Source organism: Anser cygnoides, chromosome 2 (assembly GCF_040182565.1).
Source record: "Anser cygnoides isolate HZ-2024a breed goose chromosome 2, Taihu_goose_T2T_genome, whole genome shotgun sequence".
Classification (NCBI taxonomy): domain Eukaryota; kingdom Metazoa; phylum Chordata; class Aves; order Anseriformes; family Anatidae; genus Anser; species Anser cygnoides.
This window is the reverse complement of record NC_089874.1, coordinates 113,444,382-113,732,739: the sequence shown is the minus strand read 5'-3', so window position 1 is coordinate 113,732,739 and position 288,358 is coordinate 113,444,382. Positions and strand designations below refer to the sequence as shown.

The following is a 288,358-nucleotide window of genomic DNA, read 5'->3' as shown; positions in this document are numbered from 1 at the left end:
CCTCGTTTGGTTTCTTCCTGCCCAGCTCTCCAGCCTGTCCAGGTCTCGCTGAATGGCAGCACAGCATTGTGGCGTGTCAGCCGCTCCTCCCAGCTTTGTGTCATCGGCGTACTTGCTGAGGGTGGACACTATTCCCTCATCAGTGTCATCGATGAAGATGTTGAACAAGACCGGACCCAGCACCGACCCCTGGGGAACACCGCTAGTCACAGGGATGACTAAACTCATTCCCTTTGGATGAGTTTGAGGGGAAATAAATCCAAACCCAGGCTTCACATGAGATGGACAACATGTCTGTCAAGCATGCTCTGGGTGAAGGAGAAGGGAGCATGTGGCTGTTGGGGGATGTTAAAATTGACTTCCAGTTATTCTGGAGACACACTGTGCCTCCTTACCCTTCCTGTCTGTACCAGGAACATCTTCCTAGTGACTGGACACTATCTACTGGAAAAGAACTGCAGAGACTTAAAAGCATGCATGTCTCCCACTGAATAAAGCATTACTTATATCAGAAATGTAGGGAAAAAATAAAATACATTTTGACTTCAAGACTGAAGGAATTTTGATTGAAAGTTACAGAGACAGCAGTCACTGAGATAAAAGCATGAAATATTTACAATATGTTAATGGAAGTATTTCTTCACAGAAGCCAAGCCAGATAATGCGATTGCATTTTGAAGGGGATGGGTAATTTGATGGGCTTCAGTTGATAGTGGCGTAAAGGGAGATAAGTTCATACTCTGTGACAAAAGCTGATTTCACTCAGGTGTTAAAAAAGCTCTGCATAGTACATAACACTAGATTTTAAGAGTTGTATCTTAGACTCACAGAGTCGTCCAGGCTGGAAGGGAGCCCTGGAGATGGCCTGGCCCAGCCTCCTGCTCAAAGCATGGAGCTCTAGGTAGGAGTCAGGACTGGGCAGACCAATAGCTTACTCCACTGAGGGAAATCCCAGGTTCCTAGAATTAGTTAGTAGAAATAGCAACTACAGCATGATCATAAATTATGCTATTTAATAAAAACACTATTCAAATTAAAACAAGAAAGCTGGGAATCACTGAGCTTTATTAATATGAGAAACAAATGGAGCAGTAAGCCTAGCTATTGGTTGACCAGAGATGCCTCACAGCAGGGTTGCAGATATGATATCAGATATCAGATATCACTGCTCCACACTAGCTTCCTGCCCAGGTCGGAGTCTCCGCTGCCTGTAAAACACATGAAAGATGAAAATGCCCAAGCAAATGCCCAGCATAACTGCTGCAACAATCTGCATGACAGCAAGTCAGTGCAATTGCTTTCAGATGTATGGGCTGTCTCATCTAAATGTGAAACATGTCTTCATCAGGCTTCTGCAATGTTCAGGATTGAATTATTTGAAAGAGTGTCAGAGAAGAAAGTGAGGCTCAGAGTCTGGAATATCCTCTGTAAAACTCATCATAGCATCCCAGGTGGGAAGGACTTACAATCACTGTTTTCCTTCAAACAACAACACAGGGTAAGGACTCCAGGTAGACCTCTGCAAAAAATCTGAATGTCTTTAGTGGAAACTTATCACAGAGAGTCTGGCAGCAGATTAGTATCATACTCTAAATATCTGCCCAGCCCCCTGTAAGTATTTATTAATTCAAATCTGTTCAACTTATAGGAAGAAAACCTATAAACACAGCTATATTTTTTTATTATTTTCTGCCTTGCTTTGTTTTGACCACTGGTTTGACATGGCATATGCACAGATTATTACCTAAGTCTGAGAGCACACTGATTTGTATGTGCCTGTGAGACAAATACAGCAAGGTCCTGTGCTGAATCCAGACTAGGTAAAATGTTTGTAGTGCAAGAAAAAAAAACAACTGTGAAGCTGAGTACTTAAAAGACCGAACATTTTGTTCTTCTTCCTTCAGCATGAGCTGCTCTAGCCAAGAATATTAACATGAGTAACAAAAGGGATGGCTGAAGGGGAAGTGCAAGATGAGGCTTAACATCCTCCAGGTCTGAACCTAAAATGCTTTCTGCAGCTGAAGCTGCTATTGTTGCTAAAAAGCACACTACTAGTTCAGGGACAAAAGCAAGCCTGCCTCTCTTGTGTGAATTTCAAGGAGAGTAAATTAACTGGAATAACAGTATGGAAAGAGTACTTTGACATCTGGGAACAACCAGAAGATGGTCTCGTATACAACTTTAAGAAGGTCCATATTTTCCTAGATGTTAAGGATTCACTCCTTAACAGCAAATGTTCTTTGAAACCCCTGAAAATACCCAAAGTTTGCCAAGCCAGACCATTAAACATCTGAGCCTGAAGGAACGAAGCGACCTGCCTCACTGGCTTGCAGTGCCTCAGAGAGCGGAGCCTCCTGGGGCTCCAGAGCAGAGGAAGCAGCTCAGCCTGCACACATTTCCATCCCCATGGGAAAAGTGCATCTTTCCCTTCCCCATGGGTAAACTCGGGGCTTTTGCTCAGGCCCAGTTACAGCTCTATCACTGCAAAGTCGGCACCTGGTCGAAGACCTGCCTGCTGTAATTGCCCTGGCATCTGTGAGGTCCTGGGGTGCACGAGTGGCTGGCAGGCTGACACCCTGCCTGTGATGCTGAACATTTCTGGGGATGCTCACAGACCTGCCGAAATGAGAAAAACCCTGACTCCTGCGAATAACAGCTGGCCATCCCATCCAAAAAGCATGCTGTTTTCCATCCACGAATAGGATGGTGACAAAGCACACTTTTTCCCACTCCCTCTCATGCACCAAAGCAGCGATGTGGCACTCGGGCTCCATTTCTCGTGAGGGCAGCGGGAGGTGGGCTGGGGGCTTCCTTCCTTCCAGGGCTGTGCCGTGGCGGGGGGCGATGGAGGAAGGAAGCGGATAACAAACTGCTGCTCTGCTTGCACGGAGGGGGGGGCGGAGGAAGAGTTAATGGCTGTGAGCCACAAATATCCGGGTTGGAGAATAAAAGCCAGGTGACACCGAGCTCCAGATGGGGCCCGAGCTCCCCGAGCATTGCCAGGAGTTGGGTAGGTGGGAACCTTCTGCATCTCCTGGGCAGCCCCCAGTGCTGCTGAACCATCATTGATCTGAGCTGTGGATGGGGGTAAGCTGTGTTGAGAGCTTAATTTGGGCCGGCAGCACTGCCCTGCCAGACCCCTTCAGGCAGCAATGTGGTTGCTTCATTGGGTGGTGTGACGGGAAGGACGATAGTCCTGTCCACATCCAGCACTGTTTTTCGATCTATGGTTATGTAATTATAACTTAACTTGAAACCAAGTACTTTTGCCAGGTCAATGTCCCTTTTTTTTTTTTTTTCCATACACCACCTTTCTTACTATTAAATGAGCAAGAGTCACTTGATTTTAGTGGGAAGCCTATAGTTTCCCAATATGTCTGTTTTTTAAGAGAATAGGCAAAACACAATGACCACAAAATCTGCAGTGAAAATTACAACGTGAGTATTATTCCCGTACCCAATTATACTGAAGTCAGAAGGAAATGAGGTAACATCTGGGTCAGGTGAATCCATCAACAAGACTCTCGTTCACTCTGGTGGCAGGTCTTTCCCGTTAACTAAAACATCTTAAATGCAAGGATGAAGAAGAAAAGAAAGTGGGTAAAAGTAGCAGCAAATGAAAAACAAGAACAAAAAAAAAGGAAAGATAGTGAGGCCCTGTGCTTAAACGCAGCTTTCCACCAGGCCACAGCTTGGTGTGAGAGAGACCGAGAATAATTTTTGTTGTTCATGTGGCATGTGGTTCAAAGTTGAAACACTGGAAACATCTGTGCTCTGCTCTGCCCTATTTAAATCACTTCAGGACAAATCCAGCCCCGTTGTAAGTGGGTGTAACCCTGTTCAAGCCCGTGGAGTTGCACCTGCTTACACTAAGGCGAAATTTGGCTCGGTTTGGATCCAAATTAACTCAACATTTGGAAATAAAAATGAGAAGCTTGGCATATTCCAGTATTTCATCTGGAATCTCATAACACTTGAGATTAGTTTATCTAATAGATTTACTGCTTGAAAAATATTTTATGCTGCTATCAACTCAGTCCAAAATCTCCCTCTCCCTGCCCCCTCATCCTTCCGCCCTCCTCTCCCTAGGCAGGAGGATCAGCCCTGCCTTGGACCCTTTTGGCCTGCTGCAGCCGGTGGGGAGCCCAGCTAACAACAGCACATCCTTTTTGACCTCCTAAGTGCTCCATGGGAGACAAAGAGATTATTCCTGTTGGTATGGCTGGCCCTGCCGCATCCATCTGCCAGCTCGTCCTCGGGCTGTAAGGATGTGAGCGGCTGAAGATGAGGGACGCTTCCTGCACCAGCACTGCCAAGGGCCGAGCCAGCAACGTCTGGCATTGCTGGGAAGGAGGAAGTCTGGTTTCCTCCCTTAATTACTGAAGAACTGGTACAGAGGCTCATGTAGGAAGAGAGTAATTTCTCCATGTATTTTTTTTTCTGCAGCTTTGTACATCTGTCACGTTCCTTTAGGTGACAAGTAGTTAAGCCTGGAAGCCAGTAAGGATATGAATGGGTGTCTTCCAAAGAAAGGAAAGCAAAAGGAAATTTCAAAGATCCTCCGCACCAAACCCACCCGCTCAGAAAAAGCCTGAATAAATAGATAGCCTATGCAACGTGTTGGGAAAGTCAACAAACTTGGGCTCCCTCACACAAGGGGGGAAGTAAATTCCCAATTCAAGGATTGTCTCCTGAGAAGACCCTGCCCACAGGTCTGGGAAGCACGGAATTTCACCCTGTTAATACTATTTCTTGCTCGGTCCTCCAGAAAGAGTAGTCCTACAAAACACCCCGGAGTCAAAGAGAATCTGACTCAGCAGAGCAAATTCATTTCAATTACACTTGGAAAAGAGCTGCAAGACAGATCAGTCTTTGCATTACACATTTAGCATGCTTGAACATTTTTATATGTGCATAGATATGTGCATGATACCCCAACAGCCTTTCAGGGAGAAATAAGTGAGCACACTGTCATGATCCAGGAAAAAGAAACACCAGGAACACCTGCAAAATTGGTAGTGGGTAAGAAGCACTACTTAGAGGTGCAGCTCTCCACCTTTCATTCAGAGGATTGTCATTTCAGCCTCATCCCAGCCTGGCAGGAGCGACTGAGCAGCTGCCTGCCTATATGGGATACCAGGCAGGTCACCTGAAGGGGCAGCAGGGTGCTGATGCCACCACAAGGCATGTTGTCCAATTGCTTCCCTTTTTAGCTTCATATTCACATGAATATACAGGTTATATATGTCCAGAACACAGCACAAACCACATGGCTGAAAAACTAATAATCCAGGTTCTCTCCAAGTGGAAGGAAAGAAGCCACTCGAGTGGGGCTTTATCTGGCTTTCGTTCATAGATATCAGCTCAGGCTTCAGTTCAAGGCATTCCCACCACATATTCATCTTTCACTGGAGGGAAAACAAGTGCGTGCTACAGCAACACTCCTCATTTACCCAAAATCTCCAGCCAACTAAAAGTTGGTCAAACGATTTACCTCATCTTAGCTTGTGTGCTGGTTTTGTCACTATATGTTTTTACAAAGACTGTTTTATTAAGCCTTTTTTATCAACCTGAAGACAGAAGCTTGTTGATAGCATTGTCCTTGTCAGGATAAGACTGAACCCATTATTTGTAAATGGTGAGGCTTGGCTTTTCTGAAGGAAACTGTCAACAGTTGCCATGAAAGCAGTTTGAATGAAATAGCTATTTTCCTCTAACAATTTCATCAGCAGTGAAGAACTTACTTCCAAACCACAAATAACAATCAGCTCACCATCCAGTTCCTTCATGAGTTTTCCTGTTTAAAGCACACTGGATTATTTTCTAGCAGCGTGCAAATAACAGGTCTTGAATCAACAATGAGCTACAGAGGAGCAGAAGGAAACAGTGAACTGCACCACTGAGACAAGGGCAGCAGCAACCAAGAAGCCTTTGATTAAAGCAGATGTGAATTCCTCGTTTGGTGAACATGAGTGGGAATTTTGCCATTCACTTCAAACTGCTATCTGGCCTGTAAGAATATGAATCTAAACACAAAGAATAAAAAATTAAAAAATGACATTTTGGACACCTAGAAGAGCAAGATAAATTAGTCAGCAGAAATGAGGTATTGCATGTTTTTTTGGCTCTGTTTGGAATCTTTTGAAGCTAAAAACTTCTATAAGTATCTCTGTCAACTCTCCTTTATGCAAGAAACAGGCTAGTTTTTCATTTCTCCTTCAAATGATCAAAAATGAGCTTTACATTCAGCAAGTCTGAGCTTTACATTCAGCAATAAGAAGGGATAAAACGTTTAGTCTGTCATAGTGTGCCTTGCATGGAAGATGAGCCAGAATCAGCAACAAATTTTTAGAGAACGTCATCAGATTGTTAATTCTATGATAATTCTTAACTGGGAGCTCACTCCCACCACCAAGAAATTAAGAAGTGCCTCTTATTATCAACATTTATGATATTTCTGATTTTTTCTCCCTATATGTGGACTTGTGGCAAGATCCAGCCAGCACGTAACTCACAGCAGCGATGATTTGTGTCATACTTCCTTACAGATATGTAAAATCTAGAAAAGAATTTGCTCATCTTGACTTCTGAAGACACCTCTGTAAGTCATGTCATCTCCCTCAAATTTAGTTTATTTTTAGTATTCCACCAAGATGTAAAATAAAGCCACCAACTTTCTCTCATCAATGGAGTCCAGGTGCTGTTGAAATCACAGATACATTTTTAGCATACAATCTGGAGTTTACCCAGAATGCAGGAGCATTTTGGACTTTCCCACAGATGTCTGCATGGCAAACCTGTCAACCTATAGTTGTGATTTCATGTGCTTATAAAATTGAGTAATTCTCATAATAGCCTGTGAGTTACTTGCTTTGCTTTGACTTTCTCAATTACTTGTTTTATTTTGTCTCCCATTCAAAGAAAAATAAAATTGCTGATAAACAATACTACTGTGTCATATAAAGTATGCAGAACTGTAAATGAAAGAAGCTGCCAGAGAGGGGGAAATAACAGAGGGTAATTTTATCAGATCTTTTTGACCTGAAACAATAACAAACGTGAAGTCTATGATCATGTGTGATGTTTTTATATGAGTATCATAATTTAGATTGGTTTGGAAGAGAAAGAGATAAAATTGATTGACTGGTGATGTGGCAGTAATTATGCAAATGGAGCAACTTGACCATAAAACACTTTAAAATGGGAGAAGGTACCTCAGTAACAAGTAAGCACAAGAAATGTGGTTAATGTATCTGTCCTATTGCCTTGACATCTTTCCTGCCAAAGAGTGATAGGAATGGATGTTGTGTAAAAAAAATTTAAACCACATAAAATATCAGATGAAGGTCTTAGATGACTTGTCCGTATAAAAATCATGTCTTTAGTTGCCAACAGTGTATTTCTTACAGTTTTGCTCAGTCTCGGGCAAAGTTCAGTTTTATGAGACCTCGTGCAGCAAACACACCTTTGCTCTACTGGTTTACTGCAGCATTAATGGTTCATTTGCCTTTGGGGGTAGGGGAAGGTAAGTGCTGCTGTTCTAGCCTTTTTCTTATGCTGCTTGAATGAGAACCATGTGGTTATATTAGTTCATCAAATAATCCCATGCATTTTTCTCAATTTCAAAACCAGCTGTGATAGCAAGCAGCAGAAGAGTGTCCCCCCACTTCCCACTCCACAGTCCCTCTCTTGCTTCAGCTGCATGGAAGACTGGTAATGCAGATGGGTAGATGCTTGAGAAGGGGGAAATGAAAAGGCATGATGCACATTTTCATCTTGATCCTAATGGAAGCCTGAACAAAAGTGCTGTCTGTTCACTTCTTTCTTGCCACTCGCTTTCCTGTGTCCAAAGTGTTTCAATCCTACCCCAGGCCACATGGGCCTCCATATGTCATCACTGCCCTAAACAAACTCAGCCCCGGTCTACGGTTCATGCACCAAATTTCTGCAGCACCTTCCAACCTTCCTAGCTGTATGCTAGCAGCATTCCCCTTGGTGAGGAAGGTTTGGCCAGCAGCCACCTCTCCAGCAAGTCCCTGGCTGACCCGTACCAATACGTGCAGTCAAATGGTTACTCCATTTCTATGGGCTGACTATATTTGCATTTGTCCCAGTCCTCCAGGTCAGTCAGCTGGGCAGAGCCCTGGCTGACTGCTGTCCTTAGCTGTGAGTCCAGCGCCTCCTGGCCAGCGCAGTGTGGGGGTGTGAGCCAGTCTCATTGTGCCTGTGCTCTTGGCCCGACACTTCTGGATGTCCCTGAGAGACCTGTCATGCACAAATGTGCCGGTACTGCAGCACAGGCTTCCTTCAGGGGGAAACCACTTCCCTCCATTGTCTATCGACTGAGTCTCCCAAGCTGGAAATGACCTGGGGGACCCAGGTTTTAAAACATTAGAGGCTTTGGTGGGGATAGGACAGTAGTTTATCAGAAGTGGCTTGGAGATTGCAGACAGAGATCAGCATGTACACAGTGTCTTCCAAAAGATGACCTAAGGACCATTAAATGAAACTAATAGGCACTGGGTTCACAACAGGCTGAAGGAGGTGGTTCTTCTTGTGGCAGGTGCTAGGTCTGTGGAGTCCCTTGTCAAAAGGCACTGTGCACACAATTTACAGAGGATAAACGGGAGACAGGACAAGCCCTGGATGAGAAATCCATCTGAAGCTGCTACATAAACAAACTGCAGAGGCTTAGGAAAGTCCAAACGGTTCTGAGCTGAAAATGGTCAGAGAGTGGGAGGGACTTAAAGGAAAATATTACAAATACTTGCCCTGTTCTCACGCTCCCCAAGGCATCTTTTTGTAGCCCGTTTTAGAGACGGTGTATTGGGCTAGAAAGGTCCTTGGTTTGAACCAGTACGTTTGCACTGATTTTTCCCCTACAGACAATTAGACTGCTGAAAACTTTTCACCGTGTAGATAGGATATAACAAAAAAAAAAAAAAAAAAGGTATTAAATCTTGAACCTTTTACTCTCTTGAGCAGAAGGTCCCTCCCATCCCTATTATTTCACAACAAGTAGTTATGGAGACTGAAACTAGCTGGAACTGAGACTGAAGAGGTGAAGGTGAGGAATCTCAGCTGCTCTCAGCAGTGTTGTAAGGCAAGAAATGGTTACGCCCATACAGTCTAATAGTTATCATGAAATCAACAGGTGCTGATTTCGCCCATGGTTAGAAACTGTGATTTTCATACTATATGACAAGATCAGTAGGTTATCAAACAGCAAACACCATGTCATGACATATGAAGGTCTATCTGCCCTGGGAAACCAGGAGCTCCTGCCTTGTACAGCTTTTGTCGTGACCGTGCACACATATTTTCTTCTTATTTGACTATTATGCAGTCTTGTGTCACAGACAGAAGGACAGCAACAGAGGTACCAACTTACAAGGCTCCAGTAAATACAGTAGCTTAGTATTACTGGGCGAGATGAGCAGGACTTGGTGCGGTCATGCTTTTTAACCTGAGTATTTTCATCTGCATTTAATCCAGTGTCCAGCTGAACTAACACAAAATTGCCTAGAGATGGGAAATGATACGTTTATACACTTATACCAATACTCTGTATATGCAAGAGATAGTCCTTCAACACAGGACACATCAGACACCAAGGAAAAGGCAACATTTCAGCCCATGTCCTGCAGCTAGACCAAACACAGAAGCATAATTCCCACTGGGGTCATTTAGCACTTAAATGTAACCAGTAGGCAAGTGAGTAAAAAAAATGTCCATTTCTGATTTAAAAGCAATGCTTGAACCTGCCACAGCAGAAACAATAGACTGTTTCCCAAGCAGACATCAGGTATGTTTATTTTACTGAAATATATGGGTCTGTGACAATCAAAAGCAGATGTTCATTAACAGGCAGAACTGTAGGTAGGTTTCCAAGGCAAGAAGCGTGAGGAGGGCAAAGGGGCAAAACATTCAGTCCCCTGCCTTGAGCCTGAATTTGCCAAGTCCCTTATATCAGTTTGCAACAAGGTTTTTCAATTTTTAAGTTTGTAAGTAACAGCTATGGAGATCCTAGCCTGTCCAATAATTTGGACATTATTTTGATTTCTATTTCAGGATATTTACCCTTTGTTTGCCTTTGCCTTTACCTGGGATCCAGAACTAGATTCAAAATTTGATGTTTGAAGGTGTGCAGATCTGGGAGACATCTTCCACAAACCGACTGCAACCTTCAGTCTGGAGTTCCTTCAGAGCCTGCACATGCTCAGATCCCGTGTTTGGTGCAGAGGGATTCCTGTGGATGTGTTAGTCCTTATATAGCTCTTATGCGTCTCCTAACAGTTGGAAACTCCCTTGCTGAAGGTGAGTGATGTTGTACCAGACCAGGGCAACCTTATTTCAAGCAGGAACTGTCAGCAGGATCAGTGCAAGGTCAGCCACTCTGGTTGTTCCTTTCAGGAAACTACTCCTCCTACAAGCGCGCTTATGCTAAACAAACCCCCTGAAATCCATGGGCTGCGGCATTCTTCCATTCGCTGGCGCCATGAAGGCTGGCAAAAAAATGCCATGGCAGCAAATGTTAGCAGCCTGCCAGACCAAATCAAGCCCCATTCTCCCCTGTACAAGGACAACTCCAAGATAACTTTGTAGTTGGCTGAGTTTCTCTTTCCAAACAGTGCAGTGGAGTATCAGCACAAGAAAGTCTCAGGAGTGTTTCTGCCAGGGAAATTGAGTGATGGGACCTGTAACTGCATTCAACACACAGGGAAAAGAATTATTTTTATCAGCTGACCTTGAGCACACTTATAAGATTATGTTTTTTAATTTTCGTCTACAAGTCCATCTGAACTGCAGCTCCAAACCAAACTGAGGTCTGTGCATTGCAGATCAGCCACTTGAATGCTTTAAAAAATTAAAACCAGGCAAAAGAAACGGGGTGGATTTTAACTTATGGAAATTCCCCAAATGTTGCTTTGCATTAACTTGCCTTTGTCAAATAGCCTGAGATATCTCTGTCCACCTTTCCGTGTGGTTCATGCTCCCAGAACACATTTGCGCCCAGACCAAGATGGTTTGTTGCCCACTAGGCTATGTGTTCTACAAGTTATTCTTGGAGGAAACGCTCATAAACCAGCCTTGCAAACAGCTCTGGAGGGAATGGGACCAAACTCCTCAGCTGCTGCATTTTAGGGAAAATGCTCACTGTAGCAGAACCCTAGTCCTACCTCCTGCAAAATCTTCCAGCTATGAAATTATAAAACACAAGACATATCTGACATAAATTGTAGCAACATTGGGTATCTGAAGTGGCAACGACTAATTGGAAGTCTAAGGCCAAGTCCTGGTTCTTCCCTTCTTTCTCTAATCAGAAGCCAGACATCAGCGGAGACTCCTGGGTCCCTGCTACCCTGAGAAGGAGGTGGCAGAAAGGAGCTTGAGGACAGCATAGAGAAGGCCTCTGGGGGCTCTGGTGGGCCGAAGAGCATCTCGGTGACCGCCGAGACACAAAGAAGCATTTTGGGAAGGTCGGGGAGCGATGGGCACGTAGGTTGTGTGTCCACACCTGGCACAGACCTCAAGGCCATGAGAGTGGTATGCAGGCCTATTGTCTGCGTCCATGAGGGACGCAGGAGTCTCTAGGCCCTGGCCCTGCCATGCTTCCACTGGCCCCACACAGATGGGGCACTGCTGACCATGGGACGGGCATAACAAATCTAAAACAGGTATTTGACACCACAAACCTTATTTCACTGTGCTACGAAAAGTCACACAGAGCAGTCTTTATTCCCCAGGCTCAGCATTCAGAGCAAACAGGCTGCTGTAATCTTTAGCAAATACATTTTTGCTTGCACAATAAATCTGTTCAGAAATCACACATTTCCATTCAAACCAGTCACTAAAGAGTCATGTGTTGGGGCCTATCTCTGCTTTGTGCTGACACTGCATAGGCAGAGGATCACGTGTCCTCATGAAAAAATATCCCCAGTTTTAAGGCAGGGCTTGGCTCAGGGTCACAAAAGACTCATCCACATTTCATATTGTGTTTTATCTTCTTTCTTCATGAGCCATTCTTGAACTATGCCAATTCCATGTGAGCAGACAGCCACACATCACAAATACACATCAAGCGGCTCTATCTATGCTGGAGAGAAAAAAAAATGGGCCAAGGAACAGGCAAAGGAAAAGTACTGCAAAGCACAGCCTATGTCCACCAAGCTCTCTCACCCTCAAAGCAGGGGGCAACAATTCAAGCTGGGCACAGTCCCTGGACCCTGCTGGTCCCCTAGCCCGTGTTGGGGGGTAGCCGGGACAGTGCTACGTGGTCCTGACCAAAATCATGCCAAGAAGTCACCAGTGGAGCCGTCACACACCATTACCCAGGCCCATCTTCACCAGCTGGGACATCGCCTGGGGCCTGGGAGATACGCCATAAATGTTTTCCCTGGATAGCACCTGTGAGATTTCTGGCAAACCATTGAATCCATCTCATCTCTGTTGATCCCTAAAGTGGGTAATGAGCCTCAATCTATTTCTCAGCAGTGACAGGAGGACAGAGCATTTTCCAGCTTGGATTGTAATCGAAAAGCATGTGAGTGCTCTAGTTGTATACCATTGTGGGTTTATATCATTGGTTTTGATAGTGTCATCCTAACAGAGAGCAAATACTGGGTCTAGTAACACAAGTAAGATGAAAAAGATCTGTGATCAAAATAGAATTTTGGCCACTGCTTTGAATTACAAATGAAAACAGTCACCTACATTGAAAACATGCGTATTTTAGATAAACAGGAACGTATGCCTTTAAAATACACAGTTAAAAATGTTTGCCATATTATGAAATCAAGCATTTTAAATTATTGATATCTGTTTTCTTCTTCTTTCATTTGTGTAAGTGAAAGACAATTACCTATTCCATTTTTATGACCTATTTATTATTGTTGTCTGGAATGATGCCACTACCTGAATTTCAGTAAGGAGATGCTACCACTTGCTTACTTTGGGGAGTCCAATAAATGCAAAGGAAAAGAAATGAACAAACTAAGAAGTAGTTTTATTCAGTGCTGTGGATTTAAGATTTTTCCAATCCTCTGATTGTCCAGAAACATATGGAAGACAACCCTATAGCTGGGAAGAAAAAAACCAAGATGCACCAGATGAAACAGATGGAGAGAGAGGGAAGAAGAAAAAAGGGGGGTGGGGGGGCGGTGGAAAGAGAGAAGGGAAAGCAAGCAAGAAAAAGGAAACGTCTGTGCTGATGTTCCCCTGCTCACTCATGCACCCTTGTGCCAGTATGGCATTTGTAAGCCTGCAGCTCTGCTGGATGCAAAGCACCACCAATTTTCGGACTTTATTACTGAAGATCCTCCAAGCTATATAAAGATGTAGATTTTAATGCATAACTTAGCTACAATTCTTCCAACATACCTGGCCTTCCCCTTACAGATAGAGCAGGTCCCCATTAACAACTAGAAAGGTGTATACCATCTATATTGCCCAGCCAGGGGCAATGTTTATATCTCAGGGAAGGTGCAAGTGCAAGAGAGGCGTGGTGGGAAGGTGTTGTTTTCTGAAGTGCTCACCACCCCAGCAGGGCTTCACTGCCGGGTTAGCCAGGTTACACTGGTGTAGGCTCTCCTTGAAACTCCTACTTTTTTCTGAGAAAAAGCTTCTGCACAGCAATGAGGTTTTTGCTAAGGCTGTTATATGGAAACCTTTCAAACACATCTACTTCACAGCTGCAGGAGGCCATAACTGCTAGCCTACATCCTCGAGTGTCGTTGGTTCCCAAAATTGCAGTGACACTAGGAGATGGAGAACTCTTGACACCAGGTAAGGGTCAGCTGCAAAATATCTGTCTTTCCACGTGGAAGAGTTAACTGGAAAGACGGTTAAAGAACAATATTCCATTACGTCAGTGGTGTTTATGACATGCCCTTTAATTACCCTTACCAGTAAATCAGTGTGTGCACTTTAGTTCAGCAGAGTAGGGCACACTTCAAAGAAAATAATAGTTCTGTTGATTAGCTAATGAATATCCTATCAGAGAACTCAAGGAGCTTTTTCACTTTATTACTCACTTTACGTAATAATTCTAATTAAAAACATACTGCATGCCTCAGGTCCACTGTTCAATTTTTGAAACAACGAAACTCTCACATGACTTTTTTTATCTACCCTGTATTTATTAATAGAAGGATGCTGTCCTATCCTCTGGCTATGCAGTTAATTCACAGGAGTCCAATAATACACACAAAACAAAGGAATTAATATATTCATGGCTGTGGTAGATAAATGATTCCCATTCTTCATGGGGCGAGGGAATTCCCCTTCTCACCCTCTCAGCCCAAGCCTGCTGGCTAAGACACAGCACCAGCATCCACGTATCAGGTAGCACCCAAAAAATAAGAATATTTTGGGAAACTCCAGCTCATCTTTTCCCCTTCCTCCCAGGACGCCCACGCAAGCCATGGTGCTTGGGGGATGCGCAGTTTCTCCCTGCTCCTGCCAGGGCATGGGGATGCTGCCCCCACACCAGCAATGCTCCAGCATTTGCAATGGGGACAGGCAGGAGAGCGTGTGCGCCTGGGGAGAGTGATGCTGGGGGCTTTGCATGTTTCACATCTCTCATAAGACCGTCCTGGAAACCCTTGTTTGGGAAACGATCACGGCTAGAAAGGCACAGGGGTGTCCCCCAAGTCCGTCTCATTCCTCTGCTCTAGCTGGGAACGTGAGCTGCGTGCCTCAGGCTGATACTTGCAGTTGGCCTACAAGTGGTATAATTTATTTAGTGTAAATCAGAATTATCTTCACAGTGGTCATTATTATTTTGTCCCTATCTCTGGTACAAAGGGCAAAAACGGGACCTGTATTTTCTGCTGCTATAAAAAAAAAATCTCCCTCTGAGTAGCTGGAGTTCATTCGCCTTGCACCTCACCCTGGGCTGTGACTAAGGGGATTGCCAGTCCTGAATCATTCAGGGGTTAACACTCAAACCACAAGAGTGTCTTCAAAATGTTTTCTGAAGAGAAGAAATAAAGGCCAGGTGCACTAATTTTGCTACCTTGTTTGTACCTGGATTGCATTTAAATTTTTATCCTTTACTGTGAAGGCCACACTGGTTTAGGTTACACTTGAAAGGTTACAGTGAGAGCATGACCAACCTTGGCAGGTCCCAGGGCTAGGAAATGTCTCTGGGACATGTGGTCACCAGTACGAGTGAGAGCAGCTTTGGGGGGTTGCAGTGTAAAGGTGGAAGAGAGCAGCTCAGGCAGACCCATGGGTCTCATCAGATATCTTTCTTATTTTTGCCCATCTCTTGTATAGTTTAAGTGGTCACAGGAAATAACGACAGCAAACAGACAGGTGCACTTTTAAAACAAGATGGTGAAATTAAGGGGTTGACAAAGAGCCATTCCCACTGTTGTGGTTTAACCCTGGCAGGTTAAAAGCATTATATCCACACAGACACCAAACACAAACAACGTGAATCTGAGTCTAGGAAGATCCATGGACTATCATACAGACCAAAAACTCAGTTTTATTTCTAATCACAAAGATATCAGTTTCCCCAGCATTATTTTCTCCATCTGTCGATCTATGATGCTGATGCAGAAAACCATTAAATCTCTAAATTGCCATTTCCAGGGGTGTCAGGGGCTTTCCCTTTTCCCCACTGCTGATGAGTCTGAAGTCAGTGTGTCTAACGAGATCAGGTGATTAAGGGAGCTCAGGGAGTCACCGCTGTCTCTACCCAAGGTTTCTACCTTGTCTGCTTTCATAGTGAAGTTCCATCTCTGCTCAGAGTGAATTTACCTAAAAGAGCCATTTAATCTGGGCTCTTTTTCCCCTATACATCTCTAAACTCTTACAGACCAGGCTATATCGGTCCTGGCTCTGACCTTCTGGAGGACTCCCTTTTGGGGACAGACGTCTTGGGGGCAGCATGCAGCCACGATGTCTGTGGGTGCCTACAAGTAGTCTGTGATGCAAGCAGGGCAAGTGCAGACCATGACAAAATTACTGTAAAATTACCACAACAACAAGTTTGGCAAATTGTAAATTTCCCTTAGATCTGCTAAAATGTTTGTCACCAGAAAATGTACCATGCCAGGGTATAACCAAAAATTCAAGAGGTCCTGTAACACATTCATGTTCCTGCCAAAGGAGCCTGGTTGTGACAAAAAATGAAATAAAATTGGAAAACTCACTGTTCTAACCCACAAAATGGGAACAAGGAATGTCCTCCAAAAGTTTTGCAGAGAAGATTCAGTCTCCTGATCACACTACAGCTTGAGATTTGTCCTGCTCTTCTCCTGCGCTACTGCTGTCCTTACTCTTAAGTTTTCTCCCTAAAAAGACATTTTCCCACTGCCTTCTGCTGCAATGCCTCTTATTAGCAGAGCCCCATCCAACCATCACGACCTTGCTTCCCTCCCACCTATGCCATGTAAGCAGCACACATTCATGTTTTTAACCACCTAGAGTGTTGGTTCTCCTTTAAACAGGCCGGCTTTGGCCAGGACAGAGTCGCCAGGCCCAAAGATCGAGCTCTCTCAGCATCATCCCAGGTGGGCACTGCTCTCCTGCACCACCGTGGAGGTGGTGGAGGTGAGTGGGATGCCTATCGCCCCAGCAGTGAGGGGTGACCCTGTCCTCCCCTAGGGACAGGGGGTAGCCGTGGCTTCTGATGGCCAAGATTGCTTGATAGACCTGGCAAGTCCCTGAAACACAGACCGCACCACTCAAGCCATCTGGAAAAGCTAGCCGAAGCCTGTCCTGAATTCCTCTGCATTTTACGAGGCTCCTCCCAGCGGCTGGGGTTTGATCTAGGAGGCTGCCATCGGGAGTCTCATTAATTACAAAGGTGTCAAGCATGTACTCCTTGCCTTTGTAGCTAACACAGCTCTTACATCGAAATGGATGGCTTACTGCTTCCCTGCCATAATTTAGGTACTATTTTAGCCTACCATAATTTAGGGCTGGGGCTCCTCTCTTTAAAAGGTCCTTATAAATCAGAGCTCACCTCTGCCACTGACCTGCCAGGGTTTGTGCTCCTGACTGCAGGGGGAGCAAGCACAGGCCTGGGCTGGGGGAGTTACCGGAGGTCCCAGACTCAATCTGCGTGGACAAAGAGGCAAGGTCAAAATTTCTCAAGAACCGTGTGTGGCTGAAACCTCAGAGTTAACATTTCGCTCGCATAGGTTCCCCCCTGGATGAAGTACATTAAATCATGAGCGAAGCATCCTGATCACCTTTTAGGTTGCCTGGGGCCAGGAAAGCAGAGTGTACATAAATATCAGGCACACTTTGGTACATAGCAGGTGTGAAATACGAGTTTCTCTCAGATTCACCCAGATTATTATTTTTTTTTCAATGTGGCTCATTTTAGAGGTGTTAATCCTTTGCCTTAGATAAGAAATGGTTTCACAGTGCGACAGATTTGACCCTACCACACAGTCCCGAAGCAAGCACTCTGGCTCACTCACCTACCTACTTGCACAGGAAAAACTGCACAAGCATTAAAGGCAGCAGGATCGGGACCAATTCACGCTGCAGAAGGGATACGGCACACAGCTGTTGATACCTATCCCATTCTTCCCTGATGAACTCGGACACGGAGAAATGGTAAGATATCAGTGCCTTGTTTACAGAGCCTGAGTCTGCTGGGATCTGTACTTCAAGTTTCTTACATTTGCTGAAAACTGATCATGGAGACTTAGTAAGACAAGCTGTTTTTCCTGAATTTCCTGCTTATACAAAGCTTTCATTTAGTCCAAGGAATTGTATCACTACTCTGAGCAAAGCATGGGACCTGGTAATAAAATGGGAGCTCTAATTTTAAAGACACCGCTGGCCTCCTTCTCTCTAGTGCACAGATAATCCTAGCAATACTTTGGGAGAAGACACATTTTTTAATTTTCTGAGAGTTGCTAAACTGCACAGAGAGTAGGCATTTCTCCATGCCTACTCTGATTGCAGCCAGCATGCAATTTAAAACGTTGAAGGAATCACTTCATAGCTGCAAGAAAGAATAAGTATTTTATTGGTCAAACTTTTAAGCAATATTTTTGTTGTTTTCCATTAGATAAAATAAAAATGCTGTTTTCCAGTGTCCAGGTTCTCAACTTGATTTGATAAAGAAGGCAAGTCAAAGTTTCTAGAACCTACAGGACATCACCATGTCAAAGGGAAGGGTGTGTTGCTCTCCAGGAGCCTGTTCCAGGCTGGAAAAAATGTTCCTAATAGTTTAAAATAAAATAAAATGAAATGAACCGTTTGACATAGTTTGTTCTGTGAAGAACAGAGACAGAACAGAGACTATGGTCTGAAAATACAGCCCCACATCCCAGCACTTCTGTCTCCTAAACTTGGGTTCAGGTGAATTATAGGCCACTGTGGGATATGGTAGAAGAAGGAGAGAAGAGAAAAAGATCTAACGTTTGAAAACAAAGGTGCATGCACACACACAGACATGTAGAAGAGGAGGACCCAGCCTGCTAGAGGCCATGCGGGCTCGGTGAAGGCCAGATGGAGCTTCTTGGCCCTCGGGTGCCTCGAGTCACAGCAAGCAGAGCCTGCCCCATCAATGAGGTACAGCAGATCTCATCTCCACCAGGTATCCTCTCCCCTCCTGTCCGCAAGCCCATTGCAAACACACACACTCTCTTCTTGGCTTTGTTGCAGGCAGTGGGAGAGGCACATCTGACAGGCTTGTGCAAAACCCCTCCAGTGTGTGAGCACTCCCCAGGATCTGTCCATCTGCCTTGGGGCTCTTTTGTACTGCAAAGGGGTCAGAGAAAAGACGAGCCAAATACACAAGGCACATCTTCTCCCACTGCCTCTTGTGCCGCAACGCTGGGTCCCCAGCAAGCAAGGCACAAAATGCAGCCTTTTTTTTTTTTTTTTTTTTCTGTTATATTTATCCCCATAAGCAAAACAAGTAGGGTTTGGATCAGAGCCGGGGTTTGGTGCACTGTACAAACCAACCTACCATTGCTCCCCCTTTTTAAAATCCCCTCATTTGCAAGATGCTCCATGCGCCTCTGTTCATTTTTCAGGCTGCAGTCTTCACAGTATTGAAAGGTCACAGACGGAAGACCTGCAGACCATCGTCTTCAGCAAATGTTTCCTTCCTGCTTCTCCAAAAACAGCAAGCTGCTTCATAGGCCCTGCCTGCATGTTGCACCATAGAAGATGAGAGATTTTCAAGTTTTGTTTGTTCATTTTTGAAACACGGCCCTTTCTTCTGTGCAACTCAGGATGTATTTAACAGGAAACAACAAAGATGCAGGACAGTTTTGGAGAGGAAGTAGGACATTTTAGGTAGGCGAAAAAATAATTACTTATGCTGAAACTGGGTCAAGACACCACAGTGTTTACCACGACTCACAGGAAAAGTGCCATGGGGTTTTTTTATAATGACAAAAATTCAAGATCTCAGCATTGGGTCTCATCCCAAAAAGTAATACAGTGTCAGGCCAAATGGAAACTAATCCAGCCTATAAATTACAAAGAAGCAGATGTAACCCACTTGGTCCTGAGCTCAGTCACTTTTGCTCCGCTAAAGCTGGTCTTCCAGTTTTGTTGCAAAGACATCAAGAGATTGAGCACTCCTCTTCTTCCCTTGCCATCACTCCCTTTGCTAATTATGTTCATTGCTTCATCTGAGACTAATTTCTCAGTAATATTTCAGTATATCTGGCTTCACCTTCTGTCCACTAGACCTTGTTATGTCTTTCTCTGTAGGATCAAAGCCCTTTTAAGTACCAAATGTTTTCTTCTCATGAAGGGACTCTCTAAATCAGTCACCTTTTAGTCCTCTTTTGGATACTTTAAGCAAGCTGTGGTCTTTAAACTTGTCAAGGCCAGACATTTTCCCCAGTCCTTAAATCATTTCTGTGGTTCTGTTTCCCTACACTCTCGTTTTCAACATCCTTTTCAAATGTGCATGCCAGCTCTGGATGCAGCATCCCAAAGTAAAATTACCTCCTCACTCCTACTCAATATTCTCCTGTTTATTTGTTCAGGCAACGTATCAGAATTTTTGGTTACTGCACTGCTCTGCCAGCTCTTGTTTGGCTGCATGTCCACCAGGGCACCTAAATCCTCCTCCCCTCTCGTACGTCTTATTTCAATTTTCTTCAGATATCTTTAAGGAAAGAAGGTAAGAAGTGATTCCAAAACAAGTTACAAACATGTAACAAGGATCTCAAAGCTTTTTGCAACATGTGGAGCTGAGGCCACTTAGAATTGCCCCTCAAGCCTTCAGCTTCCTTCTCCCCTGGCCAACTGCAATAACCCTTGCACTATATTTTAATACTGAATTCAGTGTGTTTGACACAACCCTGGAATTTCCAATGTATACATATTTAGGAACTGAAGGATCTGTGAGGAATGAAGTTCAGGACAGCTGGATAAGGAAGATCTGGATCTGCAACCACACAGAAGGAGCTGAAGTCCATTTTGGGTTTCCTGCAGCCGGCGTTCAGCTAAGGCTCTTGGTAACAGGGACTGGATGTAACTCCTAAATCCATTCTTTTCTTGGAAAAGAAAAGAGGTGGTATTATTTTTATGCAGGAACAGAGAGCAAATTACCCAAGTTCTATATAGCAAACGTTGCAGGGCTGACAAATGTCTCTATCTAGGTTTGCAGCAAGAAAACCAAACCAAATCAGCTACTTTGGCTTCTCACTTCACATCTGGTCCTTGCGTTCTGCTGGCCCACAAGTAAAAAAAACCCACGTGTGGTGCTGGAAAGAGCCAGGTGCCTCTCCCTTTGGGTGACATCCCCAAGTCACCACCAGGACTGGTTGTTTCTGCTTCACCCCATTCACCAGACTAAGCCCAGCAGTTGCTGCACCCTGTCATACCTCCACAGCACTCACACCACACCAGTGTATGCCGTCAATGCCATGATGAAAAATACTTTGCACCATGGTAGGGATCGCAGCCGATTTCAAGCACTCTGAATAGAAAAAAATATATAGTTATGGATGAGGGCAACAGGAACAGTTCTAGTACAAAACCTGGGATCTAGGGAGGACAGGAGCCTGGGGTAACACACATGTCCAGGATCGGTCTGCTCTCGAGGGGTCAGCAAAGCAAAATGTGGGCCTGAGTATTACTTGACATGGGAGCTCAAAGCAGATGCCTTGAGTCATTGGCTATTTCATTTTGGTTGTTTCCAGAGAAAAGGCGCTATGCTAACAAGTAATTATATGTTGTTGTTGTTTTGTTTGTTTGTTTGTTTGTTTTGTTTTGTTTTGTTTTGTTTTGTTTTGTTTTCAAATGTCAACTCTGAAGCTTCATCCTGGTACTAGAGAGCTGCTCTGGGGTCATTTTGGCTTGTTCAGCCTTGCTAGTAATTGAGACCCACAGTCGAACTCTTTCTTTGTTCTTTCTCAGCCCATCCCAAGGGCTGTCACTGAAGAGAAACAGGGATAAGTAAGGAAAGCATCTGGCCAGGCCGTCTATCGGTATCAGTGTTATTGGTGATGTATGAGCCAGAGCAAAGTCCAGCTCACACACCCAGAGCTGTGCCGGCTCAGCAGGACTAAAAGACAAAAATTAAAAAAAAAAAAAAAAAAAAAAAAGGAAAGAGAGAGAGAGAGAAATCTTTATTTTGCCAAACAGCTCCAGCAATCAGTACACTTGGAGAGCAGTTTTGTTGAGTAGGGAGGTACTCTTATAAGAGTTCTTGTAGACTTGTAGACTTTTTCTATGTAAAGTCATAACACAGAACCTCCTTGGCATCTGTAGGGTAAGGCAACATGGTACTGCATCCCCCTTCCCTCCTGCAGAGGGATAAAAACCTGTTTTAGGCCTGCTTCTGGTCCAGGGAAGCAAAGTATTTCATTCTTGATGCTTTTGCTGATAAGAAATAATGGGAAACACCTTCCCTATGAAAAGCTGGTTTTCTCTCCTTTTTTTTTTTTCTCCTGCTTATATCACCTAAAATAGCATTTTCAGCCTCAGATCCAAAAGGACTCTTTTTACATAGGGCACCCTTCTATGCCCCGCAGGACTCATTATCTGCAGGAACCAGCCTAAGTCAGACCCTGGGGAAAGGTGGTGCTGAGAAGGGAGAAGGGCTTCCCAGGAGCCCTCTTCAAAGATGCCACGGGGTTTCAAAGCAATGTGACCATCCGCAGGCTGCTGGATGTGTGCGTATCCTAAAACTCCCTGGTTTGGTTTTAGTCTCCTAAAGCTCCCTGGTTTAGAACAATTCCAAGCAAAGTAGCTCCAACATACGCAGCCCTCTCCTGCCCAGCAATGAGTTTCGCACTGTGCTATTCAGAAGTGGCACACCAGCTAAGCATGAAAGCTGTTCAACACCAGTTAGCAACAGCTTTTTTATCCATTTAAGTGTCAACAATGGAAAACCACAGAAGAGAATATTTCAGCCAACAAATGTTTCAAAAGGAAGGAGATTCACCCTCTTCTCCACACCCTTTGCTTTTTAAACCCAGTGTTTCCCTGCATGGCCCTCTTTGCACTTGGATATGACTTTCCATCTGTAAGTCAGGAGGTCCTAGCCCATGTGGCCCTCAGGCTAGCAGGACTGGGGTGCTCAACCACATCAACCCCCAGGGAGCAAGGGAGTGAGGTGGCCCAGCACCAAGGCTGGTGTGACAGCCCCACTGGGGCTGCTGGGCAGGTCCAGAGCAGCCCAAACCATAGGAGAGGCTTGGTCTGACCCTTTTGGCTAGAAGCTGTTCTTCACCAAGGGCTGTGTCCATCCCTTGGTCCTCACATCAGCTCCCAGGTTAAGGAGGCAGCCTCAGCCCTCTGGGTCTTACAGGCCAGAATTTCAGCGGGTGCACATCACCATAGCTTCTCCACAAGCAGAGGAGCTATCCCACTTCACCCCCAAGGAAAATCTGGCTCAGGGAGGCGAAGACTCACATCACAGCCACTCCATGGTGTGACGGTACCACTGGGCACGATGGTTGGGCATCCCGGTATGGCAGTGCTGCTGATGTAGCTGGAAAACACACACAGCATCAAGTCTTGCTCCCATCTGCGAAGCAATGCAGAGGATTGGCCCTCAAAGCCAGGCAGAGGTTTTCTGCTCCCCTCAGTAGCTCTTAGTGGTCATCTTCCTTTTTTCAGCACCTTCGGTTTTTGCTGCCCTTCAGACTTCACCTCCAGAGGGTGACAGAGGACACGCCAGGGCTCTGCCACACCGTTTGCAGATTTTTGCATACACAGGAGACCTGACTTTGACCCGTTAGCTACGGTGTGAAGGCCAAGCAAAACCATGGCAGTCCTCACAAGGTTCGGGAACAGTTCCCCAGGCTATCATCAGAAAAAACATCTCATGTGCACTCGTGTGGGTAGATGCAGGACCCTAGTTTTACATACCACTATAAGGCATAGAGAGGGGAGCTATAGGAATGCCACACACCACACAACTTAGCCAGACAGAGCAGATACTTCAATGTGGGAACATCGCTGCAGCCATCAGGAACGCTGCCTCTATCAGGTACATCTCCATAGCTTTTAATACAGCTTAACAACTGCGGCTGAGGCAAAGGAGAAGGCACAGTGTACAGAAAAAAAAAAAAAAACACAAATGATACCCTTTTATTGGTAAAGCTCTGATGAAACAACTTTCCAAATGACATCCCATTTGAAAAACAATGGAAACCAACCTAACTATGCGTTAGCCACACTATACAGATTGCATCCTAAATTTTGAAGATGCCTAAATATCTCATGGAGTATATACATATGTATCAGTTAGGTAGTAAATTTTCATTGCAATTTGTTTCTTTCCAGCACATACTTATTCAATGGCAAAAAAAAAAAAAAAAAGAAAAAAAAAACAAACAAACAAAAAACCAACAACCTGGGGATGCATTTGCTTTTTTTGTACAAAACTTATGAGCAAACGGCTACGGCAATTTTCCTGAGAGAAGGCTTGTTCTTTGAAACTCTTGCTTTAACAACTCGAAATACAGAAAGTGGATGTTTTTTGTTGCACTAAAAAGCCTAAGGATGCCTAGTTAAGTTTTTCTTTTAAATTATTTACGTACCATTAAGTTAAAATGTTTACATTCATTCATTCGTATAAAAACCGTTGTTAAATCTTATGCAAATGATTTAACACTGATTGCTGCAACGCAAATTGCACTTCTTTAAAAAATTATTGTATATATGGAAGAAAAATATCTGATTGCTACCCTGTTTACAAATTTTGACTGACTCTATACAGTTCAGCCGCAAAATATGAACTTTCATAAACCTCAGTCACAGTGTACTTCAAAAGTTATAATGCAGTCTTGCAAAGTGAGTAAATATCTTAAAACAACAACAAAATCTCCTTAACCCCGTGAGGCTTGTACCAAAGGCTGTGATTTCCTCCCCGGGTGTAGCTGGGCTCTGGCACAGAGGAGCAGAGCAATGCGGGCGCTGGCGTTGGGGGGTGCAGGACAGATGAAGACATCAAATGTCCAGTTCGGGGCGCCTGTGCTGACTCAAGCAGTACGTACACGCTTCCAGCGCTCTTCAGAAAGTATCTGGCTATGTCTAATGACTCAAGCCTCTGCTACTCCCTCCCCAACGCTGATGGCATCCATCAGTTCTTGGGGGAGAAAGTGATAAGAGAGTGAAAACAAATATACAATCAGAAAGGCAGCACTGCTGTGTGAGTTGAGGATGTAATTCTGGAATCTATCGATAGTTCTAAGTTTCTTTTTTTTTTTCCATTTTCTTTTTTTCTTTTTTTTTTTTTAGGTGTGTAAGGCTGCATTAGCTATCCCCCGGTGGGCATTTGCTTTCCCTATAGTTTTCTTGCATAGATGAGGAACAGGATGCTTCGGCAGAGCCTCTTTGGGAGGGCTGGAAGCCGCCTCTGCCACCAAGGCACGGAAACAAATTCAGAGGAGCGTCCCTTGCCAGCACTCTCGCTGCTGCCACTGCCGCTCCAGAGAAGAAGAAACCCCGCGCGGATGTCTGGGGCTGCCACACAGCTCCAGGATCCAGCTTGGCTGGCATCGGGTCACGCCAGAGCCAGGGCACACCAGGGATCCTGTCTCACGGACGCTGTCACCTCGGCTGTGGAGGTCAGGCTGACTCCTGTGTACAGCCCGTCTTGACCTGAATACTTGAGGTTGCTGCTTTCAGGGCTGGTGCTCTCTCCTGGGCCGGACATCACTGACGAGCTCGCCTGCAGAAGGAAAAAAAAACAGGGAGATTTTGCTGAGCGGATGAGCTTTGCACGCACTGCTTTCCTGGGTGTTTGTCAAAAGCCAGGTTTATGCCCCACTCTCAGGATCACACAGAATAACAGCATGGCTAAGGTTGGTAGGGACCTCCAGAGATCACCTGCTCCGACCCCTGCTCCAGCAGGGCCACCCAGAGCAGGGTGCCCAGGACCACATCCAGGTGACTTTCAAAGATCTCCAAGGAGGAGACACCACAGCCTCTCTGGGCAACCTCCCACTGCCTGTCTCCAAACCCCAGGTGGGGTGGCACCTATATTTTTGCTCCCCTGGTGGAAGAAGCCCCTTTTATCTCAAGTGGAGAAGAACTACGCCTCTGAATGAGGAGCATGTTTGCTCTGTACCACAAGCCACCACCTATGCTCCTGAGACAAAGCACAGAGAAGCCCTGGTAGGCATGAAGCTGAAACTCTGACCAGCACTGTAATCAGTCCATTTATTTTAACAGAGAAACGGGGAGTTGCAAAGACAAAGAAACAATCATTTTTTCCATGAGGCTGAGCAGATCCACTAAAGAGGAAAAATTTGCAGTGCCAGACAGAGAAGGGGCAACATTTTCACCTGATAAAGGAAATGTTTAAGAGCTGACTTCATGCAAAATTAACTCTTGGATATGTCAACTTTAAAACCTTAATTTACTTGTTAATGGATAGTCTTCGGACAAGATTCCTTAAAAAGAAGAAGAAGAAAAAAAGACTATCCTAAACTGTGACTGCAGAAGCTTCCTGCCTGCTGTTTAAGTGAAAAGTATACATATTTAATCATTTTACTAGAGTAGAGCTCTTGGCTGTCCTGGAGTTGTGCCAAGCTAGCAGTTCGTACATAGGAAAAGCGGGGCTTCGCTTATCCAAAGGCAATTTCCAAGCGGCACTTTGGAGTTTTTGTTGCCATGCTTAACCCAGCTGAAACCTGACCTTCTGAAGGAGATACTCCTTGCCAGTGGTCACTTCTGTCTGAAACAAATATTTTCTTTACCTTTTATTAAAATGGCTGATGACTGCTATTCTTGCACCCAGTCATCAACCAGGACCTCGTTTTCTCAGCTGCTACCCAAAAATGCAGACAGTGAAAAAAAAAAAACGCCGCTTCCCCCAAAGACAGCCAAAATGGCTATAATCTGAAAAAAATATGTTTTATGTTATCGCTCTGTCAGATACACAACTGCTGTTCAGTAACAACTGATCTCTGTAGGCTCTTTTTCTATGACTGCACAAATAATTCAGTAAGGCAGAATTCATGCAAAACTTTGGGTCCATTTCTGGGTCTCACATCAACCTAGATTTTTAACAATGCTTTTTACAAATTATGATACATCAGGTGGACTCCTTTTGGCACACAAGGCCTGATTTTTAACAGATTGATTCTCCCCACACCGAAAGAAGGGTTTCCATTACAGTCAAACAGTGTTTGCTCAACTTGAGCCGAAAACACTGGGAGCTGCTCTGAAAGGTTCCCGGTTGCCCATATTTGCCGCTGCTGTTCCGGTAGGCAAATATCTTATCTCTGCCTTTTTTTTTTTTCCGGGCTCGGAAAGTGTAGTTCGCCCTTTTCCTGATTCAGCCCCACAAAGGTGAGGCTCAGTGCTGTGCCGTTTCCATGCCTGGTTATCAGCCACCCCTCCCTCCGGCACCCCAGAAGGGAGGACGTGGAGGCACGTCCTGTTTGAAGGCCGCCCATCCCTGCCCAAACGAGGCCGGATCCTGGCTCCATCGAGCCAGCGCAGGCAGGACCTGGGCAGGACTGCTGGGCCTGGAAACCCCACCCCGGTAATGTCATGACAAATCCAGTCAGCTCGGGCAGCTCCCAAAGTGAGACATGGAAAACAAACTCATGGGAAGGAGGTGGATGAATCACTGAGTTAGGCGACCCAAGCCTGCCTGCCTCTGCTGTTACTGCTCTGGCTTTGACGGGGGAAAGGCAGCCAGAAGTTACAGTTGGCTATTAGAGGACGTGTCAGCTGGAATAAATAAGCTGAACAATGCTGAAGTCAAGGGGCTATTCTAATTCACAATGGCTGGCTCTATCAATAAAAAAGTAATGGATTTATTGTTATTGCTGATATCTGATAACAAGACAGATAATCAACTGGAGCTCAACTTCCTGAGGAAAAATAAAAAATGAATGAAATTCTTTGGGAAGAGCTTGCCTCCCAAACAAACAGAAGAGGTTTGAACCTGTTATCTGCAAAGGTGGTTTAAGGATCCCACCTTTTTTCTACTCAAAGCAGCCGGAGCTGGACATGGGGCTGCCCCCCAGGCAAGCTGTCTGGATCAGAGGTGGCCTTGCTGCAGAGGACATGCTCACGACGCTCATGGGGAGACCTCGGCTGAAGCCGCAGAGGGATTTAGACACTTACTTCCTCCCCACTCCTGCAGGCCCAGACCAGAAATGGGCCACTTGGCCTAGCACAGAGGGAACATCTCCATCTGAAGGCCTCCTGCTTTATTCCACCCACTTCTTCCTGCATGGAGACCAGGGAGAGGGGAGGAGTGCCCACCCTGGCCTCCCCCCAGGCCTCCGTGCCGAGAGGCAAAAGCTCCGGTCAAGAAGATGTGCTGACGTCTGGAGGGGGTGGCTAAGGGCCTTGGTCTGGACCTTTGCACCATCAGTTAGACCTTTGCTCCGTCTGCTTCGAAGGTTCAAAATGCTCCACGCATTTTGGACTGTACCACGTCTGTAGTAAACTGAGCCTCAGTTGATAAACTGCTCCCTTCCTCTTCTATTAGCCTAGTTTAGCTTTGCTACACTTAAACGATAATTGTGGTCAGCTGAGACACACTTGCAAAAACATCTTTCACATATAATGTATTTTGGCAAACAGCAGTGAAGGCCTTAATTTTCCAGTCTCAGGCTCCCCTTGGTAACTGCCATCCCCACTAAGAGTGCTTTCTCCAAATGTTGTCACTCCCTGGTGTCTGAAGAACAGGTCTCAGTACTGCAAATCCACAATTTTTCCTTGATTTAGTGACCCCCTGACTACAGAAAGCTGTAATTTCTTGCTGGTCCAATTGATCCTTTTGTTTATATTGCAGATGCGTAAGTTTACATATCTTCTAATCTCTCCTTTGTATTATAGCAACATAAATCTGTGGTTAATACTTCATTAATTTCCTAAGGGAGGCAACTTCCACCATAGCTTGGGAAAGCTGATGACCCCACTGCTGTCGAGGGCTGTGTGAGTAATTGGCTTTATTGTTTTGGCAATAAAACTAAACAAAGCAAAATGTATGTGTCTATATGCATACATAAGGTCTGGGTAGTACCAAAAATACTCCTTTTCCTTGGTTTTCCCTGCTGAAACAAAAAAGCTGGATTGCCTTTTTCCATTTGATTAAAAAAATAAATAAATAAAATAAATTTAAAAATGCTTTCTTTTGAATACATGTACACACAGCTAAGAAAATGAATGACTGAATTTATGAAACTGACTGGAGAGAGGAAAGCAGCATCCTATTTTGCCCAGGAGTGAGGAATAATGCAGAAGAGATAGGAGACCTAGATTCATTTCCATTCCCGGTCAGAGGAGATTTAAACTGGCGTATCACATCTCCCAGCATAATGCCCTGACTACCAGACTATTTGATATTTGAGGTTGCCATGTTCCTCATGCCTCTTGTTGATCTTATTCCACCTGGTTTAGATAAATATTTAGTCATACCAGGACTGAGGCACTGTGTTCCCATTTTCCAGGTGAAAGTCCTAACAACCTTGCTAGTGAGGCTTTCTCGTGGAAACTTTGTCCCGGCAGCTACTGAATTATTATATCCCAACTGAAATCTTATCATCAGATAGTCTGAAGGACCCTTGGACATTCAGCTTTCCAATATCCAGGTGGTTAGGAATTTTTTTTTAAGAGGTTGAGTCTACGGGTTCATCCACACTCTGGGAGATACTGTACTCAGGCTGGTTCCCCCATCGCCTCCTTCAGTCCTACCAATCTTCTGCCTAGAAGGGAGCAAATATCTCTAACAACCTCGTGATTCCTCTTCTGAAAATGAAATAAAGCAAATGCACAAGAAGCTATTTCGTGAATTCAGCCCAGATTGTTAGTCATCAGGGGGACAGCTAGAACTGTACGTTTCCCCTAGCTCTTCACCTGCTAAGGCTGTTTCCTTCAGCTCTCCCCCTTTCCATACTACAACACTGAAGAGCCAGCCCTGAACCACTTCTAAAGATCAGCCTCCAAAGGAAGTAAACACATGTTTTACCTGCAAGACCACTGTCCTAAGTTATTCTACAGTTTTTCAGTGGTGAGTGGTTACGGTCCTTTTGAGACAGCTCCGAATCGGAGGCAAAGGGTGCAGTAGAGTCCTCTGAAAGAGGAGCTGCTCTGGTGCTGCTGAGCCTTTACTGACATCAGCTCTGGCTCAAAGAGTCTCCATGCCCTGCCATGAAAAGCAGATTTTACAGCAGTTTTCATTCTGCCTTTTATCCTAATAAGGGAACAAACCCTTCTGGTAATCACACCAGCTGGAGCCCCTGCATGGAAATGTATGGGTGTGCACTAAAGACTGTGCCCTTCGTTTAGCAAATTATTCCACGTAGTTTTTCTCTGTACAGTTTCAGCAGCATCAAAGGGAGAGCAGGTATAGATGCAGATGCAGGCTGCCTGAAACCTTCAAATCTTCTTTTTATGGGGATGTAAGGCAACTTCATATATCATGTAGCTGGACCTTTTCCATATTAGTAACACAGGACACCCAGTACTTATACTGCTTAGGAAAACTGAAATGGGCCTAAATCCTAGATCCAGATGTGAATTTGGCAAATAGCCCCTTTACAATGGGACAACGAAACATGCACGATCCAAACACTTCTACATTTTGGGATGTTTGAAATCAACTTTGCACCCATAGCAATTCATTAATCATATCTTTTAAATGTTTAAACTTCAGCTAGAACATAAAATCAACATTTAAGGTTCTCGCTAATTTGTCTCAAAATTGGCATCGTATAAAATTCCCTTCATGAAATGGATAGTCTCAAAGACATTTTGGTGAGTAATTGCTGCCCTTCTCTTTTTCTGCCCTCCCCTCTTTACTTTACTTTGAAAGAGATAAAGAAAGGTAGGGCAAAAAGTGAGTATTACTGACACAAATGAATTCTGCTGAATTTCATTTCCATTAGATTTCTACATAACTAGGAGCTCTTTTGGCAGCCTCCCACAACGGGCATAATAAATTACTTTTGTACCAGTAGAGGAATTCATTTTCTCTGTTTCATTTAGCAACAACATGGCTGTGAATTTCAGACAACAGTTTCTAAAACGTCATCATATTTTTCTGCCTAATGTCAATTTGGCATTTTTCCCCTCCTTACAGAAGAGCCAGAGAAGCAAAAACAGAGTGAGACAACAACAAGTTGCCATGCCAGTTGTGTAACGCGTGGGGAATGGGCCAGGTATGTCCTCCAAACAGGTGCCTGTGTTTCAGCAACGTCACCCTTCTTTTTAAAGTGACTAAAGATTAGAGAGTCTGGATTCATCTATCCAGGGGTTTTTACCTCCTGACGTGGCCTGGAGAAAGTTATGCTCCTTGTGCAAAGCCATTGCCTGGGCTAAGATTAAATACAAACCTTTGGGATATCAATATGTCAACTCAAATGGCAAAGAAAAAAATATAATCAAGGAAAATAGAAGCCCAGTATAGTATCTGTGCTTCAGCATGTGATCAGATTAAAGGCTGTTAGGCTCTAAAATGCTGAATTCCCTTCCTTCCCGATGACTTCAAGGGGCCTTATGAGCCCTCAGCCTCCCCACAACATTGCAGCCCACTGGCAATGGTTCTGCTCCCCTCGCAGCTGGTGACCGCTTCCCAAATGATGCAGAGCGAGCCTCACCTGCCACCTCCCTGCTTTCAGCCTCCAGTCTCCCCTGTTGATGCTTGAGCATCATCCCTGCTGATGCTTGGGCACAACCAGGAGACACAGCCTGTCTCCATCACATCCTTTTCCAGAAATTTTTACACACGAGAGGTACTTTGCAAGCGTTTTGTACATGCAGGGCAGATGTGATGGAATCACGGTGGAGAAAAGGCTGCGAATGTCCTCTCCTAGGCTGATCATCTTTGGAAAAATCAAGGATGTCCTGGCACTGGGGGATGCCTTTATGTAATTAAGAGCAGCCTCAGGGTTTCTGTGCATTACTCTTAGTTGCTAGCAGCACCAAACTAGCCCTTTGTCCTGGGAACCACCAACACTTGTCTTGTACTCATGCAACTCCCTCTGCCAAAATTATATCACAAACTGTGCCACTAAAATTATAACACAAAGATTGCTAATTTCACTTATAGGGAGAAGGGCTGCAGAAAGGAAGGCAGAAGTCAGCAAGCCAGAAAAGCAACGGTGCGGGGAAAACAGGATTTCACCTCTAAGGTCTCTCCTTCCAGAGCAGCACACAGCTGCACCTCTGGGGGTCGGGGTGGATTTTGGTTACAATTCTGTCCACTGTATAAATTGCACGACATTTCTCAGATCAGTAGGAAACCAAAGGGAAGGGCAGGGAAAGTTTTTCTGATTTTTTACCCTCTGCTAATATTAGGATGAGAACCTAAAGCAACACTTAGGGCCTCGCTGGGGGGACCCTGAACAGCTCACTTTTTGGTTACTGTTTCTTTTTTTTTCTGGTGTGACCCATTTATTTTATTGGACTGACAAGGTTTCCTCATGTCAAAGAGGAGCCCTGTTAATGACATCCTTGCCTGGCAGCATCAGAACCAAAAGCCCAGTGCCTCTGAAACTGGGTGGCCTTACCACCACACAAACAATCACATTTGCTAAAAACATTTTTTTTTCCCTTTCTACAATGAAACTTAGTATGTCATGAATTAAAGTATTGAAAGGAATTTGGATGTGGGAATGCTGAGACATATTGAAAAATAGTCATTATAAACAATGTCTTTTTTTTTTATTAATAAAGGAGTAGAGAAGGCCACGTTAGGAAAGCTTTTCAAAGAAATTATGTGGCAGATTGAAAGATTCAGAAGGCCAAAGGAGTGAGTGTGGATATGGGTATGCATAGCCAAATGGTTAGGAATTAATCTATATAAAGCTATGCAACTTTATCAGTAGTATTTGTTATCACATGTTCTAACTGAGTGAAGAAAGGCAGTGAGAGATGGTTTGAGCGTATGATGTGAAATCAGGATCACAAACTCGGGAGCTCAGGGCTGTGGGATGCTGAGCACCCGTCCCTGGAGGAGACCCCTGCCAGCAGAGGGCTGATCCCCATGCACCACAATCAGAACGGGTCCCCTGCCTGGTTTCATCGAGGTCTGGAGCCGGGTGTAAGCACATCTCAGTTCAGAAAGAAAGCCGTTACGCTTCCCTCCAGGCAGCAGGATAAACCCTTATCAGACCATTTCAGAAAAAAAAAAAAAAAAAAAGGGCACGTGCGCAATTGTTTCTTGAAAGGATCAATTGGTCATGATTTTTTTTTTTCTCCCGAGGAAAACCTTTGAAAGAGAAGAAACTAAACACTTCAAAACAAAATGTCTTAACTTAATCATAAAAATTATATAGGTCTTAATTAAGGGGTTTGTAAAGTACTTCAGCTCCTCACTCTGTTTACAGCTATATGTGATATCCTCCGAAAATCTTGTTCCAGTATCAGCTAACAAAACTGGAAAGTTTGTTTAGATTATTGTTCTGCTAGATAAGATAAAAGCTGTGATAACACTGCACAGTGATCAGCCTGCTTACAAACACGGATGCTGTGTCAGTACTTACCCCTGAAGCTGACGGTTGTGTGCTTGGGGAAGCGTTTTTGCTACAGTCGTCTGAGTTTGTAGAAGACGTGGATGTTGGAGTCATAGGAACTGCAGTAGTACTGTTACCTGAAAGATCGGGATCTGGCATTAAAAACAAGAATCTTCCAGTGGGGGGGGAAAAAAACAAACTCTTGTAGCTCAACTACCTTATCTTTTCATATTTACCAGAGCATGCCTTTGACTTATTTATGTTCTTAGGTTTTCGCTTCCTGGTTTGAATTCCTTCTTTTTTCATAGCAAGGGGTCGGGGAACCTGAAAAAATTAAATTTCCACACCAATCATAGAGTTGTACATGTGCTCTAATCACCAAAAGCCAAAACTAGAACATACAAGCAAATAATGATGTTGAAAATACACGTGAAATACACGTGAAATGAAGTCACGTATAGCAAGTCATTTTTCCTGTTTCACCGTAGCGATTCCAAAAACATTTGTATTTTATTTGGGCAAAGCAATGAGTTGTTTCAAGAGGAGTTTTATCAGAATTAAAAAAAAAAAAAAAGGGGGGGGGAATGTTTTTCTTGATGTAGTTTTTCCAACACCTCAGTCAGTCCACAAATTAACAGCACAATTTTAAGGAAAAAAAGGCATCATTTGGCCATAGGTCGTAAGAAATTAAATTGGACTGGGTGTACCTGATCCCCAATTCCTTTTTCCAGCCAGTTTCCAGATTATCTTTAGTGGTTCATTTTGGAAAGCAAGAATGTGAATGAAGGAGAAAATTCTCCTCTTCCTGTGGACCAGCTATGCAAACTGGATTGTCCCCAGTAAGTGTGTTAGGACAGAAGCTTCGTGCCGTAATCAGCATAGCGTCTGTTCCTATAAGCAGTTCTGCATACGATACAGCTTTTTGTATCCAAATTTCTGTTTGTAGAGAAAATGTGTTCAAAAATCAGCCTTGTGTTCTCTGTTATTACAACCATAATCGTTATACAGAAAACATTGGCTTAAAATGTATTTTAACTTTGTGATAACACCGGTTTGGAGAAATACAATTCAGCCATGTGCTTACTATCATTGTAATGTTTAAACCAGTGAAATAATTTACTTTTTCTAGACCAAGTACCAACCAGTCCTAATGCCCTTGTTCCTCAGACACTTGTGCATGGCTATAACCTAACCTACCGGGGCACAACAGGTTCCAAGTCTCACCCCAAACTTATTCCATTACATTCAAGTTATTTTCCTCCTGCATTATTGCATGTCAAAGGCTGGGACCACATTTAAAGTTTTGCAGGAATGGCTGGAATTACATTTAAAATTTTGCTGTCGTGGCTATGTCTGTCCACACTATGAAAAACTGTCATACTACAAGTCTAGTTTTTTTTCCATCGAAGAGCTGATTGAAATCACAGTGGCAAAAGGAGCTCTACCACATAACCAGAGGCAGTCTCTTTGTACAAATCCGTACAAATTTGCAATTACAAACCCTTTCAGGCACTGACAAAACCATAGCTCACTAAAACGGGACAACCGTTTTTCAACGACTAGAATTTTTCTGTGTTTTTTTCGATTTTATACACCTTTATCATTTTTTAACTCTACAGTTCGAAACCACAAGACAAGACCATGAAAAGTTTCACCAGAAACTTTGCCCCAACCTTCAGGAAACCCGATGCCACCCGCACACAACACCCAAAGCCACCAGAGCTTTGGCGACAGAGCACCGAGAGACTTGGGGGCTGAACACCCAAGTCTTAGGGAGAGAGCACCCAAGCCAAGCCAGAGGGGACTTTCTTACCCCGTGAAGCTTCATGTAGAGGCCACAGGCATTGCAGACGGGCTCACCCTCGGCGTTCCTGCGCCACAGGGTGGTGGTGGTGGTGTGGCAGTTGGCGCAGGACAGGCCGAGCCGCCTTGAGGAGGGCTGCAGGCAAGCAGAGGTAAAAACACAAGCGTAAACAGGCAGGCGGGAGAGGATGGTTTGTCTCTTTGCAGTTTACTGGAACAAGGCTTTAAAACTTGGGCTTGGACAAGGGAGAGGGGTCGAGGAGGGCTTTCAGAGGGGGAGAGCACGTCAAAGAGCGTCGTCTCCATGAAGAGACTTCCTTATCATCACACATTTTATCCTCATGCAAAAAACAACGTGCCTCGGGAACATATTTTACAGAAGGGAGCTTTCCCTCAGCCCTCAGAAAAACTGGTGTGGGACAGCAAGGTTCACACTGCAAACAAGCCGTTTATGACACTCTTCCGTGGAGTTTGGAGCCAAGGTGAAGCAACCTCGTATCAGAAATAACCGTATAACCCAGCGCTTTATGGCCGCAGGCTGTATATCATAAGTGAAGGCAGTCCTCATAAACATGTGAAATGAAGGTGAATGGGTTATAAAAGTTCCTGTAACAAGCGATCTCTTTTACGTTCATCACAAGCAAAGAATTCCAACTGCATCATAAATCTATTATTTTTCAAAGTATCGCATTGTCAAAAAAAAAAAAAAAAGCGACTAGCTCTGTGTCTGGCAGCTGAACAAGTTTACGTGGAAAAGTCAGTTTTAGACAATTGCATTAATCTTATTCTGCCTATAAAGCGCCCATAACTGAAATTACTGACTTGAGGGTACTGTGCCCTTCCTCTTGAATCATTTACTGCTGGGCTGTTAGACACAGCTCGGTCACCTTTGATACCACAGAGCTGCCTGCCACTTGGGAAACGGATGGAAATGTTTTAAGAATGAAGAATATTCCAGAGTAATAACCAACTTTCTTGAATTTCGATGGGAAAGAGCTAGAGATTAAATAGGATTTTTGTAACTTTGAATCAGTAATTCATTATTAATTGCACAACAAGAAAACCAGCCAAATGTAATATCGGCCGAAGTATATATTTCTTAAAAATCGAGTTCTCACAAAAACGGGATTTTTGATCTCATCATTAAATATGTATGTGCACAGTGTCCGAATTGTGCTCCAAATTGTGCTCCTCGATTCAATACAAGTTTTACATGGACCGGGTAAAAAAAATTGGTCTTGACACAGAACGTTGCATTTTCTTTCTTTGCAAATGAAATACCATCAGATATTTCACTCTGTTAAATCTTTCCTTTTTTTTTTTTTTTTTTTTTTTTTGTATGCAGTCTGGTCTAAATCTTCATATATTTTATTTCAATAGCTTTCGCTCATTCCCGTAGCTAAACAAAAGTGAGGTTCTGGGCAAGTTTTGAAGCTAAAATGACTTTTCTGCCGCAGGAATTTTATCAGAAACTTCAGGGAAATCTAAACATGTTTAGCATTTTCAAAACATTTTCCCTTCTCACCTACATATTTCCAACGGCATGAACACGCAGTCACGTTTGATTTATAGCTATGGCCAGTACACTTGGTGCGGACTGTTGCACAGAACTATTTCAGAGTTATTCAGACGAGGTGTCGGGCTGAAATCAGGCCACAGATTGACGGTGGTTCGGTCTCCTTACCCCTCACCCCCTTCCAAAAAGGGGAGGAACAGAGAAAGGCTGGGGCCAGGTATCGGCCGGCTCAAATCTGCGCTGGAGCCGAGCTCCAACGCTGCTCAGGGGCTGCAGACCTGTGTCCCTGCCGAGGAGGTAACACCTCCCCTGATGGGATTTAGGGGATGGCCAGATACAAAAAAAAAATGACACCCAGCGGAAATCAACTCCTGGTTTAATATTAAATGAAATGTTTAGGTTTAAGCAGACCTGGGCTGGGACTGCGAGCCCTTACTGTCCACTCCGCTCGTTGCTTTTTGTTTTCCCCCGTAAGGGCACTAAATTCAGACGGTTGTGAAATAAAGAACTGGACATGTTTTAACACTACGAAAATAGGGGCAGAGCAAGCAGCTGGCGTGACTGAAAGGGTCTTGAAGGGCTGATCGGTTTGATACGCTGTCTCCATACACAAGGGTCCAAACATCAGCTCGGATTATACCGGCGTGATTTATTGTGGCTTGCTCAGTAACAGCCATTACGGAGGAGAGTATTCTTTTTCTCCACTGACCTCCACCCAGATTTGCTAAACATAATGTGCAGTTCCCGCTTGTTAAATTTTCTCCTTGCCTATTCAGTGCCAGCCTGAGTTATAAACAGGGGGTTCTGGTTTGTACTATTTATTTCCCCCCCTAGTTTTAGGAGTGTATTTTTAGAAAAATTGCCGCTCATTTCTTAGGAGTAAAACAAAACAAAGGCTATTATCATTGTTTAAACAATTGGTTTTCTTTGAATTATATACAAAACTTGCTTACATTCCCAAGGATCGAGCTCTCAGCAAACAAAGCAGGTCTGGAGAAATTCCTAGCCCTCTGAACAAACACTTTCCAACCTTGATTTTTTTTTTCCCCCTTTTTGGAAAGGCAACTTCCAACATGAGCAGCACCAAATCCTTCCAAATCAGTGATACTCCCCCACTGATGGGGTCCACCAACCCCAAACAAAACCAAAACCCAGTCACCCTGTGCCTGGCGTGTGGATTGTGGGGGGCAGGGGGTGATTTTGCCCACGCAGGGCCCAGAGGTGGCCCGGGAGGGTGGCTCTCACCCTAGCCACAATGGCATTGCCCCCCAAATCCAACCACGAGCCCCGCTTCGGTTTTGCAGCCAGGGGTTCCCCATGCGTAGGGGCTACAAGGGTGCTTGCCCAGCCCGTCTGTGCTAAATGGGGGACCCCAGTGCTGCAGCCCTCGCCCCCCACGGCAGGCTGTGGGGCTGCCCCGCTCCTTCCCCACTCACCACTCTCTTCTGAGGCTTGATGAGGGGCCGGCTGAGGCCATTCATTTTGGTGTAGAGCCCGCAGGCGTTGCACAGGTAGTTGCCGGTGCCGTCTCTCCTCCACAGCGGGGTCTGGATGGAGCCGCAGTTGACGCACTCGCGGCTCTCGGACAGGTCCTCCAGCAGCTCTGGGGGCAGGAGCAGAGGGGACAGGCGGTGGGACACGGCCTGGACAGCGGCACCGAGGGGCGCAGAGCCCCGCAGAGCCCCGCGGAGGAGCGCGGCCGAGCCCCGGGCGCTGCTGAGCCGTCGGAAAAGCAACTCCCAGCAGCGACAGCAGCCCTCGGGTGATTTAAAAAAAAAAAAAATCCTCTTTTTTATTTTTCCCCCCCGAGGTGCGCCCGGAGGCTGCCGCCCCCCCAGAGGCGACGGGGCCGGGAGCGCAGCGCAGCACCCGCAGCCCTGCCCGGGGGGCTCCGGGGGGCTCCGGGGGGCTCCCTCCGACGGCTCCCGGCCCTCGAGTGGTTTGCCAAAACCGGCTGGCACCTAGGGGCTGGTGTGCAAAGGGAGAGAGGGTTTTGGAAAGGGGGGTGGGTTGCTGGATATTTGCTCCGGGTCGAGGCCGGGCGAGGAGTTTTGCGGTAGGGGGTTCTCCTCGGAAGCGCTTTGCTTTTTTCTTCGGAAGCGCTTTGCGAAGTGCTTAAACTTCGGGTTCAGGGAGCGGCTGGGGACCTGAGCTGCTAAGGCAGCCACGGGGAGAGAGACCTTCACTTGGTTGATTTGGTTAAATTCGACCCCGTTGTTAGGAAGCGGAGGAAATGGAAAAATCTGGAGTATTCTGCCATCCTGCTCGGACAGCTACTAAGCACTGAAAAAAAAAGGTCTACATGCACGGCAGAGAATAAAGAGAGCCTACATGCAAAAGCAAACACCTTTCCCCTCTGCCAATCCTTATATTCTCGTTCTGTCTCACCTCTCTCTATTTCGTGGAAAAAAAAATAAAAATAATAATAATTAAAAAAAAGAAACACGAATTTCCCATGTAACGCGCTGCGCTGAGCAGAAATAATTTGAAGGGAGCGCTGTGATTTCTGCAGCAGCTTTGGCGGTCAGGCTGGGAAAGCCTCTTACGGAGTGTGGATGATGTTTAAGGTCCCTTCCAGCCCAAACCATTCAACGATTCTAACCTCAGCTTTGTCACCGAGTTTTGCTCCCTCCATCCCCTCCGCTACCTGCCTGAATTCAGCGTTTGGTTATTCTTTTCTCCTTCTCTTATTAGCTTTGTGGGCTGTAAAGCGAAAGGGAGCTCGTAAATGTCAAGCGGCTTTCGGGACGGGGCTCTGGTGGCACTTTGCTGTTACAGAGAAACGGCTCTTGGCCCGTGCCCACCACCTTACATTTCTCTCGCCCCTTCATTTGCAAATTATTGCAAGTTAAACGGGAATCAGAAACCGGCAGGGTCCAGAGAGCACAGTCCAAATTACGCTGTCAGCTTGTGGCTCTCAGCACATCACCAAGATTTATTAATCTTTGCACTAAAAGCGCCACTGACTACTGTAATCAGGAAAATGCTTAAGGTCTCAAGGACGCTGGAAGTTAAACAGTTATTTGTCTCTGCTATTTACTTGATAGCATTACCTTCGTGCCTACTGAAAGAAACCCTGCCGTGATAATGTTTCCTGGGCTTCTTTTTTTTTTTTTTCTTTTTTTAAGTATTTTCCCCTTAACGCGTGAGAAATAGATTTATCTCGGAGGGCAGCAAAATAAAGCGCTCGTTACAGATAAATATTTAGCAACCCTTCGAGCAACGTCAAAGAAGCCGTATCAGGCCGCCTAAATATCTCGCTATCAAAATGCATCTGCCGGCCGCAGCAGCGACTTGCAGCCCCCGACCGCTGGCTTCGCTGCGGGATTTCGTCCCCCAAGACCCAAAAAACCCAGAGCCGAGGGGGCAGGGTAGTGGCATCCTAGAGCACAGGGGCTTGTTGCTGGAAACATAATCAGTGCTGTTATTATTCTGACAAAAGCGAGGCAGCGGGCATCCCCCGGCTCTTCTCCCCCGAAAAAAAAAATAATAATATATACTTTTTTTTTTTAGTTTCCCCCATCACCCAGCTTTCCATTGGAATTTGGGGAAATGGTGTTAAAAACTCGATTTTCCTGTCGGCTCTGCTCTCCCTCTCCCACCTCTGAAGCTGACCCTTCCCCTGTCCCCCTGTCACTGCAGCGAGCACCAAGCCGGTGGCTTCAGGAGCCCCAAACCCGTCCCGTGGCACCGGGAGGGAAAGGGGAAACGGGATCGGGGAATTTTCGGCGACATTGCACTGCAAGGGAAAAATCACGGCGGGCGTAAATGTGCCTCGCTGGTGGGCAGCTGGTGATTAAAGTAAGCGCTGCTCCAATGTGTGCGTGTGGGTGTACATGCACATCTATACATGCCTATATAGGACCCCCTCACGTCTCTGTATTTACATAGGTGTTTGCTACCTACATATATTCTAGAGAGCTACCTAAATATATTCTAAAGAGCTACCTAAATATATTCTAAAGCTGAAGGGGCTGCAATAATCGTTAACCTTGCCGCCCGCCGCTACGTCGCTGCAGCTCGGCCGCCGCTCTGCGCTGAGAACACCGACACCGCGAGTTTCCCTCCCTCGGAATAAAAAGGTGACAACACCTCTGAAGCGAAAGCAAAATTCCCTCGGGACGGCGCCGCGTTTTAGGCAGCAAGATTTTAACGGGGTTTCTCGTTCCTGTCAGTGGAGCGGGGTCGATTTGTTTCTATTTTTTTTTTAATTATTATTATTATTATTTTTAAATCCTTTTTAAACGAAGCAACGGAGTGGATGGCGGATTAAATAAATAATCGCACATGGGCTGAGCGAGCCCGGCAGCTTCCCCGAGAGCTTCAGCACCGAAAAACCCGCAGCGAATCAATCCTTCACCAGATTCCCCTATTTAGGGGCAAGCAGAAAAGCACCAAACCGGGGAAACCCGGCGACTCGCTGGGGGGACACCCCCGAAAATTAAAAGGAAAAAGAAAGCCAAAGCAACGCAGAAGCCGCCCCCGTGTCCCGCCACGGGCACGCGTGGGCCTCGTCCCGTCGCCCTGCCCGCCCCATCCCCTTGCCCGCCCCGTCCCACGTCCGCCCCGTCCCGTGCCGTCCCCCCCCGTCCCCCCGCTCCGTCCCGGCTCCTACCTGCGCTGGGGGCCCGGACGGGGATGGGGGCGGCCCGGCCCTGCAGGCAGTGCAGCATGGAGTTCTCGAAGGGCGCCGTGGGCCAGGCGGGGGTGAGCTGCGGCCCCACGTAGGACGTGTAGGGCGCCGGGTAGGAGCCGTTGAGGGGCCGAGCCAGCGGGCTGTACTGGTCCCGGGCGCCCAGGCTGTTGCCGTAGGCTCCGGGCTCCCTGGAAGCCCCGTTGGCCACCGGAGGGCTGGGCGAGTAGGGGAAGCGGCCCGAGGGGTGCGAGCCGCCGCCGGCTCCGTACGAGGGGCTCTCGGCCGCCGGCTGCGACCAGACGGCGTGGCCGCCCCCCGGGTGGCTGGGCTGAGCCGCCCCGCTGCCCTGCAGGTAGGGCAGCGTGGGCAGCATGGAGCCCACGCGGGTCGTGGGCACGTAGACGGGCGAGCCGGGCGAGGAGTGCATGAAGCCGCCCGGGGATCCGTCGTAGGGCGCGGGGCCCTGCGCGGCCGAGATGGCCAAGGTCTGGTACATCTCCTCGGGCTGCTCGGAGCCGGCGGCGCTGGGCTTGGCGCCGCGGCTGGCCCAGATCAGCTTGGTGGCTCGCTCGAAATCCGCCAGCAGCAGGACGTCCTCCCAGCCGGGCGGGCCGGGGGGCTGCGGGACCCCCGAGGGCAGCGACGGGGCGAGCGGCGGGGCGGGCCGGGGGCCGCCGTCGGGAGTCTCGGAGGAGCTGCGCTCGCCCTGGGAGCCGCCGCAGGAGGAGGAGGAGGAGGAGGAGGAGGAGGAAGGCGAAGGAGGAGACGGGCCCGGCTCGCTGGCCGCGAAGGGGCAGGAGGAAGCGCCGGAGTCCGCAGCGCCCCGCTTCAGCACGCACCAGCCGCCTTCAGCCACGGCCATCCAGGTCCCCTTCTAGCCGCTGGGTGGGGATGGGGAAGGGAGGAGGGCAGGGGGAGGAGGGAGAGAGGGAGGGAGGGAGGGGAGGGGAGGGGAGAGGGGTCCGCAGGGCAGGGCGGGGAGGGAGGGCACAAAAGAGTAGGGAGGGAGGGGGGAGAAATAATAACAACAAAGTTAGCGAGCGGGACAGCCGCTCTCCCTCCCGCAACGAGGCTCAGCGGGGACCCTCCAGGCACCCCACGGCTCACATCGCCCCATCGCTGCCCCCCCTTCCCCACCGGGCTCGGGAGCAGGGAGTGGGGACAAGGGGGGGGGGGGGGTGCAGAGGGACGTGTCCCCTGCCTTGGCCGCCGCCGCTGCCCTTGTTGTTGTTAGCGCTGCCTCAATGAATGAGTCATTTGACTCGGTTCCACCGAGAAAACAATTAGCAGGGCGATCCCTTGAAGGGTGCTTCTCCGGAGGGAGACGGGAGCTTCTCCGCCGGGAGCCCCCGCTCTTTTGCTCCTTTCCAGCCCAAGGTCACGGAAAGGAGGAGGAGGAGGAGGAGGGGAAGGCACCCGGGAGCCGGGGGATGCGCAGGGGCCGGGCCCCGACGTGTGCGCGGCGGGGATGGGGCCGGGATGGGGTCGGGGCCGGGGGTGCCGTGCACGGGGCAGGAGCCGGTGCCAGCGGGACGGCCCCGATCCCCAGCAGGTCCTTCTGGGGTCGGCACCGTCCCGCCGCCAGCCGGACTCCGCTGGCATCCCGGGGCCGCCGGCGCACGGGCACCCGCGGCGCTTCGGGGGGGAAGGAGCAGAAAGGGAAAGGGGACCCCGAGAGGTGACAGCGAGCAAAGCCTCCGGTGGGGGTCCCCTCCCTCAGCCCGCCGAGATAACCGCCCCCCGAACCGCGCAGCGCGCCCGGCCCCACGCACCCCCCCCCCCGGCAGACAGGCACGGGACGCCTCTCTCTATCCCCCTGCGAGATAACGGGCAGATAGATAAGGGCCGGCCAGATAAGGGCTGCAGCCACCGGCGTCGGATGTTTGCCCACCGGGGCTCCCCGGGGCTCCCCCGGCCGGGCGCAGCTCGGCTCCCCTCGGCGGCCGGCCCCGGGGTGGGATGGGGGGTGGGGGGGTGGGAGGGGGAGATGGGGCCGGGGAAAGTCGGGGACAAGCGAGAAGGGCCGGGCCAAACCTGCTGCCGGTGGCCCTCATGGGGCCGGTTCCTCGGGAGGTAAATCCGGTGCCGAGGGGGGCGAGCGGCGGCGGCGAGTCCGGCGGCGGCGGCGGGCGGCTCGATGTATAAAAAGGAGAGAGGAGGAGGCGCCTCTCGCAGCCCTGCCGGAAAAGTGCAGGCAGCCGGCCCTGATTGGGCTCGGCCGGCCCTAAAACAAACACGGAGCTCCGCAGGGGTGCCAGGCCCGCCGGCGAGCCGGCCCGCGGCGCGGCCACGGCGGGGGCGGGCGCCCTGGAGGCCGCCCCGTCGAGGGGAGGGGGGGGGGACGGGGAGGGGGACGGGGACACGCGGCACGGGGACGTGGGGGGGGGCACCGCAGCGATGGGAAGGGGGCAGCGGCCCCCTGCCCGGGGGTGAGCGGACTGGGCTCGTATAAATGATCATTATTATTTTAAACCACAATGAATGCCTCCCCCCCCCCCCCCCCGTTTAGGGGAAATATTCACATTTTCTTAGGGATTTTTTGTGCCCCGGAGGATGTGCGCCTGGCTCCCGCTGTAAGGGATCAGGTGAACGACCCCAAATCTCCCGATTTTTATAATCGGAGCTATCCGAGAGGAAAAAAACGTGGCTCCTCCTTGAGCTACCCCAGCCATCAGGTGAAGCCAAAGCCGGCCGTAGGATGTGGCCAAGCCAGCAGCAGGCGGTAGGCATTTTTCCGCTGTTTCTTTCTCATTCTTCCCTTTTTCTTCCCCCCACCCCAACCTCTCCCTTTAACACCACCACCCCCCCCCCCGGCCCTATCCTCTTATCTCAGCTGTGTACAAACTGATACGGCACTTAGCAGGAAAGTGACTGGAAATTAAAATAACTCGGTTCGCCAGGGGTTATCAGCTGGGTATCTGTCATCATCAGTCCCCACACAAAGACGCATCCGCGGCCAGGGCTGGCAGCAGAGCTCAGCCCGGGCTCGCCGGGGCCGCATCCAGCCCGGGACCCGGGCCCGGCTTCTCCTGGGGGGGTCGCAAGGCAAAGGTGACCGGGGCAGGCGACGAGAGCGGCTGGGGGACGTGGCACGGGGCAGCCGGCTGCTCCGCCGGCGCCTGGAGGGGTGGGGGGAGCGGGGACGTGTCGCGACAGCGAGGCTTTATCGCGAGCCGTGATTGCGGGGATGTCGCGGCAGGGGGCGGGGAGGGGGACGAGCGGGTTCCTGGGGAGCCGGTTCCCTGTTGGATCCCTGTGGGATTAAAGGCGGCTCGCTTCTGGGCCATGAACAGCGTTCCTCGGGTCGCCCTGCCCGGTGGAAAGGAAGATTGAAAGGACTTTTTATTTTATTTTATTTTTTTATTTTTTATTTTATTTATTTTTTGACTTTTAGATGCTTTTTCGTGGGTGCAGTTTTCAATAGGAAACCACGCGTCGTCTCGAAGCGCCCTGCGACGCGAATTTGCCATTTAATTTAATTTTGTTTTTTTTTTTTTTTTCCGTGTTTTCACCTAAATAATAAAAAATACGCTCCAGGAGCTGGGGAAGCGGCGGGTGAGGATGCAAACACCGCCTCGTCCCAGCCGGGCTGCGGCCGCCCCCCATAATTGTGCTTTATTAATTAATATTAATTGCGATTAATTGCGAATTTTCCCATTTAGAAAGCCCAGCCGGACCGGGACCAGCGTGGAAACCCACCCCCACGCGCCCCTTTCCCCTCCAGCCTGGCTCCTTCTCGTTTCAGCTCTGCCCCCGGGTCCAGCCCTCGGCTGCTCTCTCTTCGTGACGTCACCGCCTTCCCAAATCCCCGCGTGACGTCATTTTTCAGCCCGGGGCACGCGGCGGGGCGGCGGCACCAGGGCGGGATGCGCAACGGGGTGCGGGGATTTTGGGGCCGAGGGGAGCCCCGCAGGGGGACGCTCGGAGCCGGGAGGCACCCAGGGGAGCCGAGCCAGCAAGGAAGCATCGCTCCTGCCCGTCGTGGCCAAAAAGGGAAGGGTGATTAAAAAAAATAATAAAAGGGTTTGCATCCAATTAAGGCAAAGCCCCTCACGGGCACTTCAGCCTCCCAAAAAAGGGGTGGGGGAGAGCCGTCTGCAGGCGCTCCCTGCCCGCTCCTGCCCCGGCCCCCAGCTCGGTGCGGAGCCGGTCCCAGCACCGGGCAGCCCCGCACGGGGGTCACTTTGGGGACTGTCGCGGCGTGGAGCGAGTTCTCCCCCGAGCCGTGTTTATGTAACTTAATGTACTTCAGAAACTGCCGGGGAGTTTAGGCCGGGCTGATAAGGCTAGCGGGTATTGCAGGCGACGTGCCGGCAGCTTCCCCCCTCTCTGCTCTCGCTCCCTTATCCGAGCTCCTTAAAATACCCTTTTATCAAGGCCACCCCGTGATACGGAGTGTTTCCAGTCCCTGGCGGCTGTGACATTGAAGCGGGCTGAGCCACCGCCGCAGGCACCGGCCCCGGTTGGGTTACTTTATTTTATTTTATTTTATTTTATTTTATTTTATTTTATTTTATTTTATTTTATTTTATTTTATTTTATTTTATTTTATTTTATTTTATTTTATTTTATTTTATTTTATTTTATTTTATTTTAGTTCAGTTCAGTTCAGTTCAGTTCAGTTCAGTTCAGTTCAGTTTTTCATTTCATTTCATTTTTTCTTTTATTCATTTCATTTCATTTCATTTCATTTCATTTCATTTCATTTCATTTCATTTCACTTCACTTCACTTCACTTCACTTCACTTCACTTCACTTCCTTTCATTTCACTCCGTTTCACTCCGTTTCACCCCGTTTCTTTTATTTTTTTTATTTGTCTTTTCCCCAAAACTCCCGCCCCGAGGCCGGCCTTCAGCCCCAGCCTTGCCCGCCGGCTGCAGGCGGCAGGATCCAGCCCTCCGGCTGCTCCCCGGCTCCGGGCAGCCTCCCCCGGACGGCGGAGAGGGGGAGATCCGGGGGTCCTTTCCCCCCTACAGCCGGTCGGCAGTCCCCCCCGTGCTTTGAGGTGATTTCCCCGGCGGCTTTCAAACCCCGACGCTCACACCAGCGGATTTTTTATGGGATAGGTGGCTGAGAGCGGGTTCCTTTCCTTTCCTTTCCTTTCCTTTTTTTTTTTTTTTTTTTTTAATAATGATCTGCAGCTTCTTTTTTATTTGCCCTTCCTCCAGCCCCCGAGCTCCGCCTGGTTAATGATTTCAACCTTTAAAAAAAAAAAAAAAGGCGGTGTTAAAAGCAGCGCAAGGCGCGGAGGAGAGGCTCCGGCGGCCGCGCCAGGCAGCCCCGGTACCGGTGGGGTTAGGGCGATCCCCCCCAGGTGCCGAGAGGGTCCCGGGACAAGCCCAGCGCCCCAAAACCCGCCCTCACCCCTCTCTCTCGGGCACGGAAAGCCCCGGGGAAAGGTCCTCGGGCTCCTCGCCGCGGCAGCTCCCAGCGGGAGGGAGCCGGGAGCAGGGGCACGGAGGGCAGAGGGGAGCCGTGATTTGCCTCCCCATCCTCGAGGGGAGCCCCTCGTCCTCCCCCTCCGCTATCACGGCGGTGTCAGCCTACACCCAAACCCATCCCGCCTCCCCTCCGCCCCCACAGCAGAGGTTGCAGGGACTCAATTCTTTTTTTTTACTTGAAAAAGAATAGATCAGGCAAATTTCCCCATTAACAACTATTCCCAGGGCACTACCTCACACCGCTAAGAAAATATCGTTTTGTGCTTCCAAACGAGCCCGCCGTGCATCGCTGCGCTCTTTTTTGTCTTTGCTAAGAAATGCCACAAAGCAGCATAATCGGGCAAAAGCTCCCAGAGAGGTGTTTGCCATGGGACCAAATCCATCCATCCATCCATCCATCCATCCATCCATCCATCCATCCATCCATCCATCCATCCATCTCTATCCATCCCCCCGTCCATCCGTCCTTCCGTCCATCTGTCTGCCCATCCATCCACCTAGCGACACTGGCTCCGTTTTGCGGGGTTTTCGTCTGAAAACCGGAGCAAACTGCTCTTGGCACTTGTCGCAAGCGCTCGTCTCTCGCTGGGAAACAATTTTCATGACAATTTAGCCGCTTTACCGAAGAGTCTGAGAACAAAGTTTATTTAAAAGAAGAAAATGGTAAAAAAGAAAAAGGTAAACAAGAAACAGGAAAAAAAAAGAAGAAGAAAGAAAAAGAAGAAAGAAAAAGAAGAAAGAAAAGAAAAAGAAGGAGAAAAAGAAAAAGAAGAAGAAAAAGAAAAAGAAGAAGAAGAAAAAGAAGAAGAAAAAGAAAAAGAAGAAGAAGAAAAAGAAGAAGAAAAAGAAAAAGAAGAAGAAAAAGAAAAAGAAGAAGAAAAAGAAGAAGAAAAAGAAGAAGAAAAAGAAGAAGAAAAAGAAGAAGAAAAAGAAGAAGAAAAAGAAGAAGAAGAAGAAAAAGAAGAAGAAAAAGAAGAAGAAAAAGAAAAAGAAAAAGAAAAAGAAAAAGAAAAAGAAAAAGAAAAAGAAAAAGAAAAAGAAAAAGAAAAAGAAAAAGAAAAAGAAAAAGAAAAAGAAAAAGAAAAAGAAAAAGAAAAAGAAAAAGAAAAAGAAAAAGAAAAAGAAAAAGAAAAAGAAAAAGAAAAAGAAAAAGAAAAAGAAAAAGAAAAAGAAAAAGAAAAAGAAAAAGAAAAAGAAAAAGAAAGAAACGAGAAAGAAAGAAAAAAGAGAAAAGAGAAAAGAAAAAAGGAAAAAGGAAAAAGAGAAAAGAGAAAAGGAAAAAGGAAAAAGAGAAAAGAGAAAAGAAAAAAGGAAAAAGAGAAAAGAGAAAAGGAAAAAGGAAAAAGGAAAAAGGAAAAAGGAAAAAGGAAAAAGGAAAAAGGAAAAAGGAAAAAAGGAAAAAAGGAAAAAAGACTAAGAACCGACCACAAACCAGACAACGACAAACCAACGAAAATTGCAATCTGACTTCAGCAAAGCGCTTCCCTTACGCCAAAACTGCAATTCTCAGATTGAATTATTATTTGAATTATTGAATAATGTCAAAATGTGGGGGCTCTGCTCCTGCTCGGGCTGACGATTCATTACAAAACGTTAGAATATCTCCCAGAGCGGGTCCGACCAGTTCTGTAAATTAAACTCCTGCTGGAAAAAAACAACAAACAAACAAACAAAAAACCCACCAGCACCAACAAACCCGACGTCAACAAATTCAAGGCACCACATCAGAGGGCGGCAGGCTGCAGTTAGCGGCTCGGGGTAATTAGGCAGCCCATTAACAAATAGCCTCGCTCCTCGTCGCCCTAAAAGGGAGGCCGGTGCCTCCTGCTCCGGGAGGCAGGCGCCCGCGGGCAGGGTGGGGATGCCGGAGCTCGGGCTAACCCCAAATGTCACCGACACGCTGGGCAGCATCTCCCCGTGCTTGGCCCCCAAAAATACCCTCGGGGGTATCATTAAAAAATGCGGGGGCTCCGGGGTGTGGGGATGAGCAGCAACCCCCCTCTTCTCACCCCACACTTCCCTGGGAAAGGGCCGGCGCCCCCCGCCCCTCCGCCGCACGGGTAAGAAGAGAGATCCCGACTCCCCTCGCCCTTTTGCTTCTCTTCACCCCCCACTTTTTTTTTTTTTTTTTTTTTTTTTTTTACACCCCGTCGGTGTTAACGCCCTGTGCGCAGTCAGAAGGATAAATAAAAATAAATACGTGGACGTGCCGCGATTTCCACTCCGTACATGTAACGCCCGAGGTGTTCGTCCCTTTCCCTTAAGCCTCCAGGAGCAAAGAGGCTGTGCAAATAATTCACAGTTTTCGATTCTTTTAGGAAAATGCTGCTTTCTGCCGCCGTTATTGCCGGTCGCATTGAATTTGCAACTAATTCTTAAAGGACATCCGTATTTTCAAATAATGAAAAGCGCATTTAGAAAGCCGGTTGTCCCCAAAGATGGTTGTAACGGGGTGGCTGCAATGCATTGTTCCGCTGCCGTTACTGATGTATTCTAAAATGTCACAGCCAAATGAATTTCAAGGCACCAAACTACTCTACTTACATCCCGATTAGATGGCTGTGAGCAAGAAGTGCTGCGGTCGGTTATACATAAGGGTGGTTTTTACTCTCTGTAATAATTTTTTTACATTTATTGTCATTGATGGGCATAATACATGTGCAAGGAATTAAAGTAACACAGTATTGGCAAAGTATGTGGGAATAATCCAAATGCGTTTTCTTTTTCTTTTGCTCTTCAGTATTCATAATATGGACAGAGTTACCAACCCTTTTCTTGAGTAACCACTCCTCCAAGTAAATCAATGTGATGGCAAGGCTGTACAGGGACCAGCATTTCCGAGAAAAAAAAAAATAAAAGGACCTAGACATTTTCAATAAACCCTGAACATAATACCAAGCAACTGTATAACAAGATACCCTCAGGGATTTACGGCTAACATCCGTTTGCAACCAGGATCACATCTGGATCATGCTCTTAGCATTTAGTGATGACAATCCAATATAAGTTCAGCCATACACAACTGTAATATCTAGCTGTGAAATAAGGAGAAAAAAATGTTTTAGGACAGATTTACACATGCTGTATGCTTTACTTCAGCTTTGCAGCAGTTCATTTTCATTGTTATGACATTGCTGTAGGTTAGTTTTTTCTGACAATGAAATCATACATGGATTTGAGTGCATGTGAATCACTGCTTGCAGAGAAGCCTTGCTTCTGTAATTTTGCTAATTTATCTGATCCTTAAAATCGTTTAAGACTACTCATTTAGCTGGAATTTGTCCTCCCTCACCATGACCAAAGAATAAGAACAAGTCCCGAGAACGAGAGCTCTGTGGAAATACCTGGAGAAGCAATGAACCTTGCAGATTGCTCTGCTGGGAGGTTAGTAGTGTGAACTGCCACATGGCCCTTCAGGTCACGACTGCGGCTTAACCAAGCTGGCTTTAAGCAAATCCTGTCCCAAAGCCCAGATCCGTATGTGGACGCCTAATGCAGAGGTTTCTGCTGCCACAGCTCGGAAGGCATTGGTCCCAAACAAACCCAGGCAGCTCTAACTCAGCAGCTCCCATAGTTCCTATAACAAGCTTAGCAGCTTTAAGGGCAAGGTAGATGCTCCTTTTTTCATGTCGGGCTCTGGCGGGTTAACAGCACCCCTTTACGATGCAGATGCCATACAGTTGCATGACTCTAGGGATGGCAGAGAAGATACCTCCTAGCCCCGTGGCTAGCACAGCCCTATAAACTTGCATTGTTCTTGCTGCTGGGCAGCAAGGTGAAAAGAGCAGTTTCAGCAACAGCATCTCGTGGCATTGCAGCTAAACCCAACAGAGCCCCAGTCGTGCTTGCAGATGAAAGCTCAGCAGTGCTCAGCTGGCTCGAGGGCTTCTCTCTAGCAGAGGACTTGAGGTTGTAGCTGCTATTCGTTCCCCGCTCACACTATGTCCTCCAGCTGACTGTGTGGGCTGATTTCGAAGTCCTTCGTCCTCCCAGTGCCACACTCAGGCAGCTCCCATGGTCCAGAGTTTTCTTCTGTGAGGTTAAGTACATACAGCACACGGCAGGAGGCTGGAGACAGGCACATGGAAGTGAGGTGGCAGCAAATATTCACGCTGATACTCAATTCTTACATATTACAAAAGGCAAAGGGTATAGCAGGATTTTGGGGGCACCAATTTCTGACGGCTTGCACAGCAGGAAGGGGGCAGCTGAGGGAAGCTGTCAGCATTCCCCCAAATGCCCCTACTATGACAGCCATGTGGTACCAACCAGCCTGCAATGACCATAGCTGTAGGTAACGTTACATAAACCAAAGCGTTTCATTGTCTACGCAAAGCCATAACTCTTCCCTTCATATCAGTTAAAACATCTCCTTTTACCCAAAACAAAGTTTTTCTCTCTGTTTTTTTAGTTATTTACCCTGGTAAGGGACCAACTGTGAAATAAATGGGTTCATTTTGAGAGGATGGAGCAAGTGCTTCAAATTTTCCTCTCCCTTTCAGTTTGGCTGATGGGGTCACACCTGGGGTGGCAGGAAAGGTCTGTCACATCTGACACGTCACAGCCTGGATCAGAAGCCAATATCTCAGCACCTTGGCCCTATACAGGCACCAGAAAACATGGCAAGCCTCTCATTTTCTGTCCAGTGACCAAGGTATGCAGAAAGCAACAGCCCCTGAACTGCCTTAAGCTACCCAGTTTGTGCTTCAGGTTTAAAGCTGGAAATATATTTTCTGGAAAAAGTAGGGACCAACATGAATACTTACAAAGACGTTTCACTCAGAGAATTTGAGGGTAATGTAATTCAGCCTAAACCCAGACTTTAAGCCGTACTCTTCTTCTAGTTTCTACCCCCTACAAGAATAATTATTACTGACCTCAGAAACCCTGCCTGCTGCCGGTGCTAAGTTTTCATATCGGCTCAGTTTTGCTTTTGATAGCTTCAACAGAGTCGCTGAATGACATTTCCTTTAGTGGGACTTTTCCAAACAAATTAACTTCATTTCTGCTTGCAAGAAATAGAAAAACATATTTTGCTTGTGCTTGCTTGGAACTATGTGTGCCTGTGAGGTCCAGAGGGTGACACATCTTCCACGAGTGTTTCCTCTCATAAGCGTAGAGAGGAGAAACTAATGGCTGTGGGCTGTAACTACTAGAAAGCTGAAAGTAAATACTCTCTACAAAAAATATGTTGCCCAAATCTACTCACTCGAATTTGGGAACATAGAGCCGACTAGGGTGAAGCTGCAGGGAGAAGCAGAAAGCAAAACAATTAAACCCGAGCTGGAAAAGGAGGCCCGCTGAAGGTATCAGGGTGACTCCCTTGGATGAAATGAGGCCCGGCCCTCGGAGAGCTGAGCCGAGCGCTAACTGAGAGCAGCTAGGCCAAATCCTTCGCGTTGGCTGGGCATTTTGGATAGAGCCAGTGTTATCACAGTGAAAGCAGAGTACGTTCCCTGCTTTGTTATGGTTAAGGGAGAGAAATGCCACGCGGGTGGGGAGGGGGGCTAAAAGGGACCATCTCACTCAGGGCTCAGTTGCTGACCGGAGCTGGGGGATAACACCCCAGGGGCTTTCAGGGGCTGGGGCTGGCTTACGGGCAGCTTCGAACCCACCCAGTTCTTCGTACAAAAGCAGAATCCAGCAAATCTAGAATTACACCTCACTAAAAAGACAGTACATATCTGTTGTAATATTCAACCTTATGGTGGTTCCCAGTGTCTGTCAAAATTGTACCGCTTAATGGACTGAATTATTTTATCAGCCCTCTATTTGGAAAGCAGGATCCTGCTGTGTAAAGCTCCAGAAGTAAATAAAGCCTAATGATTAAGGACCAAGCTCCAGTGGGAGTTTTGCTGGAGAAAGGCCTGCACAAGTTGACCTAGTTAATTAAAATGTATTAAAATGCAGTTCCCTTTACATCACTACACCCTAGCGTCAAGCTTAGAATCACCAAGTTTGTTAAAAGCTGAGCAAAGTGGCTCATCTGTGGTCACCTCTTGGTAAAAAAAAAAAAAAAAGAGGCAAAAAGATACTTTTAGGGAAATGTGTTTATAATTAAAATAAATGTAGTGGTCTAAATGAACAGTACTGACAGTATTAAAAAGGATAACGACTTAATTATTTTTGTTGATGTCAGTTATTCATTTTTTGGGCCATCAAGCTATAAACCAGGGTAATTTATTGACTGCAATATGAACTGGAAATGTGCCATATTATTCAAGAAAAAACAATACACTGCAAAAACAATACAGAGAAGAGGTAATTTGTACAGAGTTCATGAGACAATTATATCATCTAATTACGAAACTGACTCACTATGCCCTTGGCTCTATTTAGTAGAAGAGAATTGAAGGACGTATTAACATACTGAGAGCCTAGTAATTTAAATTTAAATCCTGACTGTACACCCAAGCATCCAGGAACTGGTGTGATCCAGCACATAGATCAGGAGTCCTGAGGGAGTATTCCTTGATTTGTGACTCAGGGTACTACTTAATTTTTCAGTGCACTGGAAATTAAACCGCCGGCCCATTTTGCTGAAAAGTGCTTTGAAACTCAGTCAATATCACAGGGGGTCTTTTAAGAAATGTCCACCAAGTTTCAACACCAAAAATATTTAAGTAATTAATTATTGATTTCGGAACTAGACAGCAGTTTGAAAACTGTCTGGATTTTACGTGCTTCACTGGTATTTCTGCTGGTGCAGTGCTTCTCTGGAGCAATCCAGCAGTAACATTTTTATGCAAGCAGATGTGTTTCTTGTTCAAACAGAAGCAAATCACTGAAATGTCTGAACTGTAACATATAACCAAGGCTATGCACATATAACTCACTCTCTCACAGCAAAGCTCATCAAAGCTCAGAAATGACCAAGACCAAAACAAAAGCAAGTTGTTGAATTATTCCTCAAATTGCCAAGTCATATCTGCACTGCAACCTTTTGAACTCCTTTCAGATGTGTTTTTCCTTGAACTTTCTGTGCTATTTAAGGAATGTACAAATATTTTCTTTGTTGATCATGTAAAAAATAATCATTAAATAAAGCTTTTTTTCCCCATCTTTTCTGATGTTTCTTATTCTGTTTACTGAGCATTTTGTATTTAAATAGATTTTAGTGGGTGACATCTAACCATACTACCAAATTTTGCAGGAGGCTAATGATTATAATGAATATTCATTTATAAAACAGGGAAAACCTCAGTGTCTATTTGTTTCTATTAATAATAATGCTGGCTTGCACACAACACATTCTCAAACTATGGCCACAAGGGTCTAGGAGCTAGAATAGCAAATGGAGAGCCTGGGAGCCTTGGGTCTGACTTCGGCCCAGGTAGGGAAGGCATAATTCTCTGTACTGGAGGGTGTCCTTCTACATTGCACTGGCTTTGGTGCAATGTTGGCTTAAGCAATCCCCTCCCAGTGCCTGGAGGGACTCCTCTGGCTGGAGGAGTCACACTGGTGCCAGCCCAACAATCCATGGCCTTCTCCAGTTGTGTTAATGGAATTACATGTGGGACCAGCATGGGAGAAAGACCACTGAAGTGGTTACAATTAAAAACGTCTCCCTCTCTCCTCCTCTTGCAAAAGGTTTATTTTTAACTTCCATCACTTCAGTGCTCTGATTTAAGCACTGTCCTACACGGAGTTGTTTTGGCACGAATGAGGAGGTGACAACTACAGGCCAGAGCTGGGAACAAGCATCTGGGGCAGGGGCTGGTTGCGGCAGTTTAGCTGCCAAAGGCAGTGGATCATGGGACTACGGTGTGACAGTTCATTGTATGTATGAACTTAAATTTTGCATTTCCTGACTGTTTTCGTAGCCACGAAGCTTCTCTGCTGCAAATCCCTGGTACTGAAGTGCTGCAGCAGTGCTGTTTTTCTATCCCAATGCAGTTCATTTACACTGGAGATTTGCAGTCATGTGAGTTTTATCGTGGGAAAATACAGCGTAGGCAAAGCCTCAGACAAATCATGAGGCCTATATCCTTAAAGACATTTATTTAGATAGCTAACATTCAGTCAGTGGAAGGCCTAAATGGATGGGTTTAATAAGAGTCATGAAGCTGGAGACATTGCCTTGTCCATAGGGTAACAGACACCTACACCCCCCAGCTGTGATTCCTTGTGGGTCTCTGATCACAGTCTTATTTATTTTGCTTACATGCTGAGGATGAAGCTGTATAAGTGATTCAGGACTGAGTAAGAACATCTCCTAAGTCATCCTGGCCAGGATTTAGGGTTCTTCCATTTTCTCCCTCAAAGTAAAGGCCATGAGTCACTTGCTGAAATCTCCCAGGCCTCCTTTCTTATCTCTCCAGCTTCCTGCCACTCCATGAACCTCAGGTGATGGTGGCCCTTTGATTTCTTCAGTCCTCTGCCTGTGATATCTGTCTCTTGAGGACTCAAAAGCTATAACCTAATTCAAATTTTTGCATATGGTTTTGTAAGCGCTTGGGCAAACTTGCATAGCCTTTAACACAAAGGAAGTCAGATAATATCTAATCTCCTCCGCATTAGGGTAAAAGTGTGTTCCTAGCCCCTTCCAATGGATTCTAGAGAAGACAACATAGTATACCCATTCTACAGTTCCCTAGATGAAAAGCAATCATCCAACTTGTTCACTTGTGACAGCATCATGGCGTGACCTCATCCAGAAACCACTGAAGTCAATGGAAGAAGATCCAATTCACAAGGGTTTGGAATTTTCCTTTAGTGCCTCAGGTAACTCGCCTTCACATCACAATTTGCTTTTTGAGCCTCTACCATGTTAATCAGCTGTTATTTTTCCTTCCAGTCTTGACATAAACTAGGGACTCAGAAGATTTTTTTACTTGTGACCTGTGCTCTCACCACATTTAAGCAGTGTCAATTTTTTCAATAAGACCTTGTTTGCCCACACCAGCATGTTTATTCTCTCCTGGTCCACATGCACTTTTCCAGTACTCCCTGAGATTAGTATGCATTATTGTAATGCAAATAAATTAAAAATAAAATAATGCCATGGTGACTACAATGGTGCTCGTCCATGGCACTGTACTGTCTCATAATGGCTTAAGCAAAATACCTAATAAAAAGTAACCCCTGAAAGTGATCTGGCTCCTGAAAGTATGACTTTATGATGGAATTTTCCTGAAGGGTGGCCCAGGCTTGGCTGGACCAGCTTGAGGGCCTGCAGTCCTTAAAAAACCTTTATGGAGCCAGAGTCCTTCATTCTCTGTAGAATTAGCCACGGAACCGTACCCTCAAAATATGGTGAGATACAAACTTCCTTCCGTGTCCACCTACTTCATGTTTATTTGCCATTTTTAAACCCCTTCCCATCACACAAGGAGAATACACTCTCACTGATTTCAGTGACTTTACCTCTACTGTATTATATTTGCCTGTGAACCTCATCCATGTAATTTCTGTCTTCACTTCCCAGAGGTGAAACATCAAACAACCCATCCAGGGCACACAGAATCTCTACACTCACTCTGGGGACCACAACATGGTATATAAACTTTTTTTTTTTTTTTTAATAGTGTATTTTCCTAGTAACGTTTACATAGCCACCAAGTTGACAGCTATTTCAGAGGTGACTCATATTACTCATAAAAAGCCATCAACAAAGCCAGCCAAAATTCTAAAGAAAAAAAAAGAGAAGGGCAGACAGGTAGCTGATCCATTTCAGAGCTGCCAGGTTATGACCCGAGGCATGCTTTTGTAGGAAAGGCAAAAATCAGTTTTTTTCCCATATCATAGAATCATAGAATATCTCGAGTTGGAAGGGACCCACAAGGATCATCGAGTCCAACTCCTGGCTCCACAAAAAAACTACCCAAAAAACAAATGAATACGGAAATCTAAATGATGGGCATACAGTTGCTGCCTGCTCAGAAAGCATACTCAAGAAGAGGACTGATCTCACACAGTCGTAGTGGATGGTAACAAGCTGCTGGATGAGCGATACTGAGTCAGAGATCCCCCTACTGTGCTCCCTTTCCTGGCTGTAGCTTATGTAACAGAGTAGAAAGAAGCAAAACCCATGGAATAATGAAGATGAATGCAATAAATATACCCAAGCCTGTCTACTTGTTTTAGTGGTTAATGCCACTACAGAAACCCTGCAGGGCTTTAAGCAATTTTTAGTGATGAAGATTTATGAAGCCCTTTTAAAAACTTCATTAAAGGGTCAGAGAGATTTAAGTGGCCTTGCAAGCTCTGCACTGAGCCAAGAGATTCACTTAGCAGAAACTCAGCCAAAACAGTGCGTGGAGAGCTTTCTCGGAAGGACTGCCTCACGAGCCCTGGGCTAGGGGGGACGATGCTTGGTACCCATGGGGTTAGGTGGCACAGCGTGCTGCCCAGGTCCCACACAGGGCTGTAGCACTTAAGATAGTCAAAGGAAGCTGTTTAGCAAAAGGAATTACTATGAATAGGATTGAGACCGGTGTAATCTGGTAAACCAGCCAAGTCTGCACACACTGTATCACTCGCTGCTCACACATATCTCTTCTTCCAGATTCACTCATTTTGTCTATAGTAGGTTAAAGTACTTCTGTTTGGATGCATTCCTCCTTCTGCCTGCATCCCTCCAGATCATAGCACGCAGCCTTCCACACTGATGCCCCACAAGCAGTTGTTTAGGGCTGTGACTATTTAGATATAAATAGCAGCACTCAATAATCTGGCAATTGCTCCCAGCTATGAAAATGTAAATCAGGTTGGCCTGTTTGTGTTTCTGAGGGAGAGAAGGTGGTGGTGGTAGGTGGGAAGGGGAATGTTCCTAAGGGTGCTGCTGTTATCACCACGAGCCAGGGAACGTTTCATCTGCACCCTGCAGCACCTCACCCAGCTCCATTCCACTGCCGCTGGCACCACACCAATCTTGTAAGGGTGGCTCATGGACTTATGAATTGGGTCAACCCCCTAAAAAACATCTCCTGGATTTTTTTTTTTTTTTTGGAGGTGTGCAGCAGAAGAAGCTCTGGTTGCTGGCAAAACTGGCATACCTTTCTGTCCCAGACAGCAGACAGCAGCACTCAGAGAATCCTACCAAAAAAAAAAAAAAAAGTCCCTCCTTTTTTTTTTTCCTCCCATCCCCAACATCTTAAATACCTTCAAATCTAAATACCTTCACCAGGATTTGAAGGGGATTCCTGAGTTTTAGCAGTGCATTACTGGAAGGAGAATCTCATAAAGGAGTCAGCTTTCACAGTTTCAGGAGAGCTTGTTCATACTAGCTGTCATTGAGGAATGCACTTTTTACACTTGTGAAGCTTAAAGCACCAGCTTTACACCAATTGAAAGGGATGGAGGGAACTGAGCTCTTTTGAACAGCTGCTACACAATCAGCTTTCTAACCTGGGGTGTTCTCCAGGAAGGGTTAAATTTATGATTGATGCAACAGGCAGTGCCCAGCCACCTCTCTGGGTGCTAGCACTATCTGGCACAATTTTAGCATCTGCTAAAAGCACAGCATTGAGTCTCCAGCCTCCAAAGCAACCCTTGGCAACACTTCCCAAACAGCTGTTCAATACAAGTTTCATTATTAATACACGGTATAAGGAAGTATAGCCACCGTTACCTACATCCTGCAGCGTTTCTTAGAGGAGCAAAGGGCCTTACCTTGCTATCTTCATTTGAATACAATTATTTTTGATGCACGTCTGATTGCTGCATTCCTGAAGCCAGCAACAAAGAAAGGAGGTGTCCTCACATATGCAGGAGCACAGGGAGATTTGCTAGCGAGCTGATTACTGCTCACAGGAAGGAGAAGCCTCCCTCATGACACTGAGTCATGAGATCTCAGCACTGACAAGAACTACTAGAGAAGAGCCAATTGCATAATATTGTGAAGAAGAGCAATTAAGTGGCTTCGTTGATACCAGCTTCGCGTGAGCTGCATGCTGCAAATAGCGACTTCATTCACGCCATCCCAGCGACACACTGGAGATAGGACGAACCAAGATAATGACATTTTGTGATGGCATTGTGGGGAACAGGGGACCAGGAATTTTTCCCTTCTCTCACTGAAGACGTTGTTTTGATCTAAAAATCTGCTGAGTGTGCACTGTTGCTGCATTTTTAAGATACCATTTTAATTGCTCCCTGGGTTGTAGGGCATAGGGAGATTTTGGCAGTAGACAAAGGCTCTTCCAAGGCATATGCCAGGAGAGCAGAAGGAACCTGCTCCAAGCAGACACACGGGGTTAGCTTACTTTATTTTGATGCCTCCACACCAGGAGCAATGCTCTCGTGTGTCCCATGGGGGCTGGGGACACAGGGTGACAAAGAGAAGCAGCGGGTGGCTCGGGCACACTGCGTCTTCACAGCCCCGAGGTGCAGCACCTCGTGTCCCTGATGCTCCTGGCCAGCTGCCACCACTTGGGGTGTGTTGCAGGGGAGCAGAGCTGTTCTGGGGGCTGCTGTCTATAAGGCTGTGTGGCTCCGGTAGGCAAAGCCCTAACCTGTATGGTTTAGGGCAGTAGCGACCACAGGGCGTAAAAGCACTTGGAGGATTAGTAACAGCTCCAGCTAATAAGTTCACAGGGAATTGTACCCTGGTCCTTCATCTGGAGCTATATTCATAGGCTGCTAATGTAGGAAATGTCTGAGGTGACAGGAATCCATGAATCAGTGGCCCATTTGCCATTGTTTTCTTTTTTTTTTCTTTTTTTTTTTCTTTTTCCATTTTCCACATACAGAACAATACAGGTTGTCATAACATTATTTAGAGGCTTGCGCCGATCCCCAATTAGCACTCCTAAGGCTTCTGCTTGCTTCAGGTTTCTGAGTGAAACAAAAGATAAAACAAAGCAGAACACAGCCCCGCTTTTTCTTAAGCCAGTGGGAACTCCGCCAGCATTTAATTTTTTTAATCTGGTTTCCTCAGCTAATTTAGTCACGTAAAATTAGCAGCCTCAAAAAGGAAAGTGCAAGTGTGCATTAAGCCTGTAATACCCCAAAGTGGGTTATGTTTCCCATCAGTCCCCTCGAGCAAAGCCTGTACATCTGTGAAGCACCAGATTTTTTTTAAAATTATTTTTTTTCTTTGTGGCAAAGATTTAGCAACAAGTGAGAAGCAAAGTTTGTTGCAAGCCTTCTTTCAGGCTTTGGTTGCTCTCAGGGCTCTTACCTAGGGGCTGTCACCACATCCCCTTTCTGCGGAGGGGAAGGAGAACATTTCCTCTCTCCTTTCCCCTCCATGTGTTAAAAAGCCACAGGCGTTTTCAGGCTTTTTTCAGGGCTGTGCCACCCTGAACTACTGCCACCAGATTTGCCCGGGAGCTTTTCCTACTGGAAAGCCACCAGGAAGTGCCACCACCTCCAGGCTCCCATGGGGGCTCAGATCCTGCCTGCTGCATCATCTGCACTGCAATTCAGTATTTGGGGGCTGCCCATCCAACAACAGAAAAAGGAAGAAAAAGGTCTTCGGGCATTGGTCTTCAAAAGTGTAAAGTGGGCTGCTGCAAAGAGAAAAGGAATACTTTTTCTCTGTTTCTGTGGCAGATGGAAGCAATGGGTCACCTGTCAACAAGGGTACAAGCAATGTTAAAGGATGGCCAGAGACTGCAGAATCCCCATCACATGTCCTTTTTAGAGCAGGTTGAGAAAAAGCCTTAGGGAAAGGCCAGACATGGGGAAAAAATGGCCTAGGTAGCACTCTGAAATCCCTCCCAAGAGAGTACCTCCGTGGTTCTGAGGATGAGTGATTATCCACGTCGGCTGGTGGACAGTGGAGTCTCTGGGGAGAAATGTTACATTCCTCAAATAAATGATTCATTGAAAGTCACTGCCTGGCTCCAGGAACAATTCACTATCAATGTTTTGCCTCAAACTTAGTCATGAAACCGACAGGAGTTAAAAAAGGAATGACTGTGGCTCAACAATGAACCCCCTTCAGCAATTAAACCCCACCAATAAATAGCGGCGAGTGCTGGAAAGATGCTTTATTTCTAGAAATGATGCTAGCTGTGGAAAATATAAACTGTGTCTTCCCTGCAGACACAGCCAAAACTAATCAAAATACTCCTAGCTACACAAAGGAAATACCTCTGGGCTGTGATAAGGAATATGAATGCAGTTCTTTTACGTCTCCACTAGCTCATAACAATATGATGGACTGGTGGCACCGTTTTCAGCACCGAGATTAATAGCCAGGGAGAAGCTGAGAAGGAGAAAGTGCACTTTCAGTTTTCTTTCCGATGGCTAATTAAAAAGCCCATATCTGAGAGGAAACGTTGTGGAAATGAGAGCTATTTGGATGTGCCTTCCCTCGTATACTATCACTCTGCTTCGTGAAGAATGCTTTATTAATGCTAATCTCATCCCTGTGCTTTGACAGAGGTTACAGTTTCCTTCCTTTGCAACTGCTAAGGCTGAATGCTATTATGGGGTTTGTTTTATGGGAGCATTATTATTTTACTAAATTACCTCATCTTCTGGGAACAAACTTAACCTTGAACTATGAAGCTAAATGGCTTTTTAATGATGCAAGTCTGTTTGGAAATTGTGCTTTGATGACTCTAAATTTTCTTCCTTCTGCATGTTTAACACGTGCAACATAGACAAAAAGTGAATCATTTACGCAATCTTTCCTGATTCCCTGTTTTAAAATCAAATTTCTGCAATTATTAGGGTTAAGATGAGCAGGAACAAACATTCTCCGCAGTATTCAAGCACCACTGAGAAACCCCTCACAGCACTAAGGAACCCACCTTCAGTAGCATGGAAGACCAACGCTACCATCAGCATTTAAATGCTTGATATTTAAATGTTTACATCCTAAGATGACTTAAATGTCACTCTTAGAGGCATTCTGGGATGGAGCCTTCTTGTGCTGCCATGGCAGTCAACGAGAAACTGTGAGAAACAACGAGAAACTACCATTGACCCAAATGAGACTGCCGTCAGATCTGCAGCTCATAGTCAGGACAAAGAAAGGTGATTTTATAGGATACCGTGTAGCATGGTGGATGTCTCTGATCCCAGAAAAACTAGCCTTTTGCCTGCAGGGTGGTTGAGCACAGAAGCTGAAGCAGGGCTACTTTGCTGAGATCTGATGTACACTAGAGGAATTACTGTCTTGGTTCCTGTTTGATTCCCTCCCAAATGCCTGTAATTCACTGTAAACCCACACAAAAGACTTCTTGACTCTAGAAAAATGCGCGTCTGTGTTTTGGGTGTGTGCAGTTTGGGTACTTCTGAGACGGTATTGCCAAGAGGTCACCTTTGGGCTAAGCTGGGGGCAGTGTTTTTTGTTTGTGTCAGACTTGAGTGGGAAGAAATACATGAAAACCAAACAGAAACATGCTGTTTGCTCATGGGGTAGCTACACCGTGGTGACCTATCTGTTACGGAATATTGTCAAAGCTGGAGAGCTTCATTCCACCTCTCCGTGCAGAAGAGCCCTCCATCTTCCTGCAGCAGGAGCAGAGGGCTGGGGGCTGCCTCCCTCCCCTTCCCCGTCAAAACACTGGACCCACATGGACAGGCACAGTCTGTCCTGGCCTTCCTGGAGGCACCGAGCCTACCTGCCGAGGCATCTCCCTACCTGCTGCTCATGTGCACACACGTGTCCCTTGCCTGCTGCCTTGGGAAGATGGTGCAGCCTGTCGTGCTCGGAGGTTAGGGAAACAAGCATTGATAGGGTTTGGCCCTTTGAGGGGTCTTCCCAACCATTAGATCCCCAAGGGAAAAGGTCTTTTCTCTGGCCCCAGATGGATGTGTGGTTTGGCATGATGACAAAAGAGGTCCACTGAAAGAAGAGATGATTGTGATACCAGCATAGCTCATCCAGGCTGCTGAGGGGTTCCCAGGAGAAAAAGCTACCAGGGCCAGGGAACAGCCTGGATAAATTGTCTGAAGGCTACAGGCAGCCCTTGCCCAAGTCCAGCTTATGGTTTTACCCCGCACTGCTGAGGAATTAAAAGCAGGGTTGTCGTGAGCAGGTCACTTATAGCGCAACTTTCATCCTGCCTTTCTTACTGTAAGGAGCAGCCCTGGCACATGATACGGAAACAGCCTTTAATGACAGCCTCAGAACTGGCACTAATTATTTTGTCTGTGGCTAGACACCCAAAATCAGCCGAAAATTGTTCAGAAGAGAAGCCAACAGGACTGATATCTCGTTTCCTGGTCCTCAGAACTGACAAAGCTGCTGCCTGAGCTTTGCACTCAAGCTAAGGCGGAGCCCCTTTCTCCGGCTACTCTCACCAGATGACCCACTCTTCTAACATCATGCATCCAAACCACTCCAGAAAAGCCCTTCATCCTTTTTTGGGTGCCATCCCTATCAGATCTCAACCTCTTGATGTGGCTTTTTATACAGAGAGCTCTGCACTTGTCTCAAGGAATGGTAGAGAGCTCACCTGAAGAGACCACAAACAGACAAGTGCCCCCCACCTGCAAACCTTTTGTTCCCTCCAGCACCCCCGTTCCTGCAGCAGTCCGGAGCTCCCACGGAGTTACGAGTCTCTGTGAGAACTCTTGCCCTACAAAGCAGGATGGCCAGCTTTCTCCCAGGCAAACTTACATACCTGCATGTCAAAATCTTTTCCAGACGGGAGCAGCGGGACAACACAACACCGCAGGCACCAGAAAGGTGAGGGAGGAGTCCTGGCAGAAGTTCATTAATTGGGGATAACAGTGAGTTACTTTTCTCCTACATGGTGGAGACAACTGGGATGTGGACTGGGTTTCAAGGCACTTTGGTGATGTTAGTCCCCACATACTCTGCCATTTTGCTTCCCCCACCACCCGGGACTGCCCAGGAGGCCCTGTGCCAGCACAGCCTCAGTGTCTCTCCAGTGAGAGGTTAGATACAGGTCCTACCAACACACGCCTATGGCATTTCTTGGAATTTCAGTTGACAGACAAGGTCCTGCTGTGCTACTAAACCTAAACATTTTCTCTTTTTGTTGTGTTAAGCCTTGGCTGGATTTATTTATTTTTTTCTTTCATCAATATTTTTGTCCGAATGGGAATGCAAGCAGCTGAAGCACAGTGAGAAAACATGAAAATAGATTACTAGGAAAGCAACCAAAAGGGCTTTACCAGCAGGACAAGTTGCTTATCAAGAACTATTTTAGGAACGTGAGAAAACGAAACTTTGAAGAGAGATTTCCAAAAGGGAAGATTTACGGAGGAGCTGAGGGTTCAAAGCAGGATGACAGCAGAGCTATCGGGAAACCTTCTTCGCACCTGTTTCTCCACCAGCTGCCTCGCTGCACTCCCCCACCTTTCTGCTGGCAGCTGAGTGACCGAGGTCTGCAGCCTCTTTAGCGCTAATCCACCCCACCGCCTGTCTGGAAAAGTTTGCCCGTTCCCTCCTCCTCCCAGGCAGAGACACGAGACATAGTTTCCGATTTTAACACCCAGCTGTGCTCCAGACACTTTGTAGAAACTCAGTTCAAAAAATAGGGTCTCAGCCTGCCTCAGTTTCCCTTCTGTACAAGGTAAAACCAATACATCCTTCTTTCCTTTTTTACACATCATTTTGGAGCCAGTTTAGGACGATAAAACTGGCCACGTCAGCACATGGGTACCAAAGTAATAACAAGCAATGCTATCTAGATTATTACTTTCCATGACCTAGATTATGGAAACTGGGAGCACGTTCCTTTCCAGCCATACCCCAGCTCTACCCCAGACTAAACCACTGGCTGGCACCAGCCCCAGCACAAGCTGCGTTGCTCACTTCTCTGCTTTCCAGGGAAGGACAGCAGCCTCGGATGCTCTCCTCACACCTTCTCTCCCACTCCCAGGTGTGGTGCTGACAACATTTCAGCTGTCAGTACTAACAATTATGAGCAATTAAAAGCACACTGCAGCCTAGAGGGCAAGTCCTGTCCCTCTCTGATGTCTACCCAGGTGGTTTCATGCAAGTTCAGAAGCCCCAAGCTCCTCTCCCAGCATGGTTCTCAGACAACACCTCACTGTGTGCATATGGAGGGAGAGGTGAGGGAGCTTCCTGCCCCAGGTTTGGATGCATTACTTTTATTCAGCTGGTTTAGTGATGGCCGTACTTGAGCTATATCCATAAATGATGGATGTCAAATAAAGAGCAACCCATTTAACATGTAGCTGAAGAGTCTGCATCCAATTTCTCACTTTCTACTCCACCCTAACAACGGACAGTCAGCTTTAATGTGTCTCATATCTCAAGCTCACGACATCCACGGCTGAAATTTATTGAGCAGTGTGTGAGCAGTAGTGAGGCCAGAGCTGCCTTCACCGTACTAAACTCCATTTCACAGCATTTATCTTGCTCTTTTTCACACTCATCCCCTCTTTGCTCATAGGCCTTTGCCTGGATGTTGGCTGGTGTCAGGGTGTCACAGGTGGGAATAGCAGCTGATTCCAGAAGAGTGGCAAGACATAGGCTGTGCACGTGGAAACTTCAGTCAGATTTGTAATTTTTTTGGCGTATGAATGCCACTACTGTTTGCAGCAAATGGATGGGATTGTTGCCCCAGACGTTGTTATGGTTATCTCAGGAGCACCTGGAGGATTTATGCAAAGTGCTAGACATTTTGGCTTAGGGGGAGAGATACAGGGAGCATAATACATTGGAATTTGTACCTGTTACATATATATAGATACAGATGCATACACATATTTTGTACATATGTATTTTGCGTATGAGTATATGGGTGGATGTTTCTTACCACTGTGCAGCCCTCTAAGAAGCATCCCTGTGTGCCCAGTCCTTGGCCACAGTGAGCATGTTTTCAGTGTTACCCTTGCAAATGCAGCCAGAAATGGGTATCGCATGGACTTCCTAAATTTTGGGGCCACCATGACCAGACTCTCCATATCTGATTGTGCATCCAAAGGCTGGTGGTGGCTAATCTCTGCTTTGGGCTTTTTTCTCTGCCTGCGCGGGGAGCTTAGCCTGGGATACAGCCTGTCCCAGGCACCACATGGCATCTTGTAAGCACCAAGGCTGTGTTTCAAGCTGAAGAGGTAGACATCACATAGAAAATGTTATCACAGACAGTCAGAAATCATCCTCTATACAAAACCTACATACAAAAAAGCTCAGAGAGTGGGGCAAAGCTTTGAAGCTTTTACCTCACGAGCTTTGACCCCTTTGGAGAAGGCTCTTTTCTCTCTTTCCTTACACCTCTCTCAGCAAAACAGCTCAGCCTACACTAACCTGTGCTGTCCCATGGCATTAAGGCATCGCACTGCAGCCACCCCGTGCTGGGCTGGCGGGGCTGGTAGGCGCTCAGGGCAGAGAGGAAACCCAGCACCTTTGCACATTGGAGCCGTTTACAATGACTTTTGTTGCTGATGGCGCATGTTTGGTTCTGCTTGTTAAATCTTGTTAAACAGGAAACAGGTTTTGAGGCGAGAGGTTCCCTTGGAGTTCAAGCTCCTGCTTTCAAATGTTCTTACAAGATGCACAATTGGCACTGGCTTACAGGAAATATTTAATTAGAGTCGGAAGGCGCTGGCTCCACCGACCTTGTATTACATTCCTCTGCGTGCTCCTTTCACAATGATTTTCACCTATAGCTTAAATCAGTGATTTATTTATAGAGGCCAATGGCAAGTTGAGAGGAGCCGAGGGGACGAGTGGACCACGGAGATGCAGGGAGCGAAGGGAGGAGCGAGCAGCAAGGAGCAGTCTTACGAAGCAGAAGGGGCTGCCGCAGCCCGGAGAGTGACATATTTATGAGTCCAGTATCGGTTGCCTGCACTGATAAGCCATGGTCATTAAAGGAAGGAAAAGTCACCTTTGTGTATATAAAATATACAAGATTCATAGTCTGAAAAGACTCGACAGGAAAGCATTAGGTAAATAAAGGATATCCCATAAAGCATAATGCGAAAATTAAATTACCTCATAAGGGAGGAAGGCTGTCTGTCCCAGCAGTGAAAGTGAGGAAAAAGTAAATTCCTCTATTCTAACCCAAAGCTGATTTGGCTTTGGAGTTTTGGGTGGATCTAGACACATTGTTACTGATGTCTATAAAAAATGCATTAAAGTCCATTACAGAGGACTGGAAACACTGCAGCTTCCCATAAATTTTCACTGTATCCTCACAAGGTGATGAGAAGCATCCTATACTTTTCTGCTCATGGTGGCCAAATAACAGAAATGCCATCTCAGAATTGAGCTCGACTTTCAATGTCATTTCCAGTTCTCAGGTCCTACTGGATTTTCTTGTGAAATCCTTTTGAGACCTGCACTCGTGAAACACTTTGAAAAGTTTTAATCTCTCTTCCCCTGACTTTTCTTTTCAGGTGATCAGGATTCATCTGTTTTTGTTTTAACTGGTCAGTTCCTCCAAAGCTGAGGAAATGCAGAAACATCAGGGAGAGGCAAAAGGAGTAAAGATGAAAGTGTTCATTTATTGCATTATCCAGCAAAAGAGATAATGGAGGGAAAAAAAATAAAAAGAAAAAAAGAAAAAAAAAGGAAAGTGAAAGGGGAAAAGATAAGCCAGTATTTCAAAGTGTTATGGTTATATATATATTTTTTTAAATATATATATATGTATGTATGTATTTTTTTAGAGAATTAACAATTTCACAAGTTGTCTGCTAGTGGTTGCCTGCAGAAGGTGGTGCCCATGGAAGATCCCCGCCTTTATACAGGTGGATAACCAGTGCACAATGTATAGCTTGGCTCAGCCTCAGCAGCAAGTCCCTGTGGATACAGGCTTCAGCCCATCCATAGCTGTTAACTGAAAGCTTCACTGATGACCAGGGTCTTTGTACTGTGTTTTTGTTGGGGGGGAGCTGATTCAATCTGAATCAAGCCAATCTCTCATTTGACTTCTCTAGTGCTTCACACAAGCAGGTATGGCCACTGAGTCTGCACCAACACCTCTTCCCACCCACCTCTTCTGCTCCAGACTGGGTCACATTGCTGCCAAGTCTCGTTCTGCCTGTGAAGCGCCTTCTTCCCCAGGACCTGGCAATTTCCTGCTGAACAGGTACCTCTCCAGAGCATCTCCAACCCTTCAGCCTTCTGCCTCAAGTAAAAGTGCTGAGCATTCATATCAGTGACCTTTAAGAAGGGAGGAAAGGAAGAAAGAATCCTATTCTGGGCAAACTGAATTGAATCGATGAGGGTGAAACTTAGTTATCTTTGCAGACCAGTAGTCTAATGGCATTGCTTTTGTATGTCATTACAGCAATTAAAGGGTCATCATAAACAGCTCCTCTCTCGTTTTTGAAACCTCTACCTTATAGACCCATGGCACTAAACACAGAAGTCTCTTTTTCAAGTCAAAACAAACACAGGGTCTGGCTTTCTGCTCCTGGCAATCAGCATTGCTCCAGTGACCTCCATTGACCTGGCTTGTCCCAGACAGTGTCCTCATTCACCCCTCTTCTCATTTCAAGTGCAAGGGAGGAGGGCCCTTATTTGTATCATACTTCTCCAATTTGAAAGGTGCCTCTGAGCTAGGAAACCAATATTGGAGCCAGGTTTATGCCTAGGAAACTATGACTAAAGAAGCAATAAAACTAATTTGTCACCCCTGGATATGCAGTTTAGTACAGCCCTGTCACCTTTATCTACAGTCCTTGGGGATATTTCTTTATTTGTAGGGAGTTTGCATTCAAAACTCTGCCTGTGACCCCCCATTAGATAAATAAGGTGTGATCCAGAAGTGAGAAATGGGAGGTTTGTTTTTCAAGAAGCTTTCTAGACAAAGCAGCTTCATTTCATTTGATTTGGATTTTTTTTAATTCCCTCTTTTGCCCTTTGCTGTTGTCACAGCTCCCTCTCTAATAAATAACTAGTCCCCATCGCTAAACCGCTGCACATAACTCAGAGCAATTTGTTACTGTTGGCAATGTCTACAGCGGGGGCCCAGGAACAGACCAGCATGGAAGCAGCATTACCTCCCACTCTTCAGGAGCATGATTTCTGCCTGATTACAGAAGGGGTCATTGGTAGGACAATGCAGAGAAGGCCATATACAACTGCCTGCGCTCGAGTCGTATATGCTGCACGGTCCTTGCATGAGCTACTTCAGATCCACCCAGAAGTATCTGTCAGGAGAAATCAGTCCTGTGATATCAACACCACAAATGTGGCAGAACGTTACAATTAATATATATCCGTGTACAATCAAAATGTCTGGGCATTTTACACAGCCCCGGGCCCAGAGGATAGCTTAAAACACAGAAATTCCTCTATGAACAATGATATAATAAATCCACTAGGTCTAAGGTCCTTCCAAAAGTAAGACAATAAACATAGCCTCCAAATATTTGGTGAGGCTGTAACATTAAGAGTCATGTATGGTTTTAAAAAGAAATTGGAAAGGATTATGCATACTTTTTCCCTTGATCCCCTTGTTACCTTTGTTCCCCCTTCTGTTTGTCCTTCATGAACACCAAGGAGTGCAAAGAGGGCAGCAGCCTACACCTTCCCATGGCATGGTCATTTAGCTGGTGCCCACCATAAAATAATTAGCTGGGAGTCAAGCTGCAAAGAAGGAGAGATTTTCAGGCTCCTGCCTGGAAGGGGATTACTCATCTGTCCTCTGCCTGCAACAAGGATGAAGGGTTAGCTAAGGGCATGTGGGACTACGCATATGGGGCACCTCCTTTTCTTCTTCCCAGAAGGCTCATGAGAGCTGAGGGGGAAAGAACTGCAGCTCCTGTTTTTTGGGAAAAAAATTCATCCTGGTACCTGCCAGTTGCTCCTACTCAGTGGGATCTTTCTCAGCTTCCCTTCGACTACACACTTAGGAAAATACAGTCTCTACGATGCCTTTCTCCCCATAGCCACCTTCCTTGAGAGCCCTGGCCCAACTTAGCACCTTTGGGATGGAAAGCCATGGATTCATCAAGCAGAGGGAACATGATTTTATATACACTCCTGTCTGTCATTGCCAATTAGCTGGTCTCTGTGGCTGTTGGTACCTAAGCCTGGAAACCTTGAGGCTCAGTGGAAGAGCATCAAATGGAAGGCAAAAAATAAGTCAGCAGAGCAACTGGAGGGCAACTGCGGTTTACCTGGGCTGAAGCATCCAACTCAGCAGACCATGTGCCAGTGCTTTTAAATTTCAAAGTTATCTTATTTGTTTCTGTGGGGATTTAGGGAGAAGTTTGTTATTTGCTGTTGCTTTTGTGGTTTTGTTTTGCTTTTTAACAAAGCACCTTTAGAAAGAGTATGCTTTCCAAAAAGGCATTGTTTGAGGTAATAATAGAAGGGGGAAAATGGAAGATGTGGGGGAAGGCAAAGGAGAACCAAAGCAGAAATAAAACCTCCTTGGTTGTTGTTTGAACTAAATCACTGGGTCTAGAGTGTGTGATGGGTAAAATACTGGGTGTGATGGCTTAAAAAAGAAATGGTTTCCAGGAATTTTTCAGACACACTTCATGGAGGACATTTATTCTGGGGAAAAAAAAAACACTCTGTTTTTTCTTTAAATGTTATTTTGTCATTTAAGCCCATGGAAGAGCCAAGTAAGGCAGAATGCCAAACTCCCAGAGCTGTCAAGCACAGAGAGGAAAGGTCTAGGAAAGGTCTGTGGCAGATCTGGATATGGCCACAGTCACACTGATGATCAAAATAAAGGCCATGATGGCCATTTTCCCAAGGGAGGCTGGTATTAAACTAAAATTACTAATTTTACTTGCTTCATTCACATTTGTGTCATCTTATTGGGTAAAAGAGTGAATGCAGGCAGCCTGTGGTGATAGCAGACTTCACAAGATGGTGGCATTCACCTCATTTTGGATGTTTCAAAAAACACGGGACACGTAAAAGATCATGTGAAGGAAGGATTTTGTGGGGTATCTTTCTACATCTGTAATAACATTGAGCCTCTGCATAGTCCCACAAAAATAAAGGAGCTACTCACATACTGAGGGTCAGACACGACTACTTGTCTTGCTGGATCAGGACCAAATCTCTCCAAAACGGAACAAAAAATCCACCACCAATTCTCATGTGATTTCCAGTATTTCCCATTTTAAGGTAGGCTACAAATCTTGCCTGACCATTTGACGATGCTGCACCTTGCAAGCCTATTCTCGTCAGACCCAGAAATGAAAGACATTCCTGAAAATGGAAAAACTTTCATGTAAGCTATCTATGCACATTCAAACTTCAAGTTTCAGTGTAAGGCTGGTTCAGGTTTGGGCACATGGATTAACTCTGAGTACTTGCTTATTTTTAAGCTATATTCATTTGCCTGCTGTTAACATGCTTTCTGGCATGCTTATCCTTCATCACCCTTTCCCAGCATTTCCAGACCTGCTAAATCCACACCTTTTCCCATACTTACTTCTCTGGAATGAACAAGCCCCTCCTCCTGCCTCCCCCTTATCCCTGTGTAACATCCATCACTGTATCAGCACCTGTCTGAGCAGCACTAGGGAAGGGTCAAGGTATTATTTCCTACCCTTGACAGGTGTTATAACAACACCGAACCACCCCAACTTATAAAAGTTTCCATTCTGCAGGCTGCAGTGTGTACTTTTCTTCCGGCTACTCCATCCTCCCTGGAGGCTTCTCAGCTCTGCTAGTGCCAAGGCAAAAAGCCAGTCATGCTTCCGCAAATGCAAAAGTGAAAGACAGACTTTCCCCTTGTTGCACAGTGTTGAGAAGAGCCAGTGTGCATGGGCCTCCTGCCATGGCCAAGGCTGGCATTGCCCCTCCTGGGTCAGACTCTGCCTCAGGCACAGTGCTGGGAAACCTCCCACCAGACCTTTTGGGCTGAAATAGGAGAAACAGAGAAGCAAAATAAACATACAGACCAGAGGTACAGAAATGCAACTCAGAGTCCAAATCCTTATCCATGAAGGGGGTCAACCCACAAGTGCGCTTACATGACTTACCTACACAAGCAACGTTAATACCAGACCCAGGAAAGCAAGATCAGCAGTATTGCAATAGACACAGGGCAGATTTTGAGCTCTTGGGATGCCCATTTGGCTGCAGCAAGAAAATAAAAAGTGGGAGAGGATGACAAAACACCAGTGGCAAGCAGAAGGCACACAGAGCACAAGCACTCAGGAGCACCCTTCGGAGACGCTCCGATCCTCATCTCTTTGCGTTCTTCACTCTTCTTTCCTGCCCCCTGCGGAGGAGCACAGGCACACAGTCATATCTGCGGTGCTTTCACAATCCCGTGGCGCTCTCTTTCCAGTAAAGCGAGAGCGGTTTAAGGAATGAAGGATCTGTTAAAGCTGTGCAGGGTGTGAGAAATGTGAAATATTTGGAGGCTGGATTCTTGGTCTTGTAAAAGTTATGCATCTAGGTAATCTAGCTGCCTGTTTTATGGGGAAATCCCATACGGGCAACCCTGTAAGGTGACCTGTTTCATCCTAGTATAGGAGTCCAGACTAAAACAGGTTAAATCTGTCCCTGCTATTAAATCTCTCTCACCAGCAATTAGCTTGGGCAATTAGCTGAAATTAACCATCTAACTTTCAGTTAAGTGGGATGAATCCCTCGGGTCCCAGCTTCTTAGCTGTGGCTTAACATTTCCTGCCTTTTACAAGACACATTTCCCATTTGCTTGGAGTTCAGCGAGGCGATGCAGCAGGCGGTTTGTCCAAGGAGGGGGTGAGCTCCTTGGATAGACTTTGCTTTTTGGCACCCTCACTCCACCCTGTGCGCACCCTTCCCTCTAGCAATGACATATTCCATCTTCAGGCAAATCAGGCAATTACTGCTGAGCACACCATTGTCCCATTGTCCAGGACACAAGCATTATGCCTGCTCTTCCCTGAGTCCCTCCAGGAAACGCCAGGAAATTTGTATAGGCAGATAACTGCGTGGGGAGAGGGCATAAGAGAAGGAAGGCTACAGGACAGAGGAGAAATTTTTAAAAAAATAGATAAATACAACAGTTATTGTTTATTAATTTACCTCCTCCATTTTGCATTGTGTTTTTTGTTTGTTTGTTTGTTTGTTGTTTTGTTTTGTTTTGCTTTTTCTTCACCAAGAAACACTGTGCTTAAGGAGTAACCACCTCTTGCCTCCAGTTGCTGATAACCATTGTGGAAAACAGGCAGCCTTCCAGCCTCACACGCCCCCGAATGGTTCCAGACTCACTGGACGTGTCCAGAAGTAGATCGATGACATTTCTGGCATCCTGAGGCTGTCAAGCCAGCACAGAGGACCACAGCCCGGCACCAATCATTGATTATTTCCACTCTTCACTTGGACTCCTGCAAGCTGAGAGGTGGAATAAGAGACATTGCAGCAACCTTTGTCCGCCAGAGGAATCCCCCAAGCAAAGAAATCCTTGCAAAGACTGCCTTTTCTTTGTCTAATCCATTCCTTAATTATGATTAATTGTTTATCTTAGTTTGGCCATAAATCATCAAGCATGCTCAGGGACTTGTCCAGCAGAGACAAGCACAGCTTCTGAGCTGACACACCGCTGGCGCTGAGTCTCCTGATCTACTGGCAAAAGAGCTCTCGGTAAAACCCAGAAAAAAGGAACTGCAAAAACAAACATGAGCAATAAAATAATACCCTACACAGAGGATAAAGAAAAGGCTAAAGTCAGCATTTTATCTGATAGTCCATCTTCAGGAAACGTCTGTGAAAACAGCTTTGGAAAGTAAGAGCTGATCTGGCTGCAGATATTCCTTGAAATAAAAAAGGTGCAAAACCCCGGTGCCATTTTTTTTTAAGAAAACAAAATAGTTCTAATGAAAAGAAAAGCATTTTGACAACCTGTGAAAGGCAGAGTGCCTGATTAAATGTAAAGTGTTAGAAGATACAAAGCTGCTCGCAGAAGGATTCGTATACTTGTAAGAGCAAAAGGAAATAGTTATGCATTAAAAAAGAGTGAAAGAAAAGGGATAGACAAACTCAGAAGAGGCTGGTACAGTGATGAAGTGTTTACCTAGCTAGGCTCTCCCTGAATCCCTGAGTGCCATCATCACGGTTTTCCTCATTCTTGGAATTTTTTGTTTCTTTTTTTTTTTTTTTTAAATGACAGGCGATCATACCCACAAAAATCTCCACACTGCTCAGCTTTGCTGCATGCCTTCCCCTCTCCACTCACACAACATGCTTTCTGCAGGAGAAAGATCAAGACAGCAAGCTGACAGGTGTCACACTCCCATTAAAGACAAGAAATACGGCAGCAAAGGTATTTTTGCTGTTCCAACACCCTGGCTAATGACCCCAGTTAAGAAAGGCATTGTAGCTGTTGCTCCTAAAAGCAAGCTCCCCTTCTCTCCTCATGTTCATGTTCGTGTTCAAAATGCACATACCTCCTGCTACACCAGTGGAATTAATCTCACCTGTGCCAATGTCTTTTCCTGGGGACAGGATTGGAGTGCAATGCAGAGAAACCCCAGTTCCTGCAATGCAAAAGATACCCTAAACCTGCCACCAGAAGATGAAGGCATAGCAGAGGGGAGACCTGGCAGAAGCGCTGTCCTGAAGTCTGGTAGCAGTGTAGGTACTGCTAACCCCACTGTCACATCCGAAGTACTGCAGAGGCACATTTACCATGGGGGACGCTTCCCAGAGCAACACAGAAGTGGGCACACATCTGCTGCAGGCTGTGGTTCGTTCTCCATTTCTTTAAAGATAGCAGAAGCATCCCGAGGACTGCACAAGAAGAGGAGCCCTGGAGCCGGGGGCATTGTTAATACAGGGGGTGGCTGTGGGATGCAGAGCTCCTAAAAGTATCTGGTTATTAAATAATAGAAAGCCACTCTGCTCAGGTATTGGAGGCGGTATGCCTGGAAATTATGTGATAGGAATCAAGTGGCAGCCTGCCATCCTACCCTGCGACTCCTGCCTCTTCCTCACATCCTGTGCCAGAATCAGCCGATGGATCCAGATCCTGATCTGATCTAGCTGTTACTGGCATGAAAATGGGAAGGGAACCATCACAAACAATAACAGCTATACGAGTATCCCTTCAGAAATTGCCTAAGCAAACAGACACAATAACATAATCCATCCAAAAATAAAAAAGGGATGCCTCTAAACAGCAGCAAGTGGAAGATAAGAACTATCCTTTTATCGAGTCCAGAGGCCTCCTGGACAGAAGAAAAAACAAGTGGAAGATCAAATGGATCGTGGGTCAAGTAAAGCACTAGGCAAAGAGGTTTGAAGCGAAACCACAGGACACATTTGTCAAGCTCTTAAAAAAATAGAAATGCAGGATCAAAGCAGAAGCACTTTGCAAATATTAACATTTGTCACCTACTTTTACTTTTGATGTACTTCATTTTGAAGACATTTCTCCCTTTTCTCTCTCTCTCTTTTTTTTTTTTTTTTAAACAGGATAATCTAATCTTTTGGTACACACACTTGCCTCCTTCAAAAGAAACACGGTGAAAATATTACTGAAACATGGATGACTTTAATAAGAACAGATTAAAAGAACCAACACACGTAAAATAGATAAGAAAAATATATCAAGCAGCAGTCCAGGAAAATGCTGTTTATACGGTCATCCAATGTTCTAATATAAAGGTTTTGGTAGTTTTCCCAGCAAAATATACGTGAAACAATAACTCTTTGTATTGCCTCGCATTCAAGTGGAGGAAGAGCATTTACGCAGCACTTGAGTCAGCAACAATATCATTAAAGAAAACCACATCAGCACCAAATAGATCACGTTCATTATTGGTGTGTCTGTGTGGTTTTGGAGATGTTACTCCATTGATTAATAGGATCAAAATATGGAGAAAGAAAGAAAGAAAGAAAGAAAGAGAGAGAGAGAGAGAGAGAGAAAGAAAGAAAGAAAGAAAGAAAGAAAGAAAGAAAGAAAGAAAGAAAGAAAGAAAGAAAGAAAGAAAGAAAGAAAGAAAGAAAGAAAGAAAGAAGGAAAGAAGGAAAGAAAGACTTGAGAACTTCTTTGGGAGCACTTTCGGCTGTGTTTTCCTCTGCTACATGTACTCTGTGGCCCACATTCTTTGGAAAACAGCAGTAAGAGAAGTCCTCACTCAATGGTGGGGTGCTGCTCCTGCAACACAGGGCAGTGGTTTGGCTTCATCCCTTCAGTCAGAAGCGTTTCATGTCTCCACCAGCACCCAGAGCAGCAGGACAGCAGAGGGAAGCGGTGCTGGAGGACCTCCAGTGTGCATTGAGAGCAACCTCATCGAGAGCAACATCCTGGATCTGCAGCACTGCGGCACCATTCTGAGCAGCGCAAGGTAAAAACAACAATGCCTCAGGCCCAATTTAGGAAATTCGGGAATTGTCAAGTGTGGTAAATCATCTTTAAAGCAAATACTCTCAAAACGAGAGAGATAAAGCTCCTTGCCCTGCGACGAGGCTGCAGGCAGGGTTTCAAAGCAGCCTGGTGGCGTTGGGTGCGATCCTGCCGCCCGCTGCCGCCGGCGCTGCTGAGACTGCTGGCACCAGGGTGACACGCCAGCAGTCGTCAACAGGGGAAGTCTGTCTGGTGCCTGCTCTTTGTTCCAGCCCCACTTTCGCATTTGAGAACCCTTATGATATACTTTCTATTCACAGCAACTTTTTAGCCTGTCGCAAGTGTGGCCCCAGCGATTGTAGTTTGGCAAATACAGCAAGAACCCACACAAGCCTGAGCCCTTCAAAGTACATATATATATTTTTTTCTTTTTGCTCAGTTTCCACTTGTTAATATTTGACTGAGTCTGTAGTTTGAACAAGTACTTCCCAAATATATTTCAGCTTTCAGAAAAAAAAAAAAAAGCCACCGAACATTTACGGTTCTCAGAGCATTTATGGCTGAAACTAGTTCTGCAGGTTCAGCCATCTGTCCCGCCTGTCCTTGCACAAGGCTGCTCTTGTAAAATGCAGGCACTTGTCTTCACGGGGAGCTCATACTGCCCCTGGCACCACATTCAATTCCTGGATGTCTCATCAGGATGATTTCTTGGAAACACTAAGAACAAGGAAGATGCTAGGAAGATGTGGCTCAAAACGCTTACAGCAGCAGCGGGGTGAGAGGCATTGATGTGCAGATAGCAATGTTTCAGTGGTTCCACCTGAAGCTCCACAGGGATATACCCAAAACAAAGGACTGCCGCCATCTCCATAGAAAGAGGACGATGAGGCATGTGCTTCTCAAGACATTAAAGAGAAGAGTGGTACCAGCAGGAACATCAGAGCTGGTCCAATGGGGTCATGACTCAGATTACCACGTGGGGTGGTTATCATTGCTAACTGCCACCCCACTTTGCTGTGTGTATCACAACTTCCAGGTACTTGCTCAATTTGCATAAAAGTTTGATTTCTCACTGAGGTTCATGTGTAAAAATTAGGCAAAAGTGCTTCACACTAAGGAACATTTCAGCCTTTTAGTCTCTGTTGGAGAGATGTACCTGAAACTCCACAGAAGTTGGAATAAACAGGGCCCCACCAACTCCAGCAGCTGCTCTTGCAAGCACTTTGTGGTCTGTGCAATCTTTGCAGAGGGGACCTGATGTGGATTTACACAAAGACTTCTTCATCCTGCTTCTGGCAACACAATAAATTTAAAGAGGATATCAATGAAGGAAGTTATAACAATTGTTCTTATGTGAACCTGTTCATCTATTTTAAATCTCCTTAATCCTATGCCATGACAAGTGTGAAATCTGAGAATTTTACAAGGCCAGGTTTTTTTCTTTCTTTCTTTCTTTTTCAGACGTGCACATATTTCAGACCCGAATTTTATATTTCTGTACACAAGACAGAAATCATTTATGTTGATTTTTCTTTTATATCAAGATGGGGAAACAAGCATGCAGCAATAACAACAAGGAAGCCCATTTTCCTTTGAAGAAAGACCCTTTGTTTTAAAAAAAGCCTTATGATGTGTAAATAGCTGTGTTATTAGATGTGATAGGTGGTTTTTAACATGCAACTATAGCATAACTGTGGTAACCTTCAGGAAGCCCTGAGAGGCTTTCACTTGAACGAAGAAGTAGAATCCAGGGTTGATCTCAAAGCCTGTCTAATTACACAGGCTTACAGGAATTGTAAAATAGGATTGAAACTGCACTGCATCACAACAATTCAACTTTCATATTTCATTGCTTCTGACTAGAACAAGGTTACATTAGGTGAAGCTCTGGTCTTCTATGGCAATTAAAAAAATCTGATCTTACCTGTATTTCTGGTCCCAGAGAAAAATAAGTAGAGTTGAGAAAGATGAAAATTATGAAAGTTTTTTTAATAGGTTGACTTCTGTTAAATACATCATTAAGGTTAATAGCATTTATTTATGGTTCAGGATAAGTGTTTGAATCAAGTAATTATTTTTGTTTTTGTTTTTTAACCTTATCTGTCTCACTATACCATAACAAACCTCAGAACCAAAGAAACCCCCAAACCCAAGAACAGAAGCTAAAAACCGTTGTTGTCCTCTCTGATTCTGTCTCAGTGCTGGTGAAACCACACCATCTCAGACTGGTTGCATCCCCGCCCCTTGCAGGCATCCTGGGTGGTGGCCTGGTTTCACTGAGCTGGGTTTTGCTTGGCCGCTTAAATAATTACTTAATTTCCACTAGTTTCTTCCCCACCTTCCCATGGTGCTACCTTTCCACCCTTTCTGTTTTCCAGACTTCAGGTGTTAATGTCAATTCTCCATCACCTCTCCTCTGTTACCATTTTTCCAGGTGTTGCTTTACCTTCACAGATGCTTATCCCAGTGTATCTTCTTACCAGGTCCTGCTAGGAAATTACAGTTGGAGATGTCTTACCATCTCATCCCTGGAAGACACCACTTCTGCTCTGGCACATGGAAAGATCACTGCTTTCCTTGCAGTAATAACACCTTTCTAGCTTAAGTAGGCAAGCAGAGGCAACCTGCAAGCTCTTGTCTACAGGAACAGCAGCTGCTGCCCAACAACTCCTCTTTGTAGCACTTCTTCATCCTGGAAGCACAGCCACGGGGCTGCTCACATCTTCAAAGTGTAAATCAGGCTCATATCTTGGATGCAACTGGTACAGTTAGAGCATGGTCTGTTTAAATCAGCTTAGAAAGTGAAAACCAAATAATGAATGAGCACAGAATATTAGCTTGGCAAAACTCCACCACAATGATTTGTTTTCCAAAGTGCATCTGATTTACAGATTTGAGGCCTTCATTGGTGCTCTCCAGGTTTAAAGCAAGATATTTCAACAAAAATTATAGCTGATGAGCAGTTCTGCTGATCCAGGAAATGTTCTGCGGGTGACAGGAGCCGCTCGTGGTATGTGGAAGAGCAGCGTACTCCAGCCGGTGCCGCTACATCTCTGCACAAAGCAGCCAAGAGGTGTCACTGAATTTATTGGCTTTCCACCCCCCAACCCTGCCCAGGGCCCTGTGGCTGCCCCACTACCCCCATGAGTCTGGAGTGGGTTTCACTGGATTTCTGCTGATTCTCCTCTTGGCAACACTGTTGAGGCCACCCCTGGAGTGCTGGGTCCAGTGCTGGGCCCCCCAGTACAAGAGGGACCTGGATAAATGGGATAGAGTTCAGCAAAGGGCCACCAAGATGATGAAGGGGCTGGAGCATCTCTCCTCCAAGGAGAGGCTGAGAGAGCTGGGACTCTTCAGCCTGGAGAAGAGGAGGCTCAGGGGGATCTGATCAGTGTGTAAAAATACCTGGAGGCAGGGAGCAAAGAGGTCAGAGATGGGCTCTTTCCAGTGGTGACCAGTGCCAGGACAGGAGGCAATGGGCACAAACTGGCACACGGGAGGCTCCCTCTGAACACCAGGCCGCACTTCTGTACTGTGCGGTTGATCAAGCACCGGCACAGGTTGCCCAGAGAGGTTGTGGAGTCTCCTCCTTGGAGATCTTCAAATGCTGCCTGCACAGGGTCCTTGGGCACCCTGCTCTGGGTGGCCCTGCTTGAGCAGGAGTTGGCCCAGATGACCTCCACAGGTCCCTTCCCTCCTCAGCCACTCTGTGGTTCTGTGAAAAAGTCACCTTTGGCCTGAGCAAGCCAGCAGAAGCTCGGATGTAGCTCTCTACCACAAAACTACCCATGGACCACGGGGACAAGGTGCTGCCTGAATAGCTCAGCTGCTGGAGCTGCACCTACATAACTGGGAAGTGTTTCTCTTTTTAATGACAGAGGCACTCATAGCTGATGTCAACATGAATATCTGACTTTCCATCCTCAGGCAGTCCCCCACATGCATTTAGGAGCTCTCTGGGACAGAAGAGTTTTTTTCACTGTAGCATGCAATGAGACAACAGAAGTTTAATCCCCATGTACAACAAAGTGCCATCAGAGGTGGTATAAGCAGTACAACCCTATTGATTTCAGTGTCCTGTAAATAAAGATTTACATTCACTGTGTCAAATTTTGTAGTTGTTGTTGTTCAAAGCACAATGCAAACTCCAGAGGATGAATTGTGTCTACACTTTAACTCCTGTCCCATAATTAAGTCACCTGGTTTATGGATGTGATTAAGGGGGACAATCTGTCTTTCAGATGGCATGACATATTGGCTAGGAAAGCAATGTGGATGTTTACTAACAACTTCCTCACAAATTCTCATGTGAATAAAAGTGGGAAAAAGGGTTCACTGAACTTTTAAAGTTAGGAAGACAGATACAAGACATTATTCCAGGTATGATGTGAAAGACAAAAAGACAGAGCTCCTTCCACAGTCAGGGGAAAAGATGACTTTGTTTCTAGTGCATCCAAGCTTGAGAAATTATGAAGCAGTGGAACAGCAGATGATATTAATTTACTTGGGTCTCTGGAAGAAGAAGTTAAAAGATTCTGCCACAATATTCTCACCACCAGAAAGACCAACAGTCAAGGGACAATTCTCGGGATGGTGGAAGAGGCTTTAAGAAGAAAAGCTTTGGCAGATTAGAAAGTGGAAGGGGATGCACTTGCATTACAGGGAAAGGACTCGACTGTGAGAAGGTCTAGTCAGAAATGCAAATGTTTTAGCCTTCAGACTTAATGGCATAAGTGTTTCTATGTGGTATCATGATACATTGTGCAACATCTCCTGGGCCTCTGTACCATGTGGACTTTGGTGACGTAAAACCAGTGGTGTGTGGGGCATCCTCTCTAATTCAGTGATACGGAGAGGAAAGATGGGTGTTGTAGACAGCCCCATTCTGTACCCGATGCCAGGACTTCCTGCTGGATCGACAGGAGCCGGGAACATTTGGGTGCAGCTGGTAAATGTGGCCCTCACCAGTCCGGATGGGCAAACAGGGATGGCCCTGAGGCCTCCCCGCCACCAGACCTGGGCCTACAAGGCCTCTCAGGCTCACTTTTAAAGTTCTCACTTCTAAAGTTTTTTCTTAGATTTTTTTTTTAAACATTTTATATTTGGGCTTTTTTGATTCACTTTCTAGCCCTGGCCTCTTTCATGCTACAAGTTGTTCTTCTTTATGCCACCTCCATGACTTGTTTTTTCTCACAAACAAAAAATGAGAAAATTATTTAAAAAAAAAGAAGAAGAAGAAGAAGAAGAAGTGGAGGGGTGGATAAATATAAACCAAAAGGGCAAGAACACAGGAGAAAAAAGTGCTTTTTAATGTAAAATTTAATGTAAAAACAACAACAAAACAGGAAAATGTTGAGAGAGTATCAGAAGTTTCTCCAAGAAATTTCTTCTTCCAAAGATGAGCTCTGAAATTTCTTCTCCTCTTTATTTTCATCTACATATTTTCAGCTTAGGTATTTCTTTTTTTGCAAGTAGCCATGCAAATGCTTAGCAGCTCCTGAGGGCACGTGAAACCCAACTCACCCCTTAAACTCCTCAGAGACAGCACTCAGTAATGCGAAGTATGAGATGATTACTTATTATATTCACACACCATCATGTAATTAAAACTTTATCTGAAGAAGAGAGAGGGGAAACCTCAGAGTTGATTTCATGTGGCTATCAGTGAAAATTTTTAATTGCTGTTATGTCCGCTCACATTTTTTCATACGTACTTCTAGGGTACAGTGAGGGGAAAGCTCACCACTGTAGCATGCCATTCACAGCATGGTATGAGGTTAGTTTTTTTTTTCTTTCTTTCTTTCTTTCTTCCTTTTTTTTTTTTTTTTGCAAGTGTTTCACATTTTTCCAATAGATGTGGGCAAAGTTTTGTGTAATTTTCCAGTGACCTTGATTATGCAATTCTGTGTGGCTGCTGCCCCAGGCGACATCAAAGATGCCACTCTTGTTATCAGGTCGTGGGCAGCCCCAGGGTGCTAGGGACACCCTGAGGGCACCTGGCCATGCCAGGGGCAGATGGCCCTCCATCCTGCCTTGATTGATGAGCTTGACCTGGGGAAACTCTTATTGCTCCTACTCCACTCTTTTTTTTAAAGCAGGTTAAAGCTGGCAGGCATAAATCTCACAGAGGCATCATCAGACAGGTGATCATACCCCCAAAACTCAAGGTATTTACGCCCCCCTCCAAATAGAGAGGGTGGTCCCAACCCAGCTTATCACATGCTTACCTCCAAACGGGGGCTCTAACCCCACTGAAGTCAAAGGGTTAAACTGGGCCTCCTTTGAAGTCTGCAGTGCAAACCTTCATCCCAACCGGGCCGTTCCTCCCCCCAGCGCTAAGTGCTTTGATGAATCAGCGCTGAAGCACCCAAACGAGGTGCAAAGCAACATCTCCTCCCTAGCATGGCAGGCCCAACCCTCACGAAGGATGATGGAGCTGTGGCCAGGGCATGGCCCTTCCACGCTTGCTCTCAGGGCCCATCATGGATAACAGTGGGAAATCCCACATGTGTTAAATCCACGATCCTCTCCACAGCCTGGCCACCATCACACAACTAAGGGTGACGACCTTGCAGAGGCCATCAGAAGGAAGCAGCACGGGAGTTACTGGTCTTGCTCAATAAACTCGCCAACCTCACTGTCAGCAACGGGTTACAGGAACGGGAGAAACCAACAGCAGATCAGAAGTGCGAAAATGCTGCTAATGTTGCAAAAAAAAACCCTCCCATCACAGATGGATTATTTTTAACTGTTACCATAATTTAAACCTCACCCCCCCAAAAGGCGAAAGTCACCTACACCCAGAGTTTCAGATGGTTCAGTGTTAGATATTTCCGGGGTAGGACCTGGAAAACCAACCTACGAGAGGTTTCTACCCGCTTCTCTTTGAGTACTCCTCTCCATTTTTTGTTCCCTTTTCCACAATTTCTTTTCCTTGCAAGCCTGGGAGGAAGGTTTGAGCAACCAGGTGATCTGTCTCCCAAGTGTTTGGTGTGATGAAGCGGAGAGGAATGGAAATCACCCACTCATCCTGGATTTTCAGAATTGCTTTGCTTTGCATCATGTTTCCTGCTACACCAGTAAAGAAGCATCTTTTTTTTTTTTTTTTTTTTTTTTTTTTTTTAAAGCAGAAAACTGAGTGAAAAATAAGAAGGAAGAAAAAAGAAAAGATAAGCTCTGGTCAATCAAGCCCCAGCTCTCTTGTCTCCAGTTTGTGATATGTTTTATGATCTCAGACACAACAGATTGTGAGCCTGCAATGTTTGGAAATGGTAGATGATTAAACCTTCTGGCCAGGTGTAAATGCAACCTTTGTCTTCTGCTCACTGTGTGAGAATCACCTTCCTTCTCAAAGTCCCCGGCTGGCCCTGGTCTCATCAGTGTTACAAACATCCCCTGCCTGGAGTCACAGCCACCATGCACTGCCACTTTATTTCTAATCTATAAATGCACCAATGCAATCCATACCACCTGAATTTTCCTGAGCTACAGAAAAGAAAAAAAAATGCCAAGCAAGCTACTAAAAATTTGAAAGAATGTGGCCTGTGAGTTTTTCTACTTCTTCTGCTGGGGGGATTTTGTACCAGGTAAATAATAAAAAATGTGTAATGATTGACTAGGCTTTTAAACCTGAACTGAAGGTAAGTTTGTCTTGCTGTTCCAGTTAAATATTCTCACTAGCCCCCTTCTCTTTCTCCAGTTTATCATGCCACAAAGTCCCTTTCAGCCTGATTCATTCTTTATTCTTTAGAAATTTGGGCAACAGTCAAATCTGACCTTTAGAGCCATAAACAAATTAAATTGTTTCACAACCAAATAATACGAAACAATATTGAATAGCTCAGCTTCCGCCGAGTTTCCTCTTAAAGAGAAAGAAGCCCCAGAACAGCACGACACCGAAAAATGGAAGATAGAGAGATGGAGCACGAGTGATGGGGAAACACTGGAGCACAAGTGGTGTTCATACAAGCGATGGGGAAACACTGGGGTCTGGCTCCGGACTGGCAGACACCAGCACTTGGGAAGATGCTGTCAGAAGCCTTAATTTACATAATTATTTACTCTGCTGGGAGCAGGGTGCTCCCCCAGGGCATGTCCCACTGCAAGCTTGTTGCTGCAGAGACCTCAGGCACTGGCAGCTGTGGTTCAAGGCGAAACCCAATGGCAGCCAACGTGTCCTCGGTGCCACCAGGCTGGAACCATGCCTCCTCTTCCCTCTGTTTGCCTGAACTTTGGCTGTGCACAGGGCGGCCTCCCTGCGCAGGTGGCACCCACTGCCACACGGTCCCCCTGACACAGACGAGGGGCAGGGCTGTGTCACCCGCTATCGACACCGCGGGGGCATCCTTGGCAGCCGTGCCATGCCCTTCCCCTGCGCCTGGGACGGAGCCCAGGTGGCAGCTGCTGGCCCTGGGGACAGCAGGATGCAGTAGGGCTCAGCACATCTGCGGCGCATCGCTGGAATGCGAAGCATCTGGCGCAGATGAGGAGGCTCGATAAGGCTCCTCGCTGTCCTTAAAAACGCTGTGGAGTGCCAGCTGGGGATTCCCCTGGCAAAGGTGGATTCCCTGCCTGGCACCAGGCTGATCCCAGGCGCTGGGACCACCACAAGCAGCCCAGTCCCAGCCCCCGGGGAGATGCCCTGTGGTCCCCTCTGCGGTGGGTGGCAGGGTCACACCCGCACGCCTGCTCACCTTGTCCCCTTCGCAAGGGGAGACCGTGGCTGGCTGCATACAGGGAGCAACAGGCACAGGCTAGGCATAGGAGACATGTACTGCCTCTGTGCTACCTGCGTTTCGGCAGCGATACTCTGAGAATTATATACTCACTTATATTATATATATATATAATATATATATATATGTAATATAACAGGACCCTAAGCCATGATTAATTCTTCTCAGACACGCAGTTTGTACACAGGCAACAATATGCTTACATGAGACACAGAGACAGCTCGCTTTGCTGCTGCTTGTCACCTAGGCTGAAGCCTCAGCTCCATATGTGCTGATAATCACTGCTGTTACAGCCACTGATAGGAAAAGCCTTTAATTATACACAGCTTTGTACAAAGCTGAGGCACGAAGAGCATTTGGCTGCTTTAATTAACCTTAAGAATTATGAAGCCGTGTCTGCAACTGAAATATAGTTTTGCCTTTTGTAAACCATTTGACACAAGAATTATGAGGCCAAGAATTAGATGTAGGAACACATCCAAATATTTATACTACATTCATTACTCTGGTATCTGAGCGCGTGTTTACACTGTAACCTCCACTTCTACATCCGTTAATTTTACTTTGCTGCACAGCCCGTGTTACCCACCCATCGCACGGTGCCACTGCCTCCCTGCTGCAGGAACTGCCCTACCTCACCCAGTGCTCTTCCTTGTCGCTAAATGCCACTGGCTTCGGCAGCACGGAGAGGAGCAGACGTTCTTGCAGTTGCCACAATTACGCCGCTAGTGGTTAAAGAGAGTTTGGGCAGGAGCCGCACAACCAGGACGTATTTAAGTGCTGGGACGATTCGGATAAAAGCTCTTTCTCTGGGAAATACACTTCCCACGTGCTCAGCACAAAACCTGCTGCAGCTTCTCCTGTAGCAGGCAGTTCTCCTTGCTTCGAAGCCAGGAGGCTGGGTGCAGCAGATTTCCGCCCTGCACTGGGATGTTGCACGTCCCCGATGGACTATACCCGCTTACTTTGCCTTGCAAAGTCCTCCAGCAAAGAGCTCCAGCCCCAGCATTTCATTATGGCAAGAAAACAGGGCAGCAGAGCTCTGGTAGCTGCTGTCATCAAAATGCTAACAGAGACTCAGGCTAAGTGTACTAAATGCTTCACCATTAGCAAAGCCAACGTGATGTATTTTTTTCTGAAGACTGGGGGAGGGAGGAAGCTGTCAGCAGTGACACTGAGATAGATGCAAAGCTGTGAAAATGACTTTGGATAAGGGTTTAGAAGTCTTCTGACAAAACAAAATATACACGCATTTTAATCAAGTGTTTTGCTCAATCTTTAATGAATCTTTTCATTTGAAATATGTTAGCTGATGAAGTGAAAAACAAACTGAATTTGGAAAAAGAAAAAAAAAGCCAACAAGCTTAATTTCAGAAAGTTCAAAACAAAATATGGTGTGCCTTGGAATTTCCTTACTAAATTATGTTCTAATAAATCACTTGTCTATCCAGACTGTCCCATCTAACTACATTTATTATAGTGAAAAGTGGTGTTAGTAATTACACTCAGACACACATAAGAATTTACCTTTTTTTTCTTCATGCCTATGAACGATCAGAATCGCAAGCACGCCAGGCAGAGAGTTTGTGCAAAGGGCATTTTGTAGCTTTTATATTAGGAAGCTAAACAATTTGAGAGGGTACTTCCAATTCCTTGTATCAGACCCCCTAACCCATGCCCAGGAGACGCCTGTTGAGGTCAGCACATTCACAGGGGCGATCCCAATGGGCACCCCCTGCTCTGACTTCCCTGCTGGTCTCTTCTGCCACCCCCAGTGCCAGACACAGGCAGCAGAGGTGCGAGCATGGTCCCAGCGTGTGGCAGTCTTGAACTGGCTCGACACCACCATTTAACATCGCCACCTTGCCTCTGCATTAATACCAAAAGGTTTTGTTATTTCTGTGGATGCATTTCTTTTTCCCCACACCGGTCTCACCCCCCTTGAAGAAGGAGCGTGGCTTTCAGGGGACATTTCATGACTGCCAGCCAGATGGAGAGGAGGAGCACCGTCCCACCCTCACCTGCCTGTCTGTTGGCGAGCAGGCAGGAGATGTTGGCCACCACCAAGAGAGGCTGGGAGAACCTGCTGAGGTGGGAAAGGAGCTGCTGCCCCACCACACTGGGCCCGTGGCCACCAGGGAAACCCAGCACGAGGAGCTGGGACCAGTCCCACATTTGCACACTCATCCCCATGGGGACAGCTCTTGTCCCCCCACCTAAGAGCAATTCAGGTTACGGAGACTCAGCCTCAGCTGTGCTGTTGCTGTTTCATCCACCTGTTATCTTCTGGTGTTCTTCAGAAATTACTGCCAAATTATGCCTTTTTTTTTTTTCCTTCCTCCATTATTAATTTCTTTTCTAGGGTGGATAGCTTCCCAGATCACCCTCCACCCACTTACACACATGCATGCACATACACTTTATAGAAAGTGTTTACTTATGCGGGGGCAATAGTTTAAAAGGTAAATGAAATAGAGGACGCAGCCTGGATTGGCTTAGCAACACAAACAGTGCCAGCAGGTAAAGGGCCCGGGCCTGTTCTTTCCCACCTCAGAATTGTTTTAAAATGACACCCCTCCATAATTAATTGTACAGCACCTGATTAGTCACTATTGACAGACCCAGAGCCAATTGACTCTTTTTTTTTTTTCTTTTTTTTTTTTTATCTGGCTGGGGAGAAAATATGAAGTGCCTGTAGCCACACACACACACACGCTGCACCTCCTGGTGATTACATCAGGCAGCTGAGCAATTAGAGCCCCGAGTATCAGCGCTCGAGCTGGAGGCAGCCGTGGCAGGATCACAGCCCCGCGTTAGCCTTTAATATGAAAATGAAGAAGAGAGGCAACAAATCCAATAAACCAGAGGAGTCAAACAAAGCCAACTGGGAGTTCGTTTGTTGATAAGCCGAGGGAAGAAACGCGGCTGATAAAGCCGGGTGCTTCTGTGACTCCCGTCTCTCCCGTGGGTGAGGAGGATTAAATTACTCAGGAGGCAGCCTGAATACACCCAAGCAGGAAAACAACCCCAAAGGCAAAAAAAAAAAAAAAAAGAAAGAAAAGAAAAGAAAAGAAACCACGTGCGTGCGCTTCATTTGCAGCGGGGCCGGGGCAGAATGGGTGCATTTCTACCCCTTTTCCTCTTCCAGGCATCTGCGAGCGCTTTGCAAAGCAAATGAGTTTGCTCCCTGACAGGGCAAGGACACACGGGAGTGGACCGGCAGCTTTTGCTCACCTTGATCTGAAATTGTGTTATCTTGCTGAAAGTTTGGAAAGAACAAAGTCAGCCTCCGCTACCAAGAAGGCAGTTTCCCACTCACTTCGCAAGGTCCTTCATCTCAAGCTCCCCAGCAGCCCGCTCCCCCAGACGCAGGGGCTTCATGCGCCTCAGCACAGTACCAGTTTAACTCACCTGCTGTACAACCCAGTAAAGCTAAGTCCTGCCACTGTGCAAACACTTTACTCTCAAAGAAGAGGATCTGTACAAGACCTTAGCCAACTTCAGAGTACTTCTGTGTAAGGTATTAAGCCAATATTGGTGCCTACATAGGAGCTCGCACTGGTTTGAGTTAATCAGTTTAAACCCATACCTTTAGATAAATACTTGTATGCATGCAGACAATGACTTAGGATTTGACCCAAAGCTCAATGAATACAATGTAAATGGATGCGTAGTCTGAATAAATACATACATACATACATAAAGAGCCACTTGATTAAGGTTCTGTGGCCATTCTCCTCCCAGAGGATGCACTGTGCTCAGAAAAACCCAGAGCCAGCTCTAAAGTGGATTACACAGCTTTGGCAGAGAATCTGCTGCTCTGGAAGATGAGGAGCTCATCAGGAACATGTTACAGTAGAAAGTTTTCCCTCTGTGGAAAGGCCCCCACATATCTGGACTACTTTAAGCAAGGTGATTTTTCCCTGAAGAAGTGCCTGCAGAGCAGGGATCCTGCTCTTGACTGACATGAACCGTCTTGGCTATAGGAGGAGTCCAAGCCACGCTGGGTCCAAGGTGACAAGCCCTTCTAAACATGCCTAGCTCTGGACTGGGCTGGTACACGTGGTCCAGACGTGCCCTGAGTTACTTTCTCAGTTAATATATTACAACAGTATAAAATGCAGCATATGGTTTATAGAAATTGCACCGGTTGAAAAAGCACCAAATCACAGATATTTATAGTTACACATCAGGGTTCAGATCTCTGTGGAAGCACATAAATACTGCACCAGTTGATGTCCGCACAGTCCATGGCCAAATCCTGGGATCAGGAACATTACCTGTCCTCCTGCACTTGTTCACAGCTGCCCTAATAATGAGAATCAACTTTTATGGCTCAAAAGAATGCTGCAAGGACTTCGGGGAAAAAGAAAAAAAAAAAAAAAGGAAACTGAGCCACACCTTTGCTTTTAACTGGAATCAAAACTGTTTTGTTTCTGTAAAACCATTATTAGCCTCAAACATTTTTTGTTTACAGGAACTGTGTCACAGGCTCTATGTCAAAACACAATTTTCTCAAGAAACACTCTGTAATTGCCACTTAACTCAAATCCCTAAATGTCTGCAGAATAAGGGCCTAATCAGAGGCAACGAATCCCAAGAAAAATAAAAGATTAGACAACAGCAAGCCTACAGGCTGAAGCAGTGTATTGGGATTACAGTGGCATGGCAACTTGGCTTCAGAGGAAGGTGCACAATTCTCACTTCAGTTCCGATTTTTTCTTCAGCTTTATTTTTAGGCCACGTTATATTTTAGTCTTGCTTTGCCTCTTATTTTTCAGGGATGGCTCTTACACTCTTCTTCATTCCTGTTTTCTCATTCCATTCCAGAACTTCTGCAAAGAGCAGCTTTTCTGCATTTTCCATTCCAGAAATCTCTACTGGATCTGGTCCTACAGATGATATTGTAACCAGAAGTCATTTCTCATATTTTATCCTGCACCTGCTGAAACAAAGCATGGAGCTGCTGCTCCGGTAAAGAATACATACTTTTGGATCACAGCACAAAAGATGGACACCTAAAATTATGCATGCAGAGAACATCCGCACTGATTTTCCAAAGAGACATACAGAATTCAAAATACTCTTGTGGTAGCACGTGTGTCCTCACACTGAAAGTCAGACTCTCAAAATTGATTCACAAACCTATTCAATACAGCACTACATAAACAGAGTCAGAAGTTTGCAACATTTCCTCTGACCCACCACCAATAAACTCCTGCTGCTATCTTCAGTCACTCCTGGTCTCCAGAAAGAACACGTGTACTCTGTAGCCCAGCTAAGTCTTGCTCTCAGGGTTCTTGCTTGACTTCTGCAGATGATTCCCTTTGCTATTCAAAAGTGGCTTACATCTTCAGCAGCAAACCAACCTCCTGTGAAACCAATAGCTACCTGGATTGCCTGGTCTGAGTGACAGGTGACTTTGATAACAGAATAGAGATTATTGCAGTGGAAGAAGAAGGGTAGGATAGTTTCTGATGGGGTTCAGTCCCCAGGTTTTGTTGAAAAAGCAGTGGTCTGGACTATTGAAATACATCACCTCAAGTTTTCTTTCTTGCATGTCTCCAGAAACTTAACTTTACATGCAGGCCTTGTCCTCCTGGTTTGAATTTCCCCTGGCCTATTACTCAGCCACAGCCCATCTTCTTTCCCTCCCCATCTGCACGCAGAGAGACTTTTCCCTCTGACTCCAGGGACTGCTTCCCTTTTACAAGCCCCGTCTGCATGCAGCTGTGCTAACAGGCCTCTCCAGGGCCCTGCCCACTCCCCAGCTGCCTGGTGTCAGGAGGTTAAACCCAGCACGTGCAGGCAGGTGGGACCTGCACGACCTCCTTATGGCCATGCTTGTCACCTCTCCCTCCATCCCACTCTGTTTCCCTGCCTGTGTCCTCACGACGTTCCCACAGGAGCTAAACCCACTCCCTCAGGATCTCCAGCGTCCCCTGTTTCCAGTCAGGCTTTCTTCTCACCTCTTCCATCTTCTGGTTCCAGGACTGGACCATGTAGGCAAGGAAAGCCATGTTCTTGTAGCCTGAGGCACCAGCTTGGGACTCAAGAGCCCGAGAGTCTGATCTACCTGGTTCTGCTCGTTGCCTTAATTGTGAGCTCCCATCTCCCCATTCCTATGACAGGTTATTGATATAAGAGTGTCTTTGGGATACTAAATTCATCTGCAAAGTACTCCCTGTGTTAATGGACTGGCTATTACCCCAGAAAGAGTGCTTTGGGCGTCCCTATTCGAAAGGCAGCCCTGCTAGCTCTGGCATAGACGTGGTGGAAGGACAGGCACAGGGAGCTATGGTATACTCAGGTACAAACATAGGACACAGGGTCATCAAAAATGGAAGTCCCCGCTAACCACAAATGTGTCTCTGTCCGCAGCAATGCACGAAGAAAATAAAGAAGTCATTAATTTTTGGAAGTTCTTGATCTGTTTTGCAGGGTTTGCAGTGATCTGGCTAATATCTTTGATAAGCCATCAGAGCCACTCCAGAGCTCAATCTCCTGAGTGCTCTTAGGATGTAACTCCAGTGTCCAGTTTACATACTGGTACTGTGCAGGGAAGCATTACAAATGGATGACTGCGTGGGATTAATCCTGCTCAGGCCGCATGTTCCTGTAGGCTCTGGATAGCAGCCAGTTCCACATCATTACAGCTTCTGAACAAGAGGAAGAGCCTCCTCTGGGGCAAGATACAGCCTGCAAAACCTTGTTAAGTGTTCACAGGTGGGGTAGTCAGTAGTGGGTTATATGACTAATGTTATCTTTAGCAGGACATCCTCCTTGCTGCACTGCTTTGTAGCAAGTATCTGGAGAAGGGATGAAGTTGGAAGTGCTCCCACTGTGGGGGGAGCAGGGAAATGGGGGGACACTGGGCAGAAGGCGAGTATGAGATCTGCAGGCACAGTGGTGTTTGGTGCTTCCTGAGAGAAGACTCCAGGTATAAGCATCTCAGGTGATGCCAAGAAGATGAAGATCTGAAAACCACTGTCAGAGAAGGATAAAAAAACAAGAGACAAGGTCTTCCAGGAGCAGAGCCTGTTGCTCCAGATCGTGTGTGGGTGTTGGGAAAGCTGAGAGCAATGTCTCAGGCACTGGGGTGGGAGTCTGGAAGCTCAGGTCCTGTTCCTCACCTCTATATCTGACCTGCCACGAGGGTCTCACATGAGCTCATCTGACTGTACCCAATGGTATCTAAGTAATAAGCGTCCTAGAGGCCAGTGGAGCCCCGCATCTCAACATGCTGCAGCAGCACGACTGATCCTAACAAGAGGAGGGGTGAGAGGCTGTGAAGTCATGCTTCCCTGGGTCCTGGGCAGCTGTAATCCATTACAGACAACATTGTAATAAATGCTGATAATCCTTTGTTGGTGGGGGGGAAATGTCTGGGGGCGGGCAGGCAGTACATTCAGGCTGAGAGCTTCAAGCCAAAGGCTGAGGAAATGCTGGCGAACCTGGAAGGCCAGAGCACTGGGGACACCTTCCAAATCTTCATGGGAGTCCCACCTTGATCATCAGCAAAGACCTACCAGTGAGATTGTACTCCTGGGGTCGTTTATCCCTGACACTCTTATGCTTGCTCCAGCTGTATTTTTCTGGCTTCTGAGCTTAGTGGAGCATGAGGAGGAGAGAAATGGAGGTGTTTAGGAGAGGCTGAACTGCACAACCAAAGCATTTTATTTCCCTCCGCCAGTCACAGCACTGCATGGGCAACCATTGGCTTCCAGCATACCCCTAGCTTTGATCTCAAATATCTCAAATCTGCTCTGTTATCTGTCTGCATTGTAAAATAGAAACAGAAATTTGTGCTTTGTCCATTTTGGTGTCTGCTGCAATACACCCTGAGAGCCAGACCTGGTCAGCCTTAGAGCGACCAACAGCCCTGCGCATCAGTGAGGAAATGTGAAAGAGATGTGCCTGTACCCAGATCAGGAGATATGCACTAACCATAGGCTTATCTAAGGGATATTCCAGGTGTAACAGCTCTGACAGACCTGGATCACTGTTCTTTCTCATTAATGGTGTTTAGAAAATATTATTTCTATTCTACAGATCACTTTACTGTTAAAAATGTTTGCACCGTTTCAACACCAAAGTAAAAACCTGAATTGTTATTTTAAATCTCAGAATGGATATTATGGAGGGCTTTGTTGGGATAATTCCAGGAAACTTCACTTTGTCAAAGGCAATGCAAGAGTTAAGCTGAACCTACAGCTACTTGGAGCAAAAGGCTGAAATAGCAGATTTCAACTTCAGCCTCCACATGAAATGCAGACTTAATGATTTGTTTCAACATATCCAGTGCCACCAGGACTGGAAATTTTCCATGCAATGTTTAGAATTTTCAAAGGGAAAAATTGTTCCACCCAGGCTTTACTATATCCTGCAGTTACGCCAGGCGTCACCGTGTTTGTTAGCTGTTGCTGGTTTGCGTATTTCTTATTCTTCTCATTTTCCGCTGCATGTGGGCATCAGTCCACAGGTACTAACACTCCAGAATCACAGCCCAGAGACAGATCACTTAAAAGATTTAGTAATCTGTGAGCAGACAATCTCTGTCTAAGAGAAGCCACAAGTTTTGCTGCAGTCCTGCAGCTCTGACTGGTGAGGAGCCCCACAGGATTCCCAGACAGCTGGAATATCATTATTCCAGATGACCACTCAGCCCTGCCATCTCTTGCTCGTTTATCAGTCCATATTTGAGCAGGGTTTTCTTCAAACTAGGGAGTGATACCTGAATGATACCTGCACGTTGGCAATATTTGCTGTTTACTGTTTGCGGTGTCGCCTTCTTTTGTCTTCAAGCAGTTGAGCAAAGACACAGGAACTGCGCCACGAGACTGTGGCAACCTGCCACAAGCTGTCTGTGATAAATGTTTCATCAGATAAGCAGCACGTTGATCTAAGAACCTGTCAAAAAAAGAGAAACTTTGCTAGATAATATACTTCCAAGGAAAATCCAACCCGCTTGAAACTTTGGCAATCTGTTTCCAGCAGTAGTCGAGACTTACTGTTTAAAGAAAGAAGGCTGAGAAAAATAAACCCGTAATACACCTGCAGATTTGTGCTTTCTTGTGATGGGAAACAGCTCTACCTCTGCCCCCACTGCTTTTGGTATGTTGCTCATGGTGTTATGGGGTCCCACCAAGTAGGGACAGGGAGCTGCTTGTAGTGGAGACAGCCCTGGTGGGTTACTGGTTCTTGGTCAGGGTGTCCACACCTCCAAAAGTACCAAAAAATTGGAGGCTGTGCAGGAAATTACAGATCAAAGGCGTCATCTCAGTGTTCAGCTTTTTAAACGGAGGCTGAGTTGGCTTGATGGTGGTACAAATTCATTCACAAGCAGACAATGTCACGTAGCAAAAGCCTCCTGGTTTTGGCAGAGAAAGCCACAACAAGAATAGCTGGAAGTTGAAGACAGATCAAAAATAAAATCCTATGTGAGAACTAAGAACGGTATTTTTACCAGTGAGGATGAAGAGCATGCCAGCAAAGGGCCACAGCCTTGCTGGTAGGTGTGTTTCAGCCAAAAGCAAGCTGCCTTTGATACCGATACAGGGATGAAGTCCAGGGGGGAGCTGTGAGGTCGGTGTTAGGCAGGAGACCCACAGCACTGCACTAACAGCGCTTCGCAACCGGTCACAAGTAACATAGGAAGGACTAAAACTACTAACACTCGTGTTTCACTGCTGCTGCCAGCAGCCACCTCTTACACATTTTTTTTTCCCAATTTTCATCTTTAGCAATCCTTTGTATTCCTGCAGGAAAAGCCTTGGAATTGCATGCGCATCTTTATCCACTTACTTCAGTACACATATAATTTTTCACAGCCTGGACCACCCCCGTCCACTTGCTGTGCCCTCAGCTCTCCCAGATCGTCAGATTTCCAGATGCTAAACACGAATCACCAATCAGGGGTGGGGGGGGGGGTGTGTGTGTGCATACAACCACCAGAGAGAGATCCTATACATCCTACTTTATGTCATGACAAATGATTTGCCATTAATGAATTTCACCAGGACTAGCGGGGTGGTGGTCACAGGTGTGTTTCAGAAATCCCAGCGGCAGCTGTTTGAGGTATGGCAGCCATGAGAGGCTAGCAGAGGTGTGTGCAGTGGCCAGTCCTGAGAAGGGACTCTCCAAAAGACAGAGGCATGACCAGATGCAAGAGGCAGAGTGGTGTGGGACCAGCTGAGGCTGGCATTGCTTGAATAAATCCAAGCTGTATATAGGAATTGTTGATTCAGGGCACTTGACCCTCCTATCTTCTTTTATTTTCTAATGCATCCGCACCCCTAACGTGCCTTGTCATCTGTTCTTCCCCAGTTCTCCCCATCAGTAGTTCCCCATCCTACCCCTGGCCTATTACTCCTCCAACGCCAACACAACACGCCCCTGGCCCTGCCTTTCCCCAGGGCAAGATGGGGCCACATCCCGTGTGTTCAGTGGCACCGTGGATGGCACCAGGCCACCCCAGCGGGGTGTCCTGCGGCCTGTCAGCCCCAGGGACGGTGGCGGAGGTGGCTTCCTGCTGCGTGCACACAGACCAGCTCGTTCCTTCAGCCCCAGCCGAGCCAAGAAACATCCTCCTGGCGAGACAGCCCATATTATGACTAAGGCAGAAGGCCACAGGTTTAGTCAGTTTGTGTACAGTTTGCAGTTATTCAGCTGTTTTAATGAGAAGAAAGACCTTCAGGCCCGTGATGTCAGAGATAAGAAAGTGTGGAAAGCAGCAGATGTGTGACCTTGCGGCTCTCCTATTGCTTTCTCCTTTGTTCTGGGTGCTGCAGCTCTTCAAGGTTTTAATACCGGGGAGGGGTGAGGGGAAGGTGAGGTGCAGGTTTCGTGGTAACTCAAAATCTAGGCTTGTGGAGCAACCTGCTGGCCTTTAGTACAAGCCACTAATGGTAACCGGAATCCAGCAGCTGCTTGGCAGTCGGGATCTCGCAGGCTGCAGCACTCTCCTGTAGTTGGATCTCTGTTCACTCTAGTAAGCTAGAATAAAGTTTCTCAGTGTTTTCCTGGGCAGGAAAGTTTTCCAAAAGAAAAATTTCAGTCTAGAGCCTTTTACATATAAAATAACATCTCCAAGCAGGTGAACTCACTTGAAAAAAACATTTCAGTTTGATGTGAATTTGTGCCCCTTGGTCTAGCCAGGAGAGCTGCACTGCAAGAGCCAGCAACAGGCACAGGTGCCTAAATCAAACCTGAATGGTCCCAGAGGCACAAAGTACAAATGCTGGGAGCCCCACTTCTCTGCCCAGCTGCCAAAGAGCTCTTCAGATGCCTGGGACATATCAAGCTGAGTGGCAAAACATCTAAAGCCCATGGGGTTTTGTGCCAAGGTGTCCTTCCAGCCACCTTGCCATCACTCTGCCTGGAGGTAGGGTTGGTGCTGTCTCAAATATCTTTAGGAAAAATAGGAGAACACAACTTCAGTGCAAAACTGGTTGGATAACCCAGTCCAAGGAGCAGTTGGTGGTGGTTCATTGTCAAAATGCCTCTTAGGCATCAGTTCTGTATAAAAGACCGAATCACACTATTAGCAAAAACAAAAACAAAAAAGTAAATATTTACAAAAAATGTTGGAAGGAAAAAAGATCAGCATTGTCCATACAACAGAAGAAATTATCCTTTTGTCCAGAGCAGTCCTGGTATGGCTGCTGATGTGGTGTCCAGTTTGGGGCAATGCATTTCAGTAAAGAGCTGGACTCCTTGGAGGGACCGTGGGAATAAGCAGAGGTCTGGGGAATGTGACCTGCTAAGGCAGGCTGAAAAAGCATTTTAGGTCAAAAAGATTGGTGAGGACATGGTAATGATCTTCAGCTACATAAGACAGCTCTCAGATGAAGAGGGAAATAAGCCAACTTCCCTGTTCATAATGGCCAGGGAAGAAAACCTTTCTGATGGTAAGAGGGAGTCCTTAACAGGAGTGTAAAAACATCTTTCAGATATGGTGCATGCATAGCTGGTCACTTCTTGGGCAAGGAGATGTCTTTTGGAGGCCTCTTCCAATCCCCTTGTCCATTTCTGTGCCTACAGACATAGAAACCCCTCGCCACATGCATGCACACACACCATCAGCCACCCTCACGTACCCAGCACCACATAACCATCCTCACCACCAGTCTCCAGGCACCTCTCCCCTTGAAATTATTCCATTTTTCACAGAGCAATGATGGAGCCATTTGTCCAGAGGCAGGGGTTATGCTTGCCTGGGCCATCCTTGCGGGTCTGGTCGGAGCGGTGTGGATTGGAAAAAGTCTGCACAGCTGCTGGCCCCAGCACAGCCGGCCACCTACTCTCCCCGGAGCATTGATGGAGCAGATAGGCCTATTTGAAGACTATTTAGAGCATCTGTGTTACCCCTGAAAATATTTCCTGAGGGAGTTTCTCTCCCTTCATTGACTATGGGGGTAGCCAGCGTGATCAGGAAGCTAGATAAGCTTACTTGGTTCATAAGCTTCATCTCTTGGTTCGTAAGGTTCATCCCCAAAATGCCCTGCTTAGCAAAAGCAGCATTTCTGCATACGTTTCCCAAGACATATAATTCTGTTGCCATTTCTTCAGTGAGATGTAGAACCTGGAACAGCGAGAGGGAAACAGCCTGACACAATATTTATTTTTCAAATTAAAATCCCACCACAGCGCCTCGTTGGTTGCGCCTGGAAGGCGGCACGGCAGGCCGTCCCCACGTGCAAACACCTTGCTTGACACATCAGGGGACAGCAAACCGAGGCTGGCCGTGCCTGGCACTGGTGCAAATGCCACCAGCACCCAGCGCTGGCCCCGTGCATGTTGTTCTCCTCCCCATCTTCTTCGTGTCGAGGAAGCTTTTGTGGCGTGCTGCTGCATTCACCTTGCCCCGGTAAAAATAAAAAAACTATTCCGGCCATATGACAGCTTTCTGCCATTTTGCTCAGATGGTTTCCCCAGGAAAGCCTCCTGCTATACCTCTAGACACATGCAAGGGGCCAGGGATGGGTAGGTAAACGGGGGGGCTGCCCCGAGCCCCCCCAGAGCAGGTAGGCAGCCGGCACCGCGCTCCCCGTGCGCAGGCCCCCCAAGCAGCTCATTGTAATCCTTATCGGGCCGACGCACATTTTTTGCTGGAGGTGGCAAAACGCCCAGGGGCTGCCAGGCTGCCAAGCTTTCGGCTAAAAATACCATAAGGCACATTTCAGCCAGGGTCCATTAAAGAAAAGAAAGAGAGAGCGTGTTCTGGCTACAATGGGAATTACGTGAAGCGAGGCAGGGGGAGGGAGAGGGGGAGGCCCGGAGGGGTGGGATGGGACACGGGCTGGAGTGCTGCCCACCGGTCGAAGTGGTGGCACGGGGTGGAGGTGTCGCACGTCCCCGGGGTGATGGGCACAGCCGCTGGCACACCGTCCTGCTCCCCTTCCCTCCTTGTGCTGCAAAGCATGCTTGTTTTCACCACGCCTGCTACGTGTGCTGCCACCACTGTCGCAGTCATGGTGGAAGAGGGAAGGATAAAAAGAAAAAGAGGACAAAAAAAAAAAAAAAGGAGGGTGAAATACCCTTAGCATGAAAATCCTTTGGCTTTATCTGCTGCCAAGTGGGATGCCATTAGGTTGGAGGTCCCCAGGGAGATCCCCATTTAGATGGAGGCAGTCTGGGGTATATTTTGGGACCCCCACACAATGGCAGGTGGTTCATTGACTTTCCCGGCCTTCATCAAAGCTAATTAAACACAACAAATTAAATTTCATCAATATTACAAAGGAAAGGAATAATTTCTGGGATCTACAAAGGGGGTTAGGTTTGTGAGAGTCATGACAGGCTAAGACATTTTGCTTTTCTTTTTATTTTTAACGTGCTGCCTCCGTGTTTAATTTGCAGAGAACCAAGGAACCTTCACCAACACAAACTGTTCTTCTTGCTGACCTTGCAGATAACCATGAACCAAAACATGTGGCTCTCTAATTGCTGTTCCTGACAGTGCTTTATAAGATTGTGCTAAATTTAACGAGGAGGAGGAGGAGCAAGCTGAAAACTTTTCCAAACATTTCTTTTCTGCAGTGGAGGGGAGGATTCAGGTGCAAGAAGAGTCACCGCAGACCTCCTGAGAAGGCAATGGAAGAGCAATAGGTGGAAATAACCAGAGGATCTGACTTTATTGTACAGAACTAATCTAACCTGAGGCTGAAGTCTGCATGCATGCGGGCGTTAAATGTCCATGTGCACGTAAAAAGCTTCCCAGTTTTACATGCTGCTGGTCCCAGTCCCCGTGCTTTGGGTTTGTAGGACAAGGGAGGACAGGAGAGGTGAGGAACAGTAGTGCCCTGCACTACCCTGCTCCTGCCCCATCAGCCCCACACCATGACGAGGACAGGAGGTGTGGGTGCCAGCATGTACCACAAATGCTCTGTAGGTGCTGGAGGACTTTTTGTTTTAATTTATAATATTTTGGTGTTGGTTTTTTTTTTTTTCCTTCTCCTGCCTCTTCTGGCCTGGTATGTTCCACGCCTGTGATTTTTCAGAGGAAGCAGATGTTGCTCCGACCACAGTCATTGTCACAGTACTTAATTTTATTAGGCTCTTAGGCAAGACTCTCAGCACCTTTCACAAGCTACATATGCCACCCAGAGTCTCAAACCACACTAGGGCAAAGCCATCCCTCAGGTGGATCACAGCATCTCCAAAAAGGACCCTAAAGCCAGGAGGCACCACATCAGCTTGGAGCTGCTTGTTTAGTCAGCTGGTGCTGCAGGAAAATAACTTGCCAGAAATCAGAGTGAAATCAGTACAGGGACATCAAAACACTGCCTTAAACATTCACTGATCAAGAAAAAATGGCTACAAAAGTCTGTTTAGAGTTGGTGCCTGGTTTGGTGAGCAACCCAGGGCCCTGGAGAGCCTTCCATGAGCAGAAACCTGGGATTAATTACTCCTCGCCCTGCCACTGCTGTCTCCATGCCTCTCCTCCCTGCCTGCGTATGTCGTGTCTAACAGGACTGCAGCTCCTCGGGCCAGAGGCTGCTTCTCACTCAAGCTTTGCATATTACCAGGGTGGCAAAGCCATTTTGTGGTTGTTTCCACAATCCGAGCAGCAGCAGCAGCACCAAACCAAACCTTTGGGCACGCTCGATGTTGACAAGTAGCGCTGCTGCCCGTGTTGACGGAGCGGTGACTTTGTACTGCGCTGGAGCCCGGGCTGTTGTGTCTCTTCCAATTGTATTGTGTTGTTTGGCTTTGGAAAAGAGCAGAAGCACATGACTACAAGGACGGGAGATTCTCCCATGTCCCCACCGCATATTTCAGGCAACCAAAATTAACCTCTTCACAGGAGGCAGAGACACAGCGTGCAGCGAGTTACGGCGAGCGCAGCGAATGCAGCAAGGGGGAGCGGAGCAGAAACAAACCGATTCACAAACACAGGAAACACAAAAAGCTGCTGCAGATAATCCAGGGCGAAATACGGAGCAGCTGCAGAGATCCACCTGGGCGGGAGGGAAGAGAGCATGGAGGACCTGCCAAGGGACGGGGCTGCGGTTGAGCTGTATATGAGAGAGAAGCATTTGATAGCTCGTGTTGCCAAGCTTTTATGATCCATTTATTTTTCCTGGAGGAGTGTTCAGCTTGGAAATAGTGTAGGAAGCACTGATTAAGGCAAACACCCACATTCCTGCACTGAAAGGAGATGGGCCATCGGCAGTACCTGCACTACGTGGTCTCCAAAAGGCCGTGTTGTGCCACCATCCTGCTACAAACCCAAACTCGTGCCCCAGCGTGCTGGGTGTTTTACCTCTCTCCTGCCTGCCCAAGAGAGGCCAGATGAGCTGTTGCCATTCAGGTGCTGCAGCAAGGGAGGAGAGGTTATTAGCAGGTGGCCCAGAAAGCTGCTGTAATGCACAGAGAATTCAGCAAAACATCTAAAATCACTGTTAGCACTTCAGGGAACAGCCAGCACAAGGATTCGGGTCTGAAAAGTCCCTCAGGTCTTTGCTATCTCTAGCTGCACATGGATGTAAAACAGCAACATCAGCAGAATTTGACCAAAATAATGGCCCAGAACCCAAAATGCCACTCCTTACATCCACTCATATTCCCTTCCTTCCTTTCCAGCCCTGGCTCCAAAATTACTAACCATAGAGAGCCCAGGTAGCTCCAACCCCAGCAGCGGTGGGAATTCCCACCCGGTGCTAACTGGTTAAGAATAATCTTTACATTTTCCCTAGCTGCCGTGTTCCAGCAAACTTGAATTAACAATTCACCGAGCGTGTTAGTTTTGAATGACTGCATTGAAATCAGCACAAACTCAAACAGAAGCCCTATAAAAAGCCAGGGCTTTATCGTGCGCTCGGTGGTGGCAGAAAGAAGGCCGGTGGGAAGGAAACAATACCCGTCTGAGCGGAGCGAGCGGTTATCTGCTTGCCATCAGCACAGGCCAGTCGTGTTGTTTTTCCGTCCGCTCACCATGTGAGCAGGCTACGGTGTACAGTACCAGGCGGTGCAAAAGCCCACGGCCGGGTCCTTCTGTTTGTAGGGCTTGCTGACATAAGGTGGAGTTCAGGTTATTGTGGTGTGGGACGTTTCCTGCCCCAGCCGCTGATAAAGGCAAATCCCAGCAGCCTTACAGGCTCTCTTTGTCCGGGACCAGAGCTATGCACAGCCTGCATACGCCCAGCCTGCTCCCTGTGCCCGAGGATGCTTCACCGCAGGCCGAGCATCCCCTGGGTGAGCAGGGGATGCTGACAAGCCTGGCACACCGCATCCCCTGAGCTTTTCACCTCCGGAAGCAGAGGAGGATGTGTCTGTGCTGAGGAGCAGTGCTGGTGAGCACGCATTCCTTCACACATGGAGTAAAAGGATTAAATCGGCCCCTAAAAGCGAGCCCAGTGCAGGCTGAGGTGTAAATGAAGGTCTGGCAGTGAAAACAGCATTAAGCTTGCTTTGCACCATCCAGCTTGGTGTCGGTGCAGGCGGCTCCAGGGCGATGCCTCTGTCGTGCCAGGTGTGCCCTGCCCCAAACACCCGTGCAGTCACACTGGCACGGCCCCGTGACTCTGTGCGTGGCTCTCGCAAGCAGAAAAGCCATGTGGGGGGGTATGTTTTTGTAAAGAGGATAAGGCTGTGACGAGCACAGCTACATTGATCCACTCTTGTACAAAGCCTCTAACACTAACAGCAGTGTGTGTCAGACCGTGGAAACTCCTCTTACCTGTGCGACCCTTCCCCATGAACACACAGCAAAGCTGGCAGTGGCCAAGCCGTGGCACGGGCAGTGGTTTCTCGTCCACATTCCCCCAGCATCTCCATCAGCCAGGGGGATTCAGTGTTCATTTGCACGGAGCAGAGACCCTTTGATCCTCACCTTGAGGGTGCTTACTCGGGTGTTAGCACACCGGTGCAGATCTTTGGGAGCCTCCTGATCGCATCTGAGCTGGAGGAAACCACCTGGCCGAGCCCGGTTTGATGGCGCTGTGCCTGCAGGAGGGGCGAGCACAGGTTCAGCACTGCAGAAGGATGACAACCACGAGGGGGGAAGAAGCCCTGGGTTAAATCACACAGGAAAAGAGGGACAGCCTGCACAATAAGCACGTCCAGGGTCACATCTCAGTCACAGCAGATCAATCCATCCATCTCGCCCCCATGCTAGTCACTACCGGCAAATTTTGCCCTCTGTGAATATTCCTCCCCGTTTCCCCGAATAAAGGCAATTCTCTCCAAGCTGTTTAAACTAACAGCAGCACAATTCACAGCCAGCGGCTTCGACCACTTTGTGTTCATTTGCTCAATCAACATTCGCCCTCTGGTAAGTAACTTTCAGAGAAAACTGTCACTCGCAGACAATGGGCTGGCAGTTAGCAGCAGCAGTTCTGAGTCTAAATGTTTGCAGACACTTGGGTAACATGTCTCATCCCAAATTTAAGCGGACAGCTGCCTCCCCACCTTCCCTCAGTGCACAGGGCTGGCGGAGCAGCTGGGGGACCGGCTTGGCCACCTTCAGCCCCATCGGACGAAGGCACCTCGGGAGGTGATGCGAAGGACGCGGCTCTGCTTTGAAACGCTGCCACCAAAGCCAGCGCTGCCTGGGTGCCACAGCCCTCGGCAGCCAGCAGCTCTCTGGCATCGCCCCCAAACCTCAGGGCTGCATGAAAATAATTTGCCTCTCTCCCCGTGGCTCACTTAAAACATTTGTTTTGACAATGAAAGCGACCATTAATTCCTCTCATTGATTTATTTTTCCTAAAAGCCCATTGTTACCGCTTAAATGTGCATGATAACTTGCCATTTGAGATACCAGCGAGTGGTTTATAGGCTTGTCTACCAGAAAAAGCCATGTCGGTTTATAAATGGGCTACTTAATGTGCCTCCCTTGTGGCAGTGTCCTTATTTTGCTTTGAGAGCAATGCTTGATATTGTTTAAACTCAAGACAAATCATTGCTTGCTTTCATTGACATGGTTTTCTTGTGCAGCTAGGACCTAACACCTTCCAGTTTTGATCATGCCGTACAAGTACCATGTATCAGCAGATCATCCAGAAGCTGCTGTTAGATGACAGACTCCCTCCCATCCCCCTAACGTGGATGAGGCCCCAAAATATTGTCATGCATCCTGTGACCACGATGGAGAAGTGAACAAAAATTATGTAGCAATAAATGCTCTTGGTGTAATTGTTTCAGACATTTATGTGTGTCTCTAGAAATTCTCCAACCATTTCCCTCCAGGCTGTGACTCTACCCAAGCTGCAACAAACAGCCATCCTTGTCCCCAACACAGCCTTTTTGTGTCCCCCCAGTTTCTGCCCTCTTCTCATCTGGGCACTTTAATTAAAGTTTCAAGGACTACCTGTCCTGTGCAGATGGATTTCTCTTTTTCACCTCGCCCTGCCAGCCTTCCTGTGAGTGTGTCCATGGGGCTACATGGGGTAGAGGAGGACCATGCCAGAAGAGCCACGAGAGCAAGCTGGACGTCCAGGCATTCACAGGACTTTTACCACGTGCTTATTGAGGCAAAGCACAAAGCAACCGTGAAATTGGTTTGCAGCAACAAATAACAGGTCTTAGAGAGCGGGGGCAAGCAGATGGAAAAGCTCCTTCTTCACGTTAGGTTCAGTCAGCACCTCCATCAGGCTCAGCCAGAGATACGTGGATGAGAACTGCTACAGAAAGGCAAGAGTACTTTTAGCTAATGCGAAGATTAGCCCCAGAGCATCTATTCTCTGTTAATTCTTTGTTGTGTGATAATAACTGCAGAAATCACTGGCTTGTTTGTAGCCAGCATGCCCTGACCAGGGTGACAAGAAGAACTGCCCCTGGAGCACTGTGGTTGAGGCCAGGTACCACTGGGTTTCTCAGTGTTACAGCTGTGCAACCTTTGTGGGCACAGGTATGCCATCCCTAATGTTTTTAGTGGGGTCCTTCCATCAAATGTCTCTACTTGCACATCTCAGAAAATAGAAGAGGCCATTTGTAGCCTTCCTGGCTGCACAGAAAAGCTCAAAAGACAGATCTTCTAAAGATTCGGAGGTCAGAAAGAGAAAAGTGAGGAGTGTCTCAGGCTTTTCCCTGTTTCATCAGGTATTCAGCAACCTCCAGCTCTTCCAGCCAGATCTGATTTCCCCATGTGTGGTGCTCTGGCAGCGCAACCTGGCAGCCTGGCTGGGTCCAACCGGCTCCTGTCAGGTGCTGAGGCTCTGGATTTTACATAGCTTGAGAAACCCTGCCTGGCATTCACCATCGGCATCTCCCACTCAGCTTACATTAAAATGAAAGCCAGGGGGGGTACATCCACATAAATCACCCCTCGCGCCTCGATCTACCCCCAGATCTGCCCACCTCAGCAGCTGTGGCAACCTCCCTCTCCCCGCTGTGCCACCAAGACCCCACTCTGCCGGGGGTCTTTCCTGGGGGGTGTCCCCGGGGGTGTCCTTGATGCTGGGGATCGTTCCAGCACAGCCTGCCTTTCGGGAAGGCAAATACACAACCAAAACATCCAGGCTGCGGGGCAGCTTGACCTTCGAGCGACCCTTCGCCTGACCCAGCGCTGGTCACTCTCACCAGCAGATTTGTTTATCTTGGGACCTCGAGGCTCCCAGCCCCGCTTTTTCTCCCGCCAGCCCCGCTCAGAAAGGCACAGCAAGGCCTGGGGTTTGTTTTTAGCCCCTTTCCTTCAGGCTTGTGCCGGAACGGGGCACAGAGAGTCCGTGGACAGCTGAGCTTAGCAGCCCTCGCGGAGGTCGATATTCTCATGTGCAGCACTTGGTCCTAGTGAAAATCCTAGGATAGGCCCAAAGTGTAGAAGTATCTGCGGCTTAAGGCAGAAACTAGATTCCCGGTTAGAGCACTACGGGATAAACGTCTGTCCTAGAGAATAGAAATCATTGCTTTGATCTGCTCACGCTAGGTAAGAGGCCCCAGCTCAGCCAACAAGACCTGGTACATTACAGTTGGGCCCAGTCCCCAGCCTGAGGAGCCGCTGGGCTGTGGAAACCACCCTGCGAGGGGCTTTGCCTTTCTTCCAAGCTCTGAGGAAAATTTGCCCAGGGATTTCCCCTCGTTTGGCCAGCAGATGCAGAAACGCAGGGTGATTTTTTTGTCTTACCGTAGGAGAGCCGGAGGCAGGGGGCCTGGGGGGGCAGCAGGCCGCATCGTTTTGGGGAATGTCTGCTATCCCAGAAGGGACTGGAAACAACCCATCTGAAATATGCAGAGCCATTATCAGGCCCGGGCTTAAATAAACTTTACTGTCCATTCAGTGATCAACCTCCCTGGGAGCCGCTGGCTCCATTCGTCACTGTCACCTTTTCAAAGTGACTGCGATGACAGTTCATGATCATTAACTAGTAATGGTGTGCTTTGCATTAACAGGAGGGCACATCAAACAGGCAGACTCGCAAGTCGAGAGTTAACTAAATTATATAATAAACATTCTCCAGCTAACCAGGTACAGATGGCGACAAAAGGTGGAACAAAGTGGCAGGCAGCAGAGAGCGGGGACGGGGGGCACGGTGGGAGGGAGTGCTTGGTACGGGGCCTGTGGTGCTGCCCGGCTGCCCCGCGAGATGCTATTAATTAGCAATAACGAAACGTGGCCCTCCAGCTGGAGGTTGAAGCTGCAACAGCAAAGATGCAGCAGGGTTTCAACAGAACTGCTGTGGCCAGGGGCTTTTTTGGGTGCATTTTTGTCTTTTTTCTCAAAGGCGTCTTCTCTGGCACGCATGGTGGGCAGAGCGGAGCACTGAGGGCAGGGTTTGGATGGGAAAGATTTATCTTTGGAGAGATGAGGACGTGAGGTGGGAGATTTCAAAGGTTTCCTTGACACATCTTTCATCTGGGAGGGCAGGGACGGCTCGTCACCACTTCCTACTGGCACAAAGCACCAGCTGCAGGACCCTACGATTTGGTGGGCCTGGGGACACCAGCCTGGTTCAGAGGAGAGCTTGGGAGGCCAGAGCCGCTAGCACTACTCCCAGTACAATCCCTGCTGGGTAAGAAATATCAAAAAAATAAAATTAAAAAAAAATAATAAAATGATTTTTTCAATCTATTCACTAAAAGAAATTAAAAAAAAAAAAGAAGCCATAAATCATATTAGTACAATTTATTTTATTATACTTGTTACAAGATCTTTCACACACACAAAAGTGATGCCTGAAGTTGGGGTTTTTAAGTCCATAATTCAGCACTTCAGGAAATGGAAAAATACTTTAACAGAGACTTCAGTGGGAGCTGGTGGATGCTCGGGGCTTTTTCAGAAATCCAGCCCAAACCCACTGCAGTGAATGCGTCTCCTGCCACATACTGACGCAGACCCTCTACTTAGATGCTTATCTATACATTGAAGGGCTTAAGGTTTAGGCAGCCGTTTTTCAACCTCTTGATGTTTTAAATTAGCGCACAGTCACGATTGGGGAGACTGACTTAGAAACTGAGCAAAAATCATTACTCTCCAACAGTTTATCTTCCTTCACTTCCCCACACCTCAGTCCCTTCAGCAACCGCTCAGGTCACTTACTTTTCCATCAGTTACCCTGCTTCCACGCCAGAGGTATGAAAAAAAAAAAAGTCATGGGAAAAGTAACCCACTCTCAGCTCTTATCCTAATCTAGATGGCCAGCCGGGGGGAGGGCAGGGAAGGACACCCAACTGGTTCTTGCAGTTCCTCTCCCAACCACGCTTCAATCTGCGCTCGAAGAGCTTGGACCCACATTTTCCAAAAACAGCAGTTTTTCAGTGCTAAAATCATCAGGTGGGGAGAGCACTGACACATTTAGCTGCCTTTCTCTATGAACTTTGAAATAGGTTTTGTTCCACACCACTTCACTATAGCTTCAGGGAAAGTTGCTAGAATTCAGATTTCCAAAAAAGTCCTTTAAATTTGGGTCATCTTCTGTTGGGGCAGTTAATTTTGAAAGTCCACAGCTTGGCTTTCTGAGGCACCCAGAGCCTAGGCTTGTGTTAGATGGGGACAAAATTCACTTGGTCAGTGGGGACGCCGTGGGGAGCACTGGTGCTTGCAGAGCTGAGAAACCTGCAGATAGAAGGTCTTATCAAGGCATTTTTGCAGACGGACAGCAACTCCAAACATGATTATCTGCTGTTGCCATCCCCCCTGTCCTGGCGGTCGCAGGTCCCTGTGTGGGGTGGCATTGGGACGAACCGAGCTCTCCCATCTCAGCAACACCCCTGCCAGCCCTGGCTGCTGGTGCAAGGGGGCAGCTCCGATGCTCCAGCTGCGAATGGCTGTGACCAAGATGTGGCTCTGCCTCTGCTGCTGCCCCCCTACAAGGTGGCACCTTGGGGAAAGGGGGGTGTGGGTGCTGTCGACCGCTTTGGCCACCTCTGTAGGTACGAGTCCTTGGTGCATGCTCTGTTGCCAGCCTTCCTGCGACTGTCCTGTGTCGTAAATTTGGATGAAAGGCACTGCCTGGTTTGGTTCATACACAGCATCACGCTTCTGAGCACCCACATGCTCTGTTTCATGGGAGCAGAAGAGCAAAATAAACACTTGTCAGGCACGAAGGTAAAACATAATGTGAAAACAACTGAAATAAGGTGACACAGGCATAACTACACCCTTCTTCAGTGCTTTGGAGGGAGATTTAATTTCCATAGAGCCACCCTTGTCTACTTTAGACTGCAGCAAAAGAAGTGAGTGACAGTGTCCAAAGGCTAGCAAGGAGGCGAGGACACCCGCTGCCTCCCGTCCCCTCTCCAGAGCCCTGCCAGGATCACAGCTGGGCTCCGCCGCCTGCCCGGCACAGCGGTGTTGGGACACCGAGCATGTACCATCCTGCGAGGGACGGAGGCCTTTCAGGAGTCAGATAGGATGAAGAAGCCACATTATTTTCTCAGGAGATTTATATTGCTCGTGGGATATTGCTTAACAGATCTTTCTGTCCCTCTTCCTCAGTCCTAAAACAATGCTTATGACAGAACAGAAAGGCCGAAAACTGCAACTGGTTTATGATTTGTTCTTTTACACATGCAGATGTTTCACAAACATTTAAAATAACAACCAACCCTGGGAACATAGCGGCTGAGGGAGGCAGCTCGGCTGAGGACTTCTGGGTCCTAAGCCTGGCCCCATCAGCTGTCGGCTGTGTCATCGCACACAAGTCCCCGCAGGACTGCTCTCTGCCGCTGCTTCCTCCCCTTGTTCTGTGGCACTTCTTCAGACGGTGAGCACGTCGTGGGGCAGGAACTGCTTCTTTTTAAATGTCTGCATGGCACCCGACATAATGAGAACCCTATGTGTGAGGGTCTTGCAAACGAGAGGCTTTGTATTTCAGTATCAGTGTAGCTCTTCTGGCAGCCCTAGAGCTGATATTGAATGAGGGCTGATGGACTCAGATGTACTTAGAGCAAAAACAAACAAACAAACAAACAAAAAAGAGCTCGGCTAGGGTGTAATATTAACCATATGCCCCATAGGGGATTGACAGAGAGTCTGCACTTATTCCTGAAGGTTAGTGCTGGGCTAAAGGTTACCATATGCTCTAGGAATGCTCTGCAAACACCAATGAGTGGCCATGAAAGTTGAAAACTTGAAGTTACTATACAGTCAAAGGTGGTTAATTGCAGCTTCTACAACCTGTTTGCCCAGGTATATAGAGCATTCAACTGCTTGGTTACAAGGGATGTTAGCTTTTCTCCTCACACATGACTGACTAATTTTCTACATACCATGTGAAAGAAAATGCAAATAAAAGTGGTTTTCAAACAGAACAGGTTTTCTTTTCCAGTGTGGCCTCTACAAAACTTTATAAGCTCAACAGTGGCTGGTCAGAAAGAAAAGATCAAGATCCACAGCCACGTAGCCTGGAAAGGAAATGGAATGGAGTTTTAAAAACAGAACAAAACAAAACAAAACAAACAAAACAAAACAAAACAAAACAAAAAAGAGGAAAAGCAAACGTTAATATTGCCAGGAACTGCTTCTGGTTATGTTGTGAGGTCTCCATCTATTTGGCAAGCTGTTAAATCCTTCTGCACACCACACACATCCCTTGGCATCTGATGTGGGCAGAAGCATGTGGTAAAGACTGTTTTCCAAATGTTCTCAACTCTTCTAGGTGCTATGGACATTTCATCCTAAATAATAAGTATGGGTGGGCATCAAGGAGTGTAGATCCATAGAGGCTGCATTTATCTTGACAAATTGTGCCTGTAGTTCTCCAAGGACCGTGAAGGCAGGGACAGAGAGGAGTAGGGCAGGCAAGCAAATCAGAAGCACGAGCAGGATGGGGCTTATAGCATCATATCGTGGGACCCAGCTATAAGCAACAGAAATAGAAAGGAAATAACTGTGCTGGCCTGCCTTTACCACCTGGCTGGAGCTGTGTTCAAGCTGAAAGGTAGGTGTCCTTCTCCCAGCCATGGTTCGTGCTGTGGGGGAAGATGTTCCTCTGTGGGAACGTCTCCTCATTTGCAGAAACTGAGTGAAGGAACAGGCTGAGGTGAGGAATGTCAAGCTAAAATGCAATAGTAAAGGGCCCTTAAGGCACATAGGGGACTTCCCTTGTGACTGCAAAGTGCAAACTCAAGAACATAAATCACAGAATATTCAAAGGCACAAAAACACTGGAAATAAGACTGAAGTGGAGCTGGAAGGCAGAGTAGTGATTAGGACTTCTGACAGTACAACTCAGCCGTTCTTTAAAGGTCTTAGATCAAATGTTTAAAAGTGATGGGTTCTTAACCGCATCAGAGTCTGTACTGAAACATCTCTGTCCCCAGCCATCTAAGCAGCTGAATAATCTACTGCAAAATGCCTATCTTGGCATCTCAGCAAAGAGCTACTCCAAGCAGCTGGCTTCTTTGGAAACAATTGTCCCCATCCACACTTTCTTCCTTCTTCAGAAACAAACAAACAAACAAGAACAACAGGAAAACCAAAAAAGCCAAAGCCTTTCACACCTGGTAGAAGATGAGATGCATTGCTAGTAAAATGACTTGAGGAGGGAAATGAGTCAAAAGTTGTGTTATTAATCCGGACAGGTAGGAGAGGACAGCACACAGGACTCTGATGTTTTGCCCTACCAGCACGGGAAGGGTAGGCTGCAAAGGAGCAAAAGGCAAAGCAGAAGAAACCCCCAGTAGTAGGGCTGGAAGGAAAGCCTTGCTGGCCACACTCAGCTGCAGACAAAACCTCTGCAGCCGGATTACTGCCCCAAGCCTTACCTTGTACCAGGGGCAGGTACAAGATCATTCCTTCAGGAAAAATGCACCTAAAAGACAAAATGGCAAGCACAGTGCTGACTAGGACACGGGTCTGGTTAATATTATTAAAGGAACAAAATTTCCCTTCCCCCAGAGGGAATCTCTGGGCCAGAGATTTGTGTGCAAAATAGCTCAAGTTTTTCCCTGTGGTCAAAGACCGGTGTTTTATTTATTCGCGGTCAGTCACATTGGACTTGTGTCACATTTTGCTGTGGTACTCCATTATTTAATAAAGTCCCGTGGACACTGGCCAATGCTGCTGCTTGACACGGACCGCTTTCTGACATTGCACCTGGCCAAGTGGATCGTTTTTTTATTGAGAGAGGAGGGGAATTAAAGGTGCAACAAGAAATTGTTTTTTAGCCCAAAGGAAAGAGAGTTGTCAAACCGCACAGCACTTTTTTTTAATTTAACTTAACTTGTTAGATGAATACAGCTGCTTATGCCACAGAGCACTTGTGTGTATGTATCAAGCTGCTCTTAAATCCTTCTTCTAAAACAGTGCACGTCTCAGCGATTTCCCATTGCAACCAAAGCAATAATGTGCCCATCCACAAGGGCTCAACTTCACCCTTCCTAAAGGTCCTGAGCAAGACCCCTCAAACCACTGCACATTCCCCTGTCCCAGCAAGGCAGCTCGGCCCCTGCCACCTCCTGCTGTGGTCACCGACTTCCAGAGCCAAGTTTTATCACCTCTCCTCAAAGTGAGGATGGCTACCACTGCTCACCACCACCCTGCAGCTTCTTTTTCCCCATTTCGCAGACCTGAATCTTGAATAAAAGGCTCTTAGGATGGATAACACAGCAGGACTGTCATACCAGCCCTGATATTGCGGGGTTGAAGACAGAGCGAAAATGGGGACCTGTCTGCCTTAATGAGAACATTTCAAGATGGCAGCTACAAGGCCTGGGAAAATAAACCAGGGGAACTAGACAAGAGAAAATTATAAACTGTTGAAGTCCTGGAGTACTTCCCGGTATTCAAACAGGTAATAGATTTGTTTAAATAACTGGAAGTAGTTTCAAAACGTCAACTTTGCTGCATTGTCTAGCTTCTCCTTTCTGGTCCGGTTCCAGTCCAGGAATGATGACTGGGAGGTTTCTTCTTACATGAGCTCAGGGAAAAGCACCTACTGCAAAAATAAAGCAAAACCCCACAGCACTTCAGTGGGGAATTTTTCAGCTGGCACACGTCTAAAGCTTTCATGATTTCCTGTTGTGCAGATAGCTTTGGGGAAATGGTTACATGACCTACTGCTGAAATGGCATCAATGAACTATCCACAGAACTAAATAATTAAGCTAGATAAATGTGACACTTGTTACTCTGCTTGTTGCCAGAATCCTTAAAGCTGTTATGGTCTTGATAACCCAAACACAAATTTCAGCCCATATATTACAGCCAGTTCTGATTAAGCAGGTGTCACAGAAAAGAAGTGGCCCTACTGCCCCCCAAAGCCCTCCAGCAGAAATCAGTGGATACATCAGAAACAAAAAAATATAATGGAATTTCATCTATGTAAGAGCATGAGAGCATATTTGCTTCTTAGAAGAATGATGTCATTTTGAATCTACGTGGAAAAAAATTAAACTCCACTCACAACTGAAGATCGTTAAATGTCTTTTTTACTTTCTTGATATCCAACTTTAATTTGGGATAAAGACTGCTACTTGTGTGCTTCAAAAAATGTTCTTTTTCTCTGCAGACCTAGCTGGGACAATAATAACACACTCATGAAGTACAGCTGTCTGCCTGTAAGCATTTTATAAACATGAATGGACTATAAATTCAGCACCTCTGACATTTTGTAGATATTGTCCTCAATTCAGAAGTAGAGGAAAACAAGGCAGACAGTACTTCTTGGCTATTAATGAGGACTCTTGTTGGTTAGATGACACTGATCTCTTAATTCTCATCAGTGATCACTGACTTTAAGATAATTCCCCTTATTTATGCTACTGATCAGAAATTAGCTGCAAAACCTACACCATTTCGTATTTAGCTCAGCATTCTAAGGGATTAAAACTTGTGCAATCCTGTCGGCCACGTTTTACCACATTTAACAAACTAAACTGAGAGACGTTAAGTTCTACAAAGTCTGAGAAAAATACACAGCTGCAAAAAAGGAAGGAATAAGGGGGAGAGGAAGAGCAGGGGACAGAAAGACCAAGAGAGACCAGCGTGGTTCCACTCATGGAAAAGCTGAAGGTCAGAGAATCCACTGTGGAGAAAGCTGATGAAAATCCAATTCAATTCACTCTGCTGCTCAGAGAGTGACTTGTTCCTCCATATGCTCCATGACAAAAGCACTCCTAATGGCAGTAACATGTGGACAGAGCAAATATTTCTCAACTGCAAGTGATTCATTGACTCAATAAGCATCTGGCCTAAACATCTGATGTACATTTAAAATTCCATCTATTTCCTAAAAAATATTCCTTATTTTTTGAGTGACTTAAAACGAACTACAACAATAGAAAATGGTGTCAGGATGGTCCTTTTGGGTGCCATTTGTGATCAGAAGCAAAAGCTGTTTACCATTGGCGTGGGCCAGATTGGGAGCAATTCTTTGCTAAAGCTGCTCCTTTCTCAAGCAGAAGAAACTGAACGCGTGCACGTAACTCCCGGCAGTTAGCGACCAGCGATGCGACCCAGGTCTGTGGGGAACAATTCGGGCCCAGAGAGGTGCTGATAACATTCCTTTGCAGAGGGCTATTCCCAAGGGCAATTAGTGACTCACGCCGCTGTGCACTCGCACACCAGGAGGACGTGGCTCCAGCCCCAAGTCACACCCTTCACGACCGGTCTCTATCAGATGACTTTTGCCATTCATGGGAACTGGCATAATTTACAGATCAATTTGTCACTTTAGACCTGGATCAAACACCAGCCCTCCAGGTCACAGTGGCTCCAGCCACGTATGAATCAACATTTAATATGGCATTAAGGTTCTCTTTCAATTGCTTTTAACTTTTGCGCACAGGGTATGCTTAGGACTGCGGAGGAGGGCTTCTCCCGTGCAGCCAAGTGGCTGCATTTTGCAGGCCAGCTCCAGCTGCCTGTCTGGAGTTACTTTCACCTTCTGATGATCCAAAGCAAGACTCTTCAGCTTCCCACACTTATTTCTCCCCTCTTCTCTATCTACAGACAAAGCAGTCTGGTCACAGGGGTCGCTGTACGCAGCATCCTTCTGTGGCATGCAGCATGGTGGGGATGTGAAGGAGCATGACATGAGTGCAAATAGTTATCATTCACTCTTCCAGCATTTCAGTTTATTTTCTTTTTCTTCCCCATTTTTGCTGGATTAAGCTTGTCTAACATAACACGGCTAACTCGGGGTGTCTGGGCTAGATTTGAAGTTCAGCGAGGTTCGTTATTTTCCAGGAAACACTCTTCCTTCCTCTCCTTCCGTGATTGTTCCCCCAGGTTTTATAGTTTCTTGTTCAGTTTCTCTCTTTTTTTCTTCTTCTTCCCCCTTCTGGGTTTGACATTTGTTCAGCTGCTCTTTTAGCAAGAGTCTTGTGAGTCTTACAAGAAGGTTTCCACACAGTGGTGCTCCTAACCAGAAAGCCAGCTTAGCTGGGCAGATTGCAAGTTTCTGAGCTTCAAGCATGGCCTCAGACAGTGCTTGTTTCTCATCCTACTCCACTTGGAGATTAACACCTCCCAGCAGACAGCACAAGGGCTGTTGCCCTCGTGAACTGAAGAGCTCATTCTCGCTCTTGTCTACTGCAAGCAAGGATGCCTACAAAAAAGGCAAGTTGTTTTGCAGATCTTGAGACAGCATTTCTGGGAACTGAAGGCTCCTGTTGAAACAGCAATGCCTTCATTACCCAGGCACGTCAAGGCTTCTCATGAAACATGGAAACATATGTATTGGTTTGGAAGATCCCCCCCATCCCCCCCCCCCCCCCTTTTGTGGTCATCTTCTATCAGTTCCCACAAGTATCTCTTCTCCACCACCAGGCAAATACTTCAGATGTAGCAAACCTGGCTATGTGCATTCTGAGCTGCCCTCCTGGCAGAGAGGACAAGAAAGACCTCAGGCAAGTGTTGCCTGACCTAAAGCCTCCACATCTTTTCTGTTTTTCCAGCACAGTTCATTTGGCCCATGACTGCTCCTGCCCTTCTTTCCAAAGGACTCCTCAAACATAAGCCAGTGTTACAATGAATGTTGCCCTGCCCACTGCCAGCTTGGTTGCCTGCTGTCTTTGCCAATAAGACAATCTGCATACTAAACGCTTTAAACTTTCATCAGGTTCTCTAAGATGCTCACCTTGGAAAGCTCATCCAGAACTTCAGTGGTCCAATGCCAGGAATTTCCTCCTACAGCCTACTCATGGCTTGTGTATACTCCTTGCATTCACTGATAAAAATCTTTTCTTATACTCACTGATCTTCAGTTCCTGCCACTCTTTTTTCCTTTCCATCTTTCCCCTTCTGTAGTTTCTGAGCATGAGTGAAGCTGGTTCAGCCTCTCTCATACTATCGATTTTCCAGCCTCTTGGCTATTCTGCTAGCCCTACTCTGCACTTATTTTCAATGCAGATTAATTTTTTTCTTGAGTTCTTTCTAAGAGCACAGCTGACCAGAGCCATACACAGCATTTCATATGAGGCAACTGGCTTGGTGCTATGAATGACACAAAGCTCCCCTTTTCCATGGAAAAGGTTGCATTGATACTGCATTTCTCCCTAAATGCTTCAAGATCTCATCTTTTGCAGCATGACATTGCACACTGCTTCTGCTACTGTGATTACTTCATTCTCCTTGTAGAGATCCAAATCCTGCTCTTTATGGATTATGTTTCCCAACTTCAGGTCATCAGCATGATCCTACATTGACACTCGGTGAAAATATTAAGACAGTTTGGTCACCAGATTTATTTTTATGAAACTCTGCCAAGAAAACTCCCTTGAATCTATTATTTCTTTTTCCCACGTAAGTCACTGCTGTTGCGTTATTAGCCAGTTCCTTACCTATATTACAGTGCTATTATATATACTCTCATTTGACTTAAATAATACTTTTAGCAGAATTCAAATGTTTTCAGAAAAGAATCTGAAATATTAGAAATGCTTAACAAAGATGTGAATGATGAAAAATGTGTATTTTCTTATCTATAAATACAGTTACATTATAAAATAAAGCAATCTTGCTAGTCTACCATGACCGGTTTTTGCTAGTTTGTTTTTTTTTTTTCTCTTGAATGTTTGCCTGCATGTATTTAATTATTCTTTCAACCAAATTCTGTCCTGTTTTTTGGTTTGGTTGTTTTTTGTTTGGTTGTTTTTTGTTTTTTTTTTTGTATTGGAAGCTAGATTGACAGGGGAGTAAGTATCGAAAATCCCATAACACTGCATTCTAAAATATAGGTAGTTATTTGCTGCTCATCAGCCATACAGTATCATTCCCAAATTTGATAGTTAGAAACAGAAGTTCTAATAAAAATAATGACCAACAATTTCACAAGAGTTTTTCTTAGTATTGTGAGATGGAAAAGGACATGAAACAGCTTCTCTCCATAACTCTTTTATGGGTGTTACATGTGTCAGCTCTGCCTTCATTAAGCAAAGGGAAGATGAATTCTTAATTTGAGCTAGCTGAAGCAAAGATCCTTGTTAAAATCAAAAAAAAAAACAAAACAAAATTCATAGCTCTTTATGACCTAGGTTTTAAATTCTAATAATCCACTTCACACAGTCTGTAATTCACTCTGCTAACAGATAAAAAAAAATACAATGATGTCCTTTACTTGTCTATATTTTATTTTGAGCTGATGCTGCATCAACACTCCCCTCATAGTAGTGAAGAGAAGACCTCAGACCAGCAATGTCTAACAAGATCCTCCAACATTTTGTTGGGCTGTCTGGCGTCTGTGAATCTTTTGACTGAGAGCAACTGCTGCGTTGCTGCTAGCTGTGTGGATTTCAGTCTGTCTGGCACATTTGGCCCACGACTCCTCCTGCATCTCTTTCCAAAGAATTGCTTAAATACAGGTGGCAAGAATTGCTTTGCCAGATGCAAGTTGTAATTTCTCCTTGGAAATGCACAGGTTGAGGTTATTCTCCCATGACACTGGGAGATTACAAATATAATCCCAACAAGGACAATCAATCAATCAATCAATCAATAAATAAATAAATAAGTAGGAAAACATCCTGATTTTCCTCTACTAATCTCATATAAAGCTTGCTACATGGAAGAAGGGACCCACAGATCCGCTGCCTATTGAGATGCATCAGTTCAATCCTCCCCTTGCAACAAATTACCCTTCTACAGCTATGGATCACTTCCTTAATTTCCAAACGGACTCATGGTTTTCTATTGGAGACATTTTGCTTACAAAAACGACTGAGAAAAAAATCTTATTTCCATCTCTTTGAATCAGATCTAGTGCTGGAATTACAAGACCAAGTAACAACAAAAAGAAGTAGTTAGGACAGAGGCACCACAAGCACATCTATTAAACTGACAGAATAAATAATGAATGTTGGGCAAGGTAAAGGCTTGCACAACCTATCCATTGGCACCAATTCACCTTTGGTAGGCCACCATACAGACTTGGGGTTCCCAGTCTGGGGAGCCTGGTGGACAAGGACACTCAGCCCCTTCTCCACCACTGCTGGTTTTCTACCATGGCCTAGCACAGGCCCAGCCAGGCCCAGGATGTCAGAGACCTGTGTACTCATTCCCTGGTTTGGCTCCCCACTGCCAATATTCACCAACAAGGACTCATCACACTTGCAAAGTGATAAAAACAGGAAAAGTGGAAAAGTCATCGAGCTCAGCACCTTTTCTTGGGGTGCCCAGCGCCTCTGAAGATCAGGCCCTAGGTGTGCAGGCCGGTCGCCCTGCAGATGAAGACATGAATAGATCTTTCTCCCTCCCTGTGCTGGAGACACTGGTGGCATTGTTAAAGCACAACCAAGTCTAACGTGGCTGAAAATTTGGCAGAGGCGTGCTGGCCTCTTTCCCTCCAGCACGATCAAATGGCAGCACTGCTCACTGAGGGCTGGGAGCATAAAAGGATTAGCCGCCTGCCCCACCGAGCAGGTGAGCCGAAACCCTTTCCAATTCACTACATGTCAGTTTGCAAGTAAAACATAAGGTATAAATGCAGCTATTGTTAAGGCAAAGCAGCCATCCTGGCTGGGGAGTTAGATTAGCAATTTGCCCTTTGTAAAAGGATTAGTGGAGCCCCATTGTTTCAGTGTTTATTTATCAATTTGCATTTTTAAAAGGGAGCATGGAGCCGACAAGGGCCTACATTCTCCATGTACCCACAGCCACACAGCTTTCTTCCAACTCCCCATTGCCAGAACCTACCAGAGTGCCTTTAGCAGGCCAGAAATGGAGGAGAAACCAAGAGGCCTTTAGGAGCGCTGCTGCTTACACCGTAAAGTTTTATTGTCCTGCCTGGCATTTACCAGTCTTCCAGCTGAAAGCAACTGCTTGTTTGCTGCTAGCTGCGTGGATCAAGTATGAGAACTGGTTTCCCACTTTTCCTCAAAGAGCCGAGTTGACTTTTCCAGCAGATCCACAATAGTTTCTAAGCACGCTGGCTTTAGCACCTGGGCCTAGGCAGGTCATTCCCTTACCTGGATCACAGGCACCAGAGCAATGGAGCCATAGGATGAGGCATTCCTGTGCTTATCACTAATTCCACACCTGCTGTCTTCAAAGTCCCTCAAATTATTCACTCAACTTGCACCAACCTCACAAAAGCTTGGCTTTTTCACTGATGAGGGAAACAGTGAAGAAACTACTTGGCCAATTAAGCTCTGAGGCTAGCAGCCACGCAGCAGTTCTTGTCATGCCAACCTCCATCCAGCATCTCCCCTCAGGCCTCAGGTTGGGTCGCGCTGGGAGCTTGCAGGGTCTTTGGGAGCCTTGCAAATGAATATTTATTGTTGCAACTACTAGTTCACTATCCACGCACCGCAGGGACTCCTCGCTTGAGTTCAAGTTGAGGGAAGAGCATGGGAACCGGAGAACTCCTCTTGCCAGAGCTAACTCCACCAGGAGCGCAGCCCGGCCATTTGGCAGACAACAGCTGCTCAGGCGGATTAGGTAAAAATTCCTTCATTAGAGGGAACGGGGATGTTGTGGAAGGTAAGTGGGAGAGCTGATCTTTTAATTACGGTGACACCAGTGCATTGCACTCTGGTGCAGCCCTACTCCCTGTTTTTTCATAGGACGTCAATTTAGGAAGCTATTCTTTTAAACCATAAAAACAGTTTAGAAGACGAACGAGCATCCAGCTGTGTTAAATTATTTTCCTACTCCCACAGGACCCAGCAGCAAAATTTAGCATGTATTTTACAGGCATATGATTTATTTATGTGGAGTAACATACAGGTATTGGCTTTGACCCGTAAAACCCCTCTATGGCCGGGAGCCTACACATCCAAAAGTCTTCTCCCAGCCTAGGCTCTACTGCCGCAGCTGCACCGGAGCAGGACCTCAGTTCACAAGAGGGGGAGAGGCAACTGCAGGGTGTTCTCCGTCTCTTTGTAACTCCCTCCACCCACACATTTATTTTCCTTTTTCCCAAACAATTCTGGTTTGTTGATTGTCAGGCGTCTTGCACAGGCAATTCATTTTTCCTGGTCACTGGGGAAATGAGGAGGCTCTAGTGGGACATGCTGTAGATACCTTAAAATACGTTCCATGCTGCTGGCTTATTGCAGATACCTTGATTCATGGTCGGAAGGGGAGATCACGAGTGGTCTCAATTAGGGACATGAATTTAAGAATCATCGAGGAGCATATAAGGCAAGTGATAGGCATTCTGTTCTGAGGATCGTGTGCACACATTGAATAAAACGTACACACACACAAAAAGAACGAAGAGGGATGTTTGAAATGCAAGGGACAGACTGTCCCACAGAGCTTACAATTTACATTTAGATTAGCACAAGTAGCAGTAACATTGCAGGCAAGATGGATAAGGATTAAAATAACAACACTTTGACCAGCCTGCAGTGTAACTCCACTAATTAGAAGAAAAAAAAAAGTGTTTGTAGTTGCTAAATCAGTGCTATGGAAATTTCCATAAATTTGAGGGAGTACACAAATACCTGTGGGGTAAAGCTTCTGACTGTATTTAGCTAATATGCTTTCTAGTGTAATGGTATTCAATCAACAGTCCTTGAGGTCTGCTTTAAAGTACATGGAAGGTATCTAAAGAAGAAACAAGCCTATTCCCTAAGCTTACATTCACTATATATCCCTGAGTATTTCGGGTGACCAGAAAAGAACAAATCATGCAATATTGTAAGTGACTGCTCTAAAAGGGCAGATGGAGAAAGGTTTGTTCCTCTTCTTTCTCAGCTGAGAAAATCAATTGCCACAGCCTCATAGGCAATGGCTGGAGCTACTAACCTCCCTATAGGGTCTGGGTTAAAGAGGATGGTCATTTTTGAGCTTTCAGTGCCCATAAACACCCACCTACATATGCAAACTTGCAAGTGAGTCTTCTCAACAGATCTGGATAGGCTTCAGTCTTCTTTTAGACAGAAACAGCATGGCTGTTATCAATGAATACCTAATCACACCTCAACATAGCAACAGTCTACACACATTCATAAATCACCAGATGCCATGGCTACAGTGCAACACACTGCAGCAAAGCAATGGCACCACCAGCACCGCCACGGTGCTTTTATCTGCACCGCATGCACCTCCCTGCACGAGGCAGCAGCCTGCTCGGGGAAGGTAGCTGTGTTGGCACACACAACTGTTCAGAGCTTTTCCCATAACAGGACCCCTCTTCCTTCCAGTTTGCCAAGGTTCCCCTCTCAACATGGAAGGGGAGAAGTGACAGCAAGCCTTTGAGACCTCTTGACACTCCTCCAAAGAATGGTGATAGCAGCCTAAGATCCCACTGTGAAGACAACTGCCAATGCCAAGAGGGTAGTGTACAATAAAGTGTAGTTTCTGTCCAGCTACACGTTCAAGGTTTGATACTGTCGGTGGAACAACTACCAGGTGTGGCTAAAATGAGAGCTGTATGAACACAGGTGAATATATTGTTTGACCCAACGAAGAACAAAAGGAAATAGTTAATTATTCTGCACTGAGAATGCCTTCCCATTCAGCTAGGTAGAAACAGACCAGTGATCTCTTGGCATTGTTAATATTTAAGAGTGTTTATTTTTTTATATACCGAATTATCGCCAGATTTTCAGCCCCATCAATACTCTGCTCACATAAACATTCTGGATTTAAATGAGGAAATAGAAATCAATATACATTCAAAGACAGATGAGCTTTTGGATGGTAATCATGTTCTGGTGATTTAGCAGAATTTGTGTAAGCAAATGCATCGGGGATGGGACCTCTGCACAGAAACTGGAAATCTTTCCAAAGGCATATTTTATTGCCCTGCTTCAGATCCCCTTTCCACACCCTGCCAAAATGGCTTACGGTGTGAACGAGGCTTTCTCAACCCATCAGCAAGCTGGAATCAAGGTATTTTCTATTTTAACTCCAAAAAATACCAAAAGGCAAATTAGTTATGCTTTCAGACTGACCACGGTATAATGCTTTAAGAAAACGAAGAGGTTGACAATCTTTTTTTGCATTTGTTTATTTTTAAGGTAGGCAAAGGGAGAGACTGTTAAACAAAACAAAAGAAAACAGAAAAAAATATATAAAATCTTAAAAATGAATAAAGCTTTCTTAGAGATATCCAGATCAGAAGATGATGGTGTAATCTGAAGATGCTTCCCACACACAAGCAGGCAGGTAGATGGCATTGCTGCGCACAGTGTCTAGTGAAACCTGTATTTTTGTTATTTGTTTGCACAATACATTAGTAAAGTGGTCTCTTAATTCTCTTCTGGAGCCCACAGAGGCTTTGTAGTGATAATAAAGAGCAAAATGTAAAAAGCACAGTATTGTGTTCATAAAGCACCAAGGAGTAAGCCCTAAGGATCTCCACTCTGCTATATTCCATAGATTCTATTCACAAACAATAGCAATTCTGCTTCAAAAAGTTCTGTACTGCTGGATGACCAGCGAGTGTTTCATGATCAAGGTTAAATGGACACCAGTGCAGCAGCTAAAATAGCTTCATCCCAGGCAAATATTCCAGAGACTACCGTGACTCCTGTTTAAAGACAAACAGATAGAGTGAATTGATAAGGCAGGGGTCAACAATTGGTTCCAATATAAAACATTTCACAGAAAGCAGACCAGATCATGCTACAGTAACTTTTATTACAGAGATCAGCCTGGTTATGCATAATTACTATACACAGAAGTGCCTCATGCTTAGACCAGACATCATAGAGCTAAAATGGAAGCGTATAACAAATTAGTGTTAATAAGCAAACAATCATTAGAAGTGTTAACAAGTGATGGTGGAGAGGCTCTGTTTTTAATTTTAATACTGATCTCTAGTAAGTGTTATTATCCTCATAGAATAACATTTTATTATGAAAGCACATGCACAGCATTAAAGCCTTAGATAGCCCAGTGCCTGCCAGCAGCAATTGTAAACAAAAGTGAAAGAATCATTTGTGAAATGCCGACAGCTATCAGTATTCACAAAGTTTGTAGGATACAGAGAGGGCCAATATGCTGCAGCATAAACAACAAGAAATTGCCGTGGCCTGGGGCTCTAAGGAATCAACTAAGGATATTCAGTTTCTCCCCATTTTTCAAAAAAGCTTAAACACGCGGGCTTAATCTCAACTGATTTCTGACTGAGCTAGGGTCCTGAGTCTGTTAGATATTTTCAACTTTTTTTTTAGCCAATAGATTCCTTAGACATTCCCCTCTTATATAATACAGCAAACAGCTGCAACTAATCATTTTTCATTATGGTTTTGTGTATCTGCTTTGTTTTACAACAAATTTTACTCAAACAACAAAAATGCAACAGAACAACTTCTGCTTACTGTAAAAATGAGATTATCTGAAGATCGGCAGAAATGGAAATGTTACCAGATACAATTAGGCCAGTGTACTTATTCTAAACTATAGCTGGGAAAAGGATATGGATCAAGGGGAAAAAAAATAAAAATAAAAAATGAAGCTTAGAACACAATAAAATAAAATATTTTTGTCCATTTTCTGTTACTGTTCATCATATCCAGATAACATGAAAATTATCGACACATTTTACATGAGTACCTATTTATTTCTAGCAATCATTCCTCAGGCTTTGACTTGCAACTGAACCAAGTCACCAAGTAGGTTTACATTTCTGTGTCGCAAGTACACCGTTTCCACCCATCAGGAAAAGAGATGAGCGGGTCTGCATGCAGCAAGCGGCAAGGAACGTCCAAGCATCACTAGGGACAAGCAGCCCCCCCTGTGCTGTAGCCACCGCACCACACAGCAGATAAAGTGCACACAAATCGCTTTACTGCCACGGGCAAGCTAAACCTAGGAAAAGTTTACTGAATTATTAAATAAGCAATTCTGATAACACGAGATATTAAATGCAGATAACGTTGGGTCAACCAAACTAGTTTCTTTTTTTTTTTTTTAATTCTTCCCTGCAGAAATAATGGTGCTAAAGCAAGCACACCTCCCCTTCATACACGTACACCTCTCCTCAGAAGATAGCTAAAATCGGTGAAGAAAGGGAAAAAAAAGAACATAATACAGTGAAGTCCTACCGAGGAATAGCGTTTTAATGAACACACAAAGCAACTAGGTGACATCTTTATCAGCCCTCATAAACCTTGATTGAATACACAGCGATAAGCCCTGTTTAAACTGTCATCCTCGCGATAACACGCACAGAGACAGCGCGGGCCTTGGCAACGGCCTGCGGGGAAGAGGCCTCTCCGAAAGTGCAGGCACCGCGAGGTAGTAATGTACATCACGTAAACAGCCCAGAGCCAGCAAGGCTGGTGTATTTCGGGCTGGCCGAGCACATACACGTGCGTCTTCTGGTGGCAGCGGCCTGTGAGGGCCTAGCTCCACAGCCAGCCTGCCTGTGGGGACGGCGAGTTGGCGGGGGAAGACGGGCGCCCTCAGCCAGAGCGACCTTTGGCACTGAGGTCTGCAAACACCAACAATTTCATACAGGAGGTTTTGAAGGATTTGAGGAGAGCCTGCTCTGGTTTTCTTTCCTCTCTCTTTTTTTTAAAACCAGCGTTATCCACGTCGTGCATAACAGTCAGCACTTGGAAACAACTCAGGGACAGAATGGGTATGGAAGTCAGCAGTAATGTGACTTTTTATATCAGAGGATCTGGTCCTGAACAGCCGGGATATTTATTTCAAAAAACATATAAATAAATAAATATAATTAAGCATTTCAATATAATTAAGCATCTCCAGGAAATGTTTGTAATCTCCAGGAAAGTGAGGATTTGATTCATCCATGTTTCTGTATTTACTTCTAGCTCAACAACGAAACTGAAATTTACACTTGAACTTTTATTCCCTTTCCTCACCTCGTTCTTCCCTCTCCGTAACGCATGCAGTGACACCCTCTGGCAGCTCACCCAGCACCGCAGCACCACCAGCACCGCGAGGCCGAAACCCAAGGACGTCCAGAGCTGGCACTTCGTCACCCCTCCTTGATATTGCAGCTCAATGCCTTTATTCAACGTGGATTTCTTCCACCAGCTGCTTTAAAACATAACGACTGTTACTTGTTAACTATAATAAAATACATATTTGTATGTGATTACTAGTTAATTAATAAGTTAATAATTCCCGCTGCTTGGGAGGTGGAAGACAATAGTCCATTTTTTGCCTGTTTGGTCTTTGGCAGGCCTGTGAGCTAGCACTGGAGCTAGATTTTAGTTTTCCACCACAAAAAGGTCTGACACCACTGCACAGCCGGTATACCACCATGCAAGGGGCTGGCAGGGGAGGCGTGTTAGCTGCTCAGGAGCTCATTTATTCACTTCTAGGCTTTTTTGCATACACTAGCTGATCTCTTCTAGTACCATCAAGTATAACTTTTTCCTCATTTTACACATAGGAATGAGAGGAAACACAAACTATGTGGTTTGAGTGAAGACTCCCAGAAAACTCAAAAATCAAATCTAACAAATCCCAGTCTCATGGCTGCAATTAGAAGACACATCTCTTCAACTTCGTTAATGCAGTTTCTCTATAATACATGTAGGCTCCCAATCTTTAAACAAAGTGATCCAAGTTGAGGCTGGAACCCACACAAACACTACCAGTTACACAAAGTATTCACCAAAAGAAAAGGCCAGGTTTTAATTTAACTACAACCCGATGGTTTGGAAAGGATCAAGGGAAACTTCAGAAATTCCTGGAATGAAAAATTAGAAAAAAAAGAGAACCACGTTTTGCCTACTCTGTGGCATGAGCCAAGAGCAAATGGCTCCTGGCTGTGAACATGCAAGGTATGTTTGCTGACTCACACAGATTAAGAGCGTTTTAGTCTTCTTTATGTTATTGCCCACATCCACAGCCACTAACATTCTCTAGAGAGGAGGGACAGTAACACAGCTATTATACTAATGGAAAATGCATTTATACAGGACTTCCCGCAGACCTGAAAAAATGAGAAATGTTATCCAATGCATTCCCAGCCAAACTTCCTCCTGAAGTGAAAAATCCTTCCCTCTGATAAGAAAGTTGTGTCAGACCACATTTCTGTCCCTGACAAAAGAATCACTCTCCCTTGGCTTGCTCTAGTCTTGGCAGCGGTGCTCAGCAGAACCACGCTGCTATTCCCAGATATTCACCACACTTAACAGAGCCACTGGCTTATCTTTGACCCGAACAATAAAATAAAAACGAACTACACACAAACACGAGCTAGCAGTTACTGTGGGTAACACCACCAACCTCAGCTCTGAGGCGGCCAGCTCTCCTTCGGGTTAGAAATACCATCAGTCACCTCACAGTTCATTAACCCTCCCCTCCCCTTTCTTTTTTTTTTTTTAACCTGTCCAGACTCACAGATATCTGCAGTGTTCTCCAGTGCTGCATGTACACACTTTACAGCAAAATAAGCTAGGCTTGTTAGCTTCCCCTTCTTCCCTCAGATGTTCTTTCTGTACCAGGAGGAAATAAAATAATAATAATAAAAAAGAAAGAATGTGGAGAGATACTTTCACTCAAGCATTGAAAGTCTGTACCTTTCAGGTGACTTTGCTTCTAATCCATTGGCAACTCATCCAAGGATATAGACAGCTTCTTAGCAACCTTCTTCTAAAGCATTTAGGGGTAAATCTACCATGCACAATGCAGTGGTGTGCCTCCAGCTTCCTAGGCAAGGTGACAGAAACAGCTGCGGTACTACTGACCTCGTCTCAGATAGCTACCCTTCGGCAAAATCCAATGTATTAATTCATGAAGAATATTATGTTATCATGGCCATACCACACTTCTGCTCTCACTGCTAGCTATCACTGAGAGGACACCACGCCATGAAGATGTCTTAAGCAATCCCAACCATTCAAGCAAAGGTGTAATGCTGCAGTTTTACAGAGAATTGCCCAAGTTAGCATTCAGCCATGACAGGGAAGAGCACAACCTAGGATGTATCAAGTCCTTACCTGCCTTCTCTAGAAAAAAATGGCAGCTGCAGGCCACCACTATTAATAACCGTAAAAGCATTCAAGCTGTTTAGCTTAATGGTTTAACACCTGTATCTGTTAAAATGGCCAGGGCTTATTTTGTGGGAAATGATGGGATAAATCCAAGAATTCCAGGCACAACTATGATACCTACATTGATTTTCTCTCAAAATTACATATCGTCTGTAAAAGTAAGGCAGCCCTATTTGATAATTGAAGATGAACAGAAAGAAAAAGGCCATACCAAATCCAAAACACTAGAGACCAAATCAAAAACATTAAAGTCCTTTCCTTGTCCTGGAAAGTTACAGGAGATACCACTAGCTGTCCTATAGAGCCATGTGTGCATCCTCACACCCTGTGGAAGGACATCGCAGGGATAGGTAGGCTGGTAGTGGGGCAGTGGCCTGCCAAATCTTGGTGTCACAGTTTGACTCAGCACAGCAGATGAAGTCTAAAATTAAATGTCTGGTGTCCCAGTCCTGCTCCTGAAGATATGTTTTTCTTATCTAACTCATTTACATGCTACTTACTGATGAAGCAATGTCAACTCAGGACCTGTAGACTCCTAGAGGGCTTGGCCCACTCAACTCTACTTGGTTGTAACACTTTGCCCCTGCCTGCTGCAGCAAGCACTCAGCAGTTGACCTGCAGTAGCTTTTTCCATCACTGCCTATTTGCAGGCACCCACTGTTCACAGCAAAACCAACCCAAGATCATTTACCCCGTTACATCCTGGTGTGTGTGTCATGGGGAATAATTGTATGAGGCAGCACAGTAAATCTGTAAGGACTGGCTTGCAACTCCCACACCTTCCTTCTCCACATGTTCTAGTTCTAGTGTAAGTCTAGGACATATCATGACAGGTAGAACTGGTGTGGAAGGACCTACGAGGAATAGTGGGGCATACAAGACAAAGGAGATGACAGGGTTACAGCAGGACTCAGTGTATCTGTGATACAAGCTCACAGGAGTCCAAACGGAACAAATTAAAACTCTTCAAGAGTTTCACAATCAAATTTGCCATTTGAGTTTCTCATCTCACAAATTCCTTAGACTAAGGCCTATGGCTGCAATATAGTTTTAGATTCCCCACTGCCTTTGTCCTAACACACTTTTCTGTGCCATCAGGAATGCATAAAGGGCTTTCAGACTTTGTGTCCTCCGTATGTAGTGGGAGAACACAGTTTCAGAGAACAAGTTACATGAGGGTTCATTCAGCCTTATACAGAATAAGAATCACCTGACCAAAAACCAAGAACAATATGAATTAAGTGATCTAAGTGCCCTGTGCTATAGATCAGAGAAATGCAATTAAACCTTGGGCTTGATGTTTTGAATTGTAAGGCTATACTAGAAACAGCTTAACTAAGCCCTTTGTGTTCAGAAAATCAGCCTTGCCTACATAGATCTGAAGTAGTCTTTATTTACAGGTCTCACCACGAAAGAGGAAGAAGAGAGGAAGAATGACAGCATTGTGTTTCAAAGCCAACAAACCATATAACATGTCCTTTGGGAAATACATGCTGTATAATTGCTGTTTATTTTATATAGCTTTCATACAGAGTATCACAAGTCACCGTATGATCACATAAAGAGTAAGGATTATGAAAGCTTAGTAGGAAGAGTATTATTTGGCATGTGGTTTCAGATTTACTCTTATTCAGAGAGGCAGAATGTTTTCACACTTCTCCATGGAGGCAGCAAAAAGCCCAATAACAGAACGTTTCTTTTTGCAGACAACCCATGCTCATACAAGTGATCCCACTGACCTGAGCAGATGACTTCTGGTCAGCTTAAGTGAGCAAAATACACAGGACTAAGAGACAGTAACTTCTGTCCAGAATGAGTTTGTCTGGGAAGTACCTTAGGGTGTCACCAAAAACTGAATCTGAGATACGGTAACAATGGAAATTTCAGAGAGCCTACAGGGAAAAAAAGAAGGGGGGGGGAGGGGAATAACAACTGAAACAATTACTTGTTCCCTATTTTCATCACAGGGGTGAGAACAGTTTTGACAAAAGCAGCACCCCTTCCCTTTCCTCAGATGGCAGCCACAAGCTCTTTCTTATACTGCCAATATTAAGAAACAAGGGTTATTGATAACGTAACGTGAAATTTTGCTAAGACTGAATTCAGGAACTCCTCCTCTCAGTATATGAAATTAAGAGTGGAGTTAAACACAAGGATAGGGTCCCTCTCTACTAATGCCAAAGCACTGTGCTAACCTCAGTGTAATGCAGATTAGTTTTAATGAGTCTAGGAAATAACTACGCTGAGAAGGATGGGATACAGTTCTGCTATCAAAAAGAGGCTTACAGAAATAATTGAAATGGAGGACTTGAGCAGTGGGAGACAGAATCAGTGCAGACATGAAATGCAAAAACCCTAACAGACACAAAATAGAAAAGGACAAAAGTTACAAACATGAAGGTAAGGAAAGTCCCTTGTAACTCACCAAGTGTAAGTGAGAAACACTGCCAACCTGAAAGAAGTTGACTGTAGTTAGGTTCCTATTTGTGAAATACGACTTTGGTAAAAGGATTGGAAAATTTTGTCTAGGGAATAGCTGTCTGGTCTGTTCAACTTCTTGGTAGAAAGATACTGCGATACTTGAAATTTGTGTCTCCAAGTTACTCGCGTACTCTGGGAAGACTTAAGAACTTGGACATTCCTTCCACTGAGCAGACTGATAGGGTTCAAAGCATATTTAACCATAAGCTGTGCTACAACAGGGTGGAAAATATTAATCAACTCTAGCCATCTAGGGAGGCTGTGGTTATCACTAAGAATATGTGGGACACTCATGCAAGAATTTTTTTCCCTGCTCACTGGACAAGCTCTCTCCTAGAGTTTATCTACCCCAATTGCATGCTTTTGGAAAAAAAAAAAAAAAAAAAAAAAAAAAGGAAAAAAAGCTAGACTAAATGAGTACTTTCAACTAGAGCTAAAGGTAAACACTCCATTGGAACTTTGCCCTAATCAATAGTAGCAATGTTCATGTCACATGAGAGTCAGAGGATGGAATATGGTGCTTACTGGAGTCAGCAAATAAGCTAATTATACTTAGCCTGCTTGAAGAAGGGGACAAGTGAGGTCTGGTCCACCCACATATTAATGCAATCATCATTATCCTTATCCCTTGTTTGCTCTGCGCTTATATTATAAAAAAAACCCTTGTCCCAAACGGAGGGTGCTACTGACCCCTTGTGGAAGAAATACTCAGACGTTTTAGGATGCACGAGTGTCACTGCATAAACCGTCTCAGATTTCAGATTGTACACTTAGCTCCCACAGGTTTATTGCTAAAGAAAACTTAGTGAAACAGTGTCATAGTTTTGAGAGGGGTCAGTATAATCTCACAAGTGTATTTTCCTGATTTTGTGCTGTTTTGCAGGAACTTAATTTTGTATTAACTTCCTCAAGGTAGTCATGCAAGCTTAAGCAAACCATAATTGTAAGTATTTTACACTAAATTTCCTACAACTTTGTTTTGCATTGTAACAGAATAAAAGTTTTACATTATCAGCTGACACATTTCTTGATTTCTAATATAATTAAACCTATTTCAGCACATCATAGCATTGCCCTCTAGAGACTGCTTTTCAGAAGAATTTTTGAGTATCTCCTGGCAAGCCTGGACATACTCCTCATTCACTGCAAAGGGAACAAAAAAACAAACAAACAAACAAACAAAAAAAACTTTCCAATGCATCCTTCTGTATTGACTTGAAATGAGCTGCACGAAGCATGAGAACTAGATCTTCAACAGTATCATTCCCGACTGAAATTACCTTTCCATATTGTGGAGAACCAAGTCTGTTAAGGAAGCCTCTCTTCTTTTTTAAATCAAATACTGCTGCTAATATTTCTCCCCTAAATAAGACAAAGTACCCTCATGAAGAACCACCCTCCGCATTTACTAAATGTCAAATCTGAAGGAAATCTCCACAGTCCCATTGTTCGTGCTTTAAACATGCTGCATGTTGGAAACAGCTTGAATTAGTTAGGAACGCAAGGTGCATTAAGATACAGAGCGGCATGTTTGCAAACTGCCCTTTCTTTTGGGTCTACTGTCCTTCTCAGTGTGGAAGAAGCCTTCTCAAAATCTACAAACATCAGTATCTAACACCAGCCACACCCACTGTGACCAACATTAGGGGCTGAAACCCTAGAGACCACAGAGACCACATCCTAAAGCCTATGCTAAAGCTATTGCCATCACTTTCAATGCGGTAGGTACTGAGAAGCATGTGAATAGCTTGTAAGCCTTAAAGCAAAGAACAAGTGGGTATTTAAAATGTATTTTGATAATTTGCATCAACTGTTTTCAAATAAAAAGATTTTTTTTTAAGTCTCTCTGAAAAAACTATGCATTCATATAGACCTTTCATATAAACCACAGCTGAAGGAATCTTGAAAACAACTGAGAAAGCAACAAACTTTTTTTCTGTAAGGTCATTTTTCACCTGTACGCTATGATAAATAGTTGTTCTTGCTTCAGATACAAGAAGCATCACACTCGCACTCAGCCTGATGGGGTATGTCAGCCACCCGGACGTCTGCTGGGAACACAGCACGGCAGGCTGTAAGCAATCCAGGACACCCCTGGAGTGCATTGAGGATAACCTCCTGGTCCAGGTGCTAGACAAACCAACCAGAGGAGAAGCCTTACTGGATCTGGTGCTTGCCAGTGCAGAAGAGCTCATTAAAGTGGTCAAGGTTGGAGGCAGCCTGGGCTGCAGTGACAGTGCCCTGGTTGTTTGTGATTAAGGAGCATGGGGCTGGCAAACAGCAGTCAGGACCCTAACCTTTAGAAGAGCAAACTTCCAGCTGCATAAAGAATTTGTAGGTGAGATCCCCTGGGACACTGTCCTTAGGGACACAGAAACTGATCAGAGCTGGCAGCTCCTTAAGGATGCTTTTCTTAGAATGTCAGAGCTCTCCATCCCCACGTGTAACAAATCAAGCAGGGAAGGCAGGAGAGCAGCATGGCTGAGCAAGGGCCTGACGGTCAGACTGAGGTGTAAGAAGGAAACGCACAGGCAGAGGAAGCAGGGACACGTGGCCTGGGAAGAGTACAGGGATGCTGCACAGATGTGCAGAGATGGGATCAGGAAAGCCAAGGCACAGATGGAACTGAGCTTGGCAAGGGATGCAAAGAATAACAAGAAGGGATTCTGTGGGTACACTGGCCAGAAAAGAAAGGCCAAGGGGAGAGTTCCCCCTCTGATAAAGGAGAAGGGAGAATTGGTAACGATAGACATGGAGAAGCCTGAGGTACTCAACTTCTTTGCTTCAGTCTTCACTGTCAGTCAGGCTTCCCACATCTCTCATTTCCCTAAACATGAAGATGAAGGCTGGGGGAACAAAGTCCCTCCCACTGGGGAAGAGCAGGTTCGAGACCACCTGATGACACTGAACAAGTACAAGTCTAGGGGGCCCAATGCCATACATCCCAGGGTCCTGAGGGAACTGGCTGATGGGAGTTGCCAAGCCTCTCCCCATCATATCTGAAAAGTCCTGGCAGTCACGCCATGTGGTGACTGGAAAAAGGGAAATGTTACTCCCATTTTTAGAAAGGGAGGACCCATTTAGAAAGGAGGACCCAGGGAACTACAGACCTATGAGCCTCACCTCTGTGCCTGGGAAGATCATGGAACAGATCTTCCGGGAAGCAATGTCAAGGCACATGCAAGACAAGGAGGTGATCTGAGACAGCCAGCAAGGCTTCACCAAGGGCAGGTCGTGCCTGACCGATCTGGTGGCCTTCTGTGATGGACTGACTGCATCAGCTGACAAGGGAAAACCAACTGGTCGCCTGCCTGGCCTTCTGTAAGGCCTTTGACAGAGTCCCACATGACATCCTGATCTCCAAATTGGAGAGAGGGAATTGAAGAGTGGACCATTCAGTGGATAAGGAAGTGGCTTGAAGGTCGCACCCAGAGAGTGGTGGTGAATGGCTTTATGTCCATGTGGAGACTGATGATGAGGGTGTCCCTCAAGGGCCTGTCCTGGGACTGGTGATGTTTAGTATCTCTACAAATGACACAGACAGTAGGATCGAGTGCACCCCCAGCAAGTTTGCAGATGACACCAAGCTGAGTGGTGCAGTTGATAGAGCAGAAGGAAGGGATGCCATCCAGAGGGACCTGGACAAGCTGGAGAAGCGGGCCCATGTGAACCTAATGCGGTTCAAGTCCAAGCGCAAGGTGCTGCACCTGGGCTGGGGCAATCCCAGACATGAGCACAGACTGGGAGAAGAACTCATTGAGAGCAGCCCTGCAGAGAAGGACTTGGGGGTTCTGGTGGACAAAAAGCTCAACGTGAGCCAGCAGTGTGTGCTTGCAGCCCAGAAGGCCAACTGCGGCCTGGGCTGCATCACCAGAGGAGCGGCCAGCAGCGTGAGGGACATGACTGTCCCCCTCTGCTCTGCCCTTGTGAGGCCCCACCTGAAGTGCTGCGTCCAGGCCTGGGACCCCCAGCACAAGGATGTGGGGCTGTTAGAGCGGGCCCAGAGGGCCACCTTCAGAGGGACCAACTCTCCCATGAAGACAGTCCGAGAGAGCTGCGGATGTTCTACCTGGAGAAGGTTCCAGGGATACCTCATTGCGGTCTCTCAGCACTTAAAGGGATCTTATAAAAAAAAGATGGAGAGCAACTTTTTACATGGGCAGATGAGAGAAGACAAGGGGGAATGGTTTTAAACTAAAAGAGGTGAGACAACTTGATCTAGTGGGTGGCATCCTTGTCCATGGCAGGGGGGCTGGAACTACACGATCTCTAAGGTCCCTTCCAACTCAAGCCATCCTATCATTCTATGATTATTAAAACAATTAGGCATTAGAGGCTGATTGATTGTTATATTTAGTTACATACAAATATTTTTGAATGAATCCATTAAATTGAATCCTAAAAGCATAAACTATGATGCAGCAAATGCTATCTCAGAGAACGCGAGTTACTATATCTGGCAGGAGATTTTTAAGGGATCCCATTCACGTAGCCAGATCTGCAAAGGTTATTCAATAACAAGCTGGAATATAACACAAATTTAATAGCAACTCTAATTATTATAATGAATTGTGTGCTGATACAAAAATTTGCACATAAGGAAGGTTAAGGTCAAACTTTTTGTTGTTACAATATAATCTGCCCTTCATACTTCTGTTGATTAAAAAATATTCGAATATCTGGAAAATTCAAAGGCAATCAGCATTTCTGATGTTACTGCAAACTCACTCTTCAGTGGTATATTCTAAAGAACCAGAATATTTTGAGCTTTGGATCGCAATCTCCGTCACCAGATAAGGTCTGGTGGGTCTTTAAACATTACCTGCCAAATACTCACAGAGTTACCAAACATTTGTTGAGGTATAAAATCTTCCAATTCTGTGGCAACATCTAACTTCATTACGACTAAGAAGAATCAAATTAAATGAGCAAAAAAAACCCTTCCCAGTGACGTGTGCACAAAAATCAGTATTAATTCTGTCTCTTTACATCTTTAAATCAAAGTTATTGAAAGTCAGAGTGTATCTTATATAACAAGTTTTATTAACCATACAGTACATTAGCATTTTTCTTGAAAAGCTTAGACCTTGCTAAGCAGTTTTAATGAAAGCAATTATATAATGCTATCTGCATACAGAAACCCACTACATTCACACAGACAATCTTAAATTTCTCCAATAAACAGTCATGTCAAAAGCTACAATTTACTGAAAATACAAAGTTGGTTTTAACAGAAGCAAAAACGTTCCTGTGGTTCAGTAAAACCTGTTTTGTAATATGAATAATTTGCATTCCTGAAGACATGAAGCTTGGGACAAGAAGTATTTCCTAGAAGCTCAAAATGAGATATTTTTGATAACATGAAATGGCATGCAAACATATAGATTTGTTGCTGATTCTCTTTCTTATAAAAAACTTACTGGGCCAGAATAAAGCAGGCATTTTTACACGTTTTTTAATACAACGACCTCTCCCCTGACACCAAGGACATCCCATAAAGAACATTTTGTCAGCTCTCTTTCCCACAAATGCTGCTTCTGTATATTTGTACGCTATGCCCTTCAGAGCCCCAGGGCTGCCCCAGGACTGGTGCAACAATGAAACAACTCACAGAAAGCTTAGCAAAACCTAAATTTGCCCATTTCCTTTACAGAAAGTATATACAAGTATATAAATCCATGGCAGGGGCATTTCAGTTATATGAACCTAAACTCCTCCACTGGATTCCAAAGATACTTGCATTCTGTAAGGACTCTACGGCTGCTGCCCATTACTTAGTTCTATCAAGGCACTGTACAGTCACCACATCCACAATATTCCCCGAGATGTGTTGAAGAATATTGTGAATTTCTTTAAGTTGTTAAAAAGCCCTGAGTCAGAACTTTTTTTTTCTTTGTTTTTTACCACAGGCTCAGCTATAAAACCTCTAAACTTTTTTTATACTAAAACTTCTGTGATAAGTTTTGTTTTGTCAGCACAAACAAGTTACGAAATGCATAAAAAGACAACAGTACGGATTCCAGCAACTTCTGCAAGAATAATATACAATGTACACTGTGGCAAATCATACAGCTCTGTTGTACGTAATTTACACAGTCAGTAAAAACCATTCGCAATGAATTCAGACATCAAAACTGATGAAGCAAAATAAAACTGAAATGTTCCCCATCCTTTCCCAAAGACAACGAATAACCAGCAAAGAATTCAATACTTTGACAGAAAGGAGGTAGCCTTACTAGAAGTTAGGATGGAGTGATATTTTAAGTGAAAATACGAATCCGACTTCTGTAGCACAAATAACAGTATAGGCTTTTCGGTTCATCAGCTGCTACTGGAAGAGTAAAATTAAGTTTCTGACACTTAATGTGCAGTATTATAGAAAAAGCTTAGACAGATCACTAGCCCCAAGCAACTTCTTCAGACAATTTAGTGTTTACGTACACTGCAATACTGCTAGAAATAAGTATGCATACATAAAACTTCGTCTCTAGAAAACAGCTACACAATAAAGACTTAAATTATTTTAAAAGACCATTTCATGTCTTTAGAAGAAGCTAAAATACTGATTGTAAGACTATGCTAACAAGGCACAAGTACTTGTGCAAATCTGCTAGATCCTTACTCAATTCAAGGTAAGAGCAATAGTTCCTAATCCAACTTTCTTATTTACAAAGTAACTTGTTTATTCTCCTGCCTAATTTTTCAATAGACTCTTCAGCAAAATGGAATTCTTCCAAATCCTAGCATACGAGCACAGAGTATTTCAACAAATGGAAGGCAGGTACCAATAGCCCAAATTCTGAAAAGTGCCAAATGAGTTCAACAGGAGCTTGGGTACAGCAAATGATAAACAAGGGGTTGGAAAAAAAACAGCGATAATCACAGAAAAGTTAACAAGCTACAACTATTTAGCATGTTCTATTAGCCTTTTAGGTCATCTCCATACTTTAAATCACTGTGCACTGGTGGGACCATTTATGTATTTCACTAAATTGAAAAAAAGTGCTGTAACCATCTGTGCACAGCTCGCATCTGAACAACATTTATTATCAGGTGTCTTCTTGATTTGCTTGGGAAACAAGTGGAGATATTTTACCCGATTTAATTTCAAAACTGCTATTAAATATTAGGGGACAATCTTAAGAACCAAAGCCTGCAACCCTTGAATTTTACAGTGTATCAGAGGTGAATGCCTTACTGATTTTTCATCTCATTTTCACTTTGCTCCGCAATAGGACTAAGTCTTAGGAGCAAGCCCACATTCCTGTTAGCTGCGAGCAACCTTTTAATCAGTATACTTTCTTCCACCCAAAAAGACAGGAGGAGGTACTTGTTATCAAAACGTTAACAGTTTGAAGTCCTCACAGTAGTACTTCCATGTCCATGAATACCTCTCAGTCACATCAGTGACAGCTAACTCCCTCAGCTGACTTCAGCTCACCTAAGCATAGCTCAAAATTAACTCCTCTTCCAGCAATATCCTGAATTGAAGTACTACCTATTAATGTTTGTCATTAATGTTCTGGTGTAACACCCAACACAGGTGAATAAGCTATATTAATTCTTTGCTTTTGCTGTTGACAAAATTTGCCTGGAGACAACACAACTAATTTAAGAGAGGAAAACAATAGGTAGCTTGCTTCATACATCATAAGATACAACATTAAAGTTTAACTTTTGGAAACTTCATCTCAGTTTTTTTCTAATTTGTAGACCCAGAATATTTAAATGGCCCCACATATATATTTGTTCCCCCACAACTGATCAAATTCACTCATCTGAAACAGATTAACTGACCCACTGCTCCTATGTTTTACTATCCAACCAAGTTAAACACAATTCCATATGAAACTGTGTGGCTAGACAGACTTAAGAAGTTCACTAAGTTAGCTTGAACATGTTATACTAAAGTGCAGTTTGAGGAATGCAACATCTCCAAACTATGTTTCTTTTTTTCCTGTTTCTTTCCCAACCCATCCTCAGAAAGGGCACATTAAAGTTCAAATTAGCTTAACATTGTATTTTGAGGCCTGATCCTAGTGAAATAGTACGATGTTTATTATTACTGTTTATGCACTGTGTATTGATTTTGCATTATCGTGTATTTCAAGATAACAATTCTTGTGAATCGTAACTGTCACAGGAAATCTGAACGTTCTCCAGAAAAGCATAAAACAAAAAGCACTACATATTTATATTCAATAATAACTGACAATATATTAAAAAAGGGGACAAAAAAAGTACATTGCTTGACACCTCATACATACATTACAAAACATGAAAGAAACCAAAACAAGATTGTCCCTTTACACTTTAAGGGGAAGAAAACAACAGAAAGAAAACTAAAAAAAGGACTGCTGTAAATTAGCTTCAGGCTCAGATCTTAGTTTTATGAGTAAAGTTAAAAGCTGACTGTTCAAATACTGTTCTATTATTTGGTGTGTTCACAGTCTTTAAACAATTACCATGTAATGAACCTGCGCTACAGTATTAGAAATGTTTTCTTTAGAACCTTTTACTGCCTTTCAGACTTGCAGAGATTTAAATCATTAAGATGTCCTTATTATTCATGAACTCTCACTGGTTCGTTCCACTGTTTAATACAAAAGGATCCTTCGTTCGATTGCCTTGCGGCATATAGGGCATTCACTCATTCGGTCTCCACAAAGTTGACATGTTCCATGGCCACAGAGAAAGATCATATTCTTCAGACGGTCCAAACAGACAGGACACATGGTCTGTAAAAGATTTTGACAGGTTATATAGTCAATGACAGCACTGATGCAATATTGAGAATGCAATATATAAATTACTGACAGTTAACAATAAATACGCCATCTTAAGCATAATAGGTCATTGGCATAGCATAATCCAGCAACTGAGCATATATTCCAAAACCTTATTATTATTTTTTTAAAACATATATTTTTACATCACATTGATCTAAAGTTTTTGGGCTTTTCATGACACAAAGCTTGTGCTTTTTGTTCCTTTGCTTTCTGTTCTTGTTTTTTTTTTTTCCTCAGATATGATCTCCAACTAAGGCAACCAAGTAGTAGGTTGATACCAAATTTTCATTATCATCACCTAAATTTGCAAAATTAAGACACTATTCAGCAACATTCCCCTTTACATGATGTAATCTTTCAGGGAATAAACAACACAAAATTTTATGTCGTGCAATGCGCAGGTAAATGATTTACCTATTTCTTCTCAGGCTCCCTAGCTAATCAGGTACTTACCTTTACAGAAGAAGCACTAAACATGTGTAAAAACAATAAAAATGCTGCATAATCAATATTACATGTAAAGATTCAATTCTGATAATTGCAGTCTTTACTCACGGAAATTATCTACATTTTCTATGAAAAGAATACCAAGTTGTATATGAAGAGCAATTAATAAGTCAGTGACCTTCAGTCATAACAATAGCACAGCAAACTTTTAAAATCCTTTTTAATGGATGAATATTAAAGTGACAGCCAATGCCCAGAAAGATCTAAAGCTCTTCAACAGCAAAGTTTATTTTGTACTGAATGAATAAGGAACAATGTCCTTCACCTGTCATATGTAGAAATTGAAGTTTTTGTAAGGCATGTTCCTTCACCATAAATATATTGCAGCATATCTTATATTAGGATTTCATCTTAAGAGGTTTATCAAAGGTTAGTGAATGAATAGATATTTAACATCTGATAATTGTTAATATTGTTCTACAGTCCAACAAATCAAATCCACGATGTGCTCAGATCTGAGACGCACTAACACTTATGAATGTATATTTTATATATAATATGAAATGCTAACAGGTACAAGACTTCAAACACAAACTCGTTTTATCACTACCTTGAACTTGTGACTTGTTTCCATACTAACTGCTGGGAGTTTACTTCAGTTTGTTCATTTTTGAGAGATACAAGCCATACTAGGAACCCTGTCCAGTATAATCTTAAAACATATTTTCTATGGAATTAACAGATATTACTTTCTAGGGTTGATTGCTTAGATGAAGACAAAAATAAAAATAAAAACAAACAAACAAATAAATAAAACAGAGCTTAAATTTGCATGGAATTTGGCCAAATGCCTATTTTAATTTCCAGGATATCAGTATAATGTGCTAGCAGATATGTAAAACTTCCAGATAAAACCTTATGTCAATTTGTTATATAGAAAAGGATACAAAAAAATCACTCCACAAACACCGTGCTCCAGCTTTGCCAGAATTTCTAAACTATCATACCAAAACAGTCTCAGAACTAAAAATTTGCAGATTGACTGTCAGTCAGTCCAGCTTATCTTTCCGTTCACACCACGTCATCATCTACACTTCCCAATGGAAAAATTAGAGCTTGCTTCTGCCAGTAACCTACCGTCTTCAGTATGAGTGAAATAGCTGTCAGTTTCCAATGAATATGCAGTTGTCCTGTGACAAGTATCCATAATCTAATACCATTAACGTGATGTCCTTTGATAAAGGACTGACAAAGCAACCCAAATCTTACCACTGGAGAAAAAAAATTGCAGCCCTTATTCTACGTTCTTAGCTTAATTATTTGCCGTTGTGTCTAAATATAAAGTTAGAATTACTGGAATTAAAAAGACCTGCTTTTCTCCAAAATGCTACATGACTATTTGAAAAATGGAAACACCCATCAAGGGATACAAAAATATCTTTTCAAACACTGTTGCTTCTGATGAATTAATTCAGTGGAACACAGAAATACTAACATTTTCATTTTCTAGATCTCTTCTGCAATTGCATATGCAATATTAACGAATTGCCCAGTTTCTCCTGCTCAGTACAAACGTGGAATATTTAAAATTAAATATTAAAATTAAAATTAAAATTAAAAATGTTAATAAATGTAAAATAAAAATTAAAATTAAAAATGTTTTATTTCTTAATATGATACTACTTTAACATTTATGCTACTTCATAAAGTAGGAAAATTATTAGTAGCCTTCATTACTTGACTACCTGCTCATATGCACTTTTACAGGGGAATAAAGTTCATTATATGCCTTACAGCCAATTTGTGCCACAGCAGCAGGAAATAAGCAGAATCTATTTCCAGTAGTTTGCTAGAGTGTCCTCTGTATGAAATCACATTTTACATCTTTTAGCTGCGTGAATCATTTGACTACTGTCTTCTGAAGGAAAACAAATGGTATAAAAAGGCACTATATCTGTTATATGTAAAAATAACTTCTGTGGATAAGTAAAAGTAGGTCTGAAAAAGTACTCATCACACCTTTAATTATAACTTGGCCTGATAATTCAAATAAATCAATTTTTACCACTAACAACTTAAATTGCTTGAAATATTTCCTTATTACTAAAAACATTTTCTCCAACAATATACAGGTGGCACAGTGACAAAATAAATTTAAGTAGAAAGAAAGTGATGTAAGTATGGTGAAGGAACATACACAAGGTATTAGACAGATGATGATGACAATGTATGAAATGAGGTGAAGGTATCACAATTACAGTCAAAAGGGTTCACATTCAGGGAATCCCTGAAGAATGGTGTGGTCGTCAGATGTGGGAGATTCAGCTGACATCAGGCATCACTTCTGCTTGGCACGAGAAATGGTTTTAAAAGCTTGCTGCACTAACATATTAGATTATCATTGAAGGTATGAGTTGAAACAGGTTTATACCTGCTGAAAGAGAACAAATTAATTTTAAGTACAAAACTATCATTGTAACAAAAGAGTGAACTGTTAAAGCACAAAGCAAAAGAATACATGACTGAGGCCAAATGCTATGCATCAATTCAAGCACAAAAAGATCAGATGACTAATTGTAATCAAATCCTACTTTCTACTCATAAATGAGATATAAAACTTGCCCCCTCACTAGAATAAGCAGTAAAGACAATAAGCAAAACAAGAAAGAGCCTCAAGCCAAAATCTGCACAAGAATGACCAGAACTACCTCTTTCTTGTCAAACAAGCATTGAATAATCATCTGTTCTATATTTATTTAAAAAAATAAAAATAAAAATTAATGGACAAAAGGGCATTTCAAAGCAAAAGAATGGACCTCAATTCTCAAAGCATTCCAGTATTAAATCTTTCTTACTACTGCAAATATGAAAACCAGAAAATATAAGTAGAAAACAACATCTATAAATTAATTATTCTTTTCTCCCTAATACAACATAACTTTCTGATATTATAAAGCTCCCTGCTATAGCAACTCCCTACGGAAAGACAAAATTATTATGAATGAAAGAGCACCTTATGAGAACTGAAAAAACAACTGAGATCACATCTAATCAAGGAGAAAAACTGTAAAATGAAGTAGTTTTTCTTTCACATCCCTCCACTAAAAAAAGTATTACCATATCTAAGCAGAACCCAAATCATTTATAAACTCATAAAATAAAGTAACCAGAAAAAAAATACATCTGAAGAAATCAGATTACTAGGATTCGACTATTTATCTGCATGCTTGGATCTATCATTTTAAATGCCAAAGCGGTAACCTTATTATCAACAAAGTTATTCTTTTCATCCAACAATGTTATAAAAAGTAAAACTGAAATAGAACAGCAGATCAAAGAAGTCACAGATATGCAGTAGCTCCAGATGTTACCATTGAGGAAGACATGCATTTTTCAAATGACAATTTTTAATCTGCATGTTCTTTTGCAGACACAAACTATGGAAGAGTATGCTTTTAATCAGATATTAGAACTTCTACTGCTACTGGGGTCTTGGACCATATGACAGGAGCAGCTTTTCACAGACATGCCACCAAGATTAAAATTCACAGCATATCAGCTCTCAAATATAACGCATTTAGGCATGGGCCCTAGAACTGGTGACCCAAAACTTCAGTCTTAACTTTCATGCACAAGAACAGCTGAGAGTAACAACCACCTCAGCTAGATGCGATGCTGCCATCACTGAAGCATTACAGACTGCTGTAAGCCTCCAAGAGGAAAAGGTAAGTAGTATAACAAGAAAGTTTCTGTCTCCTATATCCATTAAAACAATTTTTTTCCAATTATGTTATACATACGGAAGTCAAAAATCACATCAGTAAGTTCATGCAACAGTCAAACACTCCAAGTCTTTTACTGCTGAAAAATCTCAAATTTTCATTTATTCAGATGGAAAAGGTTTAAAGGTTGGACTAGATGACCTTACACGTCTTTTCTAACCTAAATGATTCTATAATTCTAAATGATTCTAAAAGCAAGGAAACCATGTAGTGATTTACCACAGGACAAGTCCTGCATGTAGACAAGTATTTCAATAATTCTACTGGAACTTGACTTAGAGGCGTAACAAATCTAAACAGGCAACTCTCAATTCTCTGAAACATTAATTTTGAGGAGTTTTGTTTGCTTTTATTAGGTTTCTAAATTGCATGCAACTTAATTAACCAATGAATTATCACTCTCTATAGCCAATATAAATAGATTTCCACCTGCAAACATGATGCATAATTACAAAATAAAAAAACTCTCATTTCATTCCAAATATTCAAATAACTTAACTTACACTCCATGGATTTCATTTTGCACACCACACAAATTGTTTTAACAGTACATAAACCAGATGCTACAGCTAAATGCCAGCCACTGCTCAAAGGCAGCTCATGAACAGACAAGTTAAGGTTCAGCTAGATACAGAGCAGTGAAGAATATCTACTTTCATCAGCGTTCTGTGAGAACAACTTCTGCTGTAGCCAGTACATTCAGGTCAGCTGAACAGGCATGGGACATTCTGACTGGGCAGACCACCCTATTTAGTCACACCAACACAGATGTTTTAATAGATGGATTATCAAAAATTGCCACTTCTTTTTGGTTTTTATTTTTAAATCTGTACGTGGAAGACAAATGAACATCACAAAAATTATTGGTTAACTAAAATTTAAGACCTGAGTCACTTCAATGTGTGTCCTGGTTCCAGTTAGGACAGAGTTAAGTAGCTCATAGTAGCTGGTAGGGTGCTATGTTTTGGATTAGGATGAGAAGAGCGCTGATAACATGCTGATGTTTTAATTGTTGCAGAGCAGTGTTTACACCAGGCCAAGGACTTTTCGGCTTCTTGCTCTGTCCTGCCAGCGAGCAGGCTGGGGGTGCAGCAGGAGCTGGGAGGGGACAGACCCAGGACAGCTGACCCAAACTGGCCAAAGGGGTATTCCATACCATCTGACGTCATGCTAAACAATATATAGGGGTGGCTGGCCGGGGTGGGGGGGCCGGCTGCTCGGGAATAGGCTGGGCATCGGTCAGCGGGTGGTGAGCAATTGCATTGTGCATCACTTGTTTTCTTACACATTATTATTGTTAATACTATTACCATTATCACTATTATTATTATTATTGTTATTATTATTTTCCTGTCTTAATAAACTGTCTTTATCTCAACTCACAGGCTTCACTTTCCCGTTTCTCTCCCCCATCCCAGAGAGGGAGGGGGGAGGGTGAGCGAACGGCTGTGTGGTGTTTAGCTGCCAGCCGGGTTAAACCACAACAATGTGTTATTTTGTTTTAAATAACAGAAGATGCATTGGCTTTTTCCAGTTACCTTAGTGGCCCATAGAATTTTTATCTAGCACTTTTACCTGTTCCTTGATGTCTTGTAACTGTTGCTGCAGCTTCTGCACATCTGCATTGACATTAGTGTTGTCTTTGTCTTTCTGCATAACTGGAATGTTTCCACTTGCTGTAATTTAGAGAAAATAAAGATATGTGATTACATCTAATGAAACAGGAGTAATTATTTCCAGAACACTAACTATAAATTTTCAATTATCTGAAATAATGTAATTCAAATGTATTTGATCATCTAATTTAATTCACTATAATCTCAATGCAGCTCAATTCCTGAAGAACTTTTGAGTTTTGTAGCAACAAAGTCAGAAAATATTTCCTCAGTAATAATGCTCAAAATGCCTCTAAGCACCTCAGTGTTGTTAGAGTTCTTATTTGTCAGTGATGCTCCTCCAGTAAAGATTTCTGCATGTTTAAAAAAAAAAAAAATCAAGCTGAGTTCTTTCACACTGAAAAACACTTTTATCCACACAGCTGATTCTATCTGGTGATCAAAACTATACACAAGTCTAGAAATAATTTGTTCAAATTCTAAAGCAACTCGGGTTATCAGTTTTGTCTTTGACTGATCCAGGAAGCAATGTTGCTATATGAAACAAACAAACAAACAAAAATACAAGTACTTCAAAAGACAAATTTCAAATTTACAACGTATTTCCAACCCTGATTTTAAGGGTTATACTTCTCCATTTATGAGTAGTGTGAAAAGAATGACTTAATATTCCAATACAGATAAAATTCAATTCAAACACTGCATACCACACATGCAGTCCATAAAAATAATTCATTGAAATAACTCAGAGAAGTCACAAGAAGCTTTAGAAAATCAAAGCAGGTGATGCAAAACTGAACAATGTCATGAAAGTTGCTTATATCTAGATGCTAAATATTTCCTATTTCTTTATTAGTCAGTTCCAGAAATAAAAATAATACATGTATGTACTCTCATGCACAATCACAGTCAATCTTCAGCTTTTTCTTCATAGGTCATTAATAAGTGGCCAAGAAGTCATATATGTTTCAGCTTCTACTCTGGACAATGTAGGCAGTCCTTAAGAGAAATGGTTGGTGCTATCATAGCATTGTTACCAATATAGAAGGCAGCAACAACAGAAAATGGATACCTGACTTAACATTGTTTTACGAAACTTTTCTTCAAAAAGGAAAGGAAAGATTTAGGTCATTTCAAAGAATAAGAAAGAAAATAAGAAGTTGGTAGGGGGGAAGGGAAAGAGTATGGGTCTTGGAGTCACTCACAAATATCATCAGTGGTATCTTCTGTACCTTTCCCTCCGCAGCACATTATGAAAGGCACTCTTCGCTCTACCACTGCCCGACATTGTACGCATTTCTTCATCAAGCTTGCACAATCTGAGGGGACAGAGAAATAAATTAACTGTGAATCCTACTATTCTCATTTTTCTTCTCTCTTAACACGAGCTTGTTTATTCTTTTCACAGTAACTATATACCAATACCATTACAAAGGTTTACAATACAAATATCTACTTGTGTTTGTTTTAACTTCATTTTCTGTAAATCACACCCATAAACAATCTCTTGTTTGGGATTCAAAGCAAACTTGTTCTATTTATTTTCTTTTAACATTATTTCTGGTGAGCAGGTTCCTCTTTTTCCAAGCAAATATCTATTCCACAAGAATTACAGAAGTTAAAAAAGTAAAATCACACCCATTTGAGACCAGAACTTCGAAGAATGTCTTGATTACCTGCTTTTTCCTTTATAACCAATGATCTCACATATTGTACTAACATGCCAGGGGCAAACAGAGGTGGCTCCTTGACCTCAAAAGAGTAAACCCACATGTTTTGATACCATCCTAGAATGAAAGCTAGCATTATTCTGCAAAAGGCAAGTGACAATGTCTCAAAATTGCCAAAGGTTATTGTAAATCAACAGAGTAGATCCTATAAAGTACACAAATTTGAGGACTCCTTCTCATCATGCTTACAAAGGATCTACAGGAAATAATCTGGAAAGAAACCTTTTGCATTTGTAGAGCCATTTGCTATCACTGTTACAGTTTTGACTTGGTAATGAGTATTTCACTGCTGAAATCACACCACAGTGATTCATCTTTTTACTGTCCTCTTCCTGGGAAACCAATTAAAAAACTTCTCTCATCATCTTTCAACTGCAGACAGAGAAAGAGCCCAGATCAGGACTGGGATCAGGATCAGGAACAATAAAGTCAGTGATGCAATGTCAGGTCTCTCAGCCAGAACAGAGAAAGAAACCAGATTTCTTTAACAAGACCAAACAAGCAATTACTTATTGGAAAAGACTACCTTCCCCCTCATATAGTACCTCAGCAGCAATTACTGCTCTTCTCTAGGCAAATGACCCTTCAACAAAGCCTTGAAAAGTCTGATGACAAGGTGGTGGCTGTATTCTCACCCAATTATTCTCAAAACGGAAGATTTCTGGAGACCTCCTATGTCTTTTTGCAAGATATATGATGTATCTTTTATAGAAAAATTAGAGCCCTTGGGCAAATCTGTAGATCGCTAATGAAGCATATTAAAATATTTACTTACAGTATTTTTTAAAACATGACTTGCACTTTTGAACACACCCAGAAAACTATACCAAAACAATGAATGAACTTTATACAGCAGGCTGCTATAATCTGAGCAACCCTACTCACTATTAAATAATTCAGAGAGAAGCAACTGCTCTCTGAATTTCTGGAAATCTCCACTTTGTCCTCTAAATATTTCATTATCAGCTTGCCAAGTAATGCCAACCTTCTCCATCATCACACCAAACTATCAGGTAAGTTGTACTCAAAGTCAGATCATTAATGAGCTTTCAGCAATCTTTTATTAAAAATGTTCTGTTTCAGGACTATTTCAAAAAGAACATCCTGCCAAGTCTACTTACTCTCACAAGCACACATATGACCACAAGGCTGGAAAAGCACTGCTGCCTTTTTGTCTGAACACACCACACATTCTTCAATCTGTAAAGTACAATAAACATACATATGAGAACAGTTCATCTCCTGCTGTCTACATCAATTTGCTTTTTCATTCTCTTTGGAAAGGCATGTGGATTTTAAGAAGTTCCATCTAGTGTTAGTTATGTTTACTAATTCATCACCTCAAAATTCAATTTAAAGGAATTATCACACTGACTTCTAAGAAGACATATTTGCTGGCATTATTTAAATGTTCAGTATACTGACAGGCACATAGAAGCAGCTAGGACAGTGTGTTTATTTTTCTTTACTCTTTTCTCTTTCTTTGCTCCACCATATAGATAAAATTGTATTATGTATATAATTCATATACAAATTATATGCATACTATATATACTAATTTGTATATAATTGTACATATGTAATATATACAAAAACATATTTGCAAGACAAATTCACAATAATTTGTTTTATATTCTGGGTTAGGGTTTTCCCATGCCCTTTAACGTGACAAACTGTATAGATACAGCGGCCACAGACACCTCAAGCCGCTCCATTCATACGGGCCTGGACCACTTCTTCTAAAACTGTTGTCCAGGTTCATTCATTTCTTAGCACTGCAGATATTACGCTAAGTGTTTATACAGAAGAACATTAGAGAATTATTGAATAGATACTCTCCAAATTAGCAAAAGAAATCCAAGGAAGGTTATCCACAAAGGTTAGCTTTCAACCAGGAAGGCTGATTTCCATAGATCGTCTTCTTTAGATGGATGAGGGGGCAGCAGACTTACTTTGCTGCTCTGAACCCCCGTGGCAGAACCTTTCCACTGACTATAAAGAAAGTTTACAGAAAAGGAGCTCACACTATGTTAACATTTCGCCTTCGAAAATATGCATGGCAGAATGAGTGAACAGTCTAAGAAGAACAGAATAGTGAACAGTAAAAACAGTATGAATTTGTATTTGCAAGTTGTGTATTTACTCGGAGACAGAGAAGAAACACAGAAGCCGACTAGCCAAAGGTGTTTGGATAGAGATAAAAAGAACAGAGTGGGTTTTCTTATGATCAGAAAACCTGTAAGTGGAATATGAGATTATTATTATTTTTTTTTTAAACAGCCAAAAAGCAACAAGGAGGACAAGACCTGGCTATTACTAGGAATAAAGGAATACTCAAACAGAAAAGCAATGGGGATGCACCCAGCCTAGTCACAAATACTTGGGAGCAACCATCTGGGAAACATGAGGAACTTACTGGGATTAGGTCCCTGAAATAGGGCACAACTGGTTGATATTCTGAAGAAGAAAGTGTAATAAAATTCATTGATTCAAAAAATAATAATAATAAAATAAAATAGAAAAAGAGAAAATAAAGATGAAAATAATACTGAATAAAAACAAGCACATAACGAGCTCAGTTTACAGATGAATAATCTTTCCAAGCAGCCCTAAGGAATAAAAGAACTCAGTATAACTGAGGAGATTATATTTCAGGAAGAGCAGCAATTTATCTTAACATGGGAAAAAATAAAACACCTTCAGGTGGCTGTACTATGAACTCTGATGACCTGAGCAACAAAGACATTGACATGGAGAGAGAGAATGAGGGGCAGATAGGACACGAATACAGGCAAACAGACAAGATTATCATACAATGTTGGGACGAGATATCAAAAAGATTGAAAATTCCATCCAGTGAAATACCTGTAAGGCAAAATACAGCTTAAAATATCCACTTTTCCTTGACCTCTTTTTTACTTTTACATTAAAAATAGAAAGAGAAACAGAAAGCTTTGGAAATGCTTACCTTTGTCCTAGACTGAACTTGCTCTTTACAGATGAGGCATTTTTTCACCCGTGGTGAGCACAGAGAACACGTGGCAATATGTCCACACGGGCCGAACAGAGTGTCTCTCTTCATGTCTGAACACACCATACATTCTTCTAAGGTTTCAGAGTCATTGTTGATCATAGACGGACTTCGGGAACCAACTTGACCACTACAAAGAAACCTTGCAGTCAGACTTTTTTTTTTGAACTCATACTGCACATCAATTAGCTGCTTATCTGTATGTCCCTATACATTCAAGCATCAGTGTATATCATAACACAATCCCAACTATATTTTCCAAAGCGTACAGTTGACACAAGTGTGAGGTCTCGTGCTCAGATTAGACATTCTTTAGAAACAGACCACAGAAATTGGAATAGCATCTTGTAAATGCAAAAAAAAACCAAAACCTTCCCTCCCATCTCATGAGTTTATTTTTTAACAGAGTAATAACACCCTATAGATTCAGAACTGCACACCACACCACCTAGAAATATACTGAATATACTCGTAATACTTTCCAAACGGCAGACTTGTAAAAGAAGCCCCCAACTCCTGAAGTGACCTCACCCTGCATCTGTGTCCTATGCTGCAGCTCACCCAGCAGAGGGAGCATGGGTTAAATGTAAACAGCTCAGTCCTACAACGCTCACAAGCCCATAAAAGGTGGCAAGAAATAAGAACAGCCACGGTGATGAGGCTGAGACAGACAAAAAGACTCTGCAGAAAATTAAGCACTTTACGTGCTAGGGCAACATCAACAAGAACAGTCTCTCTTTGTGACATTTTGAAAGTACGTTTTTCATTTGCATGCACTGACTTTTGAGCAGAGTTAAGGATAAGAATCATGTAAGCCAGTGACAGGAATACAACTAGGACGAGTAGCAAGCTGTAACTTTTCACACTAGGTGCACTTGATGACATTTTGGTGAAATTATAATTCCTTGCTTCTGAGGTGCCAGGCCTAACCCCTCCTTTTCTTTTTGCAAAGTCATGCAGCCATTCAGCCTGACAGGTACTCAAGAGGTACTCCATGCATCCCAGGGTCAGCCCTGAATTCACGCTATTCTGGGTTTTTCTCCATTCCAGTCCTCAAAATTTGCCCAGAAAGATTTCACAGCCTTTGTGGGCAACCAGTCCCGGTGCTCAGTTATTCTTTCAGTGATGTCCCCCCACCTCTTTTCTGAAGTCGGAGTTTTACCAACCTCCAGCTGCACTTTGCCACCTCCCTCCCTCCCATATGAACAAGCTTTGTGCTGTGCTTCTAGGCCCTGGTACTGTAATCTTCACCCTAACTAAATGTAATAACCAGTGTTTTTTACTTCCCAACACATCAAAATCCTTGCAAATCAAGCTTCAGGAAAACAAAAACAAAACACTACCCTGGTGACATCTAGTCCAATTCTCTAAAATCGCTACAACCCATTCCTGCTTAGAAAGAGCCACTTCAAAGTAACCAAACCCCAAATCTATTCAGTCTCCCTCCTTCCCAATAAAATTCCTCACAGCCTGGTCAGATACCTGGTTTTCCTTTAATTACAAACCTCGGCTTTTCCAAACGCACTGGTATAATGCCTGCAGCAAATCCTCAGCACAGGAGGTGAGTGAGAACAGTAAGCAAGCCCTACTCAGACCCAGCTACCACAAGACAGGAGTGCAACCCACCGTGGGCTGGTACCAGCCAGAGGAGGAGCAAGGCCTGGGAATGAGGCACAGTTCAAACTTCAGAGTGTGAAACTCTTGTAAGACTTCATAGGTTTCAAGGAAGGTACATGTAGACAGTATTCAATGTATCACAGAATACAAAGAATTGAGTGAAAGCCAAGAAAAAGCTTGTATGTTTTAACACTATAGGTAACAAAAGCACGATGTTTTAAATGCATCAGTTGATCTACAGAAAACAGAGATTCAGAAACGGGGTATTTTATTAATATACATACCTGACTTTTTCTTTGTGGCATTTAGCCAGCGCTTTGCAGAGGCTGGGATCAGGGCAGAGATCGAGAGGAGACTGCCCCTTCTTATTACGAATGCTGAGGTCAGCTCCGTTGGCTGCCAGGAAGCAGGCAATGGATGCTGCACTCTTCTTCTCCGCTCCCTGAGTGCCAAGTCCCATTATTAACTGAAAGACAACAAATACGTAAGCAACTTGAGAGACTCTCTACAGTTACGAGCAGTCTGGCCAAAGGAAAGCACGAGCACATACACACACACACGTACGAATCTGAAAGCCCACGGAAGCGACTCTAGAACTAAAAGCAAAACTACCGTATGGTTGCTTAATTCTGTACTCAATTTTCCTTTAAGGAACTACGATTCTGCAAGGAATAGTTCTCCTATTGAAGCACTCCATCTCCTGCACGCTGCACACACTCGTCAAGGGGCTGTCCTACTACACAAGCGTTAAAGGGCATAGTCCCACTGGGTCTACACTGAAAATACAGCCAAAGCACGCTAAAATTGCTGAGTACACATGAGAAGCTACCACCACTGCACCTGGACGGAAAACACAGCTGGGCAGAGAAGTGAACACACTTTTAGTAGCCTAGTGAGTAATGCACCTGCCCAAGACAGACTTAATTTTAGCTGTCTTCTCAGCATGGAGGGATTTAAAGTCACCTACCTGTCCCTAATCATGTAACACTCCTTCACCCTTTCACAGCTACTACTGTATCTGTCTATTTTCTGAACTAGTGTAACTATTATGCACGATCCGCAGGGCCAGCCAGAAAAACAAAGAGAGAAGGCTCACTCCCACAGCCCCACAATGACAGGATTCACCTACTCTGGAGTATTCTGGGCCTTCTCCCAGCACCTTTTTGCACTAAAGCTTGATCAGATAAAATGCAGAAGTGTAATGCAGACTACATATCGTGTGAAACTGCTGGCACCACCAAGAGTCCCTCAGCAAACCAACACAGGACTGTTATTCAAAGGAGCAGCCTGGGCACAGCTGGCACAGATTCAATTCAAGGAGTTTTAAGTGCTGAATTCCGGAGTCACAAAGGCTTCGACACTGGGAGAGAGGCAGGATTTTGTACACACCTCACTCCCACTAATTGATTTAAGTACCCAACTTGACCGATTTACATTATTCTATCCCACTTCTGTTTTGTGCAGTCTATCCCTGTACCTCTCCTTCTAAAAGCTGGGTGTCAAGTACCACCCTTAAAAAAATTAATGATTATTACCCTAGACAAAATGATTTTTTGTGTTTAGAGAACTAGGTGTGCTATTTTAGATGCTGCAGCATATAGGAATAAATTTCAAATACCAGATACCTGTCCCATAACCAAAGGTTGCATACCTTTGAGTCTGTACCATGAAGAAAACAGTCTTCAAAACCTCTCTAGTTACTTCTCCTAGCCCTCAGAGGTGACTTGTGAAGAACAAAGCTGGGTTTGGGCCCATACCTTGCAGCATGTGAAGTATGCCTTAGAATTCTCTCCCTTGCCTTGATTATCTGCAAGATTATCTTTGCCATCATACAGCCATCCAGTTTTAGGAAAGCAATTTAAAAAAAATAAAAATCAATCTACAATTCCTTCTAACTGGATTTTTTTATATAAACAAATGTTAACTAAGTGCTACAAGACTCTTGAAGGTTGCTTCACGAGTTCATGGATACTCGTGGTCCAGCACACTTTCCTATGATCAAATAAAAACTGCATAGCTTGAAAGATTTCATAACAAGGCAAACAGTAAGTTACAGAGAGAAATTGGTTTGCGGTGTTCAGATCACGAAACCAGTTTTGTTTAGAAATTCAGCCCGTTTCTCTGCACTTCAGTTACAGCATTAGCTGAAGTGAAGCACAGACTTTATCTACAATCTGTCTGCCTTAGGTCCTGTCTGTAATCCAGCTGTGGCAGCACAACGCCCAGTGAAAGCCGATTTGCTCTGAGGTTGGCAGAGCAGACGTTCTTTGAAGGCATGCCTGCAACCAATTTGCTCTAGTCCTCTCTTAGTTCCTGGGACACGAGTTCTCTTACCATCCACACTTGCACCTCATGGGCTCTGAGCTGTTCCAGAATGAAACAACTATTGTTGTTTCTCCAAGAGGAAAATCAAACACAGCTACCAGGATATTTTGCTTCACTCGGTATGGGCATACACTACGCCAAGACTGGCTCCTCCACCTGGAACAGTCACCAACATCATTCAAGAAAATCTCGAGTCCTAAAATACCTCTGCATGCTGTATGCTTTAAAATCATCAAGACAATATCAGAACACATGACACTTGGTAGTTTGAAACATTTCAGGCACACAGAATAGAGAAAAAAACAACAAAAGCAAAAACAGACATTATGTCTTCGGGCCAGTATAGCTGCAGCAAGTCTCCTCTGGAGGAGGCTAGGTCAGAAATGTATCAGCACAAGCCAGTCCCAGCCCATCCACCCGCAGGAAAAAGTCTCTTCCTGGCATAATCCACACAAACACTAATTATTGTCTGCGTTATTTTAACTACTGACCCCTCAACCAGTACGTGACCTGACTGACTTCCATCAGAGTTCCTTTAGTTTAAACTAGCATTTATGCAGTGGCTACATTTTAGATCTTAGAAGTGTTTTAAGGGTCCAGAAGATGCCTGTATTAAAATACATGACATCATATAAGGCCGTGGAATTATATGTTTATTTAGAATAAAAAGTGTCAGAGGCTAAGGAACACTGCATCTGTAATAAAGGAACTGAAATGACTTCTTTTATGGTGTTGGGGATTGGACTTCAGAAAAGTTCTCCTCCTCCCAACTGTACAACCTTCATAAAGAATATGTTAATAAAATACACTTATTATTCATATTGACGCCTAAAGTCGGTAGGGCTATCTGTACTGCCAACTGTCGACAACATGCATTTTAAATAGTCTGTCTTAACAAAATAGCAACTGAACAAAACTGACAAAAATTGCTTCAGTTATTACAACAGCTTAATACTGACATTCACAAGGAACTACTAGAATCAATACTAAAGAATTCATTCCATAAAATTCCACTTATTTCATAAGTTCCCAGTATCAGTAAAGTATGTTTTGTATTTAAAGGAAAAAGTAACAACGGGTAGGTTTTCAACGACGTTGCTGTTAAACATGAAACAGCTTACTAACAAACAAAATAAAAAATCCAAAATATAAAATCCCACAAGTGAAATTTTATTTCAGTTGAAAATACTGAAAAAGAATAACTGTTGAAGTGCTATACTACAATGATGCACCCTAGGGCTCAGCAGGTTGGTATCTTAAAGACAACAGTTGTTGTCTTTAAATTACCAACCAAAGTGAAACCAAAAATGTAAATTTGTTTAAACCAATACAGCTCAAATGAAACTACAAGAAAACAGCATGGAGAAGAAAACAAAAACTAAACCGTCTTTTTCTCTGAAAGATAAAACTAAAAAAAAAAAATTTTAAGGTGAAAACCACACGTCTTGTACTAAAAAACTCAAAACACAACTCATCCAGTTTCGTTGTGGGTATCACTAAGATAGACAGGCAACTGAGAAACTGATGTATGAAATGCTGGATCTGAGAAAGAGCACTTGCTTCCTGTTCATTCATTTCAAAATTAAATACATGCACACAAAGGATTTTGACGAGTCTCACAGAGTCCATTTCAGATCATGGAAACACATCTGAGCTGCAATTGGTTTCTTCCCGTCCCTTGAAAGGACACAGGTATTTTTTTATATATGGCGGCCGTACTTAGGCCGGTGTATGTCAGTGAAATGAAGAAGCTAATTTGAAAAATATTTGTTGTACAGTCGAATTACTGTTCTGAACAAAGACTTTTCAATCAAGTTGTTTTGGAATGAAATGCTGCAACTATCACATATAGTTAAAATTAGAAAAAAGTATTATGATATTGGTAACAAATGACTCAGCCAATCTGATTCCCTGTTACGCTGCACATCTTCACTATTTACAGGAAAAATGCTGTTTGCTTTCCACAATTCAAGTCACTCCATAATTTTCCTTTTCCTATCAGCAAAACTATAAAATTCATCTTTGCACATACTCTTTGGACAGCTTTTCAGGTGTGAGCACTTTTTTTTTTTAGTAAAAAGATTTTGACCTTCATTAATGGGAGTTTGACTATTTCCTTACTATAGCACCATTTCTGAAATTAACTCTGTCAGGAAGATACTTAACAAATCAACATGCAAAGATTAAGAATGCTTTGTTCTAACAGAAGAAGCTTTTAGAAGGTTAGAGAAGCAGCTAAACAATTAAAGCTACGAAGTCATGCAAGATGCTGAACCACAGAAAACATAATTTTAGTCTTATTTCGTACTGTATTACTGTACATTTGATTTTTGGCAGCCATACGCGTTTGCTATGAAAGAGTGCTGCAGAACTATTTTGAACCCATATTTTTCTTTAACAAAGGCAGAGACTAAATGTTAAAAACTCCTTAAAAAAAATCTGCCTACGCTGCAATGTAATGCGGGATATACTTTAACTTATGCTGCCAAAAAACAGTTCAACAGTACAGAAACTATATAAGCTACAATAATAAAGAGACAAATGCATAGAAAAAAAAAGGAATAAATAAATGCATTTTATTTACTGTGTTCTTTGATGGCTCCCAAGCAGTATCTACCTTGCCCACATCTTGCATGTCTTGGAGTTGGCGGAGCTGCGACAGGGTGTGGTGCCTCAGGGCTTCATGCAGGGGAGTATCCCCATCTTTATCCTGAATATCCAGCTTAGCACCTGCACGGACTAAGAGCTGCAAAGAGAGAGAACTCCATTTTAAAAACCAAAAAACAGCTACTCATTCCATTTAAAAATTAATTTCAATGAAGTATTTGGTTTAGGATGCACCAAAGGGTTATATGCACTTAGGGTCCAAAAGGTTTATATATATATATATCTTGCTACATTTCACAGTTGAGTTTATTTAAATTTATTTCTCTTGCTTCAAGCTCAGCCTTCAACTGAAGCCTTTACCTCTTCCAAACATCAGCTTTATTTCAGCAGAAGCCTTGCGCATGGCTGAGTGAGAGACAGATGCATTTTACAGGATTCCTTCTACCTTTAACTCTTACAAGAGAGCCTACAATGCAATCTATTCGAGTAACGTATCAGAAACGGAACAAAATGGGCAAAACTTTAGATATGCATATATTCCGCAATAATAGGTTTCAATGACCTCAAAGATCACCACCTTCACACCATGCTGAACTTTACAACTTAATGTATAATAACCTGCTAATGTACAGTATCCTCAATTAACAAAGTAGTTGAGCACATACTTAGGTTTATCCTTACGCAGCAGAAGACACCGAAACCACTATTACACACCATCTTTGAACGCTTTGGAAAGTACTGAACTGTAAGACTCATCTTTAAGGCTAAAATTAGCCATGCCCCCTACGACATACGTTCCAGTTCATATGATATGAAGCAAGCCTAAGGCTGCATAGGCCCTCCCATTCATGCTGCACTTGCACCCAGCTCTCCCCTGATTTGATGCACCAGAACTTTCTTAAATATGCTGTCACACAAAACAGCCAACACATGCTGACAAATAACAATGCCCTTAAAAAAAAAAATCTCGTTGGTGCTATTCAGAAACCCACAGATAGCAGCAGCTGATGTTTTAACTTTAGTTTTGAACTTTTGCTACTCTGCAGAACTCTGAATTGCATTGGAGACAAAAAGCACGGCCTAGAAACAGGAATATACAAAGGGTAATCTCCCTCTTTAGAAACAGCCTGCTTGCAAGGATTTCAGCCTCTCCGAATCAAAGGATCTCAGACTCTAGAAAAGGCTAAAATTAAAATACCTCAAAAGGAATTCAGAACTTCTATGTCAAGGAAATGCCTGTCTGTAATTGATTGCAGCTTATCATTTCCCCCCAACCCTTTCTTCCACAGCTGAAAGCAAAAAAAAACCAAACAGCTGAAACTCACAACAGTCCTCTGGACATCTTACACTCTCTAAATGGACTTACTCTGACCCAATTTTTCTTACGCTCACATCCTGTCTGCCACTAGCCATGTTCTGTTTCAGAGTTTCTCCTGGAAACAGTAGCATGTTATGAAAATTTCCCTGTCACTGCTATGGGTTTCTAGTAATCCCTCTGAAGAAAATCTAAGAGAAAACTCTTTTCAGAGCAACCTGGAATCCCTGTCTACCACGGAAATTCAAGGCCTTTGCAGAAGTTAAAAATAATAATAATAAAGACCAAAAAAAATTAAAATTAAAAAAATCCCCCTTTGTCATGACTGCAGAGCTTTCAAAAGAACCCTGCTACCTTTGACCACTATTCCACAGATGCCTGAGGGTACAACCCAACCCTGGAAAGTACCCAATAGGAATTAAATTTGAAATATAGGAGCCAACATGTTCTTTGCATGGCTGCATGAGTTATTTTAGGACTTCTCAAAGCTAATCCAGCTCTGAAGTAGGGCTGCTCTATAGGGTCGTTCACGTAAACATTCTTGGATGTAAGTATGTCAACCCAATCCATATACCAGCACTCCAACGTGCCTACCTTCCTGTCATCCGCTACGTTGGTATTATGTTCCCAGGTGCCCTGTCAGTTCCCGAAGGGCACAAGAGCTCACCAAATAAATATAGCTGCAGAAAGGCTTGCAGAATGCAAGTGACTCTCCGAAACCATTCTTTGGTAGCAAGTGGTTCCAGATATAGGGCCGTATCACATGTTTCACTGTAATGGGATCACATCCATCAACCCGTGGAGATGGAGAAACCTTACAGCAAAATAATGCCAGACAGAGCCACCGACACAGCTCTGCACCGGGGGCACAATTCTCTCTAAGCCCGAGTAAAAATAATTTTTTAATATGGGATGATTCTCACAACACTAACACAAAAGCTACACAGAGGGCCCGGGCCAGGCTGATGGATTCACTTATAGCAAACATTTCCTACAGCACTGAGCACTCTCTCCAAGCCTCAACAGCCCACTCCATGCCAGAATGGGCAAGCTGTGCTGGACTCCAGCTTCCCATGCCATCAACAGTTTTGTTAAATTATTTTTTTTTTTGTTAAAAGTATTAAACTTTTGCAATCATGTGCGCAAGAACAGAAATTGCATTACTTTCACTGCTGATTTTATTACTGCTTATAGCTCTCCTAAGCTAAGAACAGGGAAAGCTACACACTCAGGAGTGAAACTGATAAAAATGGTATCTCACCTAGTTAGTTTGCGAAAGCCATGAGCAAAAATAATTACTCATCAAAAATGCTATTCTGAGGTCCCATTACAAGACCATAAAGCTCAGACAAATTATAGAAGAACACACAGAAGATCCCCCTCACTCAACAAGAAGGGATGCCGGAATTAGCAGCCACAGAGAGGAGACCATAATATATATATACAAAAATTTAGCATTCCTGAAATTTCCTTCCTATTGCCTTCTGACCTTCTGTACTGTTGGTGGGTTTCCACATTTATCAGAATTAATCATACAAACATTCAATAGCTGTAACACGCTGCTAAACCTTTTTTTTTTTTTTTTTTTTTTAAGTTCATGAAGCATCTGTGTCTTAACAGCTACACTCAGCTTGAACAAAGCACCATTCATCTTATGGCTGACTGCAGCAAGATACTTACCCTAACAATTTGCGTGTGCTGTCGTTCAACGGCAAGGTGCAGAGCAGTTTGCTGGTTTACGTTCTGGATATCCAGGTTAGCATTGCCCTGAAAGATATTCAGAGCATTAGACCATTACCATCCCAGCAATTCGTCTACAGGCAAGGCAGTCGATTAAAGCACCGAATAAAACCCTCACTATGATTCCCACTTTGAATACTTGAGAGCAGTAGTGATTAGCTACTTTAATTACTCTCTGTTCAGACGCTGATCTCTTGAATCAAACCAGGTATCAAACTGTCCAGTCTCCCTGCACTACTAGGCCATTGTAATGATCTCAAAAGCAAGTTTGACCTTTACAGCTCACCACACGGCCTTCCCTGCTCCACTGCTTCTGCACTGCGATTGCAGGCAGCAGCAGCAACCTATTTTCACATCAGATGGTTAATTGAAGTGGGACACTTAAATCCTCCTGAGAAAAGAGCCCTACCTGATGCACCAGAAGTTCAGCCACTTCCACGTGGTTATTGAGAGCTGCCAGATGCAAGGCAGTGTAACCATCATCTTTTTTCTCATCAACAATCCACGGTCGTGGCAACTTGGACAGCAATACACGCATTGCACTGAAATAAATAAGCAGAGACGGCATAAGTGCATTTGTGAAGGATTTGCTGAATGACAACGGGACAATAGCAAAAGCAGTATTCATTTGCAGAACTACAAAGCAGCAGTGACAGAAATAACATTAGCCATTTCTCAAAAAAGAGAAAAGTGGATGAAAAGTTGTACCAACAGTTCCAAAGTCTAAAAATTTCATGTTCAGTTCCTTCCAGAAGAAGTACGCAAACAAACCAGCCAATCACCCTGCGCCAAAAATTACCCTAAATATTACTCACAAAGATTCTGAAACATAGAAGCCAGAAATGCTTCTCCCTGAAAATCTTCATGGCAAACTTTACTTAATTATTTAAGAAACAAGTTTCATTACACATTGGTTTTCTTGAAAATCATTACTTTATGAATTGATGCTATTGTCCCTAACAGTTAAGTCTTTCTATTTCTAGGATAAAACTGAAGCAAGATCTTTTAGGAACAGAAGAAATGAATGCTGAAACTGTAAAGTGAGATTAGTGGAACACAGGAATTTCAGTAACTGACAGTAGCCGAGTTTAAGAAACCATGGCAGTGTCCAGTAGTCTACCCCACTTCTCTATGTGTTTACCAAGACACCTACCAAGGGAAGTGGATTTATGGCGAAAAGCAACCTGATTACTGTAGTATTAAAGCAGGCTAAAATCCATGAAATGCAAAGAAGGCAGCGAAAAAGGCATTAATAACGCAACGCAAGATGAACAAATTGGTCTATCTTGTATTCTCTCAGAAACACACTTTTCTCAAGCTCACCTGTCTTTGCCTAGCTTTTGGAATAGGCAGGTAACCAAACTTGATTCCCTTATCGTTTTGTATTTGTAAACAGTACACGTAGCTCCCTTACGGCCGTTGCTCAGAGAAGAACAAAAAACCAGAAACTGCTATAATCTTGTTCTAGAAAACCTCTTCTATCAACCTGATCTTTCCCTTCTGTTGAAGCAAGGTGTGATTCACAGGAGAAACAGAGGTTCTCCACAAAATTTAAACTTTAAAATCCAATACTAGCCAACACAAGTGGAAGCACTGAATTACAAGCCGCCTTGCAATGTAGGTACCATAACTGAATCAAACGGTTCTTCATTAGCCACCTGATATTCCGAAGGCAGAGTTTCAATAAATATTCTCACAAAGCGAGCCTTTTACTCAAAAAATATTTGCAGCGGATAACAATAAGCCATCTGCCCTTGTAAGCAATAACTTAGCTCCTGATTCATTCCACTGACCGGTTGCCTTGAACATCCACATGGCATAAATGCTACTCACTCCTCAGCTCTGTCTTAACATAAGCCAACGAGTTCCCCGTAAAACAAGCAAAAAGCTGCGGTTCTGGCATGGTTCACTCCAACGAGCAGAAATAAGAGTCCCCAAGGTAGCCTGCTGTATCGTTAAGAACATGCACTCCTTCCTCTGCACTACTGGAGCTAACAACATTGGCTTCTTAAGCGTCTCCCTGTGTTCTCCTGATCCTGCAGAGCGCACTAGACAAACCCTGTTTCACCCTCCTCACACCAAAACTGTGGCTTTTCTCCCGATTCAAAGTGTACAAAGTAACCACCATGAAGTATAACTGCATCTTCTGGCCCCAGGCCCCGAGGAGACTGATGACCAACTGCTGCGCTGCGTGTCCACCGCCAGTGTGCTCTGCAGGGTTGTCCTCTGCAAAACCACAACATCTTCACCAGGAACCAAATGCATTTGGCTGTCTGCGGGTCACCTCCATCTTCTCAGACCTCAGCACAAGCACGGCTTTCTCGAGGTAAGCGCACAATTTAAAAGAAACAGTTCTCCATCTCTTGATTTTTTGTTTTCCTGGCAGAACTAAGCTTCTTGCTTCCTCACAGTCTACATCACTTAACACAGCAAAGACCACAATGCTTAACAGGCCGTACACTGCTCAGCTTCTGTTCATCACACCTTCTGCAGGTTCTGTCGCATGCTAGGAGAAAAAGCTAGAATATTTGAAAAAACAACACAAATTCTTTCAAAGACTGAGGATTTGAAGATTTGAAGACAACTGCAGCTACATCTTGAGGAACGCTATGGCAAGGCACAACACCCAGAGAAGCGTTTCTCTAAATATAGCCAGCCTGTCTCCAAAGTAGTTCTGGTCACTGAACAAGGAACAGTTTAGCCATCCCAGCTTACGTTTTATGTCCTTGTCTTCCGTAAGGAAATGAGGAAACTGCCAACTCCACGGATCTAAAGCAAACTAAAATAATACTTAATGTACATTCACGTACTTTAACAGATGCATTGGGAAGTGAGCGTGCTTCAGAAACATTACTGTTGCTATTTCTTTAACACCTCATCTCTAAGAGAAAATTAAGAAATTAATGTAGCAATTTTATATACTATGAAAAATACCACTCATCCTAATATTTGCAAGAGCACTAGCCTCAGCAGTTCTGTTTTCACATCTTTTCCCACTTAGTTTGCTGTCAAACACCAGCAAGACTTTCTTCTGAAAATCATCTGTAAAATATTTGGGGGCTAAAACAGTATCTTATATAAATGAGATGCCTGGTATGTTTTTGGATGCTTTTAAAATGCTTTATTCCTACTGAAAAAAAAAAACCAACAACAAACAAACAAAGAAAAAACAGTAGGACCAACAAAACAACCAACCTCTATGCAAAACAGAAACTTACATTACTTCTCACCGTGAAGCATCAGAGGGCCAGTAACTAATACTCAGTTTCTTCTGCCTGTGCAAGTCAGAGACCACACTTCCCTCTCTACCAGACCTCACTAACTTACTGGACAGCAGGATGGAAGGATGGTCTTATGGACACGACACCTTAAAATGCAGCAAGGCATTCATATGCCTCAAGTGGAAAATTCCTGTAAGTTGTTCAGTGGCTGCAGCCTCCTTCCCACCAGCTCAGAGGCAGTTTCCTTCAACGCACACGACTGCGTTCCTTCATTGCAGGCTTCCCTGCTACCGCTATTCTGTTTTGCAGGATTTTCTAGAGCTGCTGCCAAAACGTTGACAACTTGGCTGAGTGGCTATCATTCACAACAGTTCTCACTGAAACAAGCGTGCACTGTACCATAAAAAGTCATGTCAGTGAATCAATGTTACATGCCAATTACACAGCCATTCTTAATTCACAGTTCCACACACAGTATTAATGACGAAGCTGAACTGTGCTGCTCCTTTTTCAGGACCGCAATGCTGATGTGGTCCTGAAAACTTGCTTTCAGCTTGTATACATTAAAACAGAAAACAGACTTCTTTCGCTGTAATTGCATTAAAAAGAAATCAGTAAATCTAATGGTAACCATGAAATCAGCTGAAGAAAACTCTTCTGACTAATCATTTGCAGTTTATTCAGCTGTTACAGATTACACGGCTAATTGAATTAGCTTTAAAGATTATTGATAATTTGTGTAAAAGCCTTGTTAAAGCACCAAATTTATGTCATTGCTATGCTAACTACATTTTTTTTTTCTTCTACAAAAGGTAAGCTTTGGCATTTGTTGCTCTGCAGTATGTACAGATTAGCAAGAAGCTGATAAAGATCTTGGGCTGTTTTCAGTTCCTGGTCGCCTTTTACTAGTTCAATCTGAACCCTGCTAGGTAGGATAACAAAAGAAAAATTTGGTGAAACTTTTAGAGGAAGCTGTCTGTAAAGCCTTGAAGGGGTTGAAGAAACCATTTCATCTTTCACAGGAGCTAAACACCTGCTCAGGGAAAAAGGTAAAGAGAGAAAGCACATGTGTGGGCAGAGACTGAGGTATCTGTTGCTTTCCCTGACCCAGCTGTTGAGGGGCACAGTAACTTAGAAAACCCACCATAATTTATATTTTCTCTGGAGGGGCTGCCTTCTGGTCTGGCCTATCTGCCAACAATATGACAACCTAGACTTTAATAGTTAGAAGAGATTGGGTACAAGAAACACCCATAAGGAATCACGGCTTAACATATATATATATATATATATATTTAAATCATGCATAATGCAAGAATGCAAATTCAACAGCATGAATTTTACGACAAAACAGTCATCAGTGTCATGACCAACAGCTTTAACATATGGTATACTATTCATTGTCAACCTATAAACAGGATCTGTTTCTTCGTGCGGTATTTTACTTACAGAATTTTTACAGATGCTCACATTCCCTGAAAACGCCACGTACAATAACAGCTTAATGTGAACAGTCTGCAAGGTAAAGGCACTTGCAGCACGATGAAACTACCACCTTGTTGCAAAGAAAAGATTTGAGATTTAGAGTTCTTAATTGCAAAGCTATCCTTCTATGCTGTTCAAAAATATGTAAAGAAAGAACAGAGGGAAGATTCTCTGCTACCAACTGCAATTTGATTGCAGCGTCATAAATGGGGAAGGGCAGTGGGTTGGCTTTACTGTTTTTTTTAAATTTTTTTTTGTTTTTAGTAAAGAACAGATACTTAGGTTTAAAATAAAAGAGATTGACTACTTCACATCAGCTTAAGCACATTTAACTTAAATTGATACCACAAGACATGGTCCCACTTCTCTCTACGCTGCCGATGCAAGCGTGGCGCTGGCTGTACAGACGCGTCACCCTCCAGCGAGTGGAACAACCTGCCAGGCTCTCGATCTCGTAAGCCCACTTTCAGTCAGATCAATGATATCATCCAGCCTGTGCTGTGACTTCCTGACCACTACCAGTGGGAGGAACGAGGAAGTGATGAAGCCGGAGCTGCAGGGAGGGCAGCCTGCCCTTTTCAGAAGCAGTCTGAGATCAGCATAAACTGATCGGGAAACCTTATCTCTAAGGGCTGGAATGATTCAGTGCGCTTTCTATGACAAGTTTCTCTCCTCTCCTGCCATTTCCTACCCCAGGCCAGCTTTCCACTGTCACAGGGTGACATGGTTTCCTCCTATGGAAGATATTTTACAGTAAATCGTGGCTTCAAGGATTTCCCCCTCAGCTTCTTCTCCGCTCATTCCCACCGCTGCTCAGCTCAACCTGTTCACCTGTTTCCTGCCATATCCACAAACAGTTAAAGGATCAGATCAGATCTAAAGACAGTTTCCACTGCAAAGTTTTCCTTTAAGGCTATACAGTATGATATGTATTTTAAAACACCAAAAAAGCAAGAATACCTTTTACTTATCCCATTCTTGAACTCTGACTACATTTGCTCCACTTTTAGAAAACTTCTTTAAAAATTTAAGTTTTTTTTTTTTTTTTTTTTTTTAAAAAGCATGGTCCCACTACAGCATCTAAAAAAACCTCCTCCTTCTGTTGGATTACTTCTCATGTGGAGTACTACTCTGATCCTGTTCACCGCGAAGCCGAAGAAGTATTTGTACCAACACAGTGCAAGAAGTAACGCAGGAGCAGGACAGTGCTATTTTTGGCAACGATATGACCGTAAGTGAACGTCAGCACACAACTTTAAGCCAAATCCGTTCCCCGATCTGCTTCACAACACACTCACTGTGCAGGCCAGAGAGCTACGCTGGAAAAACGAAGGAAGCATCCCTCAGGAACAAGTAACAAGCACATTAACACCTTGGACAGGTATTGCTGAGCGCTCTGTATCATGGAATGAGAGCTCAATATTTCATATCTACCTCACTGCTCAGTTAACACGAGTCTGAGTAATAAGCAGGTTGTTTCCTTCTTTTTGTCTCAGTATTTCCAAGTATGCCTTGGTATTTGAAGAATTGATTTCGACATACATTAAACTAACGAAACAACAAGGTATATCAATTTGTACGTGAGCTACAAAAACATACTCTATATTAGCCGAAATCTTGCACAGCAATTTTGTGTTAAATGCATGATTTTGAAACAGTTGGGAAACAAAAAAATGATTTTTTACCAGAAAGCTATGCTGCAAAAGTAGTTACGGGATAAGCAGCTACCAAGCACAGGGCAAAGACGACGCAAAAAGAGGAGGAAACAAGGAGAAGGGTAAATGCAAGACAGCGGTTCGTTCAGGACTTTGCAGCTCCTACCTTAAATGCACTCCCTGCCTTAGAGCACTGAACTTAAATGTATCAGTAACTACTAATTGCATCAGTATTCACTGGGATGAGCTTTGTATGTTTTAGACTGAGAAACCTGTCAGCATTTTTACTCTTTCTGCTCCTAAGTTACAGAAAGACTTTTGTCTGAAAAGACAGAGCGCCTTGAAACGGTTGGGTTCCTTGGCTTGCTGTATTTAAGCGGGTACGTTTTGGCTACTTTATTCTGAGGAAAACATTGCATATATTCCCCATGGTCATAAAAAATGCCCTTTTCCGGGTTTGAGCGTGTAAACGCCGGCCCTGTTACAGACCAGATGTGTAACTGGGTGTATGAGGCAAGTGGCGTCAGTTCGGATTTTTCAACCATCCTTTCCTCCTTCGCGACTTTTTAAAGAACACCAGAGGCCGACTCCCATTTCGCTTTCTTCCAGATAACTTTATTGCTCGCCGCAAAACCCCTTACAGAAACGGCTCCTCACACAAACCCCCCGCCGAACACCCCGGGCAGGGGAAGCCGGGGGCCGCCCGAAGCCCCTCACAGGCCGCCTCCCCTCGGGCCCGTCCCCGCTTTATTTGGCGGTGCGGCGGCGGGGGCCGCCAGGCCGCTCAATCGATCGGCGGAGCGCGGCGGGGCTCGGCGCTCGGCAGCGCTTTCAGCGAGGGTTGACTAAATATGGTCAGGGAAGAGCCGGGCGCGGGGAGCCGGCCGGCCCGGCCGCGCGTGTTCCGAATGCCCGCCCGCCTATAAAGCCCCGCCGGCCCCGCTCCCGCCCGCCGCGGGGGCCGTGAGGGAGGCAGCCCCGGGGCCGCCGCCGCCGGGAGCCCGGCCCCGAGCGGGGGAAGGCGCGGGGCAGGGGCCGAGGAGCCGGAGGACAGCGGCACTTGCCGCGGGAGGGCGCGGGGGGGGGGGGCGCAGCGCGGGGGGCATTTTTTTATTTTATTTTTTTTTTTCCTCAAGTGACTCCCAACTTCTGGGGCTTCTTTTTTATTTTTCGGCTTTTTCTTTTCCTTTTTTTTTTTTTTTTTTTTGCCTGTGATTATCCTCACCTGACAGTGGGCTAAGTTCACCTTCCCATGGCTTCCTAGCATCCATCCTTGGACTCTTAGCTCTCAGTCCAGCAGACCTAAGGTATCATTTCTATACGGCAGCGTCCATCTTTGACACCCCAAGCGAGGCGGCAGGTGCCTCCGCGCCTTTTTTTTTTTTTTTTTTTCCTTATTTATGATTTTGGGAGGGGGCCGGGGAGGGGGGGGGTTTAAGTTCTGTGCATTTAAGGAGGTGAGGCAGCACCCGCCCCAAAACTCGCCCCCTGCCCTGTCACCAAGAGCTGAGTCAGCGCCTCGGGACCCAACGAGGTGGTGGTGGTGGGACCAGAGGAGATGAGGTGGTGGGACCAGATGAGGTGACACTGGGACCAGATGAGATGACACTGGGACCAGATGGCTGCTGCCGGTGTGCCGCTAGGTCACTACCTCTCTGCCAGCGCCGCATGACAGACACTAAGCGCCCAGGTAATCACACAGCCTCAGCAGACCTGCACTGCTCTGCACGTTTCCAGGATGCCTGTGACTTGCTGCATGTTTAACTTAGCTGCTAGAACGTTTTCGGTCTTTTTTTTTTTTTTTTTTTTTGTAATTGTCGTATTAATCCCTCCGCGCTGGGAGCAGTTTGATTTTGAGTGTGGTGAAGTGTCAAGCATTTGTAGTGTAAAGAGCAGGCTGAAAGAAAGCAACATTAGTCCAAAATCCGCAGCAGAAAAGCCCAACTCGTCTGACAGGCAGAATTCTTGCTAAAGAAGATAACCTCAAATATTGCAATGCCATTAACTGCTTAGTAAACAGAGGGACTGCTAGCTTCAGTCAGATACATTATTTTCCTACGCAAGCCACAACTAAAGGGTTATCAACTGTACCAAAAAAAAAAAAAAAAAAAAGAGCTAACAGCATGGTAGTGCAATGCCGAGTGCTGAAGTAGGTCTAAGGAAAAATGTCAAGGTGCTTTATCTCAGATGTACATGAAGACAACCTACTTAAAACCCCAGAACGCAAACGCTGTAATTCTAATGCTGCATTGCCGTTTCTCCTTGTAGTACTGGGCTGGCTCCTGCTACACTCTGATTTGCTCTCCATCAGCTGCACTAGGTTTTTGTCAGGAGCTGCAGAAATTCTTCCTTCCTCTGCTCTCGTCTTGCCTTACGACTATTACATTTACTAATTGACAAGCTCACTTTAAATTTACCTTCTAGTGCTGCACAGACAAAGCTTAATCTTTACTATTACCCCAACAAACTCCTGAAACTGAAATTAAGAAACCATAAGCTGTATGTGACAGCCCTTTAGAAGTCAAACCCCTACCATACATCAAATGGTTAACTATCATTCCAAACCACAGCACACAGTCTGGCACAACAGGGGCAAATTTGGGTTTGTGTGGTTTGGGTTTTTTTTTTTTATAGGTTTGTGTGGTTTGGGTTTTTTTTTTTTGTATTTTTTTTTTAAAGTTTTCATAAATATTTCAAGTGTGGACAAGATTTTAACTGAAGCAGGTGAGTGCCAATTTAGGGAAAAAAAATGCAGAAAACTATTTGCAGAAGTGTTGAATAGATACTGGCTGTCACATCTGACCTTTGGCCTAACAATCCAAATCCTGTCACAGCAGTTAGAGGTTGTTTTCTTAATTCAATGTCATCATCTTTGCGATAAGCAGGATCACCACTGGCATGTGCAATTATGTTTTTAAAACCACGCTGAACTACAACGGAAATAAGCAGAAACCTGTGAAGAGTTTGCAGAGTACTGTACGGGATGTATAAATGCATGAAAATGGTGCTGGGGAGGGTAAGAAAGTTTGTAACTCCTGTATTAAATGAGTCTGTACTTTCCTTTAGGATGCCAGCACACCAGCATGGAAGTCTGCGAGAAGACCTCAGAGGAAACTGCAGTTTTTATGGTGGAATACAACTACAAATCCCAAGAAAACACTTTGCAAAGCTACCAGAGATTCAACTCTCCATTCAGACTTGGTCGCTGAGAATGAACATCAAGATGCTGCAAAAATTTGGATAAGCACTTCTAATGTCCATGCCATCACAGAGCAATGAACTATAACCAGCTTTAAGCCTCTGTGCAGGTAAATTGCATTGTCGAGTTCAGTTACAGTATTAAGTTTGGATTTCTACCGTCAGTTACTCGTAACAATGTTCTTCCAAAGAAGTATCAACCTGAATTTTACCTAATGAAAGCACTAGTAGGAAGCAAAATGCTTTTCAGGTTCATCTGACAGGTAGTTGAGCAACTCTGTGTGTACCTGCTCAGAGTACATACTTCTTTATGTACCCATATGAACATACAATGCTATGGAATGTAAAGAAGTATGTATTTTTGGCAGGCACGGAACAACCAGTAAGAGGAAACTAAACAGCTGTTGGAAGAAACAGGCTTCCCCCTTGTTTGAATGACATTCATGTGACAAATTAACTTGCTGAGGGCTCAGCTGGTATTGCCAAAGTAACACGTACTTATTAGTACCAAATCACAAAACGTTAAATTAAGTGACCGTAAACGTGGGTAGAAAAAGTTGTTTGTGGATTATAAGCAGAACAGTAGCTGTAAACAAAAAACTCAAAATAAGGCTGGAAACAACCGAAACATACTAATTAAGATCGCAGCATAGCAGCGAACATTACAATTACCAGTACACCTCATTCAAAAGACCCTAAGCAAACCTCAAAAGCCAAATCAATTACCAAAATATATCTCATTTAACCAAGCCATTATTTTATTAATCACAGCAAGTTCTGTGTGCTTAAGATGGCAGGTTTTAAATTTACATCAATCACAGGGTATTTAACCTACAGGCTGCAACTAGGACACAAGCAGAACCAGCTAAGAAATTCAGCCTGTGATTTAGAGAAAAGGATAATCAGAATTACTGAGTATGATAACATCTGCCATTTAATATGTGACACTTAAATCAGAATTTTCTCCAAACCAGCATTCAGTATGCTCACCAAGCTCTGCGATACAAACTGCTCTGTCAGGTTTATGCACAGAAAGTGACAATACAGAGATTTCTGGGCCACAGTTCCTAGTCAGCAGATTAAAGCTATTGACAGATTCCTAAATGAAAACACATTGACAACTAATACTTAGAAGTTAAGTTCCCTTAAATACTATTAAGTTCCCTTAAATACTATTTTCAAATGAACTGAATTTACTGTAAAGCTAGATATAAGAAAATTGGCCAAGCAAATATGATTTTAGAGCATTCAGAAAATTGTAAGACCTCTACGAGAAATATCAAAGCATTGGGAAAAAGTCCCACAGCAGTTTCAAGCTCCAAAAGCAGTATTAATTAAAATATACCAGCACATACCATCCCTACGATGCTCATTATAAAATTCAGAAATGAGGAAAATATAAAGGAAAGCTCCCAGCTCATCAGTCCAGCAATTCCTATTCATAATAGCAGCCTTCTAAAAACAGTTACATGATACATTCATGAAAAGTAGACACATTTGTCCCAGATTAAATATCCTAACTCTACCCATGTACCTACTAAAAATTCTGGGAGGAGGAAAAATAACAACAGGAAAAAAAAAAGGAAATAGGCACCATTTTTAGATGGAGAACCTTATTTTTAAATACTCACATAATTCTCAAATAGCTATTATACATAGCCTGCTATTTTTATTACCTGAAACTACAGAATAACACGTACACAAGAAAGAACATCCTCTTATCAGAACCATTTGCTTAAGTAAAATGTTAAATTTATTTGAAAGCTATTCCTTTTATAAGCAGATATTTTGGCACAAAGACAATGGCGTCTTAACATCTAAATTAAAAACTGGGTTATAGTGGGAAGCAAATCAAACTGTAGTATCTTTTCTAAACGCAGTGATGCTACTGAACTCGACCAGGCTCCGAGAAGCAATTTGGTATTACCAGCAGCTTTACAGAGAGGTTAACTGCTAAGCATTTACGTATTTTACTGAGGAGTTCCTGTCCTCGCCACCAATTGATTTGGCCTCCGCTATATAACCAAACTTTTTAACAGCTTAAATTTATTTTGACAAGTTTTTGGTAACAAGTCGTCATATGTTGTGTTCTTTTGCTGCTTCTTTGTGTAACATCGCAATGCTATTCCGAAACAAAATGACAGTTCTCAGTGATACAGAAGTTAAAATTATATATCGACATTGCTTCCTGCTAGTTCATGTTAGCATATCTCTAAGAATACATATCCAGTCACTCTGAAATGTCACATCCATCACTTAGATCAGCTGTTCAATTTTAACTGAGCACACGCTGAACTTTGGGCATCTGCTGACACAGTTGTAACTCAAACATTTCAACTGTGTGACTGACAGGGATAACAGATGCTGACATTATCAAATGCTACGCGGCTTTTTTTCCACGGCCGTTTTTTGTCCCGATATGGCCAGTACATGCAACTGTATTGCCATCCAAAAGTGCACTTGAGCAGCTGTATCTGTAAAACAGTTCCTGTATAACTGGTAAAAATAGAAACTAATTTTATAGCCATCTTTAATGCTTAAGTCCAAGCGACACACCTGCTATGCTTCTATTAGGATACATGGTGTTGGGAATATATTTACATAAATCTTCTCACCAGTATCAGGCTCTGCAACAAGCAGATGCAGACTATACTTGATATAGTCATTAGAGAATAGCTTGAACTAATGTTGCCTCCTATTTCCCTCTGCAGTCAAAGCTCATAAAGAACTCGGCACACAACGTAAAAAAAGCTATGTAAGCATGCACAAATGTATTCAGGAGCCTTAGCTGAGCAACAATCAGATGCAACGCCAGATAAATCTTTTAAAAACTGCGTTTTTCTGGCATTAAACATGCTTACATATACAATCAACAGTAAAAAAAAATAAAAAAAAAAATGCCCTGCTATATTATATAATCATTCCTAAAAAGTTAATACTAACCAGAGATATAGTGGTGGAATTGAAAGCACTTGACATTTACACTTGTGCTAACCAGCCACAGCACTGGAGCAGCTGCAAAAGGTAACCTGCCAGAAAGCCAAGGGGGGTAGGGAGGTGGGAAAACAAAACCTTCCCTCCAGTACAGTTGAACATAAAGAGGCAAAGGAAGCCTACAGGAGCAGAGCTTGTAAGCATGCTGTTTCTGGTCAGTGCTCTAGAAGTTAGTTACTGGAGATGGAAAACAGTTTAAACTGCAACTGTTAATTTGACTTGAGACTCATCCAAAGAGCCTCGAGAAATAAACAAACGCGTGTACCGTACAGTCCTTGCTGGTACATAGCTTACCATGTTGCCCTCTCCAAATTAATCAAAGAATTTAAATTTGCAGTGACTAGAAACAAAACGTGTAACACAGCAGAAAGCCACATGTTCTTTGTAAACAGTCTGCGTATGCTAAAGGGCCTTAGAAATGTTTTACTGAATTATAACCTTCCTGCACTCCAATGCTTTGCTAAAGCTGGTAAAATGGAACCAAATCACCTCTTCAATGGATTTGGTCCCCTTCAACCAGCTGTAGCTATGCATTGATCACTACAGGATTTTTCGTATTTTTAAATCTGGACACTAAGCCTGTTCAGAGTAATTATGCAGTCCTCTCTGCAGAGGAGCTCAATTATTCCTGGTACTTTGAAGACAGAAGGTAACAAAAAGCATAGTAAGTTCTGTATTCTAAAATTTCAAGGTTGCATCTATAAATAAACAGCTACTGGTCTTTAATATCCTGTCCGTAATTCAGTGAAAATTGATCTCATAACATTTATGAAGACAGGCAAACAGCAAAATAAACAGATTTTCCAATGATTTATTGTCTCCTGTATTTTTTCTCAAGTCTGTTGCCCTTTTAACAGAACTGACCAAAAAGTGATCAAAATATGGGCAGTATTTGCAGTATACAGCAGGCCTACTACTTTCTGGAGCTGTGGGGTTTTTTTGTTTGTTTTTTAAATCATACAAGGGAAGAAACTCCTCAGGGTAGGAGCTGTATTTGCCATCTTGTACATGCTGGGCACATTATTTACTATTTAAAGATAACAAATTTGTCGCTGACCTCAACAGCTACAGGCTAATGTGCTATCTAATTATAGGTCTGCCCATGGAGATTATATTCCTTCTCCAAACCAATCTGAACAAAAGTCTTCTTTCAAAGCATTTCTGACATAATACTTCAGTAAGAGGTTTTAAGAGTATGCTTTTTTTTTTTTTTTTAACATTCAGCTTCAACTAAGCTTCACTTACTTTCTGAAGAGCAAATGTGAAATCAAAGATCGCTTTTACTGTTTCAGAAAAGAATTTAACAACTCTTCAATTACCTCAGAACCTGTCTCTTTGAGGACTCGCATGACTATTGCACACAGAAGTCCTGAGACACTCTAACAACAGCTGACAAATCCCATCTCTCACAGATCCCTGCAGTCAAAAAAATCCCACTGCCAACCAGTTCAAACCATCTGCAAGTATAAAACCAAGGACAGATCTATGAAAAGTAATACAACAGCCATGGGGAAAAATGCAATTCCATTTTGAAACACTACCTCCTCCTATTTGCTTATTAAGTTTATAAATTTAAACGCGATATATATACTCCTCGCAACTGAACAGCAATGTAAATCTGCATCTTACCCCAATATTTTAATTTTTTTGACCTAAAATGTAGCAGAATGCATTGGTCTGAAGAACAGTGGCACATATGTGCAAACTGAGGTCAGCTCAAAAAGCAGCCACTATTTAAGATGCTAACTGCAGTGTGAATAAAGCTCTCTTCACAAGATACAATGCAAATCTAAAGCTAACTGGGGCAATGGATATAAAATACGCCCACACTTCACAGCCGTGTCTTCAAATGAAAATTCTGCAGTCACAGGTATGTGAATAGATCAAACATATCCTAAAGCCGAAAACATGGGAAATATACCCAACCTGTACATCATTCTCAAATTTTACTCTCTTCTTTTCTGTCTGAAAAATCTCATTAACACTGAAGAAGCAAAGTCTGGCAAGCTTTGAGGTTCACAGTACTTTGAAAAAACTCCAAAATAAATGCACTTTTAATATGACTGATTCGGTTAAAAATTACGTATTAAATAACATTTTAACTTCCCCGTATGTCAGTTTAAATCTCTTTTTAGCTTTATCTCCATGCACAAGTTCAAATCTACCTAGAGCATAACCTGAATTATACTTTCATCATTATACATCAGCATGAAAAAATAAGTTGTTTCTGTACCAATTCTAAAGGTATGAACAGCAGCAAATTATTGAAAGGAGAAATATTCTGCTTAGAATAGGGGGTTCTCCAAAACACACTATACATTTACTGTTGGAAAACACTGCAAAACTGTCATAGATTAACTGCTGAGAAAAATACAGGCATTTTGAAAAAAAACCACTATTTTTCTTTTAATATTTGTCTGATATTCAAATGTTAAAAATTAGAATGTAAATATTTTCACCTGAAAAATGAGAAATTTTCAAGTGCTCTCCTCAACAGTTTGTCTGTGTTTGATTTTGTTTTTGTTTTTTTTTTGCTTGGAGGCTTATCTCCCTACTGTCAGTAAAGTTCAGAGCTCAAGAACTAAAATAGGCTTTGCACTGAAAATGAAATTGGTTCCAAATAGCTATGTGATATCGACTGTAAAAAAATCTGTAGAAATTTATTTCACTTTATTGTGGTGTTCAAGCACTTACACACACTTTATTATCAATAACCAGGAATATGGATGTGGGCTTTATCAATACTTACATACACAGTAAATATATTGTTTTTGCAAATATATATAATGCATATACACATATAAACACATGAATATATGTTTAATTTTCATACGAATAACAATTATTTATATATTTATATATTTGACCTTAAGGGGAATTTAGTGCAGTACATTCCATATAAGGCACCACAGCTTGAAGCCACAAAGAAACTCCAGCGTAGGTGGAGTAGGAAAGCTTAGTTTAGGGAAGACAGGTCCTTAAGTAAGGTTTTGAGCAGAATATAATATGTACGGCTTGTGACCCATACCAGTTACAAACTGAAGTTCAGAGTGTTATTTTTAACAGTGCTTTAAATATTTCGGGCTCGGGGCATTTAACTGATTGGTAGCATCTATCAGTCTGTATCAGATCAGAAAGACAAGGTGGCAAATATAAAAAACATGTTTGTTTTCATTCAGAAAGAGGCCAGTGGGAGAACTACATAATCAACATAATGAAATAAATGGCCATCATTAAAGTCTGAAAGGAAACGGAACTTAACTTGTAAATAAAAGGAATCAAATAATTATTTGGGGGGAGAGAAGCACAAGACAGTGAAATTTTTCCACAATCTATTTCTTTCATTTTTATTTCCATTCACTTCTTCCCAGGTTGATGTGTAAAACATCTAATTTTGTGAACAAAAGAAACTACAACTTCCACAATGGAGACAAGATTCTCTCTGTTTTACCTGCTTCAGAAGTGTTCAAATACAGCTGCAACCAAAAAGTAGATATCTACCTGCTTTACATATCTCACCTGTCCAGATGCTAGTGAAAACTCATGTATGGGAGTTACCTACACAGGGTTCAAATCACTAATATTGGAAATATTTTCTTATTCTTCCAGTAAAAACTTCTGTAAAGGAGAGGGGATTCTGGGAAAAACTGTACTATGCCTCACATTCTGCCGACTGTCCAACTGAACTAGTTCAAACCACAATTTTGATCCTTCCATCAAAGAGAAAGCCCGTAGCCCCTAAAACATTCACCCAGAGAAAAATCTTCATCATCCCTAGAAAGAGATTCTTTTTCATACGCTTTCCCTGCATCTCATATTGGTATTTTCACACAAACCAACTGTTACAAGAAGGTAACACAAAACAGAAAACTAAAGAATACTCCATCTAGGTAACTGGAGACAGCAAACAGCACTCCCGGTTAACGCTGTTATGTAAATATGGAGAATTCACATTAAATGAGTAGGTTACCAGCTCAGACTTGAAAGAACCACCTTCTGAACACCAAAAACATGCTCCCTTAACTACATCCTTAAAATGCTCTCTTACAGACCTTTTACAGGCACTAGAGGAAACTGCAAATACATTTATTGTTCCTGTCAAAACAGCTCCAACCACTGCTTTTAACTTGGAAGTGCGATTCCATTCCTATACACACACAAATACTTGCATTTATTTTTTAACCATCAGTCTTGACAGTTACGTTCTAAGAAACTAACCCAGATTTCATTCCCATATAAAATATACACCTCCTATTTCTCCACCTTCACTCAAATGAAAAGCAGCAGAATATAGTGAAGTTAAACAAGTAAACATACACCTTTCTTCATGCAAAGCACACCCAATTCTCCACCATACGACAACATATTACTGAACTCTTTTCAGAATGACAGCCTTGAAAAAAATCAACATTTATCTATAATGTGATAAGCAAACAGCAAATCTTCCATGAAGTTCTGTGTAATCATTTTTAAAAACTACCTTAACTGAAGGTTCACTGTAGATGTACAACATGCAGCTAGCACAAAACAAATTATGCTTTAAAACTAACTTTTTCAGAATGAGAAGCTATATAAAACATGAAATGAGAAATTCCTTCTGTAGATGGTTTTGAGGAAACAAAACTAAATCTTTCTTATACTGTCAAACCAATTTAATACAACAATCCTAAGATGACTTTATAACCACACGGTATCTTTAAGAATTACTCAAATATTTCTAAAAACTCAAATCCCTTTCCCAATTCCAATATTTGGGAAGAACATTTTTACAAATGCTTTCTCAAGATCACGCTTATTAACTTGTCATTTGTCAAAACTTTCATTTGCAAAATTTTACAGCCACCACGTGAAGTTTCCCACAGATCTAGAGATACCTCAACACAGCGCTGAACTGAGCGGACGAGTAGTTTCATTCTAATCACAGCTACTCAACTATTAGAAAGAATTCCTACCTAAGCAACATCAAAACCTAAGAATGTAATTATATGCAGGCTTAAGGACCTTTTGAAAGAATACCATGATTCTACACTCCCATGCACTTGCCTTCCTTTTACAAATGACGACAAAATAATCATTAAAAACCAATCTTTACCTAGGGTTTCCTCGTAGCGCAGCGTGGTGCAGAGCATTAAACCCATTGTTGTTGGTGATGGTAACATCTGCTCCAGCCTCTAACAGCACAGCCAGGATGTCATCCCGCTTCTTACTTATTGCATCATGAAGTGGAGTGTCACCCTCAGAATCCTGAAGCCAGAAACAGCTCCCATCAGTTTTTGCGTGCATCCACATTAAAAGACACTTACGTATCACTAAGAAAACTGACTACACAAACACGCAACAGCTCTCTGTGCCTGAAAGTGGAGCTATATTGCAGAGTTCAGAGCAAGCCACCTCTGATCCTGCTCTGTTTTTGCAAACCCTTGAGTAGGTAATCCCAATAATCCCAACCCTGGGCTCCCAGCCTTCTGTGGTTACCCAGCTCTCAGAACTCCAAACCAGTGGACTCCAAAAATGGTTCAAGTACGCTGTCCATCTGACAGAACTGAGGACTCTGGTGTAGGCATCAGCTTCCCCGTGCCTCGCACCCAAATTGAGCTGGTGCCCAAATTACAATTTCTAAGTAACAGGACGGCAACAAAGACTAACCCAGCAGAGGAGACCAGCCAGGAGGGGTAAGGCTGGCAGTTCTGAGTGATGATGGCTAAGACCAAACTAGCAATTAACCATGTAAAAGGCAATACCAAAAAAGACACTAGGAAATAAAAGCATAAGCAAAACAAAAAATAAAACGCAGCCCAAGTAATAAACTTAGGCACATCTGTTCTAACTGAAGCACATCATTTTCCATGAAGCAAAGGCCAATGTCACAAGCAATATTAAGCTTTTAAACTTGTTATGGCTAATACCAGATTACATTACGCAAGGTACATGAAAATATTTCAGTGCATAATTGAAGGCAAATAACTCATATTTTTAGCTTGTCATTGTATTTTTCAAATACCCCAAATAAGGGAAAATACTTTTTATTCCTAGAAGTAATTTGTACATTATTTATTCAAGGACTCAGACGGTAGAACTGAAAAGGAATGCCCCATGACTAACAGTCAGAGAACACATCCATTTATGCTTATTTGCTTCTATAGGCAAACTCTCCAGATTTATGCTTCCAGTAAAATTCTAATGCCATATAAGTCAGGAAGGCTTTTGTCACTGACACTGACTCAGCTGGTAACTGATAAACACAGGAACTGAACATTTTAGCAATACACTGTAGTACGAAAACAAATCTTTACCAACTTTACAGCGAGAATCACCAACTGCCAAACAAAAAGTGCCAAACAGTAGAAACACTTGAACCAGTGTGAACCAGTTTGCCAGAATTAAACTATGCAGCTTTTTTTCACTTTAACTGATCCTACTTCCTAAATTTCCTGTTTGTAGACTAATATACGTTCTTGTTTACGCAGTGAATTGGGTTAAATAGTAGGGTGCTGGCCAGTTAAATTCCAGTCATGCCTCAGTCTGACCCTCCTGTGCGCTGATCCACCAAAATCAATCACCAACTCACATTCGCGCATGAGAGCTCCTCCGCATACATGCAGGAGCTGAAGGTTCAGTATTTTCAGTGACAATTATATTTTCCAGGTGGAGTTTCATAGCACCATTCTACTGAGCTTTTCAAACCAAACGCACTTCTATAATTTAAGCTCAAGATACCCACTTTGGCCATCCATATCTCATCCATCACTATATGATGGACACAGACACCCTTTACGGGACTCTACCCAACAGACTCCTTATTTATCTTATGTTCAACAAATACTAAATAGGGTCTGGATAGCTGACACAGCTCATCCCTCAGCAAGATCAAGCGAGTGCCTGCAAAGCCAGGTGAAAGCAGATGAACAATCACTATATTTGCTAATTTTAAGAAACTTTGCTCATCTTTTGTTACGCGGATATACAATTTCAAAAATCCTACTGCTTTTTGACATTGTGGCAGAACGAGAGAATTAATGTGTCATTACAATGTATCTTGATTTTCCCAGGACATTACAGCTTTTTCTTTCTGTTGCAAACCTCTTCAAACTTCACCATTCAGATTTCTTCTACTAATGCACTGCATTCACAACGCGGCTGCGTTCAGCTCCTGCAGAATGGGGATGCCTGCTTATTTGACAGCTGGTTTCTCCTCTACCTTCTCAACAGGAGGCTGCACTCATATGTCGCAGCTTCCGCCGCATTAGTTATGGATAAAACTCACTCCCTGTGTAATTATGGTACTTGAGGCCCTACACATCACTGCTTTTTAGATAAAATTTAAATTTAAAAACAGTTTTAACAATGATAGGTCAATTCTTAAAGAAAGGTTTCTTTTAATGAAACATTCCACAGTATCACCAGCCAGAAAAAATGCAAAGCTGTGGCTTGCAGAAGGAGCAAACAGCTGCGGATTCAATAGAGGAGGAGTTAAACAGGAGAAAAAGTTAACAATTACAGATAACTACAGTCTGTGAAAACACCAATTAACATGAACTGGTTTGAATAAGTCAGGTGCCTATATCTGGCTGTCAAGAAAATAAATTAATGTAAGAGCATTTTTATTACAGTTGATCATGTTAGGACAGAGGCTGTGATAGATAACTTCGCAAGATCTGTTCTTTTCAGCCCCATTTTCCATAATTCTTCTATCACCTATACACAGCATCCACACACAGCAAATCAAAATTAAATACCTAAAAAGTGAATCTATATCACCATTCACATTACCTGGAGACTAGGATGGCAGCCAAAGTCCAATAAAGTCTTCACAACTTGTAGGTGACCTTTGTTGACAGCAATATGAAGTGGAGTCTGCCTCCGTTTGTTGCGAGCATTCAAATCTGCACTGCCGCGGTGCAAAACCTCGATCACAGCACCCTCGTCACCAAAGGCTGCGTGATGGACAGCCCGGTCTCCATCTTTGTCCTAAAGCAGAAACATTATTTTGATCCAGTGTACTCCACATTTCCTTTCAACGAGATGATGAATTTAAACTGAACCATTACACATACTCAATTTCTTCAAAGAAAGAGAATTAAATAACCTCAATGCCTTTCGAATACTGAAATAATTAAAAAATTGATCAAAATGCAAACAATAGAGAATGAAGAATCTCTGTATAAAAACATACACATTCTTTATGACATTCAATACCATATGCAACTATTGCCCTCATACACGACCAAACAGAAAACTCAAAAACAACAAAACAAACAAACAAAAAATAATAGCACCCACCCAGTAACTAAGGGTAACCTGTTCTGTACCCTGTAAGTGCCACAGATACCTGCCTAATCATGGTATAAGATGAGAATTGGTCATATAATTAAGCTAGTATTTATTAGGGTTTGTTATGTGTCTTAGTTTTCAGTAAATAAACCTTTTCCAAAGGTAATCTGAGATTGGTGCTGAAATTATATAGAGGTTCTGATTCTGTGATGAACCTTCACAGCATTAAAACTCTGATTAAATGCAGTTTGTTTCAGTTTCATCCAAACTGGGAATTAAATAATGAAAACCATAAATTGTCAGTCAGGGTTATTTTAACATCCAGAAGAGTGGATTTGGACTTCATAATCTTCGTGGGTCCCTTCCAACTCAGGACATTCTATGATTATATGAAACATTTAAAATAATTAAGTCATTTCAACATTAATGTCAAATACAAAAAGCAAAAAGTAGAATGGAAGGTATAAAACAGATTTCAGTGATATAGTAACTTCCATAAGCTAGCTGTCTGTCTGAATTTGTGTGCACAGTGGAGTATTGCTATGTATTTGCAAGATTTAATTTTGACAATAGAAAAATACTGAAAACTGTAGACAGGAGATAAAATCATGATTGATCAAGCGTGCACCAAATGTCAACAGAATCCTTACTGAATAAGCCTAATTTCTTTCATCAATTCCATTCCCCTTCAGAAATGTTTCTCTAAAGTTGTTTTTATTAGTGTAGCACGCTCCTAATGCACTTTTACATCAACGCAGAAATTTGTAGCTCTTAAAATAAATTTCTTTGCACAAAAAATAACAATGAGACTATTTAAAGCCTTTTTTACAAAATGATGGAAGTACACTTTGCTGGTTACTAAATGCATCTTTTTGGAAATGCTAATACCATTTTCAAGACCTTCAGGGCAGTAAACAGCAACTTCAATTAATTTTGCTATTTTTATGCCTTCTGAATCAACTCATGTTACAAAACTGCCTTTCAAAATAACAAGACTCCTTCTCAGGATCATCTAATACAAGCAAACAGTCAGAAGCATCCAAAGCTGTTCATCCAGTAGGGTAATGAATCAGAAGGGGCAACATTTTGGTATTTCCCATCAAGTTATAATGATCACTAGGAGATGGCAGCATTGTCAAACTGTTAGAACACTGACTTCTGCAGAGCAATTTACAGGTAAGTGGTAATTTCTGTCTTTTCATATTTACAGTCTGCAAAGTTCACTGAGATACTTCCTGATGAAACCCCATACAATTAAGTATTTTACAGTTTTAACATATTCCAATTTTGAGACAAAACCATGGTTTTATGAAATCTTAATGTACAGAACTCAGTTTTTAATGAATAGAGGTCCCTTATTTCTAATAAGGGCATTATTACAAATGCCTTATTTCTAGCTCACCAGCAAAACAGGTAATCTCAGGAGCTAAATCCCAACCAGTAACAAAATGCTTTCTGACTAAACAGAGGCCACCTGAACTCAAAATTAAGTTGATATAAGCATAAAGGAGACAACACCATCAGGGCATCCCCAGAAAATGTCACCATGAATAAATATAGTTTGCAAAGCAGGCAAAGTAAGGATTTTTATTCATTGCTTCCATGCCACAGACCACAACAGTGAAGTAAACGGACTAAAGTTTTGCTCTGTGCTTAATGGGGTGGCTCTGCAGCATCTTCTAAAGCCTACAATATATGTTAATATAATGCTAAGAGCCTAAGCACAGAAAGTTGTTTTTCTGTTATCCAAACAATGACTGGGCCCACTATTAGTTTCTGAGTATTCTATTAAGCTTTAATTTATATTCTGAGTAAGAGAAATTTGACAGATCCTTCTTGTGCTCCACAAAATGAACAAAGGCTACACCATCAATGCATATAAAAGAGGTAAAATTGATTAAAAATGCAAATATTACTATCTGCTGGTAGAAAATTCTCTCAGGAGCAATCATTCTAAAAAATTAAACAAGAAATCCTTTCATTTTAAACTGAGAGCAGAGCTGGAAGTTGTATTACTCTCTGCTCAAACTTTCTTTAATTAGGAATCAGAAACTTTCTTGTAACTGAACACTGTATACAAGAAACAGGGTAAGTATCTGAGGTTGGAGATGCAGCATCTGACAGTATTTTCCTCCTCTGAATGCCACAGGCAGTGTGCTGGCCTACTGCTACCAGGCTTCATCCACTACAATCCCATACTAGCTTTACACTGTTCTATATATGAATTATATTTCACATAATTAAAGGTGTTAAAGAACTGGGTATTCATCCTTTGTAATACTGTCAGCAGGATGCTAGTTTGGGAATGTAATTATGCTAAGAAAAGAGGGTTTTCACACACTGTGACATTTAAAAGAATTATCTGACCCACACATTCGACAGTGCAAGGCAGGGAAGCAGAAAAAGGACTCAAACAGGAAAAAAGGAATAATGTATTCAGTATACAATTCCCTGTTACTTAGAGCAAATTCAAGATCAAATTGTTTTAAAAAACATTTCCGCAAAAATACATCTAGATGAGAACATTACGGAAGACAGTATGTAGTTTCCCGCCATGTAGTTATGTTTCCCATATGTCCCCCATGGAGAAAACAAAAATAAAAATAATTAAAAAAACATTTCTCAGTAGATATAAAGCTATCGAGTAGGCTATTTCTTAATTAAAAAAAATGCAGTTGCAGCGTATTGTTCAACTAATGAAAGAAAGCCAACATAAGTTCTGTGTAATTCTGAAGAGTTAACAGAGCATTAATAGAGCTATTATAGATAGTGCAAACTATCAAGAAAAGATTAAGTGAATTACTGCTTAAATGAAAGCGATGTTTTCTCCCCATGAAGCCAAAATTTAACCCTCAGGTGAAAGTTAGAACAATCTAAGATCCGTTTTGCCTTCTTCCAAAAGGCAGATAGTGATATAATAAGGAATCAGTTACAGTAACGAGGAAGCATTTTTTCTAAAAGAGTTTGGTGCCTTACAAGTACTGATCATAGGCAGCAAAAGATGCAATTAATTTCCCAATAGCTAACAAGGAGGAAGAAACGGGACAGATGTACACAAGGTATCAGTGCAGACAGGGAATCAATAACCTGATGGTCAGAGTTCTGTGCACTGTTGAATTCATAGCCACTAGAAAAAGGAAAAGTAATCTCTCACATCTTTCCCACATCTCATTCACCCCCCACGCAAAACAGAAATGCACACACTGAATGGCAGCTTTTAAATACAAAGCTACACATCTTATACTAAACACACGATGCTTTGTAAGATCCTGTCCAAGAAAGGCAATTTGTATAACATACAGTCCTATTCATTTCTTTGCAACCTGGCTATATACTATTTTAAAAACATTCTTCCCTACGTTTCCAATTACACTGCAATTTTTTTTAATAGTTAGCTACCAACCAGAAAAGCAAAGACAGTTTTCCTGTCACCAGGCACACTTTGTATTTCTGTACATAGCAAAATTTAAAACTTAAAGGGACAAAAAGTGTTTATCTTAAAATATTTAATTTACCTCTGCTTCTACATCCACATTCTGTTTCAGAAGCAACTTCAAAATGTCAACATGGCCATTCTGACTAGCCGCTTGCATGGCTGTGTGTCCAGCACATTGTCCATTTACCTGGAAGCATATTAATACTTTGAGATCATCTGCAAGATACACACATGCATACCTATGAGACACTGTATACATTCAAGTGTCTTAGAAAACTTAAAGCAACAGCATATCACAGCACATGAAACTACGAAAAGAACTATTTTTAGACAGCTGTCTTTTTGACATACATTAGGATCTCCTAGAAGATCTCCATTTCATTTTTACAGAATTATCTGGATTGAAGGAAAGACGCAACAAAGGGATTTACTTCAAACATCAAGACCTTAATGATAGCTGGATTAAAAAAAAAAAATCACCTTTGGGCTACTGTAAAGGCAAGATTTTGAGAACAGGTCTCAGAATGATACCAGTTCTCTGTTCTCAGAATGATGACAACTCTCTCTCCCTCTCATCATCATTTCCTAATTCATGTCCAGAACAGGAGTCAATCTGAACAAAATACCATGCTTTGTATAATCTTGAGCTACAGATTACCCTTCAGAATTGATGGAGTTTAATCTCTGCTGTAGTGAGAAAAACATCTCATGACTTCAAAACATGTTCCCTGACGGAAGTCCTATAATTCTTAAACATTTTCTTTTAGATTTTTCACTGTTACGTGATTAGACAATTTGGTAAAAAAGTACCTGACAAAGCACATTAGGTGGTCTACTTTATGAATTAGAAAAAGAAAAAAATAAAACAACACACACAAAACCCACCCAAATCAGTCCTCCTTCCTTTTATCTCAAAACAGAAGAAGTTGAAGACCCTTCACTAATTGCAAGCATTTGACTCTCTGCCCTGACTCTGGAAGACATATGCCTGAAGGTATTTTAATTCACAGCAGACAACATAACACAAAACTTGTCCAGTGAAAAAAGGTACTAAGCAGCATTTTCATATATTCCCCAGCACATTTCATAGGACAACAAATAGAAGAGACACTGGAACCAGTTGTATTACCTCTATGCAGACACATTACTGTCTGGCAAGGGTCGTCTAGGACAACTTAACTTCTTTTAGTATTACAGGTCCCCAGAACAAGCCCCCTCCAGAACTGAACACTCACATCCACATCTGGTCTCTTTAGCAGATCTTCCACTTTAGCAACATCTCCATTGGCAGCAGCTTTAACCAATTCTTCATTGAGATCTCCAGATTCTTGGGTTTCAAATAGTTTCTTCAATAGCTGGGACAATCTCTCTACAATTATTAAACAAAGCACAGTTAAGATTACAGTTCTAGTCTCGAAAGAACAGAAAAATAAGTGAAATTTGTTCCAAAATACACATACATAGTAATACACAAACCACCATAAAATGGCAGCTTTAATTTACTATTCAGTTTCAAGGAAACACTGCACCCCATTATCCTTTACATAGTAGAGACTGTCACATCACGTATTTCACAACAAAATTGATTTAACCACAAATAGCTTGTCTACTGTGAAATACAAAAGGGAGGGGGAAGAAGGTAAAAATATATGTTGATATATTACGCTTTTTTAGTCTTCTAGCTTAACTTCATGTTAGACTGAAAAAAAATCTCCCACTGTGATTAGTTAAAGATTGTCTAATTAAGTTTAAGACAATGCATTTAAGGAAAGAACACTATCCTGAGTAACTGCTTGCAACAAATTCCTCCCTTATGCTTGGTATCCCACAACACCTTTTAAACAAGGAACAAATATGCTGCTTGCTACACCCAGTAACACACTCTTCATGCCTTAGAGCCTATTCCAGTCTAATGTCCCTTCTAATCACTTCAATTTTAAAGCCCTTGGAGCTGCACTGTTTTAAAGCCCTCCAAGCTTGCATTACACTTGTACCGTAGCCAAACAGAAACATAAATTTGGAGTTTTTGCACCTTATCAAGAGAAGACTGAATAACATCTCCATACCCACTGCAAGCTTATTCTTGTATCTCTCTGTGAAGTTAACGTTGGATTAGCTGAACCCTGGGTCTGAGTTTTATTAACCTTACTTACAAATGATGTACTGGTACTTAACAATTTTGTGATTAACACTACTACTCATCATACATGCGTTACAGGTTATTCTTCCAACTTACCACCAGACGCATTACTTATAGCGGATCCTGCTGATGCCACCTTTGAGACAGCTGCTGGATTATACGTCCAAGATGTCCCACAGACCTCCACCTTTAAGTCACTATCTGAATAGATCTGCTGGACACGACCAACTTTACCCAAAGTCTGCATTGAAGAAAACATCAAGTGTAAATAATACTAAAAATAAAATATTGAGAAATCTGAAAGTTGTAACAAAACACAGATTTTATGAAGTCTGTTGTGTAATAGTACAGCCACTAATCCCTTTAAATAAGTTTCATCAGGCTAGGCAGATTACTATAGCTGAGCAAGTATTACCCTGCTTAGTGAAGTACACTTTCTCCGACTTAGAAGAAAGTCACAACTGACTCCCATAACCTCCAGGTACTTTAATAATCACAATCAGAAAAATTATACGAGTTGTATGATTCTGATAGTCCAAACATACAACTACTTACAGGAAGCATTGCTTCAGCCCACTCTCCATGACCTCTTTGAAGAAGCTTGATTCGCTCCAAGTCATAGCATACTTGAACAAGGTCACCCACTTGAAACTGAGAGGTACCTCCTTCTGCACCTTGAGCAGCATCTCCACTTCGGACAACGTTGGCTTTGGTGAGAACAGCTGGATTAAACGTCCACCTAGACAATGAATCGTTTAAAGCAGAGTCTAAACTTGGGAAGTGAAAGTATGCTTAAAATAATCTCCTTGTATGCCTAAAGCTCTCTACAATTTGATACTACGTCATATATGCTGCTAACCATTTTTTTGCCCATACACGTCTGTGGCTCTTTAGTTTAATACTGCCAGGTAATCCTCAGAGATGTATGTTTCTGAAACAAAGAAGAAATATCCTCCCAGACAAATAGGAAGCAAACTCAAAACAACGTAATAGTCCTGAAAGTAGCTACACAATTCGTTTATTTTTTCAGGGCAAGAAGGAGACAAGTCAGTCTGTTTGGAAAGGGAAAGATTCAAATCGTCTCACAAAGAATTGTACTGTAAGAGAACAACAAAGAAAGAACTCAGGATTTTGCCCCTTCCCAAGTAAGAAGATGCAACGTTCAGTTTAAAAAATGTTCTCCATCAAATGCACGGCCTAGATGCACCTCAATTTTTAACTGAGCTATCCTCATTTGTACTGTAAGTTTTATTGGTTTACAGATATTCAGCTGTTTTTATGCTGGATTACATTATAGTATCTAATACAGTGGTGTGTCCTTTATGTGTCATTTAGTCTGGGGTTGACTTGCACTCAACTGTCTGATCTCACTGAGAAGCAACAGATGATCTCTATAAAGTACAAAGTCAGGAAAGAGACCACAAGATAGATTAGCTCCCCTGACCGGCTCTGCAGCCACGACTGTCAGACACGATGGTACTTGCACCCCTTCAGCTCAGGTTAGCTGGGAAAACAGCTTTTTTTTTTTTGCAGTACTTCGCAATACTAACAAACAATATCCAGGGGCAATACATGAACAAATAACGTGATATTGATCGATTAGAGTGCTGAGCAATCACCAACTGCATGAAGTTCAACCGAAGCAAGAGTTGGATTCTGCACCTGGGACAGGGCAACCCTGGCTGTACGTACCGACTGGGGGATGAGGGGCTGGAGCAGCCCTGCAGAAATGGCTCTGCGGGGTCTGGTTCATGACAAGATGAATGAGAGCCACCAGTGAGCCCTGGCAGCCAGAAGGGCCAACCGTACCCTGGGGTGCATCAGGCACAGCACTGCTCAGCAGAAATAGAAAGTTTATGTCCAGTGGAAGAAGGGAGAGGCAACTCGGGGAGAGGACAAGGAAGTTGATAGCATATGCAGGGAAAAAATCAGAAAGGCGTGAGCTCAACCTGGCCACTGTGGTAAAAGAACAAAAAAGTTTTTTTACAAATACATTAACAGTAAGAGGGCCAAGGAGAATCTCCATACTTTACTGGATGCGGTGGAGAACATGACTACTATGGATAAGGAAAAGGCTGTGATTCTCACTGCCTTCTTTATAAGTCTTTAATAGTCCAGTTATCCACGGGGTACTCAGCCTCCTGACCTGGAAGTCTGGAACAGGGAGCAGAATCAAGCCGCCATGATTCAGGTGGAAACAGTAAGAGACCTGCCACTCTACCTGCACTGTCACAAGCCTACAGGGCCAGATCGGATCCACCCAAACGTGTTGAGGGAGCTGGCAGATGTGATTGCTGAGTTGCTTTCCATCATCTATCAGTGGTCCTGGTCAATGGGAGAGGTCCCAGGTGACTGAAGCCTTGCTAACGTGACACCCATCTATAAGAAGGGTTGTAAGGAGGATCTAGGAAACTACAGGCCTGTCAGCCTGACCTCGGTGCCAGGACAGGTGATGGAACAGGTCATCTTGAATGCAATCACACAGCACGTGCAAGACAACCAGAGGATCGGGCCAGTCAGTGTGGGTTCATGAAAGGCAAGTCCTGCCTGACCAACCTCATCTCCTTCTATGACCAGGTGACCCACCTGGTAGACGAGGGAAAGGCTGTTGACGTAGTCTACCTAGACTTCAGCAAAGCCTTTGACATGGTCTCCCACAGTATTCTGCTAGAGAAGCTGGCAGCCCATGGCTTGGACAGGTACACTCTTTGCTGGGTTAAAAACTGGCTGGAGGGTTGGGCCCAGAGCGTGGTGGTGAATGGAGTTGAATCTAGCTGGCATGAGTGGTATTTCTCAAGGGTCAGTGTTGGGGCCCATCCTCTTTAATATCTTTATTGATGACTTGGATGAGAAAACTGAGTGCACCCTCAGTGAGTTCGCAGATGACACCAAGTTGGGGGAAAAGTGTCAATCTGCTGGAGGGTGGGAAGGCCCTGCAGAGGGACCTGGACAGGATGGGTCGATGGGCAGAGGCGAATGGGATGAGGTTCAACATGGCTCAGTGCTGTGCCCTGCACTCTGGCCACAACAACCCCATGCAGCGCTACAGGCTTGGGGCAGAGTGGCTGGAAATCTGTGCAGAGGAAAAGAATCTGGGGTGTTGGTTGATGCTCACCTGAACATGAGCCAGCAGCGTGCCCAGGTGGCCAAGATGGCCAACAGCATCCTGGCTTGTATCAGGAATAGTGCAGCCAGTAGGACCATGGAGGTGATCGTCCCCCTGTACTCTGCTCTGGTTAGGCCACACCTCAAGTGCTGTGTTCAGGTTTGGCCCCTCAGTACAAGAAGGACACGGAGGCCCTGGAGCACGTCCAGAGAAGGGCTACGAAGCTGGTGAAGGGCCTGGAACACAAGTCCTGTGAGGAGCGGCTGAGGGAACTGGGGATGTTTAGTCTGGAGAAGAGGAGGCTCAGGGGAGACCTTATTGCTCTCTAAAACTACCTGAAAGGAAGGTGTGGGGAGCTGGGGGTCGGCCTCTTCTCACAGGTTACTAGTGATAGGACTAGAGGGAATGGCCTCAAATTGCATCAGGGGAGGTTCATGTTGGAAATTAGGAGAAATTTCTCCTCAGAAAGAGTAGTCAGGCATTGGAACGGGTTGCCCAGGTGGTGGAGTCACCATCCCTGGAAGTGTTTAAGGAATGTTTGGGAGTGGTACCTAGGGACATGATTTAGGGGGGTAAATATTGGTGGTAGGGGGACGGTTGGACCAGATGATCTTGGAGGTCTTTTCCAACCTTAAAGATTCTATGATTAGATGACATCCCCAACATAAGAAGTTCACATCGTAACCCATTTTCCTGAAATCCCACAATACACTACTATTACCATTCCCCCTTAAAAACATGAGATACTTTGTAATTAAAAAAAATTAAAATATTGTATTAAGCTCTACCTCAGAAATAAGATACTCCACAGCTTTATTATTTTGGACTCAAACTTTCACTAAGTGTGAGAGGAAACAAACTTCTTTTCCCTCTACAGTTTTAGATCTTTAAAGATCTGAGAGCTGCGCGATTACTCAAGTCCTTGTTACACGTTGCAAAAGGAATATAAAAATTCTCAGGGAAATCTTAATATACAGAAAAGGAGAAAAGAAAGTTTCTGGCAGCAAGTGATCACAAGTGCAGAAGGCAAAGACAGTTTCGTGAGATCAGTGATGAAGGCTATATAACAAACCTGTTGCCACTTGGATATTGTACTACAATGTCATGATCCTCATCAATGCCACAAACTGTTCCAGTTGTTGTTAAGGTTTCAAACATGCCATCAGTCCATCCTCCGTGACCATGCTGCAAAGACTGTACAATTTCCAAATCAAGGTCGATGTTTACAAGGTCACCAATTTGCAGCCCACCAGGATTTCTGTTACCGTTTTGCTCACCTGAAATGGAAGAAGAAGAAAATACTCAGATGGCCACGTTAATTTTCCAAGCAATCTAAACAACACAAATTCATTTCTGACACGGAACTGATACCCACAAGACCTCTCCATGTCTATGAAACTGTAGTGGCCAAGAGCTAAAAGGGAGGGACGTGAACAAGTTAAAACCCTGAATCTCTGGGTATGGAATTATCTATTTCTCACTGAGTTTTCACGACAAATAGTGAAAATGGTAAATGATAAATACTTGTGACCGGCTCCAGTATGACCTCTAACAGGGATAGTAACAGCTATGGTTCTAGGCATCGAAACAACTAGCTCTGATAGTTTTGAGGCATCATATACAGAGTGCCATGTACCGACTCAGAGGCTGACAGATATGCCCAAATAATTTTGTTTTGTTTTGTTTTGTTTTGTTTTACATTGCGTCAGTCCCTGGAATGAGGAGAAGCACTGGCAAAAGACTATCCAAAATGACTAATGATTAAAGTCCTTATAACCTTGTAAGTGTGGATATGACTGCAAACAAGAAAACCCACAAATTTTTGTGCGAAAACCTTCTCCCTAAACCACACCTGCTTTCAAAAGACACTTCATACCAAGAAGTCAAAAGCTGGCGGAAAACAGCATACATCCACATACATCAAGCTGCGTTGACTGATGAGAGAATGAACTTGTAGATCTGCTTGCTGACAGAACAAGAGGATGGTATCTGGTACCATCCACTGAATAGCAAGAGTGACAACTGCAGAACTCACGTAGATGGAGTTCAACAGCAACATCAGTGGCAAAGGAGAGGGTGAGTCTTTAATAACACTGCTGCCTTAAAGGGGAAAAAAAAAGTGTTTCTCCTCTTCCAAGCAAGAAGCAATAATGGAGGAGGGGTCCTCACACTGTAATAAGTAGAAACACGTAGTTTGACGCACAGAGACAATAACATTCTTTGGAGGGAGACCAATTCCAGAGACCAAAATCCACACCAGACGTTGCAGCACTCAAAGTCTGCAGAGGACAGAATGGTCAAGAAGAGACTACAACGCTGCTTTACAAGAAACTGCTAAGAGAGGAAACACAGCCATGAATGGATGCTCACGTTCAATGGACTTTGACTTCTATGACCACCCACGTTGTCACAGTGACTTCTCTCTGCCCTGGTCTTTGTTAAAGGACCTATAGACAGAACGCTATTTTGAGTCCGCACCCTTTACCTTTGCAACAAAACACTCAGAACATGGAGACAGCCAATTCTGCAAAGACAAAGTCAAAAAATATTTCTACAGAAAAGCTACTGATAAAGAACTCACTAAATAGGAAACCAATGATATGAAGACAAACGTTCCAGAGACAGCCATGATTAGACAGGGAAGAAAGAGCAAAACCAGCAAAGATTTATAGAAGTGTTAACTGGAGAAAGGGATATCTGAAGGTTACCTGGTCTGATATTCCACACAAAGATGAGCTAGCAACAACCACCTGAGGTCAGCTATGGCTTTGTCTATCTCAGTTCTCAGAAAGCACCCAAGGACTGAGGTTCCACAACTTAGGTAACTTTTTCCAGTGCTACTGTCGGCATTACAGAAAATTTCTTCAATACATGACCTGAACGTCTCAAGTCACACCTTCAGGCTACCACAATTTGTTGTTATACCATTTGCCACAACTGACATTTTGGTATTACCATTTCGCTGAATCCGTAGATGAGGGCTGTGGGAGAAAGGTCCCTCCCACTGTAAGCAAAGAGCAGGTTTAAGACCACCTGATGACACTGAACAAGTACAAGTCTGTGGGGTCTGATGCCACAAACCCCAGGGTCCTGAGGGAACTGGCTGAGGGAGTTGCCAAGCTTCTCTCCTTCATATCTGAAAAGTCCTGGCAGTCAGGCCATGTGGTAACTGGAAAAAGGGAAACATCACTCCCATTTTTAAAAAGGACCTTGTGAGGACCAACTTGGGGTCCCGCATCCAGGTCTGGGACCCCCAGCACAAGAAAGATGTGGACCTGTTAGAACAGGTCCAGAGGAGGGTCATGAAGTTGATCAGAGGGCTGGGACACCTCTCCTATGAAGAAAGGCTGAGAGAGCTGGGGATGTTCAGCCTGGAGAAGAGAAGGCTCCAAGGGAGACCTTATTGCAGCTTTTCAATATTTAAAGGGGGCTTATAAAATAGATGGAGAGTGACTTTTTGCTCAGGCAGACAATTGCAGGACAAGGGGGAATGGTTTTAAACTTCAAGAGGGGAAATTCATATTAGATGCTAGGAGGAAATTCTTCTCTCAGAGGGCGGTGAGGCACTGGCACAGGCTGCCCAGAGAAGCTGTGGATGCCCCATCCCTGGAGGTGTTCAAGGCCGGGTTAGATGAGGCCCTAGGCAACCTGGTCTAGTGGGTGGCATCCCTGCTCATGGCAGGGGAGCTCAAACTACATGACCTTTAAGATCCCTTCCAACTCAGCCATTCTACAATTCTATTAGCATTTTCAGTCACCCTTCAATTAGTAGTAGACAGCTAGTGGATTACACCTTCACCTCTTCCTTGCCAGACTAAACAAGCCCAGCTATTTCTCCTTGTAAATTATGTCCTCACACTCCCTTAACCACTTTGGCAAACCAACATCAGATGGAACCTCTAGAGTTTCTATTAACCTTTTTTGAACTGAAGGTGTGGAGGGTGAAAGTGTCAACACAAACTGGACACAGCCTCATTACCATTGAGAAGAAAAGGCCACAAGTTGTGTCAGGGAGGTTTAGGTTGGGTATTAGGAGAAATTTCTTTATTGAAAGGGTTGTGCAGCATTCGAATAGTCTGCCCAGGGAAGTGGTTGAGTCACCATCCCTGGAGGTCTTCAAGAAGTGTGTAGATGTAGAACTTAGTAGCATGGTTTAGTGGTGGACATGTTAGTACTAGGTTAAAGGTTGGTCTAGATGTTCTTAGAGGTCTTTTCCAACCTGAATGAGTCTGTAATTCTAATATAGCCCCCTATGCAGTTTGCTTTGTTTGCAGTGATGGCATACTGCCATCACATTTGGTATTCACTGCAACACCCGTGTCTTCCTCGGCAAGGCTCCTCACTTAGGAATGCAAAATTCCAAGTTTGTCCTGGTACATAGGGTTATTTTAACCATTTCATCCACTTCTGGTGGAAGTCCATGAGGTCTCCATTCACCGAATTCTTCACCTTCTCAAGATTTCTCTGAATTAAAGCTCTACTTTCCACTACATGGCTCAGCCAATTTGCTGTCACCTGCAGAGTTTCTGAGACTGGATTTGCCTCATCATAAAGGTCACTGAGGAGGTACTGAACAAAATTAGCCTCGGTATTTTGTCCTGACTACATGCTACTCTATTTTAATTAGGCCCCTGCTGGACTATTATTTGTACTCTACTCTAAATAACACAAAGCTTCCAAAATAATTTCCTAGCTTTTAGTGCAAGTACAGATTTAAATTCACAGCATGAATATATCTGTGAACTATGTTTAGAATACAAATGAAAGGGACAGATGTTCTACCAAAGAGTGAGACTGAGAAGATGGAGGATAACGTGGTTAGAATGATGAACAAAGTTCATTGTCATCCATTAAGAGCAACTTGATAAAGTGGAAGGGAAAGAATTTAAAGTCTCCTACTAACTTCAGTGATCAATATTCATGCACTCAAACACAGTATCACCCCAAAATAAGCTCATGTAGAAAGCATAGACCTGTACTTCTAAAACATGAACCAAAACGAATACAAGGTATGCATAAGATCCTAGGTTTACCTGTGCGTAATAAAGAACTTATTTCTACTTATACATTCCCACTTATGTCAGACTCAAGTGACAAAACTAATTTCAAGTACACAAGCAAGATACAAAGATCAGAATAACTTGCATTTTTACTTTCAAACAATTCCTCTACCTGACAGTACACAGCTTTCTGGACAACATTATTGGTTTTTTTGTTTGTTTTATAAAAAAGGCAAACCTTTACTGTTTTTACATTTTTACCATTGCTGTCAAAAAGCAATAGTGCAAAAATCAAAATTTTCTGTAGTGTCCCATTTTATGACCAGATGTTTCACAAAGGAAATTACACATTAAGATAACAGAGAAATTTGTGCCAAGTAATCCATAAACTTTATTCCAATTTGCCTGTATTTCAAAAAAAAGGAACATGTGGCAATTATTTTTATTATATATTCCATACATATTTGTAGCCCAGCTAAGACAAGAAGAATATGTCACTGCAATAGCAGACGTGGGAAACTGCAACCAGGTTTTCACAACATATACTAGTATTAGCACAAAATAATAGGTTAAATTATATGTTCAAATGTTTTTTTTTTCTGGCTGAGTATATGCTACTTTGTTAAACATCTTTGAATATCTAAAGGTCTTAGAAGAATGCATAAATGTTTATCTCCTTAGAAATACAGTGCACAACATGTGACTATTTATTACTCGTTCAACATTTAACAGCTCCCTTGCCATCAATTTGGCACACTGATACCAAGTAACACTGAGGAAAGAGTTACAGTTTATTATTAATGCACAGAAGTGCTACCATTTACAGTTCACTATGAGGGAGAGTCATTTTAGATTACAGTTGAAAAGAGAAATACACACTACATACAATTAACATGGATCAAAACAAATTTACACTGTCTTCAACTCACCTAACACAGGACAATGGTCCCTGTAGAAAGAGCCTCCTTTTGCATCTTGGACACATTTCAAGTCAGACTAGGGAGAGAGATTAAGGCAACTTTAGTCCTCACTGACTGAGTCTCCAGGTTAACATAAATCAGTGAAACTAGAATTGAAATACACTCAATTAAGGAAAAATGAAAATTTCTGTGTACAGAAAACATACTCCATGAAAGTCAATGATGCAAAGAAGCTCAAATACTTCCGAGGCTGTCAGCCTTGACATTCGCAAGATTCAAGTAACACTTACCAATACAAAAAGGCTATAAAGGATAACAAATTTTTAACCCAAAAAGGTATTAAAGTAACCCATCTCCTTGGCATTGTTCTATATAGTTATTGTTAAAAAAAAAAAAGGCATATGAATACAAGCAAATAAAGAAAGTAGTAACTGCAGACAGTACTTGAGGCCACAGCCTTTCCTGTACGGTATTATTTCAGGCTCGCCAGTGCTGTCCCCTCTTCCCAAACATTTTTCTGGCATACATATATTTTAAAAATTTAGAGAATAAAACCTAGCACCTGAATTCTAAAAACTGAACAATTTCCTATGAAAAACATACAGAATACAAAGATGCGGGTTTTAATTAAGCTGAACTAAACGTGATCATTTAAAGATAAAAGTACAAAAGCATATGCCTTCAGAAAGATCATTTTATTATGTGAGGGACAGAAGTTTCTAGTGTGATAACCAGCTCCTATTCATAAAGCCAGGGGAGCTCCTGTAATTCTCCCTTCCTCTAGTTCTTTCTCTGTGTAACCCTTTAAGCCAAACGGCTACCATCTGGCATTGCTCCTTACGGATCAATCCTCACTAAACAAAGGGCATTTTGTGTGCATGATGGGCTGAGAAGGAGATTGGAAACTGTCTGTATATGTGTCAGAATATTCTAACGGAATGGGGGAAGAAATAAAGAAGACAGGCGGCTGCGATCTAATCAACCCTAACTAAGCAAATGTTTTTTATAAATATTTTTTCCACACCTAGGATTTAGTGACAGACTGTACTCCTGCAAAAGGATTAAAACAAACTCTCGAGTCTTCCAAGTCACTGAGGGAGGCATTGATGACCACCAGGCTTCCCTCAGTGACCCGGACCTCTGAAGAACGCACCATCACTTTCTGAAAAAAGAACAGAAACTGCCAGATAGAAATAATGAGATTTAGCTGCTCTCCAAAGTAGGAGAAAGGAGGCGTCAGCTGGGCAGAGAACAGCCGGCCTGCAGCAGCATGCTGCCACCCGGTGGGCAGGCCCTGGCTTCAAGTCGGCCGGGGACAAAAGGGCCACGCTGGCCGTCCCAGATGGCGAGCTGACAGACGCCCACAGACCCATAATGGGCCTGGAACCACTCGGTCCCATCCCCTGAACGCAGCCTCCTGGGCCAGGCGACAATCACAGGCGCAGGAGTTGTTTTTCTTTCTTCACAGCATCGACCACAGAGTGCAGGAGGGTCCTACACAGTTCTCCTTGCAGCCAGGCGACGCTCAGGTGCATTACAGCAAGCGTTAACTTGCAGAGCAACAATGGCTAAAAAGCTAACTGCAGAAATAAAATATTCAGTAAAAGGCTAATTACTATCTTGGGGCAGAAATTCTCAGGAAGCAAGTTAGTTACCTTGATTTTTACAGAGTAACACAAAAACCTACACATCTGCTCTCTCTCTTACTACGCAGCCTGCACCATGCACTATGCAGGTTATTTCTGGAGTATAATGATGTACTTGGGTGTGAAACTAAGCTGTAGCTTGATGTCCAGCATCAGCTTTACACTCACCTTCCTTCCAGCAACATGGTGGAGTCAATGTTAAGATTACTACAGAGGAAAAGAGTGTGTTTCTATTACAGAAAAGCAAAGTAATGTGTTCATTTTTAACACGTCATCACCAAAAAATTGAAAAGGACTCAAAAATGCACAGAAAGATGAGGCACTGACAGAGATTAAGGCAGTAAAACTCATATATACTGTATTTACAAAGAGTTCTTTTGACAACTTTGTAAACAGCACTACTAGCAAATGTAACATCAACATAATACAGGCCTTAAAAATAAAACACAACATAACCAACCTTGAAAAAAAAATACAGGAGTTTTATGACAGGAAACTGTTCTTATTTGTACTTCAGTACCATGAAAACTGATTGAGCAACTAGAATTGTACTTGTAGCAAACCAGATACTAGTTTTATCAAAATTGGAAAACATGCTTTCTTCTGCCCAGGTCATTTAATTCAAAAATCAGGGGCAGTACTATGGCATCCTCCTCTAGGGACCTCATGGTGAGAGAGCCCCTAGTAAGGAAGGGCCACAAACACACACGAAGCCTGGCCACAGTGAGCTGACAGCACATCACCTCATCACCTAGCTTTGCTCCTCACTTGGAAAGTGCTGCTGTACTGTCCTTCAGAGAGCTCCACTGGGATTTTTAGAAGAGCCTGAGTCTTGTAGGTGGACTGAAACGGCAGACTGTTTGGAGATTAGGTGTACAAGTGCCAAGGGGAATGTACCAAAAAAAAAGGAGAATTTGAAATGCAAGATTTAGACTCACTGTGATGCTGTGCACAGAAACAGAAGTAACAGCTGTGAGTCAGGTATAAATACCTGATGGAGACAAATATGCACAGATGAACAAAAAACATAGGCTTTCATACATTAACTGAACGTAGAAATCATTCAGTGAACCCAGAAGATGGCTCTCTTCCGAGAAAAGAAACAGAAAAACAAGCTGTAGATTTTGTGGAATTTATGTATACTTAGAGAAGAGACAGGAACCCCAGTTAAGCAGAAAATCATTAAAATGAAAACTCAGTGGGTACTGACAGTTTCTGCCTACAGCAATCTTCATTCTTTTACCATCTACCTACTGACTTCGCTGAAAAACTCTCTGCTTTTCAGAAGTATGTGACTGGATTACATCGAGATCATGATCATGTCAACCAAATGGGAAACACAGAAAATGTAACAGCTGGCTTTGACTTACTATCCAATTATACCAATGAAAACCCAGCCATTTCATCATCATAAAAACTTCAAGGAATAAAAAAAGTGTATTACAGCAATGTCAGCAGATGGTGTAAAAAGGGCCATCATCTCTGACCTTGAAGAGTAAAACAGTGCCGAAGGAGCAGCTGCCTATTGGAATAATTGAGTTATTCCAATCAACACAAAAGGCCAGCCACCCGAACCAGGGAGGTAAGTTTGCAGATGTAATAAGGAGACCAGGTGTGCTAAGAAAAAGAAGAATGTTTGTGAAATAGCACCTACATCAGCAGTAAATACCAGGACAGAAATTAATACTGATCTGACAGTTAAACCAACCATGCCACAGCTGCAGGTGTTTGAGGTAGGAGGGAACACACCCTCTAAAGGTCATTTTAAGTCTCAAAACTGAGAAATGTTTTTGGCAAGGAAACATGCCCTCGCAGGGCAAATGAGGAAAGCCAGGGCACACAGCTTTGTCACCGGATTACAGCAATGAGGGACTGGACAAATCCAGAAGTCCTAGCTAAAAGTTTTAAGAAATGCAGCATTTCAAATTAAATGAACTGAAATCTTTTTCAGTTTCAAGAAGCTGAGAAGAGTGAAAGCAATAAAAGGAGAAATTATCATTTCAGTTATTTCTCTAATCTAAAGAGATATGAGGCGTAAAAACAACAGCAACAGCTTCTTACAGAGAATGTCAGAATGCAGACACGTCCTGACTGAACAGTAAGGGTCTATTGATTATAGGTACTTATAAAAACTTTCCATGTGTAACTTCCTTTGTTTCTAAAGAGGATCATTTTAAATTCACAACTGTCTTCCTTGGAGGTTTACATGATAAATTAAAAAAAAATGTAAAATGCATTTCTGTTTAAGGGAAGTATGTTTCTAAGAAACTCACTTATGGAGAGATGAAAAATTTTGCTTGGTTGAGACTACAGGAGAATGAACAGAAATAAAGCCACGTGAAGAGAAGCAAAACAAAGTCGGCTGACAAATGCAAATAAATATACAAGGTATATACGTACACATAAACATCTCACTCCTCTCTCAATTTAAAAACAACTACCCCTACTTTCTAAATGATATTGGAGTCACAGCTTGACAATACAGAAAAAAGCCATTGTATTAATAATAGAAATCAACAACTCCATGCTCCCAGCAATGTTCCAGACAAATTCGTGGATTAAGATAAAATTGACTCTTTGAGCAATTTCACAGCTGCTTGTGAACTGGATTCTTGCTGATCTTTCCTACATTCCTCATTTTTGAAGTACTGGAGGCAATGTAACAAACTGGAGATTTGACTTACATTCTGTGTTATAACTGCAGCAGAAAGAGCATTTCTACATATTTTATAACTCTCACCTGCAACGCCTTACGTGACAAGAGATCTGCCTTCTTATTATTTTTAAAATGTGTGCTAATAAACCACTCTTAAAATCCTCTAGAGTAATTTAAAGGACTATCCTTTAAACGTAACCCAATAAATACTGACTAGTAGAAATTGGGCACCAACCAGATCAGAAACAAAGTTTAAAAATAACATCAAAAACATAAGGGCCAGGAACCTTATTAGCTTCCCTCATGCACTCAACTACTCAGACTTTTGTGGGGAAAAAAAGTACACAAACGCAGATGGCTTACAGATTACGGTGACAATGATGGATGATAACTACAGTTACTTCTTTCAGAGGCTACACAGATGAAAGGAAGATCCTCCATAATGAAAAACAAGAGGAGGAGGTTAATCACAGCAAAAAAGGCAAGTGGTATAAAGCAAAGAAATTTAATAGCATAGGAATAATTCCTAAATACTGAAACAGATTTCGGACATTCCTGCTAGAGGAACCATTTTCTTCCGTTTTTACAGCAAAATCATTCTACCAGTTAGTAGTAGAATTATAATGCTTATTGAAAACCAATGGATGTTACATCCTCATGTGCTTCATATGAAGAAATTAAAACTCCAAAAAAAAAAGTCCAAAGAGCTAAATTGCAATCTTCTCATTCAATTCTAATTTTCAATAAAAAGATTAAACTGTACGAAAAGGCTGCATTCATGTATTCTTCAAGTAGGTAACACAGTTAACAGCTTGGTCTGGCTCTAGAACCTGAATACACATATAGGTATGAAATGCAAGCACTGTTGATAACCATATTAGCCAACTGTACTTGGTTCCTGCTATGGATGTAACAAACATGTTTTTCAACCTAACAGTACCATAAAATCAGATTTCAGTTTGGGGATTTGTGGCCTGCGTCAGCACGGCAGAAGAAACACCCAGACTTAAATGCTAGACTTCATAAAGACAGACAGGATGTGCACCCTCGATCACTTCATATGTAAACACAGCAACAGCAAACTCGATTAAAAACTCAAAGGATCTGATCACAAATAAATGGAAGTTTTCAGCCAGCACCTGCTGCCCTACCAGCCAATCCTTGTCTCTCCCACAGAAAAGCTGGCAGGCTGGATAGATTCATTTTGAGGACCAGATGCAGCCTGTCAGCTATCAAATAAGCAACCCTGACTTACAATAATAAGCTGTGTTTCTTTAATCAGCTCCATTTGTGTCTGAGGCAAGTGTTATTCATTTGCAAGTATGGGTCTTTTCCCAGCTGTATTTACATGGGCAAACACTGAGTATTGTTTCCACACACTCTGAACATTCTTAATCAATTCTTAGGTCCCCAGACAAGTTTGTCCCAATTTTTATATGGACTTTCTGACAGTCTATTAGCCAGCTTTTTGGAACAGTACATAATGAAACATACAAATTGGCACACAACTGATCAGTTATAAAATCTACCTTTACATGCAAATGACTGTCACAGATATACAAAATCCTGTCTGAAGTCAGAACTGCATTTGATGAAAGGGTTTGACAGAGGTAAAAATGAATGTAGAAATGGATTACAATCAGTTAAGCACTACATACAAGGCCTCAAATTATCCTTTATATGTGTGTGTACATATAGTATGTATCCATTATATGTTATGCATATATATCTAGTTTCGTAAGCAGTTTAACAGCTCTTTTTTGTTAATTATCAAATTGACTGACCAAATATTTCTATTTGTACACATCTTGTGGGGAAAGCTGCCCTTTACTTCTCCATCATCAGCTTGCAGTTGATGTAGTTAATAAAGTATTTTAGAAATATTTAATACTTCCTTATGTGGCAATAGCTTGGCAAAAGAATAGTTTTGTAAACAAATAATAAATACATTTTTATTAAGGGAATAACTACTTCAGAACAGAGTATGGCTTATCTTAATGTAGTAGTTCTGGGGTCAATAGTAACATTTAGTGATTCCATAGCATTATATCTCCTATTAGACAGTCCATAAATTTTAACATAACTCCAAAATTGCAACACAAGAATCAGTTGAACTCATTCTGTCTAAACTTTGGTAACTGTGCTCCTTTTCCATGTGTCACAATCAAATATTAGGGAGAAGACACCAACCATTGCTTTAACAATATTATACTACGTAATACTGTAACCCCCTCCCCCCCTTTTGCCAGCATTTAAGAAATATTCTTTAGAACTGAAGGGACCAAGAAGGATGTCACTCAATAGTGACTTCATTTTACCCTTAGCATCTTCCTGTTGCCGGCTGAAGAAATAACAAACTTTCCAAAACATGCATCAGAAAAGCTGACCTGCACTTATTCTTTCTAAATCTGATATTAAAATAATACATTTACTGCAAAAGTGGTATTTAGTATTTTCTTTTTTATTCTGAAAGTATTTTACTTCAAGTGAGGCTAAAAAGTAAATAATTTCGCTTCCTGAAAAGCCAACTAGTCATTGTTTAAGATCTTATTACTAATACACATCTGATAAGATGACACCTCAATGTTAAGTTAACATGGTTTTCCTCTGCAGTATCAAACAAAAATCATGCAAAGAAAATGCTAATTAAGATGTTATAAGCAGTTGATAATCGAAGTAACCTTCCCCTGACCCACATTAGGATAAGAAAACTGAGCAACAGAAGGCACTTAGGCTAGAGTCTGACCTATTTTCTCTCTAAAGCTGTAGCAGTAGCCGTAGAAGCTAGGAAACAAAAAATGTAATGCTAAAGTGAATTAAGGTTGTAACGTAATTCCATACCTTCCCACTGCATTGCTCACAAGAGGGTGTTGAGTTTGATAACTTAAAAACTGCAAATCTTGCAGTAATCACACCAAAATTTGAAGTGAACTTGAGAAAAAATAGGGTCTTTAAAAAGTTCATGAATAAGCTTTTTTCTTTTCTGAATTTCAATTTAAGCACAGTAAGATAATTATGTATGCAATGTAAATATTTACGCTACTCAGGCAAAAAGGAGCTCTTAACTTCAAATCACTCCTATGTTTTATTCCCAGATCAGACTTTCCTCCTAATACATATGCATGATCCATACAGCTGTACTCACAATGACCTGACTAATAGCAGCACACTGACAAAGGATATTACAAAAGCAGCAGAATAGCACACGTTATTCTTACCGCCCTTCCCCCTCCAAGAATTTTACCCTTTATGTTCTTTTATACTTACCATGCCCTCAAAGCCAACTCTGTAAAGGTTTTTAGCACCATTGTCCCAAAGAACGTATGCTGCACTATGTGGACTTGACGCGCTCCAATCTTGGATTTCAGTTACCTATTTATAAATAAGAGAAGTGTTTATGTAACCAAAAAAAACTCAGAAACACGATGTGAACTTAGAATCTTCTTCACCCCCTCAGACAAATTCACAATACAGCAGTCTTACTGAATTTAATTTAAAAAAATCTTATTAAGCTTCATATCTGTTGATACAAGCATTCCCTAGGTGTCTTAATAAGCCTAAGTATGTACTTTGCAAATCCATCTTTCTTCCATATATTTGGTAGATAATCTAGCTACATAAGTACAAAACGAAATCAGCACCGTAAACATTTATTTTTATGATGCTTTGACATGTTCTTGCTAGAATTAGTGTTGCACTAAGAAAAACAGGATGAAAACTGTTTTAATTGCTCCAATTTGTCTGTATAACCTGCATTAGCCTGGTGGCAGTAGCAGAGACAAGGTTTTATTTCCTGAGCCAATTTGTTTAACAGCAGGACAAAAGAAGGGAAGTGAAAAGGACTTTCCCTGACATTTCTGAAATCATGAGGCCATGCAGCAAATTCTTAGACCGCTTCTATTACTCAAAGAATCAACTTCCAGAATTTGCCTTCATTCTTAGCTTTATTTATTTGAAAACTGTTTCTGCTTTTTGCTTTTCCTAGTTTATATCCATCATGAAGACACTTTATATGCATTTATACATGTCTTCAGCTTGCAAATAAGTCCCACTAATTCTAGTTTAGTACATCGCACAGACAACACAGGCTAAGACTCATTTCGCAAGGTTTCAGAGATTTCAAAACATCCTGCAAAATTCATAGCAAGGGGTAAATAAATCAAGATGAAAATAAAGATACATCTGAATACCCTTTGCTTTAAGAGATTTATATTATTTCCTCTCAATAAAATTGAAAATGATATCCTCAGAGGTCCTAAAGCTTCTATAAACATCTAGGATATGAAATAGACTAACTATTTTATTCAGAACTTCTCACTTTATTTGAAAGGCTTCTTAAGCATACTAAACATGAACAAAAACATCAGTTCACCCAGACAGAAGAGCATCCAATTCTCACTCAATAATATCTCATGTATGGTGGTAAGTCATTGCCTATCTTACCACACCCGGCTTTACGTTCATACTTATAACAAACTCTCATTAGTTCTCAAGTTAAATCTACATTGTTTCTAATCTTAATCTCAGCAAATTTTCTGTGTCTTTCCATGCAATCCAATTTTCCATAAATCAAATTATTTTTATCATACAACTGTACCAAAAGCTCACCATGTCCTAAATAAGCCAGTAATATAACATCCACAACAGACACTTGCAAAGCTTTCATTTTACATCAGAAAAGTCTGTCTCTATAGATTATTAGACGAAAAAACAAAAAAATCAGGGTGCAAGCACTTAAAGCTAAGACCAAGAGACTAACAAATGTGGTGACCCACAAGCACTCAGACCACAGAACGCAGGAGTGACCAGAAAGGGCTATGCTCGAGAACTGTTTTTACATCATCTCTCCAGTAACACTAAATATACTCCAGATCTTGATGTTATAAAGGCTGTCTTAGGACAGCCAAGACAAGTTTCTAAAGAAAATTGTAAAAAAGTAAATTTAAGTGAACTTCTCATACTGTACATTGCCTCCTAAGTGCTTGAGCATTACAGAGCAAGATTCGGAAATGACTAAGAAACTAAAGTACTGATTTTTACGGTGATCTATCTTCTCTTCAGTAAGAAAGGTTATTGAGATCATTACATGAACATGCAGAAATGCATCTTTTTATTTAAACTAGTTTTATTTTATTTTTTTTACCTTTCCCCTACGGCCATTGCCACCGTCTTGATCTTCCCATTGCCAGTCAACTCCTCGCACCACCCTGGCACCTGCAAAGATTCCTCTTGCTGTAATTTTCTTTGATTTACGGCGAGACTCCAGCAATACCCTGAAGTTATTAAAAAAACAAACAACCACCCAAAAATGTCAAGATAATAAAGAAAGTCCAAGAATCCTTCGGGGTAGAAAAGAAGGTAACCATCTTGAAATAAAAATAACTGCATAAATGCACATTTCATCACCGCCATTAAATTCCCAACTTGAACAGCAGACCACAAGTCTGCTTTATTATATATTTAGAATTAGCTTTTCATTCTAATAATTTCTTCCCCAAACTTCCTACTACCAACAACAACCTGTAACATATAGATTTGTACTCATATTATTTAAATATTATTAAAATCAATAAAGAAACATACAGACTCACATAACGACATATTCCTGTTTCTCTCAGATGCACCCTACGCCAACATTACTTTTCTGCAGCTCCATTTTTATTTGGAATTATGCTATTAAGTGGAGGAATTATGCTATTAAGTGGAGGAACTACATCTCTTTCCACTTCGTGTCTCAAGACTTTTTCTACATAGTACTAATTGCAAATCTTGGCAAATTTCATTCAATATATCAGCATTTATTTTTTCGGTCTTATTTTTGTCATAACACACTATTTGCCTAAAGCAAAACTCTTCTCTTCTTCAGACTTAGACAGAAGTGACGTAGATAAGCCAAAATAGGACTGCTAGTGGGAACTTACAAATAAAAATAGAAACATTTTCTTGAATTTTTGGTCATCTCAAAAGCCACCAGTTTGCATGCAACCGGACTAACTTCTTATTTCACGCCACAAGAATGTTGCCAGACAAAAGTATTCAGCTGAAATTCTGAACATTTCCTGACCTTTTCAGGAGGTATAACACTCTCCTGCTCAACTTTAAAGATCCACCAGATGGCAGACAAGGAAAAAGTTAAACTGTTAAAATCAATGCAAAGCGCGTATGAAAATATTAGCAATTTTTACCTAATCTAAAAGGGTGAGAGGAAACACAGGGATATGTTGTTTATAGTAGCATTTTAGAAATACCTCAACATCTACAAAACTGAGACAAAAGCCAGCATGTATTACTTTAGTATGCAGTCCATGGTATTCCAGATTTCAGAATAAAATAGGCAGAGCTCATGTTTTCCTTCATCCAAACGTATGAAGATGGATCTTGTCATTTTTCCTATGAGCTATCCCTCAAACTCCCTAGTACAGCTTTGCCCTTTTCTCCTCCCTGATTAAGTTAAACTTAATCATTTTTTTCCTCATCTAAGTTTTACCCAATAGAAACAGCTCCTTGGCAGATAAAGCTACCTTCTACATAAGAGTTGCAAGATAGATATGAATGGGAGTAAACAAAGACAGAGAGAAAGCAACAAGATGTAAAAGATTTCTGGCAATTCTATACACTGCACACTATCTCCAAAACTATGCTTAACACACCATAAGAGATCACCTAAAACTACAGAGGAAACTTCAGCTAAAAAGGAAATGAAAAAGTCTGGCAAGCATTCTCAGAAGCAATGGGATTTATTTTTCTTAAACGGGAGTAAAACAGATTTGTATTTTATTACCTAGTCCTTATTCATCACAATAAGCCAGAACTTTCTACTCTTGGATCAAACTTCTATGTCTAGTTCTGCATTAGAACTTTATGACTCAGATACTAAGCTTATGCTATCTATTTGGTAACTACTGGCATTAATCTCAAAAAACACAGAAGTTACTTTTTGATTAAGCCACTGACATGGGCGTTTTTGCCATAGTTAAAACTCGAAAGCAAGCATCTGAGAAAATAAACACAGTCCCTACAAGACACTAAATGAGAATCCAGTCTGTGTGCTCCAACCACTCCTCACAACTATAAACGTGCTGATAAAAGCACACCATTAAATTACAACTTATTTGTAAACCTTACCTCGCCCAGAAGAAAAACAACGTTCTGCCTTACACGTCACATTCAACTGCATATCACATCTACATAAAAGAGGCTTCCAACGATATAATCAGAGTATTTTGGAGAGTTTTCACACAGATGATACCACAACATGTAGCCATTACATAGTATTTAATATAGCTCTTGAAGTATTTAGTAACAGGCAAGCATCACTGTTCTCACTCATCCAGTCAATAAATCATGATAGAAAGGGGCTCTGGATTTAGACAAGTCACTTAAAGAACATTAGAACAGCTATGTAAGAACAAACTAAAAGCCCCTTTTTTTTCCACAGTTCTTCTCCAGGAGACTCAAGTAACAGATGCTCAAGAAAATAACATTAAAAACAAGGGTAGAATGACCCTTCACAGCATCTCTTCTCTGCTTTTGGTAATGAACAGTGAGTCCAATTTGGTGGTTTTGTCTCCAGACCCCTATGTTCTTCACAGTCCACAATGAGGAAATTACTCTTTGATCTGTCTACACCATTTTTGAACCTAATTCAACTTTCACATTCAGGAATTTGCTGACAAATAATGTTGTGATTATACATTGTGTAAAGCTATTTGCCTTCGTTTTAAACCTGCTATGTAACAACTCAAGAATTAGGAAGCATGCAATGAGGTTAAAAGATCCTGAATAATCAAATCCTAACTTCTCTATCTGCTCCATTCTTTCTAGTTTTTCTTGTTTTCCAAACTCAAAAGATCTGTCCTATCTAAAATCTCTCACAAAGAGGCAGAACCAGTAACTGAGTTTATATCTCAAGACAATACCTTACCCAATCCAAGTTTCAATAACCAAACCTGCAGAAGTTAACCACAATGAAATGTACCCTACTTAGCTTCATGGGGGAAAGCAAATTACCTTTCACTTCCCGGTGTGGTAATTCTGTAAAAACGATGCCTCAAGTGATGTTTGTCCCCGTGATAACAAACTGTGCACAAGTCATAATTTGTGCATTCTGCACATTTCCATCGGATGCCAATGATGGGTTGCTGTCGACAAGTATCACACATAGTCCCATCATGCTTGATACCTGTTAAAAACAAGAAAAATAAAAAAAGACCAACAACATTGGTACCTTGTTACACAGATTCCTGTTGTGCACAATTATAATCTGAAGCCATACACTAGAAAGTGACCAATAAAGAAAGCCTGACAGCGACACCATATCAGTCCATATGAAATTAGTGAAAAAAATCACTGACTTTGCATGAAATATTCTATCTTCTTTTCCTCTTCTCTCAAATTTTGAGCTATGCTTGGGTTTTTTTTCCATCTATACAAGTACTCAGAGATCATCTTAGGAGAAAGAAAATGAGGACTCATTTAACTGCAAGTTAAAGGGTCAGAAATGCGTATACAGAAATATATAGGAAATCTGGGATTTTATTTCTGGATTAAGACTATCCTTAAGTCACTACCTTGCACAACAAAGACTGCTGAGTTCAATAGTGCGTGACAGTTTGAAAATCACTGGCTTATTTTACTTTGTACAGTGGAAAAGCTAAGAGGTCATCTCTACGCTTTTGCCTGTAAGACAAAAATCAAGCTCTCTTAGATAGGTGTCATTAGATTCATGGAAATCTGTTACCATTTTTGAAGTGTTCTCCTGTTCTATATGTTGCTTTTTTCAAAAAGAATCTGCCAAAGACACACCAGATATAAGGCACTGGCATGTGTCCTTCCCATCCTCCCACAAAAGCCAGGTTCTCAGGTTTGTAACTCTTGCAGAACTGCCAAGCTCCAGCAGACTGAAAGTGACCAGCCACAGATACTTTCAGTCCATGCATTCTGAATACAATGAAAAGCCATGAGTTCAAAAAAAAGAATAAAAATCAAGTTCTGCTCCTTTGGAAAAATCTGAGCAATAGAAGGGACAAGCACTGGTGTGCAGTACCTAGCACAAGACAAAACTGAGCACTAAAGGTTTGGAGTAATATGCCATTATCCCAATTACTCACCCATAAAAAAAAAAAAAGATTTCTCTGAAATTAATGAGTAAAGAAAGTGGTTTTTATCCTCTCCAGGAGGGATGCTTTTGGAAATGACGGCCAGATTCACTACAAACCTATTAGTCATTTGTGCCCAACAGCTCAGCCATCAGCACTGAAGAAAAATCAACAGCCGGAGAGGCAAAACTGAAGGAAATGCCTTCTCAGCTGACTATTTCACAGACTCATGCGATGTCTGAGGCTAGAAGTAACCTCTGGAGATCGTCTAGTCCAACCTCCACTGCTCAAAGCAGGGTAATCAGATCTGCTGGCCGAGGACCATGCCTACTCAGGTTTCGAGCATCTCCAAGAACAACCTGTGCTAGCATGTGATCATCCCGGTAGCAAACGTGTTTCTTCTCATGCTTCAGTGGAAATTGGTGCATTTCAGTTTGTGCCCAATGCCTCTTGCCCCGTCGCTTTACACCACTGAGAATGCGTGACCCCGACTTCTTTACGACCTCCGTCAGGTATTCACGCACGCTGACAGAACCCCCCTAAGCCCCCTCTTCTCCAGGCTAACCACCACCAGATCCCCATGCCTCTCCTCATCTCTGATGCCTCAAGATCACTTCAAACACCGCTGTGGCCCTTCCCATGACCCAGTCGGTGTGCCCACGTCCCTGTGGTGCTGGGGAGCCCAGAACCAGACCCAGCTCTCCAGGGGTGCCCTGAGCAACTCCCTCAGCCCGCCGGTAGCACTCGGCCTAAGAGAGCCAGGTCGCTGTCGGCCTTCACTGCCAACACGGTGTGCTGCTGGCTCCTGGTCACTTTGCTGTCCACCAGGACCCTCAGGGGTCCTGCAAAGCTGCTTTCCAACCAGTACTGGTGCAGGGATTATTCCTCCCCAGGTGCAGGATCAGGCATCTCCCTTCACTGGATTCCATGAAACTCCTACCAGCCCGTTTCTCCAGCCTGGCCAGGCCCCTCCAAACGACAGCACAATCATCTGGTGTATCTCGTGCACTGTTTCTCCTAACCAAGAGGGCTTCTCACTCCATCCTCTTTCAGCCTCGATTATAAAGGGCCTCATGATTACAGACTTTCCTGACGCACGACCATTGGAATAAAAGAGTAGGGCTGGAAAAGGCAACACATTTGGAGCAAAAGCTGCACAGAGCACCACAGAGATCTGAGCAGTATTTCAGGGTGGCTGAAGATAGCCTTCAGTGACAACAAAAACCCTGAAACTGCTGACGTGACGCTAAACGATAGCTGTAATTGCTGGAGCAGTTCATGACTGAGGCAGGATCTGTTCCTTGACCACAAATTCTGTGGTGAAATTTTGGAAGTCTGACACAGTTCCTATAACCCGTGATGTTACTTGCTGACTCCAGCTGCCAGACGACACACTTTGTACACCGTACTCATTCTTTTCAGCTCTCCTTTTATATTTAAAGAATACTTACTGCCTCGTAGCAGCATCTGAAAATGTAAATTTTTCTACAAAACAAGAACTTCAAAATCACCCATGCACGTTCTCCTTCCCTAACAGCATCCATGACCTCGCTCCCCACATGGAGGAAGCTATCTTTCCTGCTCAGTACGCTGAGACTTTGATGTCTGCTATCTGTTGACAACTGCGGCAGTCAAAAGGATCGTATTTACTATGATCTTGGGATGGCTGCCTCACTGCTATGACTTCTATTGGACCATTACACTATTTTTGGCAGTCTTCAAGAGCAGATGCATTAAAGAGACTCAAACTGGTTACTACTTCGTTGCCCTGATTCAAGAGTCTCGCTAGCTATGATGCCTGGGGTTGTGGGGTTGAGTGATGGCACGTGCTTTTGTTTAAAAAAATGGATTGCTAAGTCAATCAGTATTTCAAATACAGAGCAGTTGTGCATATTTGGAAAAAAATTAACAGTTGCTGAACTTCAGGGAAGACATTTTGCCAAGGATCACATTTATTCTGGATGTAAAAGAACCGAGGAATTGAGTGCCTGCAAGATTCTTAAGTTTGTCCAAGCACCGAGAAGGGAGGCAACAAAGAAGTATAACCAGGAGCCCTGTAACACAGAACTAGACCATCCCACAGTGAACTTGAATAGAAAGTAAACATTTCAAGCCAGTGAGGCAAAAGTTGACTTCCTTAAGAAAGACCAAGAAAAAAAAAATATACAGAGACGTTTGATTCAAATGTCACTTGACGACAGTGCTTGGGACTTAGAGATCAGTGCGTATCTGTATTTGGAGTCTCTGACTGAAAGGGTCACACGTTTAATCTCACAGACCCCTAGAAAGCACCCGGACAGGTTCAGCCTTTCTTCCCCCTTTCCCTGATACTGATACATCTGACCACTGCATTAGCGATCCGGAGAGAGAGAAGCAGGTTGGAAGGCCTCTGGTGACAGTGAACTAAGCTGTAGTTTTAAACTTCATCCACTAAAAAATAAATTGAAACACTGTGCTACTACTAAGCCATAAAATGTGATAGCTAAACTCTTACTCGTATCTCTAATACAAACAAAATGCACTACTTAAATCAATAATATATTTTAAAGAAAGTTGAAAGACTAATTGAACTTGAGCTAGGCAGCAACGAGGTATGTGAGCCTGGTGGGCTGACCTTGGCCAGCTGCCATGCACCCACAGGGACAATCTCTCACTCCCCCTCTCCAGCAGGTCAGGGAAAGAAAGCAAGGTGAAAAAGCTCAGGGGGGAGACATCGGCAGGGAGGTCGCCAACCAACCACCATAAAACAGACTCGACCTGTCCATCAAACGTGACGATGAAACATAATCAGTTTGCCAAAACTTAGGAGCTGATGCTGGCCTTACACACATTTCAGGGGAGGGAAGGAGAGAGGCACTCCTTCAGACTCGCTCTGGTCTAGCCCAATGGACTGAATGCTCAACCAGCACTAGGATCACAACTTTCAGTCCAATTTCATCAAAAAATAAACCTGTTTGCATGCTCTACAACTTCGCTGGGAGATGAAACGAAGCACAGCTCAGCAGGAACAACCAGCAGGCTGGATCACGCGTAGGCTCTGAAGCTGAGCTGGAATTCTGGCCTAAATGCAAGCTGGATCCATCACGGACTGCTTCTGCTCCTCAAAGAAAGGCTGTGAAACACAAACTTTGCAAAGCTTACATTCAGAAAGAATGCTTTAATTAAATCACTGAAATATGTTAAAGCGCCATAAAGACTTCAGGTTCCAAACGCCAGCCTACAGCTGGTCAGCTACAAACTAGAAGAGAATTTTAGCTCTGTAAAATGAGATAATGCAAAAATAAAACCTCCAAATATTCTTCCCAGTTTAAGAGCAAAATATTTCAAAACAAATGTTTCCTATCATCCTTCATAGTGCACCAAAAAAAAAAAAGAACTAAGTACAAGAAGGGCACTTTCACCATGCCTACCTACTTTTAAACACCTGGCATTTCCTAACGTCCCTCCGATGTTAGTACACCGTAAAATCCAGTATTCCTTATCTCAGCTTGGCAACAACATTTTCACTATTTGCATTTCAAATCAGTTTCCTGCCTTTGTGTCTCTGCCACAGTCGTCTTCTTTGGATTACCTAGGCCACAATTCCTGTCACCACTTCTTAATATAGCAATTTTACAGCCTTTATATACACGTGCTTTTAAAACCCATGGTTGCTCTTAAAGCCATAAAATGTAACAGAAGCTTTGTTGTTCAGCTTGCTCCTTGAATTTCTTAGGAATCTCTCCTTTGCACCAAAGACATTTTCAAAGGTGGCAATACACAACTATCCACCCAAAGAACATTTTAACATCCCCATACCACTCACTGTTATGCACAGAAGTCAGTGGTGATTTAGTTTTCAAAACCAACAAAACCCAATGGACTCATCATTCTCTACAGAATTCAAGCCCAAATCCTTTCATATAATGGCATTGCTACCATCAGGCAAGAGATGCCATGAACTCCTTATAAAATTAATTAATTTACACCCCAATTTACAAAGCTGTAGGAGTGCTTTGTTCTTCCCATCCTTCCACCCCAGATAATTTTGACACTGTGGCGAGACTTGGGGCAAACTGAAAACAAAGGATTCTTAGACATCAGCCAAATTCAGCCAAGCTGTGTGAAAACCCCAATCAGTGTCCCCACCAACACAACTCATCTGTTAATGTTTGGCAGCAGCTCGCTGGCCAATCCCCACATGCAGGCGATGCCAGACTTGCCATAGCGTGCGCCCCACACCACAAGATGGGCACGGAGGGAGAGGGTTATTGTGCGGGACACGTGGGGGAAGGGCAGGAAGAACAAAGGACACGTTCATATCAAACAGGCTTCACACGTTCCCCTGCCCAAACTATTGGATTTTTAGCTGTGAGGGGTTCTGTAAGTATTAACCAACAGCCACCAAGCAGAATCTTTACCAAGACCCAATTTAAGTGCCCCAATTTACACTTTATGTGTTAAAAGACCAAATATATATTATATTATTAATAAATTATCCAAGGTGTTATACTCTTTAAAATGTCCTGACGTTTATGATTTCATGCTGATTTGTGTAACTCTTCAGGTTACAGCAGAACAGAAGCACAGAAATACAAGCACAGAAAGCCACTGAGACCTTCAGCAGGTAACACGTACATTTTTAACCCTGGCAGAGTAGAGCACACACAGTTTCCCAAGCTGCAGCACACTTGCCCGCAGGATAATTTCACGACAGTATTTCATTTCCTGACCCCAGCTCCTCCACCACCTCCCCTTATTTAAGCACAAGTGGGTAAATATTTTACGCAGGAAAATGACATTGCTACTTTGAACCAAACACATGAAAGAGGAAACGGATGCCAGACAAGTTTTTGCCTCAGCTTTGCAAAAGACAAATCCTCACAAAGAGAGTAAGCGCAAAGTTTCTGTAATGATCATGAGCAGTAAGTGAACGTGGTCGGAGGTGCTCTTTGCAAACCTGCTGCTGTACAGCCTTCCTTCCTAAATACACAGCTCGCTCCTACACACTTAATCCTTCCAATTTGAGACAGAGATATAGTTTCTGTTCAACAACTCCGAAAAATAATCCTTTTCTTCTTCCACAACACTATCAGGAAGTGGGGGCTCTCAAAACTCCCCCGGATCTCTCTTTAGATCCTGGCAACAGGCTTCCTTACAAAAACACCAGGATTTATTACGCAAGTATCAGGACAACCACACTGCACTGCATCCCACCATTTACTCCATTTACTCCACCATGCAAGTTCTGAGATTTCCTTTCTTTTCAGATTCTTAGAGCAACTGAGAGGAATTAAATAACAATCCTGCTAAAGAAATGCTGGGCAACGTATATATGATCACCAATACTAATACAACGCACTGAAAACCAAAACCAAACCTCCGACCAGCAACCATTCGTTACCCAGATGAACACACCCGGAGGAAACAGCTAACAGATACTTCACATAAACCACCGATGAGATTTTATTTTAACGAAAGCAGTCCTAAAGTGTTTGCCCTAACGCTACTTGAGTTTCATAAGAAGTTAACATAGTCTTGCAATATAGCTAATAGCCTGGTAATAAAAACCATTAGAAAGCAACAACAGTAGGACATCACTGAGTCTGGGAACCATTGTTCTGGCACCAAACCAAACACACGTATATACACACATACGTGTATGAAAATTCAGGGTGCTTTTAGTTTTTTTTTTTTATTAAAGCGAGCTTCATCCATTACGTCTGCAAGACACTGGGTTCCTGATGCATCATCCTGACTGCACGTGCCTCAAACTCACCAAAGCAGCAACTCTGGCTGCAAGGACTGCTTTTAAGAGCCTATAATCAAGCCTGGTTTTGAATACCTAATAAGAAGAATTCCCAACAATAAACAATCTAATTTTGCCTTCTCCTGATGTATTTTTTTTCCCCTCAGCATAAACTTGAAACCATGTTATGACTCTAAAGCAGGGCCGACTTTTTTTCCTAGTGTTAAACTGTAAGAGCCAGGTTTGATTTAACACCATGCAAACCGAGAACATGTCATATTTTATAACATTTCCTTGCTCAACAGCATCATGAGCAATGCTACAATTATAAACTCCTGCCACCCACTTTTCCTGTTATTACTTGGATCGAAACAATCCAAATGACCCTAGAAATACTTTCAAATGATCATCCAAAGTCAGAGTCCCTTAAACTAAACAAGTGATAGCCACTATTGTGGAGAAAAGTGAATACTAAAAGGCTGAAAACTACATAAGGGAAGTGGTTTGCCCAAGAATACAAAGTGAATCCAGTGGTAAAACCAAGATTTCAGTCCAAATGGACAGCATCATAACCCCTTGCATTTTCCACTAGGCTGCAGTGCTTCCTTATCTCTTTTTGTTACTAGTACATCATAGATTTTTACTCTTCTGTTCTCAAGGCAACTGTGACCTGAAAAGTAACTCCCTCTAGCAAAAAGCAAGCCCGGGTAGCTCCATGCAGTTCTGCAAGGATGATCCACCCTCTCTGGCCAAAAACCTGGAGAAATACCAGTTGCGAAGCCTGAAAACAGCAACATTTATGAGTTACCCCCAAAGCAATATACATAGCGCTACCTGAAGCAGAAGTTAAAATTCTAATGCTAAAGTATAAACACAACCAAAAAACAGAAGGAATAAAAGAAGCAAAAAAATCAAGGTGTAAAAATAAGTGTTAAGCATACATTGCCAGATGCAGCTAACTATACCATCAGCTTGCAAGCCAGTGAAGCAGAGCTGGAATAATGAGCACGCAAGGCTCATATTCAACATTTATGCATTTAAGCAGAAGTAGTCCCACTGGTTTCTACAAGACATCAAATGCAGGGAAAGTTTCAAAGCGTGAACACCTGCAAGACACGGATCCACAACCTGAAAGACTACTCTTCGCTTCCCATCCAAAAATCCATTCCCAAAAGCTTCTCAGCTCAAGTTTTAACAGCATCTGCATTTCCGAAACAACAGCAAAACCAACCAGGAAGCCAGGGGAGAGGAAGGCACCCAACCACAGAAAAATGAAATCCATCTCAAAGGATCACCATTAAAATCAACATGTGTTTTTTTTTTTCTTAGCAACGTTTTTGCAATTAATTAGAATTAATCCCATGATCCCTGTCTCTTCAGAAGTCTGTTAGCTCCCATTCATCGCTATAATCTTCTAAGCTGTAACACAACACGCAGCTGGCTCAAAGATGGTCTCTCCTCTCCGTCGTATTTTAAATGAACGACATGTTATAAAAGCAGAACATCCAGGCACCCCAACACATCCGACCAAGCACCTTGCTACTGAGGAAACCCTGCTGGGCCTGATACCACCTGAGCATATTTCTGGGGGAACAAAATGACGTTATTTTTGAGTTTTCGCTGTGAGAACAGGTGCGAAGAGGGACGTTTCCCTGCGGTGTTTGCCACGCTACCACTGCCGCATAACGCCAGTGCGGATCCCAGCCTTTTGTCCAACCTGGCGGTGTTCAAAACATAAATATCGAGCAGCCGAGGCGTTGCAGGAGGGAACGAGGGCTTCATTCCTTTCTTCCCCAGTACCTTTGCTATCCCGCAGCAGCTCTGGCAACGCGGCAGAAAGGCAACAGGCCGACAGCGAGACAAAACGATATTTCAACCCCTTGTTTAAGGCAACCCCTAGCAAAGAGGCGCGACGGCTCGAAAGGGATTTCCCGTCACCCTTTTACCAAACGGCTCTAAAACACAAACTCGGGAAGGGGAAGGGGGAGAGGGAGGGGGGTGTAAATACCAAACCAGCCCCGAAACGGCCCGGGACACCCGGACGGACGCGCAGGGAGCCGCTCACCGGTGGGCGCGCTGTCCAGGATGCGGAGGTCGTACGCCCCGGAGCAGCGGTAGTTGGCGGCGGTGCCGTTGTCCCACACCACCACCACCTCCTCGGGGCTCTCGAAGCTGCGCACGGTGCCCACGTGGCCCTCGCCGCCGTCCTGCTTCCCCCACTTCCAGTCGGGGCCCCGCACCACCCGGGCGCCGACGCCCTCCACCATCACGCGGTTGTTCCGCGAGCTGCTCATCCCGGCGGCGGGGCGGCCGCAGGAGGAGGCGGGCGGGGGGAGGGGGGGCGGACCCCTCCGGGCTACCTGCGGGGGACCTCCGCTCTCCTCCCCGCTACCCCGCTACGGGCCGGCCGCCGCCCGCCGCTGCATCCGGGCACTGCCACCGCCGCGGCCCCGCCGAGCCCGGCGGCGGCCGCCAGCCCCCGGCCCCGCCCCGCCGCCCCGCACATGCGCCGCCGCCCGCTCCGTCTCCGCGCAGCCGTGGCGCCGCCTGCGGGCCCCTGAGGGGAGGCGGGCGCGGAATGGCTGCCGCCGCCGGCCCGGCTGGCGCTGAGGTGGTTTGGGAGGCGGCCCTGCTGGAGCCGGGGTTCCCAAACGTCCCTCCTCCTCCTCCTCCTCGTGTTACCTCTCCTCTCGCCTCAGCGATTCACTGAGGAATTTGTATCAGGCCCCAGCGCCTCCAGTTTAAGGAAATTTGGTCGGGGACCGGCACCCTGCCCACCCCTCGCACCACCTCCAGGTGTCCCTCCTGTAAGACAGGCGTGCTCAGGCTCTTCATAAACTGCCCTCTTCCAAATTCGCCTTCACGATAGTTAACCCCACAAGCACGTTCACGACAATCGAGAATTTCCACAAGCACTTTCACCAGAATTAACCCCATACGCACTTTCACCAGAATTCCCATTAACTCCACACACCTTGTGTAATCCCACACAGAATGTGATCCTTCACTTAAAACGTGGTCCTCCAACTGCTCTCTCCCTCTCTAACCATATTCTGTGCCAATTTTTTTCAAGCAGCCATCCAAAAGGACGGACAAGTCTAAACCAGACAAAGGAATGCATTTCTTAGCAGGGAAGTGTCTGCTACGAGGCAGACCGGCTGCCCTTGTATCCTGGATGTTTTTACAGTTTTTGTGCTTCCTTCCACCTTTGTGGTTATTAATATGGCCAGAAGAGTCTGTGAGATCATTTCCTGACTTCTTTTGTGGAGTTTCACACACGATGTATAGCAGAGCACCATAATACAGACAAGTGACCACCGCCACATTCCTCAAGTAACCCATCCCTTCCGACCCCATACTAAGACTGAAGAATGTTGCCTTAAACATGAAATTGTGTCCTGACAGTAGGCACTCCCAAAGCAGCATCTGATTACTGCTTCTACAGTGGAAACCTCAACACACTAACGGATACCACCCTAGGAAAGCATGCAATTGTCAGGCAGTTTGTTTCTTTTGGCAGATGCTTTTCCCCATACAAAAGCTACCTGCAGCTCATACTAGCCTGTTATATTTAGTACACAGAATTGGAATTAAACATATAAAACATGCCAGAATTTCCCAGAAATGCTGGAGGTTTCTTTATCTATCAAAGGCTCTATCTGGGATCTATCTAGGATATCTATAATGTTCCCATCTGCCTCATTCTACTTTCTCAGGCTTTGATAGTTATGGGCAAGTGCAAGGTTCATGCATATCTAAGGATATGTATCTAAGGATATGCATGAAGCCAGAGCGTATTTTCTACTACTCTTTGGTACAGCTGATTAAAAAGGCCTTTTGCAACCACTGCATATATGCCAGGAAAACCAACAAAGTCTGAGATAAGAGTTAGTGACAGCTCTCCTAGACAGAATCTGAAGAGATTAATTTTTCCAAGAGATTCATTTTTCCCTTATTTTTTTTTTCAGGAAGGCTATCTCCTGAATTACAGGCCTTAAGAGATAATGCTGCTGCAGTTCAGCAGTAATGCATGTGTGCAGATATTATCCTGGAGATTTTTCTCTTCTGAAAATCCTTCTCCTGACCATTCTTGCTTTATCCCAACAGTCCCTTCCTCTCCTTCTGTCAAGATAAGTGCTCCCCTAACAGCTATTAGAGAGTTATGCCTCAAAATACAGAGGCTGTATCTTTTTATTGGTGTGGTAGAAAAAAATTAGAATCATACATTATATTATTTATTATGTGAACCTGCTTGAAGTTTAACCAATTAGTAAGGAAAAAAAAAAGTTTTCAGTTCTTGAACCTTTTATCCAAATTAGCCTTCAAAATAACCATTACATACCAGTTTCAGATGGAGACTTAAAAAGAGACAACAGAAAATGGGGAAGGATAGAGCTTTGGTGAAAGATTTATTTTGAAAGATTTATAGTGATGTTGGACATTCGTGGTCCTATCTACTATTTTTCTGGTATCAGCCACAGGAGCATGTATCAGCATGGAAATTAGAACTAGAGTGATATGCAAAATAAGCTAATTTTGAGTAAGCACCTGAAGGCTGTTTGAGACTCACAGAAAGATGGAGATAGAAGAACCAGAATGTGAGCAGCAAAAGGAAAAAGAGAGCTCTGAGCTTTGAAAAGAAGCTGAAGCAGAGCTAGAAATAAATGACTCAAAGGAAGGGTATAAGTAAGATGGAGATTCCATAGGATGTTGAATCTGATTAACATATTGTGGCAAGAAAAGTGTCAAACACAACATTTTCAGGCGTGTACCAGCACTTTGTTTAGACTGAGAAAGTAGTCACTGTAAGGAAACAGATGATTTAATTTTTCCAACAGAAGAAAAAAAACAAACACCTTGTTGGCTTAGGGCCTTTTGCAGAAAGAGAGGGTTAGCTGTTTGGGTGGTTAGTATTACACAGAGTAAGCGCACGTGGCATTTTCAGTTGTCTCTATCAAGTCTTTGGTCCCAAGACAGGACTGTTCTTTTTTGCTGATGAATGCTGAGAGTTCATCACATCCCCTAATCTTGCATTTGCCCCTCTTACCTTGTTGCACAGAATGTCTATGGCCTTAGAGCCAACACGTGTTCATACTCAGATAATTTATTAATCCTCAAATTGTGGGGAAAAGCGCTATCTAGAACCTTGCAACTAGAGTTAGCGGAAGCGTTTTTCTCTTTGCTTTTCAGTTTACAATGTAGAAATCATACCAGCTCATAACCCTGCTCAACCCAAGCACCAGCAGAGGCTGGGACTTAGGCTCTTTTCTGCCATCCAGGTTAGAGGAGGAGACCAGCAGGACAGACTGGCAGAGCAGTAACATCTGAAAGTGCTGCAGCAGAAGCAACCAAAGCTCAGCTGCCACAGGCCTTATTTACCAGAACAGTGCTGCTGTAATTAACCACTGCTGCCTGCATGGTGAGGCAGAGCTCACTTTGAATACCTCAGGTAGTCATGGCAGAACAGTTGGATCACAGGCGGGAGGAAGGGAATCCTCTGTGCTTTAGGCACACTCTACTGTAATTACAAAGATTCATTAATATGCATTCAGTGCAGGAATCTCGATGCACAAGAAGACCTACAGAACTAGTTCCCTTCTGGCTACCCAAAATTACATGTAGTGCTGAGTCACACCATTCTCCAGCTGGTGATTGTGGTCTTCCCCACTGTCTCCTGCCATAGCAGAGAAATCCAACAAGGGACCACATGAGAAGAGCTCTGGTTTATGCAGAATTCAACACTGTTCATCAAAGCCATTCCAGAGAGCTGCTTGCCTAAACTCTGCCTGGTTGCCTTGTGGTTCTGCAAAATGTCATGCTCCACCAGGGAATCTTAACATATGTATTTCCATGTACTGAAGACAGACTTCAGTAGAAGTTTTTCTGGACTGTCCTGTTTGATTAAAGCTGAACTTGCAACGTAGGAGCTGGAATATGCAATGCAGAAAGGGGACTATGCCTATTCCAGGAGAGAATGTCAGGTGAAAAGTCTGCTTTACAAGGTTTAGAAGAAAAGAAAAAATCCAACTTCTTGGAAAGACTACTAACTCATGCAGTTTTGAGGTTTTGTTTACTATCTTGCCATAAATTCTGAGTTCTGAGACATTGTTGAATGGAGGATATATATATATTGCTTCCTAGGAGTTGAAGAAGACCATCACGACTTTGTGGGAAAGGAAGAAAGGGAAAAGGAAAGGCAAAGGGAAAGGGAAAAGGAAAGGCAAAGGGAAAGGGAAAAGGAAAGGCAAAGAGAAAGGAGCGTAATCATCCTCCACAGAAACTTCTGGTCTGATAACATGCCACATCTTTTTAAGTGAATAGAAAAAAAAATGTTGTCCAGATCAGCATCATCTAATGTATATATTCTAGAATCTGAAGAACGAGTTACGACCTTCAGGCCACATTTCGTTTGTCTGCAGTTTATTGTAGAAAGAACACCACCACCACCGAAAAAAACCACACAACTAATTCCTCAGCCTCTGCTGCCATCACGTGGCCATGTGTCATCTCTCATTAAAGCTGAAATGCCCCTATCCTGTTTACTGTTAGCTCTGCATTTCCTCCGTCTTATTTACCAGATTCATTATCCATAATGCAGTCCAATTTCTTCCGCAATTTTCAGAAATGGAATAAGTAATTGGCATTGGATTTTTTCCTAGTTTCAGCAGATTAAAATATTTTTAATGGCAGATAAGTGAGCAAGCTGTTACACAACACAGCAAAGAGTTTTGGTGGGGTTCAGGTTTTTAGTGTGCTGCTGGCATCTCCTATGAAAGTGTTAATTACAGCACATGTATTAACTGACAATGTCAATGCCACTGTTTCTTTCCCTGAAGAGTTCTATCTGCTATTTCTCTTCTAGGAAAAACAGCTGAACAGAGAACAGATTATAAATAAATCACTTTATTCTCCCGCTGTGAAAATAAACTAATCCCTTGGAGATCTGCTAGAGAATGAAATGTCCCTGAATCTGGCTAAAATCCTCACTGTGCTGAGAAAAAATAAATAAATTAAAAAAAATACTACTCATCATTTTAGATTAAAGAAGAGTATCTTTCTCTGAAAGGACCATCACGGAATCCTCTCCCTTGTTTAAGACTAAGTTTTACTAGTGTGGACTATTTTGAGTGGAGAGAAAACAACATACCTGAAAAGGGCATACAGACTACAATGCCATGTGCTTCTATTTGCACATCTACACAAGTTCTCCTACTCCGGTGTACCTTGGAGGATGTATACCTAGCTGACAATTCCAAATGTTTAGCCCCCAGTTGCAGACCACCCAGCTGGGAAGCAGCTCTGCAGAACAGGACCTGGGGGTCCTGGTGGACACCAAGTCGAACATGAGCCAGCAGTGTGCCCTTGCAGCAAAGAAGGCCTGGTAACCTGGGCTGCATTAGGCAGAGCATTGCCAGCGGGAGGGAGGTGGTGATCCTTCCCCTCTGCTCAGCACTGGTGAGGCCACCCCTGGAGCTCTGGGTCCAGTGCTGGGCTCCCCAGTACAGGAGAGGCCTGGACATACGGGAGAGAAGTCAGCAAAGGGCCACCAAGATGATGAAGGGGCATCTCTCCTCTGAGGAGAGGCTGAGAGAGCTGGAGAAGAGGGGGCTCAGGGGGATCTTATCAATGTGTATAAATAGCTGAAGGGAAGGAGCAAAGAGGTCAGAGCCAGGCTCTGTTCAGTGGTGCCCAGTGCCAGGACAGGAGGCAAACAGCACAAACTGGACCACAGGAGGCTTCCTCTGAACACCAGGCAGCACTTCTGTACTGGGTGGGTGACTGAGCACTGGCACTGGTTGCCCAAAGAGGCTGTGGAGTCTCCTCCTTGGAGATCTTCAGAAGCTGCCTACACAGGGTCCTGGGCACCCTGCTCTGGGTGGCCCTGCTGGAGCAGGGGGTTGGCCCAGATGACCTCCACAGGTCCCTTCCCACCTCAGCCACTCTGTGATATTGCTGTTTTATTCATAGATAATTTGTAATATTGATGATGCATGGGAAGGAGGGATTAATTTCTTTGTTGTAGTACATTTCCTGATTTTAAAGATTATATCAGTAAATTACTTGAAATTCTCAGATATAGTCAGAAGTAGCCAGGTCCTATATTTAGACTGATAGGAAAATAAACTGCCTTCACAGGTTATCAAGTTATTTTAAGAATGTTCCTAATTTATGTGCTTGACAGTTTTGTTTAAGACCAACAGAACTAATCAAGTGCTTAGTCAAACATACAGTACAGGTCCTTTTGTTATGAAGGCACTCAATATGTACTACATAATGCCTGACAAAATGATTTAGGCACTGAATAATACCTAGGTTTTATTTTTAATAGCCTGCTAGAGCAGTAACAAACATTGAGTAACTCAAGCAGAACTAAACACTGTCTGTTTTGTCATAAGAGAAGTCCCAGTCACAACATAATGTAATCCTAAATTCTAGTAAGTATGATTTCCAGCGATTTAATAGAAATACAGCTAGAAAATTTCAAAAAGACAACATTTTTGTATGTTGCTAAACAAGACTATATGCTTTGCATAAAGTAAATATTTTTAATATACATCTAATTTAAGATCTTGTATAATTATAATAAATTAACTATTAACATGCTAATGAAAAATCTGTGAAAAAGAATCTAAAAGAAAGAGTGATTGGACAAATTTCTGACCCCACTGAATTCAGCTGAAGCCATAGTATTCATGCGGGCAGAACAAAAGTTTACTGAATGTATATGGCAGTATTATTTTTTCCATAGTATAAAGCATTCTAAAATGCTTTGATTTTGTGGTTGAAATAAAAGATGCAAGGTGTTTGGTTTTTCTTCCATTTTGAACTGTTTATAAAGGAATTATAATAGGTAAATAAAAATGAAAATGTTTCACTCTAAGCTACAGAAAAGATTCCTTGGAACCAGGAGGAAATTTAACCTAGATTCAATGTTTAACTCCACTGCACATCTTAGGACAATTCTCAAGTCCTGTAGCAGCTTCTGACAACATTTTTAATGAAAAAAATAATTTGACTAAGAAAAATGTCCTCAATGTATTTGCTCACCTTATACTGAATTTAATTTATTTTATATTGTCTCGTATTCTTAGTTTTGAGCATGCCATGGATTGTCATCATTGGTTGCTGAACAAAACAATCACTTTTAAGTTAATTCATATTTCTGAGAATTATTTTCAGCTATATCTCATAGAATCTGAACCTGTATTTTAACTCTTTTGTGAACATTCTAGATGACACCAAACAAAGTTTCATCACCATTATTTAAATGTTGATGACGCCATTGTCTACATGGTGATGAGTCAAATCTATGTGATCCTCTACTAACCACGAACTTGTGTTTAGCAGTTTGTCAGCTGTATTCGGATGCAGGGAATTGGTTTCATGAAGACCCTCATAAGAGTCCTTCCAAGGGAGGTAAATATTGGGCAGCCTTCACGTTGCAACAGCTGTTGATGGTATCTTCAACCACCTAAAAAGACAGAGAAACGGTGCTAAATTAGGTAGTTGCATTTGTGCTCAGGATACCTGCTACACCTGCTAAACTGAAATTCGCAGATTTTAATTGAAGGACATATTGTTAATCCAAACATATTACTAAATTGTTAATATTGTTATACAAGGCATAGCGTTCCTTTTAAATCCTATGTTCTTTCCAGCTTTACATCTGGAAGAGCTGAGGATTATTCCCTGACAGAGTGAAGAGAAGCAGTATGGCATAAAAAGATACAGAAGCATGAGAAACTGGAGATTATAGTCAAAGTAGCAAAGCTCAAGAAAGGGAGAAACAGAAACACCTTCTCCTTATGCCACAATTATTGAATTTTTTTTTTTCACGAACACCAAGAGTACAAACATAAACACGGCCCGGCAATTTCATTCAAAACTTGAAGTGTCTCCGACATAGAACATTTGCATGGACTTTATTAATTCCTGATTGATTCACGCTTTAAGGAAAGAAAAACATGGGATATGCATGAAGAAGGCTTGAGAAATGCTGAGCTGAACTTTCAAATGCGTTTTTCTTCTTCTGTTCTACTGCTGATAATAAATATCAGCAATAGTGAGTGCCCCTTCCCTGCATTGATGGAAAACCTTTCAGATGTTTCATACATGGACTGGGAACTTTTTATTTATCCCCAAGATAGGTCAGGCTGACACAAAGGTATTTTTCCCTTTTTGTTTGATGAGTGGCAAAGTTCAGCCGATGTTAAAAGAACATAAACAAACAAAACCTTGAATTTAAAACTCAGAGGCTAAATGTCATTTGTCCTCTCCTCAGAGGTGCTGCTGTGCCAACTGAAGTCAATTCCAAGGGTGAGGCTACAGAGAACTGCGCTGGGACCAGCTTGCAGCTGTCCACTGGGACATCAGTAAGAATATAACACACCTCCCCACTAGCTCCAAATGGTCGCAGAGCCACTGAGCTTAACAAAACAATAAAATAACAAAGATAGCGTAGCACTAGTGTAGCCTCCTCATTAAAAGAAAACATAAATCAAGCTGTGACTCACCAATTGCTTCTATAAATCATTATCTACTGGTTAAGCAAAAAAAAAGCTGTGAGACAAGGAACAATCCCATACCCTTTCCTGTTTGTCTAATCTATAACCTATTACGGCTGGCTTGATCCAATCATATTAGTAAGCACCAGGGAGCAAAGTGCATATAGCAAGTGTCTCTAGGAATGCAGGACTCTGCTCCTCAGGAAAAAAAGCAACAAACAAACAAACAAACAAACACAAACAAACCAACAGTAAGAGTTCAAAAAACTGTATCAACCACCTTGTTTTCTCCCCTCACAAATTTGCAATCACTAAATTACTTGGAGGTGGTTGCAAAACAAGCAGAACACGGTATTTTCTTTTTCAGCCCTGCTAACTTTGATGTAGGTCAAAAGAGACCCTTTTAAAGGAATTAAAAGAAAAGGCACTGGAATTGGAGGATCCGATAGGAATCGCTTAGAAGAGAAAGCAGTTACTAACATTACTGCTATTGACAGTTACTGACATGCTTACACGGTAACTCAGCCAGCCAAAACTCAGCCCTTCTCAGTACACAGGTTTGTTTCAGTTTGCCTGTGGCCTGTCAGATACGCCTGACGTTCTTAACACTCCCATGAGTAAGCGATGTAGGGTAATGGTCAAAGACCAGATAAACCTCATCAGCCTTTGCGTCCGGATCTGGTTTTATGAATGCAATCTCTCTAGACCCTTGATCTAGCCACAAAGCTGCTGGTTTTGTATGCCTCAGAAAGGTTTCTTTAAACACCAGCATCCACGCCTTCCGCTTTCTGGTCTTGTGTGTAGGTGCATTTATAATACTTCTAGCCCTGTAGACACACACTGTGTCCTCTTCTTTCTCAGCCATTTGGGAATTTCTTTTCTTTAGTTTTTCTGTGACTCAAGGGTTGTCCAACTTACTGGGTATAAAACTTGAATCTGGGAAAACAGTCTGATGCAAGCAATAACCACTTTCCATCTTCAGACGTAGCAGGTTCCTATCCATGTAAAATGTAGTCCTCAGTTCAGCCAAATTACAGTCTCTGAAGGTTCCTAAATTCATCTTTTTGATGAAGCCGATCTGTTTTCAGAACTAAGCTCTCTAGCCCAGCTGCTCACACCAGAGTATTCCTTTATGGTACCTACTTTTATCTGGGGCGTACAGCCTAACACTCCCAGAAAGTCAGGACCCGGCTATGGCTGTTCTCCTTCAGCAGAAGCACTGAAATTGAAATGTTGGTGACAAAAGGTTTTGTCATCACCCATTCAGTTTCCTTTTTCCGTAACAGGGAAAACAAGCTGCGGGAGAAACAAGCAAAACCCAGATCCTTCCTACCCTCTCCTTACTAATTCCCACGCTCCTTTCAACAGATGCTCTATCCCTTTGTCTCTGGAAATTACAGTCAGCTGATAGGATAGGAAGAATAGGTATTTTTAAATTTCTTCAGAGCATGGCAATATATTCATAGTAGTTTACCTTTGTTAATACAATATACATTGTTTTGCATACATTTATCGTTCAAATTCTTAGTGAAAAATTCTTAAATCATAGAAACTCATTTTGGAAAAAAAAAAAGAAAGGAAGGCAAGTAACAGATTTCTGCTTGTCAGACTGAATGGTAAAACATATTTGACTTTTCCAAACACCATAACCCAATTAGCACTGCAATCAGAACAGCCATTTGACTGCAAAATCTTTAAATGTTGGGTTTTTATGATAGTTCTTTATAGATAGTTCTTTATGATAGTAAATGGGTTTTTATGATAGTTCTCAAACCAGGACTGCAATCCACTCTTGCTGCACCAAAGCAGTACATTTGACCCCACGGTAGGAATATAGTAGCACTTTACACCACAGAAAGCTTCAAGCCCCTTTCAGTGTTTCCCTAAATTAAGCTCTGTGGCCCTATATCCAAGAGATTAAGGAGCTTGCCATCACCATTTCATGGTGAATAAGTTGGGCCCAGAAATGCTTTCAAATTCTGTCAGATCTGCATCTCTGTGATAATATCTGTCTGAGTAAGGAGAAACTGAAATGGGCCACGTCGTATTCTGCTTATGTTTTTTTTTTTTTTCGTGGTGGTGTTTGCTTGCTGTTTGTTGTTGTTGTTGTGGTTCCCAATTCAATTATCTGTCAAAAATTTGGTACAGCAAGAAAACACAGGTAAGGTATGCAGTGGAAGCGAACAATTAAATTTTCCTTGCAAGGAAGAGTCTCAGCGAGCAAAGTCTGTCTTTTCTCAACAGTTCATGGAGCTAAGCCATAGAAGAAGGAGCAGGAAGGTACCGCTGCGTCCTGTGGTGTGTGCAGGCATCTCAAATGGCAGATGCTCAGCACCAGGACGTTTGTATCATCAGCTGCGCTCCTGTGACTTTGCCAAGGAAAAACGCAGACACTGGGCTATTTTAGCTGAAGAGAGAAGCATCAGAGTTAGCAAACACGTGAGGGCCTCAATGCAGCAATCCATGCCGCTGAAAGAGGAGCAGGCAGAGGTTCCCTGGGGAATTAAGGACTACATCCCCTCCTCTCTGATCTTCACAGCGCCTTGTAATCGAAGTGAGAAGTGGAAAAGCCGCGGCGTGCTTCAGTCTCACGTTAAAATAGTTATACTGCTGACTGACCAGCGGTGCACCTGCCAGTCCCCAGCGTCCCCTCGTCCTCCTGTGTGCTTGGGGGCTCTCGTCCTGTAAAAGTAACAGCGGGACAGGGGAACGAGGCCTCTCCAGGAGGCACTGAGCACCAGCAGCGTTTGCCCCAGCTGCTCCTCACGCTTTCTGACGGCACCCTCAGGAACCAGAGCCCCGGGAAGCGCACCCTCAGCCCCCAGGGCCAGGTGAGGCTGCGGGCAGCCCCTCGGTGTCCCCAAGCCCACCCGGCAGCGCACGGGGCCTGGGTCCCCGCCGGGTCCCCACAGCTCGGGAATGGCGCCGGCGGCGCTGCAGCGCCCAACGGCCCCCGGCGCCCTGCGCAGCCCGCGGGCAGCGGCGTGGCCGAGGGGAGCCGGGCGGCGGCTCCTCCTCTCCCCCTTCCTCCTCCTCCTCCTCCTCCTTCTCCTCGTCCCCTCCCTCCGCTCCGGGGCGGTCTCGGCCGCCGAGCTCCGGCTGCGGCAGCCCGGGGGTGCGCAGCGGCGGCGGGATGGACTGGCAGGTGCTGACCCGGGAGCTGTCCCTCTACCTGGAGAGCCAGGTCCGCGTGGGGCTCTTCGGCTCCGGCGTGGGCTTGTCGCTGGTGCTGGGCTTCGGCGTCGCCTACGCCTGCTACTACCTCAGCAGCATCGCCAAGGTGAGCGGGAGGGCGGCGGTGGCCCGCGGACGGGGACCCCCCGGGGGACACCGGGGGTGGCACCCCCGGGGGAGGCAGCGGCGGCTCCTCAAATGGCCGCCGCCGCGCCCGGAGGGGCCGCTGCCCGGAGCCCGCACCGCCCGGGGACGGCGTCCTTGTGGAGGGGTCGGCCGTGCCGTGCCGTGCCGAGCCGTGCCGTGCCGTGCCGTGCCGTGCCGAGCCGTGCCGAGCCGTGCCGTGCCTTTAGGCTCTCGGGGGAAAGGGCCGAGGCGTTTCCTTGCGCTGCCCTCCGCCGCTCGGGGAAGGGGCTTCGCCCGGGGGCAGGCGCCCAGGGGCTCCGCCGCCCGCTGTGCCGCTTTGGGGACCCTTGGGCTGCTGCTGCCGTGTGGCGGGGGCTCTGGCACCTCTGTCCACCTGCTCAGGAGTGGTTTCACGAAGAGATTACGCGCTTCCAAATCGTTTGGGTATGGTGTAAAGTGGCCCCTGGAGCAAGAGTGAGAGCGCCTCGTTGAGTGCTCCATCAAGGGAGAACACGCAGGTGAAAAGATTTTGGGCTGCTGAAGGCTCGCACGTTGGCACAAGCCTCCATAGACTGGCTAAGAACACAGCCTTCCTCTTCCTCACAAAAGGATGCTTTCTTTTCGTCAGAGGAAGAAAATGACGGGTCAGGAGGACGTGCTGCCGCTGCTGCGTATGCGTAGCAGTTTTCTTCACTTGTCCTCTCTTGTCCTGTTAACGTTTGTACGCTGGAGACCCTAAAAGAGAAGTTTAAGAAATGTGGCCGCTAAAATGCGAGCCATGTGGGATGTGATGATTTCCACACCAATTCCGCTATACAAACCTAGGCTGTGAGAAAAATATCTGTATGCAGAGCATTATTAGAGGTGAGTACCCTATGCAGTTGGGCGCCGTACTGTGAGGTGGGAGAAGGAGAGTCCTACCAGGTTGAACTAGGTACTGCAAGCGTGCGCTCCAGGTACGCTGGTGAAGCTTCATCTCTGCCTGGTGCAAGAAAACTGACGCAGGAAAATCTTTCTCACTTGCTGCGGTACAGTGTGGTTTCGATTCCGGTATGCTGGTAAAAGCAGAGCTGAAATAATGTATTATCAGAAGCGAGTAAGGAATCCATAATGTTTAGTGGTTTTCATTTTTCGGTTGGGCATTTCGGGATTTCATTCGGTTTATGTTTGTGTATCTCTTTATCATGAAAATAAAAAGACTTATAAGTAAATATATTAACAAAAAGAGTCTAGTGGGAGATTTAAAAAGGCTTTCATTATTTTTTTCCTATGAATGCCCATGCCTGACTGTAGTCTCTCTTCCTAGAAACCCCAGCTGGTGGCCAGCAACAAACGTTTCTGCCGCTTTCTCGAGGAATATTGCCCTGTTGTGACAGAAACTTACTACCCCACGATTTGGTGCTGGGAAGGTCGGGTGCAGACACTCCTGCGGCCCTTTATCACTTCTAGACCCCAAGTACAGTACAGAAAGTAAGTGCCTTTCTTTTGGAAAGTGATCGATTCTGTAGCCAGTGGTTACCTTACTCTGTGTCACAGCTACTGTCATTGCTCGAGTGTGTGCCCATATATCTGCTTTATGCCCCTCTTTACTACTCCATCCTAGGCCTGGAACCATTTCTGTCCTGGATTCAGTATGCAGTAGGTTTAAAAGGCCAGAGCTCCCATATAGCCCTATTATAGCTCAGGGAATCTTGGAGCACTGGAATACTGGTGGCAATGCAGGACCTGATGTGGTTATATGTTCACAGAATGGTTGAAGTGGGAAGGGACCTCTGGAGGTCAACTGGTCTAACCCACCCAGAGCAGGTTGCCCGAGTGCCTCTGCAGGCAGCTTCTGAAGATCTCCAAGGAGGAGACTCCACAGCCTCTCTGTGGGCAACCAGTGCCAGTGCTCGGTCACCCGCACAGCACAGAAGTGCTGCCTGATGTTCAGAGGAAGCCTCCTGTGTTACAGTTTGTGCTGCCTCCTGTCCTGGCACTGGGCACCACTGAACAGAGCCTGGCGCTGACCTCTTTGCTTCCTCCCTTCAGGTCTTTATACACACTGATCAGATCCCCCTGAGCCTCCTCTTCCCCAGGCTGAAGAGTCCCAGCTCTCTCAGCTCCTCAGAGATGCTCCAGCCCCTTCATCATCTCAGTGACCCTTTGTGGGACTCTCTTGAGTATGTCCAGGCCTCTCCTGTACTGGGGAGCCCAGCACTGGACCCAGCACTCCAGGGGTGGCCTCACCAGTGCTGAGCAGAGGGGAAGGATCACCACCTCCCTCCCGCTGGCAATGCTCTGCCTAACACAGCCCAGGTTACCATTGGCCTTCCTTATTGCAAGGGCACACTGCTGGCTCATGTTCAACTTGGTGTCCACCAGGACCCCCAGGTCCTGTTCTGCAGAGCTGCTTCCCAGCCAGGCAGCCCCCAGCATGTCCCGGTGCCTGGGGCTGTTCATCCCCAGCTGCAGGACTTGGCACATCCCTTTGTTGACTGGCGTGCAGTTCCTGTGAGCCAGTTTCTCCAGCCTGTTGAGGTCTCTCTGGATGGCAGTACAGTCGCCTGGTGCGTCAAATATTTTGGTGATTGAATGCCATCATTTTGGAAGGGTCATGCTGTCTTTGTCCATTCAACCAACACGTTCAGCCTTAACCTGAAAGCATGGCCGCTTTCAGCCCAGTTTTGAATATATAAAACTCCTGGGATTTTCAGAGTAATTTTTACCTGTCAGGTCTATCTTGTATTCTTTGATGCCTAAATTCTAAGAGTTCTAAGAGGCAAACGATTATATATATTGTTTGTCCTCAGCTGATCTCTCTCACACAGAAGTGAGGCTCAGTCTGGCAAGTGAGGCATTTGGCACAAGAGCTAAGGAGAAGTACTTTTATACTCCGGAACCTGGACGCAGCACAAGTTGTTTCAGCTCTGTTTGCATGGTAGAATAGATTTAGCATTTAGCAGCTTCCCTTAGTTTTAGTAACTAGGAAACATTTCAGTGGTATGGCCATGTCCAGTTTTTGTAGCCCTACTTGTATACTTCCATTTCAAGGTTTGCGAGGAAAGAAACGTAGTTCCACGGGGCAATGCTTAATTCGCACCATTTGAGATTGTGCTGGCAGTACACAACAGCGTTGTATCTACTGCCCATTACTAAAAAAAGGGTAAAGCTGACCTAATGAGTCCAACAAGGCTGATGAGCTTTAAAGTCTGGAGTAGGTGCCATGAAGATTGTGCTTTCAAATGAAAAATCAGATGCAAAGTAAACTTCAGTTTTGGTAGTTCTTGTGTCATACAATACATTCATTACCAGAAATCTCTCTCTCTCTCTCTCTCTCTACATATATATATATATATATATATATATGAAGGGACTGTAACCTTCCTCTCATGGTTTAAGACATGCTTAACTTCTTGAGATGATATCACATTTGTTACATTCTTAAGTTGTATGTTTTAAGCATGCATGCTAGAGAAGTTTGTGGAGATAGAGCATGAAATTCTGGCTTCCCTGAAGCTGTAAAGATGTAGTAGTGTCTGTCTGTGTTCCGCGCTGAAAACATAACAAAGTGCTATCCAGCATACGTGCTTATTCTTTGGGTAAAGAGAAAACAAAACAAAAAGAACAACAGACACATGATAGTTGTTTAACACATTGCCCAAAGCAGAGCCAGAAGGTTCTCAGGCCACCCAAAGGAAAGCTGCGGTACACAAGCCCACATACAGTAAAAGGCAGTGCCAAAAGTGACATTAGTTACAAGCTTCCAGTACGTCAGCAGCAAGTGATGAAAGGCCAGCTCTTCGTTTACTGTAAACTGGAATTGTGCCATGAACTGACTGTGCTAACTCATGTCAGTGGAGGTATGGCTCTTTGTGAATGGTGAATGTGCAAACACAATTAGGTGGTACTTGTAGCATTAAAACATAATCAATGATGCAGATTTTATACCTGGTGATTTTTACAGTTTAAGCACTCTTAATAGTATGCATTTATTTTTTAAATCTAATCATTGTTGTCTTGAAATGTGCCTTTCAGTGAGCTCATTAGAACAGCAGATGGAGGACAGATTTCGTTGGATTGGTTTGATAATAATGACAGCTTATATTATCCGGATGCCAGCACAAGACCTACTGTCCTGTTATTGCCTGGTCTGACAGGAACGAGCAAGGAATCCTACATTCTTCATATGATCCATCAGAGTGAAACACTGGGATATAGGTGCTGTTACACTTCATTGTTTGTATTTTGTGTGCGAGATCACATTTAAGTATGTATATGTATAAGGTGTCTTCCTGATGCAAATGAGATCTAAAAAAATTAGTTTATGTAAGAAAGCAGTAGTAATAATAATAATAACCACATTATGTAACCGGCAGTAAATTCCGAAGGGCTGTTTTAGTATCTGCAGACGTGCTCCAGAAATTGCAGTGAAAGCAAGCTGTGTCTGCATAGGTCTTTGCTGCTGTGTCCTAAACTGTAACATCAGCACTTGTGTTACCTTTATGCTTTCTTGAGAAGGGGTTTGTATTCAGCTCCACAAAGACTTGTGTGGATGGGTTGCTGGCAGAAGGCCTCGGAGGAGGTCAGCTTCTGAATGCCAAGATTGCTTGATTCAAATTCCTGAGTGCAGGAAGGGGAGCCAACCTACTCCTACTGCTGTTTCAGGAAGAGGTTTGTCACCTCTTAATTGTCACTGTTTAATTTATTTTTTTATTAAGGCTTCTGGTCAGAATTGGGTAAAATAAGTGGATTAGTCAACGAGTAAATTCCTTTATGTAATCATATTCCTGCTACTGTGCTTTAAAATACGTTGTCATTGTTCCAGGATCCCTATTTGGAATATTGCATTTTGCAATTGCAGATTGGTATCTGCTATTTACTACATGACGTTCTTCAAATATATATGTGTGTGTGAGTGCCTATGTATATTTCTGGCTATCTGTTCTCTGGAGGTTTGGGGAGCTGCACTACTAAATTCTGAAAGTAAAACAGCGCTTTAACTGTTCAAACTACTTTTAAAATCACTTTAAAACTTACCTGTAAAAATACTAGAGGAAGAAAGATTCCAAATCAACAGCTTCTTAGAACTAATTCTTGAAGTATTCCTGACAGAAATATCCGCATTTGATCACCTAACAAAGAAAAGTATAACATTATAAAGGAGAACTTGAGGTTTTTGGTTTTAAACAGCCAAATTTGAAAAATACCAAAATATTTTTTCATGCCTTTAGGCCATCTAAATATAGCTTATGGCTCGTAATTGGCCAGCTCTGAGCTCAGGCAGAGCACGATCCATATTCCATCTTCCGGTAACCCCAGGGGTTCTCTTCCTGCAGTCTGACCTTGACTGACAAATCGCAGAGTTCACATAGAGTCCCATCAACTACAGTGGTATAAAGGTCATTCTGCACATGTCAGATTTTAGCATTTGTAGGGCAGTAAATATTTATGTGCTGAACTTACCCATCGAACTGGCTCGTTTTTCTTTATGTATTTTATATTTTTGGTGTAAGTTGTCATTTTCAGATGGATGAGCAATCTATATAACTGAATTTACTTTCTCAATTTTTAGATGCGTGGTTTTTAACAATCGTGGAATTGCTGGTGAGGATCTTTTGGTAAGGATGACTTTTAAGATAAATATCTGTCATGTGTAAGAAGTATGTATATATGTAATCATCAGTGTCTATTTGTAAGGCTGGATTTAAATGAGAGGAGCTCATAGCATATGTTGAAAATGCAGAGAAGAGAATCTAGTTATCTGGTAGATCAGTAACATGCCAATGTACATCTTTTATTTTAAAACTTAGAGACCAGCTGGTCAACACAATTGTTCTGTGAACATTTTGTTCCAGGAAATCACTTAAATTACCTGCATCTGTGACAGTAAAGTGAGCAATCCTTATACTTTTCTTCCTCAAAACACCATGGTATTTAAAATGTATGCATCCAAGAAATTCTGTTCACTCAATGTGATTTTCTCCTGTTGTTTTAACTTATAAATCAAAATATAAACAGTGGCAATTACTTTCCCAATTGCCAATAAACATTTAAGCATTTGGTTAAAAGCCGTGCCATTAAATTGATCCATATTATGTGTTATTGAATTAATGAGTCAGATTTATACGGGTAGTCATATCCTGAAAATTAATTTTGTATTTTTCTCAGCAATTACAACACTAGATTAGCTACAGCAGATTATTTTTTTTTTAATCATTTCTGGGACATACAAATCACAATTGCTTAGATGAAATCGTGAAGCTAAACGTTTTCTGCATCTTGGCACAAAGCATGATGAAAGACTGCTGAATAAGCCTTGTTTGCTCATATACATTTTGTTGACAGTTCTGAAGCTGGTATGGGTGTGCATAATACTAAGTATTGTTTTGCATTTTTTAATCCCCTGGTTTCAGACTTAAAAGCTCGGAATGTTTTTCCCATAATCAGATAAAACATTTCAATGCAAATATTGCTATGTTAGAGTAGCTTTCTGCATACTTTCGGAGATGGATCTACAGAGCAGTTTTGTGGCACACAAAGTCCTTATTGATGAATTTCTGAATTGCTAACAGAAAAGATCTCTTGTTTGGATGCATTGTGTGTATTTTAGTGTAATCGGATTTACATATTTAAGCATTATAAGATCTTACTGTGAAGAAAACCAGCTGAAATTATAACATTTTCTGTAAGGGGGTTTCTACATTTTAATATAAAATCCCTAGTTAATGAGTTTGAAGCATAGCTGGGCAACACAGTAGAAATAGTCATGAAAGTAATTCTTCTTCTAGTCTCTTTAAAGATAGATGTAAATTTACAGTCTACAATAGTTATTTAAAGAATCAGTTAAACAAATTAGAACATTTTTATTGAAAGTTACTGTGAATTATCGTTATGGAATGTTCAAATATTAGATGACCACAGCCAATGTGAGCTAAGTTGTTCTAAAATATCTGTGTACCCTGAGTGGATAGATATACATTGAAGTGTCAGGAATTAACTGAAATTAAAATGCAACTTCCCTCTTTAGTTTTATAAACTTTTAATCAAATATACTTTAACTTAGAATACATTAGAACTTAGGTACTAAAAATAATTTATTTTTCCTTGTAAACTTGACAACTTAATTAAAATGAAACACATTCACACCATTTGTAATTAATAGGATGTAATAAAGGGAACAGTGATTCATGTGGATGAGAATTGGAAATGCAACACAAATGGAAAACATCTTCAGATTTAATTATCCAGATTTAGCTTTTCTCTCCTTTTTTTAATCTGTGACTTCAACATTTTATTATTCATGTTAAATGTACTTTAGGTAATTATCTTCTTTTAATTAAACTTGTTAAAATTGTCCACAAATATCCAGGCTGTTTAACTGAAAGCAAATTAAAAAAAAAAAAAAAGCACCTTAAAATACAGTGTTGCTTCAGGCAACAAATATGTTCAATTAACTCATAATTAAATGTTTTTATATTTTAGTTTTAATGCTTGTACTGAATTTTGGCAGGCTAGCCTCTTGAGTTAAGTCAAGGTTGTTAACGTGTTTAGTAAGAGCTATATAGTTAAAATCTCTTTCTGTAGATGAAATCTAGAGAACTTACTGTACTGTAATTCTTATTATACCTAAAAGTATTTATCTCCCTTACACTGCTGCAGAGAGTCTGCAGATTGTAGCCTGTAGCAGTTGTCTCTGCAGGTGAGGCTCAAAAGCTATGCTTACCCTTCAAGTTGAGTGGGGGGGGGGATATCCAAATCCCAGGGATGGCAATGGAAGTCATTCCACATTCCAACTCAAGGCTTGAAGAGATGCTGCTGGTAGACAGAGAAGGGATAATGTATGTGTTTAATTGCTTTTGTTAGTATGTTAGTAAATTAGGTAAACAGCTCTGGTAAACTTACCCATCTATTTAGTTGCTTGTATCGTGTATAGAATCTAAATACTATCAAATACTATCAAATGCTAGCGGATAGAACTTGAAGTCTAATACTTTCTTTTGAAATTGAATGTGGGTGAAGATGGTCAAATTGTCATTATAACTTTCTTTTCTCTAAATTACAGCCTTTATGATGTGTTTTCATTTCTGTAGGGTATTTCAAAAACACCGATGCCTATGTAGTTTAGCTAGTGACTCCGTGTTCAGTTTTCATCTAATGATTTGGTGGTTGCAGATAGTGAACGTATTTATCACCTGTTTTGTTTTGTAATGATAGCAAGTATAATTCCTTCCTCCACCTCCTCCTGATATGTTTGCCATTTAGTGCACTTTCGCGATAAATTTATCTTATTATATAAAAGAACTGCTGTACATTTTTCTTTGTCCTTAAAGGATGATAAAAAAAAAGCTTATGATGGCGTTTTTCCCTGTGACTCCTTACAGACACCAAGGACTTACTGTGCAGCTAACACAGAGGATTTAGAGGCAGTTATTCATCACATACACAGCTTGCACCCCTCAGCTCCGTTCATGGCAGCCGGTGTTTCTATGGGAGGGTAAGGTATTATGTAACAGAAGTCTCAGCTTAACTATGATCATAAATAGGACTGTTGTAGCATGACTGTAAATGATTACTCTGAAATACTTACGTTACTTATTGAACTGCGACTAATTTCAGTCTGCCTGTAATTGTCAATATTTGGAAGGCTCTTAGAAGCTTAACACCTTCGAAGCTTTTAGCTTTGTGTCAAGTAAGGTGGAAAGTGGCCAGCATTCAGAAGCTGGCTGGGAGAGAAGACAGGAAGCACAGACAGAGTGATAGACAAGCAGGAGTGCAATAAAATCTTTGGAAGCTATGGAGCCCATCTTTGGAACAGAAAGATAAAAAGTAGGAACTAGAATTAACGTACTGTGTTTCTTAGCAATCTCTGGATATTAGAAGATATATCTTCATTCTGTTTGGGTTCTGCAGTGTGGGGGTAGGTTATTCTGGAAGAGATGTGATTATCTGCTCTGTCTGGCTCGGAAGCCAGAAGTATTGTTGTTGAAACCAGTATGGGTTGATTATAAGGTGGTATTAAGACTTGCTGTGTCCTGGCTTTTCTCCAGAAAGCATAGCTAGAACAGACAGTGATAGAACAGTTGCTAGAAAAATCACTGCAAGAAACTAGGAGAAATATTCAGACAGACTCTTTAACAAAAACTGGAGAAGAGAACTTCCATTAGAAGTACTTCAGACAGTAGTCACTTTTTTGAGACTTCCCTTCTTTCTGATAAATTTCATGGACAGTGGGCAGATAATAGCCCTGTATATTGACAACAATCTTCTAATGACTTGCAGGAGCTTTGGGATAAATACAGATTTGTTCAAACAATATAGTTACTGATAATCAACTAAGTAACTTGGAAGCCCTGTAAGTCAGTTAAGCCAATATTTTTCCCTTGGTGTTGCTGGGATTTTGCTAGTGTCTTCAGTATGAATATATACGGCCCTCTTCAGTATGTTGATGTCAGTCTTCCTGGGAAGTCTAAAATTGGGCACACTACTCCAGATAGTCTCATAAGTGCCAGGTACAGGGAAAAAATCACTTCACTAGACCTGCTTGTTTTGCTTGTGCTAACATAGCACAGTGTGTCGTTAATCATCTTCATTGCTGCACGGGTACACAAATTGCTGATTTGTGTTCAGCTTGCCCTCGTCTTTTCAGCAGTGCCATTCTCCCTCCAGTCATGAATCTGTCTTAGGTGCAACTCTTTGCATTTTCTTTTGTCGAACTCTGTCACGTGTCTGCCAGTCCACTTCTGCAGCCTGTTGAGGTCCCTCAGAATGACAGCTTTGTCGTCCAGTGCACAAACCACTCCCCACAATTTGACCTACAGGCTTGCCAAGGGTGCAGTCCATCTCATTATCCAGTTGTTAATAAAGATGTTGCACATTCTTAGCACCAGTATTGATCCCGGAGTAACACCAATAAGAACTGGTCCACAGCCCTCTAAGCCTGGTAGTCTGAGCTGGTTTTCCACCCACATTGCAGGTCACCTGTTAATACCCTGTCATTTCCAGTTTGGCTACGTGGAAGATTGTCAAAAACCTTGTAAGGTCAAAATAAACAGCATCCACTCCTTTCGCTTAATCAACGAGAGCAGTCAGCTTGTCATAGAAGGCAGTCAGGTTGCTCAGGCGTGTTTTGACCTTGGTAAGTCCATTCTGGCTGTTACCAGTCACCTTCTTGGCCTTCACATTCTTGGAAATAGTTTCCAATGGATAGACCAAGAGTGCTGATGTTAGGCTGACCAGACAGTATTTTCTCTTGTTTTTGTAGATGTGTGTGACTTCTTGTTTTTCCAGGCTCCGGGAGTATCCCATAATTGCTGCAACATTTCAAAAGTGATAGGCAGCAGTCTTACAAAAACCTTGGCTGTCTCCTTCTGGAGCTTTGGTGCACTGTACCTGGTCCCGTGTATGTCCAGTTTGCATAACTGGGCCCTAACTCAATCTTCTGCTGCTGCAAGTAATACTTCACTCTTCCGTACTCTGCATTTAGGTGCAGGGACCTGGAAGGTTTGAGGACAGACTTCAGCGATAGAGACAGGGAAAAAAGGTAGCCTTGGCCTTTTACAATTATTTTGTCATAAGGTTGCCTGCTCTGTTGTGTAGTGGGACCAGGAGGGAATACAGGTTCCTCCGTGTAACCTCTGTTCTTTGGGAAGATCCTCTGGAAGCCATTTCCAGTCATAGGAAGGATGAGGTGACCGACAAGAACAAAGCATGCTCGAGTGATCTGATTGCCTTTTATGATGATAATGACCAACTTCACTGCTGAGGGGTAAGGAGTGGTTGTTGCTTGCTCCCAGCCTTTCTTTTGGTACCAGTGTATTTATGGAAGTCCTTCTTGTTGTCCTGTGTGTCACGTGCTAATTCCAATTCCAGATGAACTTCGCTTTTCCAGACTGCATCCCCTGAATGCTTGGGCAATGACTGTTTCTCTCAGGCAGCCCCACCCCTCTTCCACCTTCAGGATATTTCCTTTTTGAACTCCATCAGGAGTCCACATGGGGACTGCTTCCATGCTTCAAAATTAATTGGAGCACTTACATGTTTAAAATTAGGCAGGAGCAGAGATCTCACTAGAGGCATACCGTGAAAATTATCCACTTGTCCTAATCTTCCAACAATTTTCATAATTTATTCTTTTTCAAATTATTGTGAGGAGCCAGTTAAGTTATATAGGACATGTTTGCCCAATTGAGAAGTAAAATAGGCATTCAATTCACAAAGGTAAAAACGTAAATGATCTCCAGATCTTCAGTGCATAATATTTTGGAAAGAGGTTTACCTTCTCTCCAGCACATACGTTCTGTAAATTCAGTTAGAGAAGTGGTTTCTGCTACTACTGCAACATTTTTATTGATTTATGTCTCAATTTTATCCTTAGAGAATATAGACCAGTGGTTCATAGGTTCCTCCTAGGTCCCTCTCACCTGTAGGTGAGAGGGAACACACGCTACCTAACTCCTAGTTGTGCAACAGGTGACTTTCCTCATTGGGTTTGGCTACCTGAGTAGTTTCCAGCTGCACATTCCCAAGCAGTGTTTGATGTTCTTTTCCAGCTGGTTCCTATCTGCTGGCAAGTTGGTAGGAGCTCATCTCCCTTTTGCACTGCTATCCTATAATTCCGTAGGTAGCGCACGGGGATAAATTATCTGTGCTGGAAGGTGGTTACGTGATGTTTTTGCTACAGGTTGCTGTCTCCTGAAGTATGACAGATGAAGCTAAGGTATAGAGTGTTGGTGTTCCAGCGAGCTATATTAAGTCGTGGAGCTTATAATGTTTTGACTTAAAGACTCTGTGTTAAAATGCTGGTTGGAAACCTTGAGGCCTCAGGCAGTAAAGTAAGACAGCTTTTCTGTTGCTATTTTTCTTTTACTACCTTCTTGGTAATTTATTTTTTCAACATCTGAAGGGTCAGGTACTGGTGAACTCTCCCTTTTTTCAACTCAATTATGCATCTTCAGTACAGACTGTAAGTTGTAGCTGGTCAGAAAGGCAAGTTTTATACCATTTATTTAGCTCATAATTTTGTTATTTTTATTAATTACCTACCATTTCATTCTTTGTACTCTCTTATGCGTGAGGTATGGTAAAGGTATTCAACCTTCAACTAAAAAGATAGCTTCATAAAATGGGGCAGGCGTGCCTGGGGTGGCTTGCATTTATCAGGCAGACTGATGAGATTTACCAGATCAGGAAGACTGAGTTGTAAAATTGCAAAACTTGCTAACAATTGAGTATACCTGTTCCATGAGTAAGGTACATTCACTTGACCTTTTCCTCCCCTTCGGTGATATAAATAAGACTAGTACATCTCTCTTTATTTTTAAATGTACTCCTACCTACATCCTACACAGTGCACTCAGCTCCTCTCTGAATGTGGAGAGAAAGCAAACTTCATGAGTCATATGTTGATGACATTCACTACCCTTTAGAAGTATTAGGCACAACTGTAAAGCTGATACAAGAAACTATGTGGAAAAACAGACAAAAAGGTGGCTGATTGTTATATTTGCTCTAGATTGAAGCAAACAACTTGATAGTATATATGTTTCTGTTTTTCATTTCTGTTTGTAGCATGCTTCTTTTAAATTACCTGGGCAAAACTGGCAGAGACACTCCTTTAATGGCAGCTGCAATTTTCTCTGCGGGTTGGAATGTTTTTGAGTCTGTAGAGTCTCTGGAGAAGCCACTAAACTGGCTTCTTTTCAACTATTACTTGACTACTTGTCTACAATCCTCCATCAGCAGGTGAGTTGCCTTCTGAACTATTTGGCAAGGTGGAAGGATGTTAGCATGAGATCTACAGCAGGTACAATAATATTGGGAAAATTAATGCTGTAATGACATTTCACATCGTTGTTCTGTGTGCATTCTTCTGTGGGCTCTGAAATCAAAAGGATTTTTGCAAAAAATATTGTCATCAATGTGACTAAATTTCTCTGCTCCTCAAGGGTGTCAGCACAAGAGTAATGCACTTCTAGATTTATGGATGAAGTGAACCGATTTAATTTTTTAGACATCTGCACATACTGAGTTTGAGTTTTATATGTGTATATATATATTTAAATACTAATTCTTTTAAGTCAGCTTTGACTGCAAAAGCATGGAAAGGACTAGTTCATCCTTTGCTTTGCAAAATTAGAGTGTATTTTATATTCCAAATACTGAATTTTCTTATCTTTGGCATCTTTGTCATGCGGATTTTGACTATGTTGCTGGATGTGCCTGTGTATGAATGAACAATTCTTCTGCTCTTGGATTCCAGACAGATTTTGAATATGACAGAAAATTAAAAACAAGCATGTTCTTGTTAGGAAGTTATTTCTTCAAATGTATCTATAAAGCAGAGGACTTCTGTTTCTATTGCAGAAAACAAGTCCTCCAATTTTTCTTTCTTTCTCTTTAGGCATCGACAAATGTTGGAAAAATTATTTGACATGGATCTCGTGATGAAGGTATGTGGAAATGTTGCTTCTGATTTAGCTTGATGCTCTTTTCCAAATGCTGACATATTCCCTATTTGAATTCTATACTTCAGGCTAGAACTGTTAGAGAATTTGATAAACAGTTCACTTCAGTCATGTTTGGCTACCGTACAATTGATGATTACTATGAAGACGCTAGCCCATGTCGCAAGCTGAAGTCAGTAGGAATTCCAGTGTTATGTCTGAACTCTGTGGATGATGTTTTCTCACCGGGTCATGGTAAGCTTATGATTTTTAAAATATACTTCTGTCTGTGCAGTCTTTTAAGACCAACTATACAGGTTTGAGAATGAACTATGTGTGGAGATTTATATAAATACTACTTGCATGTAGGGTCACAACCTCCAGGAGTGGATCAGTCTTGCAATTTACGTAGTATAAGATATGTGCAAAATAGCTGATTACAGAGACGCCTGATTAGAACAGAATGCAGGAGCACACGGGGTGGCAGTCATTAGCCCTTAGTAGGTAGCCTCTTTATAGTCAAAAGAAATATGCACGTTTAGGGTGTGAGTTATTTCGCTATATGAAAGATGCCAGGTGTATTGCTCCCAAAAGTGCCCATTTCTATTCACAAAGTATGGAAGCAGCCTATAAAGAAGAGCTCAGATACATATGTCTGGATTGTAGACATTCAGAGTTGAACAAGAGTGAAACCAAATATTTTCCATTACCATTCTTCAAGCCATTCCCTACAAAGAATATCTGGGACTTGCTTATGTTTCAGATGACTTGAAGTTCTCAGCTGTTGTTGCTCATGATCCCAATGACATAAACTCCAGAGCCTGAAAATAGAAAAGTAAGAAAACGTGTAGGTTAGCATGTGGACCAAAATCTAGGGTAAAGGAAGAGATACAGACAAGGTGAGCTTCTCAAAGGAGACACAGTAAAATTGATAAAAACCTAAGTGGTGAAGCAGCAATATCAGCTAGTAACTGATAGGCTGAAAACCCTGTTTTCCTTCCTCTTTCTGTTTTCAGCCAGCCACATGAGTATTATGAACATTTTGCTTTTGATCTGTAATCCTGTTGCTAACTGTCTCAAAAAAGATCTGTTTGTTCCTGCAGTTTATGTGTTGGTTTCAGTGTCTGAGAAGAAAAGAGAGAACAAAAAAGTTAATGTAGAGGAAAATTGCTATAATGAGCAGGTGGTTGAGGACCCAGTCTTCAGTAGTGAACACCTCCCATGTATGAAGTTGAAGTTCATTCACTTGATTTATTTCAGGAAAGTTTTTTTCTGCCACCACAAGTGAGATTCTTGTAGAATGAGACACAAAATTGAAGTGAGTAAACAGATTAGAACAACAAACAGAAGAATGAAGGAATTGGAAGGGGTTGTGTATGTGTGTATGTACTAGTTATGTGTGCCTATACATATAGCACATACAGAAACACGCTCATACTTTATGTTACTGTTAGTAGTTTGAAGAACCGTTGGAGACAAATACGACACAAAGAGAAAAGGGCCATTCCGGTGGAGTGCACTAGGAAAAGATTTCTTCTCCTCTTGAGTAAAAAACATCCATGCTATGCGTGAACAATATAAAGAGGTGACAGCCTCCTAATAGGAGGAAAGAAGATGGTGACTCTAGATTAGCCAAACTACCTATCCCTTACTGGCCAAAACACGGGCCTAAAAAGATGTAAGATCAGGACAAACTTAGTAATAATCTTCCAGAACGCTGCATCTACCTTCCACAATTAACAGTTCAGGGATGTTCTGAACCAGAGTTGATCCCTTTGTATTTACTAGCTTCTACAGGACTTTTTTTCTTGAAGTTGTCCAGTTGTGGTTTCTGTTACAAGCATATACTGTCATGGAAATGAGAGTGGATATGGCCGTGACCCTAAAATCTGTGTCCGAATGTAAAAGCTGCCCAGTCACCTGAAGATAAAGTTTTGTGGGTCTTATGACCCCAGGGATGACCTCCCCCATAGTACTACAAGGCAGGTGATCTAGTGTGCCATGCTTCTGCCTATCAGGTGTCTTAGAGAGGCAGCAATGGCTTCACCTCCATGCTTAGCCCTAGCTCAGTTTGTAGTTTCTCTTCTAAAATGAAACACCGTGACAGGAGTAAGCTGGTTTGTTAGCACAATTAACAGCAGCAGTGAACCAGAGAGCGTGCCTGTGTCCCTATGGGATATGATAACTTTTTCCACCTTTTTCCCACTGAGACTGGGACCTTTGTGCAGAGATACTCCATGCCACTGTCTCTTCATTTTAGAATATAGCCAACCTCCAGTCCTCAAGAGCCAAACCTGACCCCATGAACTTCAGTCTGAACACAAGAAAACATGTTTTTTACTGTAAGGGTGGTCAGAAACTGGAGCAGGTTGCCCAGAGAGGTTGTGGAGTCTTCATCTGTGGAATTGTTCAAAACCTGAAGGGACACAGTCTGGAGCAGCCTGCTGTACCTGACCCTGCTTCAGCAGGGGAATTAAGACTAGGGGATCTTGTGAGGTCCCTTCCACTCTCACTGGTTCTGGGATTCTGTAGATTGACTCACCAGAAGATTGAGTCCCCTTGATCTGCTGTAGCAGATCCCTCCTCCCTTGGAACTGGTCTGTAAAAGAAACACAGCTCTTTGTGAACAGTTGATTATAGGGACGGTCCCTTGTGTAAGGTTAAGTATCGAACCTATTGTTAGAACTCGATAATAAAAATGTCTTGGAAGTCTTGCAGCATAGAGAGAGGAGAGGTAAGGTACCATGAAGAATCTGAAACAAGAAATGTTAGTCTGTGGTAATGACTGTCCATCCTCTCTTGAGCTCTGAACCTAACCTGCCTTTCTCCATTAAAATGTGTGGGTGGGTAAGCATCAATTTATTCCTCGTCCACAGAGTTACGCTGTTGGCTGTAAACCAGTGTCGTGGTGGTGACTAGTTTGCCTTAGGAAGGGCTACCAGAGGAAATGTTGACTTACAGCTAATAACAGCATGACTTTGTTACGTGTGTGTATCCTTGGCTTCTTTTTAGTTAGTGAAAAGTTGTGCTGGCAGGAAACAAAGGGCACCCTGATTAGCAGCCTAGGAGTTACGGCTGATGCCATCAGTTACTGGAGGTCACTCATCTTGGCACTTCTGCCGTCTCTTTTGTGTTAGCAAACATGAAGGTCTGGTGTTAATCTGGGAGGTGACTTTATTCTGGCAACTGTATTTCTGACTTGAAAGTGTGTGGACACAGGTTAGCCTGTGGCACCAGAGGCAATTTCCACTGACAGTTGTGTAAGGGATTCAAAGCCACAGACCTTCTTCTCAGCCAGCCCTGGTCTTCTGCTGACTTTGGGAACTGGTTATTTCATTCCTCATCAAGCTTCATCTCTCCTAATAATACCTATCACCTTGTAAGCTACCTTCCACTGCTCTTGTAGATAGCTGTAGATAGTTTCAGACATTTGGGAAGCAGGCCTAGAAAACCCATTAGGGAGAGAGCTGTGCCAGAATTCCTTCATGATTAAATGTCCCTTACAAAGCCAGCCACACCTGTCTTCCTATAACGGAGTTTGGGGGATGCAAACCCAGGTCTCCTCTGTCATTACGCAACTTAGACTTCAGGAGAGACTTCCTGTAAAAAGCGTTGATGCTGTTTTTGTTGCCTCTTACTACCTGACCACTTCTCGTATAGCTTTTGATACCTTTTGTGTTTTCCGGGAATCATTGTTGAATATATTGTGAAAATACACCCTTTGATCCTAATCCAGTATTAGGAAGAAACAATTCATTTGCATTCCTTCCTTAATGTTGATGTTTAACGTTCATAGAGCTTGGCAGCTGATGTATCTGAAATTTAATTTCGGGATGCAGTTCTCAGACTGCATATGACTAAGTAATGAAAGCAAATGCTTTCTTCACTGTGTGACACTTCGCTCACCATCACTAATTGGAACAAGCCATTGTTTGAGGAAGTATGTAATATAACCAAGTCAAGCCCTTTTATTTTGCAAGTGTCAAATTAAGAAGATGGAATGATAGCATTCATTGGCAGTGTCATATTTAACTTTTCATCTGAAGTGGCATTTTCCTCCTCAGAGACTTTGAGCAGTTTATTAAGCATCCAACTTAAATCCAACTTAAATTTCACCATACTAACGCTTAGCTAATTACTGCTGGTGTGTGCTGTGCTCGAGCTGAAAGCCTGCCTTTGAAGTTAGGGACTATGCCAGCTCCCTCCTGATCCCTTGTGCCAAGTAAGTGCATGTCTGAACGGCCATTGTCCTGAACTTTTTGTTGTACTGAACTTCTCTGTCTCTCTGAATCCAAACTTAGAGTGTGTTATTTTGCATCCACTTACGTAAACAGCCCAACGGATTGTGTTTTTTTATTGTACATAAAACAAATTGATTTTGAACAAGGTAATTCTGCACATGCGTATTTACATTGTGGTTCTAATAACAAATAACAAGTCTGTGCACTGCTGGATCAAACAGCAGCACAGATTTTGATCAGTAGAAGCATATGTGCAAGGTTAAATTTGGACAAAAATGAACAGTAGTGTCTTTTGGCATGCCAGCCTGTAACCCAGAGTGTGTCACATCCAGTGCTCCGTTCGTCTGCCCTTTACATTGCAGAATTTGCTCTTTTGCATTGTGGGTCTACTTGTGGATGGCTAAGAGACCCTGGAAACAGTCTTGAGAAAAGCACCACACCACTGCCAAGCATCATTTGCATTTTGGCACTGGAGAGCAACACAGAATTTTTCAGTTCTTCTCCTGAGAAGCTGCAGAGCAAGAAACTCTGCTGGGGAGGAATCACACAAATGGTGACCCAACTGTGTCAAGACTGACTATGCCAGGGGCAGGCTTTCCTGTGCACCGTGGGGGAGGTAAGAGCAGGGATGCAACAGCAGGTCAAATTTGGCAGCTGATAAAAATCCCCACTGTGGATGGAAATAAAAGGCTTGCATATCCAGCACCATGTTGCAGCTTATGACGAGTGATGATCTGTGGCAGAATTCAGTTGGAAATGAATGTGAGATGGAATAGGGCGAACTCTCGGGATGGGGAAGGTGACATTCGTAAAGGTCTCTGTGTGGCTCACGCCTTACCCAGCAGCACAGAAGAGGAGCAGCCTCACGGTGCTGCTGGGTTTGCAGGGGAGAGCTGCTGGGGCTGTTCAGAGGCAGGCTGCATGTAGCCCCCGCTATTACCAACCAGCGTGGGAATGGCCCACACACCACTAGAGGGAAGACAGGCAGGTAGGTTGGTACAAATAACCCTCGCGGTAGGCAGAAGCTCACGTGAATCGCAGCCACCATCTTCGTACGCCGCAGGGTGTTCATCCAGAGAACCCAGGGGAGCCAGACCAGAGACGCCTGGGCAGATAACTGAGGCAAGACTCCAGGCGAGTGCTTGCGGAGCGTGGGGCCTGAAGCTCAGGCATGCTTTGGGTTGCAAGAACTGACACACTGCTGCATCTCTGGTTTCCAACCTGTGCTATTACCTCGTCCAGGCTGTCAGGCCCTATGCTTTTATCTCATCGACTTCTCTTTTTAGCCTTGCCTCTGCAGTGCTTTAGAAGGCCCAGATACCGCGTGTGCTATTTCCAGTTTTCCAGCTGAACAAAGGAAAATTCAAGGACTTTTTGTAGAGACAGTGAGAAACATGGTTTCTTCCACCTAGTAAAGAATCAAAATCACTTACTAAATGATTGAATCTATAAACTGCTTAAATGCATGCAACTTTGAAAGAGAGTGAAATAAATGAATGGTGCTGAGTAGCAAAGAATCCCACACATTTCAAGAGAATCCCCACTGCTCTCCGGAGCTCACAGTCTGTGCTCCACCAGGACACAATCGAGTACCTTATATGACGGGCAGGAATACCATAAAACAGTCATAGAAGATGCTAACAGTGCTGGGGGGTTAGCATCCGTGCTGAGGCCCTGGAGCGGAGCAGAGCACATTCCACACGCTGCTGGGACAGGCCCCCGAGGCACAGGCTGCTCCCCTGCCTGCCTGCAGGCCCTGCGCCCCTGCCCCGTCTGTTTAAGTTGCGTCTGTTTGCTGCAGTTGTCGCATTTGGGGTCTTGCTTGACTTGCTCTGCCTGGCTGTCCTTTGGCTGAGGAACAGGCGACGTGCTGTTACCCGAGCTGATGAAAATGAAGGCAAATCGGCATCAGAGGCACACAGCAGTGAGTCTGCCAGCACCCAAATGAAAGGAAGGAACGTGGGCATAAAGAAGCTAAAGATGTGCAGGGATAATGACTGCTCACGGATAATGACCTTTGAGGTAGCAATGTACCTCTGAGGTAGCAAAGGTTAAAGGAAAGCCGGCCCCTAGAAAGGGGGGGAGGTCTCTCAGGAAAGTTCAGTCAGAAGGGGATGTGGACAGCTGAACCGCCCCCCAAAAGTGACCCTGATTAAGTGTCTCTCTTTGGAAATACTTTTAAATAAACAAGGCAGCAGTAGAAGTCCTGTGAATGACTCACTGCTTTCTGTTGTAGTGCCAAAGCATTTTTAATTTAGCAGTGTATGACCTAAAAATCAGATTTATTTTCTTGTGGAATCATAACCTTTTTTTGACAGTTCGGTGAAACCTCTATTACTCCTCTCTGGACAAAACGTGTGTTCTTTTGCTGCTGTTTCTTTTCTGTTAGCCTGAATAATCAAAAAATCTGTACAAATTTTGTGTTATTTTTTTTTTCTGTTCCATGAGGTACATTATTTCAAAACCAGAACTTTTAAAAGGCATTCTTCACTGAAACGCTTGAAATTTCTGCTTGTTCAGGAGTATATTCAGTGTACTTACAATTTCTGAGGAAATCACTTAAAGTAGCTAATTTTTACATCAAGAGCACAAACACCAGAGTTCCATAAAGCTCCACCATTGTGTCAGCCAGTTCATAGGATGAGCATCATCCCACCACACTGAAATAATCTGCAAATTCATATGCTTTCTCGGCTGTCAGTCTGCACTAACTGACCTTTATTTTCTTTCACAAAGGTAGCTGCCCAGGTGATAGCGAGCGCTGGTTAAGCCACACATTTGTGCTTATTCAAGATAAGAGGTGCCTCCCTTTAAGCTAACTGGAGGCTGGCTGTGAGGTGGCCACCTCACTGTAGCCCTCATCAGAGTCTGTCTGCTGCCATTCATATATTGGTATTAGTGTTGTGAACCAGGTCAGGGAGCTGAAAACTAACCCAGCAAAAGAAAAACACTTGGTGTATCTGGTCTAATAATCTGAATTGTATATTAAGGCATTTTCTAGTAGTCACTGTACAGCAGAGAACCACAAACCTACTGAATAACGTGGGGTGGATTTCTGTGTCCTTGTGCGGTTGTTTGCCTTCCTCTTACTTTGTTTCCTGGGTGTATTCAGATGATGAGTTCCTCAGGGTGAGAACTGTCTCCCACTTTGTTTCCACGGTGTGCCCTAAACATGCAGTGTAAATGTATGGCAAAACAGATACAATAATGATGACAACCCAGAATTTTCTTTAATTTTAGCTCGTGACGGCATTAACAGTTTTGTGTTTGCAGTCTCCTAAAAAAAAGAATGGGATTCACAGTTAAGTTCCCAAGTTCCTCATTTTTTCCAAAGTTGGATATTGCAACAAAGGTTAAAAACTACGGGCTTGATTGCCCTTTTGTTTATATTATATATACCAAATCATAAATATGCGTCAACATGAGTGCTGTTACATCAGTAAGAAAGATGAACCCATGATTTCTGAAAGTTTTACAGCAGCCAGAAAAATCCTACAAAAAAGGTGAGTTAATGATGAAGAGATAAATGTCTTTTAACATAGCTATGGTTCTAAGTCCTCTTGCGGTACATTTAAGCATATGTTAACGTGCATTTTTATTCATATATAGTGTGACAAACATTTGAGAAAAATTATTCGGTGGCTGGCATTTCATAGAAGAATAAGTACTTAAAGTTCTCCCCCCCACCCTTTTAGCTATACCAGTAGAAACTGCCAAACAAAACGCAAACGTTGCTTTGGTTCTGACTTCTTGCGGAGGCCACATTGGTTTTCTGGAAGGAATATGGCCAAGGAAGTGCACTTACATGGACAGAGTCTTCAAGCAGTTCGTGCAAGCTGTGTTTGAGCATGGAAACAAAATCTTTAGCATGTAGCTTTGGACCACTACTGTAGCACAGTGGCACATTCTGACAAGGGCAGTTAAGCTTAATGCACAAATTTTAACTACTGTAAGCCAGCAAATGGATGAAGTCCATTAGTACATGCAAAAATATTTTTTGCCTAAGATTTTGTAGCAAGAAACTAAATATTACGTTGTCACTTTTGTATTTATTTTTAATATGCCTTACTAAGAATGACCTTAAATGAAACAGCATTCTGCATACATCAAATTGCACTTAACCAAAACCATCAAGTAAATAGATTGTAATTCCTCAGGATTTTAATTTAAACTACTATATATTTAGGAGACTTAATGTAGATGGCTTTTAATATCAGAATGGCAACACTCAAAATAGCATTTATTATCCTGTCACACATAGTTAAAGTTGATATATTCCTTAGGTGAAAATCTTAAAATACGGAAACAAAAGGAAGGAACACGAAGAAGCACTGGTTCTTCAGATAGGTCTGAATTGCAGCATACTATTCCGTAGCATTAGACTGATCTGCTTTTGCTGTTTTACCCTGAGAGTGTCCAGATTTAGGGCCAGTTACTGTTTTTTAAACGATGTCAATGCCATATTCATTTTACATGATTTTTTAAACAGTTTATTTATAGTGTTTACATATAACCAAAAGATTCCTTTAAAACAGTACTGTAATAACTTATGTAATTGAAAGACATTTTGCATTTCAATGTTTGTGTATAGCCGGGTGTTATCATATATGTAATGCATACTTCATATAACTGGTAATTTCAGTTATTCTGTCTGTTATGTTTATATTACCCTGCGAGAACATTTCAGTTTTAAAGAATAAACATTAGAGCATTAGGAAACTATCAAAAAGTCTGTTTTAAATTAAAAAAAATAATCTGAACCCATTGCCTCTGCTATTGTTTCAGCTAATTTCTAAAACGGGTGTAGCAAACTGTTCAAAGAAAGGTGGGAGCTGGGGGGGTGGTCTCTCTGGTTTGCTGTGTGATCCTTTGTCAGCACTTCGGCAAGAGGTTGTGACATCAGCGTTCTCCTCAGCCCTGCAGCAGAGCGAGAGCTAAAGCGGGTCCCTGAGGAAAAAGGACAGTTAGACGCATTTTGAAACTGCTGGGAAGTCCTAATTTAGGGCACGTTGAAATTAAATCTTTTAACCAGCTTCCGTGGAGATCCCCTCTCATTCTACTGTCTGATTTGGGCCTAGCCACACAAGATCAGGCAGTAAAAGTGCAAAGGCGTCTTCATTGTTTTGTTTTGAGCAGGCTCAGAACCACAAGAAAACGTGGAGAAAAAAGCAAGTCAGGTCTTCTGTCACAAGCAGTATGTGAACAGTCCTCTTGCGAGGCATGTTTCCTAGTAACAGCAAAGGCAAAGGAAGAACAAAAATACTTTTTGTCGTTAGAAGAAGAAGAAATCAGGACGTGCTGTAGGAAAGCTAGTTTTGTAAGGTGGAAGGTTAAATTAAAAATCAGAAAGTGCTTTTAGGTTTTGACTTTTTAGGGCAAGGCATTGGTCCTTGCGCAAATAATAAAATCTAACTTCTTCACTGATAAGGAAAACGAGAAAAGTGACTTGTAAAAGTGAAACAAAATTTTGTGCATGTTGCTACAACAGATGAAATCAGCATATTAGTAGGGTGCCTTATTCATCCGTACATTCATTTCCATTACAAAAGTTATGTTCCTACAAAAACAGCGAGCAATAAACTGTGTATTGTGTATTATATTTGTAAAATCGTTCAGGTGCAGTATGTTCAAAACTCAACGTCAACTATTAATAAAAAATAAAACCGCTTATATTAAAAACACACCTTACCATTTAAATAAAAGTGACGTGGCAGAACTTGTGTCTCTTTGCACTGTCTTATTTCACTTAGGTCCAATCCCGTGTAGAGATCCACATGGGACGTTTCTCTTTAAATCTACATTTATAAATGCCTATAAAGATGTTTGTTTAAAGGTGCGTGTCCCCCACCCCCAGTGTACAGTGCTTTTGCTTACAACCTGTTAGGGAAAATGCATTGTTCAAAGTGACAAAAATCAGATTTACAATGGCCATCTTCAAGCTTTTGTGGTCAGATTTTCTGAAACATGAAGTGTAGACACCTCAGTTCTTGCAGGAGACACAACAAGAAGTAAGAAGTGCTAGAAGCACTTCCTCTCTGTAATATCTTTAGACCTTGTACACTGAGCTTCGCTAGTAAGCCAAAACACTGAGCCCAGAGTGTGCCCTCTATTCAGAAGAGTGAATTCATCGGGTCCTTGGCTTTTCACGGGGTCTGAGCAACCAGACAGCAACAGGGATACAAAGTGTTGGAGACGGGAGAACGCTGTTAGTAAACAATGTACGCGTTGGTGGAAAGATGGAGAATGAAATTCCAAGTCACGAAGGTTGCAGGCACCTCTTAAAGAAAATTTTCCTCCTAGTTCAGAGTCGGGTCGTAACTGAAGTAGGAAGGAACATCTGGAGATTGTCTAATGCAATCCCCCTGCTCGCAGCAGTGCAAATTATGTACTTGCTCCAAAACATCCACCTCTTCTCAGCTTGCTCTTGGAGTCAACGCGAGGTACAGTTTATACCTGTGAGGCCTTCAGTCACCCAGGAACCACATTGGACCTAAGCTGACTTAGTATCAGAACACAAAGACCAAGATTTTAATGTATTAGGTACACTCTCGCCAAATAGATCTAGAAAATCTGAAAATTTAAAGTATAAGGGAAAGCGTGGTCCTACGAATGCAAAGAAACTAACCCGTGGCATACATTCACACTGAACAAAGGGAGGATCAATGCTTTTTTTAGAAACCAGGGCACGCAGCGGTACATTTTACAAGACTTAACCGGAATGGGCTGTGGAGAACAGTGCACGACTCTACAGGAGCTGGTGCCGAGAAAATGGCAATGCAGTGCTGGTGACTTGAGGCAGCTCTTCAAGGTTGTGCCAGTACGGCAGCGAGTGTCAAGCTCCAGACATCCACGTGCTGATTGTCACAATCACTCTAGACTGACTGCTACAGGAGTTGGAAAAGGGCTCCGTTTTCAAGAATTACACCCAGGATGTGGTTCTGGAAGCTTCTCCGTACCTCCTCTCAGCTGCAAGTTACCTTTTCCAATTGAGATCTAGCAGGCAATTGTTTGAGCCCTTGAAGTCAACAAAATGAAGCAATTTCTTAAAGATTCTTAAATTCAACATGCGAGCAAACTGGACGTGTCCCAGTCCAGTCCAGTTTATTCCAATGCACCGTCACCCTGCGAAAAACGAGGAAACTCATTCCCAGAGTCGCTGAGTTGCTGCCACACACCGGCACCCTTCAGCCTGAGTCACGTGCTGTTCTCACCCCAGGGTGCCAGCTGCTCAAAAAGAGCCTTATAACACTCACGGCAATGAAAAGACAGAAGGAAGGCATAAAAAAGCCCAAGCGAATCACCCTAGGGTCTTTCCACATACCTCCAGCATGTATGCTGGATTTCCTCCCCAGGGTAGGTTAGCAGCACTTCCTGCCAGCCAGGAAAGTTACAACAGCAGCCGATCTGTTGTAGAACATCCCAGGCATGTTTTTTGTTTTTATAGTTGTTGTCTTGTTTTTAATTCCAAGAGAAGAAAAATCTGCCAAATGCACCAGCAGCCACAATGGGCAGCAGTTCTTCACTGGCAAAATCATAGAATCACAGAATGGTTTGGGGTGGAAGGGACCTTCAAGATCACCTACTTCCAACCCCCTACCACGGGCAGGGACACCTCCCACGAGACCAGGCTGCCCAAAGCCCCATCCAGCCTGGCCTTGAACACCTCCAGGGATGGGGCATCCACAGCTTCTCTGGGCAGCCTGTGCCAGTGCCTCACCACCCTCAGAGTGAAGAATTTCCTCCTGATGCCTAATCTAAATCTCCCCTCTTGTAGTTTAAAACCATTCCCCCTTGTCCTATCATTACCTGCCAAAGTAAAAAGTCACTCTCCATCTTTTTTATAAGCCCTATTTAAATATTGTAAAGCTGCAATTTGGTCTCCCTGGAGCCTTATCCTCCTCAGGCCGAACATCCCCAGCTCTCTCAGCCTTTTTTCATAGGAGAGAATCCTCTTGCTCTGTGGGATCCAATTTTCCTGTCCCTTTTTTTCTGTTGGAGACGCAAGAACCCAGCCCCTCCACTCCTCCTGGATGATACAGGGACTTTTTGAATCTGCTGCAAGGGTGGAAGCAAGGGCCCTGTGCTGTCTCAGCTGCCCTTCAGGTCCATTAAAGGAACAATTAGAAATTTGAGCCATTAGAAAACCCCTAGTTCAAATCATCTTCACATGTGGCCTTAGCTGAGCTGTCTGAAGTGTTCTTCCGATGCCCAAGGAGTGCGTGCAGGGTTAATTGCAGCTGTGAGGTTTAAGCAGCTGCTGCCTCTGCCTCTGTCAGTGCCACTTGCTTGCTCAGATGAGATACCTGATAACCAGCAGGGCAGGTCCAGGGTGTGTTAGCGTGTCAAAGGGGCTGCAAGACCTCTGTGCTGGCTGGGCTGCTGTGGTTGACCTGGGGATCAAGAGCTCAAGCCTGCAACTATGCAGCCTGCCCTAGGGCTGCAGTTTCACCAGCAGCTGCACCAACACTAACAGCTCCCTCCTGCCAAAAGCAGAAGGCTTGCTCTTCCTCCTCCCCTACCTTTTGTTATCCCTGATTCCAGTCATATGGCCCTCGGCCTTTAACTTTTTGGGTTTTTTTGCCAGCTCAGCAAGTTAAATTTCCATGTCTAGCGGGGCAAGGTGCTAGAGAAAGGGCGGCGTGAGGTAAGGAGCTGGAGCCCACCACTGAGAGTGGGGAAAGAAATTGGAGAGGACAGTGGGAGAGGCTTCCCCCTTTTGGTGGCAGCTGTCACACAGGGTCACTGCATCTCCTGAAGCTGTAGCGCAGTAGGGCACCCTCTACAATTAGTGGGATGATCCATGTATTGGATGAATTACAGCTCCTGTAAAAAAGTGGCATAACTTAGAAGCAAGTATTTTTTCACTTAGCTGCAGACAACAGGCGCTCCACCAGTATTACAGTTAAACTTGGTAAATCAGGCTAAATTAACATAAAATCCTTTTGGGGTTACACCTGTTCTATCCAGATACTCCACCTGGGCAACTGCAGCTCCTCCTTCCCCCCCAAGTCCCCGAGTCCTACAGTAAATCCATGCCCGAGCGCTCCTGTTCACAATCACCACAACTTCTGAAGACAGCACATTTCTGAAAAGTTTGTGAAGTTTATGCTCTTGCAGTTAAGAAAGTGACATTTGCTAGCACGTTCACACTGAAATCAGTGCTTCAAAATGCTGCCACCTTGTGTGCAAAGTTGGAAGTTTACTCATAGTCTATACCACGACCTGCGATTTTCCGAGTTTTTGGAGTTGAATGCTTTACAAGAATGCTTGCTTCTTTACAACATCCCTGCTGTTCAGCAAATTACTATTCCATGGAAGGACGTGAGAAAATCTACCTTGACTTGCTTCATGTTCCTAAGAAAGAGGGAAGTGAAAACATGGTGTTAAATTTACAAAGCTAGCAGTAATGTTAAAAAAAAAAAAAAAAGCTTTTATCATCCTCCAGGAAGTTTACAGGCTGCTCAGTGATTAAAGTATCTTTCATCTGGAAAGTATTCTGTGTGTTACTCTAGGAAAGCAGGAGACCACATGTTGCTGCATTCGTTGTAAAGTGACAGCAGATTATCATGCATTAAAGAGGAGCTGATATGGGGGGTTATAAATAATACTATCAGCTTTTTCAAAAACTGCAGCTGCTGAAAATTTCTATTTGTCTAGGACAAACTGTGCTTCAATGAAGTGTGTCTAGAAAGAAGACTTGTCAAGGTAGGCAGTTCCCTGTTTCAGTTAATAAAGTGAGAAATTTACAGACAACAAAATGTCTCTAGGGAATATGATCTATACACAAGAAATCTTATTCTGTTCAGCAACATCACTACACTTTCTAACAATTAATCCAATATATGTAATACCAGTAGAAACCAATAAAATATTTGGAAAATCATTTTAAAAGGCCTCGAGAACTATTAAAAAATCAAAATACCACTTTATAAATATTTCAAATATTAACAAAAGAATATTTGCAGAAGGTTTACACTATATAGCTTGCCAGTATTGAATTACTCGTGTGGACTGTCTGTTAGATCAGAAATCTGTTACCAGAAATCTGTATGGGAAACCAGAAATCTCTGGGAGAAAACCTGTCACATACTGCCGTTCAAAAACTTTGTTCTCACATTCAAGGTCATTTACGAACCTTGGCTAACACCGAGGTTCACAACACTGTTCTCCAGTCATTCTGATGGAGGGAAGTGTACACATCACTATGTAAATTTATAGGCAAATAAACCTGGACGGTGACTGTATTAGCAAGCAGGGTGTACCAACAGGGGTGGACACGCACAGCAAGGCTGCCGATGTCGATCCCAGCAAGCACACTACTTGCATTCAGGTAAGACTTGCTCCAGGTTAGCCCTAGCCTGGTAACAGGACGGGGCGCATGAGGTACTTCTGCATCAGCGTTTAGGGTAGGATGAGGAGGACACCTTTGGAGCAACCCCCTCGGTTGTCCCCACTTGTCATGCCTCGTCTTGGTGTGTGCAAACCCAATTCCTTTCGAATGACGCCAAAACTACAGGCACATCCCCAGAACATACCTAACCCGCCCCACCTCTAGTGGTCACTGAATCTACAGGACTGGACTGGAACTGGGCTGGACTGGCACGTCTAGTACGTGGCTGTCGGATCCTCAGCAATCCTTATTTCACTCAGACTTTCCTAAATTGCTTGCTAATGTGGATATTGGCCTGGACTTGGAAATATCCTGAGGCAATGAACCCACAACATAAAGTTGGATGAGGTACAGTTCTATTATCCAGAGTAATAAGGACTGAAATATCCCCAACAATGTAAATAAATAAATAAATAAATAAATAAATAAATATAGTTATGCTATAGAATGAGTTACCAAGCTGCAACTTTTAAATCAGTTAGCCAGCATCTTTAGGGTTACTACCAAATGTGGGGAAATAAACCTCACTGGTCTCACACCAACTGAGTGAACTCCCTGCTCTGGAGAGACAAGGGGACACCACACGGAACCAGTACTGTCTGAAAGAGCAGATTTTTCACCCAGTGTGCAATAAGCCACTTGTCACACACTCGGGAAAAATACTGCTTTTATTCAGGCCTGGCTAGTTGGTGTACTTTCCACAAATCGAGCACACCCAATGCAGGCTTCTTTGTTACACTTCATATTCTATCTAATAAGTTTTCACTCTAATCTACATGAGTTGTGTAGTTACGTGGTGTCATCCTTCTTGGCTCCTTTTCAGGCACTCCTGCCCATGCCCTCCTTTCCTTGTGGGTCTTCTCTGATGAAGTACCCTCACTTTTTTTATGCATATATGGCCACACGTCACCCAAAGACAACTTAAGGCGACTTTCTCCTGCCAACTTTCCATTGTTTCGTCCAGAAGGAGCATTTGTCCTTGATCAAAGGCAGCCTAGGTTAAACGTTAAACGTAATTCCTGTCATGTACTGCATAAATGATAGCTGATTAAAGGGATGCTTAATTCAACACAGACAATACCTCTCCTTTTTTCAAGGGAAAGTGTATTCTACATTTAAAAAGTGTATTCTAAATTTATTTGTCTATTTATGCACACACACTTGCACAGTGCTGCACTTAAAGACTTCTTGGTGTCCAGTAAAGCGAAGCTGATGAGCAGGAGACCTGGAAGAACACCGAAACGCATCACTATGGAAGCTTCCAAAAGCACCGGGACCAGCGAGCACTTCTGGAATAACCCTACGTGGCGTATTTAGGGGGACAGCCGAATGTACGTGGGAGAAGCGCCTCACAACCACCTCAGAACCAGCCCCAACGAGAAGCCCGCAGCCTGAGGCGGAATCCACCTCAGGGCAGCCGTTACCCCAACGGCCGCCCGCTGCGCACGCGCGCGCTCCCTCCTCACCCCCTCCCGCCCCGCGCGTGCGCGCGCCTCCCTCCTCCCCCCCTCCTCCCTCCCTCCTTCCCCTCCCCGCCCCGCCCCTTTCCCCCCTCCCTCCTCCCCCCGCCCCCCCGCCCCGCGCCCGCAGCTGGCGAGCCGGGCGAGGAGGGCGGCTCGCGCCGCCGGCACGGCCCCGACGCCCGCGCGAGGTAAGCGGCGGCCGCCTCGCGCCGGGCGGTTGGGAGCCCAACGGCCGCCGCGCGCGCCCCCCTCCCTCCCTCCCTCCTTCCCTCAGCGGCCGCCCGCTCCTCACAACGGCCGCCCTCCCTCCTTCCCTCCCTCCTCACGGGCAGCCCCGCGGAGCCCCGCAGCCCCTTCCCGGCGCCCAGCCCTGCCTTCTCCCTTCCCTCCCCGCCTCGGGCCTGCCTCGTCGCCCGCGGCCCCGGCTCGGGCCTGGCTGCGGCCGCCTCCGCGATCGTGAGGCGGGGGGAGCGTCCCCGTGTCCCGTCCCCCCTCCCCCCCCCTTGCCCCCCGGCTCCTGAGGTGCGCGGCCGGCCTCGCCGCGGCCCCCCCGCCGTGAGAGGGGAGCTCGGCCGCGTTGGGACCCGCCGCCCAAGCGCTGTCACGGCCGCGGATGGCACTGGGCCGCGCTTGGAGGCCTCGCCTTTTCTTCCTGCCGCCCGAGTTTCGCCGGGGGGTCTCAGCCGCGGGGGTTCTGTCGCGGCAGGTCCCTCCCTGTGCGAGCCCTCTGCCGTGCAGGTGGGCCCCCCGCCCGGCTCGCCCCTGCTCGGAGGACTCCGCGGTGTGGGAGTTGTGCGTTTCTGCTTTCCCTTCTACTTCATGCGCCAAAACCTTGGGCTGCTGTTGCGTAGTTTGTTGTCGTCTTTCTTCTGTGTCTTCTTTCCGCGATCTGGCTTTTACCGGAGGGGACTTCTTCGGGGCAGAAACCGCCGGTTTTAGAGCGTCCGGTGAAGTCTTTGCTCTGCTGCAAAAAGTATTGGTAGGAAAGGATTGACTACTAAGGAGCCAGCTCTCTTTGTGGGAGGAGAGCGCATTTGTCAGTGCCCTGAGAAGCAATCCACCGAGGGAAGGATCGCATTTTCTGTTTTGGTCTTGAAAGTCTTTCTTGAGTGTGCCTGGTCATGTGGCTGAGAGTGACAGTGATGTCTGTACAGGGCTGGAAAAAAACAAGTAGGCTAGTTTTATACGGTATGTGCGTCACGGTGTTTTCAAATTGTGAGGGTCAGTGGTGTGCTCTAAACTGAGAGAATCTAAGACCACAGACTCGTTCAGCAGCTATGCCTGTTGTTTTCATCCTGAGTGCAGTTTAAAGTGGCCGTACCACGTCCCTGACAGGCTGTGGCCAGTGGAAAGCTGTCGGTTTGCCGAGTGTCATGTAAGCTCTTTCTCTATTGGTAAGGCATGAAAATTCTCTGACCTGCTTCTTGGGGAGAGACGGGGAAATGGCACTATGAGAGGTGCTATTAGAGATTTTTTTCCCTGTATGTGTTCTTTAATGCCATCTCAAATACGAGGCTCTGGTCATACAGCTTCTTTAAAGGAGAAAGGTAGAAGACAGCATTGGTGTCGATTTGAATGTAAGCATTGTTTATCTTGTGTGTTGAGAAGTGTCTTCAGAAGACAGAATAAATGAAAACGGGGTGAAGGACGATTGTAAGTCTGAAAGAATAAAAGAAGTTTACAGGTCTTTACCTCTTCTGTGTGGATAATTAATAATTATTAAAAGGAGTTTCGTAAGTGTCTTTCAGTTGTTAGAGAAAGGCCTGTGGTTGTCGATACTGGAAAGCAAATTGTAGTTGAAATGAAGTGAAAATACCTGCTCAGTGTTATACAACTGGTAATTATGAAGTTCCTGTTTGACCTTAAAATCTGTCAGACTTAATACCAGCTGAGTTAAAGTTTGAAAACTAATACAATTTTGGTTTAGATTTTTTTTCTAGTCAGGCTGCCCTTGGCAAAAATTAATGGGTAATTCTTGACCTAAAAAGGTAATATGGAAGCTCCCAGCACTGAGTCTTCAAGCAAACTTAATTTTTAAAAGATATGATTGCATCTTTACGGAACAATTATTACTAATGCTGTAATACAACAAAGGTCTCTTTGAATAAGAGATCGTAAAAGTTCCATAAGCCACAGATAGGTGTGAAGGATATGATTGACAGAATCTGTGGAGACTTGACTGAGAATCTCTGCTAGTTTTTAGACTCTTGTTCATGTTAACTGCTGCATCATTAACAGCATTTCAGAAGACATCATTTTCTCTAACGCCCAAGGCAAATAATCTCTAAAACACGACTTTCTAGGCTTTCTGTCTCTGAATTGTACCGTAAGTGGAATTAGAAGGCATGGTTATAGACAGTTGCTGATGTCCATAAAGTTCTGTAGTAGCAGCCACAAAACATTGTGGAATCCAGTGAGTTTATCTGCTGTTGCTGTGAGGCACGGGATTGACAGGACTCCCACTTTTTTGGACTATGAAAAAGAACACCAAACTATTTTCTAGAAAAAGACAAAATGCCAATAAGCTTCTTTTTCAAATGATACTAGATCTGCCACCTTTCAAAAAGTAAAAAGGTGAGGCTTAAGACAGCAAAACGCCAAAAATTTCTGGGCGTGGAAGTAAAATCTGAAAGGTTTTTAGTTTTCTTTTAAAATTGGTTATCAATTTTAAAATTGATAAGCATGAATTGCTAAGCGTTGATAAACTTTAAGCGTTGTTTGAGGAGATGGGAATGGGTGGGAGCGCTGAATTCAGGGCCTGAGAAGGAAGTTAATAAAGTGCTTATTGCATCTAAACACTACGTGAACATTTTATGTTCTTCATAGGTGTCATGAAACGTCTTGTTCATAAGCATATACGTAAGGAATGCTCTTGGCACACCTTGATAAGTCACTTTGGCCCGAACATCGATTGCCTCTTGTAAAAACCTGTAAGTAAAATAAATGTAATTTGATTTGATAGTGCTTTGATGATTTGCTCTCTGATCGTAGTTAGCATGCTCTGCCTCAGAAGGGGAAAAGAGAGTATCAGTTACCTTGTTTTGTAAAATGGGCAAATCTTTGGTTATGTTAACTGACACTGTAACAGCAGCTGGTAAGGACTCTAAAAGCTGAATCAATTATTGTGTTTTACAGAAATGGCAGCTCAGAAAAGGAAGTCTGCGTTAGTAGAGCCTTCTGCTAAACGTCCGAAGCTGGACAAGAACAGCAGACCATCATCAGCAAAGAAGGAAAAAGAGGTGTCAGATACAAAACATGTCTCAAATAAATCAAAGTCTAATCAGTGTGCAGCGCAGGAGAAAACTGTACTCAAAACCTCTGTCAAATCAAACAGGTCAGTGACAAAGCAATAAGTAATTATTCTACATTATCTTCCTAAGCTGAATTAGTGCAGAAACAATCTAAAGACAGTGAATTTGAGTTAAAGATACAGTTAAAATAGTTAAATAATACTAGTGGGAAGATCAGCCCTAAATCATTGTGTGGTATCTGCTACATGATCTTTCTCTGGAACCATGTTAGTGTCTTCAAATCCAGAAGGACTTCATCCAAAAAGGCTTCTGAAGGGAAAAAAAAGTCTAAGCTAATACTTCATTTAAAAGCCACAAGTGACAACAATTCAAAAACTGCTAGAAATGTTAGAAAGCATTCACGTGGGGTTCATAGTTCAGTCTTGCAATGCATAAAAAACGTTAAGCACTACATGTAAGAATAACCAGGTGGAAGTGGTGTCTTTTTAGAAAGATTCCAGAGAAAATGATTCTTCTAAAAGCATTGAAGATATAGATTGTTATTTAAAAAAAAAAAAAGTCAGAGGCAGAGGTTTTTAGGAATGAGAAAATTTTTATGACAAGTTCTACTTTCTGGATGCTGAAAAATAATTATTTGAATCTTTCAGTAACAACAGCAATGAACCTGAAGTAGGAATGCGCATGACTACGAGATCATCGGGGTTCAACTCAAATAATAAAACAATACCTGACAAAAAAGGCCAACAGCAGCCGAAATCTACAAAAAGCAAGGAGGTATGCCAGAAGAAATCGGTGCAAGAAATTCCTAAGTCAAAATGCGTAGCTGCTCCAAACGAGTCTGTTACGAGGAGATCCCAGAGACTGCAGCAGTTAACACATGTCGAAGTACCAGCAAGATCCCTTCGTAATAGAGAAGTTAAAGAAGAAAAACCTTTGGAAGTCAAACAAAGTAGCCAGGCAAAAAAAAATGCACACAGTGCTACAGCAAAAGTAGTGAAACCTGCTGGAGCGAAAACAGAGCAGAAAAAGACAAAAACAAAGCCAAACAATGCAAATGAAGATAAAGAAATACATGTAGAAGTAACCAGCTCTCTGAAAGAGAAAAAGTGTAAGGCAGACAGCAAAACCGGTAATTCCAACAGCCTTCAACCCAGTGTTCAGGAGTCGTCATTGTGTCACGATGACAGTCTCAAGGAAGTTAAGAAAGACCAAATGGGCCCTGTATCTCCGAATCCTAGCAACACAAAGAAAGTGGAAGCAGATTCTCCTAAGCCAAATTCTAAGACAGTCACTAAGGAAAAGCAACAAATGCATCAGAACATAAAAACCAGTACAAAGCCAAACAAGGTTTCACAGCCATCTGTAAGTGAAGCAGCTGTAGCTGATCAGCCAGAGAACGATGTAAAATCCAAAAGAGTAAGCATCCTGGAACTTTGTGAAGAAATTGCAGGTGAGATCGAATCAGATACAGTAGAGGTGAAAAAAGATTCCCCTAATGCTGAGTGTGGAAAACCAGAAGAAAAGCCTGCTGAAGTACAGCTGCAACAGAGTGAAGCGCTTTCTCAGAAAGAACCTAGTCAAAGTACTCAATGCAAACGTTTTTTCCCTAGCAAAAAAGGAATGCCTGTCAAGTGTACTCTGAATGGTAGAAATAACTCCTCAAACAAGAACTCTAAATGGACCAAAATTAAATTACTGAAAGCAAATAACATGAAGCAAAGTAACTTGCATTCTGCAAATGCCCCCAAGCTTTCTTTGTTAAAAAATTACCCTGAAGTTTCAGAGGCAAGTCAAATAGCCCCAGAAGCACAGCTTTCTAAGGCACAAAGCAAGCTGTCCCTAACAAGACTCTCGGAGAATGAGAGTCCAGCTTGTGTGCAGGATAAATCAGACCCTTCATCTGAAAGAGCTGGAAGTAAAGAAGTGGCATTAGAAATAAAACAGCCTGCAAAAAGAGGTGCAGAAAACGGTTTATTGCGTAACTTGACAAAACATTTCTCTGAGCCACGATCAGATGAGGTAAGCCATTTTAATTATGGTGGGTGGTGGGAGGGTGTTGTAAATCTGTTCTGTTTTCTGAGAATGCTATGCTCAGGAGTTTTGTCTCAGCAATCACTATTTTACAGTAACTTAAGATTTTTAGATTGTATTAAAGGTCCTGTTACTGGAGTGTTATCGTAGATGGGGTGACAGTAAGCTGGAAAATTAATCCTAAATTCTGTAGTTAACTAAATGTTGATGGTTAAAGTTTCCTGCTGGAGGCAGAGGCTGTACAGATTCATATGGACACTTCTTGATGACTTAGGTTTGCATGGTTATTCTGTTCTGAAAAGTCGAGTTAAAAGACATGACGAGGGAAAAATTTTTTCTCTACCTGAATCAGTTTCCATTACAAGTTAAGGTTCTAAAGACAAAGGGGTTTTATGGAAAGTATTTTGCAACCTTATATATAAAATAAAAAATATTTTTAGCTAAATTAATATCACAAACTTTAGTATGGACTAGCTAATTAATTGCATTTTGTCTGCTTGAAATAATGTAATAGAAAAATTGGTGCTGTACTCAAGATGTTAATACTGAGTTAACTGAGTGGTTTCAGTAATAGGTTAGAGGCATTAAGTGTCTCTGGTTTTTATTGAAATTTAATGTTTTCTGTTTTGTTTAGAGCTTTCAGTTATGTTTGGAATCAAGTCCAGAAAGCTCTCCCATAAAGTATCTTGCAGCTCCTAAACCACCAAAACAAATAAAAAAAGAACCTGGAGAAAGTGAGCCACAAGGTAAACACTTACTAATAATTTCTCTTATTTTTCTGACCAGTTACACTGGAAGTATAATAAGTCTTCCTTTCAGAGGAATGATTCACAGAGTAAGGTACAGTTGGTGCAGAACTAAACTTTCAGGATTGGAACTTGCAGACAAAAAAATCCCCTTTCATTTTCCATGTAATAAATGAATAAACGTTCACTTTTTCAATTGGATTCTTCTCTTGCATCTATTTCTGTTAAGGATCCTCTGTTGGTTACCGCTTCTTTTGAATAGGTATCTGCATTTTTTTCTCTACTTTATTCTACTTAATCTTGACCAAGTTATTAATTGAGTAATTGCCCTCCTGTTTTTATTAAGGAGTTTTCATTTTTTCAGCCTGTGAATGCTGTTAGTCAGACCTTGTGATGCATGTGATGTGAATTTTTGACTCAAGTACATTTGACTAAGAATTACTATCAGTGGATCACTAGCATATCTTCTCATTAACTTTCCCCTTGACATTTCATCCTTTTGCTTTGTGTTCTTGTTTTGCTGGGTTTTGTTTTGTTTGGAAAACTGAACCTGATCTTGAGTGTACTGTTTAACTATTTAGTTCTACTAAATAGTTACAACTTTACTGCCATTTTAAGGTATTTTTGCAGGACAAAATATACTGTTAGAGAATGTAAAAAATGTGTTTTTTTTTTTCATTTGTCTATTCTGGATTGCTTCTTTTTTTCTTTTACTGTTACAGAGCACACTTCCGGTGGTGGCATTTATGATTCTGATACTATGTAGAGACCTATTTCTATAGATGTATAGCAGTTATAAACAGATTTAAACTCTGGTGTAGTTTCACTACTGCACTTCCTTAGCTGCTGGCACACTGTTCTGCAGAACTGACATGAAAATATTAAAGAAAATTGCATGCTTTTTTAAGTATATGTGGCAAAACATATGAATACTGCCTCAAAGTTGCATCTCTTTATTGTTTATGAGCAAACTGCAGCATTGTCTTGAATATGTTTTCAAAAAAACACAATTTGTGTTATTTCATGTGCAACTATAAACTTTATAATGAGATTACAATCTTTGATTAATTGTAGGTTTGGCTCCCAAGCAGGTGACGCAAACTTCATCTACAAATCAAACTTCTGAAACTGAGAGCAGGTATAGTATTTCATACATTATGAAATAAGTTACCTTCCGTAAAGTTACGTTAATTTTTATTACAGGACTGGTCACTTTTCTCCTAGCCTCAACTTCCAGTTTCAAATAAGTGACTTGCTTATAAAAAGGCTTCCATTTTGCCCAAGTAATTGGGTGTTTTTATTTAGTTAAGAAAATTATTAAGTGAGATATGTAACTGTGCACTAATTTTAAAAAGTAGAATTTTGCAACGTTGGGAGAATGTTTCTAATCATCTGTTCCTCAAATCAGATGAAAACCAGAAAATATGGAAGGGATTGCTACATGTTTTTCACTTACTGAATTATTTCACGTGCTTCTGGAAAGGTTTTCCCTTCCAGAATAAATTCCCCTAATTTATTAAAATTAGGGTAGTTTTTTTGTTTGTTTGTTTTAGGTAGGGAAGAGGGGACTTAATTTGGGATTATTTTGTGACTGCTGTTAAACTACGGTTCTGTGCTCTTAAACGGTCACTTACAGACACTTAACGTTATTTCTGCTATCAGTTCAAACTGATATTTTATACTTGATCATGTCACCTTTAGTTTTTGACTGTAGTTCTGTGACATAGTAAGGAGAATAATTTTTTCATACCTGAAGTCTTGAACAGTAATATAGTTGGCACAGTAGTTAGTAAATTGCTGCCGTTCTCTATGTTCATAATGGAAACAAGAAAAAGATTCAGTTCATTTTCAGTACTCCATCCGAGGCCAGATTAAGGATTCTGCCAAACCAACCCTTTTGTACCTGTTAAAAAAATTCTACTGCTGTGGAATTTTACAGAAAACGAGTGTGAAGGTAGAAGTTAAAGGAAGGAATCTTCCTAGTTAAAGGAAGATTTTCAGATTTTTCTGTAACTACTACAATAACTATTTTTTCATATTTTTATTCTTAACTTTAATAGTTTTATGGCATCTACTCAAATTTATTAACTTTATTAGTTGAACAAACCCATATAGCCTTATTAATCTGTGTGTGTGTGTATATCTATATATATTAGTCTTCTGAGAGCTTTTTTACCCTGATTTCCATACGGTATTCTTGATTTATCCAAGGCTTAAACTATCATTCTATTTTGTGGTACTCCTGTCACAATGTTAAGAGTAACGTATATTCTCTACAGCATAGCTCTGGGGGGGGGGGGGGGGGGGGGGGGGGGGGGCGCATTTGGGGGCACATGGCTAGAGAAAAAAAGATCTTGGATTTTGCAAGAAAAATGCTCTTGCACAGAAAATGCTCCTCTAAAATATCTGGGAAAATGTGGTTGTTTTGTTCTGTTTTCAAAAAGTTAACTTGCTGCATGTGCTACAGCAGCAGCTACAGTTAAGTATTTGCCCTATATCCTTAGTTTGCTTAGAAATAGAATATGTAAATGTATGCTTTCAGTAGTTTTGTATGTTTTCTTCTGGTTATCTCCACAAGTTCTATCCAACCTTGGAATTGATGTTATCTTTCCCCCGAATTTAGTAGAAGGTTAATTTTGTTGTTGATTCATTATAGTGCTTTCCAATGTCCCTTTCAGTTGTAACAAAGGGAGACTGAGCTGAGTGAGAAGATTGCACTAATATATATCCATTTATCCCTTAGGCCCTCTTCTTGCTTCCTCCCTCCCTCCCATCTCCCTTTACTGCCTGTAGTAAGAAGATAAGTTTGAATTGAGCTTGAGAGATTTATGACTTATGTTTTATATTGCCCACTTACGTTTGTGGGAATATTTGTATGGTTTGCTTTAGCAGCCTGATGTGTGATACCTGACACTAGAAACCTAAACCTTGTGTAGGAAATGTATAGCATTGGGCATCATCCTTCACGCTCTGAAAACTTCTCTTCTCAGTTAATGCTTCTGTTAATGGATGTGAATAACCTACCCTACTTGATTGTAATTTTTTGGGGGTGGTTACTAAAATAGTCTTGTAATTAGGCTAGTCATGAACTGTATTTTTGTTTGATCCTCTTATTTGCCTATTTTTCCAGTAGAATTGCAAACTGAAATGTATAGGACTGTTTTGGGTAATTAACTTGGCTTTGCATCTTGTTAAAGTTTAGTTATACTAATCACAAAGGCTTTAAGTGTCTAGGATGACATGTATAAGCAGTCCCTTTTTAACATGAAATATGTTTATATTTCAAGGGTTCCATTGACAAATCCTTCATTAACATCAAAGTGCAGTAACTTCCTACCATCTGAGGAACATATTCAAAAGCTAAAAGAAGCAGGAAAAGATGGCGATAAGCAGCTAATCATAGTAAGTAATAACCTTTTAGTAGGGTTTATGGTTTCTCAGACAAATTACTTCGGAATTAGCAGTGCCGTGTTTTTATGAACTAGTCTAAAAATCATTACTCATATATACTACTATTGCCATTGTAAATGATTTGTGAAAATTGAGCCTTTATTAAATTGTCATTCAATAGTTTGGAAAAATGGTGGCTGACTGACTCACATTTAAAACTGATTCTTCTTAAAAAAACGCTCTTTTGGAAAAGACTGACTACAGTAAAAATTTGTTTGCTTTAGAGAGAATAACTTGCCTTTACTTAGTTGCAAAATCTCTGTTTCGTAAAATTTCAGATGCATAAGGGGATTTGCATCTGGCAGATTGTGTACAAAATTAATATGAATGGATTTATTCCTGCATCAATCAAGTATACGTTGTTCTGATACAACCTTTTTGTCTTGGAACAAATGTATTTTCCTGTGAACATGCTAATTTTCACCGTACTATTTAGGTAGCATAATGGTTTGGTTCTTTGTTCTCACCATTATGTGCCATTAGTTACCAAATGCAGGTATGTCTTTTAAAACAAGCAAATGCAAAATGAGAAGGAAGAGAGTGTTTTTTTTAATCACAGAAAAGACAGGCATTTTTCTATCTTGTAGAATCATGCAGCTTCACAGTGAAACAGTCGGAGAGTTTTTGTTTTGTTTCATTTTTGCTTTTTTGTTGATTAATGTACGAGATAATCCTTGAGAAATTAAAAACTGGAGCTGGAAATCTAAAGCGGGAGGGGAAGCAAGGCTGTGAGAAAGATGGACTCTTTAGGACACTTGTCAGTAAAATTACCCGTCTCATATAGACTTGGTGGTCTTGCTAAATTGCATTATTTTTCATGTAATGCATGGATCGTATACACGAAAATATTGACCAAAATAGAACCAGCTCAACTCTGAATACTTTCTTGTATCCATACTTTAATATTTCAAAAGCAGAGCTTCTGAGAAGTAATTTGATAAGTATATCCTTGATTTGCCTAAATGATACAAATCTAGACACTTGAACACCTACTCGCAAGATGATAAATGGTGTCTGTGAACAATATCTAACACTTACTAAGTAGTTCACCTATTGTTTCTTTTAAAAGTCATTTTACCAACAGAGTTAAAATGTGTGATTAAATACCTTAACTATATTAAAAGGACTGTAAGAGTATTCCTTTTCACTACAGTGAGGTTAACTTAATTTTTAGTCATACAGTAATAGAGCTTAACTGAAAAGTTGCCTAGGACCCTTGAAAAGAAGAAATATGTAACTTGCTGCTTAGCTACTGAGGAAAGAACTTTTTTTTTTTTAACCAGGTATTCAACAGTAAGAGTTCTAAGTTTTCTAACCTAACAGCAGTTTAGAACATAAAGAATGGTTACCTATGAAATACACTAGGAAAAATGGGAGAGACCTAGTTTCTTGTTTTCTGTGTGTATTTCTGGAAAATGCAAGCAAGCAGCGTATTTCATTTTTAAATGTGAAAGTAACAGCTTCATAATGTCTGATATGTTTCAACACTTCACACAAATCAAATTCATTGAGTTTGGAGTAGGCTTTTTATTCTGTTGAAAGGGCATTTTGGTAATGCCTGTAGTTCACTTTACCAAGAGACCATTAGGAAAGGTAGTGCTCTGATATTCTTTTACCTGGGGGGAAAACTGATTTTAGCATTGTCAAAACATGTAGGGGATCTCAAATATTTGATATGTCACTTTGTAAACCGCTTTCCTTGACGTTAGTTACTGTGGTGACAAGACATATGTCAAGTTATGTCAGGAATAGTTTGTGCTAGCTTCTGGAGGGAAAAGAAGCACTAAATGTCTTCTGAAGTACCAGACTTTGTTCATACAAATACCCAAAAGAATGGGATTAAATCTGTCTAATAAGGTATGGTACTTTTTGAAAGTAATAGTTCTGTTTTGCATATCCATGGTGAATTTCATAAATGTTGATGCTGAATGGCTCTGAGGGGGGTTGTTTTTTGTTTTGGTTTGGTTTTGGAGACACTTTCAAAGGTCGTTATGTACTTCTGTAATGATTGTCTAAGAACAACTGATTCATTTCGTTCAAAAGCTGCTAGCTGTTCATGTTGAAATTTCCCCTATACAGAAAACAGGCTTACTCTACACAGCCAGATCAGTGAAACTAGCATTTGTAGTGTTGGTAAAAGAAAAAAGTATAGTTAATAGTTAGAAACCTTTTTCCTTTGAAGTTTCTAATGAGAGGTATTAAGAGAAGCAGTCTCATTCTTCTTTAATTTGAGCAAAGATGGGAAAAAAATCATTATTGTGTTCTTAGCGGGGAATCACAGAATGGCTGGGGTTTGAAGAGACCTTGTTCCAACCCCCCTGCCCATTGGCAGGGACACCTCCCACCAGACCAGGCTGCCCAAAGCCCCATCCAGCCTGGCCTTGAACACCTCCAGGGATGGGGCATCCACAGCTTCTCTGGAACATTTAACTCAAACTTTATTATACATTTTTAAAAAAAAAGCCTGAAAGGTTCAGTTTTGGGGTCTCTATTATGAGATATGATTTCCTGGGTATTTTATCAATCCAGTCCCTATTAACATGTGTACAGAACTTTTTTTCTTTCTAAATATCCAAAAGGTTAGGGTTTGGAGGGGAGTTGGGCCTAGTTTAACTCCCCGCAATACCTATCTTTGTTGTTTCACTGTTTCTTTTTTTTTTTCTTTAGTAAACTTCCCTAGTCTCCTTTGTTTAAGTTTGACATCTGTCCTTTTAATTGTCTCTACAGTATCTGAAGGCTCAGAGTCTGAGATGTTAAAAATATTGTCTGTGTATTCTAACCTTTTTATTTCCTGAGATACCTTTAGGGAGGTGTTACTTAGGGTAAAGCTAGTCTTTGTTTTCCATAATATGCTTTATTTTTATATTCAGTCCTTAAGGATGTATAATACCTTCCTGCTTTTCCCATATGGTAGCTTTAACGAATAGATTTGTTTTCTATTTTTCTGAAGTTACAGAATCCTTAACAAGCTTCTGGGCTCTATGACTGCAAGAAGTAAAACTATATAACTTGCAGTTGTAGAAGTACTTACTAGCTGTTCTTGCACCGTTCTCTTTCTTGCTACACATCATACAGTTATCTAAGCAGCTTTCAAACATTAAATTACCGTCACTGTAAAGAGGCAGAGCTAAGACAATGTGTTGTTTTTTGTGTTCTTCAAATTTGCTTGCTTTTACACATGTTAAAAAGCAAGGCTCTTCTGAGTGTGGCCCTTAAGCTGAAAAAAAAAGGAGGCATTTAATGCTGCAACAACCTTTGTAAAAGTGTGATAGGCAACAGTGGTACTCAGAGTGATGTCCAAAGATTTAGGTTCTGACCTAGGAGAGTATAATCTGTTCTTCAGGAGGAAATTCAGATTGAGGTCTAAAATATGTTATATTCCAAATCCTTTACTTGGTGTTTCAAGAAGTAGTCTGTTCTGAATGTTTGTGGACTATACTCTCACACTTCATTTAAGTAACAGGTGTATAGTTAGTAGGTTGACAGGTTAAGTGAAATGCCGAACTGCAATATAGAGTAGTGCACTAAAATTATTTTTTTCCAAGTACTTGAATCTAATGTGCAAATGTGAGAAACCGAATATGAAATTATCTGTTCCTTTAACTTCTGAAACTGAAAGAAGTCCAAATATGCAAAGCATATGTTTTCAGTTTTTGTAAGATGAGATTTGTTGCTTTGAAAATAAAGCTAGTCTTTTGAAAATGATACTCAACAGTTTTAGGGAAGATCATGTAAAAAGATTGAACAGTGAAAACAAATCACTGACATGATAAAAAGATAGTATAGAGTTGTAGAGACTTCTCTGCCTTTCTAAAGATCTGACTGAGTTAATGTCTGGATGGGAGCAAGTGTTAAGAAATGTAGGTCTTTATGAATATCAGCAAACGCATGGATCAGGAGGGCTTGATGAAAGATGATTTTGATTCCGGGGTTTGAGTTGGTAGAAGGGGTGTGTAGGCTAATTCAGTTTACACGCTTGGGTATCATACTTGAATTGTTGCCTACTGACATTTCGTTTAAACTTAGCATAGTTTCTTATTTGACTGAAACAGATAATATATAAATGAAATGTTTTAATTTAAGTTGAAAGCACAATCCTTGGTGGAAATGATAAAGGAAGTGTAAAAGTGATTTCTTAGAGCCTGAAGAAAGTTGCATAAGAAGCATTTAAAATTGCAGCTTTCTTCCTTAAAGTAGTACAGTCTGGTTCGCAATTTCTCTGAAGAAGTGGAGAATGATACAGGGGCAATGTTTTGTTGTTCATGTTAATTAGATACTGTCTCTTGTTCTTTCCTGTAGTCCCAGTAAGAACATGACCAGGGAGGGAGTTTAGTAGAGACGAGAGAAGTCACTCTTCCTTACTTACTTCTCACATAAATCTTACCCTTTGGGACGGCTCGGTCCTTAGTGGGGCAGGAGTGGTCATCCTCTCCTCCTGTCACTCCTTCCCTTTTCAGCTCCAGCACAGAAGCCCAGCCTTCTCTAGCAAATTCACGTGGCTTGTGTTCAGTGTCCTTGGTCCTGAGAGTTTCTGAGAGAATGTTTCATAAGGTGAGCTGCTACAGGAACTGAAGCAGCAAAGCTACTAGCATTGGAACACACCCTGTAATATACTTGAGTTATGTTCTTACATGGGTTGAGAATGAATTGATCATCCCTAGTAAATATTGTGCAGATTTGTTGCTTAACTTTGTATTTTTTCCTATTGCTCTAGCTAATGACATCATTTCATGATGGATAATGACCCCTCCATTTTCATTTTTTTTCCAAGTCTATTAAATCAGGTATATAACAGTTCTGAAAGTTTCAAGTTGGCTAAAGTAGGTTTTCAGAGAGATGGGTATTACTAATTTTTTTTCTTTGTCATTGTTGTTGTAAATTCCATATGCCACAGTTCATTTCAAAGCGAAACTTGTTTCTGAGTTGGGTCATGTCTTCTGATCCTCCTGGTCAGCAAGGGGATCCACACGTCAGCTTCTGTCTTGAATGCATCTTTCGTTGAAATAGCATTCTTTGACATTTTCGTTTTCTGTGGAGAGCCCAAAAATCTTTGTGTTGTTCCTTCCTGCTCTTCTCCATTGTATTTCCTTTCAAGCCTGCCTGTTTTTATGGCTGGGTTTTATTCTTTGCTCTATGAGAAGGCAAGAGGAAAAAGTAATTCTCCTCTGAAACACAGTAGGTAATAAAGAAGGAGTTGACCTAATCTGTGCCTGAAGAGAGAGAAATAAAAAAAAAAAAGGCCCCTTTTCGTCTACTACAGAGGCACCAAATGCCTTTTTTGCTTGCAGGGCTCCTTATTCCACATATGGAGGATCAGCAGACATGCACCTTCTCAAAGAAGATATTGGTAAGACTTTTCCTTGTCTAACACAGAATTAAGAAAAACTTCTGGAGATTAAGACAACATTGTTGCAATGTTTGATTACAGTTAGCCGTGAAACAGTGGATCTCGGATAATCTGTGCTTACATTAATTATTGCCTGATATGTCGGGAATGCTCAATTTGTCATCTACACTCACAGAATTTCCTTTGGAAATAAAAATATCTTTGCTCTTTATTGTTACTGTTTAGAAAACTGAGGTTTAAATAGAGCAACACATTTTTATTCCTGCAACCTCACATTTTCGTAGAGTCACAGAATGGTTTGGGTTGGAAGGGACGTTAAAGATCACCTTGTTCCAAGCCCCCTGCCATGGGCAGGGACACCTCCCACCAGACCAGGCTGCCCAAAGCCCCATCCAGCCTGGCCTTGAGCACCTCCAGGGATGGGGCATCCACAGCTTCTCTGGGCAGCCTGTGCCAGTGCCTCACCACCCTCTGAGTGAAGGATTTCTTCCTAATGCCTAATCTAAATCTCCCCTCTTTTAGTTTAAAGCCATTTCTCCTTGTCCTATCACTGCACATTTTCTTAAACACTGCTCTGAAAAATTGTTTCCCAGTAAGCTCTGAGAGTTAAAACTCTTAAAACTGCTATTGTGTGTTTTAACAGCGTATTGCCCAGTACCTAGTATCTGGTGTTTCCTGAAAAGAGTAAAGTCCATCAATTTGAAGTTAAAACAAGATAAATTTAATTTCAATATTTCTTTTTTTAAATTTCAAAAAGCATGGTTTTGTTTGTTTGTGATTCCCCACATCTCAGTTTTAAAGGGTTTTATTTACTCTCATGTCTAGTGCATGAAGTTTGTTCATTCGTTTTCCTATTAGGGAGGACTGGCAACCTTGAATGCAGTATTGTTGTTCAGGAGCACTTTTTATGTCTTGATGTGTGCCCTTTCCCATTTTGCTTATGCAGTGACATAATGTTGAAAATAGATTCTCTAGGTGTTTTCTTAAAGTATGAAAATGAATTCTTCTTAACTCCTGACTTTATTTTGCATGTCCTGGTCTAGTACAATAGTCCGCATTAGATTTACAAAGCTTTTTCTTTTTTTTCCTTCCCTGAAACATTACGTCCTGTGGTGAGGGTTTGAAATAGTATTTCATTTACACAAAAAGGCCATCATCTTTGTAACCCCCAGGATACTGCAAAGTATTTACTAAAATGTATAACCAGCATTTGTTAAGGCTACAAGAGTTCAGTAGATTGCTTTAGATATTATCATGTGTTTTTTCTGATACTCCTATAACAGGTTTTTAGTATTAACCTGTGTGTGCCACCCCTTGAATGCTTGCCAAAATTGTAGTATCAGTGAAATCCTTTTTGAGGAAAAAATAAAACACTGATACAACATAAAAGAAAGACTGTAAATTATGGCAGTACTGTTCCAGGGAAATAATCCATTCCTAGAGACTTCCAGCACAGCATATCTATTTACAAGGTTAGATAGGATGAGCTAAGGAGCTTGATAGCTTTGAGGATATTCTTGTCCCTAATTCTTGATGTCTTCCTACATTGCTATTGTTTTTTTGGGGGCTTGAGTTTTTTGGTTCGCGAACTAATAGATATTAGAGCTTAAATACTTGTAACTTCTCAATCTGAACAGAAATTGTTTCATGAAACTTAACCACAGTACTAATATTTTAAGAGTAGCTTTATGTAGCTGATTTTCTAATTTTTCTTTTAAGTGTACTCTAAGCATCAGAGTAGACTCCCTCTTCACTTCCTGTACCTTAGACATACGGGATATGTTCCCCATCCTCAAGATGGGGAATTCCTCAAGATAGGAATTATTGGTTTGGTTCAATCGGTTCATCTTAAGATAATCGCCAGTTCCTGCTGACCAGCCTTTTCTCCTCTCCATGTATAAACCCTTGAAATGCAGTACGTTTTGGTGGCCAGGTTGGTTCCTTGTTTTGAGCTATGTTGCTGCTTTAAAGGAACTCTGCAGGTAGAACAAAATGTGTTGGATTCAGTTTTTACACCCTAAGAAACTTCCTGTTCTGACTTTGCAAATCTGACCTCAGGATTCATCTCTCCTCTTTCCTTTGTAAAATTAGTATATTCCTGTTTGCCTTTCTGTATACAATAGGATCACACAAATTGACATTCCAGTAAAGCCGTGGCTTCTCAGATTCAGCTTCTTTCTTCTGGCTGACTTCCAGCCAGAAGAAGCTGTTCAACTCTGAACTTCTTAAAAAGAAGTTGTACCTTTAGTCTCTTCTTGGAAGGAAACTGATACCTACATGTTGGACTTCTCTAATGACTGCTTGAAATAAGTTGCTGTTGTGTGGAGCACTGAGCTGGCATCTAGCTCTTAGACTTGCTTAAAAATATCTTTGAAGATGGAAGGAGTAAGAAGTGATTTGTAAACACTTTTGCAGTGTTACTAAATGCTTTTATCTGTAAAGTGGGCTTTTTTGATTGTGAATACATCAGCAGTTAGAAATCAAAATTAAATTCAGGCGGTAAGTTTTCCAGTGGATTTGTGTACTTTCGATCTGGCACATAGGTCAATTTCCTTTAAAACAAAGCAAAAACTGCAAGTGTTTTGCTTTTATAGTATCGTATGTTTCAGTGTATAAAATTACTTTTACATGTTAAAATAGATTAAAAGTGACATTTACTGCTGCTTTCATAATCTCAACATCCAAACGTAGTTTAAAAAAAATGTATTTGAGCATTAAGCCATACCTTAAGACATGCGTTTTTAGCTGGAGACTTCAGTCTAACTGGTATTCTTTGGCTCTTTCTGAAGGAGCACTTTCTACAACTGATGCTTCATTATTAGGCACTGACTCCTCAATCTGAGCATATTTGCAAACTAATAATACTGTTTTAATGAATAAATCACAAAGCAATAGGTACTGAGCAGTGCCCTTACTTTAGTAATAGTTGGTTATGGAGTAGGAGAATAACACAAGGCTTACAAGTAAATGTATGATCTTCCATTTGTGTTGTAGGTGCTATCCAGTATCTGAAAAATAAGTCATGGACTATTAAGATAGCAACTAAAACATGATAGTTACCAGCTTCCAATTAAGAGTGAAGACTTAAGACCTGAGAATATCTTAAATACTAGGCTTTTAATCTTTAAAAAGTATAAAATAACGGAGAGAGAGATTTTTAAAACAATTGTAATGCTATTTGATTGCCTTGAAATACCTGTTTTTAATAAAAATGTGAAATGTGGTGATCAGCAGTTGCTGATAACTGACATATTGCTGGTCTTAATGATTATTTCTGTAACGTTTGTTACAAGCATTCAGGAAAATGGCTTACCTCAAAGAAGCTCACAGCCAAAAGAACAAGCAACAGCAGAATTATAGAGAACACCAAATAGTGTGGGTCTAGATGTGGTTCGTTCGTTTTTTTTCTGTATGAAAGATTATTATATTTACTGCAAGCAGTGTAACAACGGAAGAGTTCTTTTTTTTTAAATTTCTTGAAATAAAAGAGAAGTTGGTTGTTTATAATGTGGTAAGGAGAAGGCTTAATTTTGATGTTGGTTAGTGTTTGCTTTGTGATATGTGTGCTTTTTGAGGCCGTGTGGGTTTTCAGAAGATGGAATTCTAAATTCTGTACTTATTCTTGTGTTCCGCTCCATTTTAGCCTCTGTGTTGATTTTACCGAAGATAATTTATACATTTATAAAAGGCATGTCTTATTAGGCGGAAGCTCTGTTGAAGTGTGTTTACTGTGCTTGGAAATGACAAATAACTTTTTTTTTCTTTTTTTCAATAGGATGCAGGACAGAAGAGATTTGGTGCTATTTCCTGTAATATTTGTGGAATGCTTTATACTGCTTCAAATCCGGAGGATGAAACCCAACACCTGCTCTTTCATAACCAGTTCATAAGTGCTGTAAAATATGTGGTAAGAAAAAAATTATTTTCTTCCTATGTACTAATTACAATTCATATTATTACGTTGTCATGTTTTAATAAATTAATATCACAGGAGGCCACAAGTCCACTTTTGGAAATAGTTTCCAAAACCATAGCAGACAGACTATACGTCACTTATAAAGATATTCAGTAGGATAGCAATGTTGCATTGCTTTTGTATTCTATCTTTTACAATGCCTTAGTCTTGTGGGATGGGGACGGGGTGGTGATAGGAAGACAAAGTAATGTTACTATTTGAAAGCACTAAATACAGGCTTCTTCTTGCAGTGGTTGGATCAACTGTCAGATAAAGAGCTGACTGTTTTTGTAATCATGTAATGTTAGATGACTTCTAAATTTGTCTTAATTATGTGTAATTAAGAGAGAGACTGCCTAGCAATCCAGTTGATATAACATCGTAGTGTATCGAATACCAAATTTATAGTGTGATTGTAATCTTTAAACATAAATCTAAAATATTATTCCATAGGTTCATTATATGTGCTACAGCTGAGTATCTCTCATGTTAAAACTCAGATTGGAAAAACTTTCTACAATTTTAAGGACAGTGTAAAATCAGCTATTTCACAGTAGCTGATATTACAAGACTTCCAGGAAATATCTGTTCACATGTCTGAAATCCAGAACAGAATCCACAAAGTCTATTTTCTTTATCACACATGTTACCTTCAGTACTCTACACTCGAGTAGATAAGACCTCCAGGATAACTGAACTGAGGCCACCAATTCATTTCATGTACGTGCCAAGTGGCAGTTGGGCTACTCTTAAATCTCAAGCTCAATTTTATCCCATGATTCATAAATACAAAAATATATCTTCATAGCTAAAGTGTTTGAAACTATCTAGTAAATAGTTTTGGTATTTGTTCTGTTCTTGGTTAGTTTTTGCTGAATAATCCAGACATCTTAAAAGATCTTTTCTGATGTACAGTAACTACATTGTAGGATGAGACTGGGCAGAAATGTTTCTTCATTATATTCCTGTTTGCCTTCTCCCCACGACCCCAAGTATTTTAGGATCTTGAATGTTACCGAAGTTGTAAAGATAAGTCATAGAAGATGGTGTTAGTTCTTCTGGACAGAAGCTGGCATACGAGTTCAGTAGTTATTTAAAGCTGCTAGGTTCACGTGGTGGAAGGAAGCTGCACTACAGTTCGAAATTTAATATTTTGGAGCTTGAAAGAGCTGAAATTTCTCACATGTATGTACATCTCGAGTAACAGCATGATTAACAAAAAAGTGAAAGAGCAGACTTCCTTAAAACAGTTGTAAATAACTATACATAAGTTAGAGAAAGTTTACTTTAAATTAAAAGTATACCTAATGTTTCCTCAGCTGCTAGGTATCTTGTTAAAACTTCACAATTTTTATTCAGGCAAATTGTTTGTATTGTCAGTTCAGTGAGTAAACATTTCTATTTCTGAAATCTATTAGCAGTCTAGTTGTGTTTCATGACAGAATGCTATGGAGTGAGGATGTAGCTGGTAACTGGAGTATAACGCACAGGAGGGAGTCTTATGAGTCTTTAAATTCTCATCTGTGTTTTTTTTCCTTATAAAATTTTCATTGACTCGGTTTTCTGCCTTGCTAAGTAGATACATCTTTAATATTAATCATTTGACCCGTAGTTGGTGGTTCTTTTTTGATTTTAGTAATGTCTATGACAGAAACATTCTCACCTCCTCTTAAAAAATAATTTGAATTGTAGATAAACCTTTTTGCCAGTGAATCGGTACACCATGTCTCTATTTGTTAATTCTTAGTTGCCCAGAAATACCAGAAGAATGATTGCTTGGTAGGAGGTTTGTAGTGAGGATTTTTGGAAGGATGATTTGGAGATTTGCTTGGTTTCTAAAGATTTATATGTAGAGTTACTGTGCTGAAACTATGACTGTGTTCCTTTCCCTGACACAAAGTGTTAATGGGACAATAACATCATGCAGTTGAAAAATTGTACTAGAAAAGATCTTAGTTTGACCCAGGTGACCTTGGGATCTTACTATATTAGCTCTCTCGACGTTGTTTTTTATGTAGTTAACACACTTGTAATTGCTGTTGATTTGGAGGCCATTTTGAAACGTTTTATAAGCATCTTTCATTCTCCTGTTATTGACATTCTTCATGCCATGTGATGCAGTCCCAGTCGGACTTGGGAAGACTTGTGTCAGCCTTTCTCCCTATTGAGTGTCTCTTGTTATGTGCCTGGTAGTTTTATTGATGATTCATTTCACAGAATCACAAGAAGATGGCTGTATACATTATCACACTAGAGCTTGTCTTGCTGTGAACTGTGAAAATGGACTTTGTCATTGTTTGTGTCTAGCCTGCCTGCATGAAGCTTGTGTTTTTTATTTGACTTTATTTTTTCAAAGTACTGAGTAGCCAGAAGATAGTCTGCACATAAATAATAAACTGTTTATTCTCTTCAACAGAACGTATTTTTAAAGCTTTTTTTTTAACCTTTATTAAAAAATTCTTTTTAGATAGCTCTAAAAATACCATAATGTCCTCAGAGGTAGGAAAAGGAGATGGTATTGAGAAACTCACTTTGTCACTGATGGCTGATAGAGACAAAAAGGAAATTGTGGGCATTATATGGAGAGAGAGAATTTGGCAAGTATAATGGCATTTTCTAGATTTGGAAGTAGAATATCGACAAGGACTGCTATGAGTTTCCTGATGGGTATCGTTCTCTGTTGACAGAAGTGTGGTTACTGAAAAAGCAAGAAGGTAAGGTAGTCAAGGACAGTCCTGGAGCAGGAATAGGGCAGTGTGAGATTGATCCACTACCATAGACAATGTAGGAGTCTGTCTCACTATCCTTCTGGTTTCAGACATCTGAAAATCTCCAGAAAACATATGCCATTCTAGCACGTGCTTGCATTTCATGATTATGTACGCAAGTGTTAACTCCAGTGGTAAAATTGTAGGAGGGATAAGTGGTTCAGTTTTGGTTTAAAAAATAAATAAATAAAAATCTATCTCTGTCACACCACTTACCACCAGTTTAATATCTCAGCAGGTTTTTTTTAAGAGCTAAACATTTATAATGAGGTTTTAAGATGCAGAGGCAAATATTTAAGTTAGAAAATGCCTGTAGATTCAGGTGCCTGAGGTGAATGCAGTTAATGTATTTATTTGTATTTCAAGCTCATCCTCTCAGTTAAGAATATCTTGAGCTGAACAAAATTGGAAGAAGCTGTTGTTTGGGCTAATGACTTATCTGTCTAAGATTTAAGTAGGTATTCTGCTATAACAGCATCCAAGCCTATCTGTGAGGCTTGAAGATGTTGGTGAATTTCATGTCATCTTAATGTTTAATGCTCCTCTTGATTTGCATTAATTCTGAAATTGATACATATATACAAAATAAAACATAACATTTCGAATAAAGTTCTTACCATTAGCTATCTTATGTAAAAATCTTAGTTTAAACAGAATTAAAACAATAGTTATGTCCAAGGATCTTAATGCATTCTGCAGTCAAAACTTCATTTTCCATATTACACTTGGAGGAAGTAGAGACAGAACATCTGTAACTTGATGAAAGAGTCAGGAAGAAGAATGCAGTAGACCCATTTCTCAGGTACAAATTATAAAATTTCATAATAAACCTGATTATTAGGAGAAAATTTTACAAATGCTTTACTTAGTGAAGATCAAGAATTGTACAGTATTAACTAAGTTTTCCGTACTACCTCAATATTTTTTTGAGGAAAAAATGATATAAGAATACACCACCAGTTTTCATCTGTATGTATTCATTTGGGAAATAGTTCTGGCTCGTCTCTACTCTGACATACATACATATACATATCTATATATTTATATAAAAAAGCAGGTTTGCTGAAAAATTTCCTACTCTTGTGTAAGGACTTTTAAAACGAGGAAATGCACAAGCAGTCTATCATGTCTTCTAATTTATTTTTTTATGTATTTTTAAAGACAAATCTACATCAGACATTATCTTAAACTATAAGCAGAACATACTTTGCGTGAAACTGAGCCCCAGCCATTTCAGCTGCAGTGCTTTTGGAGCCATCTTTCCCAGTGTGTTCTACATTGGTTGTTACGTACATATATAATACCCAGTGAAAGCAATGCAGTGCACGCCGTAGTTGTAATTACTGTCCATACTGCTGTGTCCTGATGCAGTAGCAACTGCTATGCTGTATTGTCCTTTTTGTGAACAATTTTTTTTCTTTTGTAATTTTGCCTGCTTATTGAAGTGCAATGGCAATACAGTCTTGTTTGAATTGGGAGGAAAAGGTACAGGATAGTTTGAAACAGATTAAAAATAACTTCGCTTTTCAGGGCATGTTTTGTATTTGAAGTAGCTGTAGGATAAGCAGCCATGAGATGGTGGGGAGGAGGGCGCTGCAGCTGTTACCACACACGATGGGGCTCTGTGCAGCACTGCTCTGCTTACCTGTGGCAGTGAGGTTATATGAGCCACGTTACAGCTACTTACAGGTAATCTGCTGTTAAGCACAGGCTTCCAGCGTCAGGAAGGGGTGGTGCAGCCATGTACTTCTACTCCAGGCCTTGCCGAACATGCGTCCTGACAGGAACAACAGCTTTCCTTTCAACTTGGTGCATCACAAGCAATGTACATGAATGCTTGGGCGTCTTGTTCAACAAAAAGTCTTAGTGCCCTAAAGTAATGTCAAGCAGAAAGAAACAGAAAAACAATTTTCTGACACTGTAGTAGAATATTATAAAATACATTGCAGATACAATGCTTTTGTTTCTTCCTGTAGTAATACCTTGTTGACTCCTGAGTTAAGGAGTCCTACTTTAGTTCTCAGTGACTGAAATACCTTTCAGGATTTTGTGTTTTGTTTCAAGTCTTGTTTTTAAAAAAAAAAGTTAATAAGTGTGTTAAGGGAAATCATCTTCTGACCACATGGAAGATACTGGTACTAAAGTGCATTTGATGTACTGTAGATATTTAATAGGAACTGTCCCAGCTGAAGCTATAGAACATTTTCCTTAAAAGCTTTGATGTTAGAATATGAAAGAGCTGTGATGAAGCTTGTGCATTATTTCCATTAGTCTGGTTTAAAGGAAGGGCAGTTCATTCCTTACTAAGACTGAACAGTAAGGATACTGAAAAGCAAAGCAGATAGATGAAATATTAGTTTATTTGTTTGAAGTACACAGAGCTGCATCAAAAACAAAGGTATAAGACTTGAAAATTTCATTTCTGATGTAAACCAAATGAACTGAAAGTCTTGGATGAGCTTAGGGTTTGCAGAAAGTTAGTGAAGAACTTCGTCTAAAAGATACATTTCTGAATAAATTTCAAAGTACTTGAGTTTAGAATTTGCCCTTCCTGTGAATGTGATCTAATGCTAATCACTTAAGAAAATAGCCAGATGATGATAATAAAAATAAGTTCTAAGTATTCGAGTAATTTTATCTTTCCAATTAATTGCATTTTTACTGAATCATATTTAGACTTCTGCTAATAGGCTGTTGCTTAACCATGTAACACCAGTATGGTGGTAATAGAAAATTAAGCAGACTGAGCAGACTTCATGTTGTGGGAAATACCTGTCTACTATGTCAACAGAATACCTTAGCTTCAAATTTAGAGTAGAATTTTCAGCATTAGGCCCGCACCATTCTGGGGACTGTAATGGAAGGACTGTCAGATGTGTTGCATTTCTCTGCAGGCATGTTGAGTGATGCTCACAGCTGGCTTAAAGTAGGCTATAGAAAACTTTCGTAGGGCAAACAGGTAGCCAGAAGGCAGTGAAAGATGAAACGTGGAGAGAGGATGGTGTTTGAAGTTGGAGAGGCAAACTCCATGCCTTTTCTAACAGAATCAAAGCACAAGTCACAATCCCACCAATGGCACTTCTCTGCTGTCCTGGACATTGTAGCACTGCTGGTCATTGCCCTTCATGTTTAGATCGTAATACCAATTCTAATAGTTGTCTTGGCATTCAGTGCAACTGCTACTGAGCAGAAAGGCAGGCAGGGTTTAAATGGTGTCGGTGTTGCAACTGTTGTCTTGCTGGGTGCTAAACTTGTACCTAAATAGTTTCAAGACTACCAGCAAGCAGATGAATTTCTAAAATCGTTCTTTTCATGTCTCGTTTGGGGTAAGGGATTAAAATCAGCGTGATTACACTGAGATACAGATCAAGTGTTATAACACCGAAGTTTGTCATTTTTTGTGGTAGTGTATATGGCATTCATTCAGTGCCAAATTCCATTGCTCGGTCTTTAGCTGAACATTATTTTGTGGAAAGGTACAGATTTCAATGAGAATTATTCCATCAATATTGTTTCTTCAAAGGCTTTTTTATTTAAAGTTGCTTTGAGTTAGACTTGTAGATCAGCCTTCTTAGTGGCTGAAGTTACTTCTGCATTCAGTACTTTTAGGTCCCGTCAAAGCAACTGATTTCTAATATCTACCAGTCCCATCTTACTAGATTTAAGTGGCTTTTTTGTTTTGTTTTTTTCCATGCAGGTACTGCTCATTATTCACCACGAGTGTGGATCTGAAGAAGAGTTAATTACCTCTATTTTTTTGAGTATGTTTATACTTCAGATACACACAACGTAGCCTCCTTCCCCATTAGATTCTTAGAAGGTAGTTATAAAACTTTTTTATAGTATCCTTCTTGTGGCTTTATTAGTTATGATCAGTAACAAAATAAACTATTCCTTACATTTTGGGCAACTGCATGCCAATCAGTTCACTTAGAACCTCCTGGAGGTCTTTCGCATGCCAAACTTTAAAACTGAGTGTGTATTTGTGGAGGTAACTATGTTAAAAAGAAATATTTCAATAAAACTTAGGGTTTTTTCCATTTGCTGGACTCTGGAAAATAAATATTACGTAGGATTGGAGATCAGTTATGTGAGCCGAGTTTGCTACTTCAATTTTAAAATTCAGTTTGCACTGCAGTCCTTGGGGGAAAAATCTAGTTGGGAAATAAGACACTTTCCTAAATTGTCTCTAGTTATAGTTAGGCTATTTTATTCTACAATAAATAAGATCTTATTCTGTCTATTGTGCTCATTTTAAAAAGCTAGCTGAAGTTTCCTTCACTGGCAAAACAACTGCTAAATAGTTTGAAGTCTCTGCCTAAGTTCAGTGTCTAGAACAATAATGTGCAATTTCTGTTTGTAAAAGTACGTCTTGTGTATGGTTTAGATAAATTTTTGTTTTATTTAGGGATGGAAAAAGGAAAGAATTCTGGCTGAATATCCTGATGGGAAGATAATAATGGTTCTTCCTGATGACCCAAAATATGCACTTAAAAAGGTATGGTGAAAAGGACTGGACTTGTATGTCTTATTTTGATATTTGATATTTTAATATGAGTGATGAGGATGTAAAATTTGTAGAACTTATGTGAGAGCAGCTGAACTCAAAACTGACGTGGTTCTGTAGCTTTCTCCACAAACAGGTCAGAGCTGTCACTCCTACACACCGCTGCACTCTTCACAGGGGGGATGGGTCTGAGCTAGAGTGGAAGGCAGCAGGGGGAATAGCATCAACCAACTGAATTTTAATTTATCTTTTTAATATACAGAATGTCTGCCAGATATTTTGTATAATAAAAAATTTTCTACTATATTTAAACAAGTTGAAATGTATTGATCTTATTACACGGCATGGATACCTGCACCATTCCCTAGATGATTTTTGGCTAAAAAGAGATTTAGTTAGAAAGTGGCCTCACTCATCTATTCCATTCCCATGTGCAAAGCAGTGTCAGCCGCGGTCGTGATACATCTGATAACTTCCTAAAACTTCTGCTTTTTTTAAAATAACTTCTTGAGGCTTTGTTGCGGTGCTTCACAAATTTCCCCTAAATGTCCAACAGCAATTTTAGCTCGTTCATGGAAGTCGTACTTCCACAGCTGTAGGTAACATCCTTCTTTTCCTTTTCGCAACAGCTTCTGTGTTCCTGAACAAACTGATTTTTTTGCCTTAAGAAGATTGAAGGGATGTGCTGTTTCTTAGTTTACCCTCTTAAATAATATTTTATAGAGCTCTAATCATTGTCACACTGTCCTTTAGATTCTTTCCATTTGTGCCCTGTCTCAATGTCTCTTTTGAAACTCTCTGTTTAAATCTGAGCACAGTACACTGGTGGAGCCTTAGTGCAGAAGGATACTTCAGCGTCTTGCTGGCTAGCTTGTGTTCGTACATCTTAATACAGCATTACATTTTTCAGTAGCATGGCATAATTCACGTTTCGCTGCTCATTTGCTGTGACCAGTAAGAACTTTTTCACAGTACCGCAGTCACAGAACAGCTGAGGTTGGAAGGGGACTCTGGAGATCACCTGGTCCAGCCTCACTGCTCAGGCAGGGCCACCCGGAGCTGGCTGCCCAGCAGCACGTCCGTACTGCTCCAGGGAGGCTGTGCAGCTGTGTCTGCAGAGGTTTTCAAAACCCTGAGCCAGCCTCATCTGATCTCACAGCTGACGCTGCTTAGAGCAGAGCTTGGATTTCCTGAGGTACTTTCCCACCTGAGTTATTCTGCTATCCCATGGTTTGTGCTCCAGATAATATTATTCCGGACTTTTTTTTTATTGTTGGTTGTGCTGCTCAATCTATGTGTTTTAATGTGTTTCTGGTTGTCCTGAAATTAACAAGGTGTAAGCTTGAAAATTTTAATTGTGTAAGTCAAGAATTTTAATTGATTCCCTGCGACAGCTCTTTTTGCTGCTGTGACTGCAGTGGGTTTTCTTTAGACTAAAATAGAATTTCCTAAGTTGCTGTATTGAAAAAAGAATCTACAGCTTTTCTTATGGTATTTAATGCAGATAAGTTTGTTTACTAAGTTTAGCTTTTCTGGTGGTTTTGTCTGAATTTTAATATTACATCAGTATAAAGTTTTGCAGGTAGTTGAATTTTCTTTTTTTTTTTTACTAAAATGGCTGAGGAAAAAAAAAACACCTTAAAATACCTAATTGGGGCAGAGGAAAAGAAACTAGCAAATGAAGTCATTTAGGACAGAGTTCTCTGTAATCCTATGTGGTTAAGGTTGAGAGTATCTACTGTGGTCAGCGCTGTGGATGTGTAATAGCACTTTAAGAAGGGTGACCTAATGTTTCAACTAGTCTGAATTGTTATTAAAAAAATGATGCGTGAAGGTTAGGTGAGAAAAGGGAGTAGCTGATACCATGAATTCTTGAAGTTATTTTAAAGCACGTTTGGAAAACAATTTTCATTTATATAACTTCATATATTCATAGCATCAGTAATTCCAGGATTGTATTAGTAATGTAACTACAACATGCAATAAAGAAAATTATGCCATTTAATGAACGGCATAGGAAAGGCCACGTTATTTCTGACTCCTGTAAGTGATGAGATGTTAAAAGCTGTTTCAGTGCCTGGTTATAGGTACAGGATTCCCACAGTAAAATCTCAGCTCAAGCGTAAGCTTTTGTTTACATTCATGCTGGAGCTCATAAGTTTCTTTCGAACTTGCTGATATTAAATATTGAAATTTCAGTTTTGAGTTCCAGTTAAGCTTTACAAATTAACAGAAGAGCCGAAAGGTCGAGGAAGGAGGCAACAGCTATTCATTCCGTTTCAGCAAACACATGCATGATGTCTTATGCAAACCCCTTGGCACTGTGCTTGCTATCATCTGCTCAAGACTGGATCTAATGGATTCATTATTTCAAGACTTCAATCTAATGGATTATTTCAAGACTTTAAAAATAACAAGCTGAAAACCTTCAACTAAGCTTGTTTAACTTTTTGTATAGATCTCATTTTCTGGCTAAAATACCAGAATCCACAGCTTGATAACCTGCATTCTCTCTATTAGCCTTTGACTAACTGACTTACTGGAAGCTGATTTAGAGGCTTCTACTCTTCCGATTTACAGACAAGTATAATTTAAGGAAAACTTATGTGGACTTGTGTGTTGCATGTTCCTTAGAATAATCCTTAACTTCTGGAATAGCTTTTGGTGTTCTAGATAATTTAGTGTGTTTCTATAAATCTGTAATTTTTATGTATATTTGTAGAAATGTATATTTATACATGTGTTTCTTATGCAGCATTTCGACTTCTTTTGACAGGTTGAAGAAATTAGAGAAATGGTAGACAATGACTTGGGATTTCAGCAAGCTCCGCTCATGTGTTACTCTAGAACTAAAACTCTTCTTTTTATTTCTAACGACAAAAAAGTTATTGGCTGTTTAATTGCAGAACATATCCAGTGGGTAAGTGATTGAACTGGGGAAAGGTGGTCTGTAAAAAAAAAAGTTGGTGCTTGGTGACTGTGTTCTTCAGACATGCTGAAACTGTAGAATTACCTAAGAGTTTGAGACTAGCCATTTGGCAAATAAGTACAGACACTTTAATGACAGGTGGTAATAAGAATTGGATTTTCTTTGTTGATAATATTTTAAATTAGATAAGCTTTAGGATTTTTTGGGGGAGGTTAAATTGTTTATCAATCTATTCCAATTCTGAAACTGTTAACAAATTAAATTAGACAGATGCATTCTTTTTAGTGAGGCATTTAACATACATGTATGCTCAACTGAAATATATTACACAAGAATTGTTGTGTTTAATCATTGATGATGCTTTTATAAAGTAACAAATATTTTGATGTCACCTGCAGGGCTACAGAGTTATAGAAGAGAAGGTTCCAGAAGTTAGTTCAGAAAATGAAAAAGTGATATTTGAAAGACAGAAAGCATGGTGCTGTTCAACGTCACCAGAACCTGCTATCTGTGGGATTAGTCGAATATGGGTATTCAGCATGATGCGTCGAAAGAAGATTGCTTCTCGGATGATAGAGTGTCTTAGGTAATACTGAAAATGTTTCCTTGGTTATATGAGTTTGATAGACCGTAGTCCAAGACATTTATTGCATTCCTTCAGGTCTCAAGCTTGCATTTTTACATTTCCAGCAATACTGGGGATGTCGAGGTGAGCACAGCGGATGATTCCAGTGTTCTGTGGCGTTTGGTAACTAATTGAACTCAGTATTCTGCAGTAGGTTGTCTTAACAGTAACCTTTATGCTAAGTGCAGTTGTAATAAGCCAGCCTAGCCCACTGCAGATGAGCTTGGGTAAATTCCTCCGAGGTAATTATGAGTGAAGGAAGTGAGACTGTCTTTGGTCAGGGTGTTTGAGGTCAAAGTATTAAGGACTGTGACCTAATCATTGGCCAAATGTCTGTTCCTTAGAGGTAGCAAAGGGGAAGGAGCAGAAAAGTACACAGAACAATTTGATACAGTCAAGTGGCTAACAACTGTACTTCCGTGATAGTTTTAACCTTTTTTTTTTTTTGGCTTTGCTCAGGTTCACTGAGACTTCTGAGACATTTTAACTTCCATTGAGCTTTAGTGGCTAGTAATGAGTGTATTCAGCTGAAGACTTAAGTACTAGATGCATAAACGGACACAAAGATTCACACTGCTGTTCAGACAAATGTTAAAAATGTTGAATCTCCAAACCTTTGTTCATCTTTTTTTTCTTTTTTTTTTCCCTGTTCTCTGGAAACTCCTAAACATTAAGGTACTTTCTTCTAGTGACACTTCTTAGAAATCTGAATCCTTGTCCTGAGTAATGCCCAAACTACCCAAGTCTTGTTATTGCTGGGCTGTCAGGTTTGTGCCTGGCTAGACCCATCCTGTGGGAGTTTGTGGCACGGGTGCTCCTGTGTCTGCCACTCCTCACCCTCTGGGGTATTTGGAGAGCCTGGCAAAGCTGTTCCACAGCGAAACAAATGCATCCAAATGGCTGGTGCAGCAAATAGAAATTTCCTGTCAGGTCACGTTTTGTCTGAACTATCAGCTGTATAACTGTATTCAGATAAGCATCTTACCATGATGATTTTGGGATACTTTTCTTTTTTAAGGCTGTTTTTTGATTTGCGTATTCAGTAGTTTCCTATAAACTATTTCCGATGGAAGGACTTCTTCCCAAAGCAATGCTGGAGCTGCTCCCTCAGTCACAGCTCTAAAGGATCCTTGGGGTCATTTTTAATGGATTGTTGCTGCTATCAAGAAGAGGTGTCACTTTTCCTCTTAGCTGTGCACTGCACCTCACCTTTTACTGTGTTCTGGTGTTTGTTTGGCCTTCCACTAGATCATTTTTAACTTGCTAAGTAGTGGAAAGCAGGCTCACCCAAAAGAGCTCTGTTCTTCTGATGCCCAGTTAGTTGGTTTGCAGAAGGGCTGAATGTGCGCTGGAGTCGGTGTAAAGGCGGGAGCGCGGGAAGTTGCAGAAGGCGACGTAAAGGAGCGAGGCTTGCTTTTTAATGTCAGTAAGCAGTTAGATCTGCTCAGCTGCTGGTAGCCAGCTAAATCCCGACTTCAAAATGTTGAAGGCGTCCTAGCAGAATTTGAGTTCACTTTGAGAATGTATGCTCCATTTCACTTGAGCTTGCACTGCTTGGAGTCAAAAATAAATAAATCAATCCAGTCAGACTGTCTGGACCTTTCAAAATCATCCTCCTAAATACAGTAATACAGTCATGAGAAGGCAATAAAGCTGGTAATAATTAAAGAAGACTGTTGCTATTGTCTTTTCCTCAAGATTTAATGGAGATGTCCATATATGATAGACGTTAACACTTGCTCTGCAAGTACCTGCAAGTATATTTTTCCAGAACTCAACAAGTTAACTCTAATGGGAGTTTCTTCTGTTTCCAAAGAAGCTTATTCTGTTTTTCCCCTCATCAAGGTCTTAAAGCCTGAGATCAGTTTTCTAAGTTTGCTCACATAGCCATCCAAAAAAGTACAGTGGTATCCTTGATTCTTTCCTGCCTTCCTAGTAAGAGTAGAACATATATAAAATATTTTCATGAAGTTAAACAAATCGAATCTTCATATAATTGTTATTGAAAGTGAATCACTTATCAATTTTGTGCTGTGTTCTTAAACATTTTAAGTTAATCCAAGCTGTGCTCTTACCCAAATGTCAAATTTTTTGTTTGCTACTTCTTCAAACTAGAAACTTGAAATTTCATCTGGTCTGATCAGACCCCTCAGTAAGGACCCTAACTGCTTTGCAGCTTACATTTTCATTCCTGGTGGTTGTAGCCATAGTTCTAGCAGTGTCTTTTCTGTGAAGAAATAGTTGGAATGAATTCAGACCTCTTTTTAAGCTCTGAAACTGAACTGTTGATGCAACTCAGATAAAATTGCCTTCTGCAAACATTTCTTCTAAGATACCAAAACCTTCCTAGAATGAATGATTCCTTTTGCCATTTGTAAAGAGGAGATAGCGAATATAGAGGCTTCTTTCTTTTGAATGTCCATGCCACTTAACCAATGGGTTGTAGCATAATAGCATAAATATTCTTACCGTATTTCCTGAGGGTAATTGGTGTGTTGGTTTTTTTTCCTTCCAAACAGGAGCAACTTCATATATGGCTCATACCTAAGCAAAGAAGAAATTGCTTTCTCTGACCCCACACCTGATGGAAAACTCTTCGCGACGCAGTACTGTGGCACCGGCCAGTTCCTAGTATACAACTTCCTCAATGGACAGCATCAGACTTAACTGCTCCTGAAGGAATTCCCTTTTTATCGGGAGACTTCTGCCAAAATGTACTGAATCGGTGCAGACCTTACGCAGAAGCCAGGGCCATTTTTCTTACCGTGAACTCAGGACTGGTAACAACCAAAAGGTTGTACTATTTTATTAAAATTGTAAACAATGCAGTAATAGGCTAACTTTGTTTTTTTAAAAGAAAGATATTTTATTAACTTTTACAGAAGTTTGATTGTATTTTATCTAGTTAGTCATGTTTACATGCAGCAGAAAATTGTTCATAGTGGACTGTAAACTAAAATGCAAAGACTATAGTCTCACTGATGAGTACCTGCTGAAGTTCTTAACGTGGTGATATACCAGTGCTTAAATACCACGGGTGGGTGAGGCAGCAGAGTCCAAGCCTGAGCTCCCTCACGCCAGGGCAGGCGGCGTTTACAGCGCAGTGGCCGTGGGCAGTAACCTGGCAGGCTGCACGGTGGCTCCTGGTGTGCATCCTGCGCACGGCCGGGTGTGAGGGTAGAGGGGGAAACTCGTTTTACCTCCCGTCTCCCCCAGAGCAGCTGTCGAGCGAGAGGTGGAATGAAACCCCCAAGGACCGGTGTGCTCTTCGCTTTGCTGCAAGTGCTGTACTGAGTATATACCGTTGTTAGCGGACTTCACTTTGATACTTGTCGCTCCTTCATAAAGCTCTCCTCTTTTAAAGGGTTTGTATGTTGAAAAACTGCTGTGGCCTTTCTTGATCTGTACATAATGTAGATAGATTAAAAATAAAATTCTTGATAGCTTTTTTTAAAGTTACTCTGTATTGATACCGAGTGTGAATGAATCTTCAGTGTATTTTATTCTTTTGTTTATGTGAGATATTACCTTAGCAGCTAAAGGCAGCTGCTGTGTGTTTTGAAGCACTCCTTGGAAAATGGTTGCCGTGTTCTTACCCGCTTGGGAGCGGAATCACCATTGACAATTAACGCGTTTGCATTGCATGCTTACGGTCGGTTCCCAGCAGCTCTGGCTCAGTACCCACCTGCTATGAGGTAAGATGGGAGGTGATAATTTCAGCCTTGAGAAATGGCTTAAAAACCCTACTGTGGGATGGGTAAGATTCAGGTGAAATTTAAACTTTTGGTTTGTTTTAATTTTGGAACTTAGAGTGCAGTTAGGCTGCACTGGTTTGTACTATACTGCACACTGCCCGCACATCTGCCCTTGACCTTGGTCTAGGGCTAAGCAAAGAACCAGTGCCACCTCTGAAACATCGTTTTGGTGGGCTTGAAAATGAAGTGGCTGATGTGTGAATTCTGGCCTGCAGAGGCCATGACTGGTAGGCTTTCAAGGGGATTGTGAGCCGTACCGCAAAGGGCTTTGT

The 288,358-nt window shown here is 42.7% G+C and overlaps 4 protein-coding genes and 3 long non-coding RNA genes across 17 annotated transcripts; 3 read left to right on the top strand and 4 right to left on the bottom strand.

The window, feature by feature from the left end:
* Positions 1 to 23,525: 23,525 nt before the first annotated feature.
* Positions 23,526 to 43,016, bottom strand: GATA6 (GATA binding protein 6). Of its 2 annotated transcripts, XM_066992850.1 has the most exons (7): positions 42,866 to 43,016; positions 40,811 to 41,712; positions 37,632 to 37,798; positions 34,690 to 34,815; positions 33,113 to 33,200; positions 32,907 to 33,028; positions 23,526 to 25,126 (listed from the first exon to the last, which is right to left on the bottom strand). In XM_066992850.1, exons 2-7 carry the CDS (start codon positions 41,691 to 41,693, stop codon positions 24,959 to 24,961), a joined length of 1,554 nt encoding a protein of 517 aa, XP_066848951.1. In that variant the 5' UTR covers positions 41,694 to 41,712; positions 42,866 to 43,016; the 3' UTR covers positions 23,526 to 24,958. The 2 variants fall into 2 exon arrangements, with proteins under 2 accessions (XP_066848951.1, XP_047913887.2); XM_048057930.2 differs by lacking the exon at positions 42,866 to 43,016 and having other exon boundaries at positions 32,907 to 33,013.
* A 5,066-nt stretch (positions 43,017 to 48,082) lies between these two features.
* On the bottom strand, positions 48,083 to 58,463 carry LOC106037622 (uncharacterized). Its single transcript, XR_001208139.3, has 2 exons — positions 57,887 to 58,463; positions 48,083 to 50,341 (listed from the first exon to the last, which is right to left on the bottom strand). It is a non-coding gene; the product is annotated as an uncharacterized lncRNA (long non-coding RNA).
* Positions 58,464 to 132,868: 74,405 nt separating this feature from the next.
* MIB1 (MIB E3 ubiquitin protein ligase 1) lies at positions 132,869 to 213,875 on the bottom strand. Of its 3 annotated transcripts, none has more exons than XM_048057925.2 (21): positions 213,465 to 213,875; positions 204,584 to 204,755; positions 201,717 to 201,846; positions 199,841 to 199,945; positions 192,281 to 192,347; positions 187,424 to 187,628; positions 183,801 to 183,984; positions 183,342 to 183,486; positions 182,341 to 182,474; positions 181,185 to 181,292; positions 177,169 to 177,366; positions 174,491 to 174,642; positions 157,255 to 157,387; positions 156,786 to 156,872; positions 153,768 to 153,929; positions 149,143 to 149,324; positions 147,179 to 147,371; positions 145,332 to 145,410; positions 143,686 to 143,799; positions 142,440 to 142,540; positions 132,869 to 136,584 (listed from the first exon to the last, which is right to left on the bottom strand). In XM_048057925.2, exons 1-21 carry the CDS (start codon positions 213,691 to 213,693, stop codon positions 136,444 to 136,446), a joined length of 3,021 nt encoding a protein of 1,006 aa, XP_047913882.1. In that variant the 5' UTR covers positions 213,694 to 213,875; the 3' UTR covers positions 132,869 to 136,443. The 3 variants fall into 3 exon arrangements, with proteins under 3 accessions (XP_047913882.1, XP_047913883.1, XP_047913884.1); XM_048057926.2 differs by having other exon boundaries at positions 143,713 to 143,799; XM_048057927.2 differs by having other exon boundaries at positions 153,801 to 153,929.
* LOC125182083 (uncharacterized) lies at positions 163,850 to 170,208 on the top strand. The gene is made up of 2 exons (XR_007161019.2): positions 163,850 to 164,896; positions 166,273 to 170,208. It is a non-coding gene; the product is annotated as an uncharacterized lncRNA (long non-coding RNA).
* A 5,693-nt stretch (positions 213,876 to 219,568) lies between the features above and the next one.
* LOC125182101 (uncharacterized) lies at positions 219,569 to 225,580 on the bottom strand. The gene is made up of 3 exons (XR_010829643.1): positions 225,077 to 225,580; positions 222,823 to 224,586; positions 219,569 to 220,871 (listed from the first exon to the last, which is right to left on the bottom strand). It is a non-coding gene; the product is annotated as an uncharacterized lncRNA (long non-coding RNA).
* ABHD3 (abhydrolase domain containing 3, phospholipase) lies at positions 224,828 to 248,589 on the top strand. Of its 3 annotated transcripts, none has more exons than XM_048058051.2 (9): positions 224,828 to 225,184; positions 226,511 to 226,674; positions 229,222 to 229,404; positions 230,759 to 230,804; positions 233,568 to 233,680; positions 237,754 to 237,927; positions 238,586 to 238,634; positions 238,718 to 238,883; positions 244,156 to 246,285. In XM_048058051.2, the coding sequence occupies exons 1-9, from the start codon at positions 225,038 to 225,040 to the stop codon at positions 244,218 to 244,220; spliced, it is 1,107 nt and encodes a 368-aa protein (XP_047914008.1). In that variant the 5' UTR covers positions 224,828 to 225,037; the 3' UTR covers positions 244,221 to 246,285. The 3 variants fall into 3 exon arrangements, with proteins under 3 accessions (XP_047914008.1, XP_047914009.1, XP_047914007.1); XM_048058050.2 differs by lacking the exon at positions 244,156 to 246,285 and adding an exon at positions 246,565 to 248,589 and having other exon boundaries at positions 224,859 to 225,184; XM_048058052.2 differs by lacking the exons at positions 237,754 to 237,927; positions 244,156 to 246,285 and adding an exon at positions 246,565 to 248,589 and having other exon boundaries at positions 224,852 to 225,184.
* Positions 248,590 to 254,808: 6,219 nt separating this feature from the next.
* On the top strand, positions 254,809 to 287,790 carry ESCO1 (establishment of sister chromatid cohesion N-acetyltransferase 1). 6 transcript variants are annotated; one of them, XM_066992845.1, is made up of 12 exons: positions 254,809 to 254,910; positions 257,549 to 257,652; positions 257,858 to 258,056; positions 258,621 to 259,992; positions 260,639 to 260,750; positions 261,825 to 261,888; positions 264,038 to 264,152; positions 273,323 to 273,454; positions 280,679 to 280,768; positions 283,554 to 283,697; positions 284,105 to 284,292; positions 286,851 to 287,790. In XM_066992845.1, exons 3-12 carry the CDS (start codon positions 257,860 to 257,862, stop codon positions 286,996 to 286,998), a joined length of 2,562 nt encoding a protein of 853 aa, XP_066848946.1. In that variant the 5' UTR covers positions 254,809 to 254,910; positions 257,549 to 257,652; positions 257,858 to 257,859; the 3' UTR covers positions 286,999 to 287,790. The 6 variants fall into 6 exon arrangements, 5 of the variants coding, with proteins under 5 accessions (XP_066848946.1, XP_066848947.1, XP_013038976.2 ...); XM_013183522.3 differs by lacking the exon at positions 254,809 to 254,910 and adding an exon at positions 254,986 to 255,460; XM_013183521.3 differs by lacking the exon at positions 254,809 to 254,910 and adding an exon at positions 254,986 to 255,514.
* The last annotated feature ends 568 nt before the right edge of the window (positions 287,791 to 288,358 follow it).

What these genes read in the sequence shown, in the direction of transcription:
- ABHD3 (XM_048058050.2), top strand. Translation starts at nt 225,038, where the DNA reads ATGGACTGGCAGGTGCTGACCCGGGAGCTGTCCCTCTACCTGGAGAGC. An exon ending in ACCTCAGCAGCATCGCCAAG is followed by an intron (nt 225,185 to 226,510) that starts GTGAGCGGGAGG and finishes CTCTCTTCCTAG; the next exon opens with AAACCCCAGCTGGTGGCCAG. An exon ending in ACATGGATCTCGTGATGAAG is followed by an intron (nt 238,635 to 238,717) that starts GTATGTGGAAAT and finishes TCTATACTTCAG; the next exon opens with GCTAGAACTGTTAGAGAATT.
- MIB1 (XM_048057925.2), bottom strand. Translation starts at nt 213,693, where the DNA reads ATGAGCAGCTCGCGGAACAACCGCGTGATGGTGGAGGGCGTCGGCGCC. An exon ending in CCTGGACAGCGCGCCCACCG is followed by an intron (nt 204,756 to 213,464) that starts GTGAGCGGCTCC and finishes TGTTTTTAACAG; the next exon opens with GTATCAAGCATGATGGGACT. An exon ending in GCGCTACGAGGAAACCCTAG is followed by an intron (nt 157,388 to 174,490) that starts GTAAAGATTGGT and finishes TATTTATTTCAG; the next exon opens with TGCAATGCGTGTATTGCTGT.
- ESCO1 (XM_066992845.1), top strand. Translation starts at nt 257,860, where the DNA reads ATGGCAGCTCAGAAAAGGAAGTCTGCGTTAGTAGAGCCTTCTGCTAAA. An exon ending in ACTTCTGAAACTGAGAGCAG is followed by an intron (nt 261,889 to 264,037) that starts GTATAGTATTTC and finishes TTATATTTCAAG; the next exon opens with GGTTCCATTGACAAATCCTT. An exon ending in TTGCAGAACATATCCAGTGG is followed by an intron (nt 283,698 to 284,104) that starts GTAAGTGATTGA and finishes TGTCACCTGCAG; the next exon opens with GGCTACAGAGTTATAGAAGA.
- GATA6 (XM_066992850.1), bottom strand. Translation starts at nt 41,693, where the DNA reads ATGGCCGTGGCTGAAGGCGGCTGGTGCGTGCTGAAGCGGGGCGCTGCG. An exon ending in TCAAGCCTCAGAAGAGAGTG is followed by an intron (nt 34,816 to 37,631) that starts GTGAGTGGGGAA and finishes GCTTGCCTGCAG; the next exon opens with CCCTCCTCAAGGCGGCTCGG. An exon ending in CACAACCGTCAGCTTCAGGG is followed by an intron (nt 25,127 to 32,906) that starts GTAAGTACTGAC and finishes TTCCTTCTGCAG; the next exon opens with GCGAGCTCGTCAGTGATGTC.